The 280,892-nt window shown below is 40.3% G+C and overlaps 1 protein-coding gene, 2 long non-coding RNA genes and 4 pseudogenes across 17 annotated transcripts; 2 read left to right on the forward strand and 5 right to left on the reverse strand.

Moving 5' to 3' along the window:
• Window positions 1-44,178: 44,178 nt before the first annotated feature.
• On the reverse strand, window positions 44,179-44,700 carry LOC112322390 (nucleoside diphosphate kinase B pseudogene; annotated as a pseudogene).
• An 11,055-nt stretch (window positions 44,701-55,755) lies between these two features.
• On the reverse strand, window positions 55,756-55,977 carry LOC112322349 (zinc finger protein 706 pseudogene; annotated as a pseudogene).
• Window positions 55,978-78,665: 22,688 nt separating this feature from the next.
• Window positions 78,666-239,100, forward strand: HUWE1 (HECT, UBA and WWE domain containing E3 ubiquitin protein ligase 1). 15 transcript variants are annotated; one of them, XM_071220274.1, is made up of 87 exons: window positions 78,666-78,779; window positions 78,979-79,077; window positions 84,605-84,734; window positions 90,936-91,063; window positions 110,182-110,324; window positions 111,117-111,185; window positions 116,652-116,750; window positions 117,447-117,653; window positions 119,174-119,326; window positions 139,622-139,684; window positions 141,755-141,832; window positions 142,676-142,723; window positions 142,804-142,872; window positions 143,421-143,520; window positions 145,331-145,431; window positions 145,714-145,864; window positions 146,000-146,127; window positions 146,732-146,872; window positions 147,077-147,182; window positions 149,734-149,853; window positions 150,364-150,465; window positions 150,937-151,017; window positions 157,908-158,014; window positions 158,322-158,499; window positions 159,372-159,463; window positions 160,335-160,546; window positions 166,068-166,125; window positions 167,101-167,277; window positions 170,303-170,548; window positions 171,728-171,861; window positions 172,601-172,695; window positions 175,099-175,290; window positions 177,738-177,954; window positions 178,360-178,482; window positions 179,146-179,383; window positions 179,771-180,001; window positions 180,999-181,121; window positions 181,605-181,700; window positions 182,262-182,531; window positions 183,919-184,071; window positions 185,700-185,827; window positions 186,001-186,082; window positions 186,743-186,919; window positions 187,411-187,570; window positions 187,859-188,217; window positions 190,645-190,840; window positions 191,954-192,121; window positions 193,395-193,540; window positions 193,970-194,033; window positions 195,567-195,781; window positions 201,454-201,665; window positions 202,065-202,247; window positions 206,128-206,300; window positions 206,648-206,796; window positions 207,547-207,622; window positions 208,443-208,541; window positions 209,112-209,245; window positions 209,434-209,602; window positions 210,942-211,170; window positions 211,824-212,002; window positions 212,284-212,373; window positions 212,538-212,692; window positions 213,878-213,923; window positions 215,407-215,694; window positions 216,545-216,836; window positions 217,034-217,164; window positions 217,682-217,896; window positions 217,973-218,261; window positions 218,400-218,502; window positions 221,054-221,600; window positions 222,255-222,852; window positions 223,545-223,660; window positions 223,771-223,927; window positions 228,703-228,835; window positions 229,091-229,293; window positions 229,888-230,015; window positions 231,297-231,393; window positions 232,673-232,828; window positions 233,268-233,513; window positions 233,769-233,886; window positions 234,539-234,679; window positions 235,468-235,755; window positions 235,878-235,983; window positions 236,581-236,698; window positions 236,999-237,180; window positions 237,470-237,660; window positions 238,472-239,100. In XM_071220274.1, exons 6-87 carry the CDS (start codon window positions 111,141-111,143, stop codon window positions 238,572-238,574), a joined length of 13,269 nt encoding a protein of 4,422 aa, XP_071076375.1. In that variant the 5' UTR covers window positions 78,666-78,779; window positions 78,979-79,077; window positions 84,605-84,734; window positions 90,936-91,063; window positions 110,182-110,324; window positions 111,117-111,140; the 3' UTR covers window positions 238,575-239,100. The 15 variants fall into 15 exon arrangements, with proteins under 15 accessions (XP_071076375.1, XP_071076376.1, XP_071076374.1 ...); XM_071220275.1 differs by lacking the exon at window positions 110,182-110,324; XM_071220273.1 differs by lacking the exon at window positions 90,936-91,063.
• Window positions 239,101-245,162: 6,062 nt separating this feature from the next.
• LOC139440538 (uncharacterized) lies at window positions 245,163-249,912 on the forward strand. The gene is made up of 3 exons (XR_011650789.1): window positions 245,163-245,238; window positions 245,694-245,790; window positions 249,089-249,912. It is a non-coding gene; the product is annotated as an uncharacterized lncRNA (long non-coding RNA).
• Window positions 247,324-247,958, reverse strand: LOC112322392 (nascent polypeptide-associated complex subunit alpha pseudogene; annotated as a pseudogene).
• A 19,563-nt stretch (window positions 249,913-269,475) lies between the features above and the next one.
• On the reverse strand, window positions 269,476-273,659 carry LOC139440535 (uncharacterized). The gene is made up of 3 exons (XR_011650786.1): window positions 273,572-273,659; window positions 269,834-269,985; window positions 269,476-269,581 (listed from the first exon to the last, which is right to left on the reverse strand). It is a non-coding gene; the product is annotated as an uncharacterized lncRNA (long non-coding RNA).
• On the reverse strand, window positions 270,240-272,981 carry LOC112322393 (TIP41-like protein; annotated as a pseudogene).
• Window positions 273,660-280,892: the final 7,233 nt, after the last annotated feature.

Below are 280,892 nucleotides of genomic sequence, written 5' to 3' on the forward strand. Positions count from 1 at the left end.
TGTTCTACCACTCTGTGGGTTTTCTTTTTATTTTATTGATGGTTTCCTTTGCTGTGCAAGAACATTTTAGTTTGATGTAGTCTCATTTGTTTATTTTTCTCTTTTGTTTCCCTTGCTCAAGGAGATATATCAGGAAAAAAATACTGACTTCTGGTCAAGATAGGTAGTCAACACTTTGCCTCCTCACACAACCACAGAGAGAATTACAATAAAACCTCAAAACAATCCCCAGAACTGACAGAAAATCAAACTGTACGGGAGTCCAACAACCAAGGATTTAGGGGAGCCACATTCATACAATTGGGTAGGAAGGGTGGGTGGAGAGGCAAGGAGATTCAGTGTGGCGTGGAGAGGCAGCAATATAGGCACAGGTGGTCCTACATTCACGTGTGGTGCATAAAAATTGGGAGATATACCTTGGGAGTAAGATATCCCAGCCCCAGGCCAGACTGCACAGCCCAGGGTTACAGCATCAGGGAGATAAACCCCCATACTTCTGGCTGTAAAAACCAGTGAGAGAAACTGGTGGAGTTTCAGGAACTCCACTTAAGGACCCACATGGTCTTAGAACATATACAAACCCACTCACTCTGGGATTCAGCAACAGAGCAACAGCTGGAAGGGCTCTAGTCACATACGGGCAGTGGGTGAAGTGACTGGAAATGGGGCAAGTGCCAAGTAAACTTCCAGAAGCCAGGCAGTGACACTCTCCCCTCTCTGAGCCCTCCCCCACACAGAGCCACAGAGTGGTGAAGTGGTTTGCTCTACCCTGGCAATTACCAAAGCCTCTACCCCACACAATTTACAGATACCTTTTCTACAATAGGACACACTACTAATACAAGGAGTCAAAACACCTCTACCTAATATATAGAAACAAACACAGGGAGGCTGCCAAATTGAGGAGACAAATAAATATGGCTCAAACAAAAGAACAGAAAAAAATCCTAGAAAAAGAACTACATTAAATGGAGATAACCAACCTATCAGATGCAGAGTTCAAAACACTGGTGATCACGATGCTCAAAGAACTCATTGAGTACGGCAACAACATAAAGGAAGAAATGAAGGTTACACTAGGTGAAATAAAGAAAAGTCTACAGGGAACCAACAATGAAGAGGAGGAGGCCAGAATTCAAATCAATGATTGAGAACATAAGGAAGAAATAAGCATTCAGACAACAGCAAGAAGAAACAAGAATTCAAAAAAAAAAAAAATGAGGATAGTGTAAGAAGCCTCTGGGACATCTCCAAACATACCAACATGTGAATCATAGGGATGCCAGAAGGAGAAGAGGGAGAGCAAGATATTGAAAACTTATTTGAAAAAATAATGAAAGAAAACTTCCCTAATTTGGCAAAGGAAATAGACATACAAGTCCAGGAAGCTAGGAGGGTCCCAAACAAGTTGGACCTAAAGAGGACTACACCAAGACACATCATAATTAAAATGCCAAAGATTAAAGGTAGAGAGAGAATCTTAAAAGCAGGCAGAGAAAAGCAGAGAGTTACCTACAAAGGAGTTCCCATAAGGCTATCAGCTGATTTCTCAAAAGAAACTTTGCAGGCAAGAAGGAACTGGCAAGAAGTATTCAGAGTGATGAAAAGTAAGGACCTACTACCAAGATTACTAGATCCAAGAAAGCTATCATTTAGACTGGAAAGGCAGAAAAAGTGCTTCCCAGAGAAGGTAAAGCAAAAGGAATTAATCATCACCAAACCATTATTACATGAAATCTTAAAGGGACTTATTTAAGAAAAAGATCAGAACTATGAACATTAAAATGGCAACAAATTCACAACTATCAACAACTGAATCTAAAAAAACAAACTAAGCAAACAACAAGAACAGGAAGAGAATCATAGACATGGAGATCATGTGAAGGATTATCAGTTTGGAGGGAGAAGGGGGAAAATGGGTTTCAAAAGCATAATTGATAGGTACAAATAGACAAGGGGATGTTAGAAATACTATAGGAAATGGAGAAGCCAAAGAACTTATATGCACAACCCATGGTCATGAAGTAAGGGGGAGTGGGATTACTGGAGGGAAGGGAGGAATTGGGTGGAGTGGGGCAAAGGGGGAAAAATTGAGACAACTCTTATAGCATAATCAATAAAATATATTTTTAAACAAATATTGCTGTGAGAAATGTGCAAGATTTTACTGCCTATGTTTTCTTCTAGGATTTTTATGATTTGGAGTTCTACATTAGACTCTTTAATCCATTTTGAGATTATTTTTGTGTATGGTGCAAAAGGTGGGCTAGTTTCTTTCTTTTTTTTTTGCATGTATCTGTCTAATTTTCCCTACACAATTTATTGAACAGACTATCTTTTCCCCATTGTATGTTTTTTGCCTCCTTTATCAACACAACAGTGTGGTGATTCCCAGGGGAAGGAGGTATGGAGGAAGGTGGAGGAAGTTTGGAGGTATAAATGGTTATTGATGGACTCTTGATTTGGGGTGGTGAACAAACAATACAGTGTACAGATCATGTGTTGTAGAATTGTGTACCAGAAACATGTATAATTTAAAAAACACAAAGAGAAAGATGAGTTATCGGAAGATGCCCAATCAAGTAGCAAAAATATAGTGTTAAAAAAGAAGGTAGTCTAAGACACCTTTGTGACAACATGAAGCATAACAGTATCTGCATCATAGGGGTACCAGAAAGAGAAAAGTGAGAACAAGATATTGAGAACCTTTCTGGACTTCTGGCCAAGATGGAGGTGTAGGTAGACACACCATGCCTCCTTGCACAACCAAAAGAAGGACAACAATTTAAAAACAAAAAACAACCAGAACTGACAGAAAATCGAACTGTAAGGAAGCCTAACAACCAAGGAGATAAAGAAGAAACATTCACCCAGACCAGTAGGAGGTGCAGAGATGGGCATCCGGGCAGAAAGGACTTGTGGCAAGGCAGCGGCTGGCGGACCCAGAGAGGTGGCAGATTGTGGAGCAGGGTGGGCAAAGCTGCAGCTGGCCGGCGAGGCAGCAGTTGGTGGACCAGGTAGCAGACTGCACAACCCAGAGTTCCAGCGCGGGGGAAATAAAGCCTCAAAACTCTGATTGAAAACATCTGTGGGGGTTGAGGCAGCAGAGGGAGAAACTCCCAGACTCACAGGAGAGTTTGTTGGAGAGACCAACAGGGTCCTAGAACATACACAAACCCACCCACTTGGAAAGTAGCACCAGAAGGGCCCAATTTGATTGTGGGTAGCTGGGGAAGTGACTGAAAGCCAGCAGAGAGTGGAGCAAGCACCATTGCTCCCTATTGGAGCTCTCCCCCATATACAGCGATGTGGGTTGCCCCACCCTAGTGAATACCTAAGGCCCCGCCCCTTTATGTAACAAGTGCGCCAAGACAAAAAAAAATGGCCCAAAAGAAAGAACAGATCAAAGCTGCAGAAAAAATACAACTAAGGGGTGAAGAGATAGCCAACCTATCAGATGCACACTTCAAAACACTGGTAATCAGGAAGCTCACAGAATTGGTTGCATTTGGTCACAAATTAGGTGAAAAAATGAAGGCTATGCTGAGAGAAACAAAGGAAAATGTACAGGGAACCAACAGTGATGGGAAGGAAACTGGAACTCAAATCAATGGTGTGGACCAGAAGGAAGAAAGAAGCATCCAACCAGAAAATAATGAAGAAGCAAGAATTCAAAAAAATGAGGAGAGGCTTAGGAACCTCCAGGACATCTTTAAACATTCCACTGTCCAAATTATAGGGGTACCAGAAGGAGAAGAGGAAGAGCAAGAAGTTGAAAACTTATTTGAACAAATAATGAAGGAGAACTTCCCTAATCTGGCAAAGGAAATAGACTTCCAGGAAGTCCAGGAAGCTCAGAGAGTCCCAAAGAAGCTGGACCCAAGGAGGAATACACCAAGGCACATCATAATTACATTCCCCCAGATTAAAGATAAGGAGAGAATCTTAAAAGCAGCAAGAGAAAAGGAGACAGTTACCTACAAAGGAGTTCCCATAAGACTGTCAGCTGATTTCTCCAAAGAGACCTTACAGGCAAGAAGGGGCTGGCAAGAAGTATTCCAAGTCATGAAAGGCAAGGACCTACACCCAAAATTGCTCTATCTGGCAAAGCTTTTATTTAGAATGGAAGGGAAGATAAAGTGCTTCTCAGATAAGGTCAAGTTAAAGGAGTTCATCATCACCAAGACCTTATTATATGAAATGTTAAAGGGAGTTACCTAAGAAAAAGAAGATCAAAAATAGGAACAGTAAAAATGACAGCAAACTCACAGTTATTAACAATCACACCTAAAACCAAAACAAAAACAAACTAAGCAAACAACTAGAACAGGAACAGAACCACAGAAATGGAGATCACATGGAGGGTTAACAACAGGGGAATGGCAGGGGGAGAGAGGGGAGAAAGGTACAGAGAATAAGTAGCATAAATGGTAGGTAGAAAATAGACAGGGGGAGAGTAAGAATAGTATAGGAAATGTAGAAGCCAAAGAACTTATAAGTATGACCCATGGACATGAACTATAGGGGGGGAGTATGGGAGGGAGGGGGTGTGCGGGGTGGAGGAGAGTGAAGGGGGGAAATGGGACAACTGTAATAGCATAATCAATGAAATATATTTTTTTTAAAAAAGAGAACCTTTAACTGGAACATAATCAACAAAACAAAAAAGCAAACAAAATATAACCAGAGACATTGAAATTAAGAACATTGTAACAATAGCCAGAGGGGAGTGGGGAGGGGATAGTGGGGAGAGGGGTCTACAGGAGCTACTATAAAGGACACAAGGACAAAATCAAGGGGGAGGGTAGAGGTGGGGGAGGGAGGTGGGACTGGCTGGGGTAGGGTGGAGGGAAGGGGAGAAAATGCAGACAATTGTAACTGAATAAAAATAAATAAATTTTTTTAAAAAGAGAACCTTTCTGAATAAATAATGGTTGGCCTAGTGAAGGAAAAAGACACACAAGACCAGAAAGTACAAATGTCCCAAACAAGGTACACCCAAAGAGGCCCACACCAAGACACATCATAATAAAAATGCCCAAGTTTAAAGACAAAGAGAGAATCATTAAAGCAACAAGAGAGAGACAGTTGGTTACATACAAAGGAGCTCCAATAAGACTGTCAGCTGATTTCTCAACAGAAACATTTCAGGCCAGAAGGGATTGACACAAAATATTCCAAGTAATGAAAAGGAAAAACCTACAACAAGACTATTTTAACCAGCAAGTGTATCACTTAAAACTGAAGGTAAAATAGTTTTCCAAACAAGAAAAAGCTAAAGGAGTTCATTACCACCAAACCAGGATTTTAACATTTCCCAAACAAGAAATGTTAAAGGGTCTTCTGTAGGAATAAGAAGGAAAAATAAACAAACAAAAGAAAATACTTACAGGTAATAAAATGGCAATAAATACATACCTATCAATAATCACTTTAAAAGTAAACATATCAAATACTCCAATAAAAACACAGGGTGGCTGAATGGATAAGAAAACAAGACCCATATGTATGCTGTCTAGTAGAGACCCACCTCAGAACAAAAGATACACAGAGACTGAAAGTAAAAGGATAGAAAAAAATAATTCATGCAATGAAAAACAACTCCAGTGGTAATACTTATATCAGACAAAATAGACTTTAAAACAAGGCTATATAAGAGGCAAAGAAGGATATTATGTAAGGATAAATTGAATTGTCAAGAGGATATAAGCCTTGTAAATATTTATGCACCCAACATATGAGCACCTATATATATAAAGCAAATCTTGATAAACATAAAGGGAGAGATTGAAAGTAATACAGTTATAGTAGGGGACATTTAACACTCCACTGACATCAGTGGATAGTTGATATCTAGACAACAAATCAACAAAGAAATTGTGGTCTTTAATGACACTAGATCGAATGAATTGAATTGATATTTTCAGAGCATTTCACCCCAAAGCAGCAGAGTATACATTCTTTTCAAGTGTATACATAACATTTTCTAGGATAGACCACATATTAGCACACAAAACAAGTCTCAATAGATTTAAGAACATTGAAATCATACCAAGCATCTTCTCTGACCACAATGGTATGAAACTAGAAATCAATTAGAAGAAAAAATCTGGAAAACAAACAAACACATGAGGATGAATAACATGTTACTAAACAATGAGTGTGTTAACAATGAAATCAAGGAAGAAATCAAAATATACCTTGAGACAAATGAAAATTAAAACACAATAAAAATAGATGGGACAAAGTAAAAGTAGTCCTAAGAGGGAAATTCATAGCATTACATACCTACCTCAAAAAACAAGAAAAACCTTAAATAAACAATCTAAAGTTACACCTAAAATAACTAGAAAAAGGAGAGCAAACTACACCCAAAGTAAGCAGAAGAACAGAAATAATAAAAATTAGAGTAAAGTCCTGACTGGTGTGACTCAATTGGTTGAGCATTGTCCCACCAGGCAAAGGGTTGCTGGATCGATTCCTGGACAGGGCACATGCCTGGGTTGCAGGCTGGTCCCTGGCTGGGGCACGTGTAGTTGGGAGCATGAGAGAGGAAATCAGTCGATGTTTCTTTCACACATCAATGTGTCTCTCCCTCTTTTTCTCCCTCTCTCAAAGAATAAATAAATAAAATCTTTTTAAAAATTGGAGTGAATATAAATGAATGAGTCTAAAGAATACAAATGATCATACCGATCAAAGGACACATCAGATGCAAAGAACAAAAAGAGTTAGGGGAAACACACTGCAATGCAACTAAGAAAGTGTTAATATCCCTGATGTACAAAGAGCTTCTGCAAAATGATAAGAAAAAGACAAATCAGTCCAAAGAAAATTGGACAAAGGATTTGAAGAGTGGCAGAAGAGAAAATTGAAATGGTCAAAGAGAAAAATATCCTCAGTCGCACAAGTAGTTAAGAAAATGCAAATTAAAGCAGTTTAATACTACTAGCTCACTGGCAAAAATTAAAAGGAGCATGGACATCCAATGCTAGAGATTTGCGTTAATGAATTCAAGTTTGCTGATGGGAGTTGGAAATGTTATAGGCTTTTGGGAAAGTGCTTTGGCTGCATTTATCTATTCAACAACAAAATACTCTTACCTGCATTTAATAATAAAACTTCACTTAGCATAATAAAAAAAAGAATACAAATGATCAGTAAAACCAAGAGCTGATTCTTTGAAAAGAAAAAGGATCTTGATAAACCTTCAATCAGACTCATCAAGAAAAAGGAGAGAGGAATGAAATCAGTGAATTCAGAAATGAAAAAGGAGACATAATAACTGACAACACAAAGATACAAAGGATTATAAGAAAATATTGTGAATAAATATTTTCTTCACAATATTTTGAAAACCAGAAAATCAGAATTATCTTCTGGAGGGCAGACTGCTTGTAGTACAGGCTTCCCCCACTATGTGAGTGTTCTAGGAACCCATGTGTATTAGTGTACTAGAGACTGTTGTTGTGAGAGGCTGTGTTCCACTTCAGTGAATTTTTTGGAAGACACTTTCAATGCATTTGCCCATTTCATGATGGGTGATTTAGGAGCACACCTGCCCACACTTTGCTGAGTGTTCAGCAGTTTTTGACCAAAAATGGCATGATCCCCATGCCCTACCCTTCCTATTCACCCAATCTCACCCTGAGCAACTTTGTTTGTTTCCCTGGATGAAAAAATCCTCAAAGGGAAATGATTTGCCAATGTGAAGGAGCACTAAAAGGCATCAGAAGCACTAAATGACAGAAGCACTAAAAGGCATCAAAAGTGATGAGTTCAAAAACTGTTTGAGCAGTGGAAAAAATGTCTCAATAGGTAATTGTTTCAAATGGAGAGTACTTTGAAGGTGACTGAAGTTTAAACATGTAGGAATAAATATACAATTTTTAATAAATAAATTCCTGCTGTTTTGGGGTTCCTTCTCATATGCCACAAACTGGACAACCTGCAGGAAATGGGTAAATTTCTAGACACATACAACCTTCCAATAATGAATCAAGAAAAAACAGTAAGTCTGAACTTTCTGATGGCAGCCAATAAAACTGAAGCAGTAATAAAATTTTTTTTTTAAACAACAAATATCTTCCTAGACCAGGTGGCTACCTGGGTGAATTTTACCAAACATTCACAGAACTAATGCCTATTCTTCTCAAACTATTCCAAAATTTCAAGAGGATTAAAGACTCCAAACCTAATTTTAAAAGGCTAGCATTATTCTAATTTCAAAACCAGATGAAGCCACTACAAAGAAATAAAATGACAGTCCCAAATCCCTGCTGAACATAGGCACAAAAATCCTCAACAAAATATTAGCAAACTGAATCCAGCAGTATATTAAAGAGATTGTACATCACAATCAAGTGGGATTTATTCCTGGAATGCAAGGTTGTTACAATATCTGCAAATGAATGACAGTAATCCACCACACAAACAAAATGAAGGATAAAAATAATATGATCATATTAATACATACAGGAGAAGAATTTGACAATATTCAGCACCCATTTATAATAAAACTCTCAGCAAAGTGGGAATAGAGGGAACATACCTAAACATAATAAAAGCCACACCTACAGCCAACATCATACTCAATGAAAAAAACTAAAAGTGTTTCCCTTAAGGTCAGAAACAAGGCAGGAATGTACACTTTCAGAACTCATTCTTCATATTACTACTGGAAGTCCTAGACACAGCAATCAGACAAGAAGAAGAAATAAAAGGCATCCAAATTAGAAAGGAAGAAGTAAAACTATCTTTATTTGCAGATGATACGATACTGTATATAGAGAACCCTAAAGATTCCACCAAAAAACTAGTAGAACTGATAAATGAACTCAGAAAAACAGCAGGATACAAAATAAATATTCAGAAATAAGTTGCATTTTTCTACACCAATAATGAACTATCAAAAAGGAAAAATAAGACAACAATCCCATTTACAACTGCTTTAAAAAATAAATACCTAGGAATAGTAGGTAAAAGACATACACTTGGAAAATTATGAGACACTGAGGAAGACACAAATAAATGGGAGCATATATTGTGCTCGTGGATAGAAAAAATTAACATAATTAAAATGTCCATATTTCAAAGTGATCTATAGATTCAAGGCAGTTACTATCAAAATACCAATGTCATATTTCACAGAACTAGTACAAATAATGCAAAAATACGTGGAACCACAAAAGTCCCCAAATAGCCTCAGCAATCTTGAGAAAGAACAAAGTTGGAGGTATCATGGTACCTGATATCAAACTATACTACAAATTCATAGTAATCAAAACAGCCTGGTACTAGCATAAAAACAGACACATAGATTAATGGAACATAACAGAGAACCCAGAAATAAACCCGCACTTTATGGTCGATTAATATATAATAAAGGTGGCAAGAACATGCACTGGGGTAAGTCAGTCTATTCAATAAATGGTGATGGCAAAATTGGACAGATATATGCAAACAATGAAACTAGACCACCTTCTAACAGCGTATGCAAGGATAAACTCAAAATGGATTAAAGACTGTGATGTATAACTCGAAACCATAAAACTCCTAGAAGGAAACATAGGCAGTAAACTCTCTGATGTTTCTCTTAGCAATATTTTTTCTGCTGTATCTCCTCAGGCAAGGGAAACAAGAGAAAAAATAAACAGATGGGACAACTTTAAAGTAAAATGTTTTTGGACAACAAAGGAAACCATCAACAAAATGAAAAGACAACCCACTGAATGAGAGAACATATTCCCCAATGATTCACTTGATAAGGGATTAATATCCAAAATTTATAAAGGATGCATAAAACTCAACACCAAAGAAAAAACAAACAATCTAATTTAAAAATGGGCAGAGGACCTGAATAGATACTTTTCCAAAGAAAACATATAGGTGGCCAATAGACATATGAAAAGATATTCAACATCACTAATCATCAGATAAATGCAAATTAAAACCACAATGAGATATCATCTCACACCTGCAAGGATGTCTGTTATCAATAAATCCACAAACAATGAGTGTTGGCAAGACTGTGGAGAGAAGGGAACCTTTGTGCACTCTTGGTGGGAATGCAGACAGGTACAGCCACTGTGGAAAGCAGTATGGAGATTCCTCAAAATTAAAGACTGTACTGCCTTATGACCCAGCTATTCCTCTTCTGGGTACTTATCTGAAGAAACCCAAAACACAAATTTGAAAGTATACATTCACCTTTACGTTCATTGCAGTGTTATTTACTATAGCAAAGATATGGAAGCAACCCAAGTGCTCATGTATAGACGAGTGGATAAAAACGTCATGGTGCATATGTATAATGGAATATTATTTGGCCATAAAAAGAGTGAAACATTACCATTTGCAACAGCATGGATGGACCTAGAGGTTATTATGCTAATTGAAATAAGTCAGAGATACCATATTATTTCACTTATATGTAGAATCTAAAGAACAAAATAAATGAGCAAACACAATTAAAACAGACTCATACACACAGAATGCAGATTTGTGGTTACCAGAGGGGCTGGGGGTTGGGGAACTGGGTGAAAAAGGTGAAGGCATTAAGAAGTACAAATTGGGAGTTACAATATAGTCATTGGGATGTAAAGTACAGCATTGGTAATGTTGTCAATAGCATTGCAATAATTATGATGGTTCCAAGTGGGTACCGCAAATATCCAGGGAAACACTTTGTAAAGTATGTGATTGCCAAACAAATGTGCTGTACACTTGAAACCACTACAAAATAATATTGAAAGTAAATTGTAACTGAAAATTGAAAATAGAAATGCAAAAAAGAGAAAGAAAAAAAGAAATCCACTATTATTGTATTGTTGTCTATTTTTCCCTTTAGATTTGCTTCATATATTTAGGTGCTCCAATGTTGGTTGCATACATATTTACAATTGTTATTACTCATGATGAATTGCCCTCTTTATCATCATACAATGATGTTCTTTGTTATTACAGCTGTTGAGTAAAAGTCTGTTTTCTCTGGTATATGTATAGCTCCCCCTGATCTCTTGGTTTTCATTTTCATGGAATATCTTTTTCTATCCCTTCATTTTAATCCTATGTGTGTCTTTACAGTTGAAGTGAGTCTTTTGTAGGCAGCATATGGTTTTTACCCATTCACTTACATGGCCTTTGTATTGGAGAATTTAATTCATTTACATTAATTATTGATAGGTATTACTTACAAATGTCATCTTACTTGTTTCTGGATTTTTGTACTTCCTTTGTACCTTTCTTCCTCTCTTGCTGTTTTCTTTTGTGAATTGGCGATTTTTCATAGCACTGTGCTTAAATTCCCCTCTGTTTAGCATTTGTATATCTACTGTAGGTTTGTGCTTTGTGGTTACCATAAGGATTTAATAAAAAATTTCACAGGTATAATACTCTATTCTGAGCTGATAACATCAACTTTTTTTTTTACAAAGGCTCTCTCATATGTGGATAATTGTTAAAATAAGTGTTTTGAGCAGAAAAGTGCTAGAAAACTCTTATTTTGCCATTTTGATTACATCATTCCACTCTTTTAATTCTTCTTTAAACATTTGAATGAATTCAACAGTGATTACGTCTCATCCTGGGCTTTTCATTGTAGGAAATTTGTTTTATAACTAATTCAGTCTCTTGTATTTGTTATAGGTTTATTCATATTTTCTTCCTCTTCTGGAGTCAGTTTCACTAGTTTGTATTTTTCTACAAATTTGCTTATTTTATATAGGTTATTAAATTTATTGGCATGTATTCATATCATTCATTTATAACTCTTTATTTAATGTTGGTAGTGATGTACTTACTTTCATTTCTGATTTTACTAATTTGTCATCTCTCTTGTCAGTCTTTCTAAAGGTTTGTCATATTGTTGATCTTCTTAATGAACCAATTTTTGGTTTTGTTAATATTTTCTATTGTTTTTCTAGTCTCTATTTCATGTATTTCTACTCTAGTCTTTATTACATCCCCTTTTCTCCTTGCTTTGGGTTTAGTTTGCTCTTCTCTAACTTACTTTCTTAAGGTAGAAAATGAAGTTTTAATCTGAGATCTTTTTCCTTTTTCAATATAGGTGTTTATAGCTATAAATTTCCCTCTTAGCACTACTTCAACTGCATCCCATATGTTCTGGTATTTTGTGTTATTAATCTCAAAGTGTTTCCTAATTTTTCTTGTGATCACTTTTCTGTTATTTAGGAGTGAATTGTTTAACTTTCACATTATTGTTGTTCAAGTACAGTTGTCTCCATTTTTCCACAACAACTTTTCCCCACCCCACCCACCCCCACATCCCACCCTCAATCCTACCCCCCTTTGGTTTTGTCCATGGGTCCTTTATACATGTTCTTTGGTGACCTTTCCCCTTCTTTCCTCTGTTATCCCCCTCCCCCAGCCCCTCTGGTTACTGTCAGTTTGTTCTTAATTTCCTTGTCTCTGGTTCTATTTTGCTTGCTTGTTTGTTTTGTTAATTAGGTTCCACTTACAGGTGAGATCATATGGTATTTGTCTTTCATTTCCTGGCTTATTTCACTTAGCATAATGCTCTCTAGTTCCATCCATACTGTCACAAAGGGTAGGAGCTCCTTCTTTCTTTCTTCTGCATAGCATTCCATTGTGTAAATGTATCATAATTTTTTGATCCATTCATTTACTGATGGGCACTTAGGTTGCTTCCAGCATTTGGCTATTGTAAATTGTGCATTGCAGCATTATTTATAATCACCAAGATATGGAGGCAGCCCAAGTGTCCATCAATTAGATGTGTGGATGAAACAACTATGGGATTTTACTTGGAATTTTACTTGGCCATAAAAAAGAAAAAAATTTACCCTTTGCAACAGTTTGCATGAGCATTAAACTAAGTGAAATAAGCCAGTCAAGGAAAGCAAAATACCATATGATTTCACTCATATGTGGAATCTAATGAACACACTGAAATGACAAGCAAAACAGACAGACTCATAGATAGAGAGCAGAGGACAGCTAGTCAGGTCAGGGGGGAGGTTAGTGGGTGGAGGGATTGAGCAAAAAAAGAAAAAAAAGCTCATGGACATGGACAACAGTGTGGTGATTGCTGGGGGGAGAGGGGTATAAGGGGACTAAACAGTAATGGAAAAAATATAATAAAGATTAAATTAAAAAATGAAGCAGAGCCTTGGCGAGTGTAGCTCAGTGGATTGAGCACAGGCTGTAAACCTAAAGGTCACTGGTTCAATTCCCAGTCAGAGCACATGCCTGGGTTGTGGGCCAGGTCCCCAGTGGGGGCCACGTGAGAGGCAACCACACACTGATGTTTCTCTCCCTCTCTTTCTCCCTTCTTTCTCCTCTCTCTAAAAATAAATAAATAAAATCTTTTTAAAAAGTGAAACAGGAAAAAAGAAAAATCCAAGAAAATCTACAAAATATTAGAAGTAATAAGAGAGTTCACCAGGGTGGCTAGATTAAGATCAACATATAAAAATGGCACCCCTACAACCAGTAATAATCTATTAAAAATGAAATTTATAAAAAGAAGCCATTCATAAAAGGAAACAAGCCCATTTACAGTAATAAGTAAATAAAAAGGAGATACCTATTCATGGAGTCTTACCTAATGAATGTAATCATGGGAGTGACTATCACATCATATTCACAATCAAAGGAAGATAATTATACAGGGCATTCATACCAGTGGAAATATTAGGGGTCATCTTAGAATTCTGCCTACTCACTTAAGAATGAATATAACAAAAAATGTACAAAGTAGTTTCGAGAAAAATATGAAACATGATTCGACATAAGAAAGAATCTATTTGAATAAATGGAGAGCTATAACAAGTTATTGCATGGTAAGACTCAGTATCATAAAGCTATTAACTCTCCCTAATTAATCTCTAAATTGAATTAAATTTCAAATTCCAATAGGATTTTTAATGGAATTTGTCAAACTGATTTAAAACATTTCTTTAAAGATTTTTATTTATTTATTTTTAGAGATGGAAAGGGAGGGAGAGAGGGAGAGAAACATCACTGGGTGGTTGCCTCTCGCACATCCCCTATTGGGTACCTGGCCTGCAACCCAAGCATGTGCCTTGACTGGGATTTGAACTGGTCACCCTTTTGTTCACAGGCCAGTGCTCAATCCACTGAGCCACACCAGCCAGGCCTGATTTTAAAGACTTTTTAAATTTTTATTTATTTTCGAAGAGAGAGGAAGGGGGAGAGAAACAGCTATGTGAAAGAGTCACATTGATTGGTTACCTCTTGTATGTGCCCCAACTGTGGACCAAATCTGCAACCCAGGCATGTGCCTTGACCAGGAATGGAGCCAGTGACCTTTTACTTTGTGGGAAGACTCCCAACTGAGTTTTACTGGTCAGGGCCAATTTTTTTCAAAATTCATTTGAGATAGATCTGTTTAAGAATCACTAATTCAGTTCTGAGAAAGAATGAGGGGACAAAGTGATTTGTTTTACCAGGTATTAAAGTTTATTTTAAAGCTATAGTAATTGCAACAGTGTGAGTCTGGTATAGAAATAAACAAATTAACTACTGGAATAGAAAACTGAGAGACAGGTTCATGGAACTTAGAATAGTACAGAAGTGGAAGTTCGAACACCAGGGAAATGAAAGAATATTTAATAAATGGTGTTGGAATAACATTTTTTTACATGGAAAAATAAAATTAGATCACCTCCTTGTATCTTACACAAAGAACAACTCTAAATAAACTAAAACTCTGAATGTGAGAAGCATTTTTAAAAATGTATTAACAGAAAATATATGAAGATATAATATGACCTTGGAGATAAGAAAGACTTTCTTAACCAAGTTACAAAAGCCCAAACCATAAAGGAGAAGGATCAGTCTGACTCTATGAAAATTAAAACTTCTTTAAAATAAAAGCACTATAAACAAATTTATAAGATAGGTGTCAGTCTGGGAAACTATATTTGTAACACACATAACAGACAAAAAATGCTATAAAGAATCCCCATGCCCTGACCAGTGTGGCTCAGTTGGTTGGACTTTGTCCTGCAAAACAAAAGGTTACTGGTTCAATTCCCAGTCAAGGCAAAAGCCTGGGTTATGAGTTCAGTCCCTTGTTGGGGTGACTACAGGAGGCAACTGATCAATGTTTTTCTCTCACAACTATATTTTTTCACCCTCTTTTCTTCTTCCCTTACCTTCTCTCTAAAAATAAATAAATAAAATATTTTTTAAGAAAGAATTTCCATAATGCAATAAGAAAAAGACAACCAAAAAAGCACCAAGAGAAAAGCAGTTAGTTACCTACAAGGGAGCTCCCATAAGACTATCAGCTGATTTCTCAAAAGAAGCTTTGCAGGCTAGAAGGAATTGGCAAGAAATATTTAAAGTGATGAAAAGCAAGGACCTACAACCAAGATTACTTTACCTATCAAGGCCATCATTTAGAATTGAAGTACAGATAAAGAGCTTCCCAGATAAGAACAAGCTAAAGAAGTTCATCACCACCAAACCAGTATTACAAGAAATGTTAAAGGTTCTTCTTTAAGAAGAAGATGATCAAAAATATGAACAAAGATAAAAGTGACAATAAATACATACCTATCAATGGTTGCAAGTAAAAAACAAAGTAAATGAGCAAACATAACAGAAATAGAATTGTACATACATAGAACATTTCGCCAGTTGCCAGATTGGAGGGGAATTGGGGAAATAAGTGAAAAAGGCGAAGGAATTAAGAAGTATAAATTGGTTGTTACAGAATAGACATGGGGATATAAAGTACAGCATAGGGAATATAGTCAATAATAGTCTAATAACTATGTATGGTGTCAGATGGGTGCGAGATTTATCAGCATGATCACTTAAGTTATGTAATATGTAATCACTGGTGTGTACATCTGAGACTAATATACTAATGTATGTCAAGTGTAATTCAAAGTTAAAAATGATTTAAAAACTCAATGAAGAAAGAAGTATATGAAAGTGCTATTATATAAAATAAAAGAAAACCAAATGAAAAGATCCTCAACCTCACTAAATACCAAGAAAATATAAATTAAAACAATGAAAAACCACTTCACATTCATGACCTTGACAAAAAAAATGTTTACATATTTTTTTCTTTTAAAAAAATTGTATTGTTATTTCAATTACAAAAAATTTTAAGTCTTCTGATACAGGATATGAGAACAACAGAAAGCCTCATGTGCTGCTCATGGAAATGTAAATTGAAACAACCATTTTGGTGAACATTTAATAATATAAAAGGTGTAGTTACCATATTTCACAGTAATTTCACTACTAGTTATTTTCCCTAGAGAAATTCTCCAACATGTGCACAAGGATAAGGTACTAAGATGTTCATTGTAATAGTGTAAAATTGAATGATGTGTAAATGTTCTTCAGAAAGTGAATGGATAAATAAAATGTGGTATATTCCTACAATTAAATACTATACAGTAACTAAAAAATGAACTGGATCTTTTTGTGTTATCAACATTTGAGTGAAAGAATCAAGTTGCAATATAGTATCTATTATAAATATATATGCATGTTATGAAATAATATATTATTTATGTATGTATAGTCTGAAACTACTTCTATAAAATTAAAAAGTGCATAGTGCAATACTTTATTGTTTATAGAGACATAAATGTATGTAAATATTATCAAAACATGAACACTAAATTCACAGTAGTTTTTGTGTCTGGGTAGAAAGAAAGAACAGGATTGAGGATGGGTGGGCAAAAGAGACTTTGATGTAATTGCTTAATCGCTTTTGAAATTGCTTCTCAAAACACCGATTTGAGGTAGATGGAATAAAATGTTAACAATAAATAATCCTGGGTGTATGGTTATTTGTTATACTATTCTTTGTACTTTCTATATTTAAAAAAATTATGAAATAAAATACGCCAGAGAAGCCCAAAATGGAGGCTCTTCCCAGATGATGCTGACACATTTTAGAGCCAGTTCCAGGATGTTTGTGCTAAGCAGCAACTTAAAGTGTAAAGGGAACAAAAGGAAAGTGGATGATGTGCATAATCATCACACGGTTCCCATGGACACGCTGCTCAAGTATTCTTGTCTATTTGTAAATCATATTAGTCCTCCCAAAGCTCAAAATTATATGATGTGATGACTAATACAGCATTAATTTGTCTATGTGTCCTATGACAGCAGAACTCTAAGGCTCTGGGTAGCAGCTATATGAAATGTCAAATTTTATAGGAAGATAAAGAATATAGGTACAAAATTATTGAAACACTTTCATATTAAGACAACAGTTCTAAAGAGGGATTTGGTAGAAGAGAAGCTCTCTTATTTGATGCAGTTACAACTGTAGTCAGCCAGCTAATGGAAAAAGTCAGTAAAGCAGGGAGTCATACAAATGATACATTAATATATTAAAATATTTATTTTATGTGAAAATATGTAAGTGTACACTTATTCACAAATCTTTATTTAAGATTTTTCTTAAACAAAGGCCTTTTCTTTGTGTATGCTCCCACTAATTGGCCTTCTGCTTTATTTTTCCTATATAAACCATATTCACAATGCATTTTCTATGAGTTATAGTTTTGTTTTCTTCAATGTAGAGGAAGAACTTAGAGAGGATTCTGAAACAATCCGAGAGGAGACTCCTTTCAGAATTTTAAGAGTGGCTAATGATATTGAATGTATTTTCATGTTATATGCCATCCATATATCCTCTTCAGTGAAATCTCTTCATGTGTGTTTCTGTTTAACGGTACCTTGTCTAATATATATCATTGATGCATTAACATTGAACTCACAGCCAACAGCACAAGCTCACTTAATACATGTGATTTTTCTATAAAACACATCACAACCTCCTTGTACTTAGAAACACTAGACAACACTTCAGCACTATGCTTGGGCACCATTTTAAACAGTGAGATCACCAACAAAAAGCACAAAAATGTGGAAAATGTGGCACTGAATATCCCCCAGAAAGAACACTTGTTTACAGTGTAAGACTTGAAACAAGAAGGCAGGATGTAACATTGTTTGACCTAAACTGTAAACATGCACATTGGATAACTCAAATTTTTTGTCACTCTGCTTACGTGCATGTCTGCAAATAACTGTGAGTACTGTGAGTATTGATTTTAGGGTTACAAATAAGTTTTAGAGAGTAAGTAAATTCACAAATACAGGATCTATGAATAATGAGAATTGATCGTATATCCAAAATCACTCCATAGGAAATCTGGTAAGAAGTCCACTCTTGGCATGTCACTGCTTTCAGTGGACTCTTGATGCTACTGTCACTTCTGTAAATACTTTCTCAACATTCTCTGTGCCCCTGCATCACAGTCTTTAATGTTGTGATGGAAGCATCCTATGGGGAGAACCCTAGAGCCCTGTCTCTTACCAAGAGTCACAGTGGGAGGTAATCCTTGCATAGAAAAGGTATTTTAATGTTAGATATTGTCCCCAATATTAAATGCCCACTGAAGTCTTCCACACATGAAGTAATGCTCAAAGTAAATACCCTTCTTTATGTGTTTTTACTCTGTGCCTCAAATTTCTCTCACCTAACATAATGCAGCTAAAGTTCCTACAATTGAAAATAAGCTTATTTGCCCTCCAAATGAGGAGCATCTCAAAGTTTCATCAGTTACTACATCTGGCTCCAATTACAAAATCTCTCAGTAATGTTCAACCTTCCTCTAACTCTGATGCAATACTATCCCAATATTCTGGAACTATGGAGTAAATTGTAAACTTCACCCTCACTACCAATATCCCACACATGAAGTTATTGGCAAAAAAAAAGGAGATTAAAAGGGAGATTCATTAAAGTATATTAAAACATAAATGGCATAATAAACAGTAAATTCAAGTGAAGTCTACAATTCTTGGTTTTACATCTTATAAAGATGTAATTTGTACAATAATGGTAGAAAGTGGGGGAACAAGGATATATTGGAGCATAGTTTTTGTATATTACTGAAATTAAGCTGGAATCAACCCAAACTCAATTGTTTAAAGTAGAGATGTTAAATCTAATCTCCAGATCAATCATTAAGAAAATGCCTCAAAGCCCTGGCTGGTGTGGCTCAGTGGACTGAGTGCTGGCCTATGAACCAAAAGGTCACTGGTTCAATTCCTGGTCAGGGCACATGCCTGGATTGCAGGCCAGGTCCCCAGTATAGGGCACGAAAGGCAACCACACATTGATGTTTCTCTCCCTCTCTTTCTCCCTCCCTTCCCCTCTCTCTAAAAATAAAATAAAGAAATGAAATTTAAAGAAAAAAAGACAAAAAAGAAGATGCCTAAGGAATATAGTAAAAGAAACAATAAGAGAATTAAAGTGGTATACAAGACATTTACTTAACACAAAATAAGGCAATGATAGAGGAATAGAGGAACACAACAGACATACAGAAAAAAACAATGAAATCCTACCTTATCAATAATTACCTTAAATGTAAATGGATTGAACACCCCAATACAAAAAGCAGAGGTTGGCAAAATGGATGAAATAATAACATGACCCTATTATCTACTGTTACATAAAACAAACATTAATTCAAAGACACACATAGGTTGACAGCATAAGAATAGAAAAAGATATACCATGGAAACAGTACTCAAGACAAACCATAATAACTATACTAAGAACAGACAAAAGGGAGCAGAGATGAGTTTCATTGCGGGGGAGAGGAAAGCAGCATTTTCATTTGGTCATGTTAAATTTGAAATGTCTGTGCAACATCCTAGCAAATATATCATGTAGGCAGTTGTATGTATAAATGTAGAGCATGGAGGAATGGTCTTGGCTAGAGAGTTTAAGTTATGAATGTTCAGATTTAAGTCAGGACAGTAGACAAAATCACTTAGGGGGAACACATAGAGAGAGAAGAGGGCCAAGGCCAAGTCCTAAGGAGCTCCGATATGTAGAGGAAGAAACATCATAAAAGAAGTATGAGAAGCCTTGGTGGAATGGCTCAGTTGGTTGGAGCATTGTTCTCATACACCTAAATCAATCAATCAATCAATCAAGCAAGCAATAAAGTTGCGGTTTGATCTCTGGTTGGGGCATCTGCCGGGGTTGCAGGTTCTATCCCCAATCAGGGTGTGTTCCAGGGGTGGGGGGAGCAGTTACTCAATCTCTCTCTCTCTCTTAAAATTGGTGAATATGTCCTTGAGTGGGATTAAAAAAAGAAGTATGAGAAGAGGGATCCAGTGATATAGGGACAAACCTACAAATCTTCTGTGACTGTGGTATCACAGAGCTGAGAAGGAAAACATTTCAAAAAAGGAGGAGTGGTAAACTGTGCCAATTCCTGCTGAAAGCAGGAATTAGAAGTCAACAAGGTGGCCATTGGATTTGACATGAAGTTCACTTGCCATATTGACAAGGGAAGTTGCAGTTGGGTTATGAGGGTAGAAGCTTAATTTCAATGGGCTGAGTAAAGGGAAGCCAAGTAGTGGTAGCAATGAAGAAAAATATAGACAACCATTTTGAAAAGTGTGTCTGTAAAGGAGAACAGAGAGATTCATTCAATCATTCTGCAAATAGTTACTGAATGACTAATATAGGCTAGGCATTGTTCTAAGATCTAGAGATAGATCTGTGAACAAGACAGGTTATGACATGCCTTACTGAGGAAAACTGGATAAAGAATCGAAGAAGGATTTTTAAAGTTGGAGAAACTAGGGTATGTTAATCTAGTTGAAAAGGAGATACTATTATGCAAGAGAGGGGATAACTCAAGGAGAGAAATCCTTGAAAAGGCAAAAGATACACATAGGTCCAAAAACTAATACACCCAGTACCTCCTTGTGAAAGTTACCTGAAGATGACCTCCAAACAAAGGGTAAAACAAAGTTAAGAATGAATTTACAGTTTGAATATCATCTTTTAACATTTTGTTGTGATTTTTCTTTTCTTTTTTTAAATTAATTTATTTATTTTTATTCAGTTACAATTGTCTGCATTTTCTCCCCTTCCCTCCACCCCACCCCAGCCAGTCCCACCTCCCTCCCCTAACTCTACCCTCCCCCTTGATTTTGTCCTTGTGTCCTTTATAGTAGCTCCTATAGACCCCTCTCCTCACTATCCCCTCCCCACTCCCCTCTGGCTATTGTTACATTGTTCTTAATTTCAATGTCTCTGGTTATATTTTGTTTGTTTTTTTTCTTTTGTTGATTATGTTCTTGAAGATATAGGGCTAGGTTTTTTATTTGAGATTTTTCCTGTCTTCTTTGGTGGGCTTGTATTGCTATGAACTTCCCTCTCAGGACTGCTTTTGCTGTGTCCCATAGATTTTGGATTATTCTGTGTTCATTTTCACTTACTTCCAGATAGTTTTTGATTTCTTTCTTGATCTCACTGTTAACCCATTTGTTATTTAATAAAATGTTATACAGTGTCTAATATTCAAAGGTTCTTGACTTTTTTCCTTGAGGATGGTTTCTAGTTTCAAGCCATTATGATTTGAGAAGATGCTTGATATGATTTCAATTTTCTTGAATTTCTTGAGGCTTGTTTTTGTCTACCATGTGATCTACCTTTGAAAATGTTCTGTGTACATTTGAAAAGAAGGTATATTTTCCTTCTTGGGGTGAAGTATCCTGCATCTATCAATTAAATCTATTTGTTATACAATATCATTCAATACCACAATATCATTGCTGATTATTTGTTTAGAAGATCTATCCATTGTTGACACTGGAATGTTAAAATCTCCTACAATGACTGTGTTGCTGTCAATGTCTTTCTTGAAGTCCTCCAAAATTTTCCTTATGTATTCAGGTGCTCCTATGTTGGGTGCATATATGTTTACAAGGGTTATATACTCTTTTTGGACTACTCCTTTAAATACTATGTAGTGACCTTGTTTATGTCTTGTTATGGCCTTCGTTTTGAAATCTATTTTGTCTGATACAAATATTGCTGCCTCAGCTTTCTTTTCATGTCCATTTGCTTGAAATAATTTTTTTCCATCCCTTCACTTTCAGCCTGTGTAGATCTTTTGTTCTGAGGTGAGTCTCTTATAGACAGCATATATGCAGATTGTGTTTTCTTATCCATTTAGCTACCCAATGTCTTTTGATTAGAGTGTTTAATTCATTTACATTTAAGGTTATTATTGATAGGTACTTGCTCATTGTCATTTTCCCCCTTTTTACCTGTGTTCTTTTTTCACGCTTTCTCTTTTTCTTCATCTTCTAAAAGCAGTCTCTAGCTTCTCTTGCAATACTGGTTTGGTGGTAATGTACTGTTTTAGGGTTTTTTGTTTGTTTGTTTGTTTGTTTGTTTGTCTGGGAAGCTCCTTCTTTCACCTTACCTTTTAAATGAGAGCCTTGCTGGGGAGAGTAGTTTGGTTGCAGGTCTTTGCTTTTCATTACTTGTAATATTACATGTCATTCCCTTCTCCTTCTGGCTTGTAGTGTTTCTGTTGAGAAGTCAGGTGTTAGCCTTGTTGAGGCTCCCTTGTATGTTACTAGCTATTTCTCCCTTGCTGCCTTTAAGATTGTCTCTTTGGCCCTGGCTGGTGTGAATCAGTGGATTGAGTGCTAGTCTGAGAAGTAAAGTGTCACTGGTTTTATTCCCAGTCAGGGCACACGCCTGTGTTGTGGGCCAGGTCCTCAGTAGGAGATACAAAAGAGGCAACCACACATTGATGTTTCTATCCCTCTCTTTCTCCTTCCCTCTCCCTCTCTCTAAAAATAAATATATTTTTAAAAAATATTGTCTCTTCATTATGCTAAGTGAAATAAGCCAGGCGGTGAGGGACAAATACCATATGATCTCACCTTTCACTGGAACATAATCAATAGAAGAAAAAAGCAAACAAAATATAACCAGAGACATTGAAGTTAAGAACAATCTAACAATAGCCAGGGCGGGGGGTGGGGTGGGGACAGTGGGAAGAGGGGATTACAGGAACTACTATAAAGGACACATGGACAAAACCAAGGGGGAGGGTGGAGGTGGGGGAGGGAGGTGGGTTCACCTGGGGTGGGGTGGAGGGATGGGGAGAAAAGGCATACAACTGTAATTGAATAACAATAAAAATTAAAAAAAATAAATTAAAAAAATAAGATTCATAAAAAAATATATTGTCTCTTTTTCTTTAAATTTTTTCATTTTAATTATGATGTGTCTTGGAGTGGATCTGTTTGGTTCATCTTCATTGGGACCCTCTGTGCTTGGACTTGTGTGACTTTTTCCCTCACACTGGTTATAAGGATGCTCAAGGAACTTAGTGAGGACCTCAGCAGCATAAAAAAAACCCAGTCAGAAATGAAAGATACACTAATTGAAATAAAGAACAATTTACAGGGAAACAACAGTAGAGTGCATGGAGCCGAGAATCAAATCAATGATTTAGAACATAAGGAAGCAAAAAACAACCATGAAGAACAACAAGGAGAAAAAAGAATCTAAAAAATGAGGATAGCGTAAGCCTCTGAGACAACTTCAAGAGGTGCAACACTCACATCATAGGGGTGCCAGAAGGAGAAGAGAAAGCAAGAAACTGGAAATCTATGTGAAAAGAAGTGAAAGAAATCTCTAATTTGGTGAAGGAAATAGACATGCAAGTCCAGGAAGCTCAGGGAGTCCCAATTATGATGGATGCAAAGAGGCCCACTCCAAGACACATCACAATTGAAAGGCCAAAGTTCAAAGATAAAGAGAGACTCTTAAAAGCATCAAGAGAAAAGAAGTTAGTTGCCAAATGGTTGCCAGATTGGAGGCAGGAAGGGAGAATAGGTGAAGAGGTGAGGGGATTAAGAAGTATAAATAGGATATCCAAGATGGTGGCAGAGTAGCAGGCAGCTCTGTTTATCTGCTCTCAGACACTGGCCAGTTTTGAAGTCAGAACACAGAGGGGAGAGTGAGTGAAAGCATCTGTGAGTGAGAGCTTATGTGGAAGAGAGAATGGGGAGTGCGTGGGAATACCAAGAATTAGCCCACCTGCAGGGTGCTCAGGGGCCAATGGCCCAAGCTTTCTAGGTGGACTGGGAGCTGATGTCCTGTACTTTCTAAGAGTACCATCACCGCTGTCCAGCTTAGCACTGTTGACTGCACAGAGTTGGGGCCACTGTAGATTGGCTCAGAACCAGTGAGAGAAGACCTGGGAGGTGTAAGCTCCAGAAACAGCACAGCGGGAACAGGCAGGCCCCAGGCTGGAGACCTCCGGAGGGAGCAGGGACAGGAGGCCATCACCGCCTTGTGCTATAGTAGAGCTGAGGGAATCTTCCCAATGCCATCCAGGAAAGATTCAGAGAGAAACTGTCTAAAATTGTCAGAGGATCTGTAGGGAGGTGGCCAGCCCTGATAGTGAGACTATGATTTTGGGGGAGAGGCAGTGCGTGGAGAACAGGACCCCCAAGGACCTGCGCTGCAGTGTGGGGGCCATAGAGAAATTGTTTTAAAGGGGGAGCTGAGGCATACCTGAGGCTTGGCAGGGACCCAGGCATGCAGGCCTGTGCATGCAATCAGGACAGCAGCTTTGCTAACCAAAAAACTCAGAGGCAAAGAATACACTGAAGGAGCGGGAGGATCTGACCCAACACTGCTCACAAGCAGCGGGTAGAGCAGAATGGAGAATTCTGGTAGAACCTTCTGTAAGAGTGGCAGGCTCGGGTCTGGAAGGCAGGAGCTGAATGCCTGAGTTTTGCTTTACTCAGCCAGAGCCTTTCACGGTCCAGTGAACCCAACCCTCATCTGCAGGGTTACAGGCTCCACGAAGCAGTGAAAGCAGAGCAGTGAGGTCAGAACCAGAAGTTCCCTGCAGTATACATTTCCTGAGGGGAAAGAAGAAAAAGGTTCTTCACCAGACACTATGTGCTACACAGCTCCTCAGGCCCTGATTTACTAAACACAGCAGACTAGAGAAAATAGAGATGGGGCAGCAAGACGCTATCTTCTCTCCGGCAAAGCTGTTTAACATTTATTTCATATCCTTCATGTTTGAGCATAATGTGGCACCAGGTTTTATAATACAGTTTATTTCAAATCTCATATAGTGCTCTTCCCTTCTCTTACTCCACATTACCTCCTTCCTCCTCCTTCGTATGTTTGTTTTAAATTCTATTTTCTCTCTTGCTATGACTTGTTTCTATTCCAAACTATTACTATTGCTCCCCCCCCGAGCCTGTCAAAACCATTTGTGATTGTCATTAGTCATCTCACACTCCTTCGCCCGTTCTTAAAATACCCTTATTCTCTCTCCACCTTTATCAATCTTTACTCATAGGTAGTGGATAAGGTGGTTGTTGTTACAGTTCTTCAATCTTATTTCTAGACAGTGACTATCTTTGTAATTCAAATCTCAAATTTCACTGTTCCCTTTTTTCCTCCATTTTGCCTCCCTCCTGCCCTTCCCTTTTTTTGTTTTAAGTGTTAATTTTTCCCTGTCTTATCCAGGTTTTCATCCTGCACTCTTAGTATTCCTTCTCCCTCTATCTTATGAAAATAACTTCTCTTTCCTCTAGACATCTCTTAAGCTCTTCTTTCTTTCCTTGTGCTCTCTTATACCCATTTCACCTATATGAATCTTAGCTCATTGGTTGTTGATATCTCTGTGGTGGAGATTTTTCTGAAATTAAGGCTATATTATTTTTTATATATTTATATATTTTTTGTTGTGGTTATCTGTTTTTTCTCTCACTAAATATATACAAATATACATATATTTTTTAATTTCAGTTTTAACCTAAATCTACATGTTTCTCCTCTCCATTCTACCTCCCCTCCTCCCTTTTTTAGTTATAAAGTAAATTTTATTTTCTTTCCTCCTGTGCTGTGTCTCTATTCCTTACTCTTATTATTGACCCTCCTTCTACCCTCGCAAAATCACTTTTCTTTCAGTTAATCATCTCATATTCATTTTTCCATTCTTATACTAGTCTTAATCCCTTCACACCTTTATTAATATTGGTGTATTGACTGTTGATAGTGTAATTGTGGGTGGGGGATATCTTTGCATGAATAGGTCTGTTTCCTGGGCTGTTTGGTTTTTGTTCTGGCAGCACCTGTACAACAGTGTACAAGATGTGGAGGGTGGAGTGTTTCTCAAGTCAGTCAGGCATTCTTTGGTGGCAAAGAATGACCCAACAATAGACAAAACCCAATTACAACCACATAAAAGCCATAAAGGGCAGCACAAGAGCATCAAGACAAGTGATAAAGGAGATTGCACCACTGAATCCCAAAGGTCTCCTACCACAGAAGATCACACCACAAAGACAAGGAGTCAAAACACATAAATCTAACAAGTAGAAACAAACAAGAAGAGTCACCTAAAATGGGGAGACAAAGAAATAATCCCCAATCAAATGGAAAAGAGCAATCCACAGAAAGCATGCTAAAGAAAATTGAGGCAACCAAACTATCAGACATCAAGTTCAAAATAATGGTTATAAGGATGTTCAAGGAGCTCAGCGAGAACTTCAAAGAACTAAAGGGAAGCTTCAAGGAACTTACTGTGAAGTACACCAGCATGAAAAAAGGCATAGAAACTATCAATAAGAGACATGAGAAAATGAAAAATAGAATATCTGAAATGAAGAACACATTAGAAGGAAATAAAAACAGGTTAGATGAAGCAGAGGATTGAATCACAAAGATGGATGACAAGGTAGAAAACAATTCCCACGCAGAGATAAAAAATGGAAAAAAGACTCAAAAAGAATGAAGAGGGTATAAAGGAGCTGCATGGCAACATGAAATATAATAATATCCACATAATATGGATACCAGAAGAAGAAGAGCAAGGGATAGAAAACAAACCTGTTTGAAAAAGTAATGACAGAAAACTTCCCTAACTTGATGAGAGAATAAATAACACAAGTCCAGGAAATACGGAAGGTCCCAATCAAGGTGAACCCAAAGAGGCCCACTCTAAGACACATCATAATTAAAATGGCAAAATTCAGAGAGAATCTTAAAGGCAGCAAGGGAGAAACAGGAAGTAATATACAAGGGAGCTCCAATAAGGCTAGCAGCTGATTTCTCAACAGAAATACTGTAAGCCAGAAGGGAATGTCATGAAATATTCTAACTAATGAAAAGGAAAGGCCTGCAACCAAGACTACTCTACCTAACAAAGCTCTCATTTAAAATGGATGGTGAATTAAGGACTTTCCCAGATGAAAGAAGGCAAAAAGAATACACCTCCACCAAACAAGCACTGCAAGAGATGCTAAAGGGACTGCTTTAAGAAAATAAAGAAAAAGAGTGAGAGAGAGGGGAACACAGGTACAAAGGGTAAAAATGGCAATGAATGTGTACCTATCAATAATAACCTTAGGTGTAGCCAATAGATTATATGCTACAATCAAAAGACATCAGGTAGCGGAATGGATAAGAAAACATGACCTGCACATATGCTGCCCACAAAAGACCCACCTTAGAATGAAAGACCTACACAGACTGAAAGTGAAGAGTTGGAAACAATATGCCAAGCAAATTGATAGGAATAAAAAGCCACTATAGCCATACTTATATCAGACAAAATAAATTTCAAAACAAATGTCATAAAAAGAGACAGAGAAAGTCACTTCCTAATACTGAATGGAAGAATTCATTAAGAAGAAATAAACATTCTAAACATATATGCACCCAACATTGGAGTGCCCTTATATACAAGGAAAATCTTGGAGTACTTCAGGAAAGAAATAGCAAAATGACACTTATACTAGGGGATTTTAACACCCCACTGTACACAATAGACAGACCTTCCAAACAAAGAATCAGCAAGGATATTGTAGCACTGAATGACGCCCTAGATCAAGTAAACTTAAGTGACATATACAGAACCTTTCATCCCAAAGAAGCAAAATGTACATTCTTCTCAAATACACATGGAACATTCTCAGAGATAGACCACATAATAGGACACAAAACAAGTGTACTCAACAAATTCAAGAAAATTGAAATCACATCAAGCATTTTCTCAGGTCACAATGGCTTAAAACTAGAAACCAACCTGAAGGAAAAAACTCAAGAACAGTCAAATTCATGGAGACTAAATAACATGTTATTAAACAATAAATGGGTTAACAGTGAGATCAAGAAAAAATCAAGAAGTTTATGGAAACAAATGAAAATGAACACAGAATAATCCAAAATCTACGGGACACAACGAAGGCAATCCTGAGAGGGAAGTTCATAGCCATACAGGCCTATGTAAAAAAGATAGAAACATTTCAAATAAACAACCTAACCCAACATCTACAAGAACTGGAAGAACAACAACAAGCAAACCCCAGAGCTAGTAGAAGGAAGGAAATAATCAAGATCAGAACAGAATTAAATGACATGGAGACTAAAAGATCAATTCAAAAATCAATAAATCCAGGAGATGGTTCTTTGAAAAGGTAAATGAAAACCCCTTAACCAGACTCATCAAAAAGAGACAGGACCCCCAAAAATAAAATCAGAAACAAAAATGTAGATACAACTGATACCACAGAAATACAAAGGATTGTAAGAAATTACTACAAACAACTGTATGCTAAGAAATTTGAAAACCTAAGCAAAATGGACAAATTTGTAGAAACATATAATCTTCCAAAACTGAATCAAGAAGAGACAGAAGGCCTCAATAGACCAATAGCAGCTTGTGAAATTGAGGCAGTAATCAAAAAACTCCTAGCACACAAAAGCCCTGAACTGGACAGCTTCACAGGAGAATTTTACAAAACATTTAGGGAAGAGCTAACCCCTATTCTGCTCAAACTATTACAAAAATTCCAGGAAGAGGGAAGCCCCCCAAACTCTTTTTATGAGGTCAGCATCATCCTAATACCAAAAACAGGTACAGACACAACAAAAAAATGAAAACTACAGGCAAATATTGCTGATGAACATAGACACTAAAATCCTCAACAAATATTGGCAAACAACATCCAGCAATACATTTAAAAGATCATACACCATAACTCAGTGGGATTCATTCTAGGGAAGCAAGGATGGCACAATATTTGCAAATCAAGAAATGTTATACACCACATAAACACAATGAAAGACAAAAATAAAATGATGATATCAAGAGATGCTGAAAAAGCATTTGATAAAATCCCACACCCATTTATGATAAAAAAAAAACCCTCAGGAAAGTGGAAGTAGAGGGAGCATACCCCAACACAATAAAGGCCATATAGGAGAAACCTACAGCCAATATTATACTTAATGAGCAAAAAGTAAAAGCTTTCCCAATAAGATTAGGCACAAGACAAGGGTGTCCACTATCACCACTTCTATTCAATGTAGTATTGCAAGTTCTAGCCATAGCAATTGTATAAGAAAAAAAATAAAAGGCATGCAAATTGGAAAGGAGGAAGCAAAACTGTCATTATTCACAGATGACATGACAGTGTACTTGGAAAACCCTATAGTCCCTACCAAAAAACTACTCAACCTAATAGCTGAATTTGGCAAAACAGCGGGATACAAAGTCAATGTTGAGAAATCAAAGGCATTTTTGTATACCAACAATGAAATATCAGAAACAGAAATCAGGGGGAAAAGGTGAGATCATATGGTATTTGTCACTCACTGCCTGGCTTATTTCACTTAGCATAATGCTCTCCAGTTCCATCCATGCCATTGCAAAGGGAATAAGCTCCTTCTTTCTCTCTGCTGCGTAGAATTCCATTGTGTAATTAACTGAATAAAAATAAATTAATTAATTAAAAAAAAAGAAATCAGGGGGAAAAAATCCCATTTGCTATAGCAACAAGAAAATTAAAGTACCTAGGAATAAACCTGACCAAAAAAGTGAAAGACCTGTAGTCAGAAAACTACACAACTCTGAAGAAAAAAATTAAGGAAGACACAAATAAATGGAAGCATATGTTCATGGATTGGAAGCATTAACATCATCAAAATGTCCATACTATCCAAATCAGTCTATAGATTCAATGCAATCCCTATTAAGTACCAATGACATATTTCACAGATATAGAACAACTATTTCAAAAATTTATATGGAACCATAGTGACCCCAAAGAGCCACAGCATTTTGAGAAAGAACAGAGTAGGAGGTATCACAATACCTGATATCAAACTAATATTACAAGGCCTCTGTAATCAAAACAGTCTAATAATGGCATAAGAGCAGACACATAGGTCAATGGAACAGAACAGAGAGCCCAGAAATAAACCCAAGTTTCTATGGTCAATTAATATTTGACAAAAGGGGAAGATGCATAAAATGGGGTAAATTAGCCTCTTCAACAAATGGTGTTGGGAGAACTGGACTGACACATGCAAAAAAAATGAAACTAGACAACCAATTTACACCATACACCAAAATAAACTCAAGATGGATAAAAAACTTAAATATATATCATGACATCATAAGAGTCCAAGAGGAGTACATAGGCAGGAAAATCTCAGATATCTCATGCATCAATATTTCTGCCAATATGTCTGCTAAGGCAAGGGATAAAAGGAAAAAATAAACAAATAGGGCTAACATCAAATTAAAAAGCTTCTGCATGTCTAAAGAAAACATCAGCAAAATGAAAAGGGAGCCAACAGTATAGGAAAATATAATTGCCAATGATACCTCAGACAAGGGTTTGATATATAAAATATAGAGAGTTCACACAACTCCACACCAAGAAGATAAACAATCCAATTGAATGAGCAAAGGACCTGCATAGACACCTTTCCAAGAAGGATATGCAGAGGGCCCAGAGACATATGAAAGGATGCTCAGCATCACTAGCCATCAGAGAGATGCAAATTAAAACCACAGGGGGATACCACTTCACACTGGTCAGAATTGCCATCATTAACAAATCAACAAACAAGTGCTGGTGAGGTTGTGAAGAAAAGGGAACCCTAGTGCACTGTTGGTGGGAATACAGACTGGTACAGCCACTGTGGAAAACAGTATAGAATTTCCTCAGAAATCTGAAAATGGAACTGCCTTTTGACTCAACATTCTACTGCTGGGATTATACCCTAAGAATCCTAAAACCCCAACTCAAACAAACCTATGTACCCCTGTGTTCATAACAGCATTATTTATAATAACCAAGTTCTAGAAACAGCCTAAGTGCCCTTCAGTAAATGAGTGGATCCAAAAACTGTGATACATTTACACAATGGAATACTACACAGCAGAAAGAAAAAAGGAATTTCTACCCTTTGAGATAGCATGAATGGAACTGTCTCCAGGTAATTGAAATTACCATGGCATTATGGTAAATAAAATAAGCCAGGCAGTAAAAGACAAACACCATATGATCTCACCAATAAGTGAAACTTCATCATCAAAACAAACAAAAGAACAAAAAAGAATCAAACATGGAAATAAAGAACAAACTGACAGTGACCAGAGGAGAGGGAGGAGGGGCCTAACGGGGGAAAGAAGGGGAACATATACAAAGGACCCATGGACAAGGATAATGGAGTGGGGACTGTCTTTGGGAGCGGGGGTTGGACAGGGTGGGGGAGAGCCATTGGTGGGGAGGGATGGGGACAACTGTAACTGATCAACAACAACAAAAAGAAGTACAAATAGGTAGTTACAGAATAGCAATGGGGATGTAAAGTAGAGTATAGTAAATGGAGTAGCCAAAAAACTTACACACATGACCCATGGAGATGAACAAGGGTGGGTGGGTTGCGTGAGGGGGTAGGGGTTGCTGGGTGGAGGGGGACAAAGGGAGAAAAATCAGGACAACTGTAATGGCATAATCAATAAATATAATTTAAAAAATTCTTGTACCATAATATGTTCAAAAGTAAATGGTAAAATTCCTTTATAATACAAAAAACAAATATCTAAATGTAAATAAATGAAAAATTGAATTAAAAAATTAAAGTTAAAGATTTTTTTCCTGAAAGTTTGGGTTGAAAATGTGGATGCACATTATACACGGCAAAATACAGTAATCTCCCTGGCATATGACTACCTTTTGGTAGCCCATTCCATACTCTTCATGTCCCAATTGAATTCCCCAAATACAGCAAATAAAACACTCTCTTCTATCTTCTGTCTAGGATACCATCTCTGAGGGAACCTATCTCTAATGTCAGTAATAGACAAATAGCCCCACCCCCTTGAGAATGAACAGAGACAAGTAATGAGCTTGTGAAAAGTCTCAGAAATTTAAGAGGGGAGAACGTTCTGAGGAAATGTTTACCTTTGAAATATTCTCATTGAGATTTGAGGGGACATTCCATCTTTGAAGAGGGAATAATCTAAGCTTACTTTCAGATAAAAAACATGATTATCAAATTTGAAAACACAGTGGAGATAGTGAACAGTACAGCAGATACTGCTGTAAACCAAGTCTGTTATTAAGAATAAAGGCTAAAGAAATTCTTCTATAATCTATAAAATAAAAATATGATGATAATGACTCAAAAGGAAAACAACATGAAAAAATTTCTGGAGTAAGGAAAGAAATTCTATAAGAATCCAGAAACTAAAAAGCAAGTTAACCACAAAGGGAAAAAAATCAGATCACTCTCAGATTTCTCTTCCACACCACAAAATATGAGAAGACCATTGACCACCATCTATAGTTTTATGGGAAACCAAGGTCATAATCCAAGAATTCTATATCCCACCAACCTATCACTCATATATGAAGGCAGAAAAAAAAAAATACTCCCAGGTGTGCGGGGACTCAGAAGATATACACTTTTTTTGTTGTTTTAAATTGGTTTGTTTTATTTTCTTTTTTATAAAGATTTTTAATTAATGTTTTTAGAGAGGGGAAGGGAGGGAGAAAGAGAGGGAGAGAAACATGGGTGTTCAGTAGAGACATCCATCTGGTTGCCTCTTGCATGCCCCCAACTAAGGACGTGGCTCACAACCCAGATATATGCCCTGACTGGTTATCAAACTGGCAGCCTTTTGGTTCACAGGCCAATGCTCAGTCCACTGAGCCGTGCCAGCCAGGACTTATTTTCTTTTTTATCATACTTTCTCCTTTACTATTTAGCCCCCACATGTCCCCCTCCTCCCCCCACCACAGTCACCACATTGTTGTCCATGTGCATGAGTCCTTTTTCCTTTTCGCTCGATTCCTTCACCCCGTAACCTCCCCAGAGCTGTCATCCTGGTCTCTATCGATGAGTCTGTCACTACTTTGCTTGTTAGTTTAGTTTGTTCATTAGATTCCATATATAATTGAAATCACATGGTATTTGTCTTTCCCTGACTGATTTATTTCACTTAGCAGAATGTCCTCCAGGCCTATTCCTGCTGTCACAAAGGGTAAAATTTTCTTCCTTTTTATAGCCAAGTAGTATTCCATTGTGTAAATGTACCATCGTTGTTTTATCCACTCAGCTACAGATGGACACTTGGGCTGCTTCCAAATATTGACTATTGTAAATAATGCTTCAATGAATATAGGGGTGCTTATGTTCTTTCAAATGAGTGTTTTGGGTTTCTTTGCATATATTCCTAGAAGTGGAATACTGGGTCATAAGGGAGTTCCATTTTTAATATTTTGAGGTAACTCCATACTGCTTTCCACACTGGCTGCACCAGTCTGCAGTCCCTATTTCCTCCATGCCCAATCCTTCTTCACAAAGAAATTTTCCTGAACACAGATTGTGAAAGGAGGCCTCAAACATCTGACCACAGGTCTTTGAACCAGTGCTACACACATACCCCAAACTAAGCCAATTAGGTTATTCTGAGAGCTGGAAATGGGATTCTGAGGGACTGGTCAGGAAGACAGCTCTAGGCATTTTGAACAGAGAGGTCATATAGAAGTCATGCAGAGTCAGGTTGGGAGTCCATAGCATTGTAAACCTGCAAACTGAAACTATGGTGGAGCAGTGGGGCTCTGAGAGACAGGAAGAATCTGATTTGCAGAAGGAAGCAGGAGAATGGAGTGTATCCAGAAAGAGAAGGAAAGAAAAAACAATGATGTATTTTCCTGTTCTTGGTTATCTAAAGAGGCTGCCTGTTGTTTTTGTTTTATAAGACCCCCTTTTTAATCATTTTTGTGTTTTTTTCTGTATTAGTTCATACATTTTTTGGTTGCAAGGAACAGAAACAAACTCAGATTAGCTTATGCAAGAAACATAATGTTTTATAAAGATATAAGTGGCTTGAAAAATCCAAAGGCAGGAAGAAACTGGGCCTCAGGAAGGAATCAAAGTCTCAAACACCCAGGAAGTCCTCTCTTCCCATATCTAATCTCTGTTTCTCAACACATATTTGCTGCATTCCTTTCTCTCTTACTGACCATTGATTCTTACTGCTTCCTGGTCCACAGGGGTAAGAAATGATTACCAACAGCTGTAGAGTTTCCATCTCCTCCTTTGTTTAGGAGAACTGTTAAACTGAGACTGGAAAGAGTCTCGATTCCAAGGGCTACAGAGAAAAGGCTTATTAGTTCTGTTAGGATCAGATGACCACTCCCAGTCTAATTATCTGTGTCCAGAGAACAGGGTCATATTTACGAACTTGGTGTCTGGAAGCTCCCACTTGCATATCCAGCATGGTTCGCAAAGTCCTCCTAAAAGGTGTCTATCTATTTTAATTACAAAAATAAGTACATTGGACAATAACAAATATTGGTGAGGACATGGAGAAATCAGAGCTGTCATCCATTACTCATGGGAATGTAAATGGTGCACCTGCTTTGGAAAGTAGTTTGGCAATTCCTTTAATAGTGAAACATAAAGTTACCATATGACCCAGCAATTCCACACCTAGGTGTATACCCCCAAAATTGAAAACATGTCCACATAATTGCTTGTATGCAGATGTTCATAGCAACATTTTTTAAAAAATTATTTATTTATTTTTATTCAGTTACATAGCTCCAAAGTGGAAACAACTCAAATGTTTGTCAATTGATGATTTATAAACAAATTGTGGTGTATCCATACAGTTGAATATTATTCACCCATAAAAAAGAATGAAGTACTGATATATGGCACAACATGGATAAATCTTGAAAACTGCTAAATAAAAGAAGCCAGTATGCAAAGCTAAGGGAACCCTAGTACACTGTTGGTGGGAATGCAGACTAGTACAGCCACTGTGGAAAACAGTATGGAATTTCCTCAGAAAACTAAAAATGGAACTGCCTTTTGACCCAGCAATTCCACTGCTGGGATTATACCCTAAGAATCCTGAATCATAAGTTCAAAAGAACCTGTGCACCCCATGTTCATAGCAGCATTATTTATAATAACCAATTGCTGGAAACAGCCTAAGTGCCCATCAGTAAATGGGTCAAAAAACTGTGGTACATTTACACAATGGAATATTATGCAGGAGAAAGAAAGAATGAGCTCCTACCCTTCGTGAGAGTATGGATGGAACTGGAGAGCATTATGCTAAGTGAAATAAGCCAGAATGTGAAAGACAAATACCATATGATCTCACCTATAAGTGGAACATAATCAACAAAACAAACAAGCAAGCAAAATAGAACCAGAGACTTGGAAATAAAGAACAAAATGACAGTAACCAGAGGAGAGAGGAGAGAGAGGGATAATGGGGGAAAATAGGGGAAGGGTCATCAAGGAACTTGTATAAAGGATTCATGGACAAAGCCAAAGGGTGTAGGATCGAGAGTGGGAGGCGAGGATGAGTGGGATGGGGAGGAGTGGCGGGGCAGGGGGGAATGGAGACAACTGTACTTGAACAACAATAAAAATAAATAAATAATTAATTAAAATTTAAAAAAGAAGACATGCTATCCCCCAAAATCTACATAATAAAAACTCCATAAAGCAAAAAGTAGAAGTAGTTTTCTGGTCACTGCTAAGGAATAACTATTGTTAATTGATTGCTGTATATTCTTCCAGACCCTTTTTTTTTTTTATATGTACTACCTCTTCTTTTTTTTTTTTAATTGTTATTCAATTACAGTTGTATGCCTTTTCTCCCCATCCCTCCACCCCACCCCAGCTGAACCCACCTCCCTCCCCCCTCTCCACCCTCCCCCTTGGTTTTGTCCATGTGTCCTTTATAGTAGTTCCTGTAATCCCCTCTACCCACTGTCCCCGCCCCCACCCCCACCCCCGCCCTGGCTATTGTTAGATTGTTCTTAACTTCAATGACTCTGGTTATATTTTGTTTGCTTTTTCCTTCTATTGCTTATGTTCCAGTTAAAGGTGAGATCATATGGTATATGTCCCTCACTTCCTGGCTTATTTCACTTAGCATAATGCTCTCCAGTTTCATCCATGCTGTTGCAAAGGGTATAAGCTCCTTCTTTCTCTCTGCTACGTAGAATTCCATTGTGTAAATATACCATAGTTTTTGGATCCACTCGTTTGCTGATGGGCACTTCGGTTGCTTCCAGTACTTGGCTATTGTAAATTGTGCTGCTATGAACATTGGGGTGCACAGATTCTTTTGGATTGGTGTTTCAGTGTTCTTAGGGTATAATCCCAGCAGCGGAATTACTGGGTCAAAGGGCAGTTCCATTTTTAGTTTTCTGAGGAAATTCCATACTGTTTTCCACAGTGGCCTCACCAGTCTGCATTCCCACCAACAGTGCACGAGGGTTCCCTTTTCTCCACATCCTCTCCAACATTTGTTTGTGGATTTGTTTATGTTGGCCATTCTGACTGGTGTGAGATGATACCTCATTGTGGTTTTAATTTGCATCTCTCTGATGGCTAGTGATGCTGAGCATCTTTTCATACGTCTCTGGGCCCTCTGTATGTCTTCCTTGGAGAAGTGTCTGTTCAAGTCCTTTGCCCATTTTTTAATTGGGTTGTTTGTCTTCCTGGAGTGGAGTCGTGTGAGTTCTTTATATATTTTGGAGATCAGGCCCTTGTCTGAGGTATCATTGGCAAATATGTTTTCCCATACTGTTGGTTCTTTTTGTAATTTGGTGCTGTTTTCTTTAGCCCTGCAGAAGCTTTTTATTTTGATGAGGTCCCATTTGTTTATTCTTTCCTTTATGTCCCTTGCTTTAGGGGATGTGTCTTCCAGACCCTTTTTATGCATACAAAATATATACTCACTCTCTATAAATAGATTTGGTGAGTTTTCTTTTTCACAAAGATCAAATAAAAGGAATCATCTGATATGCTGATTTGAACCTTGCATGAGTATTATGTTAACCAAAGCCTGTACTCTGTACTTGCTGCTGGACAGAGTGCATTTATAGGTAGTCTTCTATAAGATATATTCCTTCTATAAGGAGGGTAGGAGAATTCCTTGCCTTCCAAGAGCCCTTGCTTCTGCAGTCCAAGGACTTCTCACACAGCTGCCCTTGTTTCATCCTTCAAGTAATCACCCTTGGCTCTCTTGCTACAAGTTTCTATTATCTCTAATCTTGGAATACCCACTCCTCCAAGAGGACTTCAACTTTTGTAGCTCTTTTTTTTTTTTTTCCTGCTTGTGTGATTCAAGGTTTGGTTTCCTTTATCCTTCCAATCACATTTGTCTTCCCTCTTCCACAGATTCCTCCTAATTCTAGATCTATTGAAAGTACCTCTTCTAGTTTTCAAGCAATATATTTCTTTTTTGCCATTTGTAATGGTTAAATTTTTATTAAAAATTGTTCCATTAGAGTTGTCTCAATTTTCCCCCATTGCTCTCTCCTTCCCCATCCACCCCTAGCTATTTATTTTAAAAATAGATCATTTCTGTCATTTTCAAATATTTAGAGTAGAAGCAGGATGCTGGAGCATGTATTCAGTCCTCTACTCTCCATACTGTTTTGTCACTTGTCTTTTTCATTAAGCAGTATATGAGGTATCAATTAGGGTCCCTTAATTGCAAGCAATGAAATCTGATTTACTCTAACAAAAAAATAAAAGGAATTTACTGGAAGAAGAATGATAGAACTCATAGAATCAAAGGAAAAACTGAAGAGAACCTCAGAAAGACCAAGAACCAGGTCAACTTCTAAGATCTAGGTAATCACTTCGACAGAATGCCATTGTTGAGATATTTTCCTATTTTTCTGTTATTATACTAAAAAAACCCTCGTAGACACAGACAAAAGTATGGTGACTACCAGAGGGAAAGGGGGTTAAGGGGAGAGGTAGAAGAGGGTAAAGGGGGATAAATTATGATGGAAAGAGACTTGACTTGGGGGTGGAGGACACACAGTACAATATACAGATGATGTATTATGGAATTGTGCATCTGAAACCTATATAATTTTATTAACCAATGTCATTCAAATAAATTCAATAAAATATAAAAAATATTTATAGATATACATACACATTGTTACACATAAAGCAAGGATATACAAATGGAAATATTTATTTTTACAACCAATCAGAAGACTGTGACTGGTATTCATTTATTTATTTTTGTTTTTTGTTGTTTTTATTATTAATTTTTATTGCATTTTCTATTACCATTTATCCCCTTTATACCTCCTTCCCCACTGCACAATTACCACACTGTTGTCCATGTCCATGAGACTTTTTTCTTTTTATCTGGATCCCTCCACCCCTAAACCACCCCCCAAATGCTGTCATCTGCTCTCCATCTATGAGTCTGTCTCTATTTTGCTTGTTAGTTCAGTTTGTTCATTAGATTCCACATGTGAGTGAAATCATATGGTATTTGTCTTTCTCTGACTGGCTTATTTCACTTAGCATAATGTTCTCCAGGTCCATCCATGTTGTTGTAAAGGGTAAAATTTTCTTTTTTATGGCCAAGTAGTATTTCATTGTGCAAATGTCCTATAGTTGTTTTATCCATTCATCTACTGATGGGCACTTGGGCTGCTTCCATATCTTGGAAATTGTAAATGATGCTGCAATGAACATAGGGGTGCTTATGTTCTTTCACATTAGTGTTTCGAATCAGTGATATCTGCTTGCAGTTTTAATTTGCATTTTTCTGGTGATTAGTGATGTTGAGCATCTTTTTATACGTCTGTTGGCCATCTGTATGTCCTCTTTGGAAAAGTGTCTATTCAGGTCCTTTGCCCATTTTTTAATTGGATTGTTTGGGGTTTTTTGGTATTGAGTTTTATGAATTCTCTATACATTTTGGATATTTAACCCCTTATCAGATGCACCAGTGAATATGTTTTCCCATTTGGTGGGCTGTCTTTTTATTTCATCGATGGTTTCTTTTGCTGTGAAAAAAGTGCAAAAACTTTCAAGTTTGATGTAGTCTCATTTGTTTATTTTCTCTTTTGTTTCCCTTGCCTGGGGAGATACGTTAGAAAAAATATTGCTATGAGCAACATCTGAGTTTTATTGCCTATGTTTTCTTCTAGGATTTTTATGGTTTGGGGTCTAACATTTAAGTGTGTGATCCATTTTGAATTTATTGTCATGTGTGGCATAAGAAGGTGGACTGGTTTCATTTTTCTGCATGTATCTGTCCAATTTTCCCAACACCATTTATTCAATAAACTATGTGCTTGCTTCCTCTGTCGAATATTAATTGACTATAAAGATGTGGGTTTATTTCTGGGCTCTCTATTCTGTTCCATTGATCTATGTATCTCTTTGTATGCCAGTACCAGGCTGTTTTGATTACTATGGCCTTGTAGTATAGTTTGATATTAGGTAGCGTGATTCCTCCAACTTTGTTCTTTTTTCTCAGGATCGTTATTGCTATGCAGGGCCTTTTGTGGTTCCATATAAATTTTTGAAATATTTGTTCTAGTTCTGTGAAATACGTCATTAGAATCTTGACAGGAATTGTGTTGAATCTATAGATTGCTTTGGGTAGTATGGACATTTTAATGATGTTAATTCTTCCTATCCATGAACATGGTGTGTGCTTCCACTTATTTGTATCTTCTTCAATGTCATAGTTTTCTTGTGACTGGCATTTGTGACCTCTCTCTCCCACTGCCCATTCTAAATTTTGAGCCCTTGGTGGTCCTGCCTATATGGAGTTACTTTAGTCTTCCACTACCTTTTACTTCTGGACATGGTGGTAGCAGGAAGTGCCCAGGAGATGGTACCATCCATACTCACTCCTGCTCCAGTGGGTAGCAGCAGCTCCATTTTCCCTTGATAGAGTCAATCATGCCAGCTTAATCAGTAACTCCCTCATTTTTTCTGGCTTGTCTCTCCAATGGCATGAGAAACCAGATATGATAAAATAGCTGTTGTCAAATAATATCTCAGGGGAAGCATTCTTCTCTTCAGTATTAAGAACTTTAAACTGGAAGAGTTCAGAGTCGCAAAGACAGGAAGCAATATGTTTACAAGTGATTCATTATGTGTATTTGTGAGACAAATCACTCCTCTTTCCATCCCTTGATTCCTGTATCCATGTGTTCTAGCTATGCAATAAAAGCACCACATATTTATCAGTTACTGTTGAATGGTAACCCACTCTAGCAAGGTAGTGTCTCCCAACTGGTACTACTATTACCCTTCCCATTCTATAAGGCTAGTTTCTTTGGGTGATGGGACATGTGGTAAAACCAGTGAATAGCAGGTCATTGCCTGAGTTTTTCTGTTGTAAGATGAGTTTCTTGGTCAGAACAGTGTTCTATGTGATATCATAATGGTAAGTGAGATATTTAATAAGTGAGATTTGCAGAAGCATAATCAGCAAAGAAGGTAAATCCATTTCCAGAATAGACATTAGAGAGATAATAAGTCACTGCCTCCTCCACAAGTGAGGGGGCAGAGTATAATCAACATGCCACAGTGTAGTTGGTTTATCCTCTTGAGCCATAATGCTTCACTGGGAGCTAATGACAAGCAATCAGGTTTAATAAAATTTCAGTCAGCAAAAACCAATTCAGCCTTATGAGGAGGAGTTGGTCTTTTGTTCATGAGTCTTTTGAGCAAGCACTGGGTCACTGGGAAGGGAGGTTGACTGATAGTCATGGGATGAGTCATCTTGTCCACTTGAGTATTTAGAGCCCCTCCTGTAGTTGGGGCCTTTGGTGACTATTCTCAGGTTATATAAATAGTCCCAAACTCTGGGACCATTTTGAGAGTTATGTGTGCATGCTTCTTCTCCAGATCTCCATGTCATTATACTTCCAATCTTGCTCCTTTCCAGTTCCCAACCCTCCAACTAAACCATTATAAATTGCCTATGACTTAGTGTAGATCCACACTTCTATCTTTCCTTCCTAACAAAATGTACTATCAGTTTTATTGCTTAAAGTTCTGCTCACTGATAAGATGTTGCTTCACCACTGCCCTCCCTGAGTAGAACTGTAACACTGTAGCAGTCTACTTCTAACTGGTGATAGCAAACATATAGAGCATTTGGTAAACTAGGCCAAATAGGTTTTTTATCCCTCTATAATTTGGCCATAGGTAATTCTTCATTATCCCATAGGTATGGGATCCAGGGAATGTCAGCCACGTGCTCACAAAACTTACTTGTGCCTCTAGTACCTGCTTGAGTGAAGTCTTGTATTTACTTTCCTTTCATTATGGAATACTTGTGGGAACACCATATTTTACTGCTCGGTAGATAAGAAATAAAAATTAATGATAAGCATCTAAGGTTGTGTGCGTAGGGGTATTATATGCCTAGGGTAAGGCATTCAGTCTCCACCAGAGCAAAGCAAGATGTACTACTCAAAAGGAGATCAGTGCTTAATGAAGGGGCACAGATTTATTTCAATCCCCTAAAAATCTCAGTTGTGATTCCCCCATCAGGATCTTCCATAGGATCCCTTTCCATTGCAGATTAAACTGTTTGTTCCATTAAAGAGATAGGAGGGAAAGTCTTGATGAATTTTGGATTTTGCAATGTCTGCAGTTCCCCTCCCCCAGTCAGCACCAAAGAGAGAAAAGGAGCTTTCTCCCCATTCTTTTATGATAGCCTGAGGTGGAGGGATTCCTGGAGGGAAATGCAGTAAGCAGTTGAGAATGTCCCTGTCACTACACCTCCCAGGAGATCCATACTTTCAGGCTAGCTCATACTTCAACAATTGCCTCCAGCAATCCATCAAAATTTCTAGTTTAAAGTTCCTACTCTCTTATATGGTATCTAGCAGTACCTGCCCCAGGGAAGCAAATGTTCTGGTTCCGTGTCCCTGTGGAGCTTGTCTCTCTCCAGGTCATTTGACTTGTGACTTCAGGTCTCTGAAGGGTTTGTGAAGAGTCCTTAATTTGTGCTCTGTTCAGTTTTTTTTTTTTCTCATCAGGGCAGGAGTGACATCTTGCTAGCTCTCTACTTCTCCACGTCGAAAATGGAAGTTCTTAAGACATTGAAATTTGAATTTCACATAATTTTCACATGTCACAAAATATTATTCTTCTTTTGACTTTTTCATTCCTTTAAAAATGTAAAAACCATTGTTACCTCACTGGCTGTACTAAAGCAGTCAGCAGGCTGGATTTGGCTCACTGGTGGTAGTATGCCAACCTTTGACTTAAGGGATTTAATGCTAGTTTATGGATGGTCATGTTCTTATGGGGAAAAGTCTGTGGAGGGTCTTCCAAAAAAGGTTTCCTCACTCTGAGAGACACATAGAAAAGACAGTTTAGATTCTTCACTTTGATGTTTCATGTCTACACACGATACACAAAACTTCAGCAGCCACCCTGCAACTCTGAGGGGACTAGCCTGAAGGTAATGCCAGGAGGCTGAGGACAGCAGAGCAGAAAAATGAAAAGAATTTGGTTTCCTGAAGATGCTATCGAGCACCTAAATTAACAAACACTGTAGCCATACTACTTCAGAACTTTTTATTTTTTAATTAAAAAAATTTATTCATTGATTTTGAGAGAGAAGCAATTTGTTGTTCCACTTATTTATGCATTCATTAGTTGATTCTTGTATGTGCCCTGACCAGAGACCAAACCCACAACCTTGGCACATCTGGACAACTCTCCAACAAACTGAGCTATCTGCCCAGGGCTCAGAAATTTTTATATGAGATGATAAAATTTTCTTATCTTTAATTATTGTTTTCTTACCAAGTTATAGTTTCTATTAGGCATCCTAACTAAAACAATGAGTCAAAAATTCTGGGGTTTTTTACATCATGAAAATAAGCATTCTGGTCATTGACAGGTTCTATTAAGAGAATGAAAATACAGCCATATAATGGGAGAAATTATTTGCAAATCATATATTTGATAAAGGACTTGAGTCCAGAATCTATAAAGAGCTCTCAAAACTCAGCAATAAGAAACAAACACAATTAAAATAATAACAGGCAAATGATTTGAGCAGACACCTTACCATAGGAGATATATGGGTTGCAATAAACACACAAAGAGATAATCAACATCATTAATCATTAGGGAAATGCAAATTCAAACCACAATAACATACCGCCACTCCCTTATTAAAATGCCTGAAATTAAAAAGGCTAACCAAACCAATTGTTGGAGAATATAGAGGAACTGGAACTCTCATACACTGCTTGTGAAATAGAAAATGGTACAGCCACTATGGAAAACAGTATGGAGTTTCCTCAAAGAATTGGCAACCCCTTCTTCGTGTATCTACACAAAATATTTGAAAACATTTATTCACAAAGATATGTGAACCCTTATGTTCATTACATCATTATTCACAATGGCTAAGACATGGAAACAACTGAAGTGTCCCTCAATAGATGATTGGATAGAAATGTGGTACAGATATATAATGGAATACTATTCAGCCATAAGAAAAGATAAAGCAATGTCATTTGCAACAACATGGATGGATCTTGAGAATATCATGCTAAGTGAAATGTCATACAGAAAAAGTCAAGAACCATATGATTTCACTCATGTGAAACATAAAACTGAGAGCAACAAATGAACAACCAAGACAAACAAAAACAGTATAGTGGTTACAAGAGGAAAAAGGAGGTGGCCGGGGTAGTAAAGGGTAAAGGGGGTCAAATATATGAAGATAATGACTTTGGGTGGTAAGCACACAATGCAATATACAGATGGTGCAACATACAATTGTATTTGACTTGGGGTGTTGAACACACAATACAGTGTACAGATGATATTGTAGAATTGTGCATCTGAAACCTGTGTGATTTTTGTTAATCAGTGGCATCCCAATAAATTCAATAAAAAGGGGTAAAGAATTGTGTGCTTGAAAGCTATATAGTTTTATTAACCAATGTCACTCCAGTAAATTTAATTTTAAAAAATTAAATATATATTTGGCATGTGATTGAACAATTCTTCTCCTAGGAATTTACCCAAGAGAAATTAAACCACATTTTCACAAAAAGACTTGTACAAGAATATTTATAGCCATTTTTTTTAGTTTCCAAAGGTTTTATTGGTAAATATGCTTTAGAAAAGAAAGATCGATCTTATTGCTTCCAAGTCAGTGGAATGAAGAGCTGTGTCTAGGGACACATCCAAGTTGGGTGGAAGGTGACTGATGCTTTGTCCACCTCTCGTTCATGGATCCAATCAAAAGAAAAAGACTTATAGTCAATTAATTCTTTGGGCTTAAACCATAGCCTGATTTCTCTCTCAGCACTTTTTACTGAATTGCTGCTGTGAATGATGTTCCTGCCAACTTGAATGCAAAAGCCTCCCTGAATGGTACCTGGCTTAGAATCTGTTGGATTGGTCTCCCCAAGCATCATTCTCCTTGTCTTTACCACATTCAGCCCCTCCCAGACCATGGCCACCACAGGCCCTGAGTTCACGTACTTCACATTCATGTACTTCAGCAGCCTGGGGTAGAATGAGCGGTATTTCAGGTAAGTGTAGTGCTGCTTCAGGAGTACCTCAAAGACCTGAAGAAACTTCATGACCAAAAGGCTGAATGCCTTCTGCTTGAAGCGGTTGATGATGTTGCCCACTAGGCTTCACTGCATGCCATCCTTGATGACAATGAAGGTGTGCTCAAAGTTGACCATGGTCGGAGGAGCTATCTGGGGGCTAGAGGGATTGAGAGGGGCAACTGAAGAGACTGCTGAAGCCAAGAGTCACCCCTATAGCTACTTTTTTTTCTTGCTTTGTTCCCAATATCCATGCTATTTTGATATCTATCTGGATTTTTCTTTCTCTCCCCTATCCTCCTTTGGCTTGGGAATTGTGATCTCTTTCAACACTGATTTTTTTTTGTCAGATAAAAATATTCTCCCATAACCAAGAATCTAGTATGTAGCATCCTCTGACATTTAAGAAACAAATATTTATGTGTATATAGAATCCTACATAAATAATTACATATATATGTTATATACACTGAGTGTTGTTTTTTAGAATCTAGCCTGAGTAGATGGTGATATCACTAATAGAAATTAAGAGCACAGTTGCCCAGGTCCATGTGTCCCCCCCAAAAAATTAAGAACACAGGAAAACCCACATCTTTATGGTCAATTAATATTTGACAAAGGAGGCAAGATCATAAAATGGAGTAAAGACAGTCTGTTCAATAAATGGTGTTAGGAGAATTGGACTGGTATATGCAAAAAAAAAAAAAAAAAGAATTAAACTGGGCCAGCAACTTACACCATACACTAGAATAAACTCAAAATGGATAAAAGACTTAAATATAAGTCGTGATACCATAAAAATCCTGGAGTAAAATATAGACAGTAAAATTTCAGATATTTCACATAGCAATATTTTTGCAGATACATCTCCTAAGGCAAGGAAAATAAAGGAAAAATAAACAAATAGGACTACATCAAATTTAAAAAGCTAAAGAAACCATCATCAAAATGAAAACAGACTGACCATATTGGAGAATATATTTTACAATGATACCTAGGACAATGGTTTAATCCCCAAAGTATATAAAAACTTATCGAACTCAATCCCAGGAAAACAAACACTCCAATTAAAAGATGGGCAATGAATCTGAAGAGACACTTCTCCAAGGAGGACATACAGAGGGCCCACAGACACATGAAAAGATGCTCAGCATCACTAGCCATAATAGAGATGCAAATTAAAACTACAATGAGATATCACCTCACACCTGTCAGAATGGCTATCATCAATAAATCAACAAAGAACACGTGTTGGTGAGGATTTGGAGAAAAGGAAACCCTGGTACACTGTTGCTGGGAATGCACATTTGTGCAGCCACTGTGGAAAACAGTATGGGATTTCCTCAAAAAAACTAAAAATGGAACTGCCTTTTGATCCAGCTATTCATTTTCACCAATAACTTTGTTGATTTGGATATTTTGAGTATGTCGGCTATCTCCTGCATAATATAACATCGACTGTTCTCAATTAATGTCTCATTTTGATCACTATCAACTTCAACTGTTCTACCCAACCATGGAGCATCATCATCCAACGAGAAATCTCCAGCACAAAACTCTGCAAGCCACTTTTGACATGTTCAATTAGTCACAGCACCTTCTCATACATTGCACAAATCTTTTTTTTTTTTTTTTTTTTGCGATTCGGTTGCATTTTTACCTTTCTTGAAAAATAAAGCATAATATACTGAAAATGTTGCATATTTTCTTCCATCTTCAATATTAAAATGGCTACACAAAAATTCAATTTTGGTAAGTTTTTTTAAGTGCATGCTGATATGACAGCTGTCACAATACATTCTAACAAAATTGTTTCAAATGAAGTTAAAGACAACTAAGCACTACTAGAGCCACCTTACGGAAAAAAACCAAACAAACTTTTTGGCCAACCCAATACAATAGCCAAGATTTGAAAACAACCTAGGTACCCATCAGTAGATGAGTGGATAAAAATGCTGTGGTACATATACACAATGGAATACTGCACCGCAGAGAGAAAGAAGGAATTCCTATTTCTATGACAACATGGATGGAAATGGAGACTAGTATGCTAAGTGAAATAAGCCAGTTGGTGAAAGACAAATACCATGTGATCTTACTTATAAGAAAAATATAATGAACAAAATAAACTAATAAACAAAATAGAACCAGAGGCATAGAATCCTGGAATAGACGGACAGCTGTAAGAGAGGAGGGGAAGAGAGGGCTGATTGAATAAATGTGAAGGGATTAGTCAAAAAACACATATGAAGGACTTGTGGACATGGATGATGGTGAAGGGACTGATTATGGAAGAGAGGGATGGGCTGGGCGGAGGGGGGCCAAGGGGGTAAAAGTGGGATAACTGTAATAGCATAAACAAAATATAAAAAAGAGCAGAGGAAAAGCAGTAGGTTTGGGGAGTTATCTACTGATAACCACAAAAATACTGAAGCACTGTCCCAGTATCTTCTCAAAGGCTTTGTTTTCCATTACAGGATGGGACAGAATCCACATGTTAAGGAGAATTGAATTTTAATTGACAGCAAACTCAATGTGGGTAACACTGAGATGTAGTTGCCAAAAATAATTGTTTTTTTAAAGATTTTATTTATTTATTTTTAGAGGGGAAAGGAGGGAGAAAGAGAGGGTGAGAAACATCAATGTGTGGTTGCCTCTCACACGGCCCCCACTGGGGACCTGGCCCAGGCATGTGCCCCGACTGGGAATTGAACCAGCGACCCCTTGGTGCACAGCCCATGCTCAATCCGGTGAGCTACACCAGCCAGGGCTGCCAAAAATAGTTATAAGGTTATAGTCATTTTATTTTTAATAGTCTCGAACTGGAAACAATCCAAAAGCCCATCAACAGGTGAATGGATAAACAAATTGAGATACAGCCATACAATGTAATTCTGCTCAGCAATAAAGATGAGTGAACTACTGATACAACAGCATGGATGAATCTCAAAGTAAGTGTGCTGAGTAGATGAAGCCAGACCACACATACACCCCCCAAAAAAGACTATATACTGCATGACTCCATTTATGTAAAGATCTAGAAAGTTCAAATTAATCTATAGTGATAAAAAGAAGAGCAGTGGTTGTGTCGGGGTGTGTGCAGGGGGGCAAGGGTAAGTGGGAGGAATTACAAAGAGTCAAAGGGAAATCTTGAGTGGTGATGAATATATTCATTACATTGATTGAGGTGATAGTTTCATTGAATATATATACAAGTCTATTTCATTGAAACTATGTTCAATTTATTACATATTAATTGCACCTCAGCAAAACTCTTAAAATAAAAAATCTTTGTTTACACAAATTTAGGTGGGGTTTCTAATACTTTTAGCTGAAATTTTTAACAGATATGGCCATCATTGTTAGGCAAATTATGTCTAAATGATACATTTAACTGATCTCCAATTTACTTGCACAATGGTAGAAGGAAAACCAGATAATTGAAATTGAAACTAGATAAAAAGAAAAGGAAATAGCAGGCAACAATCATTACCAGTCCAAAGTCCAGACTCTACCCGGGTAGCAAAGATCCCCTTCCCTGCGATCAGTCCTTGATCAACCAATCTATCTGCTCTTACCTGTGCATCTGTCTTGGGAGAATTTCTCTGGCTTGTTGTCCTCCTTGGCCTCGTGGAAGATATTTATTGGGGAAAACTCTTTTTCCTGGGGCTGTATCAGTTTAGCGGCCCACTTCTTATTGCCAGGTTCAGTATTTCTGAAAGCATGTTATGTAATCTGCCTGAATTAGAATCACCTATTTAAAATGCAGGCTCCTGGGCCTTACCCTTGAACTACTGAATCAGAATTACTGGGAGAAGGGCTAGGAATCTACATTTTACCAAACATTCTAGGTGATTCTTAGGTATACTATAGTTAAGAAACATCGGATTAAGTCTTTAATTGTCACCCTCATGTCATATAAAGAAAAGTCTAATTTAGGTTTCAATATTATTTCTTTTCATATTCATAATCCCTTCTGAGACTGTCAGAAACTAATGTTTCTCAAACTAGGGTCCATGGTCTGTGAGGGGTCCAAATGTGTATTCTCAGTTGTCCATAAATTCTTCATGAAATATTTTAATTTTGTATTTTTCTTTTGGTGATAATCTAAGTACAACAATTATAATTCTAGATTTGAATGATTGCCTTACAGTGAAGTCCAGTTATATAATTTTAGAACCCATGTTACCACTGCTTTTTATAGTAAAGTTGATACCAAGGCATATTATTTCAGTTGTCAGGTATGTATAACAGTATCTATGCCCCCTCTGCCCATAGCAACTGAGGTGTTAACATGTCTCAGTCCTTGTCTCAACGTGAAGATATAGGAGCTCCTCTCTGACACCAGTAGATGTCCAGAGTGATCTGAAAGCACACTTTCAAATGCCATTGCTAAGGGTCCTCAGACATTGGCTAGATGACTGTGGTACAAGGTCCCAGGGCCCAGACAGGATCTTATTTCCATTCCTGTGACAGGAGGGCAGTGAGAAGGTGAGGTCCTGGGATACAGGCAGAATAATTGTTCTCATGTAGATGCTTACATGGCAAGATCTCAAAGCAAAAATAAGGCAATGCTTCCATTCATAGCATGGATGCCCTTGAGACTTAGCCCCTGGTCATGATTCTGGGTTCTGCTCCAAATCAGTGCTTCTTATGACAATACTGATCCATTGACCTGGCCCTTCTCAGGTCACTGACCATCTATATAACTACACCAGTGGCTGGTCTCCATTACCTTGAAAGACAGGTAAATGTTTTCATTTTTCAAGATTTCAGCGTTCCCTTAGGAGGACTTCTTGCTACAGTGTATGTGTGTATGTTACAACTTGAGCTTTCATAATCTACTGTACTACTTTCCCAGTTTAAAAAAAAAACTTTGTTCCTTCACAAGGAAAACTCACTCCCTATCCCACAGTCCTCTCCAAGAGAAAAAAGAATGGGTCACTTTCTAGAATTGGTTCAAAAATTCCTATGTGGCAGTTTCAGGGTTGATTTAATCAGTCATCAGATGACCTCATCAAAGGCACAAAGGTGGCTGCTGCTGCTTCTTCGTCTTCTTCTCTTTCTTTCTTTCTTTTTTTTTTTTTTTTTTGTCTTCTTCTACTAACAGCAGATCTTTCTTCCTGGTTGCAAGGTGACTATAGCAGTTCCAGCATTGCATGCAGGCACAGAAACATCCTAGTAAAAGGGGAGTTTCCCTCTATACATCTCCTTTTATTACTGAGAAAAATATTACCAAAAGTACCCCCAGTAGACTTCCTCTCAGATCCTAGGACTGGGTCACATACCTATACCTAAACTAATCACTAGCGGGAGAATAAAACCATCAGTCATGGGCATTAACTATTCAAGATTCTACCATCACTTCAACACAGGGCTGGGGTAGAGAGCCTTTCCTAAATATGTGACTACTTCAGGACCATGCCAGAAAGGAAAAAAGAGGGAGAAATAGATTTGGGCAAACAAGTAACATTGTCTTCTTTACCCACCTACTTCCAGATTCCCCACATATGGACAGTTTGATTCAAAGGGTGCTGCACAGGATACCCCAGGACTGTTAAACAGGTGGGCAGCTTGATAAGTGATTGTCTCCATCTCCCCACTCAAAGTTACCATCCAAATCCCTCACTCTCCGATGGTTAGGTGTTGTTTCCCTCAATTTCATACAAAGCTGAATCCCTCAAAGGATTTGTTCTTGCCTTCTTTTCTGGGTGTGGAGAAATTGTACCCTGTCTACACTGGGGTATGAGGGGTAGTGTTCCTAACTAATTCCTTTATGAGAAATAAGTTATTTTGGTAGATCACTTTATCTAGACTTGCCCTACTTTCTGACTACTTCGTACACAGTATAGAGGGACTCTAATTTCCTTACCACATGCTAGGAAGTAGCTGTCTAGTGATGGTTCACCGGGCAGCCCCAAATTTCACAGCAGTATCTGGGCCCCTTATCCAGTCTTTTTTCTTTTCTTATGCTGTGAAGCATTAGTGATTACCTTATCAGCCTCTACTAAGAATACTAATGGTGGGAAAAGGCAGAAAACTGTACTTGAACAACAATAAAATTTAAAAGTATTTTTAAAAAGAATACTAACGGTAGGTGAACACTGAATGGAGTTTCCTGTAGTCTTTCCTCCCTCTCTCATTCCAAATCAGAGACCAGTGAGCAGCCAAGTGTATTCCAAACACCAAAAAGCAGTGGCAAAACCTACTGCATTCATTCATTCTGATGGCATTCATTCATCCTGGTGGAATTTCAGACCTGTGCCAAGAATACCTCATACTGGTTTCACTGTCTTTTCTGATAAGGCCTAAGCTTCCAAATATACTTAATAAAAGTCAGTTAAACCCCTCTGGTTGTGGGTGTCCCCAAGGACAGTGGCTCAGTCCTGAACTTCTAATTGAAGTACTGTTGTCAGCAAATGTAAAACTAGGGGAGAGTTTGTATGCTGAGAATTTTAGAGCAGAAATTCCCTAGAGTTGTTATACATAGACTTCATGTCTTTGGAATCTAATAGCTGCAATCAGAAAATATACTGTGGTGCCTGATTTTGTCCCCAGGTACGTTCAGGTGCATTCCATCAAGGGATCAAAGGCAACGGCTTGTTGAGAAAAATTCTCTAAATTATTTCCCTCTACCCACTTGCTCCTAGATCACCCAAGTCATCACGCCAGGGTCTCTAGACAAGGAAGGTACATTCTGCTTTCTCTGCCTTGTACAGGCTCTGAAGTTCCCGGCACAGCCCCACCCCCAACCATTAGGCAGTTCTCCTTCCCTCAAATCTTGCAGTAAAATGTTAAGGCCCTGAGGGAAAGAGCCCTTGTTTCTCTCTTTGATCACTTTCCTCAGCTCAGAGTCCTCTATTCTGTCCCCAAATGAAGTAGCAAAGACTAACTTTGTGCCATGTGATACCAAATAGCCCCCAACCGTCAGCCTGTGTTGGGTCTTTTGCTACTCTTTTTGGGTGTGCATTTGAACCCACTTCCTCTGGTTAGGGACTTCCCCATCTCATGATTCTTGGAAGGAGACAGAGCCCGCCTCCTTCTACAGACTTAAAAATGCCACATTTAGCCTCACTCCTAGGGTGTTGGCACAATAACTTAGACCAGTCTTCCTATACTCTTTGTCTTAGGAGTTAGAGACAAATAATTAGGGACCCAGGCACTCTGAGTCCCCCCCCCACTCCCTCCCTCCCTCCCCTCCTTCCTCCCTCAGGCAGCACTGCCATTCACATTAACATAGAGGTCTCTGCAAGGCAGGGCCACAGTGGTGAAGCTGCATTGGAGGAGTGCTGCAGTAGGCTCCTCACCAGACCAGTTCTGCGACGTGCTTTGAGTTTTGTTCCTGCCTGCAAACCTGCCTCTTCAGCCCGCCTGCTGATTCTGGGAGCTGCCCAATATCCCTTTAATGAATTATTTTTCTACCTAATTCATCCAGAGTCCAATTCTATTGCTTGCAATCAAGGATCTGGACTGATACACAGCTGTATCTCCTTCAGGAATTTGTCCTGCTTCTAAGAAGTCCCAAAGGGCTTTCTTTGTCTTGAGGGAGAGTTGAAGGGGATTCTTTGTAAATGTCCATTCTGTTACGAATACTAAAATTAGAAACAGTAGGTCTACCCGCCATTGTCACACAGTATCTAGTTTAGTATCAGTGAGCACTTATGTTCTGAGCAATGCTGGAAAGCCCCTTTTAAAGAGATTTTGCCCTGGCAAAAAGACTTCATAACGTTTCTAGAAATAATTAGTTTCATGGTGTCCTTTATATAGTAGACCTGATCTCTGTGAACAAATTATTTTGAAATTGGGATTTTATATGTGCTTTGGCAAGAACTGAATATTCAAATGTAAAAAGTTTAATTGATTGTAAGAGTGTCTCTTTTGAGATGATGCAATACGTGCCTCATATTGAGTCTGCTGCTCAATTGAGTGGGCTGGCAGGAAGGCTTTCAAAGTTTATCTTGGTACATTTGAAATCTGGTAAGCTATTGGTTCTCTCTCTAAGCTCTGGTTACAGACTCTAGCCTTAAATGATAAGCACTAGCAATGCCCCAAAGCCTGATGAAGATAAGGCCCCCTCATGCTGAAACTTTGAATTTCAGCCATGTGGATCTGTCTGGGAAGACCATGGGGCCATCCCCCGTTTGATGACTGCCAGGCCTCACATTTTCCTCTTATCTCCATCTGCTGTGCCCAGTTCAGGAGGGTCAAAAGTGGGCTGCATTGGGGGTTATGCCAAAATGTCCACAGAGGTCCTAAGCTTCTGGGGCTTGTGGGGATAGATGAGGAGTGTCTGTGTGTCAGGCGTGTATGTGCTGGTAAGGGGATTTTGGAGTGTGATGAAACTATTCTATATCTTGATTGTAGTGGTGATTATATGACTCTAGGCTCTGTCTAGACCCATAGAACTGTACACTAATAATATGATTTTATTGTATGTAAATTAAAAATCAATTTTACAAAATTTGAGGAACCTTGGTGCTGTAGTATCTATTTTCCTTGTGTGAGCTGTAGCTGTGCAGTGGTGCAGCACGCAGGCATAGGACCACAGGGGAGGACAATGTCTCCAACTAATCTAAAAGCACAATGTGCCTGTCAGGTGACATTTCAATAGCCACCTCAAGTATGAAATTCTAAAATTTGTGAGTGACTGCCCATTTTAAGGGCCAGGAATTCAGATTTGTTAGGAGGTTACTGGGTGTGGCTTTCTTTCAGGTTCCTGCTGAAGGCTGAAAGAATCTGTTCCCCTTTTATCTTGATGTAGTATGATTTATTCCCAGACCCTAAAACTGGCATTTGTGTGCATAGTGAAAGCTTAGTAGAATCACCGAATGCTGAGAAAGCAATTTACACTGTATAGTCAATAGGGTCCAAAGTCCCAGTAACAGGACCAACTTTCCCTAAAAGTTTTGCAGGGTGGCTGGATTCCTACAGTTCTTCTGCTTTGTTGGTGAAGCCCTGGTATCAATCATCTTCAGCTGATATAGCACACAATTCTTAGATGACCTCCTATCCCAGCAGTTCTCAACCTTGGTTATACTTTAGAATCACCTGATACCCAGACCACAACCCAGACCAATTGGATAAGAATCTCTGGGGTATAGGGCCCAAATATCAGTATTTACTTAAAACCCCTCAGGTGATGTCTATAATTCTAAAAGGGGGAACATTTCTACTTTATAGACAGGCAGGAACACAGGAAGCGGGATGCATTAGTCTTCTCAGGCTACCATAACAAAATACCAGAGTGAAGGGCTTAAACAACAGAAATTCATTTTCTCACAGTTCTGGAGGCTGAAAGTCCAAGATCAAGGTGTCTTCAGGGTCAGTTTCCTCTGAGGGCTCTCTCCTTGGCTTGCACATAGATACCCTCTTGCTGCCTCTTCACAATCAGCCCTCCAGGAAAACAGGCCCTTGATGTCTTTTTCTGTATAGACACTAGCCAGATTAGAGTAGAGCCCCTTTAACAGCCTCATTTTATTTAATCTCCTCTTGAAATTCCCTATCTCCAAATACAATCACATTCTGAGATTCTGAGGGTTAAGGATTCAACATATGAAGAAGGGCGGACACAATTCAGCCCATAACAAAGACCATCAAGCTGCCTCTAATACTCCTCAACAGTTTTGTTATCTTAACCTATTGGGTTTAACAGCCAACCTCATAGTCTTTTGGGAGTGTGGCTGCCTGAATTAGAGGTAAGAGACAAGAGTTCAAAAGGGCAGTCCGGGTTCCACCTTCAGGAGACCATTCACTGCCAACCACTGTTCCTCTTAGGACCAACTTTGTACACTTCTGGTTTGTCTCCAGAGAGATCTGAGTGGATAAGAGCAGAACACTAATCAAATTAACTCCAAGTTCCCTCCTGCATCCCAGGCTATACAATCTATCCATATTGTATTTCCTATCCTAAAGTATGCTTGGCCACATTGTCCAATAATGGTTGACCAGAAGTTATGTGTTCAGCCCAAATTATAGCAAAAAATGTCCCAAATAATGTATATATGTCCAAAATTTGAACAATGTGAAATTCCTTGGAAGAAAATAAATTGCAAAACTCCAAAGAAATTTAAGTCCAAAAGTATTTCCTCCCTGATTTCTGTTTCTGCTGACTCTCAGTTATGAGGGTCTCACTCTGAGGTATGAAGATTGTGGAGGTTCCTTTGGCAACTGGAACCTGGACTGTCATTACTGAAACAGGTGAAGTTCATGCACGACCTCCAAAAAAGAATTAATCCAACTCCAAGATTCTCCTATGTCCCACTGTCTAAGAGTTCGAAAAGTTAATTGCACACAAGATTTTCCTGGCACCAATGCCACATGGACAAGTTTAGAAGAAAATAACGCAAAGAAACAAGCAGTAAGTGAAATATTCTGCAGAACCATTGGCCCAGTATCTTCAGCAAATCAGTATCATTAAAAATGGTGTCTGTGCTAGATTAAAAGATACTTAAGGGACATAAGAACCAGATGCAATGCATGGTCTGGATTGAGTACTGCTTTCGATGAAGCAACTGCAGGGGACATTTTTAGGTCATTTGGGGAAATATGAATATGATCTGGGTGTTAGATGAGTTAAAAATTTACTGAAGTAGCAAAACAGAGGTTGATGACTGAAAAAAAAACAGGCTACAGAACAGCATGGGTAGTAAGATCTCAGTTTGGTAATGAAACAAAATCATGTATAGACAGACGGGGGCGGGGGAGAGAGGGAGATCCTGCAGGTTATGCACTAGGATCTTACAGTGGTGATTTCTGGGGAGTAGAAATTTTACTTGTTTAATTATTTATTATATTCCCACTGTTTATATTGTTTAATTTTTGTACAATGCTTCTATATTAATGTAAAGTTATTTAAAAGAAAATTTTCTTTTTTTCCTGTGATTTTGTAACCCCAAAGTACTACTTTATTACGTGAGTTATTTTACACAATATGAACATCAATATAATCACATTTGTAAAAAAATTTTTATAACAAGGATGGACTAATTTTCAGATTTCCAAATCAAAGTCAACTGTACATTTATACAGAACTGTTTTTGCATGAAGCCCAAAATAGAACAGCATAAAAATGAGTGTTTCTGTAGCCCCTTTATTTTTGCTGATCAACAGTCAGAAAAGCAGCTGCAGGTTTGTTACCTAAGGTCTGAGACAGCAGAAGAGTCAAAGGTGTCATGAATTCAACTGTGAATAACGTTATGCCTGAACATCAGCCAGTTCTGGAGGAAGTGGAGTCTTAGGATACTTGCTCTCAAAGTGCTGCTTGGAGGTCTTAGGGTCTGGCATTTGTGTCCTCCAGACAGTGCAGGTATGTATTAAGGCAGCTTTGGCAGTAGCCTTTTGGTCATGTCCTTGTTTCTTCTTTTGTCCAGCTTGCTTTTTCTGCTGAGACTGAATCTCCTGCTGTCCATGAGCCATAACCAGGCCTGGGCTGTTTTGTGTCTTGTGTTGGAGATTACACGCAGTGTGAAGGTGGGGGTGGTGCCTGGAGGGTGAGGAAGGGGAGAGTGTGCCCAGCACCACTTGGGCTTCCTCCACCCACCGTGGAGGGGAAAGAGGAAAAAGAAAAAATTCTCAGTCACAATCAAACCTCAGCCCCTGAAGCAATTATCCCAAGCAAAATTATGTTGCTAGAAACTAGTACATAATACAGTCCAGCCTCACACTGCCATCAGAAAGCAGAGCTTATACCGGAGACAACAATATCTGGTGGAAAGAAAAGTAAACATAGAAAATGTGCGAGAAAGAGGAAATCATCTTTCGTTCAGCTTCAACAGTAGGCAAGTTAGATGGTGCTGGTTGTCTAGGGCCCATAACTTCTCAGTTTAAACTCTACTGCCTCTTGCTCTGGAGTTTCTTGGTTGTGTGAAACCTGTCTCTTCACGTGGTTTCCCCACTCTCTCTCTCTCATTTATTTTTCTTCATGAGTTACCCTCAGTAGATTCCTAAAACAGGCATTCAGAAGCTTCTCTTCTTGAGTGCTGATGAGGAAAAATCCATCTGCCTTGGGTTTATTAACCTTAAGAAAACCCTTTGACTTTTCCAGGCCTTAAATACCACTTTACTGATACAGAAACAATTCTTTCTGTCTACTCTTAGGGCTTGCTTTCTCTGAAGCAGGCTCAACTGAGTTTCTTCTTTTTTTTAACTGTGAGAGATGCAAAAACTATACAGAAGAAGAACAAAGAATATTGTAACAAAACCCCACATTCCTCTCACCCAGAATTGTAGATATTTTGCCATATCAGCTTCCTGCAATTAAAAGATATTAGAGATATAGCTGATATTCCTTTTAACCACCACCTGCATTACCATTCTCCTCTGAGGCAACCACTGCGGTCTGAAGTGTATTCTTATCCATTTTCATGCTTTATAAGCATATTTACATCCATAAACTGTATATGGCATTTTTGTGCCTATCCATTTATATAATTGTTTCATTTTTAGTCAGTATTATATTTTTGGGACCCATATTGCTATGTGGAGGTCTAGCACCATTTCTGTACAGTATTCCATTGTATAACATCACCACATTTTATTTTTTGGACAGCATTTTGACATATTGCTCTCCAAATTTGTTGAAGCAGTTGATATTCCCACCAACAGTGTAGGAGTATGCCTATTTCCCAACATTTGCAATAGTCAGATTTTAAAGTATTTGTCTGCCTAATGGCAAGAAACAATACCTCATTTTATTTTCTTGCTCCTCTATGAAGTGCTGCTTGCTCTATGCTGATTTCCTGATTCAGGTAGGGCCTGGCTTGGACTTTCAGCTTCATCAGGAACTGATACTCCAGCCCCTACAGCCTGTGTCAGTCCTGGCTCCCTTGTAACATACATGCACATCCATCTCACCTTTAGGGAGTCTCTCTCTGTTTCTGGCTCCTGGAGAGCTCCTTGTTTGTTTGTTTTCAAGCTCAGGTGTCCATTTTTAACTTTAAAAATATTTTATGAAAACATGGGACAACTGTTTCAAATTCAAACAAACTAAATGCATGAAGTGCAATGCATAAAACTTAACTGAATAATGGATATCTTAAAAGACTTTGTTTATTTACTTTTAGAGAGAGGGGAGGAGAGGGAGAAAGACAGGGAGAGAAACATCAATGTGCGAGAGAAATATCAATCGGTCGCCTCTTCCATGCACCCCAACCAGGACCGAACCTGAAACCCAGGTATGTGCCCTGACCGGGAATCAAACCAGTGACTTTTCGCTTTGCAGGATGACACCCAATACCAACTGAACCACACAAAATCCTGAATTTTTAAAGTGCTATGAAAAGACATTTTGAGCACAACTAGGGAAATCTTAGTATGGCCTGATATTAGATGACATTAAAATGTTATTGTGAGAATATTATCGTTCATTTCCTTAGGTGTGATAAAGGCTTTGTAATTAAGTAGGAGCATGTCTTTTTAAGATGTGCATTGAAGTTTAGGGGCAATGTAAGTCAACTCATTTCAGGCGGATAGATAGATAGATAGATCATAGATAAAGCAAATATAAGGAAATGTTAACAGCTGAAGCTGAGTGGGGGGCATAATGATATGCATTGTACTAATTTGAACTTTTCTATATATTTTAGATTTTTTACAATAAAACGACTGGAAATATTTTACACTAGGTTTCTAGGTATTTGAGACAGGGATGATGGCAGGTTTTAACAAATGCTTAAGTCACCCTCTTGATCTAGAAGCTCAGCTAAATTTTTCATATTTTAATCTGCTTCATAGGTTGGTTACGGTTCCTTCTTCAATGTGTGCATGGCTACATTAGTTAGGATATAGGCCTAGCTTCTTGTAATGGAGACCTAAGTTAACAGAGGCTTAAATAAAACAAAATGTATTCCCCTCAGATGTAATAGACCAAAAGAAAGCAGTCCAGGACTGTGTGGTAGCTGTTCTATGAGGTATCCAGAAATTCAATTTCCTGGTCATCACCAGAATGGTGCTCCCATCCATGTGCTACAAAATCGCTCCCATTTTAGCCAGTAGGATGAAGAAGGGAAGGGCTCTCACATTAAGGACTGGATTTAAAACTTGTACACATCCTTTCAGTCACATTTCATTGACTAATATTTTGTCACACCTAGCTGCAATGGCGAATGGGAAATGCAATCTTTAGCTGGGCAGGTATGTGCATACCTAAAAATGTAATTACTTTGAAAGAAGGTGAGAACATATATTAAAGGACAATTAGCAGTGTCTGATACATTGGTTACTGCTTTTTGAATTGCAGTGTGTTCCTTCCTTTTTCCTTAATTTTGTTTTCAGATGCAGCCACTTCTTTTTGTAACAAACTCTTCAATATTTTGTCTTGTGAGGTCCATCATAGAAAAAGATACACTCAAAAAAATTCTAGTTAATTAAACCTTTATGGTGATCATTTTGCAATATATACATATATCAAATTGTTATGATGTACACCTTAGACTAATATGATATTATGTCAATTACATCTCAATAAGACAGAAAGGACAGGAATTCTGGATCTGGCAAAAGCATCCATGGTTCAACAATTCCTGTCTACTTTAACCTCATAGAATTGGATAATTTCACCAGGAGGTATTCTCCTATTAAAATCAATATGTAGTCTAGGCTTAACAATCTATTATTGTCTTGCCTGATTCCCCTGTTGTTTGTCTCATCTTCCCCAATTTCCTTTTCTTGGAGTCTTAATCCCATACATATTCTGAGCATGTGCCCATGAGAACATGTCCTACCAGCTTCCCCACCCATAACTGTGTTGCCTAGAAGCACATCTTAAATACCTGAAGTATTTTACAATCGTCTTCTTAGTCTCCCTTTTATAAATGTCCAAATTTGTACCCACTTTAGATCATGGTATATAGTAGTTTTCTACTGCTTTTTTTTTTTTTTTTGACAAGTTACCACAAATTCCAAGGGTGAACAATATGAATTTCTTATCTCACTGTTCTGTAGGCCAGCAGTCCAGATTGGCTGAACTGGTTTCTCTGCTCCAGTTTTCCCAAGGCCATAATCAAGGTATCAGCCAGCTAGGCTCCTATTGGGAGGCTCTGCAAAGAATCTGCTTCCCAACTCTTTTAGGTTGCTGTTAAAATCTAGTTATTTCTACAAATAGACCTGAGGACTGTGTTTTCTTATTGGCTGTCAGCTGCGGGTAGCCCCTACATTTTACACTTGGAATCCCTCTGACTTCTTCTGCCATATCTCTCTTGCTGTCAGCCAGGGTAGGTTCTCTGCTTTTAAGGGCTCATGCTATTAGATTGGGCCTATCTGGAAAATCCAGGATAATCCCCTTATTTTTAAGTCTGTACCCTTAGTTGTACCTACAAAGTCCCTTTTTGTCATGTAATATATCATATTCATAGGTTCTAGGGATTAGAGTATGAACATCTTTGGCAGGGTATTGCATTTTGCCTACTACGTTTTTTTTTTTTTTCATTTGCTCTAAATACAGACTCTCTAAAGTCAGCTTTCTGAAAATACCTTTATATTTGAATACCTGCTCTGAGCATTGTAGTTCTGGATTCTCACTGATAGAGTGATTCCAGTGCACTTTTTTTCTCTTCTCCCTACATCTCCTTGATTTCTTTGGAATCCAGACAACCTCTCTGACCTATTAACAATGAAAATATCTCCCTGTGTTTAGTAACATTTTTTTTAAATCTTTTTTAATGTTGGTTTTTAAAAAAATATTGATTGATAAGGGACAGTGAGGAGAGGGGATTACAGGAACTACTTTAAAGGACACATGGCCAAAATCAAGGGGGAGGGTGGAGGCGGGGGAGGGAGGTGGGTTAGGCTGGGGTGGGGTGGAGGGGTGGGGAGAAAAGGCATACAACTGTAATTGAATAACAATAAAAATTTTAAAAAATATTGATTAATTATTGATTGAGAGAGAGGAAGGTGAGAGAGAAACATCAACTTGTTGTTCCACATATTTAGGCATTCATTGGTTGTTTCTTGGATGTGCCATGACTAGGGATTGAACCAGCAATGTTGGTGTATCCAGACAAAGTCCTGACCAACTGAGCTACCTGGTCAGGACCATTTTTAAGAATCTTTATATTTGAGCATATCTTCTTTTTCCCTTTTAGCTGTGTAATTAGTTCTCCAAGATCACATCTTCCTAAGAAAAACCCTCTTTCCCCAGCTTAAGTAGCATATCTTCTTGGATATTTTTCTTTTTCTTTCTTTTTTTGTTGTCGTTCAAGTACACCTGCCTCCATTTTCCCACCACCACTTTCCCCTTCCCCACCCACCTCCACCTCCCACCTCAATCCTTCCCCCCTTTGGCTTTGTCCACCGGTCCTTTATACATGTTCCTTGATGACTTTTCCCCTTCTTTCCCTCATTACCCACCTCCCCCTCCCTCCTGGCTACTGTCAGTTTGTTTTTTATTTCAATGTCTCTGGTTATATTTTGCTTGCTTGTTTGTTTTGTTGATTAGGTTCCACTTATAGGGGAGATCATATGGTATTTGTCTTTCACCGCCTGGCTTATTTCACTTAACATAATGCTCTCCTCTCCAGTTCCATCCATGCTGTTGCAAAAGGTAGGAGTTCCTTCTTTCTTTCTGCTGCCCAGTACTCCATTGTGTAAATGTACCACAGTTTTTTGATCCACTCATTTACTGATGAGCACTTAGGCTGTTTCCAGCACTTGGCTATTGCAAGTAAAACAGAAGCTTATTTTTATTTTTCTGATGTGTTATTATGGGAATCTTCAAACATACACGAAACCAAAAAGAACACTATAGCAAACTCCTATGAATAATATAATGAATTACTCAGCTTCAACAATTATCAACACCTTGCCAATTTTAACTCATCTATTCATACATTTTTCTGGAATATGTTTTAGCAAATCTCAGGCATCATGTCATATCACTCATGAATAAATTAGTATGAAGCATTATTTTGAAGGAAATCCAGTACCTCCTTTATTATGTGAGCAAACCATTCTTATCAAAGGTGGTCCCTAAAGCTTTTTTGCTTAGTTTTAGAATTTTAATAATTTTAAGATGTTTCTCCACTGCAATACAAGAAGATGCTATATCCTGTATATGGTGAGGGCTACCATTTCTCTCTCTGTATCTTGACAAAAATCACCTGCCTTCCTAGGTTAAACTCATAGTCTGGGTCTTTAAAATCCAAAGTCATAATTATGTCTTGTATAATTAATAAATCCAGAGCAAACCTGAGACCACGCAAAGATGGTGGTTGGAGCAGAGGAGGAATGAGTCTAGGAGTCTGTGGATGTACCACAAAAATTCAAGAAGGCTCTACCATAGTGTTTTCCATGTCTCTGGAACAGGATGCAATTCAAATCCAGGTAGAAGAACAGCAATGATAGAATGCTACCTACTAAAAATAAAAGATACCATCACACTCTGTAGGAATTTGTGGTTCGCATGGAATTTAGCTATTTTTGCAGTTAAAAGCCCCAACCTATAGTCCTGGCTGAGGAACAGGAAAAGCAGAGCAAAAATTTTTCTGCCCTCTGATATTGAAAAAGCCTGATTGTTGAAGCTGTTTCGAGGTAAGCCTTAACCAGGACCAAAATATTATTTTTCTGATACTCTAACCCCTGCCTCAGCCACAAAAACATGCACAGTCTGTTTTTACTAGGGTCCACTTGGGTCCACCTGCTTTTAAAGACCAGCCACAGTTGTAAAGTCAAAAATGTACGAGGCCTGTGTTTTCTAAGGCTGCTGTCTATTAAAAGCAATTGAATGCAACAGACTCCAATCATGATATAAACTGCTGCAAACTCCCAAAGTCAATGATGCACCTGTCCAGTGCTTTCTAAGATCTGCCCTTATGGGAGGAAAATGCAGCTGGAACACCTGTGCATACAGGCCATCACTGTCCCATAAAGAGAACTGACTCCCTCAAATGTTACTTTGGATGGCAAATGTCAGTCATTGTTTTCATTTCTCAATCCATACACCATGGGGGTCTTTCTAAAGGTCATATAATCACACCACTATCTCCCTTGACTTCTGAACTAATTAAGAAATAGACACAGGAGTCAAAGAGTGATCAGAATATTAAGATTTATTGTTGACAAGATTGGTTTAGAGAATGGGTCTGTGGCCTGCAGCCTGAATCAGGTTTTCAAATTTTTGTTCCCAAGCCTAGACTTTTGCACCTTCTTGAGGGAACAGATGGGTCTGCACAGCAGCCCCTCACCCAGCTTAGCTGTCTCTAGTGCAACTGACCACATGGAGGACCAAAGAAGAAGACAGAAACATGGTATACGCAAGGGAGCTCTGAAAAGTAAAAAGCAGGTAGCTTAACAGGGGTTGAGCAATAAGCCCTGAATTACATTATGGAACCTCACCAATCAGTCCCTGTAGGGAGGAGGTAATGAGTGAAAAGGGGATCAGGGGTGATGGGAAGTTCTTTCTTTCAAAAAAATTTTTATTGATTGATTTTAGGGACAGAGAGAGGAAAGAGGAGAAAGAGAAACATCAATTTTGTTGTTCCATTTAAGTATGCATTCATTGGTTGATTCTTGCATGTGCCCTGACTGGGGATTGAACCCTCAACCTTGCATATCGTGACGATGCTCTAATCAACTGAGGTATCTGGCCAGGCCTTCAACAATATTTCTTTACGTTAGCAATAAACAACTAGAAAAAAGTAATAAAAAAGATACCTAAAATTAATCAATAGACCAAAATAAAAACTTTTCTTTAGAAATGTTAGGATAACAGAAAACAAACAGAACAGACTGCACGGTAAAATGCTTTAATATGTAAACATATAACTAAAAAAGAAAAATACTTAAAATAATATGACTATATTAACACCAAAACATCTTTTGTATCAGTAAGTATAAATGGTCTTAGCTCACCTACTTAAAGAGAAACACTTTCCATTGGATCACTGAGCAAAACCCAACTGATGTATTCAAGAGAGGCAACTAAAACAAATCTATTCAGAAATGCTAAAAATATAAGAAAGGGCAAAGGTATAGTAGTCAAATGCCAATAAATAAAGCAGGGGTTGCAGTCTTAATGATCAGACAAGTTGAACCCTCAGAATGAAAGGCATTAGTTAACTGCGAAGGTCCTTATAAACAAGGAAAGACTGAGGAACTGTCACAGATTGGAGTAGATATGATGACTAAATGCAATGTGGGATCCTAGGTTGGATCCTGATACAGAAAAAAGAAAGCTAAAATCTGAATAAAGTCTGGTGTTGAGTTAATAGCAATGTACCAATGCTAATCTTTTAGTTTTGAAAATGAAGTTACACATTTATATGACAGGCAACTAGGTGACAGCTATGCCTTTGCAATTGTTCTGTAAATCTAAAATTATTCCAAAATAAAAAGCTTACTATAAAAAAGCATTAATCAAGGCAAAAAGGCTATGATTCACAATGAGAATATAGAGTTATGACTATTTTTGTACCAAATAACAGCAACTTTCACAAAGCTGAAATGTTAAAAGATACAAGAGACAAGGAGAAATGGACAATAGATTGAAATATGCTAAAAAGCAGGAGATATTTAACTCATCTTTCTCATTCCAGGGCAGGTCAAGTCAACAACAGCAGCAGCAGCAGCAAACCAGTGAGAATATAGGAGACCTAAACAAAAAAATCGATATTAAACCAAGAAGAAAATCTCAGTAAATTTCAAAAGTGGACCTAATACAATGTTTTCTGATCACAAGTGGATAAAAACTAGAAGTCAATGTAAAACGGATCTTCCATCTGAATATGTTCAAAACTCTATCAAACAACTCTCGGGTCAAAGGGGAAACTCAAACCAAAGTTGCTGAATTTCTAGCCAATAATGATAATGAAAACACTACATATCAGAATCTGTGGATACAGATAAAGTGGTCAGAGGAAAGTCCACAGCCTTAAAATACTCACATTAAAAATGAGGGAAAAAGAAAAAGTGTCTGACTCAAAAAATTAGAGAAAAGAAAACAAAATAAATGTAAGGGGAATAGAAGGAAAGAATTAACAAAGAGAAAAGTTCAAATAAAGGACTTAGAAAACAGATAGAACTAATTAATAGATGGATCAATTCCATGAAAAAAATTTATAAGCCATTAAATAGCATAATCAAGAAAAGGAGAAAGCACAACTATACAAATTCAGAAATGAAAAGTTGGACATTGTCATAGTATGAGGACATTTTAAACAGCATAAAAGACTTCCTCATACAACTCTATGCAAATTGTTTTAAAGACCTAGAAAAAATGGGGAAAATCCTAGGAAAATATAATATTCCAATATACTTTTTAAAATTTTTTATTTCTTTTAAAAAAATTTAAATCCTCACACCAGGTTATGTGTATTGATTTTAGGAAGAGAGGAAGGGAGGGAAGGAAGGGGAGGAGGAGAGGGAGAGAGAAACATCGATTTGTTGTTACACTTATTTATGCATTCATTGGTTGATTAATGTATTTTCCCTGACCAGGGAAGAGATCAAACTCACAAAGTTGTATCCAGATGATGCTCTAACCAACTGAGCTATCCGGCCCGAGCTGGGAAGTTCTCTTCCTAATACTTCTGAAAGGGCAATTCCTGTACAGATGGGAATGTTAGAAAGTAAAACATCGCATAACTAAAAAACATGGTCAAAGGGGAAGAACCAAAAGAAGGGCTCACTCCCCTCCCCAGGGTTTGCTTTCTTCAGTGGCCAGTTTCATATCCTTACTCAGGCCTGGAACAAACTAGAATGTAGTAATATGTAGAAATGGGTGTTCCAGTGCCCAGTAGAAAGAGTGGAACTTACTGGTTTCATCCCATGAACATCTTTTAAGAGTCTAGCCTGATTACTGTGACCATCAGGGAGGGAGAAAACTTTAGAGCTAAGTCAAACCTGTTATTGGTGAGGGTGGTTTATTTGTTTGTTATGTTTTGTGTTTTGTGGGCTTTTGGGGAGAGCAGATGGCAAAAGACATCAAGTCCAAATGCAAGACAGGGGATAAAAGAGAGCTTAAAACAGCTTGCAAACTGGTAGCCTGCCGAACAAATCCAGTCCACAGATGTGTTTGATTTGCCCCATAAGAATTTTTAAAATATTTTTTAAATTACTTGTCAGCATATAAAATTGGTAAAGTTCACATAAAAACCCAGGATTTATGGTTTCTCTGGATAAGCTGGTAGATTTTGGATTTGTGGATGTGCATTTCTGTATGACAAAATCAGCTGGACAGAGAGTAGCCACTACTTCTTTTGTGAAGGGGCACAGTCCCCACCTAGGCTTTTGTGTGATGCACCTAGCCCCTGCCTACATTTGAGTCTGTGATCTCTGAATTAAATTGACCAACATTAGAGATTGTTATCTAAAAGCAATTCAAATCATCCATCTCCTTGAGTGTTTAATTATGCCCGAGTGAGTATTTGGCAATGTGGACAGAGCCAGGGAGGTGTGTGCCAAAAATCTGACCATCCATCAAGAGGGAAGGGGTGAGAAGACATCTGTCTATGTAATGAGGATGCAGAAATTGTTATGAAAAGCAAGAGAAAAGAGGGCCACAGCCCGAAGTGTGGAGGGGCAGGCTAGGCTGGAGCAGGTGACATCGGGAGTCAATTACAGCCAAGTGTTGCTAAGGCAACTCGGGCTTCATGAACTGCCTGGAGGGCCTCTGGCCTTCACACCGCTAAGGCAGCTGATTTAGAAGGCCAGAACTCTGAGGTCAGGGAAGCTTATGAGAAAAAAAGATAAGGTTACGGAAGCATTATCCTGGTGTAGGGTGTAAGTCTTGATAATAGAGGCAGAAGGAGCCACATGTTACACAAAGCTACTGGTGGCCACTCAAATGGCCTCTGGAAATGAGAACCATTACATCTTCCTCCTTAAGGACACTTCTTTCCAAACTGCAGATCATAACTCATTAGTGGGCTGTGAAATTAATTTAGTGGGATAAAACTGGCATTTTCTAAATTAAAAAAATAAATACAAGTTTTAAAAACTAGAGTGCATTACATACAGTAAATTCTGTTTTGTGAAACGTTGGTTGCAGATGTGTATGTGTGCGTGTGCACAGTTGCATGTGTACTGAGTTGTGGTGTCAAATATGTTTCTTCCTATGTGAATTGTGCTCATAATGTTTGAAAGCCCCTGTCACAGGCTACAGAGTCAATCAGTCATTGTGACCAGCTGACTGGATGTGCCAAATTTGGCATGCCTAGTGGACTTTTTTTTCTCTTTTGTCTTTGCTGTTGTGAGCAAGAATGGCAGATGTAGGCCAATTATAACCTTCGAAGGAGGAGTCTCTGGTATCAGAAAAAACACAGGTAATGTTGGGCCAACTGGGAAACAGGTTTTGGGGTGTGGCTTCTCAGAAGAGGCACAATGCCACCTGACTGCTTGAGACTCTACCCCCTGGGAGTGGTAGCACTGTGGGTGAGTGTGCAAGTGAGGCCAGAGAGCTTGCTCCACAGTGCTGAACCCAAATTCTGTTCTTGTCTGGAATTTTCCAGGACTTCTAGGAGCAGCATCATTCCCATCATTTTTTGCATGGCTCACACTGTTGGTACCCTACCCAATGGCCATCCTTCACTTTCTTCCTCCCTAATAGAGGCCCCATTTTTGTTGATACTTAGGGTGACCTTGTGCATCACAGGAGCTGGTATTCTCAAATGAAGACCTACAAAATATGAGCCCCCAAATTTTATGGTATCAAAAATATAACAATTACTCAGTCAACTCAATATAAAAGTTTCTAAATGTTTAATCTCAATTTCTGCACTTTGTCATGGACTGGTAACCAACAGTTGGCAGACTAGCACCAGTCCAGGGACCACACTATAAGTAACATGGGTCTGAGCTAAGTAATCATGGTAATTCCATTTCCCTTGCCAAATGGTTGATTTAGGCATGGCCAAGAGACATGATTTCTGGCCATTGACATAAGAGAGGATGTCTACTTGGGCACCTGGGAAAAGTTTGTCCTGTCTTCATTGAGGACACATGACATGTACACTCTTTGTTACAGCCTCTTGATGTTATTGTATGACCATGCGATGCCTGAGTTGCTGCAGCCATCTTGGAATCACAAGGCAAAGGACCAACAGGCTGAGGACGGTGGAACAGGATGGAGGGAAACTGGATTCTCAATCGTATTGCCAAGCTACTGAATTACCTACTTCTGAATCCCTCTGTATATGAGATAATAAAGTAGACTTATTGGTCCAACTTGACCCACTTTGTTTTGGCTTTGTTGTTATTTGCAACTGAAAGAATTCTGATTGATGTACCTTGCAGGCCATGATAGGGTTAACTAATTTGGGTACAGAGGTCTATCGATACCTATGCTATTTTATAGAGAGCTCAGAATTCCCAGAAAAACAAATCATAAGGATACAAATGGTTAAACAAAGCTGCAGATGTCATTCTAATTCTACCATCATTTTTGTGTATTTAATATACAGTAAATTTGATTTTTGTGTGTATAGTGCCATGAATTTTAACACATGAATAGATTTGTGTAGCCACCGCCACTATCAGGGTATAGAACAGTTCAATCACCTCATAAAACGTCATCATGCTATTGCTTTGAAGTCAGGCCCTCTCCCCACTAACTACTGATCTGTTCTCCATTACTATGCTTATATTCTTTCAAAAATGTCATATAAACAGAAGCATGCAGTATGTAATATTTTGATATCATCTTCTTTCACTCAGTGTAATGCCTTTGAGACTCATCCAAGTTATGCAGGTTCATTGCTTTTTATTGCTGAGTAGTACCCCCCTGGATGGCAATATCAGAGGTTGTTTATCTGTTCATCCCTAAGGAATATTTGGGTTGTTTCCAGGTTTTGGTGTTTGTGAATAGAGCAACTTAACTTTTATGTACAGGTCTTGCGTGAACATAAGTTTTTACTTCTCCGGAGGATATAACTAGGATTGGGATTGCTGGGTCACATGGTAAGTGTACATTTAACTTTGTAAGAACTTGCCTAACTTTCCCAGGATGGTTGTACCATTTTGCATTTCTACCAGCAATATAAAGAGTTCCAGATATTTTCCTGTATTTTCTTCTTAAAATCTTATAATTTTATGATTTACATTTAGATCTCCAATCCATTTGGAGTTAATTATTATATAAGGTGTGAGGTTTTGGTCAAGGTTTATTTCTTATATATGAATGTCCAATTGCTCAAATACTATTTATCATTTCTCCATTAAATTCTTTGCACCTTTGTCAAAAATCAATTGAACATATTTGTGTGGGTTTATTTCTGCATTCTCTATTCTGTTGCATTGGACTATATGTATATCCTTTTGCTAATACCAGTCTGTCTTGATTACTGTAGCTATATAGTAAGTATTAAAATCAGGTGGTGTGATTCCTCCAGCTTTATTAATCTTTCCAAAATCACTTTGGCTATTCTACTTCTTTTGCCTTTCCATATACATTTTTTTATTTTTTAAAGATTTTATTTATTTATTTTTAGACAGAAGGGGAGAGAGGGAGAGAGGGAGAAAAACATCAATGTGTGGTTGCTTCTCACGTGCCCCCTACTGGGGACCTGGCCTGCAACCCAGGCATGTGCCCTGACTGGGAATCCAACCAGTGACCCTTTGCTTCACAGTCCAGCGCTCAGTCCACTGAGCCACACCACCAGGGCTCCATATACATTTTAGAGTCAACTCATCTGTATCTACAAAAAAAAAAAATCTTGCCGAGATTTTGATAGTCTATAGTTCAATTTAGGGAAAACTGATATCTTTGATATGTTGAGTGGTCCATTCCATAAACATGGTTATTTCTCTGGTTATGTTTAGTATTTGGAGATTTCTTTCATCAGCATTTTGTAGTTTTCAGCATACAGATCCTGTACATGTTTTGTTGGATTTTTTTACCTAAGTATTTCATTTTTTGGAGCTATTATTAATAGTATTGTTCTTTGCTAGTATATAAAAATGTGATTGATTTCTGAGTGTTGACCTTGTATTCCGTAATCTTGCTAAATTCACTTATTAGTTCTAGGTGTGTATGTGTGTGTGTATTATTTGGAATTGTCTGTGTACACAATCGTATTATCTGTGAATGGGAACAGTATTATTCCTCACTTCTCCTTTCCTCTACTCTCCCTCTCTAACTGCCTAGAGTTGAGATGCCTAATTTGCATGAAATGTAAGAATGGAGGATACGGTATTTGTCCCTCACCGGCTGGCTTATTTCACTTAGCATAATGCTTTCCAGTTCCATCCATGCTGTTGCAAAGGGTATAAGCTCCTTCTTTCTCTCTGCTGCGTATAATTCCATTGTGTAAATATACTATAGTTTTTGGATCCACTCATTTGCTGATAGGCACTTAGGTTGCTTCCAGTACTTGGCTATTGTAAATTGTGCTGCTATGAACATTGGGGTGCATAGATCTCACCTTTAACTGGAACATAATCAACAGAAGAAAAAAGCAAACAAAATATAACCAGAGACACTGAAGTTAAGAACAATCTAACAATAGCCAGGGAGGAGTGGGGAGGGGACAGTGGGGAGAGGGGATTACAGGAACTACTATAAAGGACACCTGGACAAAATCAGGGGGGGAGGGTGAAGGTGGGGGAGAGAGGGGGTTCAGCTGGGGTGGGGTGGAGGGATGGGGAGAAAAGGCATACAACTGTAATTGAATAACAATAAAAATTTTTTAAAAAAAGAATGGAGGATACATATATTTGTTATAGGTCATCTGAAAACCATTCAAGTTGTTTAGAAATAATTCTTTTAAAAAGATGATAAAATATTATATGCAGATAATGTGATCATGTACTATTAAAATGATAAAAACAATAATAACATTTTAAATAATAAATATTACAGCCCTGGCTGGTGTGGCTCAATGGATTGAGTGCTGGCCTGGAAACCAAAGGGTCACCCGTTTGATTCCCAGTCAGGGCACGTAATTGGATTGCATGCGGCCAGGTCCCTGGTGGGGGGCGCTCAGGAGGCAACCACACATTGATCTTTCTTTCCCTCTCTTTCTCCCTCCCTTCCCCTCTCTAAAAATAAATAAATATTACAAAAATACCAGTACTTCTTATGTGCCAGGGACTATTCTAATAATTGTACATAAATGAACTTATCTAGTAATCAGAACCCTACGATTTGGGTACTATTATCCCCATTTTATAGATGCAGAAACTGTAAATGGCAGAGCTGGCTCCAAAGCCAGGTAGTCTGGCTCCAGAGCTTGAACTCTATAGCCATTACAAACTAGAACAGAAGATTCTAGAAATGGACTCCAAAATATCTGGGAGATTAGTATTTGATAAATGGGGCATTTCAAATACATGAGTAAAATACCAACTATTCAATAATTATGTAAGAACAATTGGATGGCTACTGGGAAAAATTAAAGTTGGAAACCTATATTTGTACTGTACATCAAAATAAAACTCATATGGCATAAGTATTTAAAGGTAGAAATTAAAACCATAAAAGTGCAAAGAGAGACCATAGAGAAAGAGTTTTATAATCTTGAGGTAGGGAAAGCTTTTCAAAGTACAGCACATAAGCCAGCTATTATAAATGCAATGATCAGTAATTCGATTGTATAAAATTTTTTAAATTCGTGTATTCTAAGAAACAAACTGACAATGCTAAAAGATAAATAACAAACTGAGGAAAATATTGGGACAGGTAGACAAAGAGTTAGTATCCACTATATAAAAAGACTTATTCCAAATCAATAAGAAAATACTAAACTCAATAAAAACATGAGCAAGCAATGCAAACAGGCAACACATTTGAAAAAGAAAAAGCAAAAGGTACTCAGCTTCACAAAAGATCAAAAACACAAAAATGAAAGCAATGAAATATTGCTTTGTAACAGATTAGAAAGAAAAAATGAGTGAAAATACACAGCTTTGGCAAGGGTATGGGGGGAAACACTCTCATACTCTGATACTAATAGTATAAATTTGTATAATTTCTTTTGGAGGATGAGCTGGCCACATCTATCTGATTGTAAAATACGCACACTCATTGTAGCAATTTCATTTCCAAGCATCTGTCTTACAGAAGTACATACATATGCAAAGAAAGCTATTTATAAGGATGTTCATTTTTCGCACTCTATAATAATAAAAACTTAGTAACAATCCAAAGGATCATCCACAGTATGCAACTAATTAAAAATAGGGTAAATCATAATCTATTTTTACCTCATCCACTCATTCCTGAGGATCCTCATGGGATTTCTTATAGCTCACTGTTACTGTCACTTAAATCAGCATAACTTTGTAACCTGTAAAGTGGGCATGATCATAATACATGGCTCATAGGGTTGTTTATTCATTCATTCCTTCAAAAAGTATTTATTGAACAAGTACAATTGCCAGACACTGTGGGAGGTGATGGGGTACAGATACAAACAAAACAGACATGGTCTGGCTCTTGAGGAACTCATTATCCAGTGTGGGGGGGGTGTCTGGGGAGGGCAGACATTAATCACACGCACAACTGTACGATTGTCTTGGGTGCCTAGGGAGGAAAATAGCAGAGTACGATGGAAGTGTATTATAGCGTGCCCCGATTCAATCTGTGGGGAAGTAGGGAAGGCTTCCCTGAAGTGATATTTGATTTTTTTAAAAGATAATGATAAGCCAGGCACTTTGTATAAATGCCAGCTCCAGAGATTAGTGAAAAATAATAAGGTAGGTGTATATATACATAGAAAGAATGTCAAGAGAACATTAAGTCAGTAAAGCAAGCTGTAAAACACTTATATCATGATTCCCCTCTTTTAATGGCTTAAAAATCTGTATTATAATACATATATATCAATGTATAGATAGAAAAAGGTCTAAAGAATATATGCCATACTAACAGTTGTTAAGTCTATTAGAATAATTTATAAATTTGTCTGGCATTTTGTAATCAGAACACACACACATATATAAGTGACAGCGTGAACGTTAGGAATATTAGTATTATTCAAGGCAAAAAGTTTTAAATAAGATAAAGGGAGACACTCATAAAAGATACCATCTACCAAGAATATCTTGTCATAAACATATAAACCATAAAATATTCCATTAAAATATATTTAAAAATTAGAAAAGCTGATAAGTTGTGCTTTATAATCTGTTTTTTTTTAAAGTCTATGCAACCCTTGCAAAATGTGACCATGTACTGAGTTACAAAAGGAAGTATAATACATCTTCAATATTAGAAATCAAAAAAGTCACATTATTGGACCACAGTGCAATACAACTACCCTCTAACCACAAAAGCAGCCAAAAAGAAGTTAGTCACTTCAAAAGTCAAATAACACCTTTAAGTAACTCAAGGTCAAAGAGGAAGTCAAAACCAAAATTTTAGACCAGAACTCAATGAGAATGAAAGCACTACATACTAAGGTCAAACACAGAAAAAAATTATAACTTTAAATGCTTTTAGAAATAAATAAGAATGAAAATGAATAAACCACACGCTTAACATAAGCCATTACAAAGAAAACAGCAAAACAGGGAGAACTAGAAGATACCATAAATACAAAAGTTGAAAGTAATAATTTATTAGAGAATAGAAAAATTGTAGGATAGGGAAATAAATCTGAGGAACAGTTCTTTGAAAATATCAACAAACCAAAGAAACCTCTATAGTTAAAATAGGAAGAGAGAAATGCATCAAAACTATAAGATGGTTTGATGGATGGATAGATAAGACAAATGATAGCTATGTGATAAAATCTATGTTGTGGGTAGGTAGGTCTTCACTATAAAATTTCTTAAACTTTACTGTATAACTGAAAATATTTATAATAAAATAGATAAAAATCTATTACCATCCAGAAAATCAGTTTGGGAACATTACACTCAAAGTTTCATTAAAACCAGGAAAAGGACAAAGATGCTCATTGTTGTCTGTACTCTTTAACGTTTTCCTAGAAATGCAATAAAACACAATATGTCAAGTAAATGTATATAGAAATTACAAATATAATAAAAGAGGAGAAATCATTATTTCCAGATGATATCATTATCCACCTGGAAAACCAAAGAGAATAGAAAAATTATTAGAACTGATAAAGAAGGTAAGAGGAGTGGCCAGTTACAAAATGATGTTTCATTACGCACAAAAAACATAAAGGGCTACTTCTAAACAGGCATGGCAGTAAGGGGAAGGATGGTGAAAGGCATCTTTCACCTTCTGCTCTGATTACAGTACTTCTGTGATATTTAAATCTTTTGCAACCAAAATGATTCGTGTAGTTGTTTGAAAAAGGGAAAATGAATCCATGCTGGACAGAATGCTAAAATACCCACTCCCCTCCTACCCAATTTCCTATCCTAATTTCCAGACTGTGTTTGTGATGAGATATCTTGCCTGAAATTGTTACATTATGTAGCAAATGGATTTTGCAGATGTAATTAAAGTTCCCCTTAAAATAGGGAGATTACTCTGGATTATTCCAATGCCTTCCTCTAATCACACAAACCTTTCAAAACCAGAGAGTTTTCTCAGGCTAGTGGCAAAAAGAAAAGTCAGAGAAATTCCAAGCAAAAGAGGGATTCAGCGTGCTGCTACTGACTTGAAGATGGAAGGGGACACATGAGGAAAAATCGGAGTGGCCTCTAGAAGCTGGAAACATGGAGATCTCAGTCTTACAAAGCAAGGAGCACAACCTGAAGGAACCTAGAAGTGGATTCTTCCCCAAAGTCTCCAGATAAAAGCCAAGTGCCTTGATTCTGGCACTGTAAGATCCTCAACAGAGAGCTAAGCCAAGCCCACCAGGACTTCTGACCTATAGAACCGTGAGACAATAATGTGTTGTTTTAAACTGCTAAATTTGTGGTACTTTATAATGGAACAATAGAAAAGAAATACAGATGCTCCTCTATTTACAGTGGGGTTATATCCGATAAACATAAATTGAAAATATCATTAAGTTCAAAATGTATTTAATACACCTAATCTAACAAACGTCATAGTTTATCCTAGCCTACCTTAAGTGTGCTCACAACACAATACTCACAAAACGTTGGCAGCGTGGTCCATTGTGGAGTATCTGTTGTTATCCTGGTGATCCCTGGCTGACTGGGAGCTGAGGCTCCATGTCGCTACCCAGCATCACTGGAGTGTATTGTACTAAAATATCATTAGCCTGGGAAAAGATCAAAATTCAAAATTCAAAGTATGGTTTCTAATAAATATGTATTGCTTTACACAATCTTAAGGTTGAAAAATCGTAAGTTGAACCATTGTAAGTCAGGGACCATATGTATAAAATACATCACTTTAGCAAAACAATGAGATGTGTTGCCCACAAATTTTCAAAGGTTCAGCCCCTTCAATGACCCAGTCATGCAGGTGAATAGGGAAGTGACACACCCATACACCCATGGAAATGTAAATTGGTAAAATCTTTCTTCAGAATACATTGGGCAATACCTACCAACCTCCCCCAAAACATGAATATGCTTTGCCTTATTAAAATTTATTGTAGTTAAATAGATTGGCGAGCAAATATTTTTCTAAATGTCCTTTACAGAACTGGTTATAAGAGTGGACAATTAGAAAAAAAACAAGAATGGATCGCCATAGAAGCCTGCTTTGTCAAATAAAATATCTTACACCATTTGATGAAATAAATTTATGCAATCAAAAGCCCAGTAGGAATTCTCATAGAGCTTTAGAAGCTAATTTAAAAATTCATCTGAAAGAAAATGCACAAGAATAGTCCAGAGATTTGTGAGAAAAAAAGACAGAAGTGCTTACCCTAGCAGATATGAAGTAATAATTTAAAGCTCAAGTGCTTAAAAAACCGTGGGATTGGTGCTGGTATGGATTTTAGGACTATTGAACTGATGATTTACAAAATGTTTAGCACTCTAGAAAAATACAAAGTCATTGTATTACAATGAAATAATATTCACCTAGCAACCATAACATTGTTAGAATTTTTAATGACTTAGAAAAATGTTTACCAAAAGTAACTTCGGAAAATTAAAAAGCAAAAGATAAACAATGCAAAAATGTTACAAGAAAATACAGAACAATCTTTCTAATCTTGGTGTAGAAAGGCCTTGTTATGCAAGATTCAAACTGCAAAAGCCATAAAGAAATGAGTGATAAATTTGAATACATCACCATTTAAAACATCTATACCCAAAAAGACCCCATAAGCAAAGTTTAAAAATAATTCTGCAAAAGAAATTTCCCACACATATAACAAAGATTTATTTCCAGACTACAGAATTCAATAATAAGAAGCCAAACAGTCTAATTGGAAAATGGATGAAAGATATAAACAGGCAAGTCACGAAACCACGTGATCAAATAGCCAACAAACACATGAAAATATTCCTTAATCTCACTAAAAATCAGAGAAATGCAAAGAATGATACAACATTTTCACCTATAACATTGGCAAAAGATTCAAATGATTGGTTAATACCCAGTATGGATAAAAATTGAGGAAAATGATTATTATTCACTGCTGCTGGTGGTGTAAGCTAAGTCTTCCTACATGGAAATTTGGCATCACATGTTAAAATTTCAAAATGTGCTGTCTTTGGGCCATTTATCTCACTTCTCCGTATCTACCTTACACACATATTTTAGCAAATGCAGAAAAAGCATATACAAGGATTTTCACCGCAGCATTATTTTTTAAAAGATTTTATGTATTTATTTTTAGAGAGAGGGGAAGGGTTAGGGAGAAAGAGAGGGAGAGAAACATTGATGCGTGAGAGAAAAGATCCATCAGTTGCCTCTTGCATGCCCCCAACCCCTCACGGAAGGACCTGGCCCGAAACCCACGCGTGTGCCCTACCAGAAGTCACCCTGGTCAGAGCTGCAGCACTGTTAATAGTGAAAAATTTTAAAAAGCACTGAAAACAATATGTATTTTATCAATAGGTGAATATATCACTATATCAATAGTTAACTGTAGTACACTCATTCGATGGACTGTTACTACTCAGTACATAAAACGAATGAGATTGACACATAATGACACAGAAAGATCTTCAAGCTACAGTATGTGAATAGAGCAATGAACAGAGCAATACCTAAATAGGATGGCATTTATATGTTTAAAAGTAAAAAACACAAAATGAAGCTATGTATTTCCATATGCGTATAGTAATATAAGAGGGACTTGAAATTTATCTGTCTTGTGTTTTGTAATAATGTATTGACTCATGTGTAATTAGGAAAACATTTTTAAATAGAAAAGAACAAAAAGCTAATTGCCTCTTAAAGATTTATTCATATTGCCATTAAAATCATGCTACAGACAAATACTTAATGACATGACAATATTCACTAGGTTATTAAATAATAACATGCTATGATAATACTTTTATTTAGAACTATGAATACATACAGGGTCCAACACAAATAATGCTGCATTTTATTACAAAATCTGTTATTACAGGATAATAAGCATGCAATTCTGTAACATAACAATATCACACTTAGGCACACGATATGACATTGTAGGTGAAATGCTCAAATTAAAACCATAAATGATTACACCCCTATTATTACCCTACCAACTACACTGAAGCAGGTGTTACTTCTGCCGGACCCGGTACATAATGCATAGAAAAATGTTGGAAGGACATAAAACCCAAAGATTGATAGTGGTCTTCTGTAGGTGGTAAGATTACAATTTGTTTGCTTTTGGTATTTTGTTTATGCTTGCATATATTTTCTGAATATTCCACAATAAGAAAAATAGAAACAACATGGAGTTTAGGTTGGAATTCGGACTGTAAAAGAAGTGTAGTTAGCAAGAAGAGTAAAGGCTTCTGAAGCCTGAAATTAAAACTAGGGTTGCAGGGTATGTGGGGTTTTAGAATTAGGAGTTGGGGAACTAGACTTTATGGGGCCTATGAATCAACAGTAGAAACATAGGGGTTAAAATTAATAGTAGAGACCATGGATTTTTAGAATGAGTGCAGGTGCTGTGAGAAATGGAAATTATAACCAAAGGCCTTGTTAAATTAAAAGGTTTTTTGAAAAGTATAACAGCAGTATTGGTGAGGGCATGGGAATATCCAAATAAACTGGAATTCTCAGATATTTCTGGTAGGACCGTGTATTGTTATAACTGTTCTGGAGAGCCTGTGACCTTGTGGCCCTAGCTGTTCCATTTCTACATCTTTCTCCTTGAGAAAAATCTTAGAAAGATGCAGTTAGTTATATCAATGTTTGTGTCTATATTTCTTATAATAAAAAATACCTAAACATGGAGTTCTTGGTTAAATAAATAATTAGCATTACAATGGAATAACATTCACCGGCTAATAATAACATTGTAAGAATATTTAATGGGTCAATCTATCTTAAAGGGCTTCCGTAAAGATGAGATTATACACAAAATTCTATGTGTAAGTATATGTTTGGCTGGCAAGTGGATCCATTCATCAGATTCTCAGTTTGGGGCATGAGCCATTGTTCTGGAGGGTTAGAATTAGAACTGGAGGGTAAAATAACAGTTGTATTTCCTCTATGATTCAAGAGTACTTTGGATAGTGCTTTTGTCTTTATAGTTTAAAATATAGAGTTAATGCATGCTTTTTGTTTACAATTCAAATCTTACTGAAGTGTCTGGAGTTGCAAGTCAAAGCTCCCCTCTCCTTTCACTCTGCAATCTCTTCGTGCACCCTAGATGAAGCACAGTTAATAGTTAGGGGTATCTCCCACCAGACCCATTTTATCCCTATGCATTCACAGGTCTTTGTCAATCGTACTGCATCTCAAATAATACCAAGGAGAAAAAGAAATAATGTTTATTTAGGGGGTACTATGTGCCTGAAGTAAGTGTACTAAGGCTTTGCCCTTGTGAAATCACTGTGGTCAGCGTCCAAGTTGTCTCCTGCCCTCCATCCACACCGTGAACCCGCTTGCCCTCTTGCCCCCCATTCTTCACAAGGTAGCTGGAAAGATTGTTAATTTTTAAACGTAAATCAAATCCCATTACCCTTCAGTGGCTTCCATCGTGCCTAGAATGAAAGCTCAATTCCTTAGAGACCGGACAATCCTTTATGGTTGAGTTTGCAGGAGCGGGAGTAGCTCAGGCGCGGTCGGGGGTTAGGGACCCAGCTTCCCCATGGAGGGAGGACCTCCCCAGGGGCAGGGGCGGGGCTTCTCGACACGGGGGTGGAGCCTCAGATCAAGTGTTAGGAGAGCCGGAGGGGGGAGGCTTTCAGCGGAGGGCGAGCGAGGGGAGCGGGGCTGAACCAGGGCCCCGGACCTGGCACGCTCCTGTGAATCCCACGGAGCTATTGCCGCCGAGGTGAGCGTCTTCCCCCCCGGGTTGGGGGGCGGGCTCTGCTCGCGCGGCCATCGTGGGCTCCTCGTTGGGTTTGTTCCCACGGGACCCTGTGCGGAGGCACGGAGGTGGCGGCATTGGGGAGCTTGCGGGAGAGGCTGGTGAAGGGGCCCGGCGGCCTGCCCCAGTAGTCCCTCCACCCCGCCTTCTCTCCCCTCCCCAGGCTTCGGCCGGCGCCAGCGGAGAGCTAGCCGCATCTTCTGGGGCAGCGGGACAGCGGCCGGCAGCGCGACGAGACAGCGGCCGACAGTGGGGATCCGAGGTACCGGCATTAGCCGTGGCCAAGTGGCTCTAGAGAGGGAGTACAGGCTGGGCCTTCGGCGTTTCTCTCACGGGTTCGAGGAAGGCGGCCTCTGGGGAGGGGGAAGGTGAGGGGCGGGAGGGCTGGCTTCGCGGGTAACTACTAGGCATTGTATGTGTATGTTTTGGGATCTAAATGGTACTATAACACGCAAATACATATTCATTTCGGCAAATTGCTTTTTAAAAACTTAATATGCCTTGTAGATCTTCCTATATCAAGGAATCTCAATTTGTCTTATGTACAAACAGCTGCATTGTATGATTGTACTACAGTTTATTTAACCATTTCCGGATCGATGTACATTAGCTTGTTTCCCTTTGGGGGGAGGGGGCTATTACAAGCAATGCTATAATGAATGGATTCGTATATGTTTCATCCACATGTACGAGTAGTTCTGTGCGAGCAATTCTTAGAAGAGTAGTCGCTGGGTCAAAGTGTATATGCATTTTGATAGATTTGTCCAAATTGCCATCCCAAAAGGCTATGTTAATTTACAATCTCCAATGTTATGCGAGTGCCCATTTTTCCACAATTGTGCCAACACAAATTATTATCAATCTTTGTAATTTTCACCAATTTAAAGGCAAAAATGGTATGTCATTGTTTTCATTTGCATTTCCCTCATTACTACCAAAGTTGAACCTATTCTTTATTTGCCAGATTACAAAAGTAAATAGGCAAATATCAATAGTCTTCCTATCTATAAGCAATAAGCATTTTTAACATTTAATGCTAGAAAAAGCCTCATTTGCAAGAGCAATGAAAACAAATAAAAATGCCTAGAAGTAAACTACAAAACTTTATTGAGGAATATAATAAAAGAACGTTTGCGTGCACGGAGAAGGGATACATGCTTCTGGATAAGAAGGCTCAATTTTGTAGCGATGTCCATTTTTCCTATGTTGCTTTATACAGTTGATGCAATTTCAATAAATATACCAAGTTTTTGGAACTTAATATGATTCTAAGTTCATCTGGAAAAAAAAAGATGGCTAAGAATAACGAAGAAAATATCCTATAAGTAAAAATCGGGGTATTTATACTACCAGATATTAAAATGTACTCTAGAGGAATAGTATTTAAATTACAATGGACAGAACAATATATCGGAATAGAAAAGCCCACAATTAGAGCCATATTGTATCCCAAGATTTATTGGACAAACATTGTTGCCTAGACGTGGAAAACTGCCATATTAAAACCTACAAGCATGCACATTGCCCCCCCCCCCCCCCAGGAAGCTACAATTTTCCTTTGAGAGCAGACTCCTTTGTTTGGAGAAAACCACTTTATTGGATGTTAGTTATAACAAGGTACAAACTCAAGAGTTAAAATTAGTGGCTTAGTAGCTAGAACTAACGATGTAACCCCTTTAGTTAGATTAAGATGGATTCAGGTTAGCCTGCAGTGCGGCGAGGGAAGGAGTCTGGATATTATCGGTGTTTAAACAAAAAATTTCCCCAATCTAATGGAAAGAAATGTTATGTCATTGTTTTCATTTGCATTTTCATGTTTATTGTGAGATTGAACGTCTTTTATGTGTTAATCCAGGATGATATGTGATTCCTGGAGGCAGGTAACAATGGGGGACCCATTGCTTCTCTCCCAGAATGGAGTTTGGCTAATTGGTACAGCTCTGCCCAGAAGCGTGAGAATAAACAGGTTGACTTTTTAAATTTTCCTCAAGCACTAGGCTCTAGACACCTTAGATCGGGGGCGGAGGCAGTTTTCAGGACATGGCCGAGATTTGGCGCTGAGCTGTGTCATCGCGAGGTTTGGCAGCCAGCACCGCAGTGGGTCGGAAACCTCGTGGTAGGCGAGATCCCTGCAGGACAGGAGGTTCCTCCCTTCCCCCCGAAAAACTCCCAGTCATTTTCATGAAGCCCAGCCTCTCTCCTTTTTAGGAGCGTGAACTCGGTCTCGCGAGATCCCGTGTTTCCGAAAGGCGAGGCGCGGGCGGCATCCTGCGGTGATTTCGAAGGTCTCTCGGAGACCAAAACGTAATATCGCGATAGTTATCATGGCGCATGCGGGAGCTAGTGGCGGCAGATTGACTCCGCCCCTCGACGCTTCGTGGGGTTGTGCGTCATTTGCTTTTCGCTTCTTGTAGGTTGAGAGCGGAGCCTTACTTCGGCTTTGGTGGGAGGAGGGGTCTGGGAAGGGCTGGGCTCTGGCTTTTTCCCGTCCGGTAGAGGTTCTCGCGGGATCGTGCAGAGGCAGCTGCCGTTCGGCTACAGACTGCAGCAGCCTTGGAAGCAACGGCAGCGTCTTCGGCTCGTGCTGTTCTTAGCCGATGAGTTCTCGCGGGAGTGGGGTTACGTCCTCGTGGGATCCGTTGGCGGTGGCGGAGGTAGCTGTGTGTGTGTGGGGGGGCAGTGACTAGGGTCGGTCCGCTTGCTTGTTAAAATGGCGGCGGAAGCTGATGTCTGTCCGACCAGGACCCGACAGTAAGGTGGTGGCTGTCCGCTTTTATGACGCCTCCCAGATACCCAACGTTATGGAGGTGACGATTGGCGGGACGCCGAGGTACTGATAAATCGAACCTGAGACCAAGACCACCCCGGCTCCAGTAAGATGAGCCGACACCATTTCCCGGGGCTCAGCCGCGTGTCCCCGCCTTTGCCCCACGAGTCAGTCAACGCCTCCGTTGTCGCCGCCGCAGTGGGCGGGTTGGGAAGGGTGGGGAGTGGGTTGGGGGTTAGATTAGGTGGTGAAGGAGAGGAGTACTAACCTACAACAACCGGTTCCTTCTCCCACTACCTTTTTGCTGGCTCGCCTCCGTTCTCCGCCCCTGCGGCCGATCAAATCAATCACCTACTTTTTCTTGATGTGGACTCTACTTCCCCAGCTCCCATGGTCTTTGACTAAGGGGTCAAGCTTATTGCTTCTGATGTATTCCTCCCGCTTCTCCCCTAATGCTGTGGTCCCATTGAATCTTCTTCATCTACGTGGATATTTAAGAGAGGCATGCAAAGCTTTTTCCGTATCGTCTCTTGCCCAGTTCTCCTAAGGAAGAGCTTAACCCAAGGCTCCTATCCTGTCCGGTTTCCCTCTTCCATTGGTTCTCTTGACGCAGGCGTTGAATAGAATCTTTCCTTTTGCCTTCATTTACTCCATCATTATGGATGGAGACATAGTAGCCTTCCATTTCCTCAGGTCTTCACGCTTTATGACCCTGATCGAAGCACAGGGCACACCGATTTCTCCAACTCTGCATGCTGTTCAACCACTCAGGCGGAACAGTGAATGGGTTGGTGGTTGGAGGATTGCAGTATTCGTGACCTCTTCATTCTAGGGGCCATTAGTCTTCCTCATGACAACACCCCCCAAAAAACCCTAAAAAGCTGTACAGGGTAACCCTCTGGTAAACCAAATTTTTGTCTTCTACGCCCCGCAAACCCCCCTCCACCCCCCCCCAACTTGGGAACCGCCCCTTTTCCTTGCCTTGTTCTGAGGTCCTGTGACCTCTTGGTCTGTGGAAATCTATCTTTGCTTCTGACTGCTTCTTACATGTTATCCACTTCTTAATTCTTGCCCCTCATACTCTTTTTCCAGGAGCTGAATTCCCTAGAGAGAAGATAATTTACTGTCAGGCTCCACTATGTTCCCCCTCCCCCATTGCTGCAAAATAAAATAACTTTTATAGATTATCTCCTGCCTCTCAATCATTGCCATGTTCTACTTTTTTCCTACTCATTTCATCATTACTATAGGCAATTAGTTGCCTATCATTTGTTTCATTTTTAGATTACATGTTAAACATCGTTTTATCCCCGATGTTGCCAGACTGAGACACCAACATTCCCCAGTCAAAGGGATGCAGCCTACTGTTGTGGAAACACCGTGTGCTTTGGGTTCATGTTAACTTTGTGACCTTGGACAAATTACTTTTCAGATTCTCGGTTTTTTCATCTGGATAATGGGGATATAGCACTTGTAGTTGCTAGAGTTCCTGGTTTATGGTAGGCACACAGTAAATTGTGGTTACTATTCCTTGGTGTAAAACTACATTGTCAGATGCATTTGTGTCATGTGGTAGCTTTATGACCTAGGAAAGAATGACATTTTGTTCCTTTAACTATAAATTTTTCATGCCAGTCCTATCATTTTTGTATTTTTTCCCTCTTCATAGGGCAAACTCTTACCTGCAATGGTTCCTAAAGTTTGGATGTGATTCCCACCCTGTGTTCCCTGTGTTAGCCAGGGAATGTTAGTGGAAAATCATTATTCTGGAATAACCACCAGCCATAATGTTCCTCTCAAATACAGCCCCCTGGGTGTTCTGTCTTTTAGTAGGGGTGCTTCATCCCTTGCCTCTGCCCACCTACATCTTCAAAGGCAGTCTGTCTTGTCATTCATCCTTGATGAGATTTGGTGCCTTCCTTTTCGTAGTGATAAGGGAACTTCTGCTAGCTAGTTTTCAAGTGTTCATAGTGCTTTTCCCCTACCTTTGGTCCCTCAGTGTAGGGATCTGCTATTTGGTCTTACTTGGACAGGACAATTTCTATCTGAGTGAGTTTAGAAAGGTGGTTTCAGATACCAGGCTTCTTTTGCAAAGGGAACTACTAAGTAGAAGTGACTGGGTTCAATGTGGAGGTCGTTTTCCTACTGTTATGTTTTGATTAGACCAATATTAAAGTGAGTGCTTTTTTGGAATTATCTTGGTGGGTGATGGGGTTTGAAATAGAAATGTGATGGTGAAAAGTTTACCTAGGAGTAAAAATTTACCATGGGTAACCAGTCAGTAATTAACTGTATGTAGACACTAGTTTTGAGCTAAGGTTTATTTCATTTTAAGTACTTTGGAGGTAATAGAATTTTCCTCTTTTTTCATTGGAAATCAGGGGATCACTTTGTTCTGAGATACTGCTTTGGTGTTTTTTAGAGTGGGTCAGCAGTGATCAGAACTTAACCTTAATTTGACTCTTGTCGTTTAGAACTGGAACAAATCTGGAAATGACAATCTAGGTGTGGCCTAAAAGGTTTAATTTATTCTAGGTAGATCTCTGAGAAGAGAGGAAGAAGTGGAAATACCAGTTAAAAACTTTTGTTCAGTGGCAAAGTTCAACCTGAGTTTCTAGGGTGTTTGTAATTCATCTCCCAGTGTGGCCAAAATGAATGTATAAAGGTGAAAATGTTTTATGTGTGCAAGTTTTTTTTTCACCAAAAGTAACACTGCCAAGGTATCAATTTATAGTGAGGATAAAAATTGTTTATAGAAAATCACTATCCCCCATAATTTCATTTGTGTTGAGAACTGAGTTGAGTTTGCAGGGGGTGTTGTCAGATTAGAAGAATTGTTTTAGCTGTTCTTTCTGAATTTCCAGTGCTCAAAGCAGGTCTTGAAAAATGCAAATTGCTACATGAGGGCGATTGCTTAAGAAATAATAACTATGATTATGTTTGAACATTGATATAATAATAGTTAACTCCCCTACACCCTAATAAATGTTTGTGTATCTCCCCCCCACACCTTTTTTTATAGGAACTTCAGCAGTCTGACCTGTAGTCCTCCAGCGGAACCAGCAGACCAGCTTGGTCAGGAAGGTTCAGAAAGCTGTTGGAGCAGTGTTGGTATTTCCCACCAGGATGAGTATGATTGGCTGTGATTTTAGGTTAGTTTTTCTAAATCTTTGTGGGTAGTATTTGCACTTTACTTCCCAGAATGGAGATGTTGAGGGGGGGCGTTATTTCCAGTTATTTCCATTCTGTAATTGAGTTACTCTGGTTTCTGACACTGATCTGAAGTAGCGCTAGTTGGTTCTTACATTTAAGTGGAGTTTATTACTAAATTAAATTGTTTGAATTCTATCTGTACATAATTTTTTAATTCACCTTAAGCATCATTCAAAAAATAAAATTGCAAGATACGTCTAACCAGTTTTGTTTTAAAGAGCTATGGAAAATTTCAAACACACACAAATTGGTTGATACAATGATCCCCCTGTGTACCTATTACCAGCTTTTAACATTTACCAACTTGTAGCTATTCTATTTCATCTATAGTTCTACCTACTGCCCCCCAACTATTTTGAAATAACCCCCTATGATCATATATTTGTTTGCAAATATATGAATTTCTAAAAGATAAGGACTCTGTAGACATAACCTAAAAAAAACATTAGCACAACTCAAAAAAGTAATGTTTTTTTGAAAATATCAAATAAGAAGCTAGTTTTCAAATTTTACACTCTTTATGAGGATCCAAAGGAAGTCCATTTATCACAAAGTATTGATATATCCCTTAACTCTATTTTAGTCTGCAGGTTCTCCCTTTTGCTTTTTTCTTCTGATTCATTTGTTGAAAAACTTGTCCTATAGTTTTCCCCACATTTGGTGATTATATCCCAGTAGTGGTATCTAAACGAACCCATTCTTGCTAAGTTAAAGACCCTGGATGATCCCATTATAAAGGAACAATGGCAGTAATCCCCTGCTTCCCAGTTGGAGTTGATACTGCTGACCTAGGCACTATCCCAAAATAACTAGTCATGGATTCTTTTTTCTGTGGCAGAGTCTGATTTAATTGATACCTGACTTCAGTTCCATGTCTTGGCCCTGCTTACTGCTCCACATGAAAAGTAGGCCTCCTTGTGGAAGAAGCTAATGTTTCCTAGATAATGACCTGATTGTGCCTTTGGGGTTTTTCATCATGGTTTCAATTTCCTTAGGTGGTTTAGTTATTTTTATACTATGTCATAATATTGCTTTTTATTCTTTTGATGTTGGTATCTCAGCTACTCTGACCCATAACTTCTTAGCTAATGAGATTTAGTGATGAGTTCCTCTAGCTGTGATATACTTTTTGAAATGGCGAAACTAAACAGTTTTTGAGAGCTTCCACTTACATCCTTATTTTCAGCTGTTTTACACAACTGTAGTTTTCCAGTTGTTGTTTTTAATTTTATTTCTTCTGGAAATGATGCCCCCCCCCCCCCCGTATAAACTCCTTTAAACTGTTCATTTCTTTCCTTGTGTAGCATTGGCCATCCTGGGATCTACTGTATGTCTTTTCTACAGTCAAAACCTGAGAATGAAAGCTGGACACAGACTCTAGCCAGCTTTTGACTTAAGCACAAATGGGGGCAGAGTAAGGCCATTTGTGCCTACCTATAAAATGAGAGTGATTACAAATTGTAGGGGTAGAGAGGGTGTAGGGGTCATGAATGAAAATGTTGGAGGTATTAGATGAAATATTATTGTGAATCCAGTGCTATGGATCATGAGTCCAGACTTTTCGGTTCTTTGTTCATTAGTGGAGAAATCAGATCACTAGTTGAAAATGAATAAGTATTAAAGAAGTGATTTTTTGGAAAATGCAGTGAAGTCCATTCATTTAACAAAAAAATTTCGAGCACATTGGATATGGTGATTAGATATTTACCCCTGTTCTGAGTTTTCTGTAGTTAGGAAGTTTGAACAGGTGACTTCTAATCTGGAGTTTGTGAAACTAGGATAACTGTAGATTTGGGGGACAGTTTTGTACATAGTAGGCCTTTTATTATTTAAATTGTTTCCAGAGTTCTTCACAGCTACAGGTTTATAATTGTTGCAGTTGTTGTTTATTGTTGCATTCTTTCTTTCATTGTATCTTTTAAACTGTGGGCTCAAGGTATTATTGAAATGCCAAACTTGGGTGCTCTGAAAATACGTGGTCTTTACATTCCTCATTTACCCCCCTTGCAGTGAGACTAAGATGTGAAAGTCTGATGTGTGGCTGTAACCTTACTAGGCTGCTCTACAGTGATCTCACCATCTGTAAGGTTGATAGTCACAAGCACTTGGGTTCTGAGTGTTTTGCTGTATTGTTCTCTAACTCATTTTCTCAATGACTGGTTACCAGATGTTTATATGTTAATGTCGGGGATAATTCAGCTCTGAAGATTCTTTGGAAGCCCTCTCATTTGATGTGTCATAGTGGTTGAGTTGCTAAAACTTGATGTACTTGTTGACCAGCTTGGTCTTCTGGTTATAGCAATGCTTTCAGATAGTGAAGGAGTGGCTCTCTATGAGTAAAGCAGGTATAGGTTTTGTTTGGGCTGTTAGCCTGAGCATTTTAAGCTTTTAGTTGCCTGAAAATGTTTTTAAGCATTTGGTTTTTAAAATTACAGTGGTGACATGGATTGATCCCAGAATGTGATTTTACAGAAAGTTGAAATTTGTGTTAGCTTCTTATGAATGTATCATTAAATGGAGATTGGTATTATAGATTGATTCAGTCTGGGTTGCTGGTTGGACTAGATGAATGTGAAAATTCTTTTTCAACCTTGAGATTCTGATTGTGTAATCTTAGATGTTGAGAAGAAAGTGATTTTACCTTTTCAATGATCTTTAAGTAGTAACTAAAAGGGACTAGGAGTAGGGAGATGCAAATGATGGAATCATCTTTTAATATAATCATTTAGATTTTAAAGGTTGATAAGTGTGAACTTGCTGCCGTGAATTTATGTACCATCTTTAGCATTACCCAGGTTTAAAGCCCTTATAATTAGATACTAGAGATAATTGCTCTGGAAATACTTGGGTGTATTGTATTTGGTGGCTGCTATATTTTGGCACACTTTTGGAAGGTTGCTTCAATGCTTTCATTATTTGCTGTGATTATTTTCTTACTTGCCTGTCTTTATAGTGAGGCATATTTCTCCTGGTGGTTGCTTTTTCATTTTTTACTTCCATTACTAATTCTTTATTATTCTGATGATTGACTTTTTATAGGTAGAAGTACCTTGTAGCATAGTGATTAAGAACACTGTAGTCAGACTCTGGGGGTATGAATTCTGGCTCCACTTCTTACCAGCTATGTCATCTTGTATGAATTATTTATCTTCTGTGCCACAGTCCTTAATCTGTAAAATGATAAACCTGCTTCATAGGATTTTCGAGAAGTTTAACTGAGTTAAATGCATATAAAATGCTTAGAATAGTGTTTCTAAAACTTTAGGTAACTTCAGAATCACCTAGAGGGCTCGCTAAAACACGGATTGCTGGGCTCCACCCCCAGATTTTCTCATTCTATAAGTTGGGGGGGGGGGCGGAAGTGATAATTTGCATTTTCAACACTTTCCCAGGAGATGCTGTTGTTGATGATCAGGGGAAACCACTGGATTAGAACAATGTATGGCATAGAGTGTCAACTGCTTTTTTTTCCTGGACTACTTTCTCAATCCCCGGGTAAAAATACTTGACTCTTCAGTGCTATTTAGTACTGCCTTCACCTAGAAGCAGTTTTGAAATCTTTTGTTAAAGTGGTTTCCAAAAAATGGCACCCAGATCAGTATCAGCAGTATCACCTGGGAATTTGTCAGAAATTCAGATTCTTGGGTTCCACTCCTGTCTGTATTTTATTTTATTTCTTTTTTATTTATTTATTTTTAGAGAGGAAAGGAGGGAGAAAGAGAGGGAAAGAAACATCAGTCTGTGGTTGCCTCTCATGCATCCCCCACTGGAGACTGGGGACCTGGCTGGCAACCCAGGTACCCTGACTGGGAATTGAACCTGCAACCCCTTGGTTTGCAGGCCAGAGTTCAAGCCAGTGAGCCACACCAGCCAGGGCACTGTCTGTATTTTAAAAGTGTGTTTTGGCTTAACTGGGGTGCCTTAGACTTTTCAACAGCTTTATTGAGATATAATTCATGGACCATACAATTTACCCATTTAAAGTATACACTGGATTTTAGTAGTTCACAGTTGTACAACCATTACCACATTAATTTTAGAACATTTTCATCACCCCTGAAAGAAACTCAGTACCCATTAGTAGTCACTTCCCTTCTCTCTCCCAACCTCCAGTGCTTGGCAACCACTAATCTACTTTATGTCTCTATAGATTTGTCTATTCTACAAATGGAATCATGCTGTATATAAGCAGCTTTCAAGTGATTAAAATGCTTTTCTTTTATTGCAAAAAATGGAATACAGGTATGGAAAACCACCCAAAAACAATTTATAGTTTAATAAATAATTTTAAGGTGAACACTTTTGTAGCCACTACCCAAATCAAGAAATAAAACTCTGCCTGTCACCCTAGAAATCTTTCCATGTGCCCGTCCCAATCACAGCATCCTCCCTCCCTTGGAAGGTATCTGGTATTCTGACATAGTAATCACTTCACAGTCTATTATGGTTTTACTATCCAACTGTGCATCCCTAGATAGCCTGGTATATTTTGTCCATGTTTTTTTAAAGATTTTATTTATTTTTAGAGAGGGGAAGGAAGGGAGGGAGAAAGAGGGAGAGAAACATCGAAGTGTGGTCGTATCTCATGCGCCCCCTACTGGGGACCTGGCCCACAACCCAGGCATGTGCCCCGACTGGAAATTAAACCAGCAATCCTTAGGTTCTCAGGCTGGCACTCAATCCACTGAGCCACACCAGCTAGGGCTATTTTGTCCATCTTTTAAAATTTTATTTGTCTTATAAATATCTATAGCTTCCTTTTTTTGCTTTTCTTTTTTCTATACTATATCTATTGAAGAACTCAGGCCATGTGACCTGTAGTTTCCCAAAGACTGAATTTTTCTGATTGCATACTGAGTACAGTTCAACATGTTCCTAAGTCCTCTGTATTTTCTACAGATTGACAGCTGGATCCAGAGGCTTTATAAATTCAGATTCATTTCCTTTGGCAAGAAAATTGGCAATGCTGTGCTCATTCACAATATTCATCAGGTTGTAATGATGTTGTGAATATACTTTGGATGCTAACAGCCATTGCTGTCCAAAGCTTAGATCCATTAATTCATTGAAAGTGTCAAAATGGTGATGTTCTAACTCCATCACTTTGTTTTCACATATTAGCTGGAATAATTTTATAAGGTTACTCAGTGATGTAATTTGTATAAGAACGGCAGGAAAATGCTTGACTTTAAAATTTTTCTGGTCACTTACTATTCCTTTGACTTTTGGCAAGTACCCTAATGTATAAGTTGCTTCTTGTGAGGAAAATAATTTATTCATTGGGGTTATTGGGATTAAATGAGAAAATGTAAGGTGTTAATACACTATAGGTAGTTAGTAGGTGGTAATTTCTTTTACATGGTATTTTGCTTGATGCCTCCAACAACTCAGAGATGGGCAATTATGGTGGTGAAGTGATGGCCAGTTAGCAAAGTGTGTCTGGACCCTTCAGGTCTGTGTTGGGTTTATCAGTGGTGGGAAGGAATGGGGTTTGTTCTTTGGTCATTTGGGGGCTACAACTCTGGCCAGTGATAACTGAATGTTCCACCAGGGTAGTTTTTTTCACTCTGCCAAGCCTTGGGAGTCACATTCATACCCTGTGAAGGGTCTTACCCAGTTCTGTGGTGATGTGCACTCCATTGGTTGCCCTGATCTCCTTCCATCTACACAGCCCCCCATTGTTCAAGTTTGTTCTGTTCAAGGTTCTGCTGTAACCTTAGTAACCCAAAATGAATCTTCCTAGTAGTCAATGGTATCACCACTATTAACATACTTTTGGCACCATATATAGCAGGTTAGAAAAGAGGTAAATATTCCTTTTAATATATATTATCCAAACAGTACAGCACTTGACACACAGTAAGTGCTTAATAAGTTGGAAACCATTTTTTGTTAATAGTTTATCTTTTCCCCCTCTTATATCTTACCTCTCTTCATTCAGTTCAACAAGTAGTCACTGAGTGTTTCTAAGTACTGTGAGCTAAGAACATAAAATGAAAGTTGGTCTCTGCCCTTGAGAAACTCACAGTCCAGTTAAGGACTAAGTGAGATCATGTTTAAAGTTCCTTAGCCTTTTCCTTTGTGTTATCATTTATTCCTCTGCTTTGTCCATGCATAATGTAACCTATTGTTTCTCAAAGTTCTCCTTAGCTCCATATCCCTTCCTGGCCTTTGAGACTGCCGATATGTGAGAAAGCCTGCAGTTGTCTTCTGTGAACACAGAGTAATAACAAGAAAAACCTTTGGGCCAAGATTAGATTTCAAAGTGGTACGTGTGGTTGATGCTACAATATCAGTTTATAGTCTTTAGATGTACCTACACCTGGTCTCCAGCTTCTGTCCTGTTGCTTTAACTGTCTTCATTCCGCCTTCTCCGTTCCTCTCTACCATCCCCTCAAATGTTTGCTACATAAAAGATAGAAGCTCCTAAATCCAGTTAGTGATCTATCAGGTATGTAAAGAGACAGCTGTACTTCATATAAACTAGGATTTGAGTGGGCCTAGGGTTTACCATTGAATTTGCATTCTCATCTATAAAATGGTAATCAAAAAGCTTACTTCATAGGCTATTGTGAACATTAAAGTAAAATGATAATATTTTTTAATGTTTAAATTATAGAGTGGCCTACCAAGATAAAGCCATTGTAATTTATGTAAAATAAATACTTAATAACTGTTACTTGGGGCAAATTACTTGATCTCTCAGCCTATTTCCTCATCCTTTAAATAGGGGTGATGATACCTTACTCACTCAATAAGTATTTGAGGACATACTCAGTACTGCAGGATACTGGGAATACAAAGATATGCAACTGGAGAATGGAGGGCAGCATGGTCTACTATGGGAGGGAGACTTGTAAACCACAGTCAAAAGGATCAGTACAATAACATTAGGAGTGAACAAAATGTGCTCTAGCAGATGAAAAATACTCATCACGGACTTAAAAATGCTCTACAACCGAAGTTAGTTAGATGTATCCCAAATGGCTCAACCATTGTTTCATTTCCTCAAAAAGATATGTGCTTTAGATGTGTTTACTTCTTTAAGCTAGATTTTATGAACTCCTGAAAGGTGTTACGTACTCCAGTAGTAGAGTACCCTGAAACTAATACTTTTTAATGTGAAAGGATTATTTTTACCCACTTATCATTTTTTAGTTTCTGTTACTGAATTAGTTTGGGAAAAACTAGAAAGTGTGTTCTTATTTTGTGAAAAGATTCTTACTCCTACAGCATATTCAGTCACCATTAACATTTTGGTTGATGTGTTCTCATCTTAATGGTAAGAGTAGCATTTAGAAAATTTTGGACATGGTTTTCCCAGAATAGGAACAAAAAAATGTCTAATAATAAGATACTCAAACTAAATATTGGAAAATACCAATTAAAATGAGATCTCTTTTAACCAGGTTGGCAAAAAAAAAAAAAAAAAAAAAGGAAATATCAAGTCCTGGCAGAAATATAGGGAAGAATCTGGTTTTAATAATGCCCACAAGTTGTATAAACTAACATTGCTATTTTGGAGATAATTTTGGCAAGTTGCGAGGTAGTATAGCTTATATGATGCTATTTGTATGTTTTCTTTTAAACTGGGGTAAACTGATGTATTTTGGGGGGAGGAGTGGTCAGGGTGAGCTTGATCTTCTGTGATGTTGCATTTCTGTTTGAGAAAAATAAAATACACTGAAGAGTACAGAGAATAATATAATAAAAACCCTTTTCCTATTCCCTCCCTGAATTGATGATTTTTTAATACTTATTTTTACCTCAAGTCTTTTAGGGAGGGGGTAGTGTAGGTAAAGGGGAAATACTTTTTAGTAGTACTTTAACCCAGTGTTCCCTTCCTCTCTGCGATCATTACCATGAATTGCTTGGATTTTTATACCATGAGAATGGTATAAATTACTCTTGTAAGTAGAAATTCAAAAACTATGTGATGTCCACACAACAATCTGCTATCTCTTGTGTAATATTAAATTTGCATACTACTTAAGAGTTTGTAAAATCATTTAATAAGAATGCTTTGGGAATGAGAGTTTATTTAGTCACTTATTCATTCCATTGTAAGTCTTGTTTGAAAACTTTCTTGACTTTATTTTTAAGTAATATTTTTCATGATTATAGAAGTATACATTGCTTACTGTTGAAAAATACAGATAATTACAGAAATCTGAAATTATCGTTCAGAAATAAATCTGTTAACATGTTGGTATACAGTATGTTCTTCCAAGGCTTTTCTTTATGCCTGCATGTAGCATAAACATATTTTTAAAAATAATTTTTAAATGTAATTCATTACCTTCTAACTTTTTATTTTGAAAATTTTCAAACAAAAATGCTGAAAGACCAGCACAGGAGCAATTGTATATCATCAGCTATATGCAACAGTTGTTAAGAATTCACCATATTTGATTTATATGTATATTTAACTTTTCTGAAGCATATAAAGTAAGAAGACACTCCATCCTTAAATCCTTCAGCATGCATGTTTTAAGAATAAGGATCTATAAAACCACAATACTATTATCACACCTAGAGAATTTATTCTTAATATTATCTAATATCCTGTCCATATTCAAACTTTCTCAATTTTCCCCAAATTGTCTTTTCTTTAGCTGTTTCTCCAAGCTAATATAGAAATGGTATTTTTAAGTTTGCTGTTCCCACTTAATATATTGTCCCCTAATCTCTGCCATAATGTATACTTCTATAGTGTTTGTTGTGGCTGCATTATTTGTATTGTGTGCATGATTTATAATTTGTTAATTCCCTGTGTTCAAACCTTTAAATCCTAGTTTTTCATTATCTTAAACAATACTTGCTAGCGCACGGTAGACATTTTGTAAGTAAGTGTTGAATAAAAAAGAAAGAAGCAGAGTAACAATGTAATAGAGAAATCTTTATAACACCCATGTTTCCTTGATCAATTTATAGACCCCAAATGCAAACCTGTAGGGCTTTTGATACTTAGTATTCTTTTTAGAAAGACTGCCCTGCATTATCATGTGGTGTGTTTAGTATATAACCCATGTTGATTTACAGTATACAGCACCTCAGGGTGAGCCTCGATTGATACTTTAGTATTAGAGAAGAGCACAAACCTGGATAGATGCAGTATCATTGCTGTAGGTGTCTCTCTCCTTATACTTATATCTGGTGCCACATTTTTGGTGAGGGCTAGTTTGACTTCTCTAGCCTGGAGTACCTTGCAGTCTCTTAGCCTAATCTCTGCTCCTCAAATTTCTTTATCTTGGAGACAGCCTTTTACATAGATCATTATATTTTTACTTTTTAAAAGTAAAGGCAGACTGTCTGCACGGGTGAATTCAAATCTCTTCCTCTAGTGAAACAAAATGGTAATCTCCATGTCCAACAGAAGTGTTGAATAAGATCTTATATTTGATATTTTCCATATCCAACTCCTTATTTTATAGGCCCAGATTAGAGGAAATGACTTGTCCAGGGTAACATGGCTGGTTTGTGGCAGAGTTGGTCATTGAACCCAGGTTACTACTTGTTTCTACTGTGCTAAAGATAAATCTTTTCTTAAAAGTGAACTTCTGAACTTACCTCTATTTCTGAATGTGCCAGCAGGTGTCATCCAGCAGGAAGTCCAGAATAAGTGGCCCCTTTCTAATAACAAAGTTCCCCTCAACTGGGGAAAATTTAAGAGAGTAGAAAAGTAAATGATCAAGTCAAAAGTCCAAAGACAGCTCAGTTTCTTTGCCCTTTTGACTGTGGTTATTACTTGTCAACATGAGGTCAATTTGGAGCTTTTTGATGGGACAATTCGATTTTGCTCTGTTTTCATGCATGTTTATGGATGACATAAACCTGTAGATGGGACTGAATTTCCTGCTTGTAAAACTTTCAGATTAAATGTTAGAACATATAGTTAGAACATTCTTTTTAGTGTTTGTATTACATCCCAAAGCATGGACTTACTATAATTTAATCATTCCCTTTTGTTGGGCCTTAGAAGTACAATTCATTCTGGGTCATTTACAATTTTGATAGGTACTGAAGGCGATAAATAGTGTTGAATTCTCCTTCCCACCAGGAGTGTCTGTGAGTGCCCTTTTCTCCACCTGTAAGATATTGTTGATGTTTTTAATTTTAACCAGTCTGATCAGTGAAAAATAGCACGTCCTTGCTTTGATTAGCATTTTTGTAATTACTAGTAAGGATGAGCAAATTTATATCTTCTGCAAATTGCAAGTTTTCAGTCAGATTATTTGTCTTAATTGAATATTGAGAGTTTTCTGAATATTAGAAATACTAACCCTTTATCCTGTTGCAGATATTTTCTGTTTATAGTTTGGAATTTTTATGTAGTCAAATCTGTCCCCTTTTTTCTTTCCTTTATGGTTTCTAGATTGTGTATCTTGCTTGGAAGGTCTTTGCCAAGATTACAAGAATAGTTTCCTACATTATCTTCTAATACTTTTATAGTTTAGCTTTTCATGTTTGAGTAATGGCGTGAAATAGGTATATGCTTTTATTTTCATCCAAATGGTTAACCAAAAGCTCCTATTTTTCATCTTGGGAAGATGTAAATTTGATCTTTCAAAATGTACCCAGCTTCAAAGTGAATTATTTGGAAATGTGTAGTTTGTTTAAAAAAAAAAAAAAAGTTAGAATTTGTGCCAAGTAGAAAACTGGCTTGGTTGCTTTTGGCTCTTTAATTTTGAAAATAATTCAGATTGGTTGTATTAAATACTTACCATTTATCTTGAACTGAAGGCAAAGTATTATAGACAGTGTTTCAAGGGATCTTAGTAATTATATTCCCATTTTATGTTGTTTCAGGCCCAGATTGTCCTAAGGTCACAAAGTCAGTTGGTGGCAGGGAATTAGACTATCTTTGCAAACTGTTCTTTCATTTTAAGCTAACACTTTTCAATGTTAAAGCTATAAATATTTTAAAGCAGCTGATTGTTTACATTGCTTGGTTATTTAAGGACACATTGGTGCCCTGACTAACCAGTGTGGCTCAATTGGTTGGGAGTTGTTCTGCAAAGTGAAAGGTTATCAGTTTGATTCCCAGTCAGGGCACCTGCCTGGATTGTGAGTTGGGTCCCTGGTTGGGGCTCAGAGGCAACCTATTGATGTTTCTCTCTCGCATCAATATTTCTCTCCCTCTCTTTCTTCCTCCCTTCCCCTCTCTCTAAAAATAAATAAAATATTTAAAGAAAAAACATCAGAAACGATGATGTGACAGGCCATGTGTGGTACTGTTAACTTACTCAGCCAGTTCTTATGTTTATAGGTTGGCCATGATCTTTTTTTTCCTAAATGCTTTGTTTTAAAGCTTTTTTTAATCAGTGAACTAATTTGATTCTTATAAGAAACCTTTGAGGTTGGACTTATTTTTATCACATTGAAAGGAGCTTGCTATCATGTTAATAATTAATATAAATAACTTGTTTTTTTAATCCATATAAAAGAATCTTTGTCTCTGTTCCCTCCAGATTCATTTGAACCAGCTCAAAATAATTGAGATGCACTTAAAATCGCCCAACCAAACATTATTTAGTAGACTTTATAACTAACTTGAGAGTGAGGCCTGGAGCATCATCAAAGTTTAGCTTTTCAGTTCATGTCAGTACTTAAGGCTAAGTCTAGAGATTAATATGTCCTCTATGTTCTCCTTCATATACAGGTAACATGTAATAGGGTGGAAAAGACCAGCTCTTTTTGGCTTTTGAGCATGTGTTTGAGAGAGAGAGAGAGAGAGAGAGAGAGAGAGGGAGAGAGAGAGAGGGAGAGAGATCATAAGATTACTGCCCTTAGATAAATCTGCAGCTAAAAGAAATGTAACAGATAATAGTATGGCTTACTCTCTGCCAGGTACAATCCTTTGGATAGACTTTATTTTACAGAAGTTTACCGACTCAGTGATACAGTAATTTGTCTAAGATCATACAGCTAGTAAATAGAATTTAAGCCCAGTTCTTTCCGACTCCCAGGCCTTTCCATTATGCTGTTGTCCTCTACTTCATTTCTACTTTCTTCTGGTAGTATTCCTCAGTCTGTGTCTTTAAAAAAAATCAGCATGTATGGTAACAAATAAATATATTACAGAGGTCTTTCCTTCTCCCCCCATATAGATACAGCATATCTTTTTCAGAATATTTTAAGACATTAAAACCTTTCTTTTATTTAGAAATACACCTAATCTAGCTTTTCTATAGAAGGTTTGTGCTTTTTCTACCTTTCTTCAGGATACAGGACTAGAGGATTTTTTTAAAATCCAAGAATACAGAATTCCCCCTTACACAACGGAGGTTTAATCTTTAGAAATGCATATTTCTCTGAAAACTTGGGAGTATGTCAGGGTTGGAGCTGAATAATGCAAAACGGTTGGAATCTTTTCATTGATTTCCTGTACTATATTGTACTTGACAACCTATCATGTGGCTTTAGGGGAATACCATATACCTGTGTTTCATAAATGAAAGTGAAAACATTGTACTGGCTAGGCAGACAGTGTCTTAGAGATCTTTTTGTGGGGTGATGGTTCCTAATGTTTTTCAAGTCATGGATCTCTATAAGAAGCTAATGAAAGCTATCAGTTACCTTCGCAGAAAATAATAGCACGTGCAAAGATTCTTCATAGAATTTCAGGAATTTTGTGCTGATCCCTCAGTGTAAGAAGAGAAGAAATCTAAAGTTTTGTCCACGTGTGTTTAAGAGGCTGTCCAAATTGCTGTGTTGTTTGCCTTATATTTTCTAGTATGTGTGTGTGTGTATATGTTTTAGACTAAAGCACTATGGCCAAAGATGAAAATTGGGCTAATTAGTTTCACTTGTGCTAAAGATATTTTCTGCTTTATGCAACTTTAATCTCTAAAAATCCAATTTTTTTTTAAAAGCAAGAGGATTATGGTTGATGTTATATAAGGATTTTATTTAATGTACTGTGTTGATCTTGTAATTGATTGTTTTTCAGCTTTGCTTTGGCCACTAGGAAGATGTAATTGTGCACTTTCATGTGCTAGAGTTACTGTTTTTTTTTTATTACCATCGCTTCCAATCTTACTTTTTTTTCTGATACATGTTTTTTACATTTCTGTATACCTGGTTAATTTACAGCAGCCATTGCAGTGCCCTGCATATAGTATGTTCATTTATGAGTATTTTTTGAATGGAAAGATGCAGATTGAATGAATTGTATAAATAGGTTTTTCTGAGTTGAAGATTTCACCAAAAGAGTTGAACGTGACTTGGGTGTTTTAGTTTCATTAAACATTTACGGGATAGTCATTTATTCATTTATTAATATACTAAATGACAGTTCCTGTGCCAGTGACAGGAATGCACAGATAAATAGGTACAGTCCCATTCATGCAGAACTCACTGTAGTAGGGAGACAGACATGTAAATAAGCAGAGGTGTGTTGAGGGTATATGCAGGGTACAGTGCGGGCATAAAGGAGAGAGCAGTTGATTTTACTTGGGGAGGGGATATCTGAAATAGCTTCATAGAGGAGGTGGTATTTAACTGAGCTGTAGGGGATATGCAGAGAGCAGCTATTTCAGCAGAGAGCAGTTTGAGTCAAGGTATCAAAAGTCTTGAATGTGAGGGAAACTATAAAAAGCTTGACTGGTTAGAGCATGCGGGGAGCGGAGGAGAGTGTTATGTAATGACATGGCCATGGTGGGAGGTAAACACGGACTAAGTCCTAGAGGTCTTGCATGCTGGGTTAGGTAAGGAGTTTGCCCTTGATGTAGGTAGGTTTTGAGTTTGAGGGAGATTGCTGTGGCAGCAATGTAGAGGATGGAATGGAGGGATCTAGCAAGATAAACTCTTAATTTAAAATATTTTAAATTTATTTGAGATTTTCAAACATAACACAAAAGTTAGAAAGTAGTTTAACAAAACCCGGTGTATCTGTTACCCAGTTCCAGCAATTACCAACACGTGGCTATTGTTTATTTAGATCCTACTCCCTCCCTCATTACTTTAAAGCGAATTCCTAAGTGAGTAACAAATTGGCAGAGCATAATTAATATGTAACAGTGTCTCAAGTCTGGCTGTGCAGCTAAATCACTTACACAGCTTGGGAGAAAAGGAAAGTTTCCACCTCATACATAGTGAGTCAGATATTTGTATGACCAGACATTTTTAATTTTCAAAATAAGTCTGGGGTGATTTTGCAGAGCCAGGGTTGAGAACTCCATATTTAATTTTTTTTTCTTTATTGATTTTAGCAAGAGGGGAAAACAGGGAGAAAGAGAGGGAGAGAATCGTTGATGTGAGAGAGAAACATTGCCTCTTGCATGTACTCCGACCAGGGAATGAACCCACAAACCAGGCATGTGCCCTGATCAGGAATCAAACCTGCGATCTTTCGGTTTGCTGGACGCTCCAAGCAACTGAGCCATACCGGCCAGGGCCAGATTTTAATTTTTTTAAGTAAATTAGTTTTGAGTAACTTGACTTCTGTTGAATGTATTTTCCTGAATTCAGTAAACACTGCCTGTGGCCCTTCTGGGTGAAGTTCACCTATTAGGTAGTGGCAGGCTTTTCTGTGGTTAAGTTCTTGACATTTGAATAAAGAGTATTTAAAGGCTCGTATCTTAATTTTCTGTTACAGGTGGGGAAGACTGAAATAACACTTGCATCTTTGAAATTGGATTTGATGAGATAGGAAATAACCAGTCATTGGTACAATTGATCTTTTGCACCAAATCCAGTCACCATTAAGGAACAGGATGGAGAGACACCGTTCATTCTTAAAGAGTAGACTAGGATTATTCCACAGCATCATTTTAAAATGTATAGACAGGGAGTCTTTCTCTCTTTAATTTGCATAACTTTGACACTCATTGCTGTTCTTATTTTTTTGTTGGAAATGCTAAGGGCTCCTTGGCATGCTGCCATTTCCTCTCCGCCGGCAAAACTGACCTACTACTTTGGTGAGCCCTAGTTTGATGCCAAATTCTTTTGATGCCAGTTTCTCTAAGTAATTGGGGGTAATGACCAGACGAATAACTTCTGGATCTGCAGCTTCCCAGGATAGTGTGGTAGAGGATGTGTAGGACATGTGTTTTCAGACGCCATTCCTAATTCCACAGTGAGTGTTGTGGTATCAGATTCCTCCTCGGTATTTCTGCCCTTATTTTCTTTGAGTTTACTGAAGTGCAGAAAGGCACCACGAGCAAGCATATGCACTTACCTGAGGTATGGTGCTTTCAGATGTTGAAAGATAGACTCTGTCAAGGTATTTCTGTAGGTAATTTCCAGATTTGTCTTGAGTGAGTAGAGGTTATTCCTCAGTTGCTTTATTATTATTGAGTGTGTGTTTTCCTTAACAACATTAAGCATTTATTGAACAGTTACTAGGGAGTGCTATTTTTTCTTCATGTAGTTTTTTAAAAATTAAATATATTGGTTGTAACATTCATTAACATAATTTTCAATTGTACACCATAATTCACCATCTGTATACTCTATTAGTTGTTTTATTAGTACATCTTACTCGTGTCCAATAAAATTTAGGTCAGCAAATCCTCTGGGTCATGTGGCCAAGGGTAGGGACATTGGTGTCTGTAGTAGGCGGGGGTAGCAGGGTGAACTGTGCATAGAGCCATTTTACATACTGTAGAATTGTGGAGCAAATTTGGTTTGAATCCAGGTTCTGCCACTTACTGGGTATGTGGCTACTCTTGGTCTCAGTAAACGTAACCTCCAGCTTTTTATAAGAATAAGAAATAATGCATAATGGTCGGTAAATGTTAGCTTCTGTTAGAATAAATGGAGTCTCAGAATGTTTGTTGGGTGGATATTAATATAAATAATAAAACACTAGACTAGATGGAAAGGCCCAACAATTAGGTGGTGTCTCTTTTAACAAATCAGTTAATGTGATGTCTGTACCTCTGTAATCAAATAATGAATAGCAGGCTGGGTTTCAGGACTCGGCTTGCTGCTTCCTGATGTGATGGCTGGTCCAGACAGTTTTCACTTTAATTTACTTTAAGAGACTGCAGACAGGCAAAGGGAATCACTCACTGCAAGGCAAAAATCGAGTATTTTCCTTTGTGGCATGCTGGAATTTAGTGTTTTCTAAGCAATTTTGGTTAAAAATGGCCATAATGCTTCCCCATGATTACAGTGGGAATTTTAGACTGACTTTGATTCATCCACACTCCCATACATGTGTGCAGCATTGCTTAACCTACCAATCAATAAATACTGAGTGCTAATGCCAGGATTAAACCGTAGAAGGCACAGGAAAGAAGCTCTTAAGAGCAGGCAGCAGGTAACCCAAAGCATTTGTTTAGATGATATCGTTGTTAATTTGATGCGTGCTTTTTGGCTCAGGGTGGTGTCACTGTTTTCTACCTGAAGAAAAATAGTACAAAAGAAAAATTCTCATTATAAATGGATGTGTGCTTATAGAAAATTGGGAAGGATTTGAAAAGCATGAAGCCAAAATAAAACTATGTTATCCTGCCACCTACAGGCAACCTCTGATAATGTATGTTTCTTCTTTCCCAGGTGGTTTTTTGTTTGTTTCCTTCCCCTCCCTGTGGCAGACATTTTCTCATTAATAGGGAAGTGATAGGTACAGAGTACAATATAAGCGCAGAGGGAGGGACACTCAGTCAAGTTTTAATAGATTAGGGAGAGGATTGTCCTAATTCTAGGTAGTATCTGTGCTATTCAAAACCCACCTAAGTTTTCATTATGTTAAGGTGAAGTAGTGAGGGGCTAAATGGTCCCCTACACTCAACTTCAGGGATTTTCTTTCCATCATCTTCTCTTCCCCTCCTTTCCCTTGTACCTTTCAATGACCCCATAATTTTCTGCTGGCATTCACAGCCAGACTTTCACAAAGTTCTCTGCATGTGCCGTGTATATTGCCCATTGGTTCCCTGACTCCAGTCTGTTTTCCTTTCCCACCACCCCACTGAAACCTCCTTCTCAAGTTACCTCTATTTCCAATTTCAGTGGACATTCTTCTGGACATATCTCACACTGACTTTTGACCCAGTAGATTAGTCTTGCCATCTTTTGTCTTTCGTGATACCATGAATTAGTTTTGCTTCTACCTCACTGGCCTCTCCTTTGCGGAGTTCTCCTTCTTTGTCTTAACTTTAAATGTTAGAGTAAATAAGAACTTTCCTCTATTTCTCTTCTTTGCCTCTTTCCTTCTTCTCTGCAGACCTATGGCTTGAAGTACTGTCTAGATGCTGACAAGCACAGATTTTTTTCCTCAGGACTGACTGCTTTCCTGAACTCCATTCCTCAAATATATGTGAACCTATCAAGTGTAAGATGCTGTGCTAGATGCTAACAGCTTAACACTAGAAAATCAAACCCAGTTATAGTAATTGATACTTGTTATGAGAGAAAAAAAGCAGAGTACTGTCATAGAAAAATAACAGTTAGACCAGCTTTAGGTAGGTGGCCATGGGAAGCCATTTGGGGTCTTGTTTTAAAGTCAGTTCCTCAAGAACTGGCTGTGGGAAGAAGGGGGGGCGTGGCACAGAAGCATTCCAGTGGAATAGCACTTGTAAATAGCACTGGAGGCCAGAAAGAACTTCGAGTGTTCCAGAAACTAAAGAGAAAGACTAATGTGGTTGTGAAGAGAGGGGGTTGGAGAGAGTTTCAGGAGCTAAATCATACCAGGGCCCTGTGGGTCACGGTTAGAGCTTGGATATGGTTCTAGGGAAATGGCTGAAAGTTTTTAAGCAAGGAAGTAATATGAGCTGATCTGTGTTTTAAGAAGATTACTTTTCCTGTTCTCTGGAGAATGGGTTGGATGACAGTGTGGAAGTGGGGAGATCGGTTATTCTTGTTTCACAGTTGAGGAAACAAATACACAGAGACTGATTTGTCCATGGTCCTAGAGTATGTGATACAGCCGTGGTTCTAACCTGGGTTTTCTGACTCTGGGCCTGTATTTTGACCTAGTGCTTCTCAAACTTTAATACATGTGTCGCCAGAAGATCTTATTAAAACACAGTTTGATTCCTCAGGTCTGGGTAGGGCCTGAGATTCTGCACTTCTATATATACGTGTGTGTGTGTGTGTGTGTGTGTGTGTATGTATGTATATGTATGTATATGTATGTGTATATTTTTGGTCTCTGACTTTAATTACCAATGTAACAGAAAGTACAGGGGTAATAAAAACATGAAATATAACCATAATCTATAGGACAAACAATCCAGCTTCTTTAACAAATAAATTGCAAGTAAAAAAATAAAGATTGAGGAGATACCTATAAATTGTAAGAATTTAAGAGACACATCAAACAGTAGCAAAGAATGGAACTTATTTAGATTCTGATTTGAACAAAAACTATACAGAAGAATTTATGAGACAAAAATGTGCTCACTGCATATATGATTACAGTAAGGAATTATTTCTTAATCTGATAATAGTAATGTGACTATGTTGGGGTTTCTTTTACATATTTATTGAATTTATTGGGGGCAACATTGGTTATTAAAATTACAGGTTTCAGGGGTAAATTCTATATATTGTATTGTGTGTTCATCACCCCAAGTCAAGTCTCCTTTTATCACCATTTACCCCTCCTTACCCTCTTCTCCCTCCCCCACCCCCTTTCCCTCTGGTAATCAGCATACTATTCTCTCTAGGAAGTTTTTAAAATTTTTCCTTAATCCCTTCACCTTTTTCACCTGGCCTGCCTACACCCTCTACTCCAACAGCTGTTAATCTGTTCTCTGCATTTATGAGTCTGTTTTTATGTTTTTTGTTAGTTTATTTTGTTCATTAGATTCCACATTTAAGTGAAATCGTACGATATTTGTCTTTCACTGACTGGCTTATTTCACTTAGTATAATACTCTCCAGGTCTGTCCATGCTGTGGCAAAGGGACAGATTTCCTTCTTTTTTACAGCTGAGTAGTATTCCATTGTGTAAATGTACCACAGCTTTCTTATTCATTCATTTACTAATGGACACTTGGGGTGCTTCCATATCTTGGCCATTGTAACTAACACTGCAGTGGAGATAGGGGTGCATATATTCTTTCCAATTAGTGTTTCAGGTTCCTCTGGATATATTCTTAGAAGTGGAATCACTGGACCATAAGGCAGTTCCATTTTTTAATTTTTTGAGGCATCTCCATATTGCTTTCCACCATGGTTGCAGCAATCTGCATTCCCACCAACAGTGAACAAGGGCTCCCTTTTCTCCACATCTTTGCCAGCACTTGTTTATTGATTTATTGATGGTAGCCATTGTGACAGGTGTGAGATGATATCTCATTGTGGTTTTAAATATGCATTTCTCTGGTGATTAGTGGTGATGAGCATCTTTTTCATATGTCTGTTGGCCATCTGCATGTCTTCTTTGGAGAAATGTCTATTCCAGTCCTTTGCCCATTTTTTAATTGGATTGTTTTGGGGGTTTGGGGGAGGGTAGGTTTTTTTTGGTGTTAAGTTTTATAAGTTGTTTATGAACTTTGGATATTAACCCCTTATCAGATGTATCATTGGTGAATGTGTTCTCACATTCAGTGGGTTTTCTTTTCATTTCGTTAATGGTTTCCTTTGCTGTGCAAAAACTTTCTAGTTTTGTATAGTCCCATTTGCTTATTTTTCTTTTGTTTCCATTGCCCGAGGATATATATCAGAAAACATACTGTTACAAGAAATGCCCAACATTTTACTGCTTGTGTTTTCTTCTAGGATTTTTATGGTTTCAGCTCTAAAATTTAAGTCTTTAATCCATTCGAGTTTATTCTTGTGTATGGTGTCGGAAGGTGGTCTAGTTTCTTTTCTTCTTCTTTTTTTTTTTTAGCATGTATCTGTCCAGTTTTCCCAACATCATTTATTGAATAAACTGTCTTTACCCCATTGTATGTTCTTGCCTCCATTGTCAAATATTACTTGACCATAAAGGTGGGGTTTATTTCTGGGTGCTCTATTCCATTCAGTGGTTTGTCTGTATGTCTGTTTTTATGCCAGTACCATTCTGTTCTGATTACTATGGCCTTGTAGTATAGTGGGATATCAGCTAGCGTGATTCCTCCAACTTCTTTATTGGGATCGCTGTGGCTATTTGGGGTCTTTTGTAGTTCCATATAAATTTTTGGGATATTTGAGTTCTGTGAAATACACTGTTGGTACCTTGATAGAAATTGCATTGAATCTATAGATTGCTTTGGGTAGTGTGGACATTTTGTGATGTTAATTCTTTCTATCTGTGAACACGATATATGCTCCCACTTATTTGTATCTTCAGTTTCTTTCTTCAGTGTCATATAATTTTCTGAGTACAGGTCTTTTATGTTCTTGGTTAAATTTATTCCCAGGTGGTTTGTTTTTGTTTTTGTTTGTTTGTTTATTTAATTTTTTTATTCAGTTACAATTGTCTGCATTTTCTCCCCATCCCTCCACCCCACCCCAGCCAGTCCCACCTCCCTCCCCCACCTCTACCCTCCCCTTGATTTTGTCCTTTTTTTTTTTTTTAAGCAATTGTAAATAGGATTGTTTTCTTAGTTTCCCTTTCTGATAGTCCATTACTGGTATATATAAATGCAACTGATTTCTGGATATTTATTTTGTATCCTGCTACTTTATTGAATTCATTTATCAGTTCTAGTAGTTTTTTGGTAAGAATCTACATTTTTAATAACTCCCAGGTGGTGTCAGTGCTGCTGAGTCTTCAGTCATACTTTGAATAGCAAGGCCAGTCCACCACTACACTCAACTGCTGTTGAGCCAGATTTGGAAACTGCAGGTGTCCTCTGCCCTTAAGTTGGTGCAATATTGAAAGTCATTGTACATTTGATCAGCTGGAGGTGATGAGTTACCCTTTAAAGAGGAACTTCCTTCAATTTATTTTAATTGTACTCATTTATTTTGACATAAACGCTACAAAACCAAGATTGAAACTTCAGAGGTAAATGAAGTTATGGGGAGTGAGGAAGTGAAAAAAGAAATAGTTAAACAAATGGAAGTCATGGTAATGACAATTGATGGTGGTTCATAATAATTTGTTCGTTTCCTTAAATTTGATCGTCTTTCTAACCTTAGTTTAGGAAGAAAAGTTTATTACATGTAGAAGATGCTTGGTGCAGAGTTCTGATCTGACCCAACAGAGGCAGTAGGCCATTTTCAGGGATTTGTTTAGTGCTGACTTCTTTTTGTTAGAGGCTTTTTTTATGTAATGAGATTTTCACCTGACTAGCTTCTAATTATGTAGAAGTCACTTCCTAGTTACTTTTCCCATCATTTGGAGATTGACAGTATCTCAGCTTCTCACCTTGTGCCCCAGTTTCCTCTCTTGCAATAATTTTTTGAGTGACAGAATCCAACAATGTAGAAGAACCTTATATTTTCATCTACAGGTATTTACTGTAGTAATAAAAATAGTACATACAGTGAACAGCATGTTATTAAAGCATGGATTGGGGGGTCAGAAAGGTGTGGATTCAGTCTTGGTGCCAACATTCACTAACCAGGCAAGGTACTTAATTTCTCTGAACCTCAGTTTCCTGTCTGTAAATGGGGACAGAACTTGACTTGAGTGGTGAGGATTGTATGAAAGACTTTTTATGAAGCCCCTGGGCAGCATGTCTCATATTGTATTCTTTGGGGTACTTTAATTGGTGGGCTGTCAGTAGATGTCACTTGAAAAAATGTTTCTTTGTCCTGATAAGTTTCCTTTACCCAAGATTTCTTGGAGCCATTAGTATTGTCAGCCTGCCATGTGACTGTCCTAAATGAAGAGAAATTGCATTCATAACATTCCCCAAGTTACTGGAGCCTTGTCTTCCTTCATGGAGTAAGATGCTCTGAAATGCTCTGGGAAACACCAACCTAAGTACTGTGCGGCTTGTAATGGGTACTCAAAAATATTCTCCCTTCCCACTGTGAAACCAGCTTAAAAACAGAGCAACTAGAAACAAACTAACTTATGAATTTTTTCAATTGATGTCTCATGGACAGTAACAGCTTTCCTTCTTAATCTATAGGTGTTTCATGCAACAAAGTTATAGAAATCAGGTTAACAGTGCATTTGTTATGGGGGAGGTGTACTTGTTCATTTGTTTTGGCTTGATTTATTAATTTGGTGCTTATCTGAATCTGATTATGAAAAGTTTGGAACCCAAATACTGTGGAAACTGAAAAAGCCAAATGTACTTGTTCTCCTAGAACCTCTACAGTTAGGAAATGGAACCTGTCCTTGACCAATCACATGCTCACACCTCCAGACTTTTCATCTTGAGTCACTGATACCTGAAACAAATAATCTGAGACCGTTTAGAAATAATTCTGCCACTAGCAGTATCTTTTAGACATCCAGAGTCTGAGGTTGGCAGTGTGGGTACCCCCAGCTAAACTGTGTCTGTGGGCGGTCCTTTGATAATAGTTCCAGGCTGCATAGCTTCCTTGGTTCCTCCTCTTTTCTCAATCTCTAAGCCTTCCTGTTGGTTCTGTGAGCTATCTGTTATTCTTCTAATAAATCACTTTTTAAGCCAGGGTCTATTAAAAAGTACAGAATCCTAGGTTAAAACAGCTTTATTTAGACACTTGCATGATGATGTACAGGCAATCTCATTTATATTTTTTTAAATCAGTAAAATAGTTGTGAGCTTTATTTGCACAAGTTAATCAGTGCTCTTGTTTTGGAGGATTTATTTATTTATTTTTTATTGTTGGTTTTGGGAGTTCTTTATATATTCTAGATACTATGTATGTTTTTCTGTTATTTTCTGGTAAGTTTTATAGTTTTACATTTAGGTCCCTGATCCTTTTTTTTTTTACTTTGCATTTTTAAATTATGGCATATAACATACTAATTTCAGGTATACAACGTAATTCAGTATAACTAGAAGTTTAACCTTTTGACTACCTTCACCCATTTCACCCACTCCCACATTGGCAACCACTAATCTGTTTTCTGTATCTGAGTTTTGGGGCTTTTGTTTTATTTATTTATTTATTTATTTTTTACAATTCCATGTAGAAGTGAGATCACACAGTATCTGTCTTTCCCTCTGTCTGTCTTGTTTTACATATTTGCCATCTGTGTCGTTGCAGATGGCAAGACTTTCTTATTTTTTATGGTTGAATAGTATTCCACTTTCTGTGTGTATCACATCTTCCATGTCTTGGCTATTGTAAATACTGTTTAACATGGAGGTGCATATGTCTTTTCAAGTAAATGTTCTCATTTCTTTTGGATAAATACCTAGAAGTGGAATTGCTGGGTCATGTTTTTTTTTAACTTTTTGAGGAACCTCCATACTGTTTTCCATAGTGGCTGCACTAGTGTACATGCCCACCAACAGTACACAAGGGTTTTCTTTTCTCTACATCCTTATCACATGATTTCTTTTGAATTGATTTTTATGTAAAGTATGAGACTTAAATTAAAGTTCTTTTTGTGTGTGTCTGTGTGTGCCTATAGATGTCTACTTGCTCTGGCACCATTTGTAATGGAACAATCTTTGACCAAGTTGCTTTTCCTTTGTCAAAAATCAGTTGGGCCTGTTTATGTAGGTGTCTTGTACATTGATTTGTGTGTCTGTACCTCCTCCAATACTACATATACAGTCATGATTACTGTAGATATGTCTGGATATAGATACAGATATATATGAGGTCTGTTCAGAAAGTATCCATCCATGTAATATGAAAAACAGAGACATTCATTGAAGAAGATACAAGATACAGGAAACATCGTACATAGGACAATGACACTTCAGTCTCCTTCAAAGTAGGCACCTTGGGACCTCACACAGTTCTCCCAATCACCATCAACTGCCCCATTGTATTGTCCTGAATCTCATCAGCAGTCTGAAATCTCTTGCCTTTCAAAGGTGATTTTAGTTTTGGGAAAAGCCAGAAGTCTCAGGGCACCAAATCTAGGCTGTAGGGGGGCTGAGTCACCTGGGTGATTTGATGCTTCTCAAAAAAACTACATGAGATGTGATGCATGAGTGGGCGTGTTGTCGTGTTGTAACTGCCAATCACCAGTTGCCTGTAGCTGTGGCCTTCTGAATCATCTGAATAGTTTCTGCGGAGGAATGTTCAAGCCTAACGCAAAATTTGATGCAGATCCATTGATCTATTTGCTCAGTCATTTTGAATGTGATGGCCACACAGTACACATGCTCACTCAACGGTGTCTACCGCCCCCACTGACTAGTACAGTGAAGTCGTCACTGTTCACGCATGCACATTCCCGTCCACTCTCCTTAGCTGCTAGTTTACATTGATGTTGTGTAAACAGTTCTCGTTACATTAACAATGGCTGGACTTTTTCTGGACAGGCCTCATATAACAAATCTTAAAATTGGATTGAGTGATTCCTCTCTCTTCTATTTCAAGGTTGCTTTAGCTGTGGCAGTCCTTTACCTTTCCATATATATAAGTATTTCATTTTTCTTGCACAATTGTGAATCCTGTTGTACTTTTAAATGTAGAGTCAACATGTCCACTGCCGGTACATAGAAATATGATTGATTTGTGTATGTTTATCTTGTGTCCTGCAACTTTGCTGAGATTACTTATTAGTTCTGGGAAGGTTTTGTAGATTCTCTGGGATTTCTACTTAGACAATCTTTTGTCTTCTGCAAATAGGGACTGTTTTCTTTCTTTCTGACCTATATTCCTGTTATTTCCTTTTCTTACCTTATTGCAGTGGCTACAACTTTCAACACATGTTGGATGAAAGTGGTGAGAATGGGCATTCTTACCTTGTTCCTAATGTTAGAGGGAAAGCATTCTCAGTGATTTGGGTTGTATGGTGTTGTGTGCAGCAGAGTCAGTAGCCTCTCGGCAAATGATTGCTCTAAGTAATGGGTGTGAGAAAAAAACAAGCCTGAGACTAAGTAAGTGTATAAAAAGGTCACTTATAGTTTCCATGGCATGGGTTGTATTGTTGCTAGAATCCTGTTGACCTCATTTTAGATACTTGGGAGTTATTGGAAGCAGGCATTTTGCTCATTTTCTATTAGATGCTGAGGTGATTTTTTAAAAAGTAATCTGGTATCATGCACCTTATATGTGAACCATAAAGGGAAAACACCTTTTTTTCTTCAGGAATGATCTCTACAGAAACATTAGAACATATTCTGGAATTTCTCCAACTCTTGCTAAATGCCCATTGGTTGAATGGATGCCAGCCACACAAGAAAATATATTTCCACAGTACTGAGTATGTTGGACTAAATCTAGGCCAAAAGTTGCCTAAAATTTATACTTGTGCTTGGTTGTCTTTACATTATGACAACCTTCTTGGGGGAAGGACATTGACCTCCAGTGAACTGCTGTATACCAAATATGTTACTGGCAGCAGAATCTTTGGTGTATAAAGTGTTTGCAGTTCACCTCTACCTCTGTTCATGTGTCCTAGTTGCTAATAGGAGAAACCTTTATTTCTTCCAGAGCCTTGGCCAGAGCATCTTGAAGGGCCTGTCTGCCATCAAAGATCACCTAGATTTATACTATGGGTCTAATTAAATTATTGTCCATTCACTTTTGAGCCTTCCAAATTACGTGGCCTTAGTTCTGTGCTCAGGACATTTCTAGTGAGTCTTATACCTCATTTTCTAATTAAAAAATAAGAGTATTGTGTTGCCTTTGTTTTTATGATACAATTAATGTATTTTTATTGGTTAAAACTGTAAAAGATGCAGAGATGCATAGATAAAACAAACATCCTTTTGGTTAGCAATGAGTTAACATTTTAATGCATTTCTAGCTATATTCTTTAGACATAGGTTTATACTGTTCATTCTGTTTTATAATTTATTTCACTATGAGCATCTTTGTGTGCTGTTATATAATTTTATGCAATATTTTTAACAGTTGTATAATGTTTCATTTTAAACCAATTATGTTTGGGGCATTTGATCCTTTCCAGTTTTTCATTATTATACATGGACATTCAGTATGGATTCTTGTGGTTAAATGTTTGTGTACATCCTTCTGATTTTCTTTAGCTAAATTCCCAGAAATGGAATTTCTAAGTTTTCCAGAACACTGCGAGGATATGGTGAATTTTCCGTCTTGAAGTGTTGAAAACATTGAACTTTATTTCCAATTATGAATTTAAGAGGTTTGTTAAAAAAGACGTTTAAGTTTGGCTTAAATTGATTATAGACTTTTGCAACACATGGATGTTGGCCAATGTTATCTGGAGAGATTCTTTACCCACCCCCACCTCATAGCTGTGCCTCTCAGTTGGCATGGCAGTGTAACTCCAGAATTTGTACCTTAAGCCTTTTGCATGCTCTTCATTCTACATTGTCTATGTCCAAGCCTGTAGAGTTCAAGATTGCAACTTAAATTCTCACTTCTTTTGGGATTTACTTTTTCAGATCATAAAATAGAAAATCGAAAACATGAAAGTAGACAGGACTAAACTGAAAAAGACACCTACTGAGGCTGTAAGTATCCAAATGTTCGCTCTGTTTTTTTGGTTTTTATTTCAGAAAAAATCCTTGCAATAGTTTTACCCATACTGATCTTCCAAATATATCATCACCTATATATACAAAGAGCAAGAAAAGAGTAACTTGTCTCAAAGCAGTCAAATTTTCTTTTGAAGTTCCTGTGATTAAAAAAGTGACTAAGAAAAGTGATAAAAAAAAAAAGTGAATAAATGTAACGTGGTGACCAGTGGAAAGTTTGTAGCTGTATATGCCTGAAGTAGGCTTTTTGGCTGCTGTTTTCTATGCATTGAAAGGCTATGTGATATAATGGAAAGAGCAGATGTGGGTTAAAATTCTTTCCATACTTGTTGGATCTTTCTCAATTTTGTTTTCTAGAAAATTACAGTGGTAACACCTTTCTTACTAGATTTCTTGTGAGGCCAGTGTTTTAGCTTTCTGTATTATTGATTCTTCCCCCCCCCCAAGCCCCTCGCCCTTAATCATAGAATTCAGCTTAACCTGTGTATTGGTTAGCCATGCCAGTTGATCCTGTCAGCAGTAGAAATCCCAGCTTCAGTCCCATACTCTGTCAGCTAGCCTACACTGTTTGAGGTAAAGAAAGTATTGAATCGTTATGACACTCTTATAGGCCCATGTGCTATATAGTTCAAGGGACACAAGCTTTGGAATTAGACATGGGTTTGAGTCTTACCATATCTTTGTGACTGAGAGTTCATTAACTTGCCTGGGTTTCCACATCTGTAAAACAGGGTTGATAATTCCTCCCTCATTGCATAATCAGTTAGTTCATTTTCCTTTCTTTTTTTAAAATACATATATATATATATATAAACACATATATATAAATTTATTTTTAGAGAGAGGGGAAAGGAGAGAGAAAGAGGGAGAGAAACATCAATGTGTGGTTGCCTCTCAAGTGCCCCCTACAGGGGACCTGGCCCACAACCCAGGCATGTGCCCTGACTGGGAATCAAACCAGCTACCCTTTGGTTCGCAGGCAAGCGCTCAAACCACTGAGCCTTTCCAGCCAAGGCAGTTAGTTCATTTTCTAAATACAGGCCACTTTTTTTGTTGTTATTTTTGTTTTTAAATTGCCTACCTAGCAAGTATTACTTTGAGATATCACTATTAATGTTTTGCTGTATTTTTTCAGTCTTTAAAAGATGGTTGAATGGGTAGTTCTCCTGACCTTTTCACTCAGCATTATACTAATGAGTTTGAGAGGCGTTGTCTTCCCATACCCTCTCCAGCATTATAGAGTATCTTAAATTTTTGTTACTAGGTGGCAAAGGAATATTTCACTGTTCTAATTTGCATGCTTTTAATGTATACATTTTCAAACTTATTGATCTTATGTCAGTTTGTTTTTTATTTAATGTCATATTAGATATGTTCATTTTTCATATTTGCAAATATTTTGATTTTGTTTTTGATGTGCTTTGGCATCTAGAGTTTTTGACAACTATGTACTCAAATATTTTTGGAAATCGAAGAACAGAAAGAAAGCTTCTTAAGAAACTATACAAATAATGGAAATGTGAAGTACTGTATCCAAAATAAAAAGATATATAAGAAGCCTAGAAAAATATTTGTAACCCAATGTAGGTAATACTTTAGTAGGTAAATCAGTAGGAAAGATAAATATTCCAATGACAAAATGTATATAGCCATTTCAGAATAATTAAACTTTGTAGATAATCAGAGAAATGCAAATTAAATTTTTTTCTTTTCCCTTGTGTATTTTTAGGATTTCTTCCTTGAGTCACAACTGTATACAAATTCCTGGTTCAGAACATGTGATAGCTGCTAGCAAATTACTTAGCATAAGCTCCTCAAAGTGGAATTTTAGATCCTTGATTATGTATGTTTTTAAGACTTGAAGATGTCTATTTTTTTTCGAGCAGCATACTCACTTTCTTCTTGGTGTGGTCAATACTAGGTATTATTTTTAAGAAAGACATTTATGTTTTTATTATTTATTACTTGCTTATTTATTTATTTATTTAAAGAGAGGTAGAGAAACATCAATCAGTTGCCTCTCGCATGCCCCCAACTGGGGACCTGGCCTGCAACCCAGGCATGTGACCTGACCAGGAATAGAACTGGTGACCCTTTGCGGGAAGACACCCAACCCATTGAACCACATCAGTCAGGGCATGACATTTATGGATTTAAATTAAATTCTAATTTTTTTACCTTTCTGCTCCTTTATCCATTTCACCCACTCCCCACCTCTGGTAGCAACCAGTCTGTTCTGTGTTTCTATGAGCTTGGTTTTCGAATTGCTTTTTAGTTTTAAAATTCCTTATATAAGTGAGATCATATAGTATTTGTCTATCTCTCTGACTTATTTCACTCAGCATGTTGTCACAAATGGCAAGATTTCATTTATGGCTGAGTAGTATTCCTATACACACACACACACACACACACACACACACACACACACACACACACACACCCCCCCCCCCCCCCAAATCTTTTGTATCCATTTGTCCATCATTGGACACTTAGACTGATTTCACTTAGCATGTTGTCAGAAATGGCAAGACTTCATTTACGTCTGAGTCGTATTCCATTGTGTGTGTGTGTGTGTGTGCGCGTGCACGCGCGCACACGCACATACCAAATCTTGTTTATCCATTTGTCCGTCAGTGGACACTCAGATTGTTTCTATATTTTGGCTGTTGTAAATAATACTGCAGTGAGCATAGGGGTGCATATATTATTTTGAATTAGTATTTTCATTTTTATCAGATAAAAATATCCAGAAGCGCAATTGCTGGGTCATATAGTAGTTGTATTTTTTAATTTCTTGAGTTGCCTCCACACCATTTATAAGTGGCTGCATAAGAAAGATATTCATTAATTGCTTTGTGTATCAGCAGCTGTGCAAAGGATTTTTTTCCCCTTGATTTGATATCTTTATAGGAGCAAATCAATATTAACCATGGCAATTGGTATATAGCCATCAGACTGGCAAGTGCTTTGTTTTACATTGCCACAAGTAAGGAAAATCACACTCAGTTTGCATTTATGTAGCAGGGACAAGATGTTAAAGATAAACCTTCATCCCTGGTGCATTCTGTAAACTGCAAGGTCTAGAGGGACTCAGGTACTCCTGATGACACAAAACATCGTGCTAGCACGTTAAATTGATGCCGTGATGTTACTGTATCTGGATCTTGTGAACAGAAAACACAAGCAGCTTAGATGCCTTACACCAGGGGTGTCAAACTCATTTTCACTAGGGGCCCCATCAGCCTCACAGTTGCCTTCAAAGGGCCAAATGTAGAGCTCCTTGCCCCTAGTTAAGTAGTTACATTTATGCAGTCCTAAAATTACATTCGGCCCTTTGAAGGCAACCATGAGGCCGGTGTGGCCCGGGTGAAAATGAGTTTGACACCCCTGCCTTAGACATATGTGTTCAAGAAGGTACCCTTTGAAGTTTAAGGGCCTGCCACATCAGGAAAGTTTCCAGGGGTGCAGAGGTCTGGGAAATGTTAAGATTTCCCTTCTAAAGTGAGAGACATGTTGCTGCACCTCGTACCACACACCATGAAGAAAGAGGAACAGTGTATGGGGTGCTTCTTTGGAGTTTGGTGCTAACGTACCACATTTGGGTATGCTGTTTTGATCCACTTACCGGATCACATCCAAAGTGATAGTGAAGTCGGGATGTAGAAAAGACTCTGCAAAAGGTTCAGGCTGTGTTGCAAGACACCCTACTATATGGCCGTTATGACCTAGTAGATCCAGGTATCTGACTTCGGTGTCAGCCAAGATACTATGTGATGCTTTGCTATGCTAGATGCAAGATGCTATGTGCTTGTCTTTGGCAAGCCTGTATAGGAGAATCACAGCTAAAACCCCCAGAATTTTAGCCATGCCGTCCCCTGCCAACAACTATTTTAGCATTCAGAAAAGTAGCTTCTGGCTTGCTGCAGGACCTCGATAAAGACTGGATGCCTGATTATGACATATATAACAAGTGATTACAATACCCAAATGTTCATCATGAACTGGGTGTTATTTAACCCACAGAATCATAAAATTGGATCTGCATAGCTGCATTCCATTATAATTGAAATGATGTATTTGACACTAGGCACAAGTGCACTGCATGAGCAGATGGTTCAGGCTCCCATGTTTCCTGTTTCTACTACTCACTCCCTCTCCCTCAACCTATATGTCTTCAAGAAGAGGGAAAAAATGCATGCCTGGTTTATGGAAGGATTTTATGCCAAGGACTTTACACACATTTAATTACCACAAAAACTTGAGGTAGCTCTTTAATGCTCACTTTAGAGGAAGAAAAGTTTGGGGGCTTAGCTTAAAGAAAACCATTACCTTTAAGCCCTTATTGTTCTATATTCTATTTTGGATGCTGAAAATGTTCCTGGGTTAAATCTCACAGCAACAGTGCTGGATAAATAGGTGGTGTCTGTTCATTTTTTAGAAGAGGATACTGAGTGAGATTCAAAGAGGTAGTTTACGAACTACCTAATTCCAAAGCCCTTGCTCTTTGTAATAGTATTCCGTCTTAGAATATTTAAGCTCCTATTATGTGAGATAAGCACTTCATGTATGTGGCAAACATTTGAGCTTCATATTTCTGAGATAGTCCTTAGGTCTGCTTCCCTGGTAAGAAAACTGGCTTAGAGGTTGGACTTGCTCTTAAACAAAAGCATAGTAAACATCAGGGTAAAAACTGAACCCACATTTGTTTGGTTCCAAATCTCGGCCTATCCCAGGATACTATACTGCTGTTACAGAGTTAGAGAGCAAGTGGAATCACTTCCACCTGCCCTCCATTAGTAGAGACTGCCATCTGTCCCAGTCTATCCCCTGCTTCACTTTCAGAAACTTTACTATAAACTCTCAATCCACACCTTGTTTACCTGACAAACAGGCTCTTGCATCGGTAAGAGAGAGCTGCAGTGTATGGAAATGGGGGCCCTAAGTAAGAATAGAGTCCTGGTTTTTTGAAGTTCAGAAGCTCTTTGCCCTCCTACAATTGGAGGGTTTAATGTTACAGAAAAATATTGCCAATGCTAATCTTCACCTTTAACTGTGAATTCACTAGGGCTTTTCAGTGTTCTTCTGGTTCACCTTATCAGGCACTCTGGTTCACTTTCACCCTGAGGTACAGATTCCTTCATTTTGTTTTTATTGATGTTTAGCTTATTTCCTTTACTCTGTCGTCTGTGTCCTTCCAAGTAGTTTGTCTACATCTAAAGTTTTTCTGGGTTTTAAAAATGCACAGACGGATTGTTTCATTATAAGATTTCCATTTTAATCCCAAGGGATCGTCTGGCAAATTTCCACTTTTCTTAAGTAGTTATTCTATCAAAAGTTAAATTTCTGAGTGTATTGCCTTAAGGATTTATTTTCCGATTTTTCTTCTTTGTGTCTCCCTTATCTTCCAAAACACCCTTTGTGAGTATCTGTTTTTCTCAGCCTGCAGACTGCAGAGCCTTAATAGACAAGCTCAAAGTTTGTAATGATGAGCAACTCCTCTTGGAACTGCAGCAGATCAAAACATGGAACATTGGAAAGGTAAGTGACCCCTGCTCCCATAAGACAGGGCTCCCTGGACTAATACATCTTTTTGTATGCTCTGATATGGAAAGAGGAACCATAATGAGGTAGCTTCATTCAGCAATTACTTAATAAGCATTTAGTGTATGTCTAGCACAGCTCTAGATCAGTAGCTTTTAGCCCATGAATGGTTGGCCAAGGAAATTTTGAAAGAAAAAAAAAAGTGAGGAAAATTTTGCTAGCTGAGGAAGAGGAACATTTACACATGGGTGATGATAAAGAATCTCAATTGCAAAATTCCTGACAGTACAAGTTGAGATAGCCTTAGGATTTTTACTTTTAGTTTAAAAGAATCTTCTTTTGGTAACTAAAAACGAGTACTTCAAATGAAATTGGTTCTGGCAGGGAGAGTGCCTGTGTTTGTAGACCTCAGGAGGTAGCCGGAATTCTCTCTCTGAGGATTATTAGCAAAGGGGCTTTTGTAGCATCTATTGGTGGTAGTATACATAGAGAGAGACTTTGGCTACAACAATGAATCCACGTCCACCTGGCTCCAAATAGTTCTTTCTCATATGTGTTTCTGTATTGAGTGGGGGGGTTGAAGAGAAGCAAAGATGGAAAGTGAACTTGTCTAGGTATCATGTGCAGCAGTTCATGGTAACAGTGCACCCACACAAACACCTTATCCTTATCTTCCTCTTTCTCTTTCTCCAGTGTGAGTTATATCACTGGGTGGATCTGTTGGACCGCTTTGATGGAATTCTGGCAGATGCTGGACAGACAGTGGAGAATATGTCGTGGATGCTTGTCTGTGATCGACCAGAAAAAGAACAGCTGAAAATGCTTCTCTTGGCTGTGTTGAACTTCACAGCCTTGCTCATTGAGTACAGCTTTTCCCGGCATCTGTACAGTTCCATAGAGGTAGGAGAGGTTCAGGCCTGTGTGATCTGTTCCTGACTAGAATTGCTCATGTCCAGAAATAAGGAAATTGCTATTATTCTCTGAGAATTACTTCTTTCCTTTTCATTTCCTTTCATGGAACCCTGGGATTTTCCATGTCATAGACAATAGCAGGATGTTTCTTGGATATAGACACCCTTCACAGGACTGATGGGAAAATTCTTTACACTCATCTTTATTCTGCCTTTCAAGATTCAAGAAATTCATGAGACTGTAATACATACATTGAAGCATTCTTAGGAATTTGCAGGAATTGATCTTTTCCCCGTGTTATTAGAGCAGCCTCAAGTTACTTTTAAACTATTAATATCACAGGATATTGCACAGGAATATCCTGTGCACGGGAATCTAAAAGTGGGCACAGGAATCCATGAGCTTTTGAATTGGTCAGAATCACTGTAAGAAGAAACTCTCTCTCTTTAGCCTAGCTTTAGACTTTTCTATCACTGTTGGTTAAGTGCCCTGTTGTGTGTTAATTTTCGTAAGGCTTTAGTAACAAAAAAACAAAAAAAAACCAGAATCAGAACAAAACAAGTAGAAAGAAAATATCTCAGGAAAAGAAGTGGAACAAGTGAACTGAAGACCTAGCTCCCAGAGTTTTAAGTGGGGAATGGGTAAGCAGTCTGTTGAAGATGACACAGATGAGCTGCGATTGGAAGTCCGTGGTCTTTGGGATAATCAGCAACGGGAAATAACCTGGGTTCGTTTCCACTTGAATTACCACTTTTTGCCCAAATACTCACTTTTTGCCCAAATTTTTTGAGGGAAAATTAAGGATACACATTATACATGGGTATAATAATCACATACCACAGGGCATAATAATTCTGTGTATAATGCACACCAAAACGTGAGTGCGCGTTGTGCATGGCAAAATATGGTATATGCTACTGATTTTCATGTTAACCACATGCTTCGATATATTGGTGAGTTTTGATTGTGTTAAAAAATCCAAGTAAACACTATAGATTTTACAGTGTACACTGTTACATACACTGGGCCATAGCAGTCATATGCCACCAGGTGTTGGTATCTTTAGCTTCTTCTATATGGAAGGCCCTGTGTTTTAATTAATTCCAGTTTTTGTCATAAAGGATGCAGAAGGACCATAAAGTTATCTTTCTTTTATAATACTTTTAGTCTAGCTGGAGAGTGTTCTTGAGTTCCACTCTATATTAAAATACCACATTTGGGGTTTTTTGGTTTGGTTTGGTTTGGTTTTTGTAATCTGTTTCTTCCTGTGGGGACACCTGTGCAATTTTGAACGGTTCAATTTTATAACTTTTATCAGATTTTCTGACTTGCTGCCAGATTGTAAGTTTCTTCTGTTGTAGATGCTCAAATGGTTATAAATGTTTTTAGTATGTATTCTTAAACTTCTTGATAGCTTTGTAAATGTTGACAAATCTACATTGGCATTTTAAGTTTTTAAGGCCTGGTGTGCTTGATGCCATGAACTTGCCCTTTTTTGTCCCCTATAGCATTTGACAACTTTACTGGCTTCCTCTGATATGCAAGTGGTGCTGGCAGTCCTTAACCTTCTGTATGTATTTAGCAAAAGATCAAATTACATCACACGCCTTGGATCTGACAAGAGAACCCCACTGCTAACCCGGCTGCAACATTTGGCAGAGGTGAGTCATGCGTGAAGAGTTGGAAGGGCACAAACATTGGACCATGTAGCACCTCTACGCAGGTGTTTCTTGCAGTGTCAAAATGGATAGGAGTCCCTAAGTTAGCTTTACTAGTCCAACTGAGTAGAACTATTAGAGCCCACTTAGCTAGTTCCAAAAAAACCTAAGAAGTATTCTCAAATAATGGAATATTTTAAGGGATTTCATGAATCTCTGCTCACAAAGCAGAATCTCTCTTTGTTCAAAAATGGCAACTTTCTCTGGAAAGGAAGTTCAGAATCAGATTCTACTTTGGAAAGAAATACGGTGCAATAATAGATCTGAATTTGTGTCCTGGCCCTGCTTATTAGCTCTGATAGGAGTTTTCATCTGGGAATTTAGTGTATTTACCATAAGAGTAGTTTCAGAGTAAAAAAATTTAAGTTACTTAGTGTTATGCTTAAGAATTGGTTTGTGATGGTACTAATTATAATTAAAGGCAAAAGCTCTCAGAAGTTTAGCTCAACCAAACTATTGTCCAGTGTTCCTAGAGCCAAATTGATAATACTCAGGTTTGAGAGAGAGAGCCATTGCTAAAGAGCTTTCTTAGAAGAAAATTGATAAGGCTGATTTTAAAAAACTGATTAACAGTTAACTCACAAATAATAGCTCAGGTTTCAGGCTCTTACTAAGTACATGATTACTTTAAAATATTTTTGTATGATTACCAATGTAACATGGTATTGTGAAAATTCTCTAGGACATATAGGAAAGTATAACGAAAATACTAACCACCTATAACAAATGGCACCTCCTTTAAGATTTGATCCTATTTTCTTCTTGCATTTACAAATATGTACAAAGAGGTATGCAACCTGTTTTCTTAACATATTGTAAATATTATCTCTTGCTATTAAAAAATGCAAGGTAGTTCAATATTGGATTCCCCAAGTAACAGTTCAAAGGAAAAAGAAGCCATATCTCAATAGATGTTTCAAAAACATTTGGTAAATTCAGCATATTAATAAAAATTAATATAAACTTGTAGGAAACTTGGAAAAGAAACTTTTAAGTTTATAAGTTATCTACCAGAAGTCATAATGGAAAAACTAAACCATTTCCATTGATTCAAAAGTCACACAAACGTGCCACCTATTAACTTTTGCCACTTAAATTTGTAGGAGATGTCCTAACCAATACAACAAGAGGAAAGAAAGAAATAAAGATTACAAATAAAAAACAAAAACTCACTATTTGTAGGTGATAGGATTGAGATTCTTGGTTTTCTAGGGAGACAATATAAAATTATTAGAACTAATGAAAGTACAGTGAGGTGACCAGGTAAGCAATTATTATACAGAAACAAAAGCTCCTCTATACATTAGTAATAACCAACTTAGAAAAAGTCCCCATTTATAGTATCAACATACAGTGTCTCTAAAACTTCCATATTGGGTAAAGCTAAATTTAAGAGAAGATAATGTGGAAGGTTATATATTGTGATCTACTGGAGAAGAGAGAATTCTTAAAAATGCCAAAGCATAACCCATATGGTAAAAATTTGAATTTTATAATACAAAATTAAGACTTTTCAGTGGAAGATGTCATAACTCAGTGCAACTCTCAAGGTGCCTGCACTGGAATTTAAATCAGCACACTGCTTTCTTCACGAAGAAAGATAATCAGTTGAACAATGTACTTACTGGTGTGATTGAATAACATTCTGGTGCATCCTCATTTTGTCATGGACCTGTAACATTCAAACAATTGGTGGAATAGCAGCTGGTCTGGGGACAGCATCAAGCAGCACTGCCAAAGACAAATGTTAATAGACTGGTGATAGATTGAGAGGTTTTTAAGCAGTGTTTTGAAACTGACAAGGAACTGTTACTGTAGAATATCCAAGGAGCACCTTCAGATCAACAAGGATTAGCAGACAAAGGATGTGGAAAGACAGTTCACAGACCAGGGAATTCAGCATGTTGAACAGATGCTCAAACTCATTAACAGTTAGAGAAATACAAATAAAATGAGCTGTGTCAGATGAGCAGAAATTAGAAAACTGTATTATGGTAAGTGCTAGCAGGCATCTGAGACTATAGGAACCCTTATGAATGAGTGTAAACTGGTACTCCTGGGTATATATCCTGAAGAAAATTACATTATTCTATAAGGTGACATCTGTGAGAATATTGCATCATTGTGGTAGAGAGAAGTTGGAGGCAATCTGGGTGTCCATTATTAGTAAGTTGAAAGGAAAATATGGTGCATGCATACTATGGAATAAAAGTGCCCAAGTGGTGGGGGAGAGTTAAAAATGTTTATTGTTCAGTACCATTTCTGAAACTTAAAAATGTATACGTAAAAGCAAAATGTAGTTTTGAGAAAACAAATAAAAGGATACATATCAGTGAAGTCTTACCTTTGGAGGAGAGAAAGCAGTGCAAATGGCAATAATGGGTCAGGTGGTTTATATAAATAAGTAAAGGAAAATAAACCTAACCAGCAATATTTTAGATCTGCTAAAACAAAACTAAACCTTTACTTACAGATTTAAAAGATGATCTAAATTTGTTAACAGAGACAGGTATCATCTTTTCATGGGAAGACTCAGTAGTATACTGGAGGCTCTCTTTGATGAAATTAAAAACTAAAACACAAGTGTCAGTTCCCTTACCTGTCTTTCTAATGTAGAACCAAGGACTTGACTTTGAGTAAGAGACAGTCTGTTACCTTACTTACATAAACTACAGCTATAGTCTGTGATTTCCTTAAAGTGGAGGAACAATGTAAAGACTTTAGTTAGTAAAGGAGCCTGAATACAGAATTACAATTTTTTGTAATTCGCCTCTGAATCTCTTTTTCCCTAATTTGACAGTATTTTTAGTTTAGTACCTTGCCTTTTAGTCTTTGCAAAATATTCAGCTTAGTTTTTATAAAATAATGCCCTTTTCAGTTTAAATCATTACTTTACATAGCATTTAAGATTACATCATTATAATACATATAGTTGTCATAAATGAGCTTGGGGACCAATGAGCCTGTTTTGGCACACATCAGATAACTGGTAGCAGCAAAGGACTGCCTGCACAGGCTGCATCAACCAACACGTTTTACAGAAGGCTGGGAAAATGCAGTTCATCTATCAAATTGGTTAAGTGGAGGCCTGTTAATAGCATCAACCAAAAGTAGACATGCATAAAAAATATCTGAGAAAACATTAAGAGTCAGGGTTTTAAGTTCTTTAATTGGCACAGGAATAGGCAAATATGTCTGCAGAATGAAATTGTAAGCCTTGTTTAAGATCAAAACAGTGGGGCAGTTGGCTGTTTGAGGGGGAAAATGTGTTTAGATCATCTCTTCACTCTGTTCACATAAATCTTAGAAACATATTTAGAGGTGAATATAGGCAACTTATAAGGTCATTCATAAGGAAGCATTTTTTTTAAGAAACCTAGAGGCCATTTTAAAAATTGACAGATTTTAGCATGTAAAAATATTAAAATTTCTGTATAACATAGTTATAAATAAAAAAATGGATTCTTAAACTGGAAAAATATTTGCAATATGTACAACAAAGGAATAATTTGTAAATAGCTTCTATAAATGAACAAAAATGTAAGTAGCCTGGTAGAAAAATAATGCAAAAGCATGTAAGTAGATGATTCACAGAGGAATATGAAGTTTTGTTTTCTTTTTTAAATTGGCCACTAAGCCCCTGCTGGTGTGTTTCAGTGGATTGAGTGCTGGCCTGCGAACCAGAGGGTCGCTGGTTTGATTCCCAGTCAGGGCACATGCCTGGTTGTGGGCCAGGACCCCAGTTGGGGGGCATGTGAGAGGCAACCACGCATTGATGTTTCTTTCCTTTTCTTTCCCTTGCTCTCTCTCTAAATTGGCCACTAAAACATGAAAAGATTGCACTGGGAGTGCTCAGGGGAAATGTACATTGAAGTGTGAGGTAGGTTGTCTAGGTTGTGGGGAAACAGGTACTTACAGACTGTTGGTATATGAATACCCTTTTGTAGGGTATTTGAAATCACTTTTCATTTGATTTCATTTACGTTACAAGCAAATTCAAATGGTCAGGAAAATGTATGCATGAGTATTCTCATTGTACCGTTGTTCGTTAAAAATTTTGAAACATTATATTTAACATGCCATAAGCCTGCGTATGACCCTGAAAGATAGCAGTGAAATGATCTGTTAGCAGAAAAAGTAGTTGAAGATCCCCATTTATGGTTTCTCAGAAGTCCAAAAGTAAAACTATAGTAATAAAGTCCTTTAAGTTACATATCTAATTGTAAACGTAGACAAAGGGAATTAAATTTGAAGAGAAGATGGGTAAGTTTTACTTTTTTGTTCTCTACTTCGAATATTTTATAGCTCTAGTATATTATATATTACTTGTATAATTAAATATTAGAATTGTTAATGACTCTTTGCAGCTGTATTTCTAGTGACTATTGTTTGTATGTACTGTAGTTTAGTTGTTACCTGATTTAATACCTATTATATATAATCCTTTTAATATCTGAGGGTAGGAATTTGTTTACGTATATTTTATTAATATATTGGGAGTTCTTTCTATGCTTTAATTTTTTTTCAATTACAGTTGACGTACAATATTAGTTTAAGGTGTACAGCTTTAGTGGTCAGACATTTATTTGTAAGTGATCCCGTAATAAGTCTTGCACCCATCTGACACCATACATAGTTATTACAATGTTATTGACTATGTTCCCTATGCTGTACTTTACATCCCCATGTCTATTTTGTAACTTCCAATTCGTACTTCTTAATTCCTCTACCTTTTTCACCCAGCCCCCTTATCCTTCTCCCCTCTGGCAACCATCAGTCTATTCTCTGTATCTTTGAGTCTGTTTCTCTTATGTTTGTTAATTTATTTTGTTATTTCACATATTTCATACTTAATTAAATTAAATGATCTGACCACTTGGAAAGTAAAAATTAAGATGCAGACTGTACTTTTACACGGCACACATGCAAAGTGTGTGATTTTTCTTTTTCTGTTGTTTTGGTAAGTCAGGCTTATCGTGTTCTTTTCTCCTTGGATCATTCTATCACCAGGAGGAATTGCTTAAATGTTTGCTGTTATGTTCTTCTTTATTTTGGACTCCTTTTAACTTTGACAGATTTATTCTTTTTGTTCTGAATTGGGCTAAAATAGAAACTGTAGATTGAAGGTTGCTTTCTAGTCCTGGACAATTTAGAATCGTGATGGATACAGTACATAGCTGGTTTAGCTAATTTATTTTGTGCTTGATTCTTTGCTGTTACAAGTAAAAGAATCTCACAGGTTTTTGAGAGTTAGAGATAATATGCTAGGTGTTTAGTAATAGTAGCTGCCATTACTAATAGCCCCCATTAAAATTTCAAAACTTTGCCCTGGCCAGTGTAGCTCAGTTGGTTGGGGGGAGTCCTGCAAACCAAATGGTTGCAGGTACAGTTCCAGGTCAGGGCACATGCCTGGGTTGTGGGTTCGGTCCTCAGTCAGGGTGTGTGCAGGAGGCAACCAATGTTTCTCTTTGGCATCAATGTTTCTCTCCCTCTCTTTCTCCGTCCCTACCCCTCTCTCTAGAATCAATAAAAGAAAAAAAATGTTTTAATTTTAAAATGTTGTTTTTCTCTAAACTGTAAAATTTTATAAAAATATAACTTGCTGATGTGGGCTGCTTTGCTCTATATCTTCCTTTTGATACGTAACTTCTGTTCTTGTAACAGTGGTCATTATAGACATTTTGGTTCATGTCTCTCGAAAGACAGCTTCCTGAATCTGAATTTCTTTTGTTGATCTCTGCCCTGTGCAACAAACACATACATTCACTTGCATGTAGTTAAGAACCTGGGTTTAGGAGTCGGTCCTAGTTCTGTCAACAGATCAAATTAGTCTCAGCTTATGTATCTGTAACTTGGGGGCTTTGATATCTTCCTCATTGTTTTTAGGATTAAACCAAACGTGATCATAAATAAAACTGATCATCGAAGATGGCTATGAGAACATAAATTATGTGACATTCTTTATTTTACTTTCTTTTACAACTGTATACATTATTTTATATAAGTACATACATACGATCACATGATTTTTTTAGTGCAGACTTTTTCCTCTTGGGTCATCTTCCTACAACCTAAAATGTATCCTTTTGTATGTATTTTTATCTTTATATTATAGTGACATGTTTAGGGTATTTTTGTTATTAAATTACAAAGGCAGGATACTTACATCTCAATTTTCTTATTTAATATTTTTTAATTATTTTATTGTTCAATTACAGTTGTCTGCATTTACTCCCACCACTCCCCCCATCCCAGTCAAACCCACCTCCCTCCCTTGCTTCCACCCCCCCTTCCTTGGTTTTGTCCATGTGTCTTTTATAGTTGTTCCTGAAAACTTTAAGTCATTCTGTATAGCTGTAAGTTATTTTCTTTTAGTGGCTCTATATTCCATTGTTTGGATTTTCCATAATTCAGCTATTTCTGAACTAACACATACTCATGTTTTTCCTGTTAAGAACAATTATTTCTCCATTAAGTAATCTTGTATATATGCTGTTACTTACTGATACTTTTGATTCTATGATAGAATCCCAGATATCTTTGTTACTTTAATTGTCACGTGATGAGTAATGAATTTGAGTATCTTTTCATGTTTCGTCATTAAGATTTGCTCTTATGAATTGTCAGTTCATATATTTTACCCATTTTTCTATTGCTTTAGTGTTTTTGAACTATAAAAACTATTGGAGATATTAGCCCTTTGTCATCTGTTAAAAGTATGTTATCCCCTCTGGCTGGTGTGGCTTAATGGATTGAGTACCAGCCTGTGAACCAAAGGGTCGCAGGTTGGATTCCCAATCAGGGCACATGCCTGGGTTGCAGGCCAGGTCCCCCAGTGGGAGGTACTCGAGAGGCAACCACACATTGATGTTTCTCTCCCTCCCCTTCCCCTCTCTAAAAGTAAGTAAACTCTTTAAAAAAAAACAAAGGTATGTTATCCTTTAATATTTGTTTTCTTTGTTGCATTTGTATACATAGTGTTTTCCAAAAGTGGCTCAGAAGTAGTGTTTTACAGCATTTAAAAGTTTTGAATAGCATGTTTTGGTCTTTATGAGAAATGACTTTGTATGTGGAATCTTTGCTCATGGTCGTTTTAGTGACTCAGCCCAGTGGTATGGGCTGACAGTGAATACAAATGGTGATTAATGAACTGCAGACACAGGAGAAGTTCTCCAGGAAGACTAGTTGAATCTGTTAAAAGCCAATTGGTTAGTTTATGCTAAGGTCTAGTACACAGATTCTCAAACTTGAGCATGCACCAGATTCGCCGTATTAGAGCATAGATTGATCTCCCTCCCTTGCTCGCACCCCCTCCGGGTTTTGATTCAGTAAGCTTAGGGCAGGTCCTGATAATGTGCATTGCTAACAAGTTTCCAGGTGACACTAAGGCTGCTAGTCCTGGGACCACACTTGGAGAATCACTGCTCTTTTCTGTCCTATTGGAGTACAGATTCTTGTACAGTCATACTTTGGTTGTAGAATGTCTCCCATCTTGAACAATTTGGTTCTTGACCATGTTGTTCACAGAAAAGTGTCTCAGTTGTTGAACAAAACTTTGGTTTCAACACAACAACCCATTCATGCTGATACATGTATGATCAGTCATGCGTCTCTCAGGTGACAAAAGAGATTTGGATTGCAAACAAATCACTTCTCAAACAGTCTTCTGGAATGAATTAAGTTCAAGAACTGAAGTTCCACTGTAGTTCCATCTCAAAGAGCGCCGGGTCTTTTCCCTGATGTCTCAGTACTTATTTTTTTTAACAAATCTCATCTAGTGAAGTGGTGTCAAATATGCCTTTCTGGCATGGATGATGTGATAGTTATTGATTGAGTGTCTACTTAATTGCCAGGATCATATGGTAGCACTATTGCGTATAAATGGGGACAATGAAACTCAGAGTTACATTATTTGAGGGGAAAACCAATAGGCTTTTCACACCTGATAAAATGTGAAACGTTACTATCTTCTGTTTTTGTGTTACATATTTGAAGTTGCTTGAGTATGGTTTTTATTCTAAATCTAGGTGTCAGCCTGAGACCTAGCTCTGAATCCACACCCAAATCTTCCAGTTGATGTCATTCAAGACATATATGACCAGCACTGTAGTGAATGTAGTATAAAACATGTTCTTTTCTTTAAAAAGTTCACATGGTAGTTGAGAAAAAGTAGTTATTCTGAGTAGTACTGACTAATAAGTACCCTAGAATCTTAAACATTCCATAGATTTATCTTGTTGGCTGCAAAACAAACTTTTCTTCTTATTAAAAATATATGCTCATCATTTTAAAAATTAAAAAATGTACAGAAGAAAATTCATCATAATGTGTATATTAGTGTTTTGGTGCACTTTTTTGAGTCTTCACTTTATGCATATGTCTTTATATAGCTGAATGCATATAGTATATAATTTTATATCCCACTTTATTTACTTAGCATACTAGCATCAGTGTTTTCCTATATTAACTTTACATAATTTTGTAAGAAATGTCTCTTGGTATTTAATATACTGGTAATACTTCATAAATGTCACAACATCACGGACTTTCATGACTCAAGTTTGGCTTGAACATGTTCTTTTGAGGGTCCCAACTTGCTACAACTTTCTAACTGTAGGTGCTTGATTTTTATTAGATACCAAAGTATGGAAAGAGATTTTGTGGTAACAGTAATAATAGTAGAAGTATCTAAAACAATGGTGACGACGTAAGAAACAAAAGGCAAGTTGTTGTGAAGATGGACCGCCTTTCAAGCTTATTCTGCCAAATCAAATTTATAGTAAAGATGGCATTTTAAATTAGCAGAAAAAAAGGAAAATTATTGAGTAAATGATATTTTAAAAACTGGCTGGCTATTTGCAATATAATTAAGGTAGATCCTGCCTCATCAAAGTAATTTAAAGCATGAAGCTAAAATTTAGCATTGAAAGAAAGTACAACTGTGTGTTTTTATGTTGTTTGGGGTGAGCAAGGTATTTTAAGGAATGAAGCTAATATCATCGAAGAAGAAATTAATGTTATCATCTGTATGTGAATATTTTAAATACTGTCATATTATGCCATTATATGATTATCTCAGTTTATGTAATGTTTCTCATATTGCCACAGTGAATAATGCATCGATATTTGGCCTTCCTTAGCAACAGATTTTTTTTAAGTTCTTACTGAATGTAGGAACTTGTACTTTACAAATTCTTGTCTCATTTAATTTTCACAAAGATGCTACAAGCATCATCTCAATTTTGTACATAGGCTCAATTTTGAGGTAAAGAGCAAAGAAATCAAGTAATTTCTTCTCAGTGTCATTGAAAAGGAACATAATAGCCAGCTGTTTTAAATCTTTGCCTTTTCCCTGGTTCTTCCTATCTAAATGTATGTTATTTTAAAAAGTAAGAGAAAGCAAGGACATATTTTTTTATCAGTCTCGTTAAAGGTTTGTCTCTGTTGTTGATCCTTCCAAAGAACTAAATTTGGTTTGATTCTTTTTTTCTGTTTTCTGTTTCATTTGTCTCTGCTCTAATTTTTAGTATTTGCTTTCTGCTTGGGTGTAGTTTGCTCTTGTTTTTCTAGTTCCTTAAAGTGGAAGGTTAGGTTACCACTGATTTGAGATCTTTTTTAACTGTAGGCAATTACAGCTATAAATTTCCCTCCAGGCAGTGCTTTAAGTGTACCCCATAAGTATTAGTATATTGTGTTCTCATTGTCCTTAAACCACAAGGAATTTTCTAATTTCCATTAGGTTTTTTTTTTGCCCATTGGTTGTTATCCAGATTTCCTTTCATAATGGATTTCTAATTACTTTCCATTGTCATTGAAGAAGATATTTTATATGATTTTAGTCTCTATAAATTTCTTTGTTTCTTTTGTAGGTTAACATATGGTCTGTCTGGGAGAATATTTTATATGTACTTGAGAAGAGTGTGTCTTCTGCTGTTGGGTAGATTGTTATATATATCTGTTAGGTCTAGTTGATTTAATGTTCAGGTCTTCTATTTTTTGTTTCTCTTTTCCCTAGTTACTAAAGTTTGCCCTCAGGGTCACGACTAACAATTAATGAAGTTAGTTCAATTTAATATCAACTAAGTTTTAATAGTAGACCAACACTTTGCTCCTATATAGCTCTGTTCCTTCCTATACACTTTATGTTGATTGCCACAAATCATATCTGTATGCATTGTGTTCCCAAAAGCATAGATGTATCATTACTACTTTATGTTGTCGTCTTTTTTAAAACACAGTAAAAAAAAAAAAAAAGTTGAATGCCAAAAATACATTAATACTGACTTTTATATTTACCTATATAGTTACCTTACTGGTGTTCTTTATTTCTTTATATGGATTCAAGTTACTAGTGTCCCACGCCCTGTTATTTCAGCCTGAAGAACTTCCTTTAACATATCTTCTGGCGTGTCAACTAACAACAAGCTCCCTTAGCTTTTATCTGGGAATGTCTTGATTTCTTCCACATGTTTGAACGATAATTAATTATGCCAGATACAGAATTCCTGATTGGCAGTTCTTTCCGTTTGAAACTTTGACTGTATCTTCCCACTGCATTCTGGGCTCCATAGTTTCTGATGATAAATCAGCTGTTGATCTCGTGGAGGAACCCTTGTACATAACAAGTCACTTTTCTTTTGCCACTTTCAAGATTTTCTCTTTGTCTTAGCCTTTGACAATTTTATTATATTGTGTATTTCTGTGGGTCTCTGTAGATTTGCCCTATCGGAATTCATTGAGCTTGGACTTGTAGATTCGTGTCCTTTGTCAAATTTGAGACATTTTTTGGCCATTATTTCCTTAAATAATCTCTCTGCCCCTTTTTCTCTTTCCCTTTTTTAGTGGAACTGTCATTATAAATATGTTTACTTTTCTTTCTACTTTCAGACTTGGTAATCTCAGTTGATTTATCTTCAAGTTCATTGAGTCCTTTTTTTTTCCACCTTCCAGTGTTTATTTTTAAATATACTATTGTCCATATTTTTATAAAAGTTATACATGTTAAGTTTTGAAAATTAAGAAAACACCACCACCATGTAGGAAAAACTGTTAACATTGTGTTTCGTATGCTTCTTTCTCCTCACCAACCCATGGTATTTTTTACCACAGTATTAAACATTTTTGAAAATACCATTTTTTAAAAGTAGGCAATAGTCTTGGCTTCTAATCCCCTCTCCTTGTCCTCTTGAGTTTCCATGGCTGCCCTTCTATGTCTGCTTGTCTGGGGCCTCATCCTCTGCTCAGTTGTTCAGGGTACCACTCCAGGCTCTCTCATCCAGCTACCGGTATATTCTGCTGAGGAGGTCTCATAGTTGTATGGTTTTGAGGATTTCTTGTTTCCCAAATTGTATCTGTTTTCCTTGAACCTCAAACTCATATTTATTGCCTACATATCTAATAGGCTCCTCAGTTGTAAGCAAACTTTTCTCCTCACCTGCCATTTCCCCGCCTCCGGCTCAGTCCATTCCTGATACCTGGCCCATTTGCTTTCCTGGACAGTGTCAAGCACACTCCTGCTGCAGGGCCCTGACAAAGCCATGTCCTCAGTTGTCTCTGTGGCTTGCTCCCTCATCTCCTTTTAAGTCTGAAGTGCCACCATCTCAGTACCATCCTATCTTAAAATTGGAACACCCTCCACACTTCCTTAAAGCCTTTATGCTTTATTTTCTTTGTAGCACATATTAGCATCTGCCATCCTGTATATTTAATTAGATTCATTGATTCATTCTTGTCCTTGCTTACATCTGCTGTTGAACCACTCTGGTGAACTTTTCATTTCTGTTGTTACTCTGCTTTTTAGCTCCAGATTTCTATTTGCTTTTTCTTTGTATAATCTCTTAACTCTTTATTGATATTCTTGATTTGATAAGATTTCAATCTCATGGTTTCATTTAATTCTTTGTATATGATTTCCTTTAGCTCTTTGAATCTATTTAAAATAGTTGATTTGAGTCTTTGCCTATTAAGTGCAGTGTCTGGGCTTACTCAGGAACAGTTTCTATTTTAATTTTTCCAGCTTTATTGAGATATAATGGACATATAACATTGTAATTTTAAGGTGTACATGATTTGATACACTTATACATTGTAAAGTGATTAACACTTATACACAGTGAAGTGATTACCACAGTAGGATTAATGAATACCTCCATCAACTCAAAATTACCATTTCCTTTTTGTGATGAGAACATTTATGATTTACTCACAGCAACTTTGCTAAATGTAATCACCATGCTGTACATTAGATCTTCAGATCTTACAGCTGGAAGTTTGTACCATTTGGTGAACATATCCTCATTTCTCCCAAATCCCAGCCACTCCCAACCACCATTCTACTCTGTTTCTACGAGCATTTTGAGATTCCACATATGGGAGATATCATACAGTAATTGTCTTTATCTGGCAATATTTCATATACTAAAATGCCCGCCAGGTCACAAAACATGGGATTTCCTTCTTTCTCATGGCTGAATAATATTCTATTATATATATACACCACATCTTTTTATCCATTTATGTATAGACAGACTGATAGTTTCCTACCTTGGCTAGTGTGAATAATGTTGTAGTGAATATGGGAGAGCATATTTTTCTTCAATGTCCTGATTTCATTTCTTGTGAATTTTTTTGAGGAACCTTCATTCTGTTTTTCATAGTAGCTGTACCAATTTACATTTCCACCAACAGGGCATGATAGTTTCCTTTCTTTAAACTTTTGCCAATACCATCTCTTTTTGTTAGTAGCCATTCTGATAGGTGTGAGATGATACCTCATGGCTGTGGTTTGGATTTCACTAATTAGTGATACTGAGCATCATTTCATTCCTGTTGGCCATTTGTATGTCTGTTTTAGAAAAAGTCTATTCAGTTCTTCTGCCCATTTTTTAAATCATATTTTTTTGTTACTGAGTTGTGTGTGTTATATTTTGCATAGTAATTCTTTATCAGATATTTGATTTGCAAATAACTTTCTCCAGTTACATTTTCATTTTGTTGATTTTTTTTTTTACATGCAGAAGCTTTTTAGTTTGTAGTCTCTGCTATTTATATCTGCCTTTGTTGCCAGTGCTTTTGGTGTCATATCCAAAAAGTTAGTAACCAAAACCAACCATGTTTTCTTTCTTTTTTTTTTTTTAAGATTTTATTTATGTTTAGACAGGGGAAGGGAGGGAGAAAGAGGGAGAGAAACATCAATGCATGTTTGCCTCTCACACGCCCCCTACTAGGGACTTGGCCTGCAACCCAGGCTTGTGCCTTGCCTGGGAATTGAACCGGTGACCCTTTGGTTTGCAGGCTGGCGCTCAGTCCACTGAGCCACACCAGCCAGGGCCCAATCATGTTTTCTTTTAGGAGTTTTAGAGTTCCGGGTTTTATGTTGACGTCTTTTTAAATTTTATTTATTTATTTTTAGAAAGAGGGAAGTGCAGAGAGAAAGAGAAGGAGAGAAATATCAACGTGAGGGAGAGACATTGATGAGTTGCTCTTGCGTATGCCACAGCCAGAGACTGAACCCTCAACCTAGGCACGTGCCCTTACTGGGAATTGAACCAGCAGTCTTGCTTTGTGGGAGAATGCCTAACCACCTTGAGCCACACTGGTCAGGGCTTTGTTGAAGTGTTTAATCCACTCAAAGTTCATTTTTTTTGTTCTGTTTTGTTTTGAGTTGTGTAAGATAGGGGTCCAACTTCATTTTTTATGCATGTAGTTTTTTCAGTTTTCCAAGCACCATGTATTGAAGAGACTATGTTTTCCTCATTGATCATTCTCAGCTCCCTTTCAAGTATTAGTTGACCATATATGTGAGGGTTTATTTCCAGGGTCTTGATTCTGTTCCATTGGATTATTTGTTTTTATGCCAGTACTAAGCTGTTTTGATTACTGTTGCTTTGTACAATGTTTGATGTCAGGAAGTGTGATGCCTACCTTCAGAGTTGTTGTTCTTAAGGTTTACTTTCTATTTCTCTGGAAAATGTCATTTGCATTTTTATAGCGATTATATTGAATCTGTAGATGGCGATGGATAGTATGGACATTTTAACGATATTCTTCCAATTCATGAACACTGGATATCTGTCCATTTATTTGTGTATTCTTTAATTTCTTTCATTAATGGTTTATATTGGGTCGGCCAAAAAGTCCATATGGTTTTTTCTGTAAAGTAAGACACATTTTTCATTTTTAGCAATAACTTTATTGATTTGAAATTTGATATTTTGAGAATGTCAGCTGTCCTCTGTGTGGCATAATATTGATTGTTCTCAATTAATGTCTCAATTTTATTTTTATCAACTTCAACTGGTCTACCCCAACCATGGAGCATCATCCAGTGAGACATCTCCAGCACAAGACTCGCAAACCACTTTTGACACATATGATCAGTCACTGCACCTCCATACACCTACATAAATCTTTCTTTGTGTTTCAGTTGCATTTTTACCTTTCTTGAAATAATAAAATCTTAATATGCCAGGAATGTTGCATATTTTCTTCCATCTTCAATATTAAAATAGCTACACAAAAATTCACCAATTTCTATGTTTTTTTAAAAAAAAATACATGCTGATATGACAGCTGTCACAATACAATCTAACAAAATTATTTCAAATGAAGTTAAAGACAACTAAGCACTATTAGAGCCACCATACAAGGAAAAAAAAAAAACTAAACGAACTTTTTGGCCAACCCAATAGTTAGGCAGTGTACAGATCTTTTACCACCTTGGTGAAATTTATTTCTAAGTATATTACTGTTTTTGGTACTGTTATAAATGGGCTTATTTTCTTTATTTCTTTTTCACATAACTCATTGTTAGTGTATAGAAGTGTGACTGATACCTGTGTGTTGACTTTGTATCCTACAATTTCACTTAATTTATTCTAACAGTTTTTTGGTAGTCATTAGGGTTTTCTATATACAATCATAATCATTTGCAAGCAGACAGTTTACTTATTCCTTTCCTCACTGGATGCCATTTATTTGTTTTTCTTGCATAATTACTCAGGCTAGGACTTCCAGTACTGTATTGAATAGGAGAGGTGAAAGTGGGCACCCTTGTCTTGTTCTAGTCTTAGAGGGAAGTCTTTCAACCTTTCCCTGTTGATTACGATGTTAGCTGTAGATTTGTCATATGTGGCTTTTCTTATGTTGATGTGTGTTTCTTTCATACCCCCTTTTTTTTTAGTTTTTATCATGAAATGATGTTGAATTTTGTTAAATGCTTTTTTATGTCTGTTGAGAGGATCATGTGATTTTTGTCTTTGATTCTACTAATGTGATGTGTATCACATTTACTGATTTGCTTATGTTGAACCATCCTTGCATTCCAGGGATAAATCCCATTTGATCATGCTTTGTGATCCTTTAAGTTTCCTGTTCAAAACTTAAGTTTGCTAGTTTTTTTGACAATGCTTTTTGCATCTTGTGTTCATTGGGAATATTGTCCTGTGGTTTTCTTGCACTGTCCTTTCTGGCTTTGGAATCATAGTAATTCTAGCCTCATAAGGTAAGTTTAGAAGTATTCCTTCTTCTTTGATTTTTTTGGTAAGAACTTGAAAAGAATTGATCTTAATACTTCTTTAAATATGTGGTAGAATTCACCAGAAAAACCATCTGGTTCTGTGCTTTTGGGGGGTGTATTTAGATTACTGATTCAGTCTTCTTGTTATTGGTCTATTTATATTTTCTAATTCTTCATGATTCAGTCTTGGTAGGTCATATGTTTCTAGGAATTTATCCAGTTATTCTCGGTTATCCATTGTGTTGACTTTCTGTTATCCAGTGTGTGGGCAATTTATTCATACTTGTCTCTAACGAACCTTTGTATCTCTGTGATATCAGTTGTAATGTCTTCTGTTTCTCATTTATTTTCTTAGTCTAGCTAAAGTTTTCTCTATTTTGTTTATCTTTTTAAAAAACAGTTTATTTTCATTGATCTTTTCTTTTTTTATGGTCTCTATTTCATTTATTTCTGCTCTGATCTTTGTTACTTCATAATTTCCTTCTACTAACTTTGACCTTAGTTCTTTCTCTAGTTCCTTTAGGAATGAAGTTAGGTTGTCTGTTTAAGGCCTTTCTTGTTTCTTAATGTAGGTATGTGTTCCTATAAAATTCCCTGTAGGAATTGCTTTTGGTGCATTCCATACATTTCAATATATTCTATTTCCATTTTCATTTGTCTCAAGATTTTTTTAATGTTGCTTTCTTCTTTTGACACACTGGTTGTTTAGCAGTATATTTTTTGATTTACATGTTTGTGCATTTTCCAGTTTTCCTCCTGTTACTGATTTCTTTTTTCGTGCCATTGTGGTCAGGAAAGATTCTTGGTGTGATTTTGGTCTTAAATTAGCTGAGACTTGTTTTGTGACCTATCACAATATATCTGGAGAAATGTTGCGTGTCATTTGAGAAGAGTATGATTTTTCTGCTGTTGGATGAAATGTTCTGTATATATCTGGTAGGTCCATTGGTCTGAAGTATAGTTCAAGCCTGGTGTTTCCTTATTGATTTTCTGTCTGGTCAATTTATCCACTGTTGAAAGTGAGGTGTTGACATCCCCTACTATTGCATCATCTATTTGTCCCTTGAGGTCTGTTAGTATTTGCTTAATATATTTAGGTGCTCCAGTGTTCGCTGCATACAAACTTACAATTGTTGTAACCTCATGATGAATTGACCCCTTTATCATTGAATAATGATGTTCTTTGTTGTTACAGCTGTTGAAAGTCTTATCTTGTCTGATACAAATATAGCTACCTCTGCTCTCTTTGTTCCACTTGCACAGAATATTTTCCATCCCTTCTTTTTGACCTGTGTGTCCTTAAAGTGGAAATGCATCTCTTGTAGGTAGCATATAGTCAGGTCTTGGGTTTTTCCTTTAAATTTTTTATTGTTGTTCAATTACAGTTGTCCCATTCCCCCCCCCCTGCTTTGCCCTCCTCTGCCTAGCACACTCGCCACTCCCACAGTCAGTACCTACACCCCCATCCATGTCCATGGGTCATTTATACATGTTCTTTGACTAGTCCCTTCCCCTTCTTTTCACCATTATCCCCCTCTCCCCTCCAGTCACCACTGTCACTCTGTTTCATGGTCCCATGCATCTGGTTCTATTTTGCTCATTAGTTTAATTCTGCTCATTAGATTCCTCTTACAGGTAAGGTCATATGTTATTTATCTTTCACGGACTGGCTTATTTCACTTAGCATAATGCTCTCCAGTTCCATCCATGCTGTCGCAAAGGCTAGGAGCTCCTTCTTTCTTTCTGCTGTGTAGTATTCCATTGTGTAAATGTACCACAGTTTTTTGCTCCACTCATTTACTGATGGGTGCTTAGGCAGTTTCCAGCACTTGGCTATTGTAAATTATGTTGCTGTGAACAGTGGGGTGCATAAGTTCTTTTGAATTGGTGATGCAGGATTCTTAGGATAGATTCCCAGCAGTGGAATCACTGGGTCAGAAGGCAGTTCCATTTTTCATTTTTTGAGGAAATTCCATACTCTTTTCCACAGTGGCCTCACCAGTCTGCATTCACATCAACAGTGCACTAGGGTTCCCTTTTCTCCGCATCCTCTCCAACACTTGTTTGTTGATTTGTTTATGATGGCCACTCTGACCGGTGTGAAGTGGTATCTCACTGTGGTTTTAATTTGCATCTCTCTGATGGCTAGTGATGTTGAGCATCTTTTCATAAGTCTGTGGGCCCCTCTGTATGTCCTCCTTGGAGAAACAAAGGGAAATAAAGGAAAAAAGTAAACAAATGAAACTATGTCAAATTTAAAAGCTTCTGTACAGCTAAAGAAACCGTCACCAAAATGAAATGGGAACTGACCATATGGGAGAACATATTTGCCAATGATACATTGGGTTTTTTTCATTTTAATTTAATTTATTTATTTTTCTTCACCCAAGGACATGCTCACTGAGGGAGGGAGAGAGAGAGTGAGAGTAACAATGATCAGTTGCATTTTGTATATGCCCGGACCAGGGACCAAACCCACAACCTAGGCATTTGCCCTGATCTGGAATCGAAAGCACAACCTTTCGATTTTCGGGATGATGATCCAACCAAGTGAGCCACACTGGCCTGGGCATGTAGTTGGGTCTTGTTTTTCAGTCCATCCAGCCACTCTGTGCCTTTTGATTGGAAAAATCAGCTCATCTATCAATACAGTTAGAGTAATTATTGATAGGCACGGACTTAGTAATGTCAGTTTATTAATAGTTTTGTGACTTTTATATTTTCTTTCTACCTTCCTTTGTGAGTTTATGGTTTCCCATAGTAACCAGCTTTGATTTCCTTCTCCATACTTTTTGTGTACCCAATCTAGATTTTTGCCTTCTGTTTTCCATGAGCCTTATGTAAAACATAATAGTTCATTTTAAGCTGATAACAACTTAACTTTAATTATATACAAAACTTTCCTCTTTCTACATTTCCCCTCTATTTGATGTTTTTGGTGCCACAATTTACTTCTTTTTTACATTGTGAATTCATCAACATATTATTTTAGCCCTTAGCATTTTTTAAAATATTTTATTTATTTATTTTTAGAGGGGAGGGGAAGGAAGGGAGTAAAAGAGGCAGAGAAACATCAGTGTGTGGTTGCTTCTGACATGCCCCCCACTGGGGATGTGGCGCACAACCCAGGTGTGTGCCCTAACTGGGAATCAAACCTGCGACCCTTTGGTTCACAGGCTGGCACTCAGTCCACACCAGCCAGTGCTAGCCCTTAGTCTTTTTCATACTTTTCTCCTTTTACTTTTATTACCCATGCGTGGATTATTTAAGACAGGGTTCTCCTTAGGCTCTCAAACAGCTGCTGAGAGTGGCTATGGCAAGTTTACAGGCCACTGCAGGGTCCACAGCTGGGACCAAAGTCTGTATATGCTTACCACACTCAATCTTTTGGCATGTGGGGTTGGATTCTACAGCTTACACAAAGGCATTTTTGTCTGGATGGATGCCAAATTGTTATGGTAGGGGTAGGGAGCAAGAGACATCTTAATATTTCCTGTGTCACTCCTCATGTGCTCTAGTTTATGTTTTTACTATTATAATTTTGGTCACTCTGGAAATTAGATTCTCACCCCTTTCCAGGGTTTGTTATGGTTTGTTGTTTGTTTAGAATTTTCTGAACTGATTTCATAATTCATTGTTTTGTGTCATCATTGAAGTCTCTGTTGTTAGCTTAGTGGCTTCCTACTGATTTGCCTTAAATTCCTAGAACCAAAACAAAACAAAACAGTCTTTGCAGGTGGGTTCTGTGTGTATTTTGGTGTCTTAAATTTCAATACTCAACTAAAAGTTTACAACTCTCCTTAGTCTTCACTTATGACATGTGCAAAGCCTGATGGGCAGCCAGAAATGTGTGAACTTGGACCTTCTCAGATCTTCTCTGAGAATGTGCCTAGCTTTGGCCTTCCAGATTCCCAGGAATAAAAAAAAAAAACAACCCTATTCTCCAAATCATTTCACTCTCCAGCTTTTCTTGCTAAGCTTTAGTTGGTTTATATCCCAATTGTATGTCTTGTTCCAGAAAGCAGGGACTAATGCATTTATTCTTGCATGTTTTCAACTGATCTTCAGTTCACCCTTGGAAGAGTTACAGATTGGGCAAGAAAATTACTGTCAGCTCAAATGCTGTTAAAAATGCAGGCTAGTTATTAAGAAAGATTATGGCTGGAGTTTGAGATTTGGAAGCCAATAATAGAGTACATTTGAGCCATTCTCTCCCATTACCTTATGGACTAGTACTTTTTAATGAGTTTTTTCGACTTCGTGGTGGCAAAAGTGGTGAATAATGCAGAGTCTTCTGCTTTGCAACTTGCCTCTTGTAAAAGATTAAGGAACTGGAGAGCATGTTACTCCACCCTAGTGAGGGAAGTGAACAGGCTGAATACAGTACTAAAGGCCTGATAGGCCTTTAAAGGCTGACAAGATTCACCTGTTAGCAAGCATGACAGCAGGTGTGTAGAATGAAATTGCTTGCAATAGCCACTTACGTTCTCCCAGTAACGTTTTCACAGAACAGTGAAATTGATCTCATGAAAGAAATTACTTTTAGGCAGACCATCTTTGCTTGAGTCATAAGTCTTTGCTTTCTTATGCTCCCTCTTTTTATTTGACTTTCACATTATATGTCCTCTCAACTCTGTGTTCCATGCAGCCATATAGTCTTAAATGTTTTAAATACAAGGCCTTAAGCACTGTTTAAACACTGTCTTTCTTTATTTTCCAAGAGCTGGGGTGGAAAGGAGAATGGCTTCGGACTTGCAGAATGTTGCAGAGACTTGCATATGATGGTAAGTCACTCTTTGGGATGTGGGTGTCTTTGGCATAGCTGTGTGTGCTCTCTTTTTAAGCCTTTACTTTACATTGACCATATGGTGTATAAAGTTGCCACCTCACATTGGCAACCTAAGATCAATTGAAGTATAGTAAGCTTCATCCAGAAGCGCTTGGGCCCTCAGTGTGCTGGCAGCAGATGAAGAATCTGAAGCACAGAATCTGTTCATACCCAGCTCTTTCACAGAAAACTGCATTGGGTGAATCAGTTTGAAAGTGATGAAAAATCCCTGAACGTGCATTCTCTCACTGGCGCTGTTAGAACCCTGGACAGTCTGGCATGATTTAAGAGTGGCTATTTGAAAAAGAGTTCTACCATTAGGGTTAAGAACTTAACATGTTCTGTGTGCTTTCCATGTTTACCTCTCATGCCCTGTCCTGCTTGTACCTTTCACCCATGCTTAGGTTATAAGCTTAGAGCATCTACCCTTTGCTTTGATACGTTACTGTGGAACCATAAGGCACGGCTGGATTTGTTATAAAAATTCTGTGCCTAGAAGCAACTATATTTTCCAACAGAAGTACTTCTTTTGTCAGTTTGTCGTGTATAGTACAAATGGCTGTGATGAAATTTAATGAATTTTAGCAAGCCATTTCCCCTTGGAGAATGGCTTTTTTTTTGGTCGCAGAAAATAACAAATTAGAACAAATTACTTTCCCATCTTAGCTGGTATATTTCATTTAGTATGCATTACATTAATGAATATTGGATAATATGGGAGGTGAGTGTTGTCTGTTTAATAATCAAAGCTACATAAATCTTACAGTGTATTTAGTTTGGAATTCTAATTTTCATCTTAGTTTAGTTGGTTAATTTTGAGCCTCCTTATGCATAAGAATCTTGTTCTTTGCACGTTGTCATAACAGTAAGATACATCCTGCTGAGATTGCATGATGTCTATTGCCCATTTTGGTCCCTGCCTGTGCTAAGAAATTACATACCTTTTTATTTATTGATATTTGACATGATATGAGACTTTGAAAAATGTGTACTTTGAAAGGAAGTAATACATAAACATGTATTTAAAATTCTAAGTATAAAGGTGTATATAATAATTCTCCATCCCAAGAGGCAACCACTGCTACTGGTTTCTATCTTTGTTTAAAAAAAAGTTTTTATTTATTGATTTTAAATAAGAGAGTGGAAGGGGGAGACAGAAACACCAATTTGTTCTTCCACTTATTAATGCATTCATTTGTTGATCCCCATATGTGCCGTGGCTGGGGGATTGAACCCACAACCTTGGCATAGTGGGATGTTGCTCTAAACTGAGCTAACTGGCCAGGGCCTGGTTTTTATCAAGGATACATTTTAATGGGCATGCTCTTGTGATCTTATTTTGTTTTTCATATTGCTTTTCTAGAGTTAAAGAAGATATGTTGTCAGGGTCTGAATTATATTGATTTGGTATCTGCCTATACAGAAAAGCAGGTGGATATTATGAGAAGTGTTATAGAAAGGTATGGAAAGGAGTATATGAAGAATTATGAAGGTATACACATGAGGCATAGTTTGGATAAAATACTCCAAAAGGCAGCGATATACAGTAAGGTTTCCGTAAGAATGTTTATACCCATGAAGCATAGTTTGAATAAAATATTTCAAAAGACAGCGATACACACTAAGGTTTCCATAAGAATGTTTATTTTCCATTGTCGAGCTGGTGCCTAGACCCTTGCATTTGTCTTCCATTCTTTGTTGGATTCTTATTCATTACTGCTTAGCAGACTTGCCCCTCTTTTCCCTCTTGAGAATAGCTATAGTCCAAATTGATTTCTTGAAAGAAAGGGCAATTTGGTAACTTACAGGTGAGAAATATGAAAGCTTTTGGAGCTCTGGGCTCCATCATCCTAATTCTGTATTGTTTTAAGACATCTGAGCTCTGCTAAGATAAGGAATGAAGGCACTGTAGCTGCTGACTACATTATTCATTCTGCTGCCACAATAAGTTGCACAAGTGGCTAGGACTTTAAGGGAAGACTTGGGAGAAGATGGTATCTGATTCTTTCATGTGCTTTATACACAGAAATACCCACCCAGTGCAACTACACTACACTTTGAATTCTATGCAGACCCTGGGGCCGAGGTCAAAATCGAGAAAAGGGTGAGTCTCAATCAGACTTGTTCTGATAGAGTCTGTGATCTATTGTAACTGGGGTTAACTCTTCTAGAACTCCTCAGTTAAATGAGGGAATGGTTTTGAGCTACATTGCTGCCTTCCCGAGTTAAACATACCTAATAGCTTCTCAAGAACAAGTATCATTGTATGCCCGCCCAGCTCTGATAGGTTTGGATCTTATGTTGGAGCTACCAAAAGCAGGAGTCTTTATGTGGGGCACCTGCTGTAACTTGTATATTTTTCTCAGTCTCAGTTCCAACATGCAGTATAATAGTCTGGATAGTGATGGCTCGACTTTCTCTACTTAAGCCAGCCTACAAGAAGTCTGTATATTTCTTACCAGGGTCCTGCTTCAATGATCTGGTCATTCCATATTCTTTGAGGAGATACTAAAATTCAGTTTGGTTTAGAAGTGGTCTAGTGACTAAGATTTTTTTCCTTTGCCTGCAGTATATAATAACAAAAAATAAGTAAACTTTCTACATTAATGGCACCTTGAAAACAGCAGGGATTCAGTCTTTGCTATGAATACAGAGACTGTGGGGATTAAGACAATAAGGTTAAAAGGGGACAGTGAAGAATATGAAATGTGTCTGGTTATGTGCATTGTATTTTCATTCTACTGGTTTCAAAGAAGCTTTCCTGAGAACAGTCGGTTTATGAAATGGGTATTTAGGGAGACTCTAAAATTAGCTTGATTTTAAGAGCACTCGGTCAGGCTTCAACTTAGGGTGACATCTTGGTTTTCAGACAGCTCTTGCAGTCTTTGTCAGGGGAAGCTAAGGTATATAATGACTCTTAACAACTCTCCTATCTTTTTAATTTCAGACAACTAGTAACACACTACATTATATTCATATAGAGCAACTTGACAAGGTAAGAGGAATCTTTGACTATTGACTATTCCTTAACATTTGGTTTACTTTTTGTTCCTAACTATTTTTTTTCTAATGTAGATTTCAGAAAGCCCTTCTGAAATCATGGAATCTCTTACCAAAATGTACAGCATTCCTAAGGATAAGCAGGTATGATATATTCTAAAAATATCTAAAGAGCGTGGATGATATTCATATAGATTAATGATGTATGTTGGATTGGGAGACACCATAGCAGAAAAAAATGTAATCAGACCATGGGCAAATTAGAGACGTTGAGCCTTCGTTTCTTCATTTTTTATGAGGCCAACACTTCCAAGGGTTTGTGTGAGAGTTAAGTGCTGGTAGCGCAACATTTTGGATACCAAAGGAGAAAAGATTCAAGTTGTGTTATTTTTTTCTGATCATTGTGATGGTGATAAAGTACTTAATTTGGTTAATAAAAATGAGAACCATTGCCAGATGTCTCCAGCTTGTTGCCTAACAGTTGGCTTAAACTGGGATAGTAGAAATCTGTGTGCCTGTTTTCTCGCTCCCATTTTGTCAGCTAACCTCAGAGTGGAACTGTTCTGTTTGGTACCTTAACAAATAGCAACAGAAAACTGTTTTACAAATAGTTCAGTAGGTATTATTTAGCCAGCAGAAAGTATAGTCACCTTTTCTATTGATTTCCTAATTTAGGTCTTGTGTCTCTACAGATGCTGTTATTTACACACATACGGCTGGCCCACGGCTTTTCTAATCACAGGAAGCGATTGCAAGCTGTTCAGGCTAGGCTGCATGCAATATCTATATTAGGTAAGAAAACAACACTCTGTAATTAACAGGCCCCAATTAGGTAATTCAGACTTGATTTTCTTTGAACTTGACCTTTGTTGCTGTGAGGCTTTTTGTAGTTACCTAAATGGCAGATTCAATTGTAAAATTGCTAGCATTCCTAATGTTCACTGTATTTACCATTCTTAAGCTCCTTAATGTTGGAGCAGATGGTTATTAATACACTACATGGGTTCAGTTTTGATTTTGATCTTTTTTGAGTTTTCAGGTAGTCATTTCCCCTGGCCCTCCTGTTGCCGTTTTATCTTTCTCTTCTGTGCCCTTCAGGAGTATAATTTTGAAATAAGTCAAACTATTTGTTAGGCAGTCGATACTGTGCATTTTACTTCTACTGTAGGAGGGTAGAGTAGAAAGTACATTGGCTTTGGAATCAGTCCTGGGCTCTCATCCTGACTGCAAATTATTAGCCACATGTTTATCTTTTTGGCTTTGGTTTCCTCATTTAATATTGGGACAGTATTTATAAGGTCTATCCAGAAGGTACCCAGCCATGTAATATGAAAAATAGAGACATTTATTGAAGAAGGTACGAGAAACATTGTACATAAGACAATGATACTTCAGTCTCCTTCAAACTAGGCACCTTATGACCTCACACACTTCTCCCAATCGCCATCAGCTGCCCTGTCATATCTTCCTGAATCTTACTGATGGTCTAAAATCTCTTCCCTTTCAAAGGTGATTTTAGTTTTGGAAAAAGCCAGAAGTCTCAGGGTACCAAATCTGGGCTGTAGAGGGGCTGAGTCACTTGGGTGATTTGATGTTTCGCCAAAAAATTCTGCATAAGACTTAATGCATGAGCGGGCGCACTGTTGTGAAGAAGCTGCCAATCACCAGATACCCATAGCTGTGACCTTCTGAAACATCTGAATAGTTTCCATGGAGGAATGTTCAACACAAAATTTGATGCAGATTCATTGCTGTACTCACTCAGTCATTTTGAATGTGACAGCCACACAGTACACATGCTCACTCAAAGTCCTTATTGTTCATGCATGTGCATTCCAGTCCACTTTCCTTGACTACCAGGTTACACCGATGTCACGCAAGCCATTCTCATATTAACAATGGCTGGACTTTTTCCGGACAGGCCCTTTTACTTCTTCCTCTGGATGTATTTTATAGGCTGGTTGGAGAGTTAAACAAAAGTCTGTAACGCAACTAGCACAGGCTCAGCACTTAGAAGGTATGAAATGGTATCGCCTGTTGACATTGCCACTTTCATTGTGTTATTACTCATCTGCTCTTTTAAAATATGGGTTCCTTGAAGTGAAATTCCTACTCTTCTTATTGTACTCGTACCTAGCGTAACTTTTAATATGTTAGTGCTCGGGGAAATATTCGTTGAAAACTGAAAGTGCTTAATCCCACTAGTTTGCAGGAGACTGGACCAGTATAATCTCTGTGTGGGGATTCATTGAAAGTGCATTACATGCATTCCCAAGTTTTACTCCAATGTCATACAAGATTCTGGCTTTGTCTGCAATAGTCCATAAATTCTGTTCTTTACAGCTTGTGTTTCCAGTGAAAACAAGTATATGAAGAGACTAACGTGGAAGTCTATGTCCAAGGCATCATAGATTTATCATGTCAAGTAGTAATGTTATAAAAAATTAACTCATTTTCTTTTCATGCTTCCATTCCCAAAATCCTTGGTCAAGACTACCGATACCATTAATAGGAATATCTGTTACTTGGGTATTCAGAGCTTATTATCACATTGGATCCAATCCTCTAGAATTCAGAGATTCTGTCATTTCTCCTTTTGCAGTGTATTCGAATGCCTTGCAGGAGTCAGCAAACAGTATCTTGTATAATGGGTTGATAGAGGAGTTGGTAGATGTCCTTCAGATAACAGATAAGCAGCTTATGGTAAGTATTTATTAATATTCTCCTGTGTATATTAGGCTCATATGTATTTATTTGCCTTTTGATATTTCCCAGAGGTTTAGAATGAACCCCTAGAGGGAATCTTGGCCCTTTTACTTCTTCCTCTGGATGTTTAGCTGCAAAATTAGCATTTCAGCAGAGTTCCATCTTCCCCAAGCAATTACTACTAGAGTGACCTAAATTTTAGAGTTTTGGGTGTTAACAATTTATTTTAGTCACCTACTTATTTAAAACACAAACCATGTTTACCTTCTGTTTTCATAGGAGATTAAAGCTGCTTCTTTACGAACATTAACATCAATTGTCCACTTGGAGAGAACTCCCAAACTCAGCAGTATTATTGACTGTACTGGAACTGCATCTTACCATGGATTTTTGCCTGTACTTGTAAGGAACTGCATCCAGGCCATGATTGGTAAATTTTGGTGGTTGTTACCTCAGGCAACAAGAGGAATCCCACCCTTTGCTTATCTGCCTTTGTTTAACATCCTGTCAGTTTAACACCAATCTGAGCTTATTCTTTCTCTCCCTCTTCCAACCCCCCTTGTAGATCCTTCCATGGATCCGTACCCTCACCAGTTCGCCACTGCTCTCTTCTCTTTTTTATACCATCTGGCCAGCTACGACGCTGGTGGTGAAGCCTTGGTCTCCTGTGGAATGATGGAAGCCTTATTGAAGGTTCTGTACTTTTTTTAAAGATATATATGTTGTGGAGGGATCAGCTAAGAGAAGGTGTAGGGTTGCACGTTTGAAATGGTTCACAGTGAGAGCAAATAGTATGAGAAAGCTTAACCAGAAAATGTTACGCTTAATTTTTATAGTTCAGCCTTCTAGTTATCTCATTAACAACTTTTAAGAGCAACTGTCCCCATAATTACGAATTAATCCTAGTCCAAATGGTGTGATAGTAGGCCCCAGGACTAATCAAGGCATTGCCACGTATTATGACCTTAGGCGTGACACTGAAGAAAACATGTATAAAGGTATGTTGTAAGTTGTCCTATAAATAAGGTTTATTAGGTTGGGCACTGGGCATCAGCTTTTTTTCTCTTAAGTACTTTATTTAATTCTAAAAAGTAATCCATGTCCCCATTACCTCAGGGGTTTGGGTCCCAGAAGTGATAGAGCTATCATTTGGCAAGCATCAAAATTCAAGCATATGTTTTTCCCTGTTGTACTTGATACCTCCTTGAGACCCTAGAATGCATGTTTTGGAAAGATTACATTATTTACAGCTTTGTGTCTTTTTGTTTAGTTTTGCCTCTCTTTCTCCTCCTTATAGGTCATAAAGTTTCTTGGCGATGAACAGGACCAGATAACATTTGTTACCAGAGCTGTCAGAGTGGTTGACCTCATCACCAACCTGGATATGGCAGCATTTCAATCCCACAGTGGGCTTTCTATCTTCATTTATAGACTTGAGGTATTATAATACAAAAGCACTTTGCGTAGACTTACACCCAGTGAGAACTGAGCCTAGGAACTACCCTGGTAACCCTAAAGAGCCATCTTATACCTGTTCTGTTTTTAGAAACCAGTTTGCTTGTCTGCATGTGACATTATAATTATTTTTTTAAATCCCTGGTATATATGTAGGATTTTCTTACTACTTTTCCCTTGATCATAGCATGAAGTAGATTTGTGCCGAAAAGAATGTCCCTTTGTGATCAAGCCAAAGATCCAGAGACCCAGTACTACACAAGAAGGAGAAGAAATGGAAACTGATATGGATGGTAATTAACAGTTACTAAGTGAATACTTTGTGCTTGATATTTGGCTGTCATGCAACCCCAATTTTTTCTCTTCCTCATAAATTCTAAAGTGCACAACTGACTTGTATACATTTTCAAAACAATTTTTCTACATCTATGATTTGCACATTTTCATGAGGATAATTAGAAAAGTGAGGCACAAGTTGTTGGGAACAGACGGAAGGTGAAGCAGATGGTAAGACTGCTACAGACTCTTATATTCACTCTGTAAGGCTAAATCTGTTTTGATTTCAAGATCTAATAGTTGCTTTCTTAAGTATTTGTTCATTATCTTCTTGTTCCCACTAAAATGTAAGCTCTCCAAGAGGGAGGTACTGTTTTGTTCACTGCTGTATATCTAGCAGTGCCTGATAAAGTGTAAGTGTTTAAAATGTGTTTCAGAAAGATAAGGAAAGTGTAGACTCTAAATCCAAAACTATATGGCTCTTTTGAGAAGGGAAAGGAAAGGGGATGTACAAGTTGTTGGATAGGGAACAACTTTTAAATCATTAAGTGAGAGAGCTAGAAGATCAAATATTCTTTTTCTTTTTAATTGATTAATTTATTTATTTTTAGAGAGGGGGAGCAGAGGGAAAGAAACAGTGTGCGGTTGCTTCTTGTGCCTTACCCCCACCCCCACTGGGGACCTGGCCTGTGACCCAGGTGTGTACCCTGACTGGGAATCGAACTGGCGACCCTTTGGTTTGCAGGTTGGCACTCAATCAACTGAGTCACACCAGCCGGGGCAAGACCAAATATTCTTAATCTGTGTCATTTGTAGCTTTTTAATACACCTCCCTGCACCCACATGCATAATTCATAATCATATTCCCAAAAATAAAAAACATACCCAAAATAGCTTCCTCAGAATTTAAATTAATCTTAGTTTCATGACCCAGGTTGTCATTACATGTATCTGTTATGCTTAGAGTAAAGTTACTAGAATTTATGATGCTTTCATTCTTGACTCTAAATATCCATAGGTCACTGTCCCTTTTTTTCTGAATATAATTACCTCTGTGTATTGCTGTACCTAGAAGCCCCTTTACCCAATTTCTATCTCTAGTCTATTATTGAGCAAGCTGATATTTGAGTTAATGGGTAAGATTCCAGAGTGTGACATTTAAATGGTGTGGTGTAGAAAACTATTTAAAAAATAACTGCTCATTATAAATCAGTGGTTATCAAACTTTAGTAAGCATAGGATTAAATTGAAGTGCTTGTTAAAGATTTTGCCCTGGCTGGTGTAGTTCATTGGTTTGAGCGCCGGCCTGCGAATGAAAGGGTCACTGGTTCAATTCCCAGTCAGGGCACATGCCTGGGTTGTGGGCCAGGTCCCCAGTAGGAGGCACATGAGAGGCAACCACACATTGATGTTTCTCTCCTCTTTCTCCCTCCTTTCCCCCTCTAAAAATAAATAAATAAAATCTTTCTTAAAAACTATCATTAGAAAAAAAGATTTAGACCCCCATCTACAGTGCTTATTACCATATTTTGCCATGTATAATGCACTTTTTTGCCCAAATTTTTTGAGGGAAATATAAGGATGCGCATTATACATGGGTAGTACTAATTCTGTATCTATATAAATGTTTTTAATTCTTTCACTTATGCTTATGCATTGAAAGTGTAACTCTAGAAAGCAATAAAGATATCTGTATGCAAAATAATACCCTGGAATATGGTAATTGGTTTTGTTTTTAAATATAAATAAATTTAAAATTGATTAAAAAATTAAAATGAAAGATTTTTTTCCCTGAAAGTTTGCACCAAAAACATGGCTTCACACATATACGTGGGAGTGTATTATACACGGCTTAATACAGTAGTTCGTTAAGTTTACAGGTGAAGAGCAGGAAATCTACATTTTTAACAACCAGGCCAGGTGATTCTGATGTTCTCATAGAGAAAATTTTATATTCAGTGAAAAGCAGGTTATAAAACCGTGAGTTTTTGCTTCCTATATAAGTAGGCACATGTATGTATGTTTCTGTATAAAAAAGATTGGAAGTATTTTAAAATGTAAACAATGGTCTATCACTAGTGGAGCTTTATTATATTTTATAAGTCGTAAGAAGTAATTGTGTATTTTGTACTCTATTAATTAAAATTATCCTATTCAAGTCTATGAAGTAAAGATGAATGCTTACTCCCTGCTCACCATAGGTACTACTTTGGTATAGTTTTGGAGTTTGTTTTTGTTTTTTTTTTTCAGTCTTTTTATGCATATGCAAGCACATGTTGGCATAAGTATGTAGATATTTTACTGTATTTTTTCTGTAAGTACATAGTATTTAAAATAGAAAGATAAGATCATTAACATAACTCAACATTTTTCATTCAGTATATCATAACTACCTTTCTATTTGTTTGTGGAAAGCCAACATTTTCATGTTGGGTTTCAGTATTCTAATTCTTCTCCATTTTGATATCATTCATCTCACCTTAATGGGAAAAAATTTTTCTCAAACAATCTTTCTTTTGGTGGTACCTGTTATTCTAACTAGTTTTTTTTATCTTAACTTTTACTTAGTTGCAGATGTGACTATGGAAAATAGTCCGGGATCATCTGCCTCTATGGAGCACCGTCTGGATATTGAATTAAGGTCAATGAGTTCCAGCAGCAGTACTGTCTGCCCTGGCCCGCGTCCTGGTGCGTAGACACACAGATACACAGTCTTTCACACTGAATTACTAGTGAAGAGGGTCCTTGGCAGGGAGCTTGAGTGGTTGAAGGCTTGCTTATTACAACTAGGCAGGTTACTTTGCCCTTCTGGTATTTGTTTTCTCATATTAATATTTATTCCATAGCATTTTATAGCTTTATAGAGATCATACATAGATTATTTCATCATAACAGCCATGTTGGAGGGTAGGTAATATCTAAAACAGGAACTGAGGATCAGAGAGTTAATCTTTTTACTTTGTAACTTTTCTTTTTTACTTTGGGCTTTTAACTTTAGTATTAGTTTTTTTCAGTCCTCGGTGATTTATTTTTTCAGTGTTCCAGCTTAGGCAAGTATTCTTTCTAACATCCAGAGGTTTCACTTCACATGTCTATTAGTGTTGCTGTAGTATATATGAGTCTCGTAACAATTTGTTTTATGTGTCTGCTCACTGTTGTCTCATGGTGAATTTAATGTAATCCTTTCTCCCTTGCCAGGAGTCCAGTGTATTCCACAACGAGCAGCACTTCTCAAATCCATGTTGAATTTCCTCAAGAAGGCCATTCAAGACCCAGCTTTCTCAGATGGCATAAGACATGGTATTTGATTTTAGATACCATCTTGAAATATGTTCGACTCTCTCAAAGATTGATTCTTTTCTTGCTTTCTGAGGCTACTCTTGTTTTACAAGGCAGGCTTAGGAAAAGGCCATGCCATTTTGAATAGTTTTTAGTTGTTTAGTGTTACTTTCCCCAAACCTAAGGATCATTTGGAAATTTTCATAATGATTTCACCTGTTTTTTCCTTTTCCAGCTTTTGACTCTACTCACTTCCAACTCTCTGTGTCTGTATTTTATTTTTTGACTCACTGTGAAAAGGCTATTGTGTGGACAAGGAATAAATGATAGGATATGGAGCGGATAGACAAGCAGTAGCTATTAGATGGGAATCAACAGAAATTTTGTTTACCACAGAGTGTTTGTTATCTGTAATATATTGCTCCATCATCCCCACACATCCAAATACTACTGGACTGATCATTTTCTCCTTCACGTTCACCTTTGTCTTAGTGATGGATGGTTCTCTGCCTACCTCCCTGAAACACATCATCAGCAATGCAGAATACTATGGCCCATCACTTTTTCTCCTAGGTAAGTGAGTTGGTATTTTGTTACAGCAAACTGGAATAACCAGGCTGAGTTCTCTCTGTGTTTTCTATCCTTACAACTTTACTATCTGCATTTGTCCACTGTGTCATGGGTCTTTCCAGTTGGTGATGAAATATAGAAAGGTCAGAATTCATTTTCAAATATCCATTTCTTAAATGCCAAATATACCTTGTATAAGCAACGTATTGTGAATCATTTGTAATAAGTAGGAGTGTTTTACATTTGGCTTTTTGTGCTGTACTTATACTACAAACGTGATAAGAAATGTGGCTTTATTCAGTGGTTAGTCCCTAACCTTGGTCTGGAAAATCCAATGAGAATGACTTCGCTTCTCGGAATGGAATGTCAGACCTACAAGCTGTAGTGTAGAAAATTGTTCCTCACTGTAGAAAATGCAGTTTTAGATGCTGTGGGTACTTTGCAGCCATTTGCGATTTGATATTGGCACTACTTTCAGTATTGCTCATTTTTATTAAGTGGCATTTATTTGGTGCCATACATATTCAGGGCAATACACATAATGCATTGGTTTTTAGGATTCTCCTTAAAACTGTGAAGGAATTTAGTGGGAGATGTAGAAATAGAGAAACTTCCTTGTATCAGTAGTAGACATTTTTTAATACTTTGGAATATCTGGAGGGAGTAATTTTGATTACCACAACTTAGATACTCCTCACTGAAACAATGTAAGATTTTTGTATATTAACTTTGTATGCTGTGACATTGCTGAATTCACTTAGTAGTTCATAATTGTTTTGTTGATGTCTTAAGATATTCTACATAGTCTTGTCATCTTCAAATAGACAGTTTTGCTTCTTTATAATCTTTTTGTTTGTTTGTTGTGGTACATTAATGAATTGGCAAAGATTTCTGATACAGGGCTAAATGAAAGTGGGGAGAATGAGTGTCTTTGCCTTATTGGTGACGGGGCATAGCATTTAGTATTTGACCATTAAGTTTGAGGTTAGCAGAAAGTTTTGAGTTGAAGGTTTTATTCCTCTTTATCATGTTGAGGAGGTGTTCCCTTGTGTTACAGCAGCTCCACCTTGACATGGACAGGCTCCCTTCCAAGGTTAGGTTCACACGGTAACCCTCATAGCAATATTCCTTTGGTATGATTAAAAAAAAAAAAGGTTTATGAAACTGCCGAAGTTGCAGGTCAGAGGACAGAAGAATGACTTTGGGAGAAAGCCCCTAACAGAGAGAGACAAACAAGTGCACAAACCTTTTTATAAAGGGGAAGTTTAAAAAGAGGCTGCGAGAGGACGGAAGTGCTTTTGGCTTAGGGATGGAGAGCAGGTAAGGGTAAGCCCTCTCAGAATAATGTAGGAAGTAGGAAACGAGACTGAGAGCACTAAAAAAAAGTCAGTGGAAGTCAAAAATTCCTTCTCTAGAGTCTTAATTCATTGCTGACATTTGAATTAGTGTAGCAACCTCCCAGGTTTCTTATTAAAAAGTTTGTACTTCAGAGAGACCAAATTTGCAAAGCCAACCCAAATAATTAGGCCAGCAATTATTATTTTAGGTCCATGTATAGTAGTGTAGAGCCTTTCGCCCCAGACAAAAGGAGATGGCCCAGAAAAGAAATTAACGGAGGGGATCTGAGAATCTCTTGGGGCATTTTAGTAATATAATTGGCTGTTTTGGTTTTTTGTTTTACTTGTGGAACTATTCTGTATATCTTTCCTGTATTATTGATCCACATGCAGCAGGAGGTCCTCTTTAAGGCACAAGCTCCACCTTGACGTACTAGTGGCTAGTTCAGTGCCAATCTGTTACCAACTATCAAAGCAACTACATTGCTTTATCCCTCATTAAGGGCTTCTACGGCCTGAGCTGTTTGGTTTATGTGATCCGCCAGGAGTTGTGCCAATGTCTGCGTAATCTCTTTGAGGCAAGCCTCTTACAGAATTGAAAATACCTAAACTTGTGCCCATTATACTAGAGGTGGTGATGAGGCCCAATATAATAGGTAAAAAGATAGCCCATTGCTCCTTTTTGTGGTAAGACTTGCTAAAGAGAGCTAGACTTTCTAGTTAGATCTAGGGTACCTGGGGTGTTATATTCATAGGAAACTGGTGAGGGTGTCGGGGTAAGAAGGGAGTAGGTGATGTAGTAGAGTGTATGACCTTTCTGAGCAGGAGTTGTGTGACAGAACTAGTAGCCCAAGGGGCTTGGAGGGTGGAGTTTCTACTGCCCAACTTATATCAGGCTGGACATGTGAGGGCAAAATAGTCTCAAAAGGGAGCATCATAGTGTAGAATCTCAGTTGGTTAGGGAGGCTAGGACGAACAAGTCAGTAGGGAAGCACCAGGTGTTTCCTGCAACAATTCTGTGCTGAAACCCACCGAATACAGATTTTCATCCCACCCTTGCCAGTGTGGCTCAGTTGGTTGGAGTGTCATCCCTCCCATAATAGAAAGGTTGCAGGTTCGATTCCCAGTAGGGGCACATTCCTAGATTATGGGTTCGATCCCCAGTCCAGGTGCATATGGCAGAAAGGCAGCCAGTCAATGGTTTTCTTTCACATTGATGTTTCTGTCTCTCCTCTCTGTCTGTAAAAGCAATGAAAAAATGTCCCCAAATGAAGATTTAAAAAAAAAAATTTTCTCATCCTTCTTCAATCCTACCTCTGGCTCTGCTACCAAACTTACTGATGTATGCCCAACTATATTCCTTTTGACTTCACAGCTGCCTTTTCATCTCTCTTGTCTCCTGTCTTAGTCCCGCCACATTTTAATTCCTTCAAATCTGCTTTTTCTCTGTTCCTAGTCTAGCTGATACTAACACTAACATGGATATTGTGGAAAACTTAACTAGACAGGATGACAAGTAGCCATTATGAATATTGAATACCTCCAAGGAGGCAAGTTATTTGTATAAGTGGTTGCATGAGCTAGGGCACCTGGTAACATTACTGGAGGTTTAGCACTCAGGTGACATTTTCTGTTACTGTTACATAAATATTGTCCATCAGGTTGAGGAAGATACCAAATGTGGGTGGTGATGGTGGAATAATGGAGAGTGAAATGTGGGACTGTCAGATGAGGGGAAATCAGTTGATGGGGCCGTGGAGTTGTGATGAGTGATGTGGCAGCAATGATAAAGGCACCTAACATCTGGGGGTGTCTGTGTTGAGGCTGGGCAATCAGTTGTGCTGGAATTGTCATCGAGGATTCTGGGTTGATGGGAGTCCTGGCCTAGCTCCAAAACTTTGATGGAAAGTTTCATGCATTTGAGAAATAATTATAAACGTGACTAAAGATCAGTATTTCTTTGTCTCCAGGGATTATAGAGTAATTTCTTGTGGGGAAACTGTAGATGGATTGAATGCCCCAAACAGTTGAGGTCATAGTGTGGTCCGAAGGAACCCAAGGAGTTTTGACATTGAGTTGGAGCTGTAGAATCCCAGACCCAAGACATGAGCCAAATGAGGCATTGCCAGGTCAGCCAGAGCCACAATGTAACGTCATGTTTTCAGACCTGTGGTCTATTGGTCTTTTCATGCTGGAAGTGCCCATGTATTATGGGAGTCACAGGCATTGTTATTCCATATCCTATAGTGGCTTCCCATTAAATACCTCTAATAGGGTGGATCCAGAACTGTTTAAGAATGTTGGTACTGGGAACTAATTTAAGAACTTCCGTTCTCTTTGGAAGAACCATAAAGTTGTATGCAGGGGACCAGGCAGGCACCAAGACCTCCATTTCATGCAAAGAGAGACCTCTAATTAGTGAACCTTTAAAACTGTCATATTGAGAAAGGACTTTGGTAGAGACCTTTCTTGTGGCATACAGAACAGTCTGTTTGGGAGGGTGAGGGCCCTCAGTTTTCAGTGGATCTAATTTACTATCTACTTTCAGTACAGGCACTGATCTATCAGATTGCTCCAGGGTCAAAAAGTGGAGGTGTCTTTAAATGAGGAGAGTTTCTGTTTGGGTATCATAGCTTCTTATATGGGAAGTGTCTCCTTTTGTGGCTAGGAAAGGGAATAGAGAGGTTGTAGTTGCACTTTGTTAGGATGTCATGTGACTTAAAAGGTTGTGAGTTCAGGATAACTAAGAAAGTGGGCAAAAGAGACCCATGTAAGGAGGTTATTGTCCATTTTGTAAGCTTAAGGGAGCATCCTTGAATAGGCCATTCATTGTGTTTCTCTTAGGCCTGCTGTTTGCAGACAGTAAGACAACTTGAGAGTTCCAAGTGATGCCTTGTTTTTATGGCTTATGCCCAGACTGAATGAACAGTAGAACGTGTACCCTAGTCCAAGTCAGTGTTACCTGGAGTCTGAAGAGGACTAACGTTTATTTAGTGAGGCCTATAATAGCGGTGCTGGCAGTAGCATGATAGGAAGGATAAACCAAGGGCAGACTTATATAGCATTCTTACATAGCAGGTTGCACCAGCGGATTGGGGCAGTGGCTCAATAAAATGAATTTGCTAGTTAGAGAGGGGGCGTTCAACCCTTTGTATGCATTCCTGTTGGTTATTATGCCAATGGCAGGACAGGGTGCAAAGATCACATTGAGTTTGCACTGGAGCTAGAAGCATGGAGATGCCATGGCATTTAGCCCAGTTTTAAAGGTCCAGAGACTGTGATGACTGGAGGCTCAATGAACCCGTTGAGCTCTGGGCAGGGAGTAATATCTGAAGTTATTCGAAAAGCATGAGCAAGTTAATCAGCTATGGTATAAAAATGAGCTTCCTCTGTGGTGGCCTTCGCATGAGTTGAGACATTAGAGACTTTAATTGTAATATGCAAGTCTGATCAGCAATATATTCCCAATGTGGAAGGCTCTGTAGGGCATGATCCTGGATGTGATGACTATTTTGAGCCCGTTGATCAGAAAAAAAGCAATGAGGCCATTAGCTACCACCCAGGAGTCTGAAAATATGAACAATGGGGATACCTTTATTGAGGTGTCCTCCAGTGCCACAATGACTACAGTCGACTCTCGAATTGGGTTGACTCTTGAGTCCCATCCTTTATTAGGAGTAACCCGTCATTGGGTGGAAAGCAGCAACTCTCCAGCAGGCTCCATTACATGTGATTGGTGTACTGCCATCTGTAATATAAACAGACTCCCTTTCTACTGGATTTCCTAGTCAATGAAGGTATGTCCCTGTACTTTTATGTCCTATTGCAGTGCCCTAAGTAGTCTTAAGAACCAAGGTCATTTGGTTAGTTAAACTACCCTAAAGACAAAAGCCTGAAGCTTTGAATTCCCATTTAAAAATAGTTTGGATCTTTACGATAATTTATTTTGTCTGCTCTTCACATTTTAAAACATGTTTCATAAATTTAATCCAGCTATTAGTTGTTTTCAGCAGAGTGATTCCTTAAGGTATTGTGCCTTTTTATCTCAAAGGAAGAACTGTATACATTGAACAGATTTTGTGATCTCCAATGTTTTTCATTTTCCTGAAGTCTTATGTTTTACGTTAATGTGTTTTCATATACTGAATTTTATATGAATTTTCCTATTCTTTTTTATAATGATTATGTCATTTTATTGATACATAAACTTAAAATTTCTTACTATGTCTTCTCCCAAACTGGACGAAATAAGACCTTCACCCTGTCTTTTCTTCACTCCTTTCTCACCATTTTCTTTCTTTTCTCTTTACCATTGGAGTTCAAAGATTACACCACATTTTTAGTTATAATTTTCAGTATTCCCCCACAGCACTTGGTTAGGCCATATTTAAAATGTGAGGTGTTTTTTTTTTCTTCAAGAAAATGTCTTTGGTTCCTTTTAACTTACATGTTCTCTCACAGAAACCCTATTGTATAGCTGGTCAGATTAATACCCAAGGACTCCTAACAATGCTGATGATATTTTTAAATTGTTGAAAAAGTTTTTTAAGAACAGATTTTATCCGTTTTCCTTTTTTTTTTAGTGATTTTTTTCCTTTTTATTGAATTTATTGGGATGCCACTGGTTAACAAAATTATACGGGGTTCAGGTGCACAATTCTACAACACATCATCTGCACACTATATTGTGTGTTCACCATCCCAAGCCAAGTCTCCATCCATCACCATTTATCCCCCCCATACCCTCCTCTGCTTCCCTCCACTCCCCCTGCCCCCGGCAATCACCACATTGTTGTCCATGAGTTTTCTTGTTCTTTTTTTTTTTTTTGCTCAATCCCTCCACCCACCCTGACCCAGCCCACATTTTGTCTATTTTTATCAATCAAGTTTATGTTCACTTTCCACCCAGCAAATCACCCCCTGGTTCATCTTAGATTGTTTTTCCTGCTTAAGCTGACAAGAATGGGTATTTTTTGGTTTATCCGCAAAATTGTATGCCAATTTATATATATGGTGATAAATGTATTTAGTGGAATGGTATGCAGTCATTCAAATTAAATGAGTTGTAGTGACAGGAAAAGATAAAAGTTATGTAACAATGAATATAAACTCGTTTGTGTAAAAATATGCCTATAAAATCTTAACTTTTATATTTTTGAATAAAATTGTATGTATTTAAGGTGCGCAACATGGATCTGATATACATAGTGAAATGATTCTACACTCAAGCTAATTAACATATCTCTTCACACAGTTACCTTTTTTAATGTGATGAGAACACCTGAAATGTAATCTATTAGCATATTTCTGGTATTTAGGAGTATATTATTTACTATAGTTGTCATGCCTGTACATTGCCCATAAAAATCTTAAGGATAGTCACTAAATTCTTAACAATGATTAATCTCTGAGGAGCAGTATTAGCAACTTTCATTTCATGGTAGGAACAAGCATTTCAATTGTGCAATTAGTATGTTTCTGGGTTTTTTTAAGCCTTTGGAGTTTTGCTTTTACCTGTGAAGAATCAGTTTCTCATATTTCTTTTCTTTTTTTAAGCTACTGAAGTGGTGACTGTGTTTGTATTTCAAGAACCATCACTGCTCTCCTCACTCCAGGACAATGGGTTGACAGATGTCATGCTGCATGCACTGCTTATCAAAGATGTGAGTCCTTTCTGCTGTTCTGTAAAGAAGATTCCATGTATACCACTCCCCGCGAATCTCAGTCTCTCCCCTCCCCTCCCCTCCCCCTCCCTCCCTCCTCTCTCCCTCTGTCTCTCACATACACTTGAAAAGCAGTCTTATGGCACGAAAATCTTATCTCATGTCTTCTATATGTAGTATTGAAACTAACTGGGACCTGGTCAACATCCCTTCTATCTCTCTGTGTTATATTCCTGGCCAAAGTTTTCTTAACATCTACACCTGAACTCTTTTAGATGTCTTCAAACTTACTTTATGTTCTCTCTAGGTTCCTGCTACCCGTGAAGTCCTTGGTTCCCTCCCGAATGTGTTCAGTGCACTCTGCTTGAATGCACGAGGTCTTCAGTCCTTTGTACAGTGTCAGCCTTTTGAGCGTCTGTTCAAAGTTCTTCTCTCTCCAGATTACCTCCCAGCTATGCGGAGGAGGAGGAGTTCTGATCCCCTTGGTAAGCCACTGGGATTTATCTTAAAAAAAAATAATTAGTTTGCTGTTGTGTCAAGATTTTAGATGATAAAACGTCACCAATTGGCAAGAAAACCCTTCCTTGACCTCACATCATTTCTCTGGCTAAGTGGGCTAAGTGTAATGAGAATTATCACCATACATTGAACTGCAGGTAGAACGGAAACATCATTCTTAGTTTCTGGTCATAATATTTCCATACTTCTCGACAGTTCACTGTTAAGTCTGCCATCACGGTGCTGATGTGGGATGAGTGTTAGAGAGCAGTGACAGATTTCCAGGTCCACTATCTAGTCTGTAGCAAAAGGAGATACGGACTTCCAAGGTATTGATCTCGGTAATCTTCTGTTCTAATATCCAAGTCCCTAAGATAGTTACAAATGAATAATTTCTTTCTCGATGTACTTGAGACCACATCATTGAAGAATGGAAAGAAGGTAGGGTTCCAGAAAGAATCCAGTTTTCAAAAGTGTGCTTTAAGCTTCCGGCTGCCGCTGTAGCTTTCTAGCTGTTATCATTCTTTCCTGGGGCAGCCAGAGGGTTAAATGGTTGTGCTTCTGTGTTTTCTCTCTGTTACCCTGCAGTAGTACTTCTGATCCTGATAGAGATTGCCAGGGGAGAATGTAGCATACATGGTTCTTGTAGAATATGTTTGCTAGGCTGATAACGATCCCACCCTCCTCCCCAGTGACTTGGCTGCTTATGGTAGGTGGGAATTCATTTGAGAAAGCATAGCGTTAGAAAATCATAACAGTCAGCCCATTTTCTTCTTTCCTCCTTATATTGGCATAGAAAAATAGCTCAAGCTCTATTTTCTTTAGTCTTTCTAACAGTTCTTTTTTGTTTTGTTTTAAGGGGATACTGCATCCAACCTGGGGAGTGCCGTTGATGAGCTTATGAGGCATCAGCCCACCCTCAAAACAGACGCAACAACTGCGATCATTAAGGTGGGAAGTGATGAGACATCGGTAAGGGGGGTAGAAAAAGGCTTGGCCTACTGGAGGTCATTTGGATTCTTAGACTGTGCTTATAAGAAGACTGTGTCTGCCTCATTTTCTCCATGTCCTTGGGTTTGTCCTTTGCCCATCCCCTGTTCAAAAAAGTCACTTAGTATTGCTTTCTTATACAAGGTGGGGCAAAAGTAGATTTATAGTTTTAAGTACGAAAAACACAGTTTATTCTTGTATTATTTATTAATTGCATTGTTTTCCATACGAACAATTGTAAACCTACTTTTGCCCCATCCTGTATAGGATATTACCATATTTTTGCCATGTGTAATGTGCACTTTTGCCCAATTTTTTGAGGGAAAAATAAGGATGCACATTATACATGGGTATGATAATTGCATGCCATGGGTATAATAATCCCATCTATAATGCATACAAAACTATGGGTGCGCATTATACATGGCAAAAATACGGTAATGAGTTGCCAAGGCTTAGCTTCTGTTTGTCAAACCACGTTACCCTTCCTAATCTTTGTTTCTTGATTTTTTTTAACATTTACTAGCCCTGCCAGTTCCCTATCAGAATTGTTGAAACTAGTATATGAGTTCCTGGTGGATTAGGACATGGAGTCAGATACATCAGTCACTTAACAGCCATGTGACCCTGAGCAAGTTATTTAACTTCACAGAATTTTACTTCCCTAGTTTGTAAAATGGGCTTAATGACTACATTTCAGGAATAGTGCATATAGCAGGCATATAATGTTTTGGCATTTCTGTGTATATAGCACATAGAAAGTGATCCAAAAATTGCTAGTCACCCCTCCCATTCCATAATTACTAATAATCTTATTTCCTGTACCTTTCAGTTACTTGAAGAAATCTGTAACCTTGGGAGAGACCCTAAGTACATCTGTCAGAAGCCATCAATCCAGAAAGCAGATGGCACTGCCACTGCTCCTCCCCCAAGGTCTAATCATGCTGCAGAAGAGGCTTCTAGTGAGGATGAGGAGGAAGAGGAAGTACAGGCCATGCAGAGCTTTAATTCTTCCCAGCAGAATGAAACCGAGCCTAATCAGCAGTGAGTGTTTGCAAGACAGGTTCACTAGCCTCGTGATCTTGGGTGTGTTGCTTTCATCTATAAAAGTGAGGGAGTCGGATTAGATCGTTACAAGGTTCTTCTGGCCCTGAGAGTCTGTAGTTTTTTTTCTTTGAGCCTTGTGTGTCATTTGTGCTTTGTGTTTAATTGTGTCGGTTCCCTGAGCAAGCTTTCTTCATTAAAGCCTGTTCATGAAATTGAATCAGAATTCAGTATATCACTTTGGTGTGCTTTCCTTAGAGGTCTTATTTTCTTTTTGTTGATTCAGTATTCCACATCATTGACTGTTCGATTATTTCTATTAAGTGAGCACATATGGAACATGTTGCAGTTTCGAAGCCTGTCTCCTAAGAAATCCTAAAGAGTTATGGGGGTTTGTCGTTGGTTGTTTCTGTTCGATCACTATCCGTTTGTTCCAGATAAATCTGAAGGCTTTGGGATGTACTGTATGATTTAACTAGACACAGTAGATTTTCTTTTTTATTTTCTATTTTATTTGAGGTTTTCTAACATACAAAATATGGCTATCTAGATAGTGAGATGAGGGTGGGCTTTAAAGACTGCTGGCTGGTAGTGGATAGTCCACCTGACTATTGAAGGTATAACTTAATAGCCTTCTTGCTAGAAGTGGGTGTGATCTCTCTAGACAGTCATGCATTCATTCATTCAATAATCCTCTGTTGGTGTATAGGTAAGTAGTTCTGAGAGAAGCATGAGCGTTTTAGGCACGGATATGAGTGGGTTCGAGCTTAGGCCTTAAGAGAAGACTGTGTGGAATAGGCAGCAGGAGTAAAGGCCTAGACTCCAAAATCATTGTTGCCCTATTGGAACTCTAGGTAGTATTGAGCCTGTTGGTATGAGGTTTTTGTTTTTGGGGTTGGTTTTTGGTTTTTTGGGGGGGTTTTTTGGTTGTTGGAAGAGAGGCATTAAGTACTAAATACATTGCTTTGTTGAGTAGACATCTTACCCTTGTTTGACTAGGCAACTTTACCCTCATTCTAGCAGCATCTTCTGTTTTGATTAAAATGTTTCTGGAAAGGAGGCCACTTTAAAAGAAAGAAGACTATTTGCAAAGGAGTCAGAATCTTGGTGCTTCCTTGCCATACCTTGACTGTCAGCCAGCCCACTGGGATAGGGTTCCCTTTCCTTGCTATAAGCCTTAAACATGGTGGGGGCAGATGCTGGTTTTGAGTCAAGCTGGGTACGGTACATTCATCTACATACAACTTCTTTTCTACCTGGGTATCTTACATATACCTTAGATCTAATGTGCCCAGATTTCAAACTCTCATGGTATATTGGCATTTTCTCAAGCCCCCCATGTCTTCACTCTCCATGATTTGGGGGGGATACCATGTGTGACTGTTCTATCTGTGTTTATCTCCCATCCCTGAATTACATTATCTTTTTTTTAATCATTTTTTATTGTTGTTCAAATACAGTTGTCTCCATTTTCCCACCACCACTTTCCCCCGCCCCACCCATGCCCACCTCCCACCCTCAGTCCTACCCCCCTTTGGCTTTGTCCATGGGTCCTTTATACATGTTCTTTGATGACCCTTTCCGTTATTTCCCTCCCCCCGCCCCCAGTTATCTTCTTTTTTATTTACCAAATTCTGCAAGGCCAGCTCAAATGCCTCATTCTTAAAAGGAGCTTTTCCTTTTACCTCCAAATAGGAAGTCAGTCTTTTGTATTCTCCCAACAGTTTTGTTAAAATTACTCATATATTCTAATATCCCCCTCCCCACTAATCTCTATGCCCCTTCAAGGCAGGAGCAGTGTCTAATTCAACAGTGTATCTCAGTCACTTTGTGTATAGTCGATAATCAGTCAATCAGTGTTTATTTAGTGTGTTGATAAAATGAATCAAGAGCATTAGATTAATGATTTTCCTGCCTCTTGAGTGCCAAGAGGTCTGGTCCTAATGAAATACGAATGAGAGTGCAGGGGTAGGAAAAATCTCTAGACCCACAGCATTAACACTCTACCATAGTGTTAGTTTTATGTAGCTTCCAAGCTGCAAAGGACTCTAATAGTTGCTGTTCCATGGTATTGATGTTTTTCTATACTCTGCATGGTCTGGGTGTTTGTCACTACCATATTCACATAACATATCTAAGAGTCTCGCAAATATTTATACATATATACTTTTCCACTTCTGCCACCTTTAGAAGCCTCAGTTGGGTCACCACGTGAATTATTAGGGCTGTAAGGAAAAGCAAGAGACTGTCTAATAAACTCAACCTCCATTTTGAAAGCTACAATGTATTAAAGGGTTATCCCAGACAGTAGTTACGGTAGAATTTGCTATACACTTTCTGCCTCTATAGGAAGAGGCTTGGGAAAATTTGCAGTGTATGCTAGCCCCTCCCCAAAGGTCTTGTTTATACCTGTCCCCAAACTCAAAATTCTTCAATGGAACTCTCAAATTCCTGTCTCCCTTGCCCTAGTCTGTTTTCCAGTGCCTTACATATACATATGAGTACACTTTTCCAATACTTTTACCTAAGTATAATTTCTGAACAAGAAACTGCACAGATTTTAAGTTTTCTCTTTGCCCACCCTCAAATGAGGAAATTAATCTTGTTTCTATCATAAAATAGGTTAACCTATACTAGAAGATCATATAAATAGGATAAATGGCGTCTTATATGTGTATCATCTGATGTCTGTACTTGGTTTACCTGGTTTCTGTTGCTCATTATGTTTTTGAGATTCGTGTTGTTGCATCTATGAGCATCGTTTTAGTTGTTTAGTAGTGTTCTGTTATATGGATATACTACAGTGTTTATCCATGCTCCTGTCGACTTCTGAGTTTCCTTTTTTCCCCAGGCTAAGACATTGTTCTTGTCCCTATTTTTTCCCAAAATCTGCAGCTAATATTTGAAAATGATGTTTGTATGTGACCTTGAGACATGTGGTTTTTTGCTAGAGATCTGGAATAAGGAAACTCAGGCACTACTGTATCCCCCTCCTCCCTCGTGCATAGAGTTCTGTTCAACAATACATTTGGAGGCATTCATCACACATGGTTCTGCATACTTGTCCTTTGGCCTCTTCTGCCCTCTAAATCGTTTGAGCTCAGCAAAAGTGACATTGCTAGGAATGAATATACTTGCCAATAAGTAACCAGGGGGGTTAATTGGTGTAATATGTTGTGGGGTTTTTGTTTATTTGTTTGTTTGTAAAGGGTCAGTTCCTTTTACTTTGCATACTCTAACCTAATCTTACCCCAAACAACTTGAGAGGTAGAGGTTACATAAATCCATGTGGTCTTGGGAACATGAATAGCAGCTGTCTGGGCTTTAAAGTCAGCAAATGCAAAGAAGCAGTTGTTTCCTGAGTTAGGACCCACTGGGAGGGCTTCTTTGCCAAAGCCAGCTGTATTTCCTCAAGAGCTGGAAGAGACCTAGTTCCCCTATTCACCCCCTCAAAAACCCCATGAAGTCTGTTGTATTATACACTGTATTATGACACTCAATTGGAATCCTCCTTTACTTCTGATTAAGGGCTTCAGCACCATAAATACACATGTAAAACTAGCCAGAGTAAAATTGAGTTTGGGAATGTGTGCATGTTTTGAAGAGAGGTAAATGACAGGAAATTTAATTTGACAGTTAAGGTAAAGTGTTTTGTTCATCTTGGGATTGCAGTCTTGTATTGTTTCAAAAATGCTGAGTCAAAGTTTCATGCAAAGTTAAAAGAATGACTCTTCTTAAAGCCAGTTGGTAGGGGGATTTCTGCTGGAGAGAGCTGATCATTTTTACTATTCCTACATGGCATCCTGAGCCTGGAAGCCAAAAGTTGAGGGTAGGAAGAAAACTAGTATCTGAACAAGTTTGTTCCTAGAGTTGGATTAAAAACTGTTGGTTTGTTTTCTCTCTCGTCCTCCTCTCCAACTTCCACTAAGCAAATGAAGGAAGTACCTGGGTTCTATTTCATGGTAGTGCTTTGGCTCTTTGCCATGATATATGGCTTCAGCAAAGGGCCAGATGTCTTAATAGGCTAAAGCCATATCTCTTGCCCCTTTACCTGTGGAGACAGATCTGGGTTCTTTCCAAGGAGGTGCACCCCAGCTTGGGTAGATATATTGGTGTAAGTGGCAGGGAATGCTACAGTGGTTCTGCAGGGGGAACTTAAAGAAAAGTTTGCAGATTTCCCATGGAAACATTTCACTCCTGGCTTTTGGCTTCTCCCTTTGTACAAAATTCCTTCTCAAATTCTTCACTGAGCATGTTCATAACATCCTACCCAAACCCTAGCTCTGGATATTTCATCAGTGGAGTCATTCATGATGCCTTTCCACTCTTTTTGCAGAGTTTAGTTTAGATTTTGCTGCCAAATGTCTTTGTGCCTGGCAAACCTTTATTCACATTTTATCTTGTTCAGAGATGAGAACTACTAGCTTCTTGCCAACTTTTCTGGCCTTCTCTTTCCAACTACTTCACCCTTCTTCCATCTCTCGCTTTTTTCCCAAAATCTCTTCCAAGGGCATATATAGCCAAAGTGCTCGTTATTTGACTCAAGTTTTGTCCCTACCTAGGGTTTATCTTTGAGGTAGATTGTGGTTTTTTCCCCTCTGTTTAGTTCTTGCAAATGCTAAGATGTAGCCATTGTGGTAAAGGCTGCATTTTCTGTGGCTGCGGCATTATTGCAGCCTTTTCACCTGCAGTGCAGCATTGATGCATCCAAAGCAAAAGGCTTGATCGCAATTTTGGGGTAGTTCAGGGACTATTGTGACAAAAGCACCGATTGTCAGGGAAGGAAGCCTTGGGTGTTGGCTTCATCTTTGACCAACTTTGACTTCTGAATGGTTTGTCAGTCTAAACATGGGATTTTGAGCAAAATTAAATTCCATTTCCTATCCTCTAACCAAACCTGATGCAAGAACATGGTAAGATACTTATTAATTTGTTTCTTTATCTACCATATTTTGCGGTGTATAATGCGCTCCCATGTAAAATGCACAACCACGTTTTTGGCTCAAACTTTCAGGAATATCTTTCATTTTAATTTTTTAATTCAACTTTTTATTTACTTATATTTAGAAACAAAACAGATTTGTCGTAATCCAGGTTATTATTTTGCATATGAATATCATTACTGCTTTCTAGAGTTACACTTGTAACACATAAGCGTAAATAAAAGAATTAAAAACATTTATGTAGATACGGAATTAGTACTGCCCATGTATAATGTGCATCCTTATTTTTCTCTCAAAAATTTGGGCAAAAAGGTGCGCATTATACACAGTAAAATACAGTAGCTTCTTCAAGCAAGTGTTTAAATAGTCTCTTACGTGAACTTGCTTATTTTTAATATTTTCATATTGATAAATTCCTCCTACGGTAGTTTGCCTAAAATAGGGTAATATGTATACCAAAGGCTATAAGTCTCATGTAGAAAAGTGCCTAGAATTTCATGCTCTTTCCCTTCCCTCACTTTGTTCTCTTGCATTGATATTGTGAATTTCTGTGTAACTCACTTTTTCTCCTTTAACAGGGTTGTTGGTACAGAGGAACGTATTCCTATTCCCCTCATGGATTACATCCTTAATGTGGTAAGATTTATGGTAGGGCCAAATGAGTAAAGGTTTGTGATTTTTCTGGGAAATGTGTGATATTATTAAATAGTCAGTGATTTCTGTGTTTTCAAATAACTAGAGCCCTTAAAATGCAGAGAAGCAGGGAAAGATGTACAAACCTTGTTCTCTGAGACTGGTTTGCCAAAAATTGACCAACACTCTCCCTCTTTCGGATATTCCCAATTTTCTGTTGGTTGTTAACCATTCCCTATTGGCATCCAAACAGGGAGAATGGAATTTGTTGGGCCAGTTCAGTATTATGTTCTTTAAATGTGTCCACATGTAGTTTTTACTGTTACTTGCCATTTTTCCCGTTAACTTTTTAAAAAATTAATGTGGCTTTTTTCCTTCAACTTCCTGTGTGTGTCACAGGAAAAGTGAAGAGTTTGAATTTTCCCAGAATTGTTTACTTCTAAGGGGAAGCCCACTTAGCATTTGTTCTAGCCCATTAATCACTTCCAAGACTTCCAGAGATGGTTTTTCTTGTGCCCATGTATTGTTGTCCACATTTTACTTTCTTACATTTACAAAATACTTTATTTGGTCCAAATCTCTCTTCTAGAGTTCTAAGTTTAATTTGCATTATGAGTGCGTTTGAGGGAAAGTACCCATGATGTTTGCTTTAGGGGAGAGACAACACATTATCATGCACAGAGCTAAATGAGGAAATTGAGAAATTAGACTTGATTCTGCCATTGTGTGGCCCTGAGCAGATCATTTAACCTCTCTGTGCTCTCAAATTATGTGACTCTACGTGTGGCTGAAAAGGTAGATTGGGAAGCAGTTATGATTATTGTTTATTTTCTGAATGTCTATATAGGTCTCTCCCTATTTACCTGAGGCTTTGGAATTCTAGAAAATACTGATTTCGTGACTACAGGGCTACACCTGTCCTGCTCTTTTAGTTCCAAGTGTTGAGCTCTAACTATTTTTAAATGTTTTCTTACTTAGATGAAATTTGTGGAATCTATTCTGAGCAACAATACAACAGATGACCACTGCCAGGAATTTGTGAATCAGAAAGGACTCTTGCCTTTGGTTACCATTTTGGGTCTTCCAAATCTGCCCATTGACTTTCCCACATCTGCAGCCTGTCAGGCCGTTGCGGGTGTCTGCAAATCCATATTGGTAAGAAGCATCTGGCTGAACATTTTCATTTCTTTTTAGAAGTCTGTTGCAATACTTTTATCTGTGTTACTACTGTGGTTTCCCTTTACCTTCAACTAAAAAGTAATCATGAAATTTGTAGTTATGTACTACAAGTGAATTTTGTGAATAATATATAGTGTGCCACATTATTTCTCATTGAAAAGCTCAAGTGTTTGTTATTTGTTCCTGGAGTTTGGTATATAGTTCTAACATTTGGGTTTTTTGGAAGGGACCATCTCCAAGAAAGCTTTGGAGCTGGGCTTTATTAGCGTCTCGTCCTTTGCCATGGATGCTTTTAACACAATCTAGTATCGTTTAGCCTTTTATTTTCCTTTTTCAAACTTGATAGTCATGGATTTTAAGCATAATTGACCTGTAGTTTATTGCTCAAATTTTGCCAAAATGTGAAGTTCATTTATTTATTTTTAAAGTGGAAAACTCCACATAACATGATGTTTACCACTTCAGCCATTTTTAAGTATAGAGTTCAGTAGTGTTAAGTATATTGACATTGTGGTGCAACCCATCTACAGAACTCCTTTCGTCTTGGAAAACCGAAATTCTGTACTCACTAAGCAACTCCCCATCTCCCTCTCCCCACCCCCAGCTCCTGGTAACCACCATTCTGTGTTCTGTCTCTATGAATTTGACTGTTCTGGGTACCTCTTGTAAAATGTACTTTGTAAGCTATTGGTCCTTCTGTGGCTGGCTTGTTGGTTAGCATAATGTCTCTTTAAGATTCACCCATATTGTAGCATATGTCATAATTTCCTTCCTTTTTAAGGCCTAATTTACTCCATTCTTATATAAACCACATTTTGTTTATGGATGTTAATTCATTGATAAACATTTGGGTTGCTTCCACTTCTTGGCTGTTATTATGAATTACTACTGCTATGAATATGAGTGTGTGAATATTTCAAGACTCTGCTTTTGTGTGTGGTGAGAACACTTAAGATTTACTCTTAGCAAATTTGAAGTATATAATATTATTAACTATAGTCACCTTGCTGTACATTCGATCCCCAGCAGTTATTCATCTTAGAACTGAAAGTTTTATATCCTTTGGCCAATATCTTCACCTTTCCCTCCAGCCCCTGGCAACCATCATTCTATTCTCTAGTTCTGTAAGTTTGACTTCTTTAACATATACGTGAGATCATACTTGAGTCTTTGCTTTCAGCTCTTTTGATTATATACCCAAAAGTAGGATTGCTGGATTATATGGTAGTTTTGGTTTTAATTTTTTGAGGAACTATGTAAACTGTTTTCCACAGCAGCACCACATTTCACATTTCAGCCAGCAATGCACAAGGATTCCCATTTCTTCTCCTCCGCACCAACACTTACTATTTTCTGGGTTCTTGATAGTAGCCAAACCAGCAGGCATGACATGAGATCTCGTGGTTTTGACTTGTTTTTCCCTAATTCATGATGTTGAGCATCTGTTTTCATTTGCTTATTGACTGAGTATCTTCTTTGGGGAAATGTTTAGGTCCTTTGTCCATTACTTAATGGGGTTGGTTTTTGTTGTTGAATTGTAATTTTTTAATATTAGTTCCTTATTAAATGATTTGCAAATATTTTCTCCCATTCCATGAGTTACCTTTTCACTCTATGACAGTTTAATTTGGTGCACGAAAGGTTTTGATTTTGAAGAAGTCCAGTTTATCTTTTTTTTCTTTTTTTACTTTTGTTGCCTATACTTTTGGTGTCGTATATACGAAATCATTGCCAAATCCAATGGTGTGCAGCTTTTACCTACCCTACAGCTTCTCCTAGGTGTTTTATGGTTTTAGCTCTTAAATTTAGGGCTTTGTTCTATTTTGAGTTAATTTTCTTATATGGTGTAAAGTAAGGTCCAACTTCATTCTTTTGATAGCCTGCTGATACCCGGTTTTGCTAACACTGTTGAAAACAGTGTCCTTTCCCTGTAGCACCCCTGTCAGAAAGCATTTGGCCGTACGCATGAGGGTTTATTCATGTGCTTTCGTTTCTATTCCACGGGTCTTGATGTCCGTCTTCATGTCAGTAGCACACTTTTAATTACCGTATCTTTGTGGTGGTAAGTGGAAATCAGGAAGTGTGAAACCTCCAACTTTGTTCTTTTTCAAGAGCGTTATGTCTCATTCACAGTCCCTTAAGATTCTTATATGAATTTAAAGAGAGATTTTTCTATTTCTTTAAAAAAAAAAACCATTGGGATTTTTATAGGGAGTGCATTAAATCTATGAAGCTCTATTAGCGGGGTTGTGCGGTAATAAGTAATTTCTACTTTATATTCCATAAAAATTATGGGAAAATCCATTATTATGACATGTCTACATTTAATGTTTCATTTTGCTTTACTTTTTGTGAATGTTTAATTAAGTGCTATTTCATAACTGAGGGAGTAGAAAAGCTGTTCAATCTTTATCCTACTTCTAAGATACTCTGTGGGCGTGCATAGATTTATTTAAAGCCATGGGAAAGACACATAAATTCTCACATCTTTGAATGGCAAGCGATAGAACTCAAAAAGAAATTACAAGGGCCATGTAATCCTTGAGTTGTCTCATAAAACAAATAAATTGATTAGCGGATGCCTGTCCTAGAACAGTCTCTCTTATTGTGGGAAGAAAGGAACATTTGTAATAGTGGTTTACTTCCATGTTTTGGAACCTTGCTTAATATTGCTCCCTGTTGAGCAGAGTTTGGAATTCATCTTATGACATGGAGTCCTGGCTATGACAGTATTCCAATTTGACCATCACAAGCTTTTAAATATGATTGGCTCACCGCATGAAAGCCTGTCGTTTGAGAAAAGTAATATGTTGCTTTAGAAGGAGGTGTTGAGGTATGTTATACCTGTATTCATATTTTAACTCCATCATTCACCAAATAAGAGACCATGACCGAGTCTGAAGTTGTGAGATTTGTCTTCTACTTCTTCTGTTGTGACTGTCAAAGACATGATGAATATGAAGTTCATTGTACATTAATGCTTTAATTATTCTTGTTTCAGACACTGTCACATGAACCCAAAGTCCTTCAGGAGGGTCTCCTTCAGTTGGACTCCATCCTCTCCTCTTTGGAGCCCTTACACCGCCCAATTGAATCTCCTGGGGGCTCAGTGCTATTGCGAGAACTGGCTTGTGCTGGCAATGTTGCTGATGCTACCCTCTCAGCTCAGGCCACCCCTCTACTACATGCACTCACTGCTGCCCACGCCTACATCATGATGTTTGTTCATACTTGCAGAGTTGGACAGGTAAGAATTATCTTAGGGGTGAACATGTTGGTTTAAAGCCAGTGTAATACCTAGGGCGTATACCTGGCATCTTATTGTACCCAGCATTTCTACCTGGGCTAGCTGCTGAAAGAACAGTTCTAGGGGGAGATTTTTTTTTCCCTATGGGTGACTTACATTTATGCCTCAAGTTACTGTCTAGTTTCACTTTCCCTGAGTATTTGTTTTTTCATTAGAAGCTGAGTGATCATATAATTTGTTTTGTGATCTGGACCTTCTTGAGAGTAAAAGTGGTTGGTATTAATAACAGATATATATGTAGCATTCATATAGGCCAACTGAGATATATAGTTAACCTTTTTAGCAGGCAGGCCTCAATTGGGTCCTTATCTGCGCTATTACTTGCTAACCTTTCTACAAATGCATGAAAGCCTGATAATGGGATGGCAAGAAGGAAGTTTGACTACAGAACATTTAAGTCAATGGTAATTAAAAGACTACTAAAGATTTCCTAAGTGTCAAACCCTATGCCTGCAATCCATGTGAGATTCCTCTTTTGGTTCCAAAAGGTGGGTTTATTTGTGTGCTCACAGTTTTACTACCTTTACTCCTTAGATAATCAATTCTAAAGATTAATGGTATAATATTTTAGCAGTCCCGTTTTATGCTATTGAGCAGAAGTATATTCATTGAATCAAATCAAATGAAAAGCAGTTATAAACTACTTAGAAAATAATCTACTTGACAAAGCTTATTACTTTTTTATTACTTTTTTATTCAATGAGAAATAAAATTAAAATGAAATGTTTAATTCAAGGAATTAAAGCAATCTAAATATTTATTGAAATAAAAAAATAAGAGGGAAGTAGCATGCCTACCACCACCGAAAAAGCTTAGAAAGCTGTCAATAAATCTATAAAACTGTTTCTTTGATTTAGAAAAACAGAGTTGCTGATGACTCCTGTCTTTCACTTTATAAAAACTAATGAGAGGAGATGTTAGAGACAGATTATAAATATTGTAAGAGAATACCGTGTGGAACTGTGATCTTAAATGGAAATTTTGATGAAATAGACAACTGTGAAAAGAACATGGAAGGGAAATAAAATCCCTCATCCTTTTTAAACAGCTGAAAGTTGATTCTGAACACAATTATTCAAAGGACATTCCAAAGATTAACTTTTTTAACTTTGGTCACAGAGTGAAATTCGTTCCATTTCCGTAAACCAGTGGGGCTCGCAGTTGGGTCTGAGTGTTCTGAGCAAGCTGAGCCAGCTGTACTGTTCCCTGGTTTGGGAAAGCACTGTCCTCCTCTCCCTGTGTACCCCAAACAGGTAAGGGGATGATCAGCTCTTTTGTTACCTGTTTTCTTTCCTAACAGAAAAAAATAAGCTCAGTGACTGTGGAATATTGGCGTTAGTCAAGAATAGAAGGGAGGCTTCCCTGTGTTAGTCCATTCTGGCTGCTATAACAGAACAACCATAGACTGGGTTCTTACCAACAGCAGAAATTTATTGCTCAGTGTTCTGGAGGCTGGAAGTCTGAGATCATGGTGCCAGCGTGGTTGGATGAGAGCCCTCTTCCAGGTCACAGACTTGTATCCTCGCATGGCAGAAGGGACTAAAGACAGTAGTCCCATTTGTGAGGCCTCCACTCTCGTGACTTAAGCACCTCCCAAAGTCCTCCCCTATTAACGCCATCATGTCGGGCATTAGGATTTCACATACAAATTTTGTTGGGGGGTGGGGCACAAACATTCAATCTGTAGCATTGTCCTTCCCACTTACCAGCCTAGGGACTTGATTACAAAAATCATCTTTGATTTGATATCCCAATTATGGTATGTCAACGTGGCGGGTGTTTAAAGTTTGTCCCTGTTGTTAGCCAGGTTTAAAAAGTTGAGTTGGAAAACTTGGTGAGTGCTACCTCAGGAATTCAATCATTGCAGGTGTTCTGTTAGGTTAACTCAGCTGCTATGGGAAGGGTTAATGTCAGCCAAGCAGGTTGGAGTCCAAGCACAACATAAGAGATGAACCATCCAGGTTATTTGGCTCACTGTTTCTCTTGTTGCAGCCTACCATCTGGGTGTGAATTTGGCCAGGCGGACATGCAGAAACTGGTTCCAAAGGATGAGAAGGCAGGTACGACCCAGGGCGGAAAAAGATCAGGTAACTCCAAGAAACTAAAATCTCAGTCATTCTCTTAAGTTCTATCTGTCTTTGTAGGTCTCTTGTGAAAATTAGCTCTCTATCATCTATAGTCCTCAATTTTTTTCCTTTCATTGATTTTTAATTATTTTTAAATTTAACTTTTTACTCATTTTTTGTATAAAAATATGTATACACAATAGTAAGAACTGGAAGATGTAGTAGAAAGAAAAGTAAAATCATCCATATTTGTGCCATAAAAAACAATATTTTCGAAGTGTCTGGCTAATCTTTTTCCCTGAGGATATATTTTATTAACACAGTTACACCTATCTTAGAAATGATGTTTTGTAGATCTTGTCAGTAAAATTACGTGCCGTGTAAAGGCACAATGAATTAATTATTCCCTGTTACATTTCTAATGTATATTTTGAAAAATGAGCATCATGTATGTAGTTTTATGCAAGTCTAAGATTAATTCCTTGAAATTACAGTATCAAAGGGTATGATGGGACTTTAATTTTTTTATATCCTTGTTTTTCAGGAGTTTAATTTTATAAGTTAAAAATGGTAAATAATTGTTTTAAGAGGCTGTGGAACATTTTAGAACCTCACTGTCCAATACGGTAGCCACTAGCCATGTGTGACTGTTGAATCCTTTAATGTGGCTAATACAACTAAAAAACTGAACTTTTTTCTTCCTCCTTTATTCTCTCCCGCCCTCCTTCTTCCTTTCCTTTCTCACTTTCTGTGTTTCCCTCTTTGTTTTTTTTCTTTCCTCTTGTTAAGGGGAAGGTGTTACGGGTTGAAATGTGCTCCCCCAGCACCTTAGAAATATGACTTTAGTTGGAAATAATTTTGTAGCAGAAGTAGTTAACATGAAGTCATAGGTTGGGTGGAGAAAACTGAATTTTTAATTTTTATTAATTTAAATATAACAGCTATTACCCAGTTGTTGGAAGACTTTTAAGTATGTTTGGAACAACTTAGGTATGTGAATCTTTTTTCAACTAAATTGTATGAAATATAAACATAAATGAATTTTTTTAATAAAAAGTTAATGTCTTCATTAATATGTGCTATGAAGTATAAAATAGATACCTTTTAAAAATATTTAGTAAATCTTAATTATGCTTGATTGCATGTTGAAGTAACAGTTTTTATTATATTGGATTAAACAGTATATTTTAAAAGTATACCTGTTTCTTTTTACATTTTAATGTGGATAATAGAAAATTTAAAATATATGTGGCTCACATTTTATTTCTGTTGAATAGTGCTGCTTTAGAACATAGCTTTTATATTTTAGCACAATTGAAGTTCCAAATTTCAATAAGCAAAAATTATGCACAGTTTTCTGCTAATCTAACAAAGCTAAAATTAATAAAAGCAGCTTTTTTAGAAAGTTGTTTTTCCTCCTGTATTCTGCATCGAGGAGGAAATAAATACCTTTCATAAACCGTAAAAATGAGGTAATTTTATGTATAAAAACCTATCAGATATGCTTAAAATTATACTGATATTACTAAAGGTAGAATTAATAAGAAAGCAGACATAACTTGTGAGACAACAAATAAGGACTGATGTGACAGTATGGGAGACGGAACAGAAGTAATAAAGTATATCACGCCTCTGCTCTGACGAGTTTAATTTTGGAGAAAATGGACCAAACCAAAAATTCAAATATCAAATTTGGTCAAAATATATCAAATTTAACTCAAAGAAAGAATAATTTACTAAGAACTTAGAGCAAAATTAGACTCACTGTCAAAGAATTGCCTCGCCTAACAGTCCAGATATATCTTTTCCCAGCAGTGTCTTTTCATACAATTAATGAAGATGATTCTATTTTCACATAGGTTTTTCACAAAATTAGGTGATGTGTTTTATAAAGTGTGCCTAAAGCCAATTCTTACATCTAAGAGCACACACACCAAAAATAAAGATACATATCTCACATTTATATACAAAAATCCTAAATGCTAGGATTTAGGAAATGTATTTCTACAGTGGTATAACCTATGATGTTCAATTTGAGTTTGCTAACAAGCTATAAATGCTAGGAAGGCATGCTCCTTGACAGTATGGGGGCACCAAGCACATTGTAATCTATGTGAATGGTACCCCCTGGGTCCTGCAGTGCCTACAGTCTTCCAAAGTAGCCCTGGGTTAAAGCTGTTCAAAAACTCTCATTGAAAGGTATCAGTATTAGCTATAAAGGGCTCCAAGGAGAAAAGAGTATCAGTACAGTTTTGGATTTTTTGTTTGGTTGGGGTTTTTTTGTTTTTAGATTTAGAGAGTCATGGACATTTAAAGAGTAATGAGCACCATAGGTAGCTGTTTCTTGGGACTCTTCAGCATAAGGAATGGTTCTAGGTAAGTGCTGGCTCAACATGGTCTTGTCGTTCCCCTCTTATTCTACAGATGGGGAACAGGATGCAACAGCTGGAAGTATGGATGCTTCTACCCAGGGCTTGTTGGAAGGCATTGGCCTTGATGGTGATACATTGGCTCCTATGGAGACAGATGAACCTACTGCTTCAGACTCTAAGGGCAAATCTAAAATCACACCTGCCATGGCTGCCAGAATTAAGCAAATCAAGCCTTTATTGTCAGGTGAGTGACTGTCTTTTTGCTACTCCCCTTTCTGGCTTTCAGAGCCTTATTAACCAATCCTGAAACAAATTGAGTTGGTATGGCTGTGTAGTTTCCTTTCTGGAAGTTGAAAGCTTTGGTGGCTCATTTTTAGGTGTACTTTATTGAGTGTATACTATGCAACAGGCTCTGTACTAACTGCCAGGGATACAGAGATAAGAGAATCACTTCCTGAATCTACTCCCTCCCTATTTAATTCCCTTCCTCCTATTGCTGTTCACCTGCAAATGGCTTCTGCTTCCACTAGTTCCACTGTCTTACAGAGGTACCTACAGTCTCCTTGTTGCTAAGTTTATTGTATATGTTTCAGTCCCCTTGTCACTTCTCTGTAGTATGATAGTTGGCCTACTACCTCCTTCTTGAAATGCTCTTTTCTTGATTTGTGTGGTATTAAGCTCTTTGCTTTCCAGTTACCTGTCTTGCTATTCCACCCAGTCTCCTTGTCCTTTCCCTGTCCCTTAAACATAGAAAGTGACATGGTTAATTTGTGTTTTAATAAAGTCACTTCGGCAACTCTGGAGATTACATTAACATGATACAAGACCATGTTAAAATGTACACTGGCCCTGGCTGGTGTGGTTCAGTGGATTGAGCGCCAGCCTGCAAGCCAAAGGGTCACCAGTCCGATTCCCAGCCAGGGCATATGCCTGGGTTGTGGGCCAGGTACCCAGTAGGGGGCGCACAAGAGACAACCACACATTGATGTTTCTTTCCCTCTCTTTCTCCCTCCCGTCCCCTCTATAAAATAAATAAATAACATTTTTTAAAAATAAAGATGTACACTAATTTGTGTTTGCCATCTTTTGCCCCTCGATGTTAATTTGGGGGGGTCTATTTATGTTCTTCAATATTTGCCAGTTTCTGACACCTTAATGTAGAGGAAAGTGAAGATGTAACTCCTGGGAACCTGGAGCTCTGCCCAAAAGCAAGCAGAAATTGGCCTTTGGCATTTCTATTTGTTATCTTAAAAACCTTTAAATTTTACATTCTGTTCTAATTTATTTAATTCCACTTTTGTTTTAATTTGAAAGTCTACCACTGCTACCCCAAATCAAAGGAAGATAGACCGAGAAGATGGCTCATGTTTATCTCCCCTTTCTTTGTTAGACCTCTTAGACCACTGTGACTTTGGAACATTTGGGGGTTTCTGGGTAGGTCCAGCTCATGCTTTTGGTGTCTATTTCTTTGTGGTTGCTGTCCTTGCTGACTACCTTTGGGCCACTATGTTTAGCCGTATTTTCTTTTTCTGTACATTTCCTTTTACATGTTTATTTGGAATCTGCGCCTTTTTTTTTTTTTTTTTGTTCAGCAATATATACTAGTAATTTTCAACCTTTTTCATCTCATGGCACACATAAGCTAATTACTAAAATTCTGCAGCACACCAAAAAATGTATATTTTGCTGATCTGACAAAACATAGGTGCAGTTTTGAATCATTGACACTGGACAGCTATTGTGGTGGTGGCTGTTCTCACTTTTTTATTTGACAATCTAGGGAAAAGAGGCCAGTGCCCCTGACTAAATAGTCAGGTATTGCGTGTTTTCAACTCTTGTGGCACACTGGTTGAAAATCACTGATATATACCAAAAAGTATCTTCCAAAAATGAAAATTTGAAATATTTATAATCTACCTAACACCTTAAGAAAGCCACTTAAAAATTTTTATACTTTCCTTAGCAGTCTTTTTTTCCTTTGGGGCCTATATATGTCATGTTGTAGTAGGACAATATACAATTTATATGATCTTTTCTGCTCTAGGTCATTAACATTTTTGCCATTTTTAAAGTTCTCTGTAGGCATTTTAAGTGACTTCATAACCCAGTAAATGTATTATTTACTTAACTAGTTCTTATTGCTATACTGCTCTCTGCAAAGGTGGTTTCAGTTTATACCTCTTCTAACAGTGTGAATGGTTATCTTGTTTGACTTTCACATTTGTTATACAGGGTCCAGCACAAATAACACCCCTTTTTTATTACAAATTCTTTTTTTACAAAATCATAAGCATGTAATTCTGTAACATAACAATATCACACTCAGTCACACCATAGGACATTTTAGGTGAAATGTTCAAATTAAAACTATAAATTATTACACCCATATTATTACCCTACCATCCACACTGAAGCAGGCGTTACTTCTGCAGGACCCTGTATATTGAGTACCAAGACACTTCTCTGTCTCCTGCCTTTAAAAGAGGCATTTATTCCCTACGGAACTTCCTTTTGGGATTATCATGTGTAGAGACAAGTCCAAGTGTTTCCTAGGTGTTATGTGGGAGGAAGTGGTCAGTCATAAAAATGTATTAATGATAATGTATCTATTATAAATGAAACTCATTCTGATAAATGAAACTCATTCTGAGAATACTGTCAGCCTTATTCTTTCTAACTTTTGGATTCTAGCCTCTTCCAGATTAGGCCGAGCACTTGCTGAGCTTTTCGGACTCCTTGTTAAACTGTGTGTGGGGTCTCCTGTCCGCCAGAGGAGGAGCCATCATGCCGCCAGCACCACCACAGCGCCAACACCCGCTGCTCGATCAACAGCCTCAGCCCTCACCAAGCTCCTCACAAAGGGCTTGTCTTGGCAGCCTCCGCCATATACACCCACTCCCCGCTTCAGGTGAGGTTCTGCTTAAGATACAGAATCAAATTGATTCCTTCACTGCTTAAATGGGGAGGGAACCACTGAATTAGAGGATTTGGTAGTCCCTTGTTTACTCTGTTACCCAAATGCAGTTTAAGGTATTTGTTTTGGTACTTCCTAGTCTAGAATAGAATATAGAGATCTTTAAAGCATTTATAATCAAACTGCATTTCAGTAACCTTGTACTTTTAGTAGGTGGGAACCTACTTAGAAACTTTAGAAATTTTAATAAGCAGTCGAATCACCCACCTGCATTCCAGTCAGTCTGTCAGTCATTTCAGTGCAATGTTTAAATTGTACTCTTGGCTTCCACCCAAATTTTCCATTGTTTCTGTATCTGCCTCAGAAAATGTTAATTTTTTTTCTTGTTCCCTCTTTCAGGCTAACATTCTTCATCTGTTCAGTTGGTTTTACATCCCCAATGCTGTTTGATGAGAGGAAGTATCCCTACCATCTTATGCTGCAGAAATTCCTCTGCTCTGGAGGCCACAATGCTCTTTTTGAGTAAGGATCAAGTTGCTTCACTGAGAAGCATTTCTTGGAGTTTGGTCTTCTCTGTGTGCCTTAGCAGCCTACAACCTTCTAAGTCACCTGCCTTGTGACAGTGAGATACATAGATACCCATTGATTGTACCCTTCCACATTCTAGGCACTAGCCCCATTTTTCTCCATCTTCCTTGGAGGTGTGGGATTCAGCCTTTCTTAGAGGTGTTTGCAAGGGTCTCTACTTTCCTTCATTTGGTTTCCAGTGCCTGGTACATACTTTTCTAATAGGCTTGTCCTTTTCTATGTTTTTCTGAATATGATCTTTTTTTTTTGCATCTCTTGGTCAGAATTTTAAGGTAAATTTCACATTTTTGTTTGTTTTGACTTTAAAACGTAATCCTAGAAAAGGTAATCATTTTGCAGTATATATGTGTATCTATGACATTGTACATCTTAAGCTTACATATGTTATGTTATATGTCAGTAATATCTCAAAAAAGCTACGGTGAAGACCAGAGAAGTTAAAGCTAATAAATAATGGACAGATGGAAGCAGTAGCTCCAAGAGGAGGGACACGTAGTGCCAATATAAAGACTGGGAACCTATCAAATGTCTTTTCTGCCACCACCCCATGTAAAATACTAATGTTCTCTCTCCATACTTTCTCTTACTTGAATTTAGAACTTTCAACTGGGCTCTCTCTATGGGTGGCAAAGTTCCTGTTGCTGAAGGATTAGAACATTCAGACTTACCTGATGGCACAGGAGAATTCCTAGATGCCTGGCTTATGCTGGTGGAAAAGATGGTGAATCCTACCACGGTGCTTGAATCTCCACATTCACTGCCTGCCAAATTGCCCGGAAGTGTCCAGAATTTTCCACAATTCAGTGCCCTTCGTTTCCTTGTGGTCACTCAGAAAGTGAGTATTCAGCATTCTAAAACCAAGGGGAATTTCTTGTGCTGATAGGTAGCTCCCATTCTGTTTTGTCCTCCTTAATGAAATAACTTGGATTATTGGAAAACCATTAGATTCTACTCCCAGATAGGGCTGCATTTCAGATGGGGATAGAAATCATTTGAAAATTTTCTGTGGTGTACACATTTGAACTCTAAACTTCAGATGGGTACTTCCAGGTTGGAGTAAATGCCCCTTCTGTGCTTCCTGGGCCCCCTCAGTACTGACCTAGGATTTTATTGGCAGGAACTGGTTGTGGAAAGGCTATCCCCATAGGTCTTTGGCTTACTCCTCACAGGACTTTGAATTGAGACAAAATGATTTTCACAAATCTTTTCAAATGATGTATAGGCAGCGTTTACTTGCATCAAGAACCTGTGGAACCGGAAACCCCTGAAAGTATATGGTGGGCGAATGGCTGAGTCCATGCTTGCCATCCTGTGCCACATCCTCCGAGGAGAGCCTGTAATTCGAGAGAGACTGAGCAAAGAGAAGGAGGGGTCTCGGGGAGAAGAGGATACAGGGCAAGAGGAAGGTGGCTCCCGCCGAGATCCTCAAGTCAACCAGCAACAATTGCAACAGGTAGAATGCTCACCTGATACTCCAGGGCCCAGACTTTGCACCTGATAGAGTGCAATGCTTGTGTGTTTTCTAAGTTTACATGTCACTAAGTGCCTGGTCCTCTTAGCCAGGAGATAGATTTAAATTTGCTCTTTCCCTTAGAGCTTATTTTTTCATCTTTAAACAAACACATAAACCACGTTTTGGAAATTCTGAGCTAGAAGGTTAGGGGGAGAAGCACTTACAAACCTGACATTTCAACCTTGAAAGAGTATTTAGCATATTCCTCTCAGAATTTGTGTGTTCTCTTTATATCCTGTTCAAATACGTCTTCAGTATGTACAGGCTACATTTTTATTGTGATAGTAATAAATGTTCACTTTAAGAAAATGTAAAAATACAGCAAAATATTTTTGAAAGAAATTCATAATGTCACCATGTAGGATAATTGTTTCTTTTTTTATTATTTAGTCCTATGCCTAATTCTTACATAGTTAACATGTAATATGTAGAATTATGCTGCCGTCATTAACAAAATGGGTTTTTTAATGTCTTAGGCATTCTTTTATTGTTGGATATTGATTTGCTTATTTGATGTTGTAAAGCTGTGGTATATAGTTTTTTGTACAAGCCTTTCTGTACATTTTATGATTATATACTATTGGTAGAAATCAGGCTCTTGTTCTGTTGCCAGTTTGATTTTCAGAAAAGTGGGACCAATTTTTGCTTATCTGTGATTTTCAAATTAGGATAATCTTGTTAATGATAATAACCATTGAACCCCATTTTCTTAGAGAATGGAACTGAGAATTATCTGCCTCATTGTGTGGCTCTAATGTTCGAATTCTGTGGAAGCACCAAATAGGTCCATTCATATTACCGGTCTTAACTTATAAATGTTCACAGTTCATATGAAGTTAGAAAAACTTGTTTCCATCTTGAAAGGGTTCCTTTCTTTTTAAAATGCATTTGGGTTTCTTTTTTACTGTGATTCTGAGATCCTGCATTCTTTTTATAGCTCATGGACATGGGCTTCACAAGGGAACATGCCATGGAGGCCCTGCTGAACACCAGCACCATGGAGCAGGCCACAGAGTACCTTCTAACTCACCCTCCCCCGATCATGGGAGGAGTTGTTCGGGTAAGTTGGCTCAGGGGCTCTAAACTTCTAGGACATTGGTTGGGCTGCTGACATGTTTTTCTCCTCGTGCTTCCGTCAGTGGTCATTCCTTCTCATTTTCAGACGTCTCTGTACCAAAGTTTTCTTTTCATGATAACTCTTCTAGCTCTAGAACGTAATGAGCAAAAGTTTCCTATCTCCTAGCCATGCAAATTACTGGACTTCATGTGCAAAAAAACTCTTTTAAGTTATCCACAGTCAGAAAGCCATAGAAGAGACACTTCTTAGATGCAGAAAAGGTGGTCACATTAAAGCCCCCTTCTAATGCTTAATTTCATTGTGATTTTTTTCTCTCTGTTCTCACAGCGACCAGGTAAGCCTAGTTGGGTTTAATTCTAGAGAACAGGATTCAGAGCCCCTTATCTAAAGCTTAAGCACAGAGATGTCTGATCCCTTATCAGTTGGGGTATGTATATTGCTGGATTTTCTCTTGTCACTCTGTAGGATCTGAGTATGTCTGAAGAGGACCAGATGATGAGAGCTATTGCCATGTCTCTAGGGCAGGATATCCCAATGGATCAAAGGGCAGAGTCACCTGAGGTAACTAAAACATAGGGCATCCAAAAGGGTCTGACACATTAATCTTAGTATTTCTATGAATATTCGCCTACTACTGCAAAGTAATTGATAAAATTAAAATCTAAAGACTGACATGGGGGTACTCATTTATCCCAACCTTGCCTCACTGATCTACTGAGGCTTTTGAGGCTTTGCTCTTTATTGTCAAATAGGAGGCCCAAAATGTACTTAGGACGCATTAGGCCAGACTTGGCTGTCTATTTTTCAGTAACAGTTGCTCTGTTTGCTATACTGGCAGAGAATGCAGGACAATGTCTGCAAACCATTTTGTAGGGTGTAATGTAGGATATTGTGAATGGGTTGGCGGTGCTTCAGGGGATAGAGGTGTCCTGCTTTTCTTTGTCTTGCCTTAGCTTTTGTGGCTGCCTTCGTACTCACTGACACACTCTAATGAACGTATCACCCGTTTGAGGAAAAGGTAGAGGGTATTCATATGATAGGGCAAATACATTCTTAGACCCTTCCTCATATTTCTTCATTCAATTCTTCCATGTGCTATCACTCTTTCTTCCCTGCCTCCAGGAAGTTGCTTGCCGGAAGGAGGAGGAGGAACGGAAAGCTCGGGAAAAGCAGGAAGAGGAAGAGGCTAAATGTCTAGAGAAGTTCCAGGATGCTGATCCCTTGGAGCAAGATGAGCTGCACACTTTCACGGATACCATGTTGCCAGGTTGCTTCCACCTTCTCGATGAGCTGCCGGACACAGTGTACCGGGTGTGTGATCTGATTATGACGGCAATAAAACGTAATGGAGCAGACTATCGAGACATGATTCTGAAGCAAGTAGTCAATCAGGTAAGCTCTTCAGGGGTCAAAAGAGAGTAGTATATAAAGTGGTTTTCTTACCATCTATCAAAACCTAATTTCTTTAAAAAATATTTTTACATTTTACACAATCTGGATGTATATTCTCTCTTTGAATTCTTTAGATATGATAATCTAGCTCTATTTTCAGTGTTCCTGCAAAAAGTAAATTAACTACTTCACAAAAATGTCTTTGAAAGGAAAAACAAATCTCTATTTCTGGGCATTTCTTCCTAGAATCATCTTAAATGTTCAAAATGTGCCTTATGCCTGAGCCCAGTTAGGCCCCCTGGACTAAGAGGGAATAAATGTTTTTTTCTCCCCTTAGGCAACAACCACTTTGACAAATGAGTCCCCCATCCCGACCAATAGTTGTGACCTGGTGTTTATCTTTTTTCTGTACATTTTTATTTATTTATTTATTTATTTTTAGACAGAGGGGAAAGGAGGGGGAGAAACATCAATGTGTGGTTGTCTCTCACACGCCACTCACCCGGGGACCTGGCCCACAAGCCAGGCATGTTCCCTTTCTGGGAATCAACCAGTGACCCTTTGGTTCGCAGGTCTCCACTCAATCCACTCAGCCAGGGCTATCTTTTTCAGCAGTGTTTTTCCTCATTATGAAATTAATGTATCTAGTTGTAGAAGTAGGATAAGAAATACATTCTCTCAATCCCCACACAGATAGCCAGTTCATATTTTGGTGGTATGTTCTTTACTATTTTTTACTATTCATGTACTCATACTAAAGTTAAGAAGCAGAGAAAGAAATCAAAAGTGGTACACAAAATCATAACTTTCGTGTATGGAAACATCATAAAAGTAAAGACAAACTGGATAAGCCATTACTTTTCACAAGCTATGACCAAGATTTAGTTTCCTTTAATCTATATTAAAAGCATATAGAAATAATTTTAAGAAAACTAAAACCTTAATAGAAAAGAACAATTATATAAAATTCATTACAAGAAATTTAACAGGCAAACTAAAGCAAGACCAAGATTTCTAACATTCTAGATTTTTGTTTTTAGTTCTGGGGCAGCATATAGTGAAGGATCACTGGTGGAAGCATAAGTTGGTAGAATCTTTGTGGGGTTGACTATGCATCACAAATTTTTTAAATATTTGTTTCCTTTGCCTTAGAATTTAAGCTTCTTGTAATCTAGTTTAAGAAAATAATCTTTAGAGATTGTCCTATAGTAGCATACATCTTCTTTTAATACAAACATTAAGTCTCAATAATAAATATATTATTATTTTCCCACCCTCCTTTGGCAGATGTGTTGAGGATGGAGTATTTTGCAAAATTGAGAATGTTTTGACAAACCTTATCATATTCTGTCTACAGTTATCTGACTTGGCCACTGTGCTTTTCCAGGTGTGGGAAGCTGCTGATGTATTAATCAAAGCTGCTCTTCCTCTGACAACAAGCGACACAAAAACTGTGTCAGAGTGGATCAGTCAGATGGCCACCCTGCCCCAGGCATCCAATTTGGCTACTAGAATCTTGCTTTTAACACTGCTTTTTGAGGTAAGATTTAGATCTTTTCGTCTCTCTGATTCATTCATCAGAGAATTATTGAACACCTATTATTTGAGACCTTGAAGAAGGCAGAGAGAAATGTAAGGCATGATCTCTGCATTTCATGAGCCTACAGTTTCTAATAGGCTATAATGCACATAATCAAGTACAAAATACAGCATTCTGTGCGTGAATGGTATAAACCAGGGTTATCAAACTCATTTTCACCAGGGCCCACATCAGCCTCATGGTTGCCTTCAAAGGGCCGAAATAATTTCAGGACTATATAAATGTAACTACTCCTTAACTGTTAGGGAGTTGAAATTACATTTGGCCCTTTGAAGGCAACTGCATGGCTGATGTAGCCCCCCGGTGAAAATGAGTTTGACACCCCTGGTATAAACGATGACTTTGGGGACGGGCATGTACACGTTGCTTCTAGATGAGAGACAGGCTTCTTAGAACAAGTGTTAATTGAATTGAGTCTCAGAGGATTTGGGGGTAGTCATTAAAAGAGGTATTGTAGTTCTGTTGTGGAATACTTCTGGTCTCCCTGAGGAAACCTCTTAAGTGGCACCTAGAGTAGGGTAGCTGGTGAGAATTGGGTAATGGGCATTAGATGGAATCTGACTCATCTTTTGTACCTGGTCAGTCCGCAGATTCAGGGAAAAGTAATTTGGTCAGGATGTGTTTTGTTCCAACCAACATAGGAATTAGTAGGCAATTGATTTTGAACAAATGACTCTATGTCATCATATTTAATGGTAAAACCTGAACTTACGGGAGTAAACCCTTAACAGCAACTTGGGAGAAGGGTTCCATATATGTGTCAAATTATATGCCTATAGTCTTGGCGCTTTCCCTTAATGGTTGTTCTTATTATAGCATTTGTAAATAGGTCACAAAGTACAGAGTGCGGGTGTGGGAGGGGGGCGCAGCTCATAACATTATAATATAAAGAGAAGATCACAAGTAACAGTCCCGTATTTTCTTCTAGTCCTTTTTCTGTATATTTTAAAAAAATGGGATGAGACTATTTTAAAAGTGTTGTATTTTTCTCTCTGTATTATGAATATTTTTCCATGTCATGTATCGTTTCATATTTTGGACATCCCCTTGTTTATTTATGAAATTTCCCGTTGTTGGACATTTAAGTTACTTCCAGTGGTTTCCTGTTCTAAGTAACATTTTAGTGTAGCCCCTGTAGGGGGAACCTTTTACTGGGTTGGTGTGTTGAATTATTCCATCTTCCTTGAAAGATTTTAAAGGTTCTCTGTCAATCAGAAGTTTCTCAACTTCAACATAGTTAATTCTGTATAGTCTAGATGATAATCCTTAATGATATTAGTGATAGTAATAAGAGTTTCCATATTAAGTACATATGGAATGTGTCAGGCATTGTGTTGGGCACTTTGAATATACAGTCTTGTTTAATCATCACAATTACCTGAAGGTAGAAATTATTACTTCCTTTAATCTGTGAGGAAACAAAGGCCTAGAGAATTTGAGTAACTCATCTCATATCACACAGCTGGCACATGTAGAGGTGGAATTTGAATTTAATTCTGTGTTCACCCCTGTGATTACTGAATAGAAGTTGGTGTTTGTTTTCTTTTTTCCTTTGATTAATCAATCAGGAGTTGAAGCTGCCTTGTGCTTGGGTGGTTGAATCTAGTGGCATCCTTAATGTCCTAATCAAACTCTTGGAAGTGGTTCAGCCCTGCCTACAGGCCGCCAAGGAGCAAAAGGAGGTCCAGACCCCAAAGTGAGTGGCCCTGTATCTCCTTTCACTTCTGTTTTCTGGGGCATATATGGGACAGATTGTGGGTACCTTTTGTGGTTTGAAAATTGTGAGATGCCTGATGAAGTCAAGAAAACTTTACCATGTTGTATATGGGTTTCTGGCTTGCTCAGAGTAAATCATTTCTCCATTTGTAGGTGGATCACCCCAGTGTTGCTCCTGATTGATTTCTATGAAAAGACAGCCATCTCCTCAAAAAGGAGAGCCCAAATGACTAAGGTACATAATATAGTATATATGGTTGACACAGCTGCTTGACTTCTTCCAGCAAGAGCAAGTCATCAGAGAGTACGAGACAGTGGTAAAGAATATGAAGCTCTCGGATCAAGGAATAAATCTCTTGAGGGATATTGATAGCTAGATTTCTCTTCTGAATGAAGTGTTAGAATTATTTTTTATGGAGCATCTTGGTAAAGGGCCCAAGAACTTAACCTGGAGGTAGAAGTTCAAGAAGGGTCCAGAAGAGGAGTGGCTCTTCTGTTACGTAAAGGACTGAGTGTACAGCAATTCCTCCAAAAGGAAATGCTCCTAATATGCAGATTATGTATGTCAGTTATCTCAGTACCTTCTCAGAAACAGAAGTTTTGTCTTAGTACATCTAAAGTAATGTTCCCCTTTTGTGGAAAACAGTTGGAAACAAAAGGAAAGCAGAGGAATCACAGGACAAGGGTATAAGGGGTCTTGTGCCTATGGAGAGGCTGAGGAATAGGAGGGTTAATGTATACAAAAATACCTCTCTTGGTTCTCAAGATATACCAAAGGTTCAGTGTATTTCTTTTTCCTGGATTAACTTTAGCAATGAACACTGATGAAGTTAATATTTACTCTTACAACCAACCTTGTAGAAAACATAAAGAAATTTTGTGCTGTTATATTTAGTACTTACAGTCCAACAACAACAACTGGCGCTGGTTTGATGACCGCTCTGGGCGTTGGTGTAGTTACAGTGCAAGCAACAACAGCACTATTGATTCTGCCTGGAAGTCTGGAGAGACAAGTGTTCGTTTCACTGCGGGCCGAAGAAGATACACTGTGCAGTTCACTACAATGGTTCAGGTACATGCGCATTCAGTGCTGTAAACTTTATTACAAAGAGGGGAAGAAGCTGGGTACATCTTTCGGTTTCCCGCCTCCTGAAGCAGCAGTCCTGATGTGTGTTATAAGGAACACTATTAACATGCCGCTACAAAATTGGGTATGGTTTTCAGAGAACTGAGTCTTACTCGGTCATCGGGTACACCATGGGTCTGTGGCAATTTGATACTGTCCCACCTGGGAATGATTTTAATTGTTTATTCAAGGATTAGGGAATGGGTGGGGACGGTGTCTGCTCTGTTGACAAGTATACAACTCATTTTGGGCCATGTGTATTCCTCTCTCCTTCCTGGGAGCCTTCGTGCTTTCTCTTGGTAAATGATAGGGATGGTATAAATTGTCAGGGCTCCTTACTATTGAAGCAGTTTGCCTGGGAGTTCTAATACCTGCCCCCCAATAGTTGCTCTTTTTCCTTTTTTGATAGAGATGTTTCGCTCTGCTTGAATTACCAGGTTAATGAAGAAACAGGGAACAGACGCCCTGTGATGCTAACTCTCCTGAGGGTCCCACGGCTGAATAAAAACTCTAAAAATAGCAATGGACAGGAACTAGAGAAGACACTAGAAGAAAGCAAAGAAATGGATATCAAGCGTAAAGAAAATAAAGGCAATGGTATGGACATAGTTTTGAATCTTTCAAGGCATGTTTTACAGGGAACTAGTGTGCCTCTACAGCTTAAGTTCTGGCCAATTTCATTGTCATTTCTTATCAGATTGCTTGGTGACTTAAAAGATATACAGTCATCCTTTTTGTATGTGTTTTCATCGGGTCTTAGAATTGGTATTTGGTATGTTTCTCTTCACAGGGCCCAAGTGCTTGACTGGTTACTTAGGAAGGAAGGAGAGGTGTGGGTGGAAATGTCAAGTTAAACTGTCTGAACTCTCACTTTCCCATTTGTAGATACACCGTTGGCCCCAGAGAACACAAATACTGAAAAGGAGACAAGCCTGGAAGAAACAAAAATGGGGGACATCTTGATCCAGGGCCTGACAGAGGATATGGTGACTGTTTTAATCCGGGCCTGTGTGAGCATGCTAGGAGTCCCTGTGGACCCAGACACTTTGCATGCCACCCTTCGCCTCTGCCTGAGGCTCACCCGAGACCACAAATATGCCATGATGTTTGCAGAGCTGAAGAGTACCCGCATGATCTTGAATTTGACCCAGAGCTCAGGCTTCAATGGGTTTACTCCCCTGGTCACCCTTCTCTTAAGACACATTATTGAGGACCCCTGCACCCTCCGTCATACCATGGAAAAGGTGAGTCTTTTGGTGTGCAGTGCTGATTTAGCTTTATATCATACTTTTGTTCTCCTTGGTCTCAGAACAGATAGACTTGGTTCTTCTTAGGGTCTGTAGCTAGATACGTATTATCGCAGCAAAATTTCCCAGTGTAGACTTCGGTGCTTGCTTAGACAGGGTAGATAATCTCGGTGAATGACATGAAAAAAGAACAAAAAATAGATTTTCTACCCTTAAATTTATTAGAGTAATAGCTCTTATCTAGTAAGTTGTCTCTGGTGATATAGGTTTCATGAACCAAAAACTGTTAATAAGGAATTCAGAATACCTTCCACCAAGTTCATGTCTTAAAGATCATCCCCATGTAGGAGTACTTCTCATGTGTTCACCTAAGAGCCATTTTCCAAACATTGTCTTTGCGGTTATAAAAGTAATAAAGTGTTTGGAATGTTTATGATTGCCAGACACTGGTAAGCTCTTTACACAAATACCCATTGTGCAGGTCAGAAAATTGAGGCTTACATGTTTCTTTCAGGAACTTAATATTAAGCAGTGGAAGAAATGTCAAAGTAGTTAGAAAAAATAAAAACATAACATCATTAAGACATAAATGGAGGGGTGGGGAGCAAACATCTTCCTAGTAAGGCTTCCTTCTGCTAATTGTCAGCAGTCATGTGAATGTTACTAGACTTCTCTTCTATTTTCCTCCCTTGGAACGTTGTTTCCCACATGTATAAATAAATGTTACAATATGCATTTTTGCGCATAGCTTTGTCACACATAAGATTATTTTTCTTAGAGCTTCATAGAAATTGAATCAAAAGTTATATTTTTTAACTCGTTTGCAGAAAGCTGGTACCACTGCATACATACGTGTACATGCATACATGCATGAGTATACATCTCACATTCTTCGGATAGTTCTTTCTCACCCAGCCTGTTCTATTTCACCTGACATGAGCAAAATCTAAAGGAGAGCTGTTAAAGGCAGCACCTGCACTGATCCCGGGTCAGGAAACAGCCCAACAAGGAAGAAAAACAAAATAGTTAAAATGTTTAAAGTTTATACAACTTTAAAAGTGCTGGGGAAAATAGAAGTTCTTGTTGGATGAGAGAAAACTCTGAGACTAAAGGAAGTTATACTTGGGGGTGTTGGGAGCAAAAGAAGGTCAGTGGCAATTTTAGCATACCAACTTGGCAAAATGTAAATGCTTGATAATATCCATTGCAGGTACGGGTGTGGAGAACCAGGCATACTCTTACTTTTGGTAGGAGTGGAAATTGGTGCAGCCACATTGGAGGGCAATTTGGTACTGTCAGTTTAAGATATCCTTTGACCTAGAAATTCTATGGCTAAGAATTTATAACTAAAGTCAAGTATGCCACGGTACATATACAAGAATGTTCACTGTAGAATTGTTTGTAATATCAAGAAACTAGAGATCTAATGTCCGGGAGAGGTCTGGATAAATAAATTGTGGCACATTTTTATAGTGAAATTACACTTTTCTTGTATTTAAAAAGTGAGGGTTTTGTGTGTTTTTAAATTGATTTTAGGGGGAAAGAGAAACATCGAATTTTCCCCCACTCATTTATGCATTTATTGGTATGTGCCCTGACCAGGAATCGAACCTGCAACCTTGGTGTATTGGGACAACGCTCTAACCAACTGAGCCACCCAGCCGGGTGGAGAGTCATTTTATAATTGCAGCCTGACAGGCAAGATATAGGGGTTAATATGCCAAAGTAAAGGGCATGGCTAGTTTGGTAAGAAAAGCATTAAGATTCCAAAAGATGTTTATTTTTGTGAACAGAGTTCACGAAGGAATAGATAATGGAAAATGCAGTGAAGTTGTTTTGTTTATACTTTCCTGTATTTTCCATGATTAGAAAGTTATTTTGTGAGAAGAGCAAAACCCAAATGGATATCTAAGCCCCGTGGTAGCAAGGCAAACAATCCATAAATAGTTTGATGTCTCCTGTGGCTATCATTATCCGAAACTGATTATTGGCTTTGAGGCATAAATAAAATGTTTAATTTTGTTGTTCTACATTGAGTGGATATCAACATTACATATTTTTTAGAGTTTGAACCATTCTGGTTTAAAACTAGGAAAGCATTTGGGGAGATTAGGAGCTGGAATGACCCATGGTTTAGATACATTTCCCAATTTCTCTAAAGATCACATGCCATCTGGTCTGACAATTGATCATTTGGGGATATGCTTAGTACTATAGCTTTTTTATAAACCACATTTTTTAATTGGGAAGGGATGGGACTTGAAAGACCAAGTTTTTCTTTCTCCCAAAAATCTAAAGCTGCCATCCACTGTCTTGAAGGAAGAGCTTGGTTAGTATTTTAACTCTTGGAAACTCTTCCTTGAATGTAATTGTGTTTTTAGAAAGTAGTCATTAATCAGCAGTGTTTCTCCCCCTCTTTACCAGGTTGTTCGCTCAGCAGCTACAAGCGGAGCTGGTAGTACTACTTCTGGTGTTGTGTCTGGCAGCCTCGGCTCTCGGGAGATCAACTACATCCTTCGTGTCCTTGGGCCAGCTGCGTGCCGCAATCCGGACATTTTCACAGAAGTGGCCAACTGCTGTATCCGCATTGCCCTTCCAGCCCCTCGAGGCTCAGGAACTGGTAAGTTTCCCATTCTTCTGTCATTTTGAGACATTGAAGTCTGTGGCCTAGTATAACTCCAGAGAGATTCTGTGAAGAGAGCTATAACTTGGAAGGCTTGCTTAGGCAAGTATTGGGACACTGGCTGGTTGATCACATGTGTCAGTTCAGAGGTATTTCAATAGCTTCTACAGTCCTTCCCTTTGTTAATCCCTGCGGGAGATACCAAGGATTCATCCACTCTAGTCCTCGCTTTCCAAGAACTCATCTCAGTGTGGCAGCAGGGCTTATATACAGTAGGTGGTTTACAGATTGAATGGGAATTGGGGAACACATGGACAAATGCCTCATGGTACAGTATGGAGTATACCATACCGGTATATTTTTGCCAAAAGTGTTTGGCCTGTACTTAATTATGAGGAAATAGTGAGATAAATAAATTGTGAGACATTTTGTGAGAAAACTAGCCAAAATTCTTCAAAAATATTAATGTAGTAAGAAGGAAAAAAAATGCAAAGATCTCCTAGATACAAGGAGACTAGAGAGGGATAACCACCAACAACCTTGATGGGATTTTGGGTCCAAATAAAGGAAATTTGGAGACATTTGAATACTGGCTGTTATTAGATAACATAAATGGTAAATTTTGGGGGTGTTACGATGGTATTGTGGTTATGTAGAAAAATATCCTTGATGGTAGGTGTGAGTAGACATACTTAGAGGTAGACAAATGGTGATTTAAGTTGAGGGGGGGCTAATTATTTTGAGAGCCTCTGTGTGCCTGACCCTGTGCTGGGCATGTATGGTCTCATTTAATCCTCATATTTCAAGAATGAGAACTTTGAGCTTTGTTGGCAGTAATTTGGCCATAGTCCTGTAATAGGACTGGATTTTAAAACAAAGCCTCCCCAACTACAAAGCCTATACTCTTTTTACCATTTGGTACAGCTATATTAAATCCTGTGGTACTTAGGGAAGGTAAAACTCAGATTTTTGATAGGCTACTTGAACATTGGAAATGGCCCCCTGTCCCAAGCCTGTATATTATGTAAGCCCCCTTCTAAGTCTTTATCAGTAACCAAGTGTGGGTACCAGTTCTCTATTGACTGATTTTTCTATCTAACTTTGGCTTAGCTTCAGATGATGAATTTGAGAATCTTAGAATTAAAGGCCCTAATGCTGTACAGCTGGTGAAAACAACCCCTTTGAAACCCTCACCTCTACCTGTCATTCCTGATACTATCAAGGAAGTGATCTACGACATGCTGAATGCCCTGGCTGCATACCATGCTCCAGAGGAAGGTATGTAGCTAGCCCACCACAGGAGGCTGGACACTTGGCCTGGATCGTTTCGATCAACGCATGAGCAACTCACTATGTGCCCATGCTCTGGGAATCAAGAATAATAAGCCACACAGTGCCCTTCTTTAAAGTAGCTAATAGTAATATAGCATGACAGATGCCAAAGTAGTGGCAAGTCCTAGAGCAAGGCACCGGACCTGGTGGAGGTTGGGCCTATAGAGAAGTTTCTTAGAATAAGTGTTTTCTGAAAGAAGTCTTAAGTGATAAAAATAAGGAGATTACCAGAGTTTTGACATAGGAGAATACATCCTATCCAGGAGGAAAAATGATCAACGATTATAAAGGAGATAATAGCATCTCGTTAGCAGGTTGAAAATAAAATACCAGGAAGTCTCTTATATTTTCACTCTCAGAAACAAAACATCTTTATTACCCAAAAAGCTGGGAACAGTATTAGAAGATGTAGCTAGGCTTCTTGACCTTTGAGATCACCATCTCAGTCTATCGTTATTCCTAGTTAAATGCATGTAAGTACCGGGAAATTCATGAATGAATTGGTTGGAACCCATGGTTCCATTCCAGTAAAGTCCTTCTGGGTTTTATTCAGGATATCTTCATTTGCTAGGTATCACAGGATTGCCAGAAATTGATGAATACTCCCTTTAGTAAGTCAGGAAAATGTGAGTCTTTTACTTCGATGCTTTTATCCATACAGCACTCTGATGCAGAGCCCCTAGCTCCTACAACCACAGAATCTTTAACCAACCTTCTATGTCCCCCCACAAAAACAATAATTTAGCTATAGCAGCCACTTACTGACCTTCCCACTGTACCGGACATAATACCAGGTGTGTTCATTTAAGCTTCGTGTAGTGACAGCCAAGGAAAGTAAGGAGATGCAATTAATTGCCTTTGTTCACAAAACTGGTTAGTGATAGAACGAGGCCTTCAACCTTGCTTGGTTACACAGCAGGTCCTTGAATAAAGTCATTTTGTTATAAGGTTGATGAGATGCCTTAGGAATTTTACTCTTATTTATATCAATTAGCCTGTGATAGAATTGATTTCATTAACATCATTTTTGCTTAAAGTCACAGAACCTATCAACAACATTAAGTGAGGACTTAACTGCTACATTTCTCCTCATTCTTGAGTGAAAGCCTAGCAATAGGACTATGCAAACAGTTATAGCAACTTGAACTGAAATTGTCCAAGCTGCCAAATAGGCACTAACATAGCACAGTTATAGAAGAGTTTTGTTTCGTTTTCCTAGCAGAAAAATCTGATCCTAAGGCTGGGGGTATGACTCAAGAGGTTGGCCAGCTCCTACAAGACATGGGCGATGATGTGTACCAGCAGTACCGGTCACTTACTCGTCAGAGCAGTGACTTTGATACACAGTCAGGTTTTGCCATTAATGTAAGTCAATTTCAACCTCCTACCTTCCTTCTCTCTTTCCAATACTTATGTGTTCTCAGTCTTCAGGGTTATGCCAGGGAAATTTCAAAGGTGTCAATTTTGATGTATCTGCACATTATATATTGCCTAAAAACTAAGGTGAAACGGGGGTGTTCCTGGGATTGTGTTTTCTATCCTTGGGTTGGAAATGTTTCCTTAATTCATTTTTCATTCTTTTCACCCTTTTCACCCTTTTCCCCCAATCTCCCAGTCACTAATAATGATGACTTCACACAGATTGTAGTATACAGGAGACTGGGGGAAGGTGGTTAAAAGATCAGCCAAAGACAGTTTGTAGCATTCACAACCAGTACCCTAGGAAGGAGTCTTACCATTTGGGGACAACTGTTTTGAAATTAATAATGGCTCAAGTGTTTTCTTCTTCCATAGAGTCAGGTCTTTGCTGCAGATGGTGCCTCCACTGAGACATCCACACCTGGGGCACCCCAAGAAGGTAACGGTTTGCTTTTCTCCCTCTTTTGTTCTAATTTCTTGAGGGCTACTTGAAAAAACTGGGTGTCTTGGACAGGGAGTAAGGGGGATACAAGCATAATTGTCAAGTATAGTTGTTTAAGTGAACTTTCTCAAGGTTGAGCTCAGTGTTCTGTAAATAAAGGGTTTCCGTATGCTAAAGTTAATGGAAATGTGACCTAACTAGCCCAATGATGGTTGCTATGGTAACCCTTTAGTTGTACTCTTTAAACCATTCCATATATTTCTTTTTTTGCTTAGAAACAGCTTTATTTAGTCAAATGCTTCTGCCATCTAGATTATGCCTTAGAAGTCAGGAAAGGAATAACCATAGACTCAGCTTCTAGGAGATGCCAAGCAAGGTACTAAGACACCTTCATTGTATTACCTTATTTAATTCAAAACAGCTCTTCGAGGACGGTCTTATTATCATTGCACTCCACAGACTGAAGTGGAGGATGTTAATTAAAAAGTAACTTACTAATAAATTTAAGGTCATGATTTGCCAACCCAGGTCTGGCAATTGAAAAACTGTTCAATTTTTTTTTTAATTTTTATTGTTACTCAATTACATTTGTGTGCCTTTTCTCCCCATCCCTCCACCCCACCCCAGCCGAACCCCCCTCCCTCCCCCACCTCCACCCTCCCCCTTGATTTTGTCCATGTTTCTTTTGATGGCTTCCGTGCGGGCTTTATAGAGCTTTGGTGCCAGTGACAGTATTCTACCTTTAAGGCTTGCATGGTGGATTCTTGCCTCCATCTCTGTCAGCAGAGCCCATTGGCCACTCACCAAGAATTAGAGAAATGTCATGCGGAGCAGTTCTAATGACAACTTTCAAGAGCTGTTACTCCTTGGAAAGTAAAGCTCTTTGAGACCTAAGTTGGGAAACATTGTACTTAATGTCACACTAGTCCCTGGAGATAAATCAAAAAGGCTATTAATTGGTAAAATATTCATTAGCTCACTTTAATGGACTCACTGCCCATCTGTAGTATATAGCACGGGTGATAGCAGTATCATTCCAGGGAAGCATTAGGCCCTTTGTGTAGCAGGCTATAGTAGACACCAAATTGAATCAGATCCCTTCCCTGCACTTAAAGAATGTTGCCTAGTGAGGGGAACCTGCAGCTGTTACAAGGTAACTGCTGGAAGGGAGGCATACTGGGATAAGGTATGGTGGGCACATGATATAATAGCATCTCAGAATGCTTGGATGAGACAGGATAGCATTTATAAAAGCAGTCAGCATTGTAGCTGAGCTAAATAAGTAAATAAGAGAAGGGCAATGGCGGGAGATGTATGAACAGGTGGGCAAAGCTCCTTCATGTACTATATCCACAGACTATGTCTGAGACCTGGGTCGTCCTACCTGTCTGTTCTTCCACTGCAGTATGAGGAGGGCATTCAGTTTGTACCAGTGGCCTGAATGGAGAAGTGGTTTTCTTTCTGCCCAAAGCTTGATTTCGCCAATATTCCAGTGTGGGATTGAACGCATATTTGGCTCTTTCTCAACAGTTTCAACTCCAGAGGAGTCTCGAGATGGAAAGAAAGATAAAGAAGGGGACCGGGCCTCAGAGGAAGGCAAACAGAAAGGCAAGGGCAGCAAACCTTTAATGCCCACCTCCACTATTCTTCGTCTTCTGGCAGAGTTGGTGAGGTCCTATGTTGGTATTGCTACCCTGATTGCCAACTACAGCTATACTGTGGGCCAGTCTGAGCTGATCAAAGAGGTAATATTTTCAACTTCTGCTTAAAGATTTTATACTATCATCACTTGGTAGCTACTGTGTGTTAGATGCTTTGCAAGGAACCCATGCATGTTAACCCAGTGATGAGAGAGGCAGTGGCCTCTTAAGACACATTAAAGAGCAAGGCCTTTTTCCCATAATGTGGAGCCATCAGGCTTAGCAGGGAATGCAATTTGTTGATTTGTTTTGTAGAAAGTTGCTTGGCCTACAGAGTAGACTCAAAAAGGCAACATTGGAATCAGATAAGTTAGGAATCTGACCTAATAACCTAGTACAGGATCTTGGTGAAGTTTGGAGAGGGTGGGGGTTAATTGAAGAGATGTTTTACACATAGAAATGGATAGGAATTGAATTTAAGAGGAAACTGAAGAGAAAATGTAGAATTTGAGAGCTACCTGTGGGTCACCTAAGGAAAGGTGTCTAGGAGACAGTGGGTTAAACCAAATACATAAGAAGATCGCTGTTGATCTTCCAGATATAACAGTATTAGTAATACAAGACATAATTTATATGTCCTGATATAGAATTATCTTCAGGTTAGATTTTTCAAGTGACAGCACTTTTAAAAACAATCTCTTGTTTCCATATATGTAAAAGGGGTGCCCAAGGACGTTTCTTAATTAAGGGGACTTTGTTTCGGGGGTCACAGTAATTTTATGGTTAATAAGCAGTAAAGGGTCTGAGGGTGGAGCAGCAGCAATAATGTTGCAAAGAATCTATGAAAGTAGCTGTCATTTTAAAGCTATTTTTACTTTAATTCAAGTTTTTAAAGCATATAATAATATGCTACCCTAAGTGATTTATCAGTTATTCTTTCTTGGATGACCACACCCAAATTAAATAAAACATTACAAATTCCACAAAAGCTACCCACTCAAACCTTCTTGCATCTCCCCCTCTACTTTGAGCTTCCATAAGTTCACCATTGTCTTCAGTTCTGTTAGTCTTAGATTGGTTTTTTGCATTTTATATGAATGGAATCTTAACAATACGTACTCATGTGTATCTGGCTTCTTTTTCAAGATTACTTTTTGTATGTGTGGTTTTAGTTTGTTTTCAGTGCTGTATAGAATTTCTCTTGGATGATATATGCCTAGGATTTGAATTGCTAGTCTGTTGAGCTTTAGCAAATGATGCCAAAAGCTTTCCAGAGTGGTTGTGTCCATTTATATTATCATTAGCACAGCATATGGAAGTTCAGAGTGTTTCACCTCCTTGCCACCACTCAGTATTTTTCATATTTTTAAAGATTTTATTTATTTATTATTAGACAGGTGGGAAGGGAGGGAGAAAAAGCGGGAGAAAAAATATCAATGTGTGGTTGCCTCTTGTATGCCCCCTACTGGGGACCTAGCCTGCAACACAGGCATGTGCCCTGACTGAAAATCAAACCAGCCACCCTTTGATTTTCAGGTCAGACCTCAATCCACTGAGCCACAGCAGCCAGGGCATTTTTCATGTTTAAAAATATATTTTATTGATTGTGCTATTACAGTTGTCTCTATTTTTTCCCCTTTGCCCCCCTCCACCCAGTACCCCCATTCCCTCTGGCAGTTTCCCCCCACCTTAGTTCACGTTTGGCTTCACATTTCCTATACTATTCTTAACCTGCCCCTGTCTTATTTTGTACCTACCAATTTGTGCTTCTTAATCCCTGCAATTTTTCCCCCATCCTCCCCTCCCCCCTGCCAGCTGATAACCCTCTAAGTGATCTCCATATCTCTGATTGATTCTGTTCCTGTTCTGCTTGGTTGTTTGGTTTGGGTTTATTGGATTCAGTTTTTGGTTGGTGTGAGTTTGTTGTTATTTTACTGTTCATAGTTTTTGATCTTCTATTTCTTACATAAGTCCCTTTAACATTTCATATAATAATGGCTTGGTTACGGTGAACTCCTTTAGTTTTACCTTGTCTGGGAAGCAGTGTATCTGCCCTTCTGTTGTAAATGATAGCTTTGCTCGGTAGAGTAATCTAGGTTATAGGTCCTTGCTTTTCATTACTTCGAATATTTCTTGCCACTCCCTTCTAGCCTGCAAAGTCTTACAGGAACTCCTTCGTAGATAACTCTCTGCTTTTCTCTTGCTACTTTAAAGACTCTCTCTTTATCTTTAACCTTTGGCGTTTTAATTACAATGTGTCTTGGGGTGGTCCTCTTTGGGTCCAACTTACTTGGGACTCTGTATGTTTCCTGGACTTGTATGTCTATTTCCTTCACCAAATTAGGGAAGTTGTCTTTCATTATTTTTTCAAATAAGTTTTCAATTTCTTGCTCTTCCCTCTTTTTCTTCTGATATTCCTATGATTTGGATGTTAGTACATGTGCAGATGTCCCAGAGGCTTCTTATTCTGTCCTCATTGTTTTTTTTAATTCTTCTTGCTATTCTGATTAAATGCTTTTTTCTTCCTTATGTTCCAAATCATTTATTTGATAATGAGTTTCATCCCCTCCACTCTTGGTTCCCTGTAGATTTTTCTTTATTTCACTTAATGTAGCCTTCATTTCTGCCAGGGTCTTTTTTATGCTGTTGCCGTACTCAAATAAGTTCTGTGAACATCCTGATAACCAGTGTTTTGAACTCTGCATCTGATAGGTTGGTTATCTCCTTTTTGTTTAATTCATTTTCTGGAGTTTTGTTCTTTCGATTGGGCCATATCTTTGTCTTCTCAATTTGGCAGCCTCTCTGTGTGTGTTTCTGTGCATTAGGTAGAGCTACTTTGACTCCCTTTCCTAGGTTGCCTATTGTAGAAGAGCGGACCTGTAAATTGTGTGAGGTGGAGCCTTAGGTGATCATCAGGGTCGGGTACCCCATTTCACCATTTTGTGGCTCTGTGTTGAGGGAGGGCGTGGAGAGAAGACAGTGCATCTGCCTGGCTTCTGGAGGTTTGCTTGGGAGGAAGCTGTCTCCCAGCACTTGCCCTGTTTCCTGTCTCTTCACTTTTCTCCCTGTATGTCGCTTGTCCCCAGCTGTTGCCCTGGTGCCCAGATATGGTGGGTCCATGTAAGTCCTAAGTCCATGTGGGCCCTTTAAGAGGAGTCTTCTGATAATCCAGCTGTTTCTTCTGCCACCCCAACCCCCACTGGTTTTTACAGCCAGAAGTTATGGGGATTTATCTTCCTAGGCTGCTATGTGGTCTGGTTTGGGGCTGAGATCCCTTGCTCCCCCAGGTATCCCTCCCGATTTTTATCTACCACAATGTGGGACCAGCCATTCTGCTGCCTCTCCATGCCACTCCTGTGGCTCTGCACCTCTCCACCTCTCTCCATCTCAGCCCCTCCTATCCATCTGGATGAATGTGGCTTCTTTTTTTTTTTCTTTTTTTTTTTTTAAGATTTAAAGAGGGGAAGGGAGGGAGAGAAATATCAGTGTGTGGTTGCCTCTCACGTGGCCCCCACAGGGGACCTGGCCTGCAACCCAGACATGTGCCCTGGCTGGGAATTGAACTGGCGACCCTTTGGTTTGCAGCCCATGCTTGATCCCCACTGAGCTGCACCAGCCAGGGCTGAATGTGGCTTCTTTAAATCCTTGGTTGTTGGACTTCCATATAGCTCGATTTTTTGACAGTTCTGAGTGATACTTGTTTCATAGTCTAGATGTAATTTTTTCTGTAGTTGTAGAAGGAAGTGAAGTGTATTTCCCTACACCTCCATCTTGACTGGAAGTCTAAATGTTATTTTCTGGTTTAACCAGTTTGTGTGGCAGCTTTGACATCTCGCTTCCTGGTGCTGCTGATACTGTAGGCCACACACAAAAAGCCAATCGAACGCTGCACCAGCTGGCACTCCTGGTGCCCCAAAGTTTCTTTTAGTCTGGTTTGCGATGGTGTGCCTTCAAAGACTTGCGCTCACCCTTGGCTAAGAGCAGCGGACGCCTCATATTTTTTATTTTAGTCATTCTAGTGGGTTTGTAATGATACTGCATTATTGTTAAAATTTCCATCTTTATTGGCCATTTGGATGTGAAGGATTTCGGTCTTATTCTTGTTTTCTATTGAGTTCTTTATATGTTCTAGTTATAAGTTCTTTGTAGAGTATATATATTAAATAGACATTAGACATTTATTTCAGTTTTTCTCACTTAATGTGTGTTGTAGTTATAATTTATAGAAGCATTACTTGTGGAATAAAACAAATGCAAACTTATTAAATATCTGCTGGATACGTGTCAAGTGACCCATTGGTACTGGCTATTCATAAATGGGTTACAAATGCTCTTGATAATCCTCATCTCAGCACTGAAAGGTTGTTGGTGTTGCTCCCCTTAATAGAGAAGACACAAGGCTCAGAGAGATCAATAACTTGCCCAAGGCCATACTTCAGAGTAGCAGGACCAGAATTGAAACCTAGGTCCGTGGTTCCAAATCTTTTTTACTTGGTCATATTGTTTTCCCAAATTACAAAGGTTTTTTTTCCAATTTTTTTTTTTTAAGATTTTTATTTATTTATTTTTAGAGAGAGGAAGGGCAGGGGAGAGAAACATCAACCTGTGGTTGCCTCTCACATACCCACTATGGGGGACCGGCCTGCAAACCCAGGCACGTGCCCTGACTGGGAATCAAAAACTGGCGACCCTTTGGTTCTCAGGCCAGTGCTCAATCCACTGAGCCACAGCAGCCAGGGCTACAAAGGGGTTTTTTTTTCCAATTTTAAAGTGTACAGTTTAGTGGCACTTAGTACATTCAGTTGTACAGCCATCATCTCTGCCTAGTTACAAAATCATCAGTGCATTTTGATTCAAAATCCGCTTGAATGACAACAGAACTAAGTTTTCTTTTTTTTTAAGATTTTATTTATTTATTTTTAGAGAGGGTAAGGGAGAGAGAAAGAGGGGGAGAGAAATATCAGTGCATGGTTGCCCCTCACTGGGGACAGGGCCCGCAACCTAGGCATACGCCCCAACTGGGAATCAAACCAGTGACCCCTTGCTTTGCAGTCCGGCACTCAATCCACTGAGCCACACCAGCCAGTGCCTAAATTTTCTTTTTAAGATAAGGAATTATCAAGGCACAAATCTTTGTTAGAGGAAAAAATTTAACTTAATTTTCTTACCTATTGGACTTCTTGCTATTTTAAGTAACCCTGCATTAAATGTTTTTGCATATCATTATCTATGATTGTGCTGCTTTTCACTCAGCCCCTGCCACTTTCTAGCGCAGGGTCGTGAGCACATTGTAGATGTCAGTAATATTACAATTTAATTGAATACTGAAGGAATTATAGCTCTCGATTAGCAATCAAGACTTGACTCCTTGCCATTGACTAATTCTTTGTGCAAGCCACATTTCCTTGGGCCTCATATTACCCATCTCTCAGATGGGGGGAAATATTGAACTGTCTTAACTCTTTCATAGGTTTGCTGTGAACAGTTCTATTTAAATATCACACATAAAAATGTTTTTAAGAAAAGCCAAGCGACATCTAAAAGAAAATATGTAAAATGTTTAGTAGGAAATGAACAAGATTTAGAGGCATAAAATCTGGATTTGCTACCTGCTTAGCTTTTACCTTTAAGCCTTGGTTTTCTCGTCTATAAAGTGGACCTGGTAATCACTGAGTGGGTGACTTGAAGGATCACCTGTGTGCGTGCACCTCATTGATGTGCAAACAATATAGCATAATTGTACTTGTGAGTAAATGTCATGATTAACGACTTTTCAGGACTGCAGTGTGCTAGCTTTTGTCCTGGACCACCTCCTCCCACATACCCAGAATGCAGAAGACAAGGACACGCCTGCCCTGGCCCGCCTTTTCCTCGCAAGCCTGGCTGCTGCCGGCAGTGGCACAGATGCCCAGGTGGCCCTTGTGAATGAAGTAAAAGCAGCCCTGGGACGGGCACTGGCTATGGCTGAGAGTACAGAGAAACATGCCAGGTAAAATTCAGGCCTAACCTAGTGCTGGTAACTAGTAGCATCCTCTTACTTCATTCTAGGCCCATGAGATTTCTTGCATTTGAACAAGAGTTTTGGTTATACTGACACTACATTCTCTGGTCCTCTCAAACTGATTACATTTGGAGAGGATAGGTAAACGCCTTAGAGAAAACAAAGGATTGTTTTCATTCTTCAAGCAAGAGGTTAATTATTCAGTCTCATTTTTGAATTATGTTTAAAGGAAGTAAAAAATACTACCACCCAAAGAGTGAGTTATCACCTAATTATTTACTTTTAGGAGGAAACCGTGTACAAGAGGGTTATCTGAGGCAAGTTAGTAAAATGTGGCTTAAGAATGGGCTGTACTCACATGATAGAGGTGTCAAACTTCTCTCCCAGGCTTCAGGCAGTGATGTGTATCATCAGTACTATCATGGAGTCCTGCCCCTCCACCTCCAGCTTCTACAGCAGTGCCACGGCCAAGACCCAGCACAATGGCATGAACAATATCATTCGACTCTTCCTGAAGAAGGGACTGGTTAATGACCTGGCCAGAGTGCCTCACAGCCTGGACCTGTCCAGGTAAAATCATTCCCAAGCCCCAGCCTCAGGCTTTTGCCCTCTCTTTAATCATGCTGCTTATTTCTCCATTTGCCTTAATATTTCATGTTTTCTTGCCAGGTGAGTAATGAGCAGTCAGTGTGATAAGAAAAAGTTTGGGTGTAGGTGGGAACCTGAGTTCTTAGTATTGTGGCTTTTTTTTTAATTTTTTTTTAATATTTTATTTATCTTTAGACAGGGGAATGGAGGGAGAAAAAGAGAGAGAGAAACATCACTGTGTGGATGCCTCTCCCGTGCCCCTGCTGGGGACCTGGCCCCCAACCTGGGAATTGAACTGGTGACCCTTTGGTTTGCAGGCCAACATTCAATACACTGAGCCACACCAGTCAGGGAGTATTGTGGCTTTTAAGAAAGGCACTTTCTTTTCTTTAGGTCTTAGTTTTCTCATTTGCTGCAAACTCAAAAGTTGAACTATATTTCTAATTGTTTTCCAAGCTTCCCTCCTTTAATTAAAAATAACCTTTTATTGCAAGATTCTGTGTGTATCATAAGAGTAGAAATGAGCAGAAATAGATACCATATTCCACCCAGATAGCACTGTTATTGTATTGGGTTGGCCAAAAAGTCCATATGGTCTTTTTTGTAAAATAAAAGACGCATTTTTTCATTCTCACCAATAACTGGATTACTTGGATATTTTTGAGTATGTTAGCTATCTCCCATGTGGTATAATGTTCATTTTATCAATTAATGTCTCAATTTGATCACTGTCAATTTCAACTCATCTACCCCCAACCGTTGGAGCATCATCCAACGAGAAATCTCCACGAAACTTCGCAAACCACTTTTGACATGTTCAGTCAGTCACGGCACCTTCTCCATACACTGCACAAATCTTTCTGCGTTTCAGTTGTGTTTTTACCTTTCTTGAAATAATAAAGCATAATATGCCAGAAATGTTGCTTATTTTCTTCCATCTTCAATATTGAAATGGCTACATGAAAATTCACCAATTTTGCCCTGGCTGGTCTGGCTCAATGGATTCAGCACCAGACTGCAAAGCAAAGGATTGCTGGTTTGATTCCCAGTCAGGGCACATGCCTGGGTTGTAGGCCAGGTCCCCAATGAGGGGTGAGTGAGAGGCAACCACACCTTGATATTTCTCTCTTCCTCCCTCCCTTCCCCTCTAAAAATAAATAAATGAAAAATTTTTAATGTTAATTAAAAAAAGGAAATTCACTGATTTTGATTGTTTTTTTTAATGCACACTATATGATTGACAGCTGTTACAATATAACCTAACAAATTGTTTCAAATGAGGTTAAAGACAACTAAGCACTACTAGAGCCATGTTATGAAAAAATCTCATGAGCCTTTTGGTCAACCCCTTATATCTTTCAGTGGTTTTCTTCATATATGTAAATGAAATGATATGTATGCTATTGTGTAACCTGGGGTGGGTTTGTTTTTTGTTTTGTTTTTCTTGTTTGCTTTTTTTAGTTTTTTTTTTTTTAGTTATTAGTCTCTACCTTTCTGTGTAAATCAAGTTTCACCCTATCTGATGCCAAATCTATATTCAGAAATATTTGTGCGAACCAGAATCCAGTTGTTGACCTTGCATTATTTTTGATTGTGCCCTATACATCTCTGTTTTAACAAAAATCCTTAATTTAAATTTTTTAAATCTTCATTTTATTGCTGTTTTTCATGACACTAACTTGTTGAAGTGACCAGGCCTACTGTCCTGCAGGGTGTTTCACCTTCTGGATTTGGTCCATTTGGTACCGTGCAAATGGACCAAATGTTGTTCACTCTCTATTTTCTGTAAACTCCTTGTTAGAACTGGAGGCTTAATGGAGCCATTTAAGCATTATTGGGTAGCATATATCATAGATGATGTCCATCTCATATTGTATAATGGGAAGACCTATCTCTTTGAACTGCCATTATTAATCATGATAAGATTGACCACTAGAGTAGTGTAATAATCAGCGCTGTACTGACATTATTTCACCCCCTCTTACCAGAAAGTAATCTGTACAAATGTCTAGTTCCCTGTCAACCATATACATAATTAATGGTCTTAACACCCATTGATAATCCTTGTGTGCATCAGTTAATTTATTTGGGAGTTATCAATGTTAATATTCTAATTTCGGTCATTCCTTCTGCATTATTAGTGAGCATTTTTCTGTGATTTAACCCAGTTCAAGAGGAAAAGTCTATAGTTACCCTAAAATACAGTCCTTGCTGAAAAGGCAGAATAAAAACTCAGTTTTTTCCCTAAAGTCACCAATTTTCAGAGTAAAATCAAGAATAGGTTAAATCACCACCACCTCAGATGTGAGTTTTCTGTGGCTTCCTATTTTTAAGTGGTATTGTGGACTTGTGAATTTTCATTGATTCTTAAAATCAATTATTAAATTGTTTTGATCACTATAGTTACCCTTTTTCACGCTCTTTGGCACGTGGGGCCTCTTCAAGCTGACTTCTTTGTTCTTTTGACTCAACCTCATCAATTTTAAAAAACATTTAAGCCCACCCTCTTAGCGCAATAGGCAGCGCATCAATCTCATAGTCTGAAAAAGTTTCATTTAAAAGTTTCACACTCACAGTAGTAGGTGAGCACCATATGTCTCACCTAGACGAACCAATGGTTAGCATTCTGTCTTATTTGCTTTAGTACCTTCTCCCCTCCCTGTTTCAGGAGGTGAATGGGAGTTGAATCATTTGAAATTTGTTACAACTTGATGCTTAACCTCTGAATACTTTAGAATTTTCTCCTAAGAGCAGACATTCCCTTACATGGCTGGAGTACCATCATCACATCTAAGAAATTTACCATTAATATGATAGTATTCTATATATTTCATATCCAGATATCCCCAATTATTCCAAGTGTGTCTTTATAGCCTGGGGCAAAGGGTTTTAATCAGTAAGCATCACCCGTTGCATTTGGTTGTCATAGGTCTCTTGTTATTTTGGGGGGTTTTTTATGGTACTTGACTATTTTGAAGAATCCAGAAAGCCAGATGTCTTATAATAATCTCCCATAATCTTTCTTATGGTTAGGTAGATTCAGGCTAACCTTTTTTTGGCAATAGTAGTATGTAGGAGTACATAGTAGTACATGCTTGCCCTTCTCCGTGTATCACATCAGAAGACATGTAATGCCAGTCTGTCCTATTATTGGTGATGCTAAATTTGATCACATAGTTAAGGGTTAGATTTCCCCCTTTGCATCAGTGTGTTATCTGTGAGGTGGTGCTTTGAGCTCATGAAAATCATGTGAATATCCTGTGCCCTGAAGGTTTTTTAAAGATTTTATTTATATTTTAGAGAGAGGGGAAGGGAGGGAGAAAGAAGGAGAGAAACATCCATGTGTGAGAAAAACATTGATTGGCTGCCTCTCACACACCCCCAAGTGGAGAGCTGGCCCACAACCCAGGCATCGAACCAGCAACCCTTTGGTTCATAGTCCAGCACTCAACCCACTGAGTCACTGCAGCCAGGGCCTGAAGGTTTTTAACTCAGTGGTTTGAACTATCATTGATGATCCTTACCTGGATCATTTACATTGCTGGTTGCAAAGTGATGATTTTCTGATTCTCTCATTCCTTTGTATTAGCTGGCATTCTTATAGGTTCCTTTTATGTTTAATATAATTACCATCATTATGCTTTTTGAAGCTGAAATTCTCTCAAATTTGGCCTATGGAAATGACCACGTTAATTTTTTTAAGCCTTCTTGCTTTTGAAAACCTTCTAGCACAACAGTATGTCCCTGGCTCACCTTGTACCTTCCATGCCCCATTTTTGAGATCATTTGTACTCTGATGAGCTCTGTTGCCTTTTAGTGTGGATTTCTGTTCAGTCAATCTCTCTGTCTTCCTTCATCTCAGCCCCAACATGGCCAACACAGTCAATGCTGCGCTGAAGCCTTTGGAAACACTTTCCCGGATTGTGAACCAGCCCAGTAGCCTGTTTGGAAGCAAGAGTGCTTCTAACAAGAGCAAGGCTGAGCAGGATGCCCAAGGGGCCTCTCAGGACGCCAATAGCAACCAGCAGGACCCAGGTATGGAACCAGAGCCAGTGGACAGGAACACTGGCCGGGTGGGTATAGTTATTTTACGGGCATGGCATACAGCTGTTCTGGCTTGGTATTGTTTCCCTGGGAACTTGCTGGCCTTCCAGAGATCTGTCATAGTGGCGTGGGAATCTACCCCACGAAGAATTGCTTAAAATTGCAGCCTTATTTGGCAATCCTCACACGTAGCCTTGTCTTTTCCTTTGTCGCCCATTCGTTTATTCTCTGAGAACTTGTAAACTTGCCCATGGAAGGAACCTTATTGTCTTCATGCTTGCCTCGTGGTGCCCTGCACATAGGCACCCTTTGATTATTTTGCTGGTTGGTTGTTTCAGGCGAGCCTGGGGAAGCAGAAGTGCAGGAGGAGGATCATGATGTCACTCAGACAGAGGTGGCAGATGGGGATATCATGGATGGGGAGGCTGAAACCGACTCAGTGGTGATTGCTGGGCAGCCTGAGGTGCTCAGTTCACAAGAGATGCAGGTAGGGAGGCAGATCACCCAGCATACCCTTTTTGCGGCACTGAACTAGACCCCCAAAGTGATGTAGGTGGGTGAGTACTTGAGATCCTTGCCACAATGCTGTCTGCTTTGTAGAGGAACACAGATGATATGCTTAGTAGATGCTCAGTAAATGTATTTGTATTGTATTAAATGATGGGTGGGGGTAGGATCAGGATGCTATGTACTATGATACGGAATCGATCCCAACAAGAAAACTTAGGTACAGGTGAAATGTTGATGTAGAAAGCTAGCTTTTGAGCCCTTTGGGCCCAGGGTCTTTGATTTACTTGGCTCTGGTATTAATGGAAGCTCCTAAACAGTACTGCTATGCCTATAGTACTGGTTCTCACTGTGGTGTTCAAACAGCAGTCTTGTAACAACCCTAAAGAAAGCATTGCAACTTCTGGAGCTGGCAGCAGTGGTAAGAAATGGGGTGTACAGTCCTAAGCTGCTGGCTCTAAGGAGATCTGCATGTATTCCTGGACAGTATGAAGACTAACCTGGTCTCAGATAACTGGGATGGACCCATTTAAAGGACAGTCTGAGTGTGCATTGGCGCACATGGTAGTTTCTGTGCTCTTAATACCACCCAGTGTGTGGTGTATATATATAACACCCTCTGTCACACATCCTAGAAATACATGCTCCCTTGCTGGCTTTTTTTAGGGTTTCAGTGCTAGCACAATGATATAGACTTGTGTGCATCTATATATGTTCTATTTCTCTCCAGGTTGAGAATGAGCTGGAGGACCTGATAGATGAGTTGCTTGAGAGGGATGGCGGATCTGGGAACAGTACAATTATAGGTGAGAGCCCCAGAACTGAGTATAGCCTCTTCCTTTGCCTCAGTCTCTCTTGGGAGGACCCTTTTTCTCATCATCTGCTTGCTCAGCTCTGCCTAAGGGCTCATAGCCAGCCTAGATTGCTGCTTGTCTTGATATTGACTGTCTTACAGATGAGAAATTCACAATCCATCTACAGACCTATGGTGGGTCTGAAGTGTTGCCTGTGTGGGGGCGGTGGTGGGGGTGGCCAACAGTGGAGATGATACATCAGGCACATGAAAAGTGTTTATTATTCATGGAGGCCTAGAGAAGGTTGTAGTGCTGTAGGGTGAGAAAGTGCTTTCCTTTCAGTTCTTTAGCAAAATTCAGGGGCTTTCTGCCTCTGAGTCTCAGTACTGTAAAAAGAGTGGTCACTCCCTTTGGGCGGCCCTTTTTACAACTGAGAGGGAAAACGGCAAAGGTAACCTATTGTCACCTGGCTCCAAGGGTGTATGTGTTACTTGTTTTTATTTTATTGATGAAACAAATCAAAGGATTGATGGAAGTAGACAAGTATTCTTAAATTTGACAAGGCTTTTTCACACCCATTATTCTCTGTGGTTTCACAATTAGTGAAATTGGTAGGGCAGATATGATCATCCCATTTTACAGATGAGGAAACTGAGACTCAGACAGGTAAAATGACTGGCCAAGCTCAAGTAGCTAGTCAACAGCAGGTCTTCTCCCTCATCCAACAAAATAAAAGGCTATCTGCTGGGTGTATGTAGCTACTTTAGGCACACCCAATCTGGAAAGGGAAGTCCTCTGTTGTTCAGTGAAGGCTCTGCTCTGTAACCTTCAGTGAGCAGAAGTGGAGAGGATGAATCACAAGAGGACGTGCTGATGGATGAAGCTCCTTCCAACCTCAGCCAAGCTTCCACCTTGCAGGCCAACCGAGAAGGTGAGAGTGCCGAGGCCAAAAAGGCCTCCCTTCTTGCCCTGCACGTCTGACAGATACTACACTAGGGTTTTCCTGGAGGCAGCTGCCCAAATGTGCAGAATAAGGAAGCATCTGTCTGCATGCGCTGACATACACCATCCACTTTATCCTCAGCCAGTTTTTCAAATAACATGTTACTACTGCTTGCCCAAAAATTTTGTCACTTCCTACTTGGTTCGCTTTCTTCTCACCCACCTGCTACCATCGCTCCAGATTCCCTCTACCAACAGGATGCAGTCAATAGCAAAGTAGGGCTGGAAAGGCAAGGGGGCACCAGCAGACTTGGCCAAGTCCTAGACCATGGCTCCTCAAACCTCCACATTCAGCCACCCCACTCAGCGTGTTGATTCACTGATTGGCAGTTTCAGGAAATTGGGGCTGGCTCACTAAATCCGTATATGACCCCAGACCTGGTTCTTCCTCTCCTAGAGTCAGATACCATATCGCCTTCCCACTCAATCTGCCGGCCTATACAGTAGCCTGTTTTCTAGCTACTCAGTATAGTGCTCCAATGTGCTCCCTTTGTTTTAGATTCCATGAATATCCTGGACCCTGAGGATGAGGAGGAGCACACTCAGGAAGAGGACAGCAGTGGCAGTAACGAGGATGAGGATGATAGTCAGGATGAAGAGGAGGAGGAGGAGGAAGATGAGGAAGATGATCAGGTGAGGGGGGACTGTGTTTGGGGTTGGTTCAGACAACCTCTTCCATGGGAACACAGAGCTGGAGAAAGCCAACAGTCTGGGTTGCTAGCCTCAGCGCCTCCCTCCCTCATGTGCAAATGTGGCCATGACACCAGACTTCAGAAAATCCTTACCCCCAGCAATTCTCCATATCCTATTTTCCCCTTAAGGAGGATGATGAAGGTGAAGAGGGAGATGAAGACGATGACGACGATGGCTCTGAAATGGAATTGGATGAGGATTACCCTGATATGAACGCTTCTCCCTTGGTCCGATTTGAGCGCTTTGACCGGGAGGACGATCTCATCATTGAGTTTGACAACATGTTCTCCAGTGCTAGTAAGATACAGGGGCTCAGCTGGGTTTTATCTCTTGATCCTTATACCCTTCTCTAGGGTAAGCCAAGCAGTGAATGAAACAGCAGCTATCAATCTGATACAGACAGCACTTCTTTTCCTATGCTGACTTCCTGGGGCAAGGGATATCCGAACCCATCTCTCTCAATAAATGTATACTTAGAAGAAAGAATTGAGAGGCTGCTCTTGTTGTCTCCACTTCAGTAAACAGGCAGTTGTTCTAAAGCCTGGACAGCTTGATGATTTGCTTGAATTTTTTAAAAAATGAAATACCAAGGCTGGCTGCATCAGGCACCCATGTGCACGCTACAGTAACGGGGCGATCAATAATCCCTATGTCTGTAACACTGGATCTTGAGAGTTTGGATGGACCCTTTTGAGCTTGGCATTGGGGAGTACATTTGAGCACATTCACCCTGTTCGTCAAGGATGCGTCTTTCAGAGGAGAGAGTGAATCTCTTCCTTCCTCCTCCTTCAGCGTCAAAAGTTCCCTTTTAGCATCGAGTTCTTAAAATCAACCTGTCTTGAGAAGGCAGGTCTTGACCCTAAATCACAAGCATGATGTAGCAGAAAACACTGAACTGTTCTGGTGGGTTGTCTTGGCCAACTAGTCTCTTACCTCTTTGAGCCTCAGTTTGTCACCTGTAAATGAAAAGTTTGAAAAGAAAAAAATGGGTTGGATTACGTAGTTATCAAGATACCTTTTATTCCGTGATTTTCTTTGCGATTTTGTGATTTCCATCAGTCTTCCTTATGTTGAGCCTCTGTCGATTCAACAAATTGAACAAATATTTGAGGAGTGCTTATTGTGTCATACGTGTACTGAGAAGACTGTAGTAAAAAAGGAAAACAGCCCTTTTCCCTCACTGGAGCTCATGGTCTATTAGGAATTATAAACAAACAGGAACTGCATTGTAGTATGGTGAGAAAACAAAGTAAAGGGTTAGTAAACCAATCTGTAGAATCAAAGGAAGTGGCATCTAGGCCAAGAACAAAAGAGCAGGTGAAAAGGGGGAGAGGAACCTTCAAGGTGGAGGGAGCAGCATGTTTCTGAGGGGCCTGGAAGCGTCACTGTGGCTGTAGTGTGGAGAATGGACTGGGAGCAGGTACTGCGTAGGAGGCTGTTGCAGGATCTAGGTGAGAAATGGTAGCATGACCTATGGTAGTGTCAGTGAATGTAAATGAGGTGTGGGAATGAGGGAGAAAGGACAAAGCTCAGGTTTCCGTGTGAGGAAATAAGGCCCAGGAGACATGGTTCTGCTTGAACAACCATAGAAGAAATTTCTTTTTGGCACTGACCCCTTTGCATATTGTCCTTGCAGCAGACATCCCCCCATCCCCAGGAAATATCCCTACCACCCACCCACTGATGGTACGCCATGCAGACCACAGTTCCCTGACATTGGGCAGTGGTTCCTCTACAACGCGTCTTACCCAAGGCATCGGACGCAGTCAGAGGACCCTAAGGCAACTGACAGCCAATACAGGCCACACCATTCATGTTCACTACCCTGGGAATCGCCAGCCCAACCCTCCTCTCATACTGCAGAGGTGAGTTACAAAGGTTGTTGGGCTCACTGGGCTTTAGCATTGTCTCCACCTGGGGGAAGCAGTTCATCACTTAATGTTCTTATCACACACACAAATATATTTGTCCCGTTTCTTTGTGGACTATACGCTCAGCCTTTTGGGGAATGGCAAATCGTATAACATGTTCTTTTGTTTAAGTGTCTTCTGTATTCATTCAGTAATCACAAAGTATCTCATATACCAAGCACTTAAAATTTTAGATACAGGCAGAGCAGGATTGATGCCCTAAGACCTAGTGTTCAGGGCTTCTTTCATTTCTAAAATCACTTTTAGACATGAATTACTTTTAGAAGTGAAAGAAAGGGATATAGGTGTCACGATGGTCATTGTACAAACTACAGTGGGTATGTAAGAGAGGCATTACACACTGACACAGTGCCTGGCATTAACAGTGATACTCTCTCTGTGCCAGGAACTACATAGCAATATGCAACCTCAGCCAGAACAAAGTTTGCAAACTGATGAAGTAGTTACAAAGTAACTAAGACTTACGTGTAGTACGATCAGTCCTTAATAGTGTTACACATTTCGAGAGGATACAGAAAGGGCCTCACAGTAACAAGTTGCAGGGCTGCTATGTACAGTGACCGTGGCACCCTATCATCACCCTACAGGTTGCTTGGTCCCTCTGCTGCTGCTGACATCCTTCAGCTGAGCAGCAGCCTTCCCTTACAAAGCCGGGGCCGAGCACGCCTCCTGGTGGGTAACGATGATGTCCACATTATTGCCCGGTCCGACGATGAACTGCTGGATGACTTTTTCCATGATCAGAGCACAGCTACCAGCCAAGCAGGCAAGTTTGTATGGGGAAAGGGGAGGGTACATTTTTGTCAGATTCTACTTTTTCCCTGCTGAGGGAAAGCAGAACAGGGCCTGGAGAAGCCCCATCTTATAAATAGAAGCCAAAACCACTCGGTGACTTACCCAAAGGCAACAAAAACTTTTATCTCTGTATACCTGTGATGTGCCACAGCTTGTGACAGACACTGGGTCCTGTTAAGGAAATACTGCAATTTTTGGGTCAGTCGACACATGACAAGGCAAAGAATCTCACTCTTCTTTGTTCCTCTGCAGGGACCCTGTCCAGCATCCCCACAGCCCTGACCCGCTGGACAGAGGAATGTAAAGTTCTCGATGCAGAGAGTATGCACGACTGTGTTTCAGGTGTGTGGTGACAGCTTGGTTAGCAGGGCAGTAGTGAGACCTCCAGTGCTGGAACGAATACATGGAGAGTTGTTTCCTTGGTTGTCTGTGGCCACAAGCTCTGCCTCTTGGGTTCCCCCACTACCTCCCCTGAGTAGCCTCTGATCTTTGCTCCTTTGATCCAGTTGTTAAAGTGCCCATTGTCAATCACCTGGAATTCCTGAGGGATGAGGAGCTGGAAGAAAGGCGGGAGAAACGCAGGAAACAACTGGCTGAGGAAGAAACAAAAATAACTGACAAAGGCAAAGAAGATAAGGAGAACAGGGATCAGAGTGCACAGGTGATTCCTCAGGGCTGGGAGGATTCATCTTTGGCTATGTCTGCCTTAACTTTCTGTGCTTTTGACATATATGTGGCACCAAGAGTCATTGAAGAATCCTCGAACATTCACATTAAACCTGAGAAATGATCCATTCCAAATTTGCCATATACTTACATGGTTTGGGGGAAAGAACTCAAACCCAGAGGGAAAATAATTTCTCTAGCGTCTTGCTGGGGGAAATGAGCCAGAACCAGAGCGGCTCCTGACTCGCCAGTCACACTGTGTATTCTCTACCTTCAGTGACTGCAGCTAGACGAGGAGTAATGACTTTGACTCAGCCATGCTCTTGGTGGTTCAGTTCCATTTCTCAGTAGATTGCCTTACCAAGTGTGTGGGAGGTGGGAGGGAACCTTACCAAGATAACCCTGTTCCTTCATCTGGTTAGGCTTCAGGGCAGAGAAAAATGTTTCTGCCCAGAACCCCATCACCAAATGTTATTTTCTCAAAATCTCTACCATGATTTTGGTTTAGAAAAAAGCTATCTACCTACCTTTTTCTGACACTTCTGGAACCTCCAACAGTATAGCTTTAAAATATATGAGTAAAAACTAATAGAAATAGAGAAATTGAAAGACTTTAAACACTTTATTATATCCCACTCAGCAATTAGGGTACTCAATAGATTAAAAATAAAGATATTGAAATGTTCAGTTGTGATAACAAGCTTTATCTAACAAATACATTTGCATACAATTTTTACCTAATAAACAGTAACATTGTTTTAAACATGTGAAAGCGGGTAGAAAATAAGCAAGCCTGGCATGTGATTGAAAAAGCTGGAGTAGACAAAATGAACCCAGGGAAGGGAAATATATGTAGATGAAACTTACAGAAATTTTTGCTGGTCTCATGATTGAGTTCAGGTCAGGTGCTATGTCCAGTCCCACTCGAAAGTGGTTTTTATTGTCCTTTCCTCTTATTCTTCAGTCAGCTACCTGGCAGTTTCCCCCTTGTCCCTAAGCCGTCTTTGAACATGAGTGTGTGTTTGAGAAATTGAAGACACATTTGCACACTAAAGTGCTTATCTGCCATTCAGGTCATTGAACACCTAGATGGCATATGTAGGGGATGGTGACTATTAAAGTTGACCTCTATCCTGCGCGCTTGCAGAGTCCCACAATCGTCTGTCCCTTCTCTTTGCAGTGTACGTCATCTAAGACAAATGACTCCAGTGAACAGAACCTCTCAGGTAACTTTCCCTTCCTGTTTCCCTTTCTTGCTAATTGGTTGGTTCTTTCTCCTGACCCTTCAACGTAGCTGGCCCACGTGGGCTGAAGATGAACACCAGTGCTCTGTGGGATGAGGTAGTAGATTGTATAGTTTTAGGGTCATACCCCATCTTGGAGATAACTATACAGTCTACTGTCTTTCCCACGGTGGTACACTTCCCCTCCGGCGTGCTCTGTTCAACTTCTCGTTCTGATTACGCTGTGCTGCCTTGTGGCATGTGTGGTGGGTCCGTGTGTCCTGTCCCCTTTGGTGATTACCCTGGTGTGCTGCTTCGTGAGAACACCTGATGACAGTCGTTTCCCAAATGCCAGTCCTCAGTGAAAATGAACAAAATAACATAGGTTTAATGAGTTTTTTTAGAAAGCTGAGTTTATTTAACTTTTAAAGGACTATTTTTTATAGCGATTATGTCCTTCCTAGTTCTTTGGCATTGAAATATTTTTATGAAATGATATTGATGGGGTTTTGTTTCTTACTTGGCTAAACTAAAAGTGGGTAACCCAAGTTATCTCTTTTACTTTTCACTTTCTATATAAATTTTATAGGTCTGTGGAATCTAAAAGCGTAGAACATTATCTTGAGCAGCCTGCTACTGAGGAAGGTAGCTCTGTGGGCTAAATGGTCTTACTACCATATGCTTTCTGTTCCTTTAAATATCAGTAGCCATTTTGTGAGTCTCATAGGTCCATGTGATATTACATGTCTCCCCCACCTATTTCCTCCGAATTTCTGCTTCCTTGTATGTTTTGTCTCCTTTGGCACTTGAGTTGGGAAATGATTGTACCAAAACCTACACAATCTTTTTTAAAGCAGTGAAAGAGGGTAGGTGTCCTGGTGCCCTTAATCTAGCAAAAGGTGTTTGAAAGGGTCTGTCATCCCATAATACGACCTCTTGCCTACTGCCCTTGCTAGAAGATTGCTTGTGCCAGGGTGAGGTAGTAAGTTGTATTGTTGTGGGGTAGGGATTTGAGGCCCCAATTAGAAGATAACTATACAACTTACTACTTTCCCTGGTATGTGGCATATGCACACTTAGTCTTGGCAAAGTTGCTTCCATCAGACAGAATTATAGATGTTTCTTGGATGATGAGGACTGGAAGAAAAGGGTGGGGGGAAGGGGCTGGTGATATTTATAGAGTGGAGCAAATATAAAGTGATTTGAACTTTACCCCTTCTTTCTGGGGCACAGAAAGGATTTAATTTTTAGGATCTACAAAAGAATCTCCAATTCTAGGGACTAAGAAAACACTGTGCCTTAGCCCTTATTCTGGGTATACCAGACCAGCCACGAGCTGTTCCTGGGAGCAATTGGTGGTCAGGGGGAACCCTGCATTACTGGCTGGGTAGGATGCTTGTCAAGCCACATATGCTGATTGAGTGGCTCTTCCAGGTCCTTGGCTTATTGCCCCTTAACACACCTGTTGTCATTCTTTCCGAGAAAGATGGGACTCCTATGCCTGACAGCTACCCAACAACCCCATCTTCAACTGATGCAGCTACATCTGAGTCCAAGGACACCCTTGTCACTCTACAGCCCTCACAGCAACAATCAACACTCCCACCCCCACCAGCCTTGGGAGAGATTCCTCATGAGTTACAGTCCCCAGCTGGAGAAGGGGGGAATTCTGCACAGCTGCTGATGCCTGTAGAGCCAGAGGAATTGGGTTCTACACGGCCAAGTGGAGAAGCAGAAACAACTCAGATGGAGTTATCTCCAGCTCCCACTATAAGTGAGTAGTTTCAAGGTTTGGCAGGGTGGAGGGAGGCAGGACAGGAGGGGCAAATAGACATTCTTGTAGTTTCTCTTTCTTCTCTTTAGTGAAGTAGTAGAAGCTCAAGTCCTCAAATAGTAGGATCTCAGCTTGCACGTTAGCTTTCTTCTCTTCTGTGTCCTCAAGTGATTATACATCTTGAGTATCTAATGATACTAGTGATTATGCCAACAGTTTATTGCAGTAACCACTCTGTTCCTGGTCTATGACACTGGGCTTATTTAACTTCTTTACAAACAACCCTCCAAAGTAGATAGTGTTATCTCCATGAGTAAACTGAAACTTAGAAGTGAAATAATTAGCCCAAGGTCAATAAGTGATTGAGCTGAGATTAAAATTCAGATCTATGTGACTAAAGCTTGCTCCCCATCAGTAGTTCCAGGGTTGGCAAGCACATGCATGACCCACACATACAGCTCTCCCATGCTGGCAGATGCCATTTCTCTCAAGGCACTATTTCCCGTTGGTCTGAAGTGGGGCCTCAGAATTCTCAGCAGTATTCTTTATTGAAACCTTAAGATATAGGAATTCTTTTCCTTCAAGGAACCTTGTTTGTTGAGACAAATAGAACCAACGTGCATGTACAATTAGTGCCTGCGGGAAATAGACAAGTGACGGGATCCCTTACCCGGTGTGCCTAGGAAGATGTGTCACAGGCATGCCGTGAACACCATAAATGTTTTAACAGGTGATAGAAAGGACTTGAGCTGAGTCTTTTAAAGTAGGTGAAGTTGAGGGAGAACATCAGGCTAGTGTGGTATTAAGGTAGAGAAGTGAGAGGTCTAATCTGGCTGCTTCTTAATTCCAGGCAGAGATCTAACCTCTCCATGTGACTTCCTCCTAGCCTCTCTTTCCCCAGAGAGAGCTGAAGATTCTGATGCACTGACAGCTGTCAGCAGTCAACTGGAAGGCTCTCCCATGGACACCAGCAGCCTGGCTTCCTGTACCCTGGAGGAGGCTGTGGGTGATACCTCAGCAGCTGGCAGTTCTGAGCAGCCCACAGCAGGCAGCTCTACTCCTGGGGATGCCCCACCAGTTGTGACAGAAGTGCAAGGCAGGGGTGATAGGTCAGGGGAACCTGCCCAGGCTCCTGAGAACGGGTAAGCATTGTGTGAGCAAGAGGAGGGCAAGATGTGTTGGTGGGTATTTCAAGCCACGTTCATACTTATTAACTAATGCACATGCTTTGTACACCGGGGAAGATCGACCTGGTTTCTGTGAGAAAGGGGTATGGTAGGAGTGCTTTGTGAATGGGAAAACGTAATAGAGAGAACAACATGAAAATGATTTCCTTTAGCTCTACTCCTGCGTCCTCTGAGAGTTCTTCCACCAGAGAGTCTGCTGTGGCCATTTCTGGAGCAGATTCCCAGGGAATCCTAGAAGAGCCACTGCCTTCAACAAGCAGTGAAGAGGAAGATCCCCTTGCAGGTGAGCTACATGTGTGCTCAGGCCATCCTGAGGTTCTTTAGGATTCTCGTAGCCCTTGGCATGAAAATGTCCACCAGTCAAATGGTTCTGTTCAGATGGAGGGTGGGTATGTATGTGGGAGGACGACCAGCAATAAGGGTATGCTGAAGCTGCATAGTGGAATGAGTCCGGGCTTTGGAGTCAAACTGATTTTTGCTCAAGTCCCGTCTGCCACTTCCTGTCTTAGTACCTAGGGCTATTACCTAACCTCCCTGATCTTCTTCATACTGAGGAGGGGATAATAGCTACATGTTGGGGTCTTGATGAAGGTTAAGTGACAGTGTACACACAGAACCTGGCACATAACAAGAGCCATTCTGAGCCTGGGGTTGGTGGGTGAGACATGTCTCTGTGTCCTTTGCCTGCAATAAGGACAAAAACCTGGTTGCCTCCAATAAGGCCATAGGTTTCTTTACTTCATTTACATCTTAGGTATCAGCAGAGTGTGAGTTCTTTCACCTCTTTCATCTCCCTGCAGGTATAAGTCTCCCCGAAGGTGTAGACCCCTCTTTTCTGGCTGCTCTGCCTGATGACATTCGCCGGGAAGTGCTGCAGAACCAGCTAGGTATACGTCCACCAACCCGGACTGCCCCCTCCACAAATGGCTCAACTCCTGCAGTGGTAGCGAGTCCTGGTGTGACCGAAGTGAGCCCCGAGTTCCTGGCCGCCCTGCCTCCAGCTATCCAAGAGGAAGTATGTGAGCGGGAAGCTGGTGGGGCCAGGCTGCCTGGCCGTAAGTATTCCCCCATTGACTTCTTCTGTTCTGAAGGTGCTGGCACAGCAGAGAGCTGAGCAACAGCGACGGGAACTGGCACAGAATGCCAGCTCAGACACCCCTATGGACCCTGTGACCTTCATCCAGACTTTACCCTCAGACCTGCGCCGTAGTGTCTTGGAGGACATGGAGGACAGTGTGTTGGCTGTGATGCCACCTGACATTGCAGCTGAGGCTCAAGCCCTGAGGCGAGAGCAGGAAGCCCGGCAGCGGCAGCTCATGCACGAGCGGCTCTTTGGGCACAGCAGCACCTCCGCACTCTCTGCCATTCTCCGAAGTCCAGGTATGGAGGGGAGGCAGTGTATGGGCTCTGGAATGTCAAACTTTGGCCACATGAGGCTCTGTTTTTGCCCTTTGTATTACCTGGACCTCGTTCACCACCCTGCTTCCCAATTTCAGTTTCCTTCTTCTTTTCTTCCAGCTTTCACCAGCCGCCTGAGTGGCAACCGTGGGGTCCAATACACTCGCCTTGCAGTACAGAGAGGTGGTACCTTCCAGATGGGAGGTAGCAGCAGCCATAACAGGTACCTTTGTCTTTTATCACCTTGCCATATGACCTATCACATCTACAACTGGGCCATCTCCCTTGGTTTATAGGTGGAGAGGCTGGATGACCTCTCTAGGGTTTTTCGTTGAATGAGTAGAGGAGCCAGATCTTTGGACTCTGCTTCAGAAAGCCACACTTTTGGTTTAGTGTAGCTTCTATAGATCATAACCACAAAGTAAGGCAAGCTGGCACTAGCTGTGATTACAAGGAAAGTCACCTGCCTCCCATGCAAATAGTAAAACAATGACCAACTTGCCTTTGAGATTGTAGTGTCTAGGCTGCAGATACAGAGAGGAGTTCATTATTAACCAGGCTGAAGTAGAGTAGACTCAAGTGTGAAGGAAGTGATCAGTTCCTGTATAAGGCAGGCAGCTATACATGGCAGGCAACCCTCCCTACCCCCTCCAGTAGTCTAAAGAATGCAGAAATAAGCATCGTCTCCTAAGGCTACAGGGACAGTCTGATTTTACCAGTTGATGATACAGACCTGGGCTGGAATCTCTGCTCTCTTCTCAGTTGTTGTGTGATATAGGGCAAGTCACTGATCTGTTTGAGCCTCTCATTCATCTCAAACATGGGTGATTCTCCTGGCCAAAATGAAGGCAAAGTAGATACTCTTTGCTTCCTCGCACAACCAAAAGAAGGACAGCAACCAATTTAAAAACAAAAAACAACCAGGACTGCCAGAAAACCAAACTGTATAGAAGTCCAACAACCAAGGAGTTAAAGAAGAAACATTCGTCCAGACTGGTAGGAGGGGCGGAGACAGGCATCCGGGCAGAGAGGACTCGTGGCAAGGTGACGGACCGGGCAGTCCCACATTCACATGTGGGTAAGCGGAGAGGAACACCAGGGAACAAGACAGACCGCGCAACCCAGGGTTCCAGCACAGGAAACCGAAGCCTCAAAATCTTTGGCTGTAAAATCCTGTGGGGGTTGCAGCAGCAGGAGAAACTCCTAGCCTCACAGGAGAGTTCGATGGAGAGACCCACGGAGTCCTAGAACAATCACAAACCCACTCACCTGGAAAACAGCACCAGAACAGCCCGATTTCCTTCTGGGTAGCAGGGGAAGTGTCTGAAAGCCAGCTGAGAGCCAAGCAAGTGGCATTGTTCCCTCTCGGACGCCTCCCCCACATACAGCATCACAGTGCAGCAACATGGGTTGTGCTGCCCTGGCAAATACCTAAGGCTCCACCCCTTACAATGTGACAAGTGCGAAGAGACAAAGAAATATGGCCCACGTGAAAGAACAGATCAAAACCCCAGGAAAAGAACTAAGTGACGAGGAGATAGCCAACCTATCAGATGCAGAGTTGAAAACACTGGCAATCAGGATGCTCACAGAAATGACTGAGTATGGACACAAAATAGAGGAAGAAGTGAAAGCTATGCAAAATGAAAGAAAAAAATATACACGGAACCAACAGTGAAGGGAAGGAAACTGGGACTCAAATTCAACGATTTGGAACAAAAGGAAGAAATAAACATCCAACTGGAAAAGAATGAAGAAACAATTCAAAAAAAAGAGGAGAGGGTTAGGAACCTACGGGATAGCTTTAAACGTTCCAACATCTGAATCATAGGAGTGCCAGAAGGAGAAGAGGAAGAGCAAGAAATAAGGAACTTTCTGGAAAAAATAATGAAGGAAAACTTACCCATTGCTGTCAAAGGAAATAGACTTCCAGGAAGCTTAGAGAGTCCCACAGAAGTTGGACCCAAAGAAGCACACACCAAGGCACGTCATAGTTACATTACCCGAGATTAAAGATAAGGAGAGAATCTTAAAAGCTATCATTTAGAATGGAAAGGCAGAAAAAGTGCTGCCCAGATAAGGTCAAGTTAAAGGAGTTCATCATCACCAAGCCCTTATTATATGAAATGTGAAAAGGACTTATCTAAGAAAAAGAAGAAAATCAAGACTGTGAACAGTAAAATGACAACAAACTCACAACTATCAGCAACTGAACTACAAAAACAAACTAAGCAAACAACTGGAACAGGAACAGAATTACAGAAATGGAGATCACATGGCGGGTTATCAGCACCAAGGAGGGGGGAAGAATGGGGGGAAAGGTGCAGGGAATAAGCATAACTGGTAGGCACAAAATAGACAGGGGGAGGTTAAGGATAGTATAGGAAACAGAGAAGCCAAAGAACTTCAATGTATAACCCATGGGCCTGAACTAAGGTGGGGGAATGCTGGTGGGGAGGAGGGGTGCAGGGTGGAGGGGATGAAGGGGATAAAAAAAAATGAGACAACTCTAATAGCATAATCAATAAAATATACTTTAAAAAACGGGTGATTCTTTAGTCTTTACAAGCAGCCCCTTGAAGAACCTGTTCCAGACGTTGTAGAGTGCCTGGTATATAGTAGGCACTCAAGGGCAATTCTTACTATTTACTGTTAAGAGCCCTTGGACTGGACAACCTCCGTTCTCGAGCCTCCTTGGAGGTATCCAGCTCATCTCCCTCTGGATCCTAGAGCTCTAGCTAAAGTGTTAACCCAGAAACCATGCTCTCTTCCAGGCCTTCTGGCAGTAATGTGGACACTCTCCTTCGCCTCCGAGGACGACTCCTTCTGGACCATGAAGCCCTGTCTTGTCTCCTGGTCCTACTTTTTGTGGATGAACCAAAGCTAAATACTAGCCGTCTACACCGAGTACTGAGAAATCTCTGCTACCATGCCCAGACCCGCCACTGGGTCATACGCAGCTTGCTGTCCATCTTGCAGCGCAGCAGTGAAAGTGAGCTATGCATTGAAACACCCAAGCTGTCCTCAAGTGAAGAAAAGGGCAAAAAGTCAAGCAAGAGCTGTGGGTCAAGCAGCCATGAGAACCGGCCCCTGGACCTGCTGCACAAGATGGAATCTAAGAGCTCCAACCAGCTTTCCTGGCTCTCAGTATCCATGGATGCAGCCCTAGGCTGCAGAACTAATATATTCCAGATCCAGCGTTCAGGTGGGCGCAAACATACTGAGAAACACGCAAGCAGTGGTTCTACTGTCCACATCCACCCCCAGGCTGCTCCTGTTGTCTGCAGGCATGTTCTGGACACACTCATTCAGTTGGCCAAGGTGAGGAGCTTGAAGGAATGGCCTAGGTGAAATCTGAACTCTGAGGGAGCCAGCAGGTCTTTCTTAGCTCTCATTGCTAAAGCCTGTATTGCTTCTGGGAAATTGTCCAGTAAATAACTTTGTGGATTTTTTACTTTCGCTGTACGGTTTTTATGCATTATCTCATTCAATCATCAAAACAACCTTCAGCGGTCTGTATTGTTTCCATTTGACAGATGATGAAGCTGGGATACAGAAAGTTTTAGTGGCTGTCGTGCAGCTAGGAAGTGTTGGAGCTGGGTGGACCTAGAACTGAGTTTAGTCCTGCTTTTTAATAAGCATTGCCGCCATTTGTTAAGGGCCTGCCTGCCTTGTGCCAGGAACTGTGTGAAATATATAATTTCCTTTAATTTCACAAGGGTGCTGTAAGTGTCTTCCCATTTCATAAGTACAGAAATTGATGCTCAAAATGTCCGCTAATAATCTCCCACAAAGTCCTTGTTTCTTTCTGGGTTGCTTTGCCATCAGTTGGATAAAACTGTATGACAGGTCGCCTGTGTTACCAAAGCTGTCCAAAGGAGTGGAGAGCCTAGGAACCAGTTGTTGTTCCTTCTCAGGAAGACATACTTTCTATGTAGACCCCCTAGACCAAGCTTGTTCTTCTGTTCCCTGCAGGTATTTCCCAGCCACTTCACACAGCAGCGGACCAAAGAAACAAACTGTGAGAGCGATCGGGAAAGGGGCAGTAAGCAGGCCTGCAGCCCATGTTCTTCACAGGCCACTGGTAGTGGCATTTGCACAGACTTCTGGGACTTACTGGTGAAACTGGACAACATGAATGTCAGCCGGAAAGGCAAGAACTCCGTGAAGTCAGTGCCAGTGAGCACTGGTAGTGAGGGGGAGTCCTCCCCATACAGCCTGGAGGCCTCTCCACTGGGGCAGCTCATGAACATGTTGTCACACCCAGTTATCCGTCGGAGCTCTCTCTTGACTGAGAAACTCCTCAGACTCCTTTCTCTCATCTCAATTGCCCTCCCAGAAAACAAAGTGTCAGAAACACAGACTAATTCTAGCAGCAGTACTTCCTCTACCACTGTAGCCACCTCAACCACAGCTACCATCACTGCCACTTCCAACACGCCCACTCCCCCTGCTGCAACCACCCCTGTCACTTCTGCTCCAGCCCTGGTTGCTGCCACGGCTATTTCCACCATTACTGTAGCTGCTTCAACCACAGTGACGACCCCCACGACTGCTACCACTACTGTTTCAAGTAAGTGTGGATGTAGTCTGGGTGCTATGGGGTGTGTACACCCTCTCACCCCCACTCCCCCATCCAGTTATTGTTCCCTAAATGATGGTGATTGCCTTGGTTTGTGTTTGTGAGACCCAAATGTGTTCATTCTTGTCCTCATCAGACCCGGCTCTTTCTCTCCTCTTCCTTCCTCCTTCTCCCCTCCCCCCACATATACACTCTCCTGTGAAGATCAGCAGGCATTCGCTGAATGCGGCTAAGCAGCAGAAGGAGGAGAGCTAGAAGGTTCTTGTCTTCAAAGAACTCCCAGCCTTTCCAGCCTGGTGGAGGGAGCCAGTTCTCAGAGGAAAGAGTTCAAGAGCAAGCAGGATACGATGTGAATCAGGGTAGAATAAAGTAGCCAGGCTGTCCCAGGAAGTGAAGAGAATGAGCCCTACAGCAGACTAGTAAGAATTACATGAAGAAGTAGGTTTTGGAGAAGGGGCTGTCAGGGAGGACTCTAATAGTAGGGCAACAGCTGAGAAAAACATCTGGGATTCTTTGTCAGTCCTTGGCATCCCAAGTCATTCGGCTTTAGTGGGTGGTTCTTCGTTGTATCTACTTTCCCTTTCCGAGGCCCTGGGCAGTTCAATGATTCCTTGGTTCTGCCGCTTAAGTCTTTGGCATGTTGAGTCTCAGAGGCTTACAGTGTTCCGTCTGTTTCCTCGAAGCTACTACTAAGTCCAGCAAATCTCCAGCGAAGGGGGGTGATGGGGGCAGCGGCAGTGCAGACTTTAAGATGGTATCTTCGGGCCTCACTGAAAACCAGCTGCAGCTCTCTGTGGAGGTGAGTCCAACCTCTTCCTGTCTCCCAAAGTTGGGGGAGAAAGGGTAGATGGGTGGATAAGGTTTTACTTCTCCAGTTGGGACTTAACTCCTTTTCCCTTTTTTTCCCAGGTGTTAACATCCCACTCTTGTTCTGAAGAAGGCCTAGAGGATGCAGCTAATGTGCTACTACAGCTTTCTCGGGGGGACCCTGGAACCAGGGACACAGTTCTCAAGTTGCTACTGAATGGAGCCCGCCATCTGGGTTATACCCTTTGCAAACAGATAGGTAATAATAATAGGAGTAAAACATCATGTTTTCCTTCTTTTTTCTTTTTTAAGTATATTTTGTTGATTATACTATTACAGTTTTCCCAATTTTTTCCCCTTTATCCCCCCTCTGCCCTGCACCCCCCAACCCTCCAGCACCCTGCCCCCTTAGTTCATGTCCACAGGTTATACATATAAGTTCTTTGATTTCTGTTTCCTATACCATTTCTTAACCTCTTCCCATCTATTTTATGCCTACCGATTATGCTTCTTATTCCCTGTACCTTTCCCCACCCATTCTTCCCCTCCCCCTCCCCACTGAAAACCCTCCATGTGATGTTCATTTCTTTGATTCTGTTCCTGTTCCAGTTGTTTGCTTAGTTTGTTTTTGTAGTTCAGTTGTTGATAGTTGTGAGTTTGTTGTCATTTTACTGTTCACAGTTTTGCTTTTCTTCTTTTTCTTAGATAAGTCCCTTTCACATTTCATATAATAAGGGCTTGGTGATGATGAACTCCTTTAACTTGACCTTATCTGGGAAGCACTTTTTCTGCCCTTCCATTCTAAATGATAGCTTTGCTGGATAAAGTCATCTTGGATGTAGGTCCTTACTTTTCATGACTTCAAATATTTCCTTCCAGCCCCTTCTTGCCTGCAAGGTTTCTTTTGAGAAATCAGCTAACAGTCTTATGGGAACTTTGTAGGTCACTGTCTTCTTTTCTCTTGCTGCTTTTAAGATTCTCTCCTTATCTTTAATCTCGGGTAATGTAACTATGACGTGCCTTGGTGTGTGCTTCTTTGGGTCCAACTTCTGTGGGACTCTCTAAGCTTCCTAGAAGTCTATTTCCTTTGCCAGATTGGGGAAATTTTCTTTCATTATTTGTTCAAACAAGTTTTCAATTTCTTGCTCTTCCTCTTCTCCTTCTGGCAGCCCTATGATTCGGATGTTAGAGTGCTTAAAGTTGTCATGTAGGTTCCTAACCCGCCTCATTTTTTTGAATTCTTGTTTCTTCATTCTGTTCTGGTTGGATGTTTATTTCTTCCTTTTGTTCCAAATCATTGATTTGAGTCCCTATTTCCTTCCCTTCACTGTTGGTTCCCTGTATATTTTGCTTTGTTTCACTTTGTATAGCCTTCATTTGTTCCTTCATTTTGCTACCATGCTCAATCAGTTCTGTGGGCATCCTGATTACCAGTGTTTTGAACTCTGCATCAGATTGGTTGGCTATGTCCTCATCGCTTAGCTCTTTTTCTGGAGTTTTGATGTGTTACTTTCATTTGGGCCATATTTCTTTGCCTCGGTGCGCCTGTTGTGTTATAAGGGGGCGGGGCCTTAGGTATTTTCCAGGGCGGGGCAACCCTCTGTGTGGTGGCACTGTGGGGGCGGGGTCTGAGAGGGAACAATGTGATTCACTTGCTCTGCTCTAGCCCCACTTTCTTTTTTTTTTTTTTTTTAATTTTATTTTTTAATATATTTATTATGCTATTACAGTTGTCCCATTTCCCCCCCCACTCCACTCCATCCTGCCCACCCCCCTCCCTCCCACATTCCCCCCCTATAGTTCATGTCCATAGGTCATACTTATAAGTTCTTTGGCTTCTACATTTCCTACACTATTTTTACCCTCCCCCTGTCTATTTTCCACCTATCATCTATGCTACTTATTCTCTGTACCTTTCCCCCCCTCTCCCCCTCCCTCTCCCCTATTGGCAACCCTCATGTTCTAGTTGTTTGCCTAGTTTGCTCTCGTTTTTGTTTTATGTGTGGTCGTTAATAACTGTGGGTTTGCTGTCATTTTTACTGTTCCTATTTTTGATCTTCTTTTTCTTAGGTAACTCCCTTTAACATTTCATATAATAAGGGCTTGGTGATGATGAGCTTCTTTAACTTGACCTTATCTGAGAAGCACTTTATCTGCCCTTCCATTCTAAATGATAGCTTTGCTGGATACAGTAATCTTGGATGTAGGTCCTTGCGTTTAATCTTGGGTAATGTAATGATGATGTGCCTTGGTGTGTTCCTCCTTGGGTCCAGCTTCTTTGGGACTCTCTGAGCTTCCTGGACTTCCCGGAAGTCTATTTCCTTTGCCAGATTAGGGAAGTTCTCCTTCATTATTTGTTCAATTAAGTTTTCAATTTTTTGTTCTTCCTCTTCTCCTTCTGGCACCCCTATAATTCGGATGTTGGAATGTTTCAAGGCGTCCGGGAGGTTCCTAAGCCTCTCATTTTTCCAAGTTCTTGTTTCTTCATTCTTTTCTCGTTGGATGTTCCTTTCTTCCTTCTGGTCCATACCATTGATTTGAGTCCCAGTTTCCTTCTCATCACTATTGGTTCCCTGTACATTTTCCTTTGTTTCTCTTAGCATAGGCTTCATTTTTTCATCTGTTTTTCGAATAGATTCAACCAAGTCTGTGAGCATATTGATAACCAGTGCTTTGAACTGTGCATCCGATAGGTTGGCTATCTCTTCGTCGCTTAGTTGTATTTTTTCAGGAGCTTTGAAGTGTTCTGTCATTTGGGCCATTTTTTTTTTGTTTGTCTGTCTTGGCGCGTCTGTTACTTTAAGGGGCGGAGCCTTAGGTGTTCACCGGGGCGGGGTAACGCTGATCGCTGCGCTGTGACGCTGTACGTGGGGGCGGGGCCGAGTGGGAGCAATGGCGCCCGCCTCACTCTCCTCTGGCTTTCAGTCTTTCACTCCGCTACCCACAATCAAACTGGGCCCCTCTGGTGCTGGTTCCCGAGTAAGTGGGCCTGTGCACACTCTAGGCCCCTGTGGGTCTCTCCAACAACCTCTCCTGTGAGGCTGGGAGTCTCTCCTGCTGCCGCCCCAACCCCCAGGGGCGTTTTCAATCAGAGGTTTGAGGCTTTATTTCCCCGAGCTGGAGCCCTGGATTGCGAGGTCTGCTTCGCTCCCAGCCGTTCGTCGGGTTTATCTGTGGGCGAATGTGGTGCCGTGGGGTGCTACCCGCCACTCTGCCTGCCCCGTTCTCCGCCACTCTGAGTCCGGCCCTCTGGGTTTATCTGTGCAAATGTGGGGCCGCAGGGTCTGCTAGTGCTCAGACTGCCTGCGCCATTTGTCCCACACTCCGCCAGTCTCAGTCCCGCCACAGCCACGCGAGTCCTCTCCACCCCGGTGCCCGTCTCCGCCCCTCCTACCAGTCTGGATGAATGTTTATTTTCTATTTCCTTGGTGTTGGTCCCCCTTGCTGTTCGATTCGCTGTCAGTTCTGGTTGTGCGAGGAGGCGCAGTGTGTCTACCTACGCCGCCATCTTGGTTCTCTCTCCCCTCTAGCCCCACTTTCCAATAAACTCTCATGTGAGACTGGGAGTTTCTCCCGCCACGGCAACCCCCGCAGTAGTTTACAGCTAGCTTTGAGTCTGTAGTTTCCCGTTCAGCAAGCCCTGCTTTGCCAGCACATCCTCTCCCCTTGGCTGCCCAGCTCCACCCCTCCTACCAGTCTGGGTGAATGTTTCTTTGACTCCTTGGTTGTCGGAGTTCCATGCAGTTCAATTTTCTGGCACTTCTGGTGGTTTATTGGTTTTAGATTGGTTGTTATCCTTCTTTTGGTTGTGCAAGGATGCAAAGCATTTCTACCTACGCTTCCGTCTTGGCCGGAACTCTGGAAGCATCATGTTTTTCTGAAACCTTGCACTTATGTGTCACCTCTTTCTGGAAGCCTTCCCTGAACCTCCAAGCTGAATCAAATTCCTGTGCTTCTATCACACAGCCCCAAGCTTTCTTCTGTCATAGCACTGAAAATACTGGGTTGCCATCTAGTTTCTTCTGTTGAGTTCTAAAAGAGCACGACTGGGTTCTCTACATCCACAGTGCCTGGCGTGTGGCAGGTAATCCACGCTTGGTAAAGGCAGGTGAGCATGTATAGGACTGGCAGTGCCCTCTTGTTTCTCCATTCTGGGCACTTGTAAGAGCTCTGTGACAAGCCTGCTGGGGCAGCTTTGCCACCTCAGAGGTGCGCCTACACTGTGTTCAGGCTCAGGAATTGATAATCACAATAATGCCATCTGCCTTTGTGTAGTTTTGAGTGTACAAAAATTCTAAGAACACTTGTAAATCATCTAGTTTCTATTGTCTTCCTTCCGGTTTTACCACGAAGAAAACTAAAATCCAAGTGATAAATGATTGAGTGAAGGAACAGAGCCAGGTCTTTCTTTCTGTTTAGTCTCTTTGCTCTCTCCCATCCCCAGCCCAAGCATGGTTCTCCCTAGATATCAGCTACATGCTTACTTACCTACTTGTCATAAATGTCCCTGGAGCTAAGGTGATAAGAGAGTTGATTGGACTGTAGGACCCAGGGCATTCTTTGCTGCATGAGAATTGCGAGGTTCTTCTGGAAGAGGCCTCTGACCTTTCTTGATTGCTACCACTTATTCAACTCCCACGGACCAGGCAACATCCTAGGCACTCTACCATAGTTACCACCTAATTCTCAAAGCAGCCTTATAAGGTTAGGCAATATTAGTCGTATAAGGTGGGTAAGCAAACCTCAGAATTTCAAAAGGTATGCAGGCTCCAAAACAGATGATTTTTCTCTCTGCACTGACCTGCGTTTTGTGCAGTTTCAACAGATTCTTGAGGCCAGGTAGATTGTAGTCCCTGGGTGGCTGATGGACCCACAGCACACATAGCAAGACGCACAAAGTGGAATTCTTGCGTACTCTAGGTTCTCTGTAGCTGAGCAGAAAGGATGACCTGGGCAGGTTTCTTGGAAAGGTTTGCCTTTTAGCTTCTTCACTGGCAAAGTCTCTGAACACTTGCTGGCTCCTCCGCCTACCAGGTACCCTTCTGGCCGAGCTACGGGAATACAACCTGGAACAGCAGCGGCGAGCTCAGTGTGAGACCCTCTCTCCTGATGGCCTTCCTGAGGAGCAGCCACAGACCACCAAGCTGAAAGGCAAAATGCAGAGCAGGTGGGTAGAAGCTGCCCATTTGGCTGTCGTACTAGAATCTTGGACATTCTGAAAGGTGGCTCTTGCTGGTTTCCCCTCTCTCTGGGCAGATTTTCTTACTCTATTCACGTTTGACCCTATTTTTTTGTTTTTGCCTACTCGCGAGATTTCCTTGTGAGATTTCTTACTCCTCTGGTTGACACCAGAAGGCCCTGCTTGCTGAGTGTTTACGCTTTGATGCTGTCAATATACGCAAGCCACCTCTACACTATCCAGGTTTGACATGGCTGAGAATGTGGTAATTGTGGCATCTCAGAAGCGACCTCTGGGTGGCCGGGAGCTCCAGCTGCCTTCTATGTCCATGTTGACATCCAAGACATCTACCCAGAAGTTCTTCTTGAGAGTACTGCAGGTCATCATCCAGCTCCGGGACGACACGCGCCGAGCTAACAAGAAAGCCAAGCAGACAGGCAGGCTAGGTATGAAATTGGAGTGTCCAGTTGAGGGGCAGGGTTGGTGGTGGAGAACCCAGAGTCCCTGGAGGGCAAGACTGAATATCATGTCTCCTTCCTGTTTGAACTTTCCGAAAGGAAGTGATGAATCTTTCTTAAAATGTTGATGGCTGCATTTTGTATCTCGCTCAAGCTGCCTGCATAGGAAATGCATAGTGCAAGTAGGAATTAAGGGGGAGTGGAAATCTGGCAAGGAAATTGAGGGCGGATCTTTTGCTAAACAAGATTTTAACTCACTGAGTGTGCCTCCTTTCTGTTTCCTTGATCACTTCTGACTAAAACATTACAGCCATGTTGCCTGAGCCATGGCTTGCCAAATCCTACCTCTTTCCTCCTGTCCCACAGAATCCTGTCACCTGCTACCATCCATCTGCCCTAGCACCATGTCCCCTGCCCTTGTCTGTAACGGTAGCTCTTAGTGTGTGATATGAGCACTCTGAAGCTGCCTGAGCTAAAGCTCAAAGACCTCAGCAAGATGCCCTGTGGCAGCCCAGGAGATGGGAGCGTGTTGGGCATTCCCTCTTTTTACATTTCATATCTTGCCTTCTTTCTTTCTCCCAGGTTCCTCCGGTTTAGGCTCAGCTAGCAGCATCCAGGCAGCTGTTCGGCAGCTGGAGGCTGAGGCTGATGCCATTATACAAATGGTACGTGAGGGTCAAAGGGCGCGGAGACAGCAACAAGCAGCAACGGTTAGCATGATGCCTGTGGCCCCTCATTCATTTGTCTCTCCCCACCACATCATCAGTGGGGTTTCACTGCCCTTACCTTGTATGCTTTTGCATTAAGTTTGCTATACGAATGCTTTGGGCAACAGGGTTACTTTCTGTTGGTGTTTTTTTTTAACTGTTTGTTGATTGGTTTGTTGGTTTAGTTTGGTTTGATTTGATCTGATTTTAAAGCTTGGCCATCATACCCCACTCCCAGCTATTCTGTCAACAGTGGCGCTTTTGCAAACTTCATAATGCTAAGTGTCTGGGTTCTGAGGGGATGTGGGGTGAAGATTTTTCAGTCTCATGGAATAATTCAGGTACATCAGAGACATCTTAGGAATTCTACTCTTGAAAGTCCCCCAAGCTGGGTACACATCCCACGCAGCCTCTTCTGGTTATGGCTGTTCGCTCCACCCTGGCCTCTGCCTCTGTTCTCCATACTCCTTTGGCACTTAGGCACTCGGGTACTTTTAGAAGGAAGGCTTCTGGTTCCTAGGTAGCTGGCTCATTGTTGAGATCCCAGCACAGAGTGACTCAGGGAAAGGCCTGGCATCCTGTATTTATGCTGTGGCACTCTCATTGTTTTCCTGTCCTTGCAACATGCAAGTCACCTTCCCAAGATCCAGGATAAAAAGTATCCTGACATCTGCTTTTTCTTTCTGTAATTCCTGTTATGCAGTATCATTTCATTGAGCAAGCTGGGAACAGCCTTGAACTTGAGAGCCTTGACTCCAGCAGGGTAGAAAGGGAAAATAGAGAGCTGTTGTTCTGTAGTATTTTTTCTTTCTGCCCCAGTCTCTTTCCCACACCTGATAGGACAGGTGCTGTTTTTTTAAATAATCCTACCCATCAAAGGTTGCACTGATTCCCCTGTTATTTTTTTACCTTTTGTGAACAAAGAGCAAATCTCTCTTCTGCCCATCTCAGCTTTATATTTGTGTACACTTGTAAACTATCCCCAGAAGAAATCTTGAAGTCTGTATCCAAGAGGCTGGTGTGTGACTGGACATAGGTCTGGAATGGAGTGGAGGCAATGTAGGCATCCAGGCAGGGAGCTTGCCAGCTCAGGACAGCAAACTTGGTGGGAAAGTCATTCTTTTGTCCTGGAGAGCTAGAAGAACTACCAGGGTTTCCTGACCAGATATGGGAAGCTTCTTTCTAAGCTTATGATGTGCGAGAAGTGGCAGGGCCGGCTCCTAGTGTGTCCCTGAGGAATGCAGAGCTGCACCCTTTACATGACCTTGTCTCCCTTTTATCCAGTCGGAGGCAAGCCAGTCAGAAGCATCTGTCCGGAGGGAGGAATCACCCATGGATGTGGACCAGCCGTCTCCCAGTACCCACGATACTCAGTCCATTGGTCAGTACTGCTTCTCATTTCCAGCCCAGCAAAAGAAACAATCAGCCTTCATGGAATGTCCCTGTTCTCAACATAACATAGCTCGGCGTTAATAGGAGTTTACCAAGATCACTGATCGTCAACCACCTCGCCCTTGTTGCAGATTCGTAGCACACATTGTGATTCCTGTAGTAAAGAAACTGTTCTATGATATGTGTGGAGACAGCATGTATCTGAGTCTTGGCTCCCTTGTTTATTAGTCCTGAGATCTGAGACAAACTTCTGTCTGCTTAAGTTTTGTCCTTTAAAATAGGGGTGTTCAGCAGTGGATGCTGTTGTTCAGTGGATTGGGTGCTGGCCTGCAAACTGCCTGGGTTGCAGGCCAGGTCCCCAGTAGGGGGCATACAAGAGGAGCTAATTGGTGTATCTCTGGCACATCGATGTTCCTCTCCCTCTCTTCCCCTCTTTCTAAAAATAAATAAAATCTTTTTTAAAAAAGGGAGTGTTCATAGTTAGGAATGAATGAGTTATGTGTGTATATAGTGCTTAGAGCGGTACCTGGCACACAGTGGGTGCGGTTATCAACAGCATTTCTCCAAGTTAATTGTACATAGAATACTTTTTGGTACCGTCCTTTTTTTTTAAAGATTTTATTTGCTTTGTTTTGTTTTTTTTAGAGAGGGGGGAAGGGAGGGAGAGAGAAACATCAATCTGTCGCCTCTCGCATGCCCCCAACTGGGGACCTGGCCTGCACCACAGGCATGCACCCTGACCAGGAATTGAACCAGCGACATTTCAGTTTGCAGGATGACGCCCAACCCAGTGAGATACACCAGTCAGGGCACTTTTTGGTACACCTTTGACATATTTCTTTGGGATAGTGTTGTCATAGGATGTCCTTTTTTGAGCTACCGGTATATTAGATCATTTAATAATCCACAGGTACTCTGGGAACTAATGAGGCAGGAAGTAGACTGGCACTGTCTGGTAGAACTTTCCTGCAGTAGCCACTGTTCCAGGTGCAGTAGCCACATCTCAAGTGTTCGATAACCTGCCCTTGAATGTGGCTAGTGCAACTGAGGAACCATTTTTTTTATTATATTAATCTTACTTAGTTTAAATTTAAATGCCATTCAGTGTAGGACTAGAGCTTGCTTTCCGGTGTCACTTAGTACTACTCAGGGGCCAGTGGGCCAGTCTATTTGACCTGTCTAATGGCATGTGCGTTTGGTCTCAGGGAAATCTAAATGAAGAGGAAACTTCGAAGGCTTTCTCACTCTCTCATCTGTGTGCCCTGTAGGCTCGGATGGAAACTCACAGGGGGAGAAGGAGAAGGAGGAGAGGCCACCTGAGTTACCCCTGCTCAGTGAGCAGCTGAGCTTAGATGAGCTGTGGGACATGCTGGGAGAGTGTCTAAAGGAACTGGAGGAGTCCCATGACCAGCATGCGGTGCTAGGTGCGTGGTGGCCTGAAGGCCCAGATCCCAACCCAGTACTCTGCACCATGGCCGCCTCTGCCCGCCTACTTTTCTTCCTTCCAGGTCACCCCGCTTTCTCAGTGTCTCTGTAATAAGGATTCAAAGGAGAGGGGGGTTTTTTTCTCTGACTCCAGTGTCAGGGAAGAAAAAAAAAAACTTTCCTTCTCTTTTTATGGCTGGTATCTTTTACTTTTTAGGCCAGGGGAATCTTCATACAACTGGTTGCCTATCCCATTTTTCTTTGGCTTTAATGAAGCTCTGACCTCCGCTTTGGCTTCACTTTTCTGTGCTACCATTATAGTTCTACAAGTTCTCGTTATTTCTTCTTCCATATTGTACTTTTGTAATTTGATTATGAAGAAGGGGTTTATATGTTGAAGTCTATAAAGTGTCACCTCCTTGTCATTGCTACCCCCAGTGCTACAGCCTGCCGTCGAGGCCTTCTTTCTGGTCCACGCCACAGAGCGGGAGAGCAAGCCTCCTGTCCGAGACACCCGTGAGAGCCAGCTGGCACACATCAAGGACGAGCCTCCTCCACTCTCCCCGGCCCCCTTAACCCCAGCCACTCCTTCCTCCCTTGACCCATTCTTCTCCCGGGAGCCCTCATCTATGCACATCTCCTCAAGCCTGCCCCCTGACACACAGAAGTTCCTTCGTTTTGCAGGTACAGGGAACTCTTAGGTCCCCAGATGTAGAGGGCTTCATTCTTAGGAGACCGTTTCATACATTTTACCCTTACCTGGTGTGCGGGGGCAGGGGGTGGAAAGCGAGGCCAGTGAGGTAGGGACTGTCCGGAAGCCCTTGTGTGCCGTACTACTTTTTTTTTCCTAAAACAAAGAAAGAGTTGCTGGCTGGATGGCTATCATCCAGTCTTTTGGGGCCCACAATGGCTGATTCCTGCTGTCCTTTCTCATCCCAGAGACTCATCGCACTGTGTTAAACCAGATTCTGCGGCAGTCCACCACCCACCTCGCCGATGGGCCCTTTGCTGTTCTGGTAGACTACATCCGTGTCCTGGACTTTGATGTCAAGCGCAAGTATGTGCCCTGGCTGTTGGTGGGGGTGGGAACTCTCCAAGTGGTATCTCCCCTGCCAGAAGGGAGCCAAAGTTCCTCCTGGGGCAGTGTTTCCAGAGAAAGAAGTTCCCTGTGGTGGCAGCCCTTGGAAGGGTGCTGGGTGGGAGGCAGAGACTAATCCATGCCAGTGACAGTCACTGCACCTAAATACTTGCTGGCTTTCTCCACCCCAGTCTCCATTCTTCATCAGAGAGATGTGAGCCTTTGTTTAACCACGTGATTTCTAAAGTCCCATTCCATCCTTTGGGGGGTAATACAGGAGTTGCAGGTGGCCATAACAATAGCAGGGTGCAAGGGACCTCCACAACATTCCTGTCTTCCTACTCTTCCTCCCTGTGCACCAGCACACGCTTACCTGCTTGTTACAGAAATTCCGTGCCACGATCTCTGTGGGCCCTTATTTGGTGGAGATGGGGAATGGAGAGTTGGCAGTGAATGATGTATCTCTCCCAACTCCTGGGCGTGTTGCCAGGGGTACAAGTGGGGAGCAGGGATCAGAGTGGTTGGAGGATGGGGAAAGCATCATTGTGAGTCTTCATTCTAATCAGGCAAACAGAAGTTTGCTTTGCCACCCCCAATCCTGTTTTCCTTCCTTCCTTCCCTACCTCCCAAGATACTTCCGCCAAGAGCTGGAGCGTTTGGACGAAGGGCTCCGGAAAGAAGACATGGCTGTGCACGTCCGCCGTGACCATGTGTTCGAAGACTCTTACCGTGAGCTGCATCGGAAATCCCCTGAAGAAATGAAGAATCGCTTGTAAGAGCCCAGAGCAGAAAACAGACAAGATGGGAGGGTGGGGACCCTCTTCCTCTGTCACGGCGAAGGCTTACTCAGGCACCAGATGTACAGGGGGCCTAGGGAGGTGCTGCTCGCCCCAGTTGGAATCTAGCTTATATCATCTCACTGGGCTGCCTCCCATCCTCTCAGCCTGGTCTCATAAGACTGGTCTTCGGCTGGCCGGCCTTTGGCTGAGGCTGCCCAACAATTACCGGACAGAAGAGTCTTCGGCATTTACAAAGAGAGACCTTCTGGCTTCTCAGAGACAGCTAATTGCTCTCTGATGTTTTTGAAGCCACCTAGAGGAGATTGGCACTTTGTAATGCCAGAGGTCGTGGGAGCAGTTTAGATGCTCCCAAACTGAGACTTGATTCCTCCCCTCCCTCGGGGCTTGGGCTCGCTATCCATGTAAGCACACAGGAAGTCAGAGAGGCTTCTGAGACAGGCTGGGCCCTGCTTCTCCACTACCAAACCCTTACAGACGTTGGACTCTGTGCTCAGCACTCTCTGACACCGCTTGACCCCTGCTTTCCCTAAATGAGACCTCATTTAGGCCTCTATACCATTGCTACTGGCGTTCCATTAGTGATACCCATTTTGTTCCGGAGCCCTCCTCTAGGCTCTCCTGACTCTGCGTTCACCTCTGTCCTGTGACCCTGCACTCCCTGTCCACAGCTTCAGCCACTCGCTGACTCGGGTCATGTTGTGCAAATGAGTGGATGTGTCCTGGGCTTCCTGCACATCTCTGTTTCTGCTCTCTTATGCAGGTATATAGTGTTTGAAGGAGAAGAAGGGCAGGACGCTGGAGGGCTCCTGCGGGAGTGGTATATGATCATCTCTCGGGAGATGTTTAACCCTATGTATGCCTTGTTCCGTACCTCACCTGGTGACCGGGTCACCTACACCATCAATCCATCCTCCCACTGCAACCCCAACCACCTCAGCTACTTCAAGTTTGTCGGACGCATCGTGGCCAAAGCTGTATATGACAACCGCCTCCTGGAGTGCTACTTTACTCGGTCCTTCTACAAACACATCTTGGGCAAGTCTGTCAGGTGAGGATGTGGCACAGTCCTGGGGCTGTTGTCAGTCCTGGGAATCAGGTCGTTTCTGTGTGTCCCACCCTATGCTGCTTCTCCTCCATCCCAACCCATGACCCTGTCTTGTGTTTTTCTAGATATACGGATATGGAAAGCGAAGATTACCACTTCTACCAGGGCCTGGTTTATCTGCTGGAAAATGACGTCTCCACTCTAGGCTATGACCTCACCTTCAGCACTGAGGTGGGTCAGGAAACCCTGACTGCCGCACATGCTGGCTAACCTAGGAGCCCCGCTCTGGGATCACCCTTGAATTGGCACTGGATAACCTCATGGTTTTAAGGAAGTATCTTGACGTCCTAAAGTCCCATGCCCCATTTCCCATCTGGCAGAAAGCAGAGGGTATTTGTCTGAGACATCACAACCAGAAAAACCAGAATTTGTGAAACAATCCAGGCTGTTTCCTAGTTTCCCCCTTTGTAAAAAGCAGTACAGTCCAGTACATACGTTCTTCATTCCCAAAAGAAGTTCATTGTAGAAAAATGATATACATGAAAACAAAATGTTTTTAAGGTAACTCTTCTACCAAATTGTTTTCTACGAAGATTGTGTTGTGTTATGTTACGTATGCTAGCTGTGCCTTTTCCCCCCGCTTTTACCCTTGCTGTTTTCCTATTAGGGAGTTATGAGCTCGTGAGAAAAGTCCGTTTTTTTTATGACCTTGCTTTGTCTCTCTGCCCAGGGCATGGCAAAGAATTCAGGGCGTGTTTCCAGGTATCTGTGTAAATCCCATCCTAGACCAAGCCTGATACATATGATTAGTGTTTTGGGGTGTTCTAGGTCCAAGAGTTTGGAGTCTGTGAAGTTCGTGACCTCAAACCCAATGGGGCCAACATCTTGGTAACAGAGGAGAATAAGAAGGAATATGTACACCTGGTGTGCCAGATGAGAATGACAGGTAGGGGAGTGTCCGTCAGCCCCCCGTGTTGCTCAGTGTGGGAAGAGATCAGGTCTCGCTTCATTTCACAGACATTGTTTTCTCTCTTCCCCTGTGCCAGATACAAATGCCTTGCACAAAAAGAGTCCAAAAACTTAACCAAAAATATTTCTCTTCATCTACCATCATGGGGGTGGCCAGAGATAGAGTGGCAGGTGTGGCGGGCAGACCGGTCACCATCTTAGTAGCAACAGGAGCTAGATTGGGGGTACCTCTGACCGTGAATTCACATGTCACATGACATGTTGGTTCTCTCTCCAGGAGCCATCCGCAAACAGCTGGCGGCTTTCTTAGAAGGCTTCTATGAGATCATTCCAAAGCGCCTCATTTCCATCTTCACTGAGCAGGAGTTGGAGCTGCTCATATCAGGGCTGCCCACAATCGACATTGACGATTTGAAATCCAACACTGAATACCACAAGTACCAGTCCAACTCTATTCAGGTGAGCTGCTGCTGCTGACGTTGCCCCCACCCCCTTCATCCCTAAGCAGTGCTAGTTAGTATGATACCAAATCAACCAGTACTCTCCAGGGAAGGGTGTTATGTATGACCACTTACCTATGTGTAACTCTTCGTTCTTCTGGATGACATTTTCAGGCGATGTTCTTGCTCATCCTATGAATGAACTGAAGCCCATCTCACAAAAGAGACTCGTCTAGAGTCCAAGGCCCATCCCTCTCTTCCGTAGGAGCTCTCTATCTAATGCTGGCTTCTTGTGTCCCTTCCTGCAGATCCAGTGGTTCTGGAGAGCATTGCGTTCTTTTGACCAAGCTGACCGTGCCAAGTTCCTCCAGTTTGTCACAGGTACTTCCAAGGTGCCCCTGCAAGGTTTTGCTGCCCTTGAAGGCATGAATGGCATTCAGAAGTTTCAGATCCATCGAGATGACAGGTCCACAGATCGCCTGCCTTCAGCTCACACATGGTAAGAAGAGTTTGTTCCCCTGTTTGGCACTCAGATTGAGCTTGCGTATATACCACTTTTAGGCCCCTGCCCCACGTCAGGGACTCAAATCTGGCCCTGGCTACCATGGCCCTGGGGTGGCTCAAACTTGCTCATTTTTTGGGAGAGGCTGATGTCTGAGATGTGAAGCTGGCCCAGACTCACAGTGAGGCTGGGGAGACGTTGCCAATGAACACCACCGCATGAGAGATGGTGTATTCAAGGGCTCTCAGTGTGGCTGGAACAAGGAGTCAGAGTTGCAGGGAGCAAGGACCTCAGCAGGAGTCAGATCACCAGCTACCCTGAATGGCTCGTTGGAGCTTGCATTCTAGCCCATAGACAAGGCCATGGTGTTTAAGAAGTGCCAGGGTCAGCCCTGGCTGATGTAGCTCAGTGGATTGAGTGTGGGCTGCAAACCAAAGGGTCGCTGGCTCGATTCCCAGTCAGGACACATGCCTGGGTTGTGGGCCAGGTCCCCAGTGGGGCTACGTGAGAGGCAACCACACATTGATGTTTCTCTCCCTCCCTTCCCCTCTCTCTAAAAATAAATAAATAAATAAATAAATAAATAAACCTTTTTAAAGAATAAGTGACAGGGTCAGACAGGTTTTAGATGCCTGAAGGCCAGTAATGGGGCCAGATTAGAGGAAGGCAAACCGGGCTAGGACAAGATTGGGAGTCCACAAGAAGCAAGGAGTCGGTTCCCTCAGGGAGAAGTCACTTAGGCATCATGGGAGCACGGTGATTTGGTTAGCATGTTTTCATTATGCTCTGATCTTTCTTCTTTCCCTAGTTTTAATCAGCTGGACCTGCCCGCCTATGAGAGCTTTGAGAAGCTCCGCCACATGCTACTATTGGCCATCCAGGAGTGCTCTGAAGGCTTTGGACTGGCCTAATAAGTCCCACCCCCCACCACTGTGGGGTTTTTCTACCATTGTTGGACCTGGGAATTGGGGAAATAAAAACAAATGAACCAGAAAGAAAATGTTGATACCAATAAATGAAATCCACCGACTCACCGTGTGTGTCCCAGCTGCCCCAGTCTTCTTCAGTACATACCTGTTCCCTTTCTCCCACTCATCCTTTCTCCCCTCTCTTTTTCTCACCTCCTCTCCCTGTTCCATGCCGTCCATGATCCCCAGCCCATGTGTTAAAAAGGCAGTAGCCTTTGCAGGGACTTGTTTGTCCCAACTGTTTGAACAGTGTGCTCCTCAGAGTCTGTGTTCAGAAGGATTTGCTGCATTGAGACTTGAAACCTTTGGATAGGGGAAAAAATTATATATATATATATTTTTTTGTTCTGTTTGCATTTCTTAATTTGTGCTTGGAATGTGTTGATGTGCACAGCTAATGATTCAATGCGAGACAAAATTGGCGTCTGTGTTGTGGAGGTTTCAAATAAAGAGCACTCTTCATAACTCACTTTTCACAATGGAGTTTTTTTCAAACTAAAAGAAAATAAACAACTCTTGAGCAGCGCATGCTAGACATGTGGAGAAAAGGTCCGAATGGACTCCCCAAAAACCTCTGTTCCACCACCGCCGGTGCACCCTCTTTCAAAGCTGGTTTCCCGGTAGTCAGGAGAGAGAGACGGCCACCAGGAACCGGGTGGGGGGTTCACTTCTTTAGAATAGGATCTGCACTTGGGGGGGTCTAGTGTTAAAATATCGCAGCCAAGGACAAAGCATCTTGTTTGAGGGGAACAAACCAGCAGGTTATAAGAAATGTTCTGAGGACTCATTGAATCCAACCCACTGTTCTTACAACAGCCTCCAATCTGGGGGCTCAGTTTAAAATTTTTATTTCATTTGTTAATGTTTTTGTTTATTTCTAACAAATTTCAAATAATTTGACAAGCTCTCCAGAAGGACAGTCTTACTCTCCTTTTGTTCTTGTTCTGTAGTCCGTCTGTCAGTCTGTTCACAGATCACCCAATAGTCTCGTGATTTTTGTTCCATCCAGCCCTTAAAGCCAATCTAAGGACTTTAGTTCCTTAGAAAAAAAAATAATAAAAGTTTAGTTAGAAAAATAACCCCAAGTGGTGCTTGCTTTGTGTGATTTTTCTCCTTCTCTGGGGCTCTGCTTCTTAAAAAGATTTTCCCCTTGACCATGTCCCAGAGTGCGGATCTAGGAAAGCCATGGTGTGTCCCTAACCTGACCCCTTGGTCCTGGTGCAAATGGCTACTGGACATTTTCTCCTTTTTTTCAAAATTCCAACTTGTCTGTGTCTGGCCCTGCTGATGACTGCAAAGACAAATGAGTCAGCCCTGTCCGTGCCACTGAACTTCCAGTCAAGGGGAGGAGACTGGTCAGTTCTGTGACTGATGGAGGAGGGGGGTCTCTGGGTGTCCCAGGGCGGAAGTACCTATTCTAGACTGGAAGATCAGGGAAGAGTCCATCGTCAGTGGCACTTGGATTGAATTGTAAAGCTGTGCAGGAGTTAAGATTAAGGAGGGGAAAGTAATCTAAATCAAAGCAACAGGAGTCCAGTTTTCCGATATGGCAGCGCTTGAGCAAAGGGTTGTGGCTTGAGATGAGACTGGGAGTCCCTCAAGCCTTTAAAAATGAATAAGTAAGCAGAAATACAGTAGAATTGATCGATAACTGGTTTTCTGAAAAATGAAAGAATAAAGCTCCCACATTTAATGAAAGGGGCGCAAGGGTTAGAAGGTGGGTGTGGAAGCAGGGTACACAGAATAACCCTGAAGAAAATAAAAGTGAATCTAACTCCGTGGCTTACTACAAAAACCTACGACCAAGGATGATTTCCCTTTGTGAGATGTGTATGGTGTAATATTAACTCAATGTGAAATGAGAAAAATCCTGTCAAACAGACACAAGGCGCTTGCTACCTATCCCTCAATAACTATTCCTGCTAATTTAAAGACACTACTTTGATAAGGTAGCCTCGGACCATCAGCCAACATCACACTGGAAGCATAGGGTGGCCAGTTACCACCATTAGCACTGTTCTGCTAGTTCTAACCATGAGGTAAAACAGGAAACATAACTTGACTGTTACACCAAGAGAGTCAAGGTATTAGAACTTAGTCTACCAAGAGACTTGGTTATAATGAACAAAATATGTAAACATTTATTGTGCAACAATAAATTGTAATAAATTCCTACAATGGAATTCTATACAGCAGTAAAAATATATCCATTTCATGTATCAACATGCACAATCTCAATGATAACCAAAAGTGTAGGACCTGTTTAAAAGCTGCAAACAATACCACATACCTATGTACCAAGAGCATGAAAAGCCACATCCACATGTATGAAGACTGAAAGCCCATGCATGCGTATGACAGCAGTGCACGCTGTTCGGGATGAGCTATGGCACCCACGTGGGGAAGCAACTGGGAAGCGGTCATTACACAGAGGACTTCAACTACATTGGCTTCTTATTAAGCTGGGTGGTGCTGGGTTAGTACGGCTGTTCCTTACAATACTACATACTATAATACTTTTATAGCTTTCATACATCTGAAATAGTTCATAATAAATGTGATAAACAATTTGTTAAATTTTACAATGCATTTGAGGTAGGTAGCAGGGAGGCAATAACAGGCAGACCTAATTCTCCATGAAGGCTAATAGCTGCCTGCATGGTAAGATTAAACATGTCTTTTTGTCCCCTAATAATTTCCCCCACTGATATTATGTGCACTGATTACCACAGGTTATCTCCTTGTTAAATTAGTCCTCTTGTCTTATAATTACGGTGACCATAGAATTTATCGTCCAAAGTAAAAAATGGTGCCAATAATTATGCTGGGCCACAGATGCAAACAAACCAGATAAGCTGTGATGTATGGCTCTCTATTTACAATGCATCTGTCTTGGCGGGGGAAACAATTATTACCCATTGTAAACAAAGAATTTTATTGAGCACTTACCATGTACTGAAAACACGGAGAAGTCTCTGCTTTCCAGAAATTCACTGAAGGGAAGGAGGCAGATGTTAGGAAGTGCAGAGGGCAATGGATACTCAAAGAGACTTAATAGGCAGTTGTAACAGGATTAAACATCTTCTCACTAACCCATCAGAAAACAGGAAATAGATTCCTTTCACAACAGTAACAAAATACCTAAGAATGACCTTAAAAAGCAGTATTTGGGACCCATGTGAAGAAGAAAACTGCAAAACTCTTGGGAGAATGGTGAAAAGAGGCAAATAAATGAAGAGACTTACTGTGTGTGTTAGCATAGAAATACAAGTGTAGTTGGCCTTGAGACTTCAGGTAATAAACTGACATGCTATATAAGCAAGGTGAAAGCTGAAATTAGGTGTGCTTGGTCTATTGTAAAAAGAAAGCAGCAAGAGCCAGCTGGGGAAGGAATACCTTTGTCAATGTTAAGGCCACCTAAGTATTGGAAGGAGGGAAAATATAGTTTGCACTTCACACAAAATAAATTCCAAATAGAAGGTTCGAGCATGGAAAACGTAAACTTAGTTTTTAAGCATGAAATGAAAATATGGGCAAATACTGGCTGGTGTAGTTCAGTGGACTGAGTACCGGCCTGTGAAACAAAAGGTAGCTGGTTCGAGTCCCAGTCATGGCACATGCCTGGGTTTCAGGCCAGGTCCTTGAAGGGGGCGTGTGAGAGGCAACCACACATTGATGTTTCTCTCCCTTTCTTTGTCCTTCCCTTCCCTTCTCTCTAAAAATAAACAAAAAATCTTTTAAAAAAATATTGGTAAATAATGTCTGGGATATGGGAAATCTAAGGCTAAAAATTATGAACGACAGCATAATGGAAAAGACTGATATATTTGACTACTAAAATCTTGGCAACATCATGAGCAGAATTAAAAAACAATAGCAATCTAGGAAAACATATTATCTCTAACAGGCAATGGTTAATCCTTAATTTTATATATATAAAACTTACAAATCACTAAGAGATGAACTCCCCAGTTAAAAAAACATGCAAGGACATAAAAAGGTAATTCACAAAAGAAGAAATATAGCCCTGGCTGGCATAGCTCAGTGGATTGAGTGCGGGCTGCAAACCAGGAGGTTGCTGGTTCGATTCCCAGTCAGGGCACATGCCTGGGTTGTGGGCCAGGTCCCCAGTGGGGGCCACGTGAGAGGCAACCACACATTGATATTTCTCTCTCTTTCTCCCTCCCTTCCCCTCTCTCTAAAAATAAATAAATAAAAATCTTTAAATAAAATACCACATACCTAAAGATTTTAAATAAAATCTTTAAAAAAATAAGAAATATAAATGAGCAATAAGCATATAAAATTCTTAACCTCTGTGATAATTTTGTAATAATTGAATATCCATGGCATTAAATCACAATGAAAACCACTTACCAAACTGAAATATATCTGTGTGTGTGTGTGTGTGTGTTAACACAGATAGGAGAGAATGTGAAGAAACAGCCACAGTCACACACTGCCGAGAAACTGATACCAGCTCTGAAGTGCAATTTTGTAGTATATGCCGACAAATAGAAAAGCACCCCCTAACATCCAGGAGCTCGCTGGCCGGGCATTCACAGTTAGACCTTGGTGTTCTCTTGATGCACATAAATATTTCATAGAACGTCAACATCAGACAAGGTCACTCTGTGGCAGTGACAGATTAAGACAACCAAAATGACTCCGTAATAATGTCTGAACACAGACAAAACATAAATATTGTCCAGATCACAAAAATTAACCTAACACCTATCCTGATTAATATGAGGGGCTGCTACTTTTTTTTTTTTTTTTTTTTACACCAAGTATAGCTTTAGCATCTCCCTAGCTTGTCCCATCTATAGAGAAGATGCATTAGTATATTCAATCATAAAATTACCCCAACTTCTGGATAGTATTCAATCTAGAGCAAAACCTCACTACCCTAAACTGTCTCCAAATCACCTAACACAAGCCCAGATCCAATGGCAGGTCCCCGTGCCGTGGGCTCTCCTTCCCTGCCAAACTGCTGTACTCAGAGCGGGTTCATGCTCCTGGCCTTAGTCTGCGGGGGCAGACACTAGGAAGAACCTTCAAACACACATAGGAAGATGCCAAATGGTATGTATCCTGTACTTCTGTTAATGCTTTCTAATGTTCACAAATTCAGACGGAATCTGGCAGCCCAAACCGTGTGGCTTACAGCCACAACACTGTGTGTGCACGCGTGCTAACGTGAATGGTTTGAGGTGGACATGTCTTCTGCAAGCCCCACAGCCCCCCACCACTCCTTTTTACTGCTTATATCCTCCTGCTTTGTTCACCATTCATTCCAGAAACATTTATGAAGCACCTACTGTGTGCCAGGCATAAAGTCCTTCCATCATGAAGCTGATATTCTAATGGGGAAGGCAGACAATAAATATATAAAAGAGTAAATGACCTATTTTCTTCTCTGAAGAAAAATAAAGTAAAAGGATAGAGAGTTGATGGGAGAGCCTATTTTAGCTGGGGTGGTCAAGAAGTCACCTCTGAGGAGGTAACAGTTGAGCTTGGAAGACATGCTTGGAAGAAGGGAGGGTATAAGCCACTGGGGGCAGGGGGGCGGGGGTCTCAAGGAAGAGTGTTCCGGGCAGCAGGGAACAGCCCGTGTAAAGGCTCCCGTACACATGACATGTAGACGGAAGACCAGTGGAGCTCGAGAGAGGTGCGTAATGAGAACTATCATATGAGTGGAGGCCAGAGAAGTAAACAGGGGCCAGATACCTGAGCTTCTATCCTGAGTGAGGTGGAAACTACCAAGGGCTGCTGCCCAGAGATGTGATCGGATACCTCTGTAGCTGCTCACAAAGAGCAGGTGAGAGGGGCCCGCGGGTAGGCCCGAAAGCCTGAGGAGGTTGCTGCTGCCGCCTTCCAGCTAGGACAAAAGTAACCTGCTCAGCTTGCCAACCAAAAGGTCGTGGGTTAGATCACTGGTCATGGCACATGCCTGGGTTGTAGGCCAGGTCTCCAGTTGGGGACGTGGGAGAGGTGACCCATTTCCCTCCCTTTCTCCCTCCCTTTCCTTCTCTCTACCCGGCAGAGGCATTATTAAAGGGAGAGGGGACTGAGGACCTGAGGTGAACCAGAATCTCACCCTGATGCCTGAGCTGTGCGGATGATGATAATGATGGATGGTTTCGTTGTCTATTTTTTCACCATAGGCATGTATTTCTGCAATTAAAAATAGCTTAGTTTCAGTGGGCACACCCTGCCCTCCTCCCCTCCTAGACGCAATCTTTAGGAATTACAGGCATCCTGCCCAGCCCTCCACGCCCTTCCATCCGCAGTGCAGCCTCGCCTAACTTGTCCTAGTTTGCCCGGGGCCTCCCCGGTTTTAGTAGGGAAAGTCCCACGTCCCAGGAGAACCATCCCCCTCCGTGAGCCGCCTTGTTCCTCTGGGGCTGGAAGAATAGGGGCGCAGGGCTTCCCCAGCGTGCAGGGCCTCTAGCCAATGGCAGATCGCAACGTAGCGCCCAAAAGAGCTCTGCCCAGCAACCCCAGCGCCGGAAGCCGTGCCGCTGGCCAGAGAAGCTCAGCCTGAGGCCCCAAGTGGGCCGCTGGGGTGGGGGTGGGGCGACCCCGCCTCCTCCTGGAAATCAGCGTGCGTGACTCGGTGTTTTTGTAATTTGGGGCACGGGTCATTATTACTGTGTGGGGTGGGGAAGGAGGTGTATACAACTACCTGCATGTGACTGTGTGACTGGGTGTGACTATGTACTGATTATGTGTAACCCAGTGGCCTTGCGGAGGCTGTTCTCTGTGTCTGTGGTTTCAACGGTGTGTGGGTCTGTGTGACTGTGTGACCATGCATGGCGCGGATCCGGTACTTGAGTTATGGTGATTGTGTGAATGTCAGTCAATACCTGACGAGAAAGAGTGGCTATCACTGAGTATGTCTGTGTGTCTGGGACAAAGTGCGAGTGTGTGTGTGTGTGTGTGTGTGTGAGAGAGAGAGAGAGAGACTGTGAGAGCACAGGCCCACGTGGGATTGCTTGTATTTAAAACTGGCTTTCCCACAGCCCAAAAGTGTCTCTGTATGTCGCTGCATCTCTCTAGGCTCATGTGGGAATCTTGCATAGTAGTGAGGCCACAGGTTCTGGAGTCAGCCAGACTGGCCTGGGTGGAAATGCTGGCGCTGCCACTTACTGGACAGGTAACGTTGGACAAAGTACTGAACCTCTCTGTTTCTCAGTTTCCTCATCTGCAAATCCTAATCCTAATCAGTTCTACCTTGTGGAGCCTAAAATGAAGCCATGCTTGTCTGGTGCCCAGCATAGTGCCTGGCCCACAGGAAACACTGGGTAGACATCAACTCCTACTAACACGTGGCTGGATCTGAGTGTGCGCCCGTGATTCTGTCTGCGCTTCAGACGTCGTGTGTGGCTCTCGTGGATTTCATCAGTTCCAGACACACTCATTTGGCACCTGCTAGACACCAGGCTCTGCAGTAGACACTGCATATACATACAGTTCTGCAAAAAAAGAACAGCCACAGCCTCTGCTTTCAGTCAACTGCCACCTTTAGATTCTGACCACGCCGACCACCTTTAACACTGCAGATATACCTGCTGATGGGCACAATGGCATGGGCACAAAAGTATCACAGGCAAGGATTGGGGATGATTTGAATCAATGGGTGACTACTTACACCTGTTATAGTGCATCCTCGTTGTGCCCTTAGGCCTCTTGCTGTTGGTAATGCCTCACTCTTCCTCCACCATTTGACTTTCCACTCCGTTCCGTTCATCTACCTTGATGGTGATACCATGCTGTTTTGATTACTGTGGCTTTGTAATAAGCCTTGGAATCAGATACTGCTAGGCCCTTCAACTGTATTCTTTCATCACAACATTATTTGGGCCATTGTAGGTCCTTTGAATGTCAATTTTACCCCCACCCCAAAAGCCTCCTGGCATTTTGATTTCATTGCATCTGTTATATTAATTTGTGGAGAACTAACATTGCAACAACAGTGAGTATTCTGACTCACGAACATGGCATATCTCTCCAATGTTGTGGCTGGACCAGCCCTTGTATTACTTTTTTAAAAAAATTTTTTTAAAGATTTTATTTATCAATTTTTAGACAGGGAGGGAGGAAGAAACAGAGGGAGAGAAACATCAATGTGTGGTTGCCTTTCGAATGCCCCCTGCTGGGGAACCCAGTCATGTGCCCTGACTGGGAACCAAACTGGTGACCCTTGGTTCACAGGCCAGCGCTCAATCCACTGAGCCACAGCAGCCAGGGCCCATTCTTATTTTTTAATATAAACATTTTTTCCCACAAGAAGCCACAGCTTTATTAATGATTGAAACAGTGCAACTTTCTTTTTTTGAATGTATTTTATTGATTATGCTATTACAGTTGTCCCATTTTCCCCCCTTTATTCCCCTCTGCCCTGCACACCCCCTCCCACCCTCATTCCCCCCCTTAGTTCATGTTCATGGCTTGTAAATATAAGTTCTTTGGCTTCTTCATTTCCTATTCTATTCTTAACCTCCCCCTGTCTATTTTGTACCTACCATTTATGCTTCTTATTCCCCGTACCTTTTCCCCCATTCTCCCCTCCCAACTGATAACCCTCCATGTGATCTGTTTCTGTGATTCTGAAACAGTACAAATTTCAAACCAAGCTTCAGTTACTGTTTTGAAACACCAAAACGAAAGCTTCTCGTTTTTTAGGTGGTTACGTTGTTAATTCCATAATAATATTTATAATACCATTACTCTTGTTTTTCAGGGCTGAGACTGCCTTTGCTCTTGACACATTTGCTTGTGAAATGACCAGTTCTATGTTCTTATAACTTCCATCCTGATTTCATCAACCTCTTCCTCTTTACTCTCCTCTTGTACAGTTGGAATCTGAGTGTTATCTTGAATGTTTGAGACAGCTTCACCTTAAACTTTGAATTTCTCAAAAGCTGCTAGCTGTACTTGCTGAGATAAACCCTCAATCTTGGCTGCTTCAAAAGCTCTGTAGGTATCTGAAGGTGGGTTCTTACAGACACTTGGTTTTCTGATGACAAAAAGACATTTTTAGGTTTCCTCATAGCGATCCTAGGAACCAGTGTAACCTGTCAGAGACCCAGTTCGGACATAGCCTTCTGTTCCTTTTCCCTTCCCCTCTGTTTGGGTTTACTGACTTGTTATTCGTCAATTTCAGCTTCTTCTGCCAGCTGGGCTTGTGTGGTTGCCTGGGTGGAATCTTGTTCCTTCAGTTCTGGTACTGATTGATCACTGTCAAATGCCAGACCTTGTCTCAGCCTGGGGCTGTGGCAACTGCTCCACAGCAGGAACAGTTTCTGTGGCTTCACCGCACATTTTGTGCAGGAAACGCGGAACCAAGATGGCGGCAAAAAGAGAGCCAGCGAAAACCTAATATAAGCGTTTAATGCCATAAATTTTATTTTAAGCACTGCTTTTTCTGGGTTCCATAAATTTTGATACATTATGTTTTCATTTTAATTCCATTCAAAATAATTTCTAATTATCCTTATGATTTCTTTTCTGACCTTTGGTGTGCTGGTTATCAATTTATTGCCTCTCAACTTCAAATTCATGCTTTCTGCCTGTTCTTTGATAATGGAACATATTTTAAATATTTTCCCTTTGCCAGCTGTCTTTGAAGCCTTCTCAGTAGAGTGTACTACAGAGATATTGTAAGAGGAGTCCTGGCTGGTGTGGCTCAGTAGATTGAGCACCAGCCTGCAAACCAGAGGGTCACTGGTTCAATTCCCAGTCAGGGCACATGCCTGGGTTGCAGACCAGGTCCCCAGTAGGAGGTGTGCGAGAGGCAACTACACATTGATGTTTCTCTCCCTCTCTTTCTCCCTCTCTTCCCCTCTCTCTAAAAATAAATAAATAAAATCTATTAAAAAAGAGATATTGCAAGAGGAAAAGAGGTTTCTTTCCTGATTCTTGTATATTTGCTTGGCGGTCTCATTCTGCATAACTTTTTGGAGCATCAGACTCTTGCAGTGCAGGCCAGCAGCTTCCCCCTCCCCCCAGCACTCACGCTTAGGCAGCTCGGTAGCAAGCAGAGTGTCTCTGGATGCCACAGCTTCCCCAGGGCCCGGCTCCTGCAGTGCACAGAAGCCAGCAACACTCTGTGAACAGCTTTCTCTCCATCCCTGCCCCCTGCCAACAGAAAGATTTCTGGCAAGTTCCAGAGGATAGACTTCCAACAAGTTCCATCAGTACAACATCACAATACTTCTCTGCCATCCAGTGAGCTACGATCATGCCTCTCCAACAAAATCTGGTTCTCGGCTCCAGGGACATTCCATCTTAGTCTAGGGATAATGACTACATCTTAATACTGTTACTCCCATATTCTTTAGAGTTCAGTGTACATCTTACTAGACCATTCCTCCTTATTCTAATCCTCTGTTGTAGGTAATTCCTTATATTAATTTTCCCTGTTCAAATTGCTGTGTTATTCCTCTCTTCAGACAGGACACAGGCTGACAGAATTGTTACCAGGAGTGGATCCAGGAAATAGACCCACAGAGATGGAACTTTGGGATTGGTTCGTTCATACCTCTGGGCTTGAGCACAGTGCTTGCCAATGGGAAATGGATGGCCAGCAATCTATGGCAAGCAGCGGCATCGCAATTCATCAACCTACAGTTGACTGTGACTAAGTGCCAACTGAAGCACGTGCCTTGGAAGCCTTAAATGACTGCTGCACTTGACCACTATGGCAGTAATCATGGCTATAAGGACTGGGATGCAAGATGGATTTTTTTTTTTTTTTTTTTTTTTTGGTTCACAGGCCAGCACTCAATCCACTGAGCCACACCAGCCAGGGCTAAGATGGATTTTTTTTTTTTTAATGCATTTGAACAGCTCAAATCACAGAGAGCTTTCGTGATGCCTAAAAGAGTCTCTTCTTTCTTGTAGCTGCAGGGCTGATATTGCTGAAAACAAAACCAACATTTGATTGTACAGCTTGTTGAATTGCAATGACAGTTGAAGTCATAGTCTTGAAAAGTTTCTCCTGTGAAAGTGAGGGCACTGACTCGTAAAGAATGGGATCCCCTAAGAACCCTGAAACACCAATCCAAAAGAACCTGTGCACCCCAATGTTCATAGCAGCACAATTTACAATAGCCAAGTACTGGAAGCAACCTAAGTGCCCATCAGCAAACGAGTGGATCCAAAAACTATGGTATATTTACACAATGGAATTCTACACAGCAGAGAGAAAGAAGGAGCTTATACCCTTTGCAACAGCGTGGATGAAACTGGAGAGCATTATGCTAAGTGAAATAAGCCAGGCGGTGAGGGACAAATACCATATGATCTCACCTTTAACTGGAACATAATCAACAAAAGAAAAAAGCAAACAAAATACCACCAGAGACATTGAGGGGGGGAACTGTCTAGCAGTGGCCAGGGGGGAGTGGGGTGGGGACAGTGGGAAGAGGGGATTGCAGGAACTATTATAAAGGACACATGGACAAAATCGGGGGGGATGGTGGGGGTGGGGGAGGGAGGTGGGTTCAGCTGGGGTGGGGGGAGGGAAGGGGAGAAAAGGCATACAACTGTAATTGAATAACAATAAAAAATAAATTTAAAAAAAGAAAAAAAAAGAATGGGATCCCGAATCTTGTAATGTGGACAACTGTTTGGTCCTAGATGACACTGAAAATCTTGGACTACCAAATCTCTCTAAGCCTCTCTTAGTAAGTAGCTAACCCTTTAGTGTCTGAGACTCGCTTTTTTCTTCTTGAAAACCCTGTGATAAATTCACATGGTCCAGGCACCTTGAAAGGGGATTCCCTTCTCCTCAAGACCCACCATAGCCACCCTCTATTGCCGATAGGCCCGTACTGAGCTCAGATCTCATGCTGCTGGACAACAAGTGTACACTATGACCGAGAGGGAAATGGCTTATACACCGTAACAGTTATAAGACTTTACTAATACATGTTGGCAGAAACCCAGGGGATACGTGCAGAAGCAGATTCTAAGGGTGTTAGAAAGGGAATACAGAATTTAACACTGGGTTGGGCAGAGTTCATTGTATGGGTTCACTTACTAGAGATTCTGGATCTCACACGTCAGCACACACAGCTGGAGATGGTTTGAAGAGCTTACCTGGTCGACTGCCTGAAATCGGGACTCCACTATGGCCTATACAGTTAATGAGGTTAACATTCCAGAGGTACCCTGGCATGATACAGAGGAGGGCATCTGAATCAGGTTTAGCGTGATAGTAACGTGTACAGGATTTCTCATGTATTACCTGCGCAGAACCCCCAACTACGTTCCATGAAAAGGATCAGAAGACACTCCCTTCACCAAAACATCCATAAATCCTCTAGTGAAGAGCACCTGAATCCTTGGAAAGCTCTGTGGCTGCTCTTCTTTGTAGGGCAGGTATGACTTAGGGGAAGAAGGACCCTGAAGGCAATCCAAAGATCATCAGGGCTGCCCCTCTGATCACAGGCCCAGAGTGCAGGGGCCCTGGGGCAGAGTGCTATCAAAGGACAGGCTGCAGGCACACCTCACATGGTGGGGTTCACTCTCACACCCCAGCATCCTGCTCTTCAGCTGCCTCAGGTGCAGCTCTCCGGGGCCCTGCAGAGCCAAGGGAGTAGTGTCTCCACCTAGATTTCAGATGACAGGCCCACCACAAGCTCAGGACAGAGAGCCACCTGGGGGCCGGCTGCCCCAAGCTTTGGGGCTCAACCTTTGTCCAGCAAAGCTGCAGGGCAGGCCCATCACCCCAGTGTGCCTTGTCCCCATGTGTCCAGAAGGCAGGACCCCTGCCCCAATGGATCTGGTGGGCAGTGCACCCGGCAAAGGGGATTATACTCAAGCCTTAGGGTCTAATGCAATTTGCCCCTGGGTTTTGGAATTGCTCAGGACCTCACTCATTCCTTCTCTCCTATTCCTTTTGAAATGGAAACGTCTACCCGGCGCCTTCCCAGCAATGCACTTTGAAAGCACATAACTTGTCTGGATTTCACAGGTCCACAGCTGAAGACCAATTTGCCTCAGGATGAAGTGTACGTTGAGTCTCAGCCAAACCTGATTTAGATGAGACTTTGGACTTTAGACTTTACAGTTGACTTGGGGGCTGTTGGGATGAAATGGATATAGTTTGCACTTGAGAAGGACATGAATTAGCAGGGCAGGGGCAGAAGGCTATAGACTTCTGTGCCCTGCCAAATGTAAAGGTATTAAGAGGTGCTTTGGTATATGTTTAGGTCGTGAGCGCTCACAAATGGGACTGGTGCTCTCGTGAAAGAGACCGCACAGAGCTCCCTAACCCCTTCCACAGGTGAGGACGCAGGTCAGGAGGTGGGCCCTCACCAGACACTAAATCTGCCAGCGGTATGATCTTTGACTTCCAGCCTCCAGAACTCTGAGGAGTAAGTGTTGTTTATAAGCAGCCCAGTCTGTGGTGTTTTGTTATAGCAGCCCCAACCGACTAAGACACCTTGGTAGGCTTCTTTGGATTTTGGACGCAATGCTTGAATGTGCTAATTTGAATCCATCTACAGACTTCCCACGAGGTTTCCATTTACTTGAAGCTCTGCAGTTCAGACTGCAGTAGAAGCTGCTCTTGAACTTGGAGCTTATGATCTAGAAGATCAATGATACGCGGAGCAGTGTCTGTGACAAATAAGAATGCCGTATGAAGTTTCTGGCAAGCACCAATAAGAGAGTCACAGTCAGCCTCTAGGATTTGATGGCACGTCTGCATTCTTTTTTGCAGTAACTATTCTCCTTTTTAAAAATGTTATGGAGCCCTGGTTGGTGTGGCTCAGTGGATCGAGCACCAGCCTGCGAACTGAAAGGTTGCCAGTTATCACCGCTTAGCTTCCTGGTTTGGCTCCCGGTCAGGTTCCCGGCAAATGCCTGGGTTGCAGGCCAGGACCCCGACTGGGGGAGGGTGAGAGGCAATCAATCAATCGATGTTTCTCTTCCTCTCTTTCCCCCTCCCTTCCCCTCTCTCTGAAACTGAATTTAAAAAATCTTGACAAATGTTATTGAGATGTAATTGACATATATAATATCATATCAGTAGCAGATCGTAGTGTAGACCCTGATACTTGGGCGTTTTTCTCTTTTGTAATGCAAGTGCCTGACTTAAGCTTTGATTGCTGAGGCATCCATTGCAATGAGGGATCCATTTCAAAGACAGCTCCCTCCAATGAACACAGTGCCGCCACAGGGCTGAGGAGCCAGCTGAAGAGTCAGGGGCAGCCCCCCACCCTTCCCCAGCCTCCTCTGTTTTAGAGATCTTGGTTGATTTTAATAAGTGACCGTTGAAGCTACTTGTTCGTTTTCTCTTACCTTGTTTTAAATTCCTGCTCTTATGGTCTACGTTCACCAATAAAGAGTGAACCCCTGAAGCCCCAAAGAGGCCCCAACACTCAACCCCAATAAAAGGAGAGCCCTAGAGGCGCTCTTTCTCTCTTTCTCTCCCTCCCTCCCCCCCTCCCTCTCTGTCTCCCTCTCCGTCTCCCTCTCTCTCTCCCTCTCCCTCCCTCTTCCTCTTTCTCTCCCCTGCTCTCTCTTTCTCTCCCTCTCTCTCCTTCCCTCCCTCTCTCTCTCTCTCCCCATGACATCTGTGTGTGGCCCCAGGTGTGCTGTGACATTTCCAGGTCTTGTAAGCAGCAAACCTGTCTCTTTTCCAAGTCCCATAATGGTCATTGTTGGAGGGCATGTTGCAGTCATCATAAGAACCAGAAGGGCTGGTTAGTGATGGGCTGAGGCCAGAACAAAGCACAGGTGTACAACATAATGATCCCATGTGTGTACACGTTTCAAAATGATTGCCACAATAAGTTCAGTCACCACCCATCACGACACACAGTTACCAAAGTTTTTCTTGTGATGAAGACATTTAATATCTACTCTCTCAGCAACTTCCATGTATACAGTACCGCGCTGTGAACTACAGCCACCGTGCTGCCCGCTCCATCCCATGACTTACTTATTTCATAGTGGCAGGTTTGTACCCTTCGACCACTGTCACCTATTTTGTCCGCTCACTCCTCCTGCCTCTGGCAACCGCCAGCACTACTGTTCTTTTGAGAAACACCTTCTGGCTTACTACTGGGCCTTGGCAGATACCGAACACCTAACCGTGAGACACATAGTCATCACACAGCCTGAAATTCCCATCATGAATGGGTGTCTCGTCTGACTCACGTGGCCGTAAGATTAGGCGTGCATGGCGACGATCTGGTGTCGAGTGAAACTAGGATAGAAGAGACCGAGCTGGGCAGGTCCAGAAGGTACCGTAAGTCCCATGGGCAGGTGGCTCAGACTCTTTCGACACCTGCTCCTGTGGTATGGCGTCCTTGCCTTCCACCCATGTCCGTGGTGTCGTGGCGTATTCCTAATGGCCAGGTAACTGATGAAGAGAGCAGTCTAGCTGGTCTTACACACGGGCCTGCGTGATATGCTGGTGGGAAGCGGACAGGTGTGCATCATAGCTCCACTCAGGGCAACCCTGAGTGACAGTCGTGCAGGAAAATCCCTTCCGGTGAGCAAAACACAGAACAGCACATTTTGTTGTTCACTGTGTCTAGAGTGACAGATGGACCTCTGAATGGCAGAGACAGTGAGGAAATGTGTGTCCTGTGTGAATGCCTCGCAAAGGCATACACTGAAGAGGAGGCTCTTGGTAACCATATGGACGAAATGGTGTGCCCTATGCCCGTCAGTCAGCCGTCTGCACCCAACACCGCAGTGCCGGGGAAAAGAAACGATGAGCCCATGTGTCAGTCAGCTCGGGCTGCCATGGCAAGTTACCACAGAGTGGGTGCTTCAACAACAGGCATTTATCTCTCACAGTTTTAGAGGCTGGGAAGCCCCGCAATCTGGGTGCAGGTACATTCTGTGCACAGTGAGATCCCTTTTCCTGGCTTGCAGGCAGCCTTATCCTTGCTGCATCCTCACTTGGCAGAAAGCGGGAGGTCTCTCTCACGGCTGTTCTTATAAAAGCACCAATCCCATCATGAGGCTTCACCTTCGTGACCTAATGACGTTCCAAAGACCCCATCTCCAAATATCACTTTTGGGATTAAGGCTGCAACAAATTTGTGTTGAGGCACACGATTCAGTCCATAGCGGCCCATGAACAAACAGGCAGGGGAGGAAGCCACACCTGTGCTCAGCGACAGGAACTTGCCCTTACCGAGGATGGTAACGGGAATGCTAACGCAGAGTACCTAACCTGCCCTCAGCAGAGACCCAGATGGAGTCCTCGATGTGGCACTGTTCCCCGGGGACCGGCCAGCCCACCAGTGGGGGCAGGTTGATTATCCCGGACGTCTTTCATCACAGAGGGGAACAGAGATTCACCTTCACAGCAAAACACACTTTTTCTGGATACGGTTTTCTTTCCCTGCCCATAATGCTTGTGCCAGCAGCACCATCTGTGGACTCTTCTACATAGCATCGCGTCTGATCCAGACACTGATTTCACAGCAAAGGAAGTGTAGTGATTGGTCCCCGCCTATGGAACGAACTGGTCTTACCACATGCTACATCATCTGGGAGCAGCTGGCCTAATTGAAAGGTGAAATGGCTTTGGAGACTCAGTTATGATGCTAGTTGCGAAACAACACCCTGAAAGGATGGGTTTCTGTTTTACAGGATGGCACGCGAGGGAATATACTTTGAATCGGACACCAATATGTGGTTCTGTCTCTCCCATGTCCAGTATAAATGGGTCCTGAAATCAAGGGGTAGAAGTAGGAGTGGCTCCTCTCTCTATCACACATAATAACCCACTCATGGGATGTTTGCGTCCCATCTTGGCAACTTGGAGCTCTGCTTCTTTGGTAACCTAAGTCCCTGTGATGGTTCACTTTCTGTGTTGACCTGCCTCAGCCATGGGGAGTCCACATATTTGGTTAAATACCATTCTGGGCGTGCCCGTGACAGTGTTTCTGGATGACAGACAGTAACATCTGAACTGGTGCTCTGAGGAAAGGAGATGCCTCCCAAAGCGAGGGACTCATCCAATCCGCTGAAGGCTTGAATAGAAGAAAAAGGCCAAATGCCTGACTGTATTCCAGCCGGGATGTCAGTCTTCTCCTGCCTTTGGACTTGGACTCAGACTTGGGCTGGAACTACACCCTCAGCTCTCCTGGGTCTCCAGGATGCTGACTGCAGATTTTGGGACTTCTCTTAACTGCATGAACCAATTCCTTGTGATAAATCTCTTTATATATAAATATATTCTTTTGGTTCTGTCTGTCTGGAGAGCCCTAATACAGATTTTGGTACTGGGGGTGGGGTGAAAGAAACACAATGTTAAGAACGAGTTTTCTGAACTGGTTCTGAAGTTTCTGGAATTGACTCTCTAATATGATTAAACTCGAAGACTTCAATGGCTTTATTTCTAGTAATAAAGAGAGCACCGGTAGCCCATGGCATGGACTGCGGAGACACTCAAACTGTCTGCTGGATACATAGTCAATGACTTATAAGAAGCAAGGAGCTGGGTGACTGTGTGTGCAATACTTTCGGACATTTTTGGAAAACTAAGGGATGTAATGAGATTGGCTAGTTGCTCCTAATGTCTCTGGACAAAGTGGTGTAAGAGAAGATGAGCTGAGGGATCAGAATTCCCAGCTCCAGCACCACATAAATGACCTGAAAACTTCACGTGTGCCCTAAAGGGAGAGCTTCCTCTCCTCTAGCACGAGAGCTGAGCTGGCTGAAAATCAAACCCAGAATCTCATCGTGCAACTGGCTGAATTACAAGGCAAGTGAAGCCCCCAGCCTTCCAGTGCCTACTGTGAAGTCAGGGCATTTATGAGCAAGGAATGGGATCCTGAAATTTGGAGTGCATTTGTGTGCGAAGACCCTAATGAAGCTAGGGACACTGTGACCTAAATTCTAAAAAGTCCTCATTGCCAGTGGGTGAGGGCTCAACCAGGGAGCGCAACAATGGTTCCATTGAATTGGAAAGTGAGAAATTGTAGACATTTTGGGCGCGTGTGCCAGAGCAACTACAGGCAAAAAAAGGGGGAGGAGAAGTAGAGTTGATTTACTGGCTAGAATGATTGCTCTTCGTCTAAGGGGAAAGTTGTTGCTGCAACAGCGCAGGCAAGGAGGATTATGCCTGCAACCCATAGGAGTATCTGAGGTGCCTCTTAGTACTTCCATGCCCAATAGTAAAAGTTAATGGAGAACTATAGCAACAAAAACCAGGCAGGATGATTGAAGACTCAGACTCTTCAGGAATGAAAGTTTGGGTGACTCTGTCAGGTAAAAGAGAACATCTGAGATTATGGAGAAAAGCAGGGAAAACACAGCATAGATGGATAGTGGAAGACAGAAGCCAAACAGAGCAATTACAGCCTTGTGATCAATGACAGAAATGAGTGTTATTGTAGCTCTGCTCATTTCCTTCTTGCTCGTTATATTTATGTGTTTAACTGTATATGCTAGCGATTTTCTTTTTCTCTCTCCTTCCCATTTCAATTTTATATGCAAATAGTTGGTGGAAATTAATTTTATAATTTCATCTTTAGATACTAGAATATTAGTGGGACTGTGACTAAATTTTGAGGAATAATTCATATAAACAGCAATGAATATAATGACTTGGCATTTTGGGGAAAGAGTGGAACTTCCTCTCTTGTGACAAAGATAGCTATATCTTTTTAGATATATCCCGTAAAGTTGTTTTGTCGTACGACACAAAATGCATGTGAGAGTGCACATGGAAGCTGAGTGATCAAAGGGGTGGACTGTGGCACTTAATAGATTTTTGTCTCTTGGCTCAAATTCATTCTTTATGCCTGTTCTGTGAAAATGGCTCTGGTCTACCTAAATATTTTTCCTTTGCCAGCTGGTACTGACGTTTGCCAGTAGAGGGCACTGGAAAGACATTGCAAAGGGGAAAATGGTTTTGCTCCCCTGCTCCTGAGGGCCCCACTCAGCAGGTTCCTGCAGCACACACAGCTTTCTCCAGCACCAGGGTCCAGAAGCAGCAGATTCTCCAGTGCCTGGCTCCTGCGGGACGTGGTGACCAGCAGAACCCAGTGGCCAGCACCTTCTCCCTAGAATGTCCCATCAGACAGCTTAGTAGCAGTATGCCTCTGGCTTCTGAAGCACTCACAGCGTCTCCATTTTCCAGTTCCTCCAAGGCAAGGCAGCCAGCAGCGCCCAGTGGCTAGCAACTTCTCCTGACACCCTCCCTCACATCTAGTTTTGTAGCAGAGTGCCTCTGGTGACTCACCTTCCCATGAACAGCTTTCTTTGGCACCCTAGATGGTGAATTTCTGGCAAGATCCAGAGAGCGGATTTCCAGCAAGTTCCACCATTCAGTGAGTCACGACCATAGTTTCTCCAACAAAGACTGGATCTTAGCTGAGTTCAGGAGCAGGGGGTGGGGCGGGGGGATGGTTGTGGGCAGAGTAGGGTCTTCCTTGGGTGCTGTATTTCAGCCATGCTCATGCTTTTTCCTCTAGCTTCTTGAACATAAGGATTACATCTATAAAGCTGTTTTAAAGCCCTTTGTTTCTTATACCCATCATCTGGGTCATTTTCTATGGATTCTTTTTCTCCATGTGGGTTGTATTCTCCTGCTTTTTTTTTTCATACCTGATAATATTTTACTGTATGCAAGACATTGTAAAATTTACCTTGTTGAATGCTGAATTATTTTGGACTTAAAAATGGGGGGGGATGCTTTGTTCTGGGACACAGTTAATCACTTTGATCCCTTTGAGGCTTGTATTTAAGGTTTTTTTTAAGGGGGGACCTGAATAACCTTTAGTCCAGGGCTAATCTGACCGATATTCTGAGATTTTTATTCCATGCCCCAAGTGTTAGTAAGTTTTTCCACTCAGACTGGTGATGTGGATTAACCTCCTGCCTCTGAGGATTGTTCTTTGCTGTGGCCTTTACCTGGCCTCAGGCAGTTTTCTCACTCAGTGTGCCAATAGGTACTGGTTGAAGGTTTGAAGGGAACACTTTGTAGATCTCCAGAGCTTTCTCTTTCTGTGCAGCTCCCTCCTCCATAGCACCCTGCCCTGTCCTGCGAATTCTAGCTGCTGTCAGAGTTCCCAGATGTCCACCCTCGTCCTGGCATGAACAACTGCATTCATCTGTGGTTTACCCTTGCTGTGTTCCTTTTCGCAAAAATAAGTAGATACACATCTATATTCTTTTAAAAAAAGATTTTATTTACTTTTAGAGAGAGGGGAAAGAGAGAGAGGGAAATATCAATGTGTGGTTGTCCCTTGTGTGCCCCGCTACTGGGGACCTGGCCTGCAACCCAGGCTTGTGCCCTGTCTGGGAATCAAACTGGTGGCCGTACGCTTCACAGTCTGGCACTCAATCCCCTGAGCCATGCCACCTAGGGCCACATCTATATTCTTATTTCTTCTTCTTTATTATCAGAAGATAGCACTTTCTTTTTAAAAACCCAATAGATTAAATGGTCAATTCCCCAAATCATCAAATCTCCTAGAATCCAACTGACGAAAGCGAATTTACTGAAAAAATCAATGTGCTGAATTCTTGAGGATTTGGAGATAATTTGAATTTCGCTCTAGTACTGGGTGATAGGTACCAAACACCTTCAACCAAATCTAGGTCAATTCGCTGTTGCTCTTCTACAGCCAGAGGCAGCAGCATGGATGATAGCAACACAAAATCTTGGGGGGGAAATCCATAGGCATGGGTTGACTTAGTCACTTGGTAACTGGGCACCCAGAGAAAGATCCTGGACAGCGGGGGGTTGGGGGCGGGCGGAGCCTTCTTTCCATTGAAGCTCGTGTTTGCAATGGAGATGGGGCCAGAAAGTGAAGATGAAGAGTAGCAATGTTTATCTCAAAGTGGAGCTTTTCCAATATACCAAGAGCCGTGAACTGAGGCCACCTAAGAAGAGACTCTAGTAAATTTTCATGACCATGGATTTGACAATGGATTCTTTTCAAAAAATGTTGTTTATCCTCACATGAGGATATCTTTTTCATTGCTTTTAGAGAGAGAGGAAGGGAGAGACAGAAACATTGATGAGAGGGAGAGAAATATAGATGCAAAAGAGTAGCATTGATTGGTTGCCTCCTGTACGTGCCTGGACTGGGATGGCACATGCCTAGACCAGGGATTGAACCTGCAACCTAGGTATGTGCCCTGACCAGGAATGGAACCAGCAACCTTTTGGGGTTTTTTTTAAATTGTATTTTATTGATTATTCTATTACAATTGTCCCCCTTTGCCCCCCTCCACCCAGCACCTCCCACTTCCTCAGGCAATCCCCACACCATTGTTCAGGTCCAGGAGTAATGCATATAAGTTCTCTGCCAAGTCCATTTCCTATACTGTACTTTACATCCCCATGGCTATTCTGTAACATCCTATTTGTACTTAATCCCCTGACCTCTTCATCCATTCCCCCACACTCCCCCTCCCATCTGGCAACACTCTCTGTATCCATGATATTATCTCTGTTCTTCTTGTTTGCTTACTTTGTTCTTTAGATTCAATTGTTTTCTAAAAAGATTTTATTCATTTATTTTTTGAGAGAGAAGAAGAGAGGGAGAAAGAGGGAGAAAAACAGCAATGTGTGGTTGCCTTTTGTGTGCCCCCCACTGGGGACCTGGCCCGTAACCCAGGCTTATGTCCCAACTGGGAATCGAATCAGTGACCCTTTGGTTTGCAGGCCAGCACTCAATCCACTGAGCCACACCAGCCAGGGCTAAATTCAATTGTTGATAGATATGTATTTATTGCTATTTTATTGTTCATAGTTTTGATCTTTTTCTTAAGTAAGTCCCTTTAACATTTCATATAATAATGGTTTGGTGATGATGAACTCCTTTAGTCTTTTCTCATCTGGGAAGCTCTTTATCTGCCCTTCAATTTTAAATGATATCTTTCCTGGGTAGAGCATTCTTGGCTCTAGATCCCTGCTTTTCATGACTTTGCATATTTCTTGCCAATCCCTTCTAGCCTGCAAAGTTTCTTTTGAGAAATCAGCTGATAGTCTTATGGGGACTTCCCTGTAAGTAACTAACTGGTCTTCTCTTGCTGCTTTTAAGATGCGCTCTTCAGTGCCTGGTTGTATAGCTCAGTGGATTGAGTGTGGGCCTGTGAATCAAAGGGTCATCAGTTCGATTCCCAGTTAGGGCACATGTCAGGCTTGTAGGCCAGGTCCCCAGTAGGGAGAATGTGAGAGGCAACCACACATTGATGTTTCTCTCCCTCTCTTTCTCCCTCTCTATAAAAATAAATCAATAAAATCCTTTAAAAAAAGATTCTGTCTTTATCTTTAACCTTTGGCATTTTAATTATAATGTGACTTGGAGTGGGCCTCTGTGCATCCATCATAATTGGGACTTGCTGTGCTTCCTAGACTTGCATGTCTATTTCCTTCACCAAATTAGGGAAATTTTCTTTCACTATTTTTTCAGATAGGTTTCCCATTTCTTGTTCTTTCTCTTCTCCTTCTGGCATCCCTATGATGCGAATGTTGGACCTCTTGAAGTGATCCCAAAAGTTTTAATTTTTTTTTTTATTCTTTGTTTTTTATTGTTTTTTTTCCTCCTGGTTATTCTGTGTAGTTGTTTTTTGCTTCCTTATCTTCCAAATCATTGATTTGATTCTTGGCTTCATCCACTTTACTGTTGTTTCCCTGTAAATTGTTCTTTATTTCAATTAGTATATATCCTTCGTTTGTGAGTGGGTCTTTTTTATGCTGCTGAGGTCCTCACTAAGTACCTTGAGCATCCTTATAACCAGTGTTTTGAACTCTGTATCTGATAGATTGCTTACCTCCATTTTGTTTAGCTCTTTTTCTGGAGTTTTGATCTGTTCTTTCATTTGGGTCAAGTTTCTTTAACTCCTTATTTTGGCAGCCTCTCTGTGTTTGTTTCTATATATTAGGTAGAGCTGCTTTGACTCCCTGTCTTAGTAGTGTGATCTGTTGTGGAAAAGGCACCTGTAAATTGTGTGGGGCAGAGCCTTAGGTAATAATCAGGGTAGGGCAACCCACTTTACCACTTCTTGGTTCTGTGTGGGTGAAGGGCTCAGAGAGGGGACTATGCTGCTGCCTGGCTTCTGAAGGTTTGCCCGGCACTCACCCTGTTTCCAGTCACTTGATTTAGTACCCCCCCCCCATATGCAACTGGCGTCCCTCTTGCTTTTGCCCTGGTGCTGAATCCCAGAGGGAATGGATTTGTGTAGGTCCTAAGTCTGTACAGGCCCTTTAAGTGGAGTGTCCTGAAAATCCAGCAGTTTTTTCTGCTGCTCCAACGCTCACTGGTTTTTACAACCAGAAGTTATGGGGATTTATCTTCATGGCACAGCAATCCTGGGCTGTGCTGTCCAGCCTGAGGCTTGCCCGCTCCAAGGTATCCCTCCTGATTTTTATCCACTACACATGAATGTGGGACTGCCTGTTCCACTGCCACCACTTCTCCACGCCACACCTCGTGTCTGCACCTCTCTGCCCCTCTCCACATCTCTGCCCCTCCTACTCGTCTGGATGAATGTGGCTTCTTCAAATCCTTGGTTGTCAGACTTCCATACAACTCAATTTTCTGATGGTTCTGGGTATTATTTGTTTTGAGGTCTAGTTCCAATCCTGTGGTTGCATGAGGTGAAGCTTGTTTACCTGTGCTTCCATCTTGACTGGAAGTCTCCATTAATAAGTTTTTAAAAATCTGTATTGGAGAGAGAATATGAAAACACCAAATTATGTAGTAAGTGAAAAATAATGGTTAACGTGTGGGGAGGGTAGATGGAGAGTGATGGCAGGAAGTTTCCCACTGCACATATTTCACCTTTGTTTTTGAAGTATATGCGCATCACCTGTTCAAAAATTAAGTAATTATTTAAAGCATGCCTACAAAAAAAAAGACATCAACTTGAAAATAATTGGAGAGGAAAATTCTGAAATGTCTTTTGGCATGTGGAAAGCATAGGAATGAATAGTAACAAATAAAGGAGACCATGGAAAGCTAAATCATATACTAGGAGTTGGGAGGATGAAAACCGGCATAATATTGCATAGTGTGAGCCCTGCCATTTGGTGTTTGTTCTCTTTTGTAATGCGAGTACCTGACTTAAGCTTTGATTGCCTGAGACAGCCAATTCAAAGAGGCACCCACTTCCGATAGACACATTTTCAGGCATGGGACTAGATTAAAGCCAGGTGCTTCCCTCTACTGAGGCTCTTATGTTTTAGAGATCTTGGTTGATTTCAGTCAGTGACCATTTGGGCTACCTGTTTGTCTTTGCTGACTCCATTTTAGATTCCTGTTCTTATGTTTTAAATTCACTAGTGAAGAGCGAGCCCTGGCTGGTGTGGCTGAGTGGATTGAGTGTTAACCTGTGAACTAAAAGGTTGCTGGTTTGATTCCCAGTCAGGGCCCATGCCTGGGTTGTGGGCCATGTCCCCAGCTGAGGGTGTGCGAGAGGCAACCGATCCATGTTCCTTTTGCACATCATTGATGTTTCTTTCCCTTTTTCTTCCTCCCTTCCCCTCGCTCTAAATATAAATAAATAAAATCTTAGAAAAAAAAAAAGGGCAAGCCAACAAAACCCAAGCCCCCCGCCTTTGACCCTAATAAAAACAGAACCCCAGGCCCATTCTCCCTCTCCCCGTCCTCCTCTCCCTCTGTGGTCCCACGTGGCACTGTGTAATTTCCAGGTCTAAGTAAGTAATAAACCTGTATCTTTTGAAAGTTTCCTGATGATTTATTGCTGAAGGGTGTCTTACAATCACACTAGAAAGCACGAGGGCCAGTCCAGCCACTACGAAGGCTGAGACCTGTATAAAACAGATTGAAAGTGGAATCCCCAAAAGCCTTGAAATTAACAGCACCAAGTACCTCTGGAAGTAAGACTGCATCCAAAAACAAGATGGATGGGTTAAAAGTTTATTTATGAAGAACTTAGGCCCATGCATTTTCTTTCCACTCCATGAATGTGGAAGGATATGAAACATATGAACAATTAATAGTGGGCATATACAGGACACCACAGCCAATGACAACAGAATAAACTTGTTTGAAATGCATATAGAACACTTACCAAAATTGACCGTATCCATAGCTATATAGTGATCTGAATAAATTTCAAACGATTGAAAACATTCAGAGCATATCCTCTGATCATTGTGAAAATACATGATATCATAAAAAGCAATGTAACTACAAGATCTATAACTCCTAGGAAATTAAGTAGTATATCACTAAATAACAGAAGAGTCAATGTAGAAATCAAATTAGAAAATATTTCAAATACAATGAATGGTAATGAGCATAAACTATATCAAAACTAGGGGCCACACACTGTGACTGGTATAGCTCGGTGGATTGAGTGCCGGCCTACGAGTTTAAAGGGACGCCAGTTCGATTCCCAGTCAGAACACACTCCTGGGTTGCAGGCCAGGTCCTCAGTATGGCGCTTGTGAGAGGCAACCACACACTGATGTTTCTCTCTTTCTCCCTCCCTTTCTTTCTCTCAAAAAATAAATAAATAAAATCTTAAAAATAAAAACTTAGGGGACACAGCTAAAGCAGTCCCGAAAGAAAGTTTTACAATTTTGAGTGCATGTCTTGGCAAAAGAAAAGCCTGAAATTCAATTCATCTTAAGTAACTACAAAAAGAAGAGCAAATAAAACCCAAGGTAGTAGCTGGCTCCTGTTCTCACAGCTATTGCAATCCACTGAGCTCCACAGAGAGAGCGCTGGGGCAAGTGTGAGCCAGAGGGGTACTGGGCGACTCTGTTCACTGAGGAAAAATAACTAAACATGGGCGAAAGAGACCCTAAGGGACCCAGAGGCAAAAAGTCATCATGTCATCAGTGTATCTAGTATGCTCCCTTTTGTGTAAGAAATACGGGAATACATATTCATATTTGCTCAGATATGCATAAAGAAATTCTGGACGGATACACACTAAATTAGTAAAGATGGTTACAGAAGCAAACCCAAGCTCTTTGACCTGGAATACAAGCCTTTCTAGGATGTGCTTGGAAGCCAGACTGCCGCCACTGACTGGCACAGGACTTTGGTCTAGGACTTTGGTCAAATTCCTGTTCACTCACCCGCCACACAAGGATAATAGTACCTATCTATTAAATAGGTGAGGATGAAAAAGATTAATAAAATGTCTGGCACATAGTTAACATTCAACAAACGTTAGCCAATTTACAACTGTTATCTGGCTCTGGCCTACCTTTCCACACATGTCCTAACCAGCTTCATATTAGGATCACCTGGGAGAGGTGTTTTTTTTTTAATTTTAGGGAGAGGAGAGAGGGCAGAGAGAGACATAGAGACAGAGACCTCGAGTTGTTGCTCCACTTTTTTATGCATTCATTGGCTGACTCTCGTATGTGCCTTGATCAGGAGGAACCTGCAACCCTGGCGTGTGGGGACGCCTCCCTAAGCAACTGAGGTACCTGGCCAGGGCTGGGAGACTTTTTTAACATACTGAAAAAAATAATTCTAAGGCCTGGGCCCCACCCCCAGGCCATATCACTCAGAATCTCCACAGGAGGAGGGGAAGTGGGGCCCAGGCAGTGATATTTTCAAAAAGTGTCCCAGATGGTTTCCATCTTTCCTACCAGATTGTTGGTTCCCTCACTGCCCCTGACACATCCGGCTCCCCCTGCCTCCACTCCTTTGCTTATGCTGTTCCTCTTCCTCTCTGCACCCCCATCCGTCCCACATTCCTGCCTGGTAAACTTCTACTCAGCTGTTCTCCGCACACTCCTCCCTTTGATGATTGCCTGTGCTGCCTGCAGGGTGAAGCCCCCACCCCAGCACACACCGGCACCGGCACCAGGGCTCACCTTTGCGCCTCATTACCTGCTTCTCCCCCCCCCCACATCTTATTCCCCATGCTTCCACCGCACCAAACTGTCCTTCTGCACGTGCACTTACACCTCAGCCTCTGCACATGCTCTTCCTAACCCCCAGCCTCCAGGATGCCTTGAGCCAACAACTGCTACTCGTCCTTTAAGACCCAGCTCATGCAGCACTCCTGTGAAGCCCGCTCTAAACCCCTCCACTAGTCACCTGAAGGCAGAGTTAGGTGTGGTCTGCCCTCCGTTCCCTCGCACTTGGGGCTTATCTCTAGCACTCAGCACAATGTGTTTATCGTACGTTTGTCCCGGATGCCTCGAGTCTGAGCTTGAGGTCAAGGCTTTTGATTTTTCCATCTGTCTTACTTTTATACAGCACACACCCTGCATAAAGGAAGTACTTAGGAAATGTTTGCTGAATTCTGTTACCTTGTGGGGGGTTTACTGGTAGTCATTGTGAAAATTGCTACTCTCCCCTTCAAATAAAAGCCCAAATAACTGAACATAATAGTTTAAGAGTAGTATGAGCAGCCCTGAGGAAACCAGATTATCACCTCTCTTTTTAGCCCATTTCTGTCCATTGACTCTGGGGTTAAGATCTCAATATCTTATTTACATTGCATTATCAAACCACGGTTTGAGGTCTAAAATCTTATTAATGTTAACAAGCTAGCCTTTGAGCACTGCCCCCTCAACCAATTCACTGCCTGACAAATGGCTTCACTGACTCAAGGGCCTGCATCCAAAGTCTTCTGGGGAGCTTTCCAACATCCTGCTGCCCGGGCTGCCCAACAGGCCAAATACATTAGAATTTCTGGGAGTGGGTCCCAGAAATTAATGCTTTTTGAAGCTCCCTGGGCGATTCCAAAGAAGCCAAGGTTGAGAGTCACTGGTAGATTTAAAGCCATACAGCTCCCTTCCCTGGCTCTGCCCTCTCGTCTCGTCTTTCCTTGTCTATCCTTCATCCCTACCCTTAACTCCACTCTCCCTGCCTCTCCCTCCCACTGGCCTGCTCTCTGGTTGCTCACACCTGTCTTGATACTCCTCGCAGGACCATCCAGACAGCACTAAGCCGTGGACACTGCACTGAGCTGGGAGTCAGTCAGCCTAGGCCTCTGTCCCTTTGTGGTCTTGGGGCTCAACCTTTCATTCTTTGGACCTTCCTTCTTCAGTCAAACGGGGGTCATGACACTGTCCTGCCACTTCAGAGGCCTGTGTGAGGAGGGCACCGTGTAAGTGTGAGACACCGAGAGCCACACTAATGACACGGGGCCGCACGGTGTCCATGCTGGTCACGCGAAACAAGACTATATCATGTTGACAAGAATACGATGAAATTGATGGATACACCCATATACAGTTGAAGAACAAAGAGTGTGTGGGCTTGGAAACTGCAAGTTCAGGACAGTGGTAACTGGGGCGAGGAAAGGGGATGCACCTGGGAAGGGTGCCGAGGGGGATTCAACCTTATCGTTCCTGCTTTCTTTTTAAAAATGCAATCTGACAAAAATGTGAAGATTTGATTGAACTGCGGGTGTTTTTTAAACTGTTATTTGTTCATTTCGGGAGAGAGAGAGACATCCATTTGTTGTTCCACTTACCTATGCATTCATTGGTCGGTTCTTGTGTGTGCCCTGACTGGGATTGAACCCTCATCCTCAGCGTATCGAGACAATGCTCTAGTCAACTGAGCTACCCAGCCAGGGCCAAACTGGGGATGTTTATAGTATTCTCTACCTTTCTGCACACTTGAAAGGAAAATAATAAAATAACTCCATACAACATAAAGGTATAATATTAAAAAATTTAAAGCAAAAAAAAAAAAAAAGGAGGGATTCTTATCGTCATCTTGCCCTAGCTTAGTTCTCCTGTCCACCCTGGTACAGTGGCAGGAATTGATAAATCGTGGAATCGACAGTTGCTTCAAATCCATTCCGTAAGATAGATAGGTATAAGTGAGTAACTTAATACAAAATTTAAGAACTTCTCTGTTTCATCCACCTGATTTTGGAGACGTCACTGAGGACATTTTTGCATGCACTGCACTGAGTAATGAATGCTCATTACGAGTTAAGCTCAAGGAAACAAAAGTAACAGGAGAGAGACACAGGAAGAGCCCGAAGGGGGAGAGGGAAGGGGATGCAGGAGGAGGAAGAAGTCACACTCAAGTACAAGTGAGTAGCAGACATACCATATTCTCACTTGTTCAATTTCCCACTGCGATTTCTCCATGGAGGGGTTGAACACACCCACCTCACGCTCTTATGGGCCCTGTAAGGAGGTAACATAAACTCATTTTCACGGTGCTCTTTTTAAAGACAGTTGCTCAGCCTTTTCAATAATCTCAACGGATCTACTACCCTGGCGACCACTAGCTCAGCGCCTGGCACACAAGCCACAGCTCGGCCGTCTAGCACCTTCATTCTGTTTAGACAAAGGTGCCCTTCTGAGGTAGCCCCTCTGGCTCACAGTGCAGCTAGCTGTTTTTAATTTAAAAAGGAACCCTTTTTCCTGGCTGACACAGCCCTGCCTGGGATGCACAGCACAGCTGGATGAATACAGGAAAAGTTGGCTTTTAGATCTTCGTTCTGCCCCTCTCAGCTCAAGGTGTCTCATACACCGAAAACTTGCTGGACCTTGTTCATATACGGGGATGTTCTGCTGTAATTTGTGATTTGGCCCCTGTTTCCAAGACCCTCAGACTTCTGTTATCCTAGCCCCGCTCCCATTCACTGCTTTCACTGCGTTACCAGAACACTGGCCTTCGCTCCTGCCCTAGGGGAAGATAAGCCCAGTCCTGCCTCAGCTGTCACTCGCTCTTCCCTGCGGACGGCTTTCCTTCCCAGACCTTTGCATATTCAGGTTCTCAATTCAACAATAGACTCAATCCCTTCTTCAGATCTCCCAGGTCTTCAGTATCATCACTACCTGAAAGTGCAATTTACATGTTTATTGTTGGTTCCACCTCCCTTGGAAACTACAAAAGCTCTGCATGCACACTCTATGCAAACACACACCCCTACTTTACTCAGTGAGCCTGGGTTGCTCAAACCCTGTGTGTAATTCTAAACAAAGTCCCGTCTTCAGGACTGGCCCTTGGCTGGCTGCTGGGAGATGACCTCTGAGTCCTGGGAATATTCTGTGAATAAGAATTGTTTGTACACGTGAGGCGTTGGGCCATATTGTATCAATGTGAAAATTCATCCTAACGTTGTGAACAGAAAAAAAAAACAACACCCATCCCTACCCCTGCACAAAGGGACTCAGCCCAACGGTAGCTCGGCTTCTAGCAGCCTAAGGCCAAGTTCGTAGGATGACCCAGTTCCCATCTGGAAAAGCTCAGGGCAGTCAAAAGAATTTTCCTTTTGTTCTAGCCAACACCTAACCTAGGTTCCCCCAAACTCTCTTGCTTAGAACACTTACTAAAATGGGCTTCTGACTGTGAGTTCTTCCCCTGTGCCTTTGAGAGGTAGATGCGTATCCTACCACTGGGACCGCCCCCTTGAAATGCAATCAAGAAGCCTGTCCCTGGGTCTCTATCTCCTAGTCTCTTTGGGAGGATAGACTCCTAACTTCAGTAACTGACAGCTAGCAGACACAGCTGGCCTAACTGCACTTTCACTGACCGACCCTTTGTAATTTTTCACTTCCCTGCTTGCTCCTCTCCCTCCTTTAAAACGCCCAGTCATACAGCCTGCGCAAGTGGGAATGGGGCTCAACTTTCCCCTACTGCCAGTGATGACTGAATGAAATCTGTCTTCCCTGCTCTGACTACTGTCTGTCTTTGTTTAACTTTGACACCCTGCACCCTCACCCTCCCTCAGACATTTGAGGACAGAGACCATGTCTGTTTTGTTCAGTACTGATTCTGCGTGCCTCCAAGAGTGCCGAGTACAACAAACATTCGCTGAATGAACAAATAAATGTTTGTTAAAATGCACATAGGAAAAAAAGGGGGGGCGGCAAAATTGGGAAATAGGATACCTAGATTTTAGTCTCATTTGTTGTGGTTAACTAGTTACCTGAGTCAAGTTGCTTCATCAGCATGGTCCAACTACTGTCTGTGTGAGCGAGGGCAAGGTGTGGGACCTCTGTCTCACTTTCCTCAGTCAGCAATTTCTTCTTCACAAGGTGGCTGGAGGAAGGTTGAAACAGTGCGAGAGAAACACAATGGTGTGGGAATGGGTGCTCAGGATATGAGGTCCCATCTCGACCTTTTACTGCAGCGGTCCCCAACCTTTTTGGCACCAGGGACCAGTTTCATGTAAGACCATTTTTCCACAGACCATGGGTGGGGGAAGGTTTCGGGATGGTTCAATTATTGTGCACTTTATTTCTATTATTATTATTACATTGTAATATATATTGAAATAATTATGCAACTCACCATAATGCAGAATCAGTGGGAGCCCTGAGCTTGTTTTCCTGCAATTTGACGGTCCTGTCTGGGGGTGATGGGACACAGTGACACCCGAAGAGTGCTGCTTATGTCCAGTCTGCTCTGTGATCTCCTTTTGGTGGCTGTCTCTGCAGAAAACCCTGCTTCACAAAGACAGGATGTTGGAAACAGAAGCAGGCTTTTCAGCGCTTTTGTGGCAACCTCAGGATATTCCGCTTTGACTTTATTTTTTGATTTTTTGCCTGCAACAATCTTTTATTTTATTTTTTTTTCCTTTAAGGCTACTGAAAATCTGCACGTAGACAAGGCAATTAATTCTCATAATAAAAACACCCCCATCCACATAGCGAAGGTCTCCGTCAGATTGCACAGTGAGCATGCGATACAACCCGCTCTATTCCACAGGTGCACTTTCTTGTGAGTCTGTGGGGTTATGGTAAATTCTTCCTGCAAATATTAGCTTCTCGCGAGCTGCCTGCTTGATCGGTACATACTGTGCTACTCCACTGGGCTCCGTGAAGAAGGACGGCAGTACGTGTATTAACTGAGCAGTTCTGCTCTCGTGATGTACATTCTCGTAACATGTAGGTCTTGTAAGCTGCTGGTGAAGTCTCATGTCATTCATTCTGATAAGCACTCCACTAATTCTCAAAACAGAAAACCACCGCAACAGCAGGAACGCGCTGGAAAACGTGACTACTTTTCCCACTTAGACTTGAAACTCCATGATCGTGAAGTTCATCCTCAAACAGGAGAACTTCTTCAAAAAACTTAATCTGTTCTCCGGCTTTCAATTTCTTTGTATCTATATGATGTGCTGTAGGTACAACCTTTAACGTGAGTGATTCTCCAAGTGATGCTCCCTTATAATCTGTTGTATGGGTCCAGTTATGTGGTTTAATAACGTCCTTGGAATGTTCATCTTCCATCCTGCCTTCCTGCCCCTCTTCTGCACAGAACACTTTGAGCCGCCCTTGGTAGTTTACACGTCTCAAAGCATCTGTAGCATTAAACTCAGTCCCAAAGCCAGAACAGTGCTGGATTCTTAAAACGTCTCTCAAACATCATTTTGGAGAGGGATGGCGTATGCAATTCATCAGCTGCCTTCTCCACGTCGGCCAACTTCATAATGTGGGTGTTGGTAGCCATCAGCTTCCAGGGAAGCCATGGATCATCATGGCCGAGGGGGAGCCCGTGTGGGCTGCGCAGGGCGGGCTGGGGCTGCGGTGGCAGCAGACACCAGCTCCCCACCTCGCTGCAGCCCAGCACCCTCCCCACCAACCCGGCCTTGACTTGAATCTGCTTGCCTCCTGCTGTGCAGCTGGGTTCCTAACAGGCTACGGACCCATACCACTTTGTGACCTTGGGGGTTGGAGACCCGTTTTTACTGGGTTTCTCTAACATGGTGTCTTATAAAGAGTAGCAGAGTCTGTGGTCATAAGGGTTTGGCCTCTGGAGCCAGGTTGTCTGAGTCTGAAGTCTGCTTTGCTCCTTACTAAGTTATGTGACCTTGGAAAGTGGCTTAACTTTTCAGTACTCACTTTCTTCATCTGTAAACCAGGGACGATTATCATCATAGGGTTGTGGTGAGAAATAATAGACTGAATACACTCTCAGCACAGCCTGACATGTCATCTCTCAGTGTTAAGTGATGTGATTGGGCGTCGGGATCTTCATTCAAAAGAAGCATTAGGCTTTAAGGTCCCCGAAGCCTCTATGACGTTGCCCCTGCAGCTGAAGCAGCCAATGCTCCCTTCCCTTTCTTTCTTTCTTTCTTTTCTTTTTTCAATTTATTTATTTTTAGAGGGAGGGGAAGGGAAGGAGAAAGAGGGGGAGAGGAACGTCAGTGTGTGGTTGCCTCTCGCGCACTCCATACTGGGAACCTGGCCTGCAACCCACGCATGTGCCCTGACTGGGAATCGAACCGACGATGCTTTGGTTCGCAGGCCCGTGCTCAATCCACTGAGCTACACCAGCCAGGGTCCTTTCTTTCTTTTTTGGAAAATGTTATTAAAGTATAGTTGGCATACAATAGTGTATTAGTTTCAGGTGTACAACGTAGTGATTCAACATTTATATGCCTTCCTATGTGATCCCCGCACTAAGTCTAGTAACCATCTGTCACCGTGCAAAGTTATCACAATATTATTGACTCCGTTCCCTGTGCTGTATACCACCTGCCTGTGGCTTAGTTATTTTATAACTGAAAATTTGTACCTCTTATTCCCCTTCACCTTGTTCACCCATCCCTCCCATACCCACCACCCCTCTGGCAACCCGTTTGTTCCCTGCTTCCATGAGTGTGTTTTTGTTTTGTTTGTTCATTTGTTTTATTCTTTAGATTCCACATGTAGGTGATATAATAAAGTATTTATCTTTCTCTGTCTGATTTATTTCACTTAGTATAACACCCTCTAGGCCCATCCATGTTGCCTTTTTTATTGCTGGAGTCTGGGGTCAGAGTTTTAACCCAATTTCACACTGGGCGGCTTCGCACCTCCGTCAGGCTTCACTTCCTGACAGGCGCCTGAAGTCACTCTTCACAGCACTTCCCAGGCCCATCTGGGGCCTTCCTTCCACGTCCGTGAGGAAAACAAAGGTTCTTCCAAGCTACAGGGACAGCTCCACACAGGACTTTCAACCCCACCCCGCCCCACCCCACGGGGGCCCCCTTTTTGACTCAGAGGCTTCCAGAGTGTGGGGTAGGCTCCCGGAACTGACTGGAAAAGTGGGGGTAGGGTGCAGCCCGGTTACTGTCCAAATCTGGCCTCCCTTTGGGGGGGATGACCTGGGGGGCGACTGGAGTCCCTTCTAGGGCATGGAGATATGAGGACGGGATTGAGAGAGGTTTCCTCCGGGTCTAACACACCCACTCCCTTCTGTCCTGTGGTTTTCAGTTTCCTCAAAGGACTGCAAATTACGATCGAGTCTAAAGGAGCAATCGCAGCTGCCCGTCTACTTCTACGGACTCTGCACCCACTTAAACCTCCCCTGGCAGCTGCATTTATCCTCCTACTCCAGGGAACTCCACGACCTCACTGGGAACAAGAGGTGAGCGGGACACGCATGCGCGGACACCATTGCCACCCAGGCCTGGCAGACTTCTCCTGAAGGCCCGGTGGGGGTGGTGGTACATGCGCAGATGCCACACTCCACTCTAGCAGGAAAGACGCTGCGAGTGGGTGGTGGTGTCAAGCTGAATTTGTGCTTCTCTGCCCCACCCCCACCCCGCCGTCGCCCCCTTTCTGTCCCTGGATTTCGTGTTTCCACACTCAGGACTATAGGACAGCCCCGTATTGGAGTCTTAGTGTGAATTCTTCCGTTTCCACTGGCAGTCCCTCTAATAAAGAAAATGAACGTGTGAATGACCACCATAGTGACTCTCAGGTGCTTTTGCCCGGAGTGGGCGCAGCCTGTATGCGGATTGCCATCAAATCCTTGGTTTCAGACCGGTGTGCTTTCTTCCCCATCTGGAAGCGGCAGAAATAAAAGAGGAACTTGCCTCCTGCCCAAAACCCTTCGCCAGACACTTTGGATTCCATCAGGCCCTTTGAGGACAAGAGCCACCTTAAAGCCCCTACAGATGACAGATCAGGGCCTCCCCGCTATGCTGCCCACCCCTGCTGTTAGGACAGTCTCACGTGGCGCGAAGTGACCCAGGGCGGAGCGCACAGCACTAAGACGGCGGACACAATACACTCGGATAAAGCGGGTATTCATTCCTACCTCAAGGCGTAGAAACGTGACCCTGCTCCCACAGCTGCCCCTTCCGTGGGTCCGTGGTCAAGACTTATTGCAAACACTGCCTCTAAAGCCTCCCACCGGGCCCTGACTGGGTCAGTGGGTTGGAGCATCCTCCCCTGCAACAAAAGGTTGCGGCTGGATCCTGGGCAGGGCGCATGGTTAGGCTGCAGATTGCCTCCCTGGTCGGGGCGCTTTCGATTTGGGGAGGCTACCGATTGAAGTTTCTCCATGTTTCTCTCCCACATCGATGTTTCTAGCTCTCTTCCTTTCTCTCTCTCTAAAAATCAATGAACATGTCCTCCGGTGAAGACTTTTACAAAATTAAAAAAACAAAACAAAAAACCTCGCACTCAAATGGGCACCCCACCCCCATCCCGCGCCCCGCCCCCCAACTTCTGGGTGTTGCGAGATCACTTTGGTTGGGGTTTCACTGGCAGCTGTCGCCCAGCCCAGGCTGACTCATCTCCCCCCGCCCCAGCCCCCGTTTATTCTGTTCCAAATCTTTCCCAACTCGGGGCGGGAGCGAGAGGACTATCAGAATCTCTCCGTGGTCCTCTTGATTTGGGGGTCGAGAGAGTGGTGGGAGAAACTAGTGTAACCCTGGGGACTGGAGAGCTGGGAGTCTCCGAAGGAAGGCCCCGGAGTCCTGCAGGGAGAACAATGGTTCTGCCGGTATTGCCAGAGCCTCCCTCCGCCCGCTCCCGTCCCTTGCCTGCAGCGGCTGTCACTCCTCGTTCTGGAGCCAGCTGGCTCTTGGTTCCTCGCCTTCATTGCTACCTGCTTGCTTTCCTGCTTTCCTTGGGCTGTCCACATCCCCTTCCCTTCCTCCCCCACAACCTCCCTGGTTCCGGGCCTCTTTGCCTTTCCTCTACCTCCATATTGCTAGGATATCGTGGTCTCCCTCCCATTCCTTCTCTCCCTTCAAAAACAAACAAACAAATACACACCCCCACTGGTCCTAGAATGGCTTCATCAAGCCTGCAAATGACTGGCTCCCAGCTTTCTAGCTCTCCTGCTGTGTGTATGTGTAAACAATGAGGTAATTCTTCCAAGGCTGTGAAGGCAAAGTGGGTATAAGTGGAACTGACACTGAACTAATCACAATACTTACTGCTTCCATCAAGTGACGCAGGTTTATTGCGATGTCACACATATGCATTCATTCACTCAGCAAACACTGCCATCTGTGTGCCCGGGGCGCTGTACGGCATACCAAGGATACAGAGATCAGAACAGACCCCTGATCTCTCCGGAGGTAAGTATTGGTTCAGAGGTGGGCATACAGAGCTGTGGTAGTGTGAGGGAGCATCTCACAGTCCTGAGGATTACCTGCGGTAGGGTTGCCAGATTTATTTTAGCAAATGAAAATACGGGATGCTCACTTGGATACGAATTTAGGTAAATAACTAATAATTTTGGTTAATAACAAATAACTATTGCATGGGAGGTACTCAGGCAAAAAATGATTTGTTGTTTATCTGAAATTCAAATTTAATTACTCCAGCATCCTATATCTTGTCTGGCAGCTTTACTGTGCACTGTTGCTGCTGTACAGTTACACAGGCTGCAGCCAGGAGAGTCAGCCGCTGCGATTACGGATACAAGTGAGGGGGAACCACCGCAGGGCTTTATAGCAAGGAGAGCAACACAGTAAACTTTGAGTTTTAGGAAGGGGGTTCTGCTGGCTTCTTGGAGGGTCCTTTTAAGAGGGACAGCAGTGGGATTTGACAGGTACAATAGTACAAGACATTTTGGGTGGTGAAAATAGGAAGATAGGAGAGAGGAAGTGCCAGATTCAAGAATTATGTAGGACTTAAGTCAAGAGGATTTGGCAATTGATTAGATGGAGTGGAAAGGGCATTAGTCCCAGGGTCTGGCTTTGGAGTCTATGAAGGTAACATTGCTACCAACTGAGACAGAGCAAGTTTAGGGGGCAATGGTTGAGTTTAATTTAAGCCATGTTGGAGTGCCTAAGAGCCACCTTGTGTAGGGAGCTGGCAAATGATTGACTACCTCATTCTGAAGTTCAGTGGTGAGGTGAGCCGGAGTTGGGGATTGGGAAGTCCTCAACAGAGAGGCAGTATTGAAACCACGAGATTAATGAGCTCCCTAGTGAGGGGGCAGGAGAAAAGAAACCCAGGGAGGAGACCAAGAAGGAACAGTCAGGGAAATAGGAGGAATCAGGAAAATGAGGTGTCATGGAAGCCAAGGGGTGTTTGTAGGAGGAGGAAGTGTTCAGCCACGTCAAACACAGCTAGACAGTTCTGATTACACAAAGGCTGGACAACGCCGCCATTGATTTGGGCAATGCTAAAGTCATCAAGGCCTTAGGCTGGTATCACCCAGACTCATTCACATGTCAGCCCCATTCATTCAAATGGTGAACACTCAGCTAGCACACTCTCAGAGGCTCACCGCAGTCATTCTCATGTCCCGCACACTGCTCCAGAGCTTAAATCATTCATTCGAATGGTGCCCCAACTCACGCGGAAATTACAGGCACACATTTGGATCCTCTCCATATCCATCATCTGAGGTCCTTTAGAGTTGCCAATGCCACCTCAGAGCCAGCCAGAGCCAGTGCAACTTTGTCTTTGCAGGGGTAACTGCAGATCCCCAGAAGGGTTGAACAGTTTATCTTGTATTAATAGTTTTTATCTCTCAGGAGTAAAGACTGCCTCTGTGCTTCTCTCTTCTCCTGGTAGGGCTAGTACCCCTTGGGGATTGTGAGGCAGTGCTGAATGTTGCTGGTTCTGGTGTCCCTGACATGCCCCTTTGCTCACCTCTGACCCTCAAACACCTAAACTGGTGAATGTCCGTTGTGTGCAAATGTTGAGTTCAATCTACTCCCTATTTTCTGATGATCTTGAGACAGAGGTGCAAACAATAAAGACAGCGGATGCTCAAAGGAACAAATCCCCAGGGAAGTTCCATGGGAGGGGCTGGGACCCAGAGCCCAGTGGGAAGGGCAAGGCCCAAACAACACCTCTCTTCTCTGAGACCCAAGGAGAGTGTGGCCTAGAGAGAACGTTGGAGGTGACAAGAGAGAAAGCATTCACCTCATGGCCTCCATTTGCTCTAAACACAGAAATTCTTAACCAAGGGTCCACAGTCCCTTTAGAGTCTGTAGAGACAGTTTAAGGAGCCCATGGACTTGGATGAGGGAGACAGGAAATTGCACCTTAATTTTCACCATCACTAACAGAAATGTAGCATGTCCTTCTAAGGGATGTAGGTAACGAGCTGAAGTAGGATAGCAGTCCCTGTGGCTTTGTCACCAACAGAAATGAGATTTTCATACCTTATCATGGTTGTTGCAGATCTCTCAAAATAACATCATTATTTTTTTTAAGATTTTATTTATTTTTAGACAAGGGGAAGGGAGGGAGAAAAAGAGGGAAAGAAAAATCAATGTGTGGGGACCTGGCCCACAACCCAGGCATGTGCCCTGACTGGGAATCAAACCGGTGACCCTTTGCTTCACAGTCTGGTGCTCAATCCACTGAGCCACGCCAGTTAGGTATAGCTTGTTGTTTAATGTATTGATAAAGAAGCACATATATTATAATACTACATGACAGATGTATTTCTTATTATTTTGATCATTGTACTTCTTTGGTAATCTATTTATCTTATGCATTCATTATTCTGGGAAGGGGTTCCTTAAGATTTCACCAGACCTCCAGAGCTGTCCACAACATAAAAAAAGGCTAAGAGACACTGTTCCAAAGAGTAACAGTAGCTTACATTTACATAGCTCTTGCTAAAGGCCAGGTACTGTTCAAAGTATCTTTAAAAATATATATATAATGTACTTGTTAACTCATTTATTCCTAACAACTCTACAAGGTAGGTGCTTTGATTATACCCATTTTATAGAAGAGGAAACTGAGGCACAGCAGTTAAGTAATGTGCCCAGTGCCATTCAGCTAGGAAATGATGGAGTTGAGATTCAAACCCATGCCTTCTAACTTTAGGGCCTGTGCTGAAATGTCAAGGACTTCAATTGGTAGACGGCCAAGGGGTAAATGGGTTGAGAGTGCAGTGAGAACAGGTAAAGAGAGAGGGGAAATGAGAGAGAGAGGTTCTCCTCTGGCCAAGAGAAAAGTAGGAAGAAGAAGAGGCCACTAGGCTGGAGAAAATAGACCCACAGGGTTCAAGGAGATAAAAGAAATGGTAATAGGGAGGAGACCCAAGATGAGTGGGAGAACATGGTCAGGGTGAGAGACGGTGGTATATAGATGCTAGGGACGTGGGGAGTCACTCCAAGCCGTGACAAGGTTAATAATGTGGCCTAGACAGAGGTGATGAGAGTGGAGAAGAAGTGGAGGTCACTGAAGTTGAGTAGATGAAGGAATCATGAAGCTGGGCCGGCAAATTCTCCCAAGACTAATTGGTTGATTGACTCATTCATTCATGCATGCATTTGTACTGATACAGGCCAGTCAGTGTTCTTGGTGTTGGGTCACCAAGAGGTGACCCAACAGAACGAGACTCTGCTGCCATGGGCTTACTTTCCAGCAGGGAAAGAGCTAAACACACACGCAAGGCCTGTTAGTCAAGGCTCAACAGCTTTTAGACACAATCCCACAATGTCAGAAGTTCTGAAAAGTATCAGGTTGTTTTTTCATACCTTAGTGCCCAAACTCGTTAGGTGACTAAACCTGACCTGAAGTAGGGTGAGGCTATTTATAGTCCTGATTCACACTTAGTGTAAATTTTCATACTCTGCACTCTAGAAATATTACTGTTTAATTGTAAGCAATGCTCCAGACCTTTCTCAGTAGTTATATAATATAGAGTATGTGCAGCATATAGAGTTATATAATACTGAGTATATGTGTTCCTTTCTAAAACTGAAAAAATTCTGAATTTGAAAACATATTTGGCCCCAAGTTTGAACAAAAGATTATGGACTTGTAAGTGCAATGCAGAAAATTCCAATATGTAATGTGTTAGTTTGCAAACTGGCTCCTGTACACAGAGGGCAATCAGAGATGGAAGAAAGGAGCAGGCCACTCCAGATTGGTAGGCGGCAGGTTTAATAAGGAAGAGAACTTACATATGAGGCTTGTCTTGGGTGGCCACGAGATGAGATCTCGGCACCCACCCGTCAGAATTTTAAAAGTTTACACAGAGGCCTTAACGGGGTTCAGTCACATATACTGTCCAGATGGTCTCAGCAACACATGGCTCTCTCAAGGCTGTGTCCTTGAAACAGCTCTGGCTGTGGGAATGATGGGCAGAGTGGATAGGGGTGGGGGTGAGAAGGCATGGATTTCCTGGTTCCGGCTGGCAGGACAACTGGCAGTCACATCCTCTTTTTTTTTTTTTTAAAGGAAGCTTTAAAAAACATTTTTATTTATTTGTTCTTAGAGGGGAAGGGAAGGAGGAAGAGAGGGAGAGAGGAAGAGAAACATTGATGTGTTGAGAGAAACATCGATTGGCTGCCTCTAAAATAAAAAAAATTTTTTTTAAAGATTTCATTTATTTATTCTTAGAAAGAGGGGGAGGGAGGGAGAAAGACGGAGAGGAACATCTATGTGTGAGAGAAATGTCACTCGGTTGTCTCTTGCACTTGCCCAACTGGGTACCTGGCCCACAACCCAGGGATGTGCCCTGACAGGGAATCGAACCAGCAGCCTTTCAGTTTGCAGACTGGCACTCAATCCACTGAGCCACACCAGTCAGGGCCAGTCACATCTTGATCACCTCTTCCAACCCATCGGGTAGTAACTAGGTGGCTACAGCTTGAGTGGTCAGGGAGGGCAGGTGACATTTAAGCAAATCATGGCAACAGGCAGTCATGCAAAAAGCAGGGGGAGAGCATTCCAAGCAGAGGGAATAGCTGATGAAAAGATGAACACAAAAAGGCAACTGCGGCTGGAACGTATTGGGCCTGGTGAGGAGCTATAAATTGCTAGAAGGACTTCATATAGTCAGAAAGATAGTGAGTCTGGTACTAAATCTTTTGATGAATATGGTGTTATAACCATGAATGTGCTGGTTGACAACAGCCAGGAGGCCCAGAGGGGAGTCTTCCTGGGTGAGAAAGCATATGGGAAGATAGTTGAGATAGAGGAAACAAAAAGCTGAACGGGGCTGAAAATATACAGTTAGATTTATGACTTGAAGACCTCGGTTTGGGGAAAAGTATAGAGGGAAGTCAGATTAGGTAGATTAAGTGGACTCAAGATTCTAACTGGGAGACTGGTTGAAAGATGTTCTAGGTCACCGGTCCCCAACCTTGTGGCACCAGGGCCTGGTTTCGTGGAAGACAATTTTCCCATGGATCAGGGGTAAGGGGGATGATTTCCGGATGATTAAAACGCATTACATTCAAGCTCACCTCCTGCCGTGTGTCTCAGTTCCTAAGAGGCCAGGACCAGTACAGGTCCACAGCCCAGAGGCTGGGGACCCTTGTTCTAGATGACCAAAGACCCGGTTCATAAATGACAGCCTCTGGTTGAGGTCCAATCTGCAATGTGTGATCTGGGCTGTTGGGTTCAAAATAGGATAGACACAGAGGATATTAGCAAAGGTTGAACTGGTGAAAGATGTTTTTGCTTCTCTGTTTATGCCTCTGGACTGTGCTTCTCGGCAGCTCTGTCTCCAAATGTCTGTCTCCTAGCTTCTGTGTCTCTTAGTGGCTTTCCACATCCCTATCTATGTGATCCGGTCTGGCATCTCTGTTCCTCACAATCTATTCCTCAACATATGCGTCTCTACGTGGCTCTCAGAATATGTCTTTGGATATTCATGCCTGTGTCCCAGAGTCTGATTCTCTTACCTTCCTTTGTTTGTGTCTGTACTGTAATTTTTTCCAACTTAACTGTGCTCTCCTGGAAGGCATGAACTCTTTATTATTCCTCTGGACACCCCCAGTGTCACGCAAAAAGGCTAGCATATGAGTCTCTCAGACACCTTTATACCTGAATGAAGGATTTTCTGAGTAAGTGACATTCTCTCAACCTCCTGCCCTTCACCACCCTTCCCCGCGGAGCTGGCAGCCTATCCCCGGGCCTGCTAGAGTGCCCGGTGGAGGGTGTGGTATTGTGCTGCTGCCCTTGGGTTCTTTCCCAGGTGGCACAACTCTTTGAGGGAACTTCGCACAACACAGCCTAAACCTCTCGACAAGTGACTACAGCAGTCAGCAGACACCCGGATGCCCCGCCCGCCCGCTTCGCCGGCCCCGCCCCTCCCCGCCCCGCCCCTCCCCGCCCCGCCCCGCCCCGCCCACCTGCTTCGCCGGCCCCGCCCCTCCCACCCGCCCACCCGCCCACCCGCCCGACCGCTCGCTTCG

The sequence above is a fragment of the Desmodus rotundus genome, chromosome X, assembly GCF_022682495.2.
Source record: "Desmodus rotundus isolate HL8 chromosome X, HLdesRot8A.1, whole genome shotgun sequence".
NCBI lineage: Eukaryota > Metazoa > Chordata > Mammalia > Chiroptera > Phyllostomidae > Desmodus > Desmodus rotundus.

Coding starts and splice junctions, on each gene's coding strand:
- HUWE1 (XM_071220274.1), top strand. CDS start 111,141: ATGAAAGTAGACAGGACTAAACTGAAAAAGACACCTACTGAGGCT. Junction 170,549..171,727: donor ATACTTGCAGAGTTGGACAG/GTAAGAATTATC, acceptor CTTTGGTCACAG/AGTGAAATTCGTTCCATTTC. Junction 232,829..233,267: donor TGACCAGCATGCGGTGCTAG/GTGCGTGGTGGC, acceptor TGCTACCCCCAG/TGCTACAGCCTGCCGTCGAG.